At 40.7% G+C, this 287,802-nt stretch overlaps 2 protein-coding genes, 3 long non-coding RNA genes and 1 pseudogene across 8 annotated transcripts in view; 3 read left to right on the top strand and 3 right to left on the bottom strand.

Moving 5' to 3' along the window:
• LOC113633439 (uncharacterized) overlaps positions 1-26,300 on the bottom strand; it is a 142,946-nt gene extending 116,646 nt beyond the window's left edge. The window contains exon 1 of one of the 2 annotated variants that reach the window (XR_003438204.1): positions 26,142-26,300. This is a non-coding gene — a long non-coding RNA (uncharacterized LOC113633439). The remainder of the gene's footprint in view (positions 1-26,141) is intronic. The other variant, XR_003438202.1, reaches the window with a different exon arrangement.
• LOC113633418 (caspase-6 pseudogene) lies at positions 10,069-12,481 on the top strand (annotated as a pseudogene).
• A 25,703-nt stretch (positions 26,301-52,003) lies between the features above and the next one.
• LOC113633405 (uncharacterized) lies at positions 52,004-59,638 on the top strand. The gene is made up of 2 exons (XR_003438183.1): positions 52,004-52,228; positions 59,422-59,638. It is a non-coding gene; the product is annotated as an uncharacterized LOC113633405 (long non-coding RNA).
• Positions 56,519-102,075, bottom strand: LOC113633412 (uncharacterized). The gene is made up of 4 exons (XR_003438185.1): positions 101,867-102,075; positions 84,703-84,842; positions 70,596-70,733; positions 56,519-58,275 (listed from the first exon to the last, which is right to left on the bottom strand). It is a non-coding gene; the product is annotated as an uncharacterized LOC113633412 (long non-coding RNA).
• Positions 102,076-102,264: 189 nt separating this feature from the next.
• On the top strand, positions 102,265-211,659 carry LYPD6 (LY6/PLAUR domain containing 6). 3 transcript variants are annotated; one of them, XM_027131546.1, is made up of 5 exons: positions 102,271-102,387; positions 184,303-184,491; positions 192,026-192,124; positions 206,662-206,792; positions 208,689-211,659. In XM_027131546.1, exons 2-5 carry the CDS (start codon positions 184,374-184,376, stop codon positions 208,854-208,856), a joined length of 516 nt encoding a protein of 171 aa, XP_026987347.1. In that variant the 5' UTR covers positions 102,271-102,387; positions 184,303-184,373; the 3' UTR covers positions 208,857-211,659. The 3 variants fall into 3 exon arrangements, with proteins under 3 accessions (XP_026987366.1, XP_026987347.1, XP_026987358.1); XM_027131557.1 differs by lacking the exon at positions 102,271-102,387 and adding an exon at positions 179,843-180,024; XM_027131565.1 differs by lacking the exon at positions 206,662-206,792 and having other exon boundaries at positions 102,265-102,387; positions 208,689-208,825.
• A 61,358-nt stretch (positions 211,660-273,017) lies between these two features.
• Positions 273,018-287,802, bottom strand: part of MMADHC (metabolism of cobalamin associated D) — a 19,095-nt gene continuing 4,310 nt past the window's right edge. The window contains exons 4-8 of the mRNA XM_027131529.1: positions 282,506-282,723; positions 279,833-279,938; positions 279,099-279,229; positions 274,515-274,601; positions 273,018-273,542 (exon numbers count right to left, since the gene is read on the bottom strand). Coding sequence (XP_026987330.1) covers positions 273,348-273,542; positions 274,515-274,601; positions 279,099-279,229; positions 279,833-279,938; positions 282,506-282,723 — 737 coding nt within the window. The 3' untranslated portion in view covers positions 273,018-273,347. The remainder of the gene's footprint in view (positions 273,543-274,514; positions 274,602-279,098; positions 279,230-279,832; positions 279,939-282,505; positions 282,724-287,802) is intronic.

Raw genomic sequence — 287,802 nt, 5'->3', positions numbered from 1 at the left:
CTCAGATTTGGAGTCAGATAACATCCCTGTCCTTGTCAGCTCCACGTCAGAAGCACCTATCAGAAGGACGATGCTGAGTAGTCTTTGAGGTAAAGCAGGAATCTTAGACAAGTCATACTGAAGATGAACACGGGCGCTGGTGTTATATTACCCCAACCAGACACAACAAATGGAGCCAGGATGTGGACTGAACATGGATTGCCTCTCTATGGAAAATACTGTACATGTGTACGTCCATGTGTGTTGTCTGTGTGTGTATGTGTTTGTGAGGTAAACCATTTCAGAGAAAGAAGAGTTGCTGATGAGAGACAGCAGGAATTACTGAATAAGGTAAGAAGTCCTCCTGCTGAAAAATGTGGGGTTGGATAAAAAGATTTCCAAGCCTCCAATTCTAAAATTCTTTGATTCTGTGGAGTAGAAGTGAATGTTCCATCAGCAAACTGAGATCCCCAAATTCCAAGGGTTTAGCTCACCTCTTCTGACCGGTTACCCTTTGATGGGAACCACTTGCCAGAATATTAAACTTCCTGTTTCCTGTCTCCCCCAAAAGCCTTCTCCACAAGCACCCTGAAGACATGGCCTGTATTTAATTTATCTTTGTGATCCCAGCATAGTACCTGAAGCATGTAGGGGAAAGTCCAATAAATACGTTGAAAGACAGAACGGAAAAATTAGTAGGGACAATTTAAGTTTTATTTTTAAATAATGAACGCTTACATATCAGATGCTAATCAAAATCCTTGGTACCTAGATGTTACATGAATAGATTCCTCAACTAAAATACTTCTTTTCTAGTAACTACTATGCCAAGCTTCCCAATACATAGCACAAAGGGGATTTTTATTGTTTGATTTTATTGTTTGATTGTCTATTATTCCTCCTTCCCTTGGAAGAACCAAGCAGCAACTCCTTCCCTATCTCTCAGATTCTCAGAGTATAAAAACAATCATTGAAAAATAGAATAATCCTGGCCAACTCTTTAATCAGGAACATTAGACAGGAACAAGACAATGATGTCTGCTCTCATCACTTCTATTCAATATTGTACTGTCACTTCTAGCCAAGGCAATTAGGCAAGAAAAAAAAAGTATCATATTGGAAAGAGAGAAGTTAAACTATCTCCATTTTTAGATGATCTTGTATACAGAAAATCCTAATGAATTCAGTAAAAAACTATTAGAATCAATCAATGAGTTCAGCAAGGTTTCAGGATATGCCATCAAAACACAAGAATCAATTGTATTTCTATGTACTACAAACAGACAATCCAAGAATGAAATTGAGACAATTTCATTTACACTGCCTCTGAAATAATAAAATGCTCAGCAATAAATTTAATTAAAAAAGTGCAAGACTTGGACATTGAAAACTATCAAACATCACTGAAAGAAATTAAAGAAGACCTAAATAACTGGAAAAACATCCTGTGTTCATGACTTGAAGACAATATTGTTAAAATGCAATAATCCTCAAATTGATCTCCAGATTCAATGTAATCCTTATCAAAATCCCCGCTGGCTTTTTTTCAAAAATTAACGAACTAGTCCTAAAATCTGCATGGACATATAAGAGACCCAGAATAGCCAAAGCAATCTTGGAAAAAAAAAAAGAACAAAGTTGGAAGACTTACACTCCAGAATTCAAAACTACTACAAAATAAAAACAATGAAGATTGTGTGGTAGTGGCATAAGGACAGATATATAGATCAATGGAATAGAATTCAGAGTACAGAAGTAATTGTATATCTTTTTGGTCAAGTGATTTTTGACAAAGGTGCTATGACAATCAATGGCAGAAAGAATACTCTTTTCAACAAATGGTGCCAGGACAACTGGACAGTTACATGCAAAAGAATAAACTTGGATCCCTAACTCACACCATATACAAAAATTAACTCAAAATAGATCAAATATCTAAATAGAAGAGCTAAACCTATACCCTTAGAAGTAAACCTTTGTGATTTTGGATTAGGCACTAGTTTCTTAGATATGACCCAAAAAGCACAACTTAAAAAAGAAAAAAATTAGATAAACAGGATGTTATCAAAATTAAAACTTTGATGTTTCAAAGGATATTAGCAAGGAAGTTAAAAGACAACCTATAGAATGAGAGAAAATATTTATAAATCATATATTGGATAAGGGTCTAGTACCCAGAACATATAAAGAACTCTTATAAATAAAATAAGACACATAACCCAATTAAAAATTGGCAAGGGATCTAAATAAACGTTTCTCCAAAGAAGATATACAAACGGCCAATAAGCACATGAAAGATAATCAATATCTTTAGTTAGCAGAAAATGTAAATACAAACCACAAAGAGCTACTACTTCATACCCACTAAGATGACTATAAGCAAAAAGATGGACAATAAAAAGTGTCAGTGAGGGGCTTCCCTGGTGGCGCAGTGGTTGAGAGTCCGCCTGCCGATGCAGGGGACGCGGGTTCATGTCCCGGTCCGGGAAGGTCACGCATGTCGCGGAGCGGCTAGGCCCGTGAGCCATGGCTGCTGAGCCTGCGCGTCCGGAGCCTGTGCTCCACAACAGGAGAGGCCACAGCAGTGAGAGGCTCGCGTACCACAAAAAAAAAAAAGTGCCAGTGAGGATGTAGAGAAACTGGAACCCTCACACATTGCTGGTGGGAATGTAAAACTGCACAGCTGCTTTGGATATAGTTTGGAAGTTCCTCAAAAAGTTAAACATAGACTTGCCATATGATCCAGCAATTCCACCCCTAGGTATATACCCCAAAGAAATGAAAACATATGTCCACACAAAAATTTATACATGTATGTTCATAGAAGCATTATTTGTAATAGTCAAAAAGTGCAAATAACCCAAATTTCCATCAAGATGAATAGATATACAGAATATGGTATATCCATATAACAAGGATACTTTTCAGCCATAAAAAGGAATGAAGTACTGGTTTCTGAACCTTAAATCTTGAAAACATTATGCTAAAGAAGCTAGACACAAAAGGCTGCATATTGAATGATTCCATTTATATGAAATGTCCAGAACAGGCAAATCCATACACTAGGGAGCAGATTAGCGATCGTCAGGGGATGAGGGAAGGAGGAAATGGGGAGTGACTGTCAGTGGTATGAAATGTCTTTGTAGAGTCATGAAAACATTCTGGAATTAGTGATGATGGTTGCACAACTTTGTGAACATACTAAGAACCACTGGATTGTACACTTTAAAAGGGTGAATTTTATGGCACGTATTTATCTCAATTAATTAACAGTAATAATGGTGAGATACTTTCATATATTTTCATGCTGGTAAGAATGGTCACTAGCAGAACTTGAAAGAGAGGTCTGGAAAATGGTATCAAATTTTACCTGATGAATCAAATTATAAGAATTTACCCTCTATAAATAATGTCACAACTTTAGCTCTAAAGATTATCTTCAATGTTGTTTATAATAGCAAATTATTGGGAATAGCCTGAAGGCACAACAGAGATTTTGTTAAACCATTTATGGTACATCCATTCAGTTTAATACGTCACCTATTAAAATTATGTTTACGATATACTGTTAACCAGAAAAAGGAGGATACAAAATACAATAGGCAGTATGATCCTATTTTTGTTTTTTTAAACTATATATGTATGTATTCATGTCTCCATGTTACAGAAATAATAGAACCAGGCAGCCCAACACTAGAGCCACTAGCCAAGGAGGATATTTAAATTTAAATTAATAAGAATTAACCAAAATTAAGAATTCCGTTCCTCAGTTACACTAGCCACATCAAGTGCTCAGTAAACACAGGAAGACAGTGGCTACTGTACTGGACAGCACAGAACATTCCCATCATGGTGAAAGTTCTACTGAAATGGGCTGATATAGAAGAACACACACTAAGAGGGCTTATCGGTGTTTTTAATTTTCTTCTCTTTATGTTTATTTTCCACTTTTTCTGTAATAAATATAAAAGAATATTTTTATTTTTTAAAGATTCAAAGTAAACTGAAACAGGGGAGAAGGGATCTGGAAAAACACTCACTGGGTGCAGGTATCGCCCAGCACAAATGCAGGGAGTCCCTCTGATCTGGGCAGCAAAGGGGCTGGTCCTCCCCTGCTGAGACAACACCTCTGCACCCACAGGGCAGGGGCAGCTTCACAGACTGTTGTGTGATGGATAGATTTCCAGAGTGATAGAACACTTATTTCTGCTCATTTTGTCCAGATATAGAGTTGCTTTCTGGGGAAGAGGATGTGCAACCTCCTCACGTGGCCACAGCCTGAAGTCCTTCCTCCTAATAGAGATTCTGAACAATAATCACTTTGGAACTGCAAGAGGCTTGGGGAAAAGGCACTCTCAAACTTTAGGCGATTAGCTCATACTTTCTGGAGGACAACATGGAAATATATATCTAAAGCCTTAAAAATATTACAGCCCTTTAAGCAACTGTGTCACTTCTTGAAACTCTATTCTAAGGAAATAATCGAGGATGTGCTCCGAGATTTAGCTACAAGAATGTACATGACAGAGTTGTTTACAGGGGCAGAAGGCTGAATTCAAGCTAAAAGTACAAGATATGGCCTCATGGTGGAATATTATACTAGCCATTAAAAAATAATGCTGTGCAGGAATATTTAATGACATGGAAAATGTTTATAAAGGTTAAGGGTTTTTTTTTTTTAAGTTTTAATACAGTGTGACAAGTACCAAGAAAAAATATATACACACATATGCTTAGAAGAAGTGAAAATGATTAAAACATAAACAGTGTCACCTACTATGTGGCAGGAAAATATCTGATGCAGGAGGTAATCTATTATTTTCCACCTTTTCTATAATGAACATGTATCACTGTGGTAATAAGAAAAAAATAAAAGTTACTGTTTTTAAAAAAATGAAATCATATTGATTTAAGACAGGAAATCTCTGTCCTTAGAACTAGAAACAAAATTATCATGATAGTTGAGGATTTTTACAGTTGGCTCCAGGCTTCCTGGCTGCAAAGGCAAAAAGAAATATAAAGACTTATACAGGTTTCCACTGTTTGATTTATCAGTTCTTCCCAGAAGATAAACTACCATCCTGGCACTAGATTCTAAGAGAAATGTATGATGTACTTTTCTCAATAACACTAATACCTACCCTGTAGAGCAAGACATCGGGGGAACACTCACAGCCCTTATCTTTGTTCTAACTACTCTTGTAGCTGCTTAAGAGCTGTGGTCCCCATATCTCACTGAGGGACAAATACCACACACACAGTGCCTGGTATTTTTTTCATAATGTACTTCCATCCCTATTTTCCTACCATAGCAAAACAGCCCCCAGATGAATGGGATGGTTTCAGTAAGACACCAATGATACAATATCGGATTTTTATGCAATATTTTGATGGTGTCACTGTTTCACAAGAATACTCAGAAGACTGTCTCACAGATGCAGTGGATCTTGAGGAGTGGTAGATGTGACATACTTTGAGAATGTACGTTTCTTAATAATACATCTTTTAAGAGCCCTCTAAGAAGAGAAAGTAGAAATTCTAAATAATACATCTTTTAAGAGCCCTCTAAGAAAAGAAAGTAGAAAAAATTAAGTCAATGGCTATGAATGGTTCCTCTAAAAGTTGATGGAAGCCACAAAGAGGCAGAGGTAAACTAACAGCCCTGAGGTGGCCCCTGGCAAGCTGAACCCTCACCATGACAAGAAGTCACTTCCAAACTAAATCTGTCAGAGTCAGAGTCCCTGAAGAGTCAGACATTGGGGACGGGGGTGAGGAAAACTGAGCCTATTACCTTCGGTTAATGTCTATCCTTCCTACAGAAACAATTTAAATTACATTTCCCTCTGTATCTTACCTACAGTTTCTCTCAGATCCAAGCCACTCCTAGAGAAAGCAAAGACTTTGTAGAACTTGGGAGACTATTAAAATAGCATTCTTCTCCTTCCAAGTCCTCTCCACCCCTAAATACCTTCCATTCCTTAAGTCTGATGCTTATCTTCAAGGCCGAAATCAAGTCTTTCCTGACAAGCTGTGTGACCTTTGTTTCATCTGTGACCTCTAAGAACACATTCCCACTACACAACTCACTGATGCTCATCTTGCATGCATGTGTCCCCAACCAGGCTGTAGGCTGTGAAATATTGGGCATCTCACCCAGCACCGGCCACAGTGTCTTGTGCATGAGTACCAAAGTGAAAGTTCATCTAAATTCCCAGGTTGTCCACTGCCCCCTTGGTAAGTTATAGGTAAGGTTGGTAGCACAACTGTTAGCAAAGCAACGGTGATAAAAGTCCAAAGTTTCTTGACTGGGAACACATTTTCTAAGGTTAGTTTGACAAATTAAATTTTTTGTGCTGCTCACAATGGAGAAAAAGAAGGAAATATTCTTCTTGACATCTAAGGAGTTCAGTCTCTTGGAAACTGAAGATGCATATGTAGCTAATTAGAATAGCATGTTATTAATATGAAAAATGTGAGAGGACACATAAAAACTGCGAAGAAAAGCCATCAACTATGTTCCTCAGGAGATGGCTTCAGTTTACATCCCACTGACTTTGGGCCACAGGACTAGAAATGATGTCTAGCAAAAGACAAGAGACCTTCCTCTACTCTGAACTGACCTGCCACTTGCAGAGCCCTGGCCTCTGAACTAGGCCGTTCATTTGCTGAAGACTCCACACACTGAAGCCCACCTAGTGCATGACTCTGGCCAGGGCAGTGAGGAAGCTGAACCACAGCCAAAGGAAGCAGCATTACACCAGGCACAAGAAAACTCTGAGGAGCCAGGAGAGCTGTCGTGACAGCTTTGAAAGCTTGTCAAGTGGAAGATGGGCTGGATAAGCATTTTTCATACTGCAAAAAGCCACCCATAGGTGGGTCATGAAACCAATCTAGAGGTAGAAGACTTACAGTAAGTGCTGTTTCATAAAATGCTTGTCATGCAAATGAATGTGTGTGTGTATGTGCACAGGCATGTGCACTGGGGCATGCAAACGGATTTTTTTTCAAAACAGTTTGCAAGGCTGTGAATTAGACAAATTATTTGGTAGCTTATAAAAGGACAAACTTCAATTCAATAGAAGGAAAATACCTCAAACAAATGAAACTGTCTCACAATGGGGTTTATTACTGTGAATGGCAGACAGCTTCCAGCCCCTGAAAGACCCCAAGCAGTATCAAAGCCATAGATTGTCAAGGAGGATATTCATGTTAGTGGAAAGTTAAATAGGAAGAACTCCAAGTTTCCTCCCCATTCTATGAGACATCGGTCTAAATCACAGGCACTTAACTGCCACTGAAAGAATAATTAGGAGGGAAACAACTCCACAAAGTTACAGGGGTGAATGTATACAGCCTGAAATTTCATTTGGTCGTTTATACTGGAACAGCACCTCTGTGAAAGGAAAAGTTATAAGTGATACTTAGACTAAGGGTTCTCAATCTAGGGATACATCAGAATCATCTGGGGAGCTTGTAAAAGATGCCCATGCCTGGATCCCAACATATTATCAATTAAAACACTGGGGCCCAACACTTGTATTTTATTTCTGTTTCCCAGGTAAGAATTGCAAACCCCTGATTTATATGTGTAAAATGTAAAAAATGACATTTTATAAAGCTGAGAGGGAAGGAAAATAGCTCCAGGATTTTACATGAATAAAAAGAAAGAGCTGGAAAACATCAAATCATGGCTTTTGAATTCTGCTCAGGGTGTAGAGAGCTGAAAAGAGCATCACTCCCATGCTTACAAATAAAAAGTCAGATCAACTACAAGTTCATAGCTTTCTTGAATCCATTAGACAGCTGAGGTCTCAGTGGAACAAACTAGCCCAGAATCTGAGGAGAACCAGGAACCTGCAGGAAGAAACAAGACATGAGCACTTGTTTTCCTGAGGTAGATGCACCTGGACACTGGCTAACAAGCATCAAGTAACAAATAACAATGGAACACTGCTGGGAGAGTTGAAAGAGCATGGAGACCGACCACTGTGAGCCACAGCGCAGAAGGAAGACCGAAGGCTGACACTGAAACAATGAGAAAAGCCCTTCAGCAAACCAGTCCCAACTCTAAACTCAAGGTGTCACTAGAGGAATCTGAAGTCTGTGGTGCCCTGAGGATAGGCTCACCAACAACACACCTCAAATCCAGTCAACTCCTGACCAGAATGATCAATTCCCCACACTAAAGGGCTAGCAGAAATAGAAAGGCATTCCATCTCCAGGAATAAAATCGATTTATCTCAGCCTCTAATGGCCTGCACAAGAGGTCCACATCTTGACAAAACATTACAGAGCGTACAAAAAGCAAGAAAAACAACACTGCCAAGAGACACAGCCATTAACAGAACCAGACTCAGATATGACACATATGGGGAAGCTATCAGACACAGAATTTAAAATAACCGTAATGAATGGTAAAAGTCCCTAATAGAAAGGGTGGGCAACATGAAAGATCAAATGCATATTTTTAAACAGATAGAAACTGTAAGAAAGAATCAAATGGAAATGCTGGAAAGGCTAAACACAATAACAGAAATGAAGAATGCTCTCAACAGGCATTCTTCTGTAGATGTGACACATCCAAGGAAAGAATCAGTGAATTGAAAACAGGTCAACAGAAATCCCCAACTAAAATAAGGAGAAACAAAAAGAGGAATGAAGCAAAACCAAAGTGTCCAACAGCCGTGGAATAATACCAAAAGTCCTGACCTAGGTGTAGTTGAAATTTCAGAAGGAGAAAAGAGAATAGGGCAAAAGAAATGTTTGAAGAAATAACTGCTGAGAATTTTCTGAAATTAATGACAGATACCAAACCACAGAACCAAAAACTCACGAATGCTAGAGGATAAAAACTAAGCATGTGCAGGCATGTGCACATGTGAGCGTGTGCGCGCGCACACACACACACACACACTCACACACAGGCATATCAGAGGCTGCAAATCAAAGACAAAAAGAAAATCTTGGGGGGCTGTGGCCTGGCTGCAGGAAGAGGAGGCCGCCTAGGCATCAGTGCTGTGCACTCAGCTGCAATGAGCTCGGCACCAGGGCTCCGTGGGGCTCGCGGTGCAGGTGAGCAAAACATGACAAACAGATGCCTTCCCTATGAGAAGGGTAAAAACGCAACCGAAATGCAAAAAAAGATTTGTGCAGTGTATGGAGAAGGTGCTGTGACTGATCAAACGTGTCAAAAGTGGTTTGCAAAACTTCACGCTGGAGACTGCTCACTGAACGATGCTCCATGGTCTGAAGTTGACCAGCTGAAGTTGAGAGCGATCCAATCAAGACATTAATTGAGGACAATCAACATTATACCACGCAGGAGATAGTTGACATACTCAAAATATCCAAATAAAGTGCTGAATATCATCTACACCAACTTGGTTATGTTAATCACTTTGACGTTTGGGTTCCACATAAGTGAAAAATAAACCTTCTTGACCATATTCCCACATGTGATTCTTTACGTAATGAAAACATTCCATTTTTAAAACAAATTGTGATGGGAGATGAAATGTGGATACTGTACAATAATGTGGAACAGAAGAGATTGTGGGGCAAGCAAAAGGAACCACCACTAACCACACCAAAGGCCGGTCTTCATCCAAAGAAGGTGATGTTGTGTATATGGTGGGATTGGAAGGGAGTCCTCTATTATGAGCTCCTTCTGGAAAATGAAACGATTCATTCCAACAAGTACTGCTCCCAATTAGACCAACTGAAAGCAGCACTCGACGAAAAGTGTCCGGAATTAGTCAACAGAAAACGCATAATCTTGCATCAGGATAATGCAAGACTGCATGTTTCTTTGATGACCAGGCAAAAACTGTTACAGCTTGACTAGGAAGTTCTGATTCGTCCGCCGTATTCACCAGACATTGCACCTTCGGATTTCCATTTATTTCGGTCTTTACAAAATTCTCTTTATGGAAAAAATTTCAATTTCCTGGAAGACTGTAAAAGGCACCTGGAACAGTTCTTTGCGCAAAAAGATAAAAAGTTTTGGGAAGATGGAATTGAAGTAGCCTGAAAAATGGCAGAAGGTAATGGAACAAAATGGTGTATACGTTGTTCAATAAAGTTCTTGGTGAAAATGGAAAATGTGTCTTTTTACTTAAATACCAAGAGAACTTTTTGGCCAACCCAATATTTCAGGACTTTCCTTGCCAGTATGGCTGGGAGGCTTTCCTGGGGCATACCAGCGGTCTGTCTGCCTGGAAGAGGAGGAGGATGCAGCAGACCTCTATCTACTCTGTATGTTGACCTTGGGCTTGGAAGAGCTCATTATTTAATATGGCTTAAGTGATTGTTTTTTAAACTTTTCATAAACAGAGAAGTGTTTGATACGGCAGAAATGTACAAAAGGGACCACAAGAGGAGAGGAATTGCTTTAATCTTCAATCATGAGAGGATCTTCTGGCACTTAACCCTGCCACACAGGCAGGGCACCAGCACCGACAGAGACAATCTTAAGCCCAGGTTTTCAGATCTAGGATTTGAAGTGAAATGCTTTGATGATCTTAAAGCAGAAGAACTACTGCTCAAAATTCATGAGGTATCAACTGCTAGCCACGCAGACGCCAATTACTTTTTGTGTGTTTTCCTGAGTCATGGTGAAGGCAACCACATCTATGCATATGATGCCAAAATTGAAATTCAGACACTGACTGGCTTGTTCAAAGGAGACAAGTGTCAGAACCTGGTTGGAAGACCCAAGATATTTAATATTCAGGCATGTCGGGGAAACCAGCGCGATGTGCCAGTCATCCCTTTGGATGTAGTGGATCATCAGACAGACAAGCTGGACGTCAACCTAACCAGGTGGATTCAGCCTCAGTTTATACACTTCCTGCTGGAGCAGACTTTGTCATGTGTTACTTTGTGGCAGAAGGTTATTATTTTCATCGGGAAACTGTGACTGGCTCATGATACATTCAAGATTTATGCGAGATGCTGGGAAAATTCAACTCCTCCTTAGAATTCACAGAACTCCCCACACTGGTGAACAGGCGAGTTTCTCAGTGCCTAGTGGATAACTGCAGAGACCCAAGTGCAATTGGAAAGAAGCAGGTGCCCTGCTTTGCCTCAATGCTAACTAAAAAGCTGCATTTCTTTCCAAAATCTAAATGATAGGTGCTATTTTGTTTTATGTATCTGTATTTTTATATAAAGAAGTATCACTAAATACTTAAATTGAAGCAATTTAAATGGTACAGCAATTTTAAATGTTTAAATGAGAGAACTTAAAAAAATAGTTCATATTGGACATGGTGAAGGGGTTTTATATAGGTAGAAATGAAATCCTCAGGAAATTCCTATAAGTAAAAATCCACAAGCATTTGTAATACTTGACTTTTGTAGTAAATTGCAAGGTTATTCAAAATATCTGACTGATTTAACTTGTATTTTGTGACATTTTATAAAACTTTATAATGTTTTTAAAAGTTTTTGAAAGCTAAAAAAAAAAAGAAAGAAAGTAAGTCTCAAACCCAGTGGGAAAAAATGAAATATTAAATACAAAGGAACTAAGATAAAAATTTCAGAAGACACCTTCTCAGAAGGCATGCAAGTAAGACAATGAAGCAACATCTTCGAAGTACTGAAAGAAATAAACTGTCAACACAGAATTCTGTACTTAGTGAAAATATCCTTCAGAAATGAAGGAGAAATAACTGCAATAGGCAAACAAAAACTGAAAGAATTCATTACCAAAAGACCTACACTACAAGAAATACTAAATGAGGTTTTATAGTCAGAAGGAATATGATGCCAGACAGAAATCTGGATCTACACAAATGAAAAGTGTTAGAAATGGAACAAATGAATGTCAAATATAATTCTTCTTTTTCTGATATTTAATTGCTATAAAAGGTAACTGAATGTTTAAAGAAAATCAGCAAACTATGGCCTGCAAACCAAATGCAGCCCGCAGTCTGTTTTTGTATGACCTGTGAGCTAAGGATGGTTTTTATATTTTTAAAGTGTTGTTTCAGAAAAAAAAGAATATGCAGCAGAGACCATATGTGGCCTCAGAGCAAACTATTTACTTTCTGGGCCTCTACAAAAAAAACGTTTGCTGACCCTTGGTCTAAAACAAAAACAGTAACAATATTTTGTTTACAGCATATGTAGAAAAAAATAACAATAACACAAAGGATGGAAGAGAAGGGTTGGAAATATACTGCTGAAAGTTCCTTAGACTACACATGAAATGGTGTAATATTACTTGAAAGTAAACTCTGATTAATTAAAGATATATAGATATAAATAAACACTCTAGGGGAATCACTAAAAATGTTAAAGAAGCATAAATAAGAAGTGGAGATAAAAGGGAATCAAGAAATGCTCAGGTAATAGGGAAAAATGGAACAGAGAGAAAACAACTAGCAAGATGGTAGCTTTTAATTAAGCCATATTAACACCACAGTAAATGTGAATTGTCTAATACACCAGTTAAAAGACAGATATTGTTAGATTGATTTAAAAAGTAAGACCCGCACATCCCTCGTGGTGCAGTGGTTGAGAGTCTGCCTGCCGATGCAGGGGACACGGGTTCGTGCCCCGGTCCGGAAAGATCCCACATGCCGCGGAGCGGCTGGGCCCGTGAGCCATGGCCGCTGAGCCTGCGCGTCCGGAGCCTGTGCTCCGCAACGGGAGAGGCCACAACAGTGAGAGGCCCACGTACCGCAAAAAAAAAAAAAAAAAAAAAGTAAGACCCAACTATCTGAGGTTTACAAGGAATGTGCCTTAAATATACAGACACAGACAGGTTAAAATGAAAAGAATAGGAAAAGATATGGCTGCAAACACTAAGCAAAAGAAAGCTGGAGTAGCTATATTATTAACACCCAAAGTAGACCCCAGAGCAAGGAATATTAACCAGGATAAAGAGGAATATTATATAATGAGAACAGGATCAATTTTCCAAGAGGACATAACAATCCTAAATGTGTATGCACTGTGGAATTAAAAACCTCCGCTAAAATTGGAGTTGGGATGGCCTGTAGGGGGAGCTCTCAGGGCCCACCATGCACCATCTATTACTCCAAACAGGAAGGTATTGCTGCTGCTTCTCTCTGCTGGAAGGCAGTCCAGCCAATCAGACACTGTAGCAGCCCAACCAATGAGAAGCCTCCATACACTGGACTCCCAGTTTCCTGCAACAGGTCTCTTTGGTTATTACAGCTCCTTCCAAGTTTCGCTTTTCCCTATAAAAGTAAGTTCCCCTTCCTTGTTTTTGGATTTACCTATGGTATACCATAGTTCACATATCCTGAATTGCAATTCCTTTGGCTATTCCAGAAAAAACTTGCTTTCACTGGTAAAATAACTAGCTATTATACTATTAAAGTTGCACTTCAGAACAAATGGTCAAAATACATGAATCAAAAAGTGACAGAACTGAAACAAGAAATTTTAAAATCGACAATTGTAGTTGGAGATTCTATTCTAACATGCCTCTCTGTTATTGATAAAACAAGTAGATAGATAATGAATAAGGACACAGGAGACCTGAACAAACCTATCAGGCAACTTCACCTAATATTTCCAGAACATTCTACCCAACAATAGCAGAATACACATTCTTTTCAAGTGCACACTGAACATTGACCAAGATATTCTGGGCCATAAAATAAATGTGAACAAATTTAAAAGAATAAAAATCATGCAAATTATATTATGGGATGGCGCTTCCCTTGTGGCAGTGGTTAAGAATCTGCCTGCCAATGCAAGGGACATGGGTTCGAGCCCTGACCTGGGAAGATCCCACATGCCGCGGAGCAACTAAGCCAGTGCACCACAACTACTAAGCCTGACGTCTAGAGCCTGCAAGCCACAACTACTGAGCCCACATGCCACAACTACTGAAGCCTGTGCACCTAGAGCCGGTGCTCTGCAACGAGAAGCCACGACAATGAGAAGCTTGCGCACCACAACGAAGAGTAGCCCCGCTCATCACAACTAGAGAAAGCCCGCATACAGACACGAAGACCCAACACAGCCAAAAATAAATAAATAAATAAATAAAAATTATATTATGGGACAATAAGAGAATTAAACTAGAAACTGGTAACAAGAAAACTTCTGGAAAATTCCCAAGTATTTGAAAAGTAAATGACATATTTTGAAATAACACATGGGTCAAGAGGAAGTCTCAAGGGAAATTTTAAATATTTTAATTTTAAATAAATAAAAATGAATATGCACATATCAAAATTGTTGAATGCAGGCTAAAGCGGTGGTTAAAGGGAAATGTATAGCACTAAATGCTTATATTAAAACAGAAGAAAAATCTCAGATCAGTAATATAAGCTTACCCCTTAAGAAAATAGGAGCATATTAAACCCAAAGCAAGGTGAAGGAAAAAAAAAGGGCATAAATCAATAAAATTGAAAACAGAAAAACAAAAAATTAATGAAATCAAAATCTGGATCTGTGAAAGATTAATAAAGTTGCTGAACTTCTAGACAGACTAAGAAAATGATTGAAGACACAAATTACCAATATCAGGAATGAAAGGGGGAACATCACTACAGACCCCAAAGACATTAAATGAATAATAGAACACCACAAACAATTCTATATCCATAAATTTGACAACTTAGGTGAAGAAGACCCATTCCTTGAAATATATAAACAATTAAAACTTATCAAGAAAAACTGGATAACCTGAATTGTCCTGTATCTATTAAAGAAGTTAAATTTGTAGTTTAAAAACCTTCCATCAGAGAAAACTCTAGGCCTAGATGGTTTCACTAATGAATTCTACCAAATACTGAAGGAGGAAAAAATAGCAATCTTACACAGTCTCTTCCAAAAATACATTACAACCAAGTAGGGTTTATCCCAGGAATACAAAGCTGGTTCAACATCTGAAAATCAATCAATGTCATTCACCATAGTAAATATGAATAAATCACATGACCCTGTCAATAGACAGAGAAAAAGTATACAACAAAATTCAAAATCCATTCATAATAAAAACTCTCAGTAAACTAGGGATACAAGTAAAATTCCTTAACCTCATGGGGCACCTATAAAAATTCTCAGCTAACATACTTCATAGTGAAAGATTACTTCTCCCCTATTATGAGAAACAAGGCAAGGATGTTCTCTCTCACCACTCCTTTTAAACATTGTACTACAAGACTTAGCCAGTAGACTAAGGCAAGTAAAAGAAATAAAAGGCGTCCAGATTAGAAGGGAAAAAATAAAACTGTCATTATTCACAGATAACATGACTGTCTGTGTAGAAAATCCCCAAAAATCTATAAATAAACCTCCTAGAATAAGCGACTTCAGAGAGGTAATAGAATACAATATCAAAATACAAAAATCAATTGTATTTCTTTATATTAGCAACAAGAGGAACCCCCAAATGAAATACTAAAGTATAAATCTAACAAAACATGTGGAAGGTCTATATCCTGAAAAGTACCAAATGCTGATAAAAAAATAAAAACAGAAATAATAAAGTGATAAACAATATTGTGTTAATGGACTGGAATACTCAATATTGTAAAGATATCACTTCTTCCTAAATGAATCTATAGATTCAATGCAAGCCCATTCAAAATCCCAGCAGGACTCTTTGCAGATATTGACAAGCTGACTCTACAACCTATATGAAAAGGCCAAGGAACTAGGAGAGCCTTAACAATTTTGAAAAGAAATAAACTTGGAGGATTTATACTACCTATTTTCAAAATTTATTATAAAGTCACAGCATCAAGCCAGTGTAGTGTTGGCACAAAGTAGGCTTACAGATCAATGGAATAAAATTGAGAATCCAGAAATAAATGCTTACAATTATGGCCAACTGATTATCTACAAAAATGTCCATACAATTCTAGGGAAAGCACAGTCTTTTCAACAAATGGTGCTGGAAAAACTGGAATTCCACATGCAAAAAAAAAAAAAAAATTCTTGACTAATAGTTTACACCTTATATAAAACTTAACCCAAAATGGATCATAAACCTAAGTGTAAAACATAGAACTATGAAACTTCTAGAAGAAAATGTAGAAAAGTTTCAAGATTTGTAGTTTGACAAAGAATCTTAGATACAACAACAAAAGTCTAATCCATAGAAAAATTGATACATTGGTTTACTAAAGCTAAAAAACTTTTGCCCTGAGAAAGACACTGCTATGGGAATAAAAAGATAAGGCACAGACTGAGAGAATTTATTTAAAAATCACATTCTGACACAGGACATATATCCAGATTATGTAAAGAACTCTCAAAACTCAACAATAAGAAAAGAAAACAAGCCAATAAAAACAGGTCATCAAAATTACCTCTGCATAACACTTGTATGCTGTAAATTTTAATTTGAATTTGTATATTTTCCCAGCCAGTTATAAGTCCAAACTTAAATTCTCACCAATTTTTATTTATACCATATTATTTGACCCTGGAATTAGGCTTTCGATCTCTGTTAACATTTAATGCACTTCATACTGACCTTAAAAATACTATTAAATTTCTTTGAACTCAGGAGATAATTTTCATATACATCTTTAGTATAGACACTATTTTTTCCTATCAAATAAAATTGACTCTTTACACCCAGACCCAAAAAAGTGATAACTTTCTGAGGCATCAAAAATTTATTTTGTCACCTTTTTTTTTTTTTTTTTTTTTTTCGGTACATGGGCCTCTCACTGTTGTGGCCTCTCCCGTTGCAGAGCACAGGCTCCAGACGCACAGGCTCAGCGGCCATGGCTCACAGGCCCAGCCGCTCTGCAGCATGTGGGATCTTCCTGGACCAGGCCATGAACCTGTGTCCCCTGCATCGGCAGGCGGACTCTCAACCACTGCGGCACCAGGGAAGCCCTATTTTGTCATCTTTTAAATAATGAAGCCTGAGCATGAATCACCACATTTTTTATCACCATACTTCCTTCTTCCCCTGCTACCAAACCTAAACAATTCTGGAAAACAATGATGAAAGAAATGAACTTTATTTTCCCTTTGCTTGTATTTCTTCATTTATTTCTCATCACTTGGTACTATGTTTTATAACTCATTGTAAATCATGTCTGGGAACTATGCAAAGTATAACAAAGAGATTCTGCATGAAAGAAATCCTTTAAGATCACGTTATTCAATACATAATCCCGTTCCTCCAAATGAACGTCTTTATTTGCCCAATACCATACCAACTCTGGCCATATTTCTCTGCTGGAAAACGGAGAGAGACTAAACTTTGATGATTTGTAGTACTATATCCAGCTTGTTTCAAACTACTGCAGTCTTCACTTAACCTACCTTATTTTTCATTATAGTACTTCTCATCACCTGACACAGGAGACAAAACAAATATGTCTCCTTCCAGGAAAGTGTAAGCTCAGAGAACAGACTTTGTCTTTCTTATATACTCTTTTTATTCCCAGAGCAGTGTCTGCACCCAGTAGGTGTTCAATAAATATTTGTGAATGAATGACTGCCCAATGCATCTCTCTACCTCATTCCCTCACACTCTGCCAGTGATCCTGGGCAGCCCTCGGCAGGACTGCTGATGGAAACAGCAAAATATGCTGCCCTACACTCCCTCCTTTCTTCCAGGATTAGTGACTAGATCTTTCTGCCAATTTCTGTGCTAAGTAGGTACTGAGGACAGTGGATCATAAGAAGTAGCATCCTGCTTGTCAATCTAACTCCAAATGCCCACCAATGTCCACCATGTCAAATGGAAACAAAAAGCAGCTTGCACTTCATACTTCAAATGAAAACAGGCTAAATGCTTTAAAAGCAGCAGACAGTCGAAAACCACATTCACAGAAAGACAGACAAAATGAAAAAGCGAGGAATATGTACCAGATGAAGGAATAAGATAAAACCCCAGAAAAACAACTAAATGAAGTGGAGATAGGCAACCTTCCAGAAAAAGAATTCATGATAATGATAGTGAAGATGATCCAGGACCTTGGAAAAAGAATGGAGGCAAAGAGTGAGAAGATGCAAGAAATGTTTAACAAAACCTAAAAGAATTAAAGAACAAACACCTAGAAGAATTAAAGAACAAACAAACAGAGATGAACAATACAATAACTGAAATGAAAAAACACTAGAAGGAATCAACAGCAGAATAACTGAGGCAGAAGAACAGATAAGTGACCTGGAAGACAGAATGGTGGAATTCACTGCTGCAGAATACAATAAAGAAAAAAAGAATGAAAAGAAATGAAGACGGCCTAAGAGACCTCTGGGACAACATTAAACACAACAACATTTGCATTATAGAGGTCCCATAAGAAGAAAAGAGAGAGAAAGGACCCAAGAAAATATTTAAAGAGATTATAGCCGAAAACTTCCCTAACATTGGAAAGGAAATAGCCACCCAAGTCCAGGAACCACAGAGAGTCCCAGGCAGGATAAATCCAAGGAGAAACATGCAGAGACACATAGTAATCAAATTGACAAAAATCAAAGACAAAAAAAAATATTAAAAGCAACAAGGGATAAACGACAAATAACACACAAGGGAACTCCCATAAGGTTAACAGCTGATTTATTAGCAGAAACGCTACAATCCACAAGGAAGTGGCACGATATATTTAAAGTGATGAAAGGGAAGAACCTACAACCAAGATTACTCTACACGACAAGGATCTCATTCAGATTCAATGGAGAAATCAAAAGCTTTACAGACAAGCAAAAGCTAAGAGAATTCAGCACCACCAAACCAGCTCTACAACAAATGCTAAAGGAACTTCTCTAAGTGGGAAACACAAGAGAAGAAAAGGACCTACAAAAACAAACCCAAAACAATTAAGAAAATGGTAATAGGAACATACATATCGATAACTACCTTAAATGTGAACGGATTAAATGCTCCAACCAAAAGACACAGGCTCGCTGAATGGATAAAAAATAAGACCCATATATATGCTGCCCACAAGAGACCTACTTCAGACCTAGGGACACATACAGACTGAAAGTGAGGGTATGGAAAAAGATATTCCATGCAAATGGAAATCAAAAGAAACCTGGAGTAGCAATACTCATAACAGAAAAATAGACCTTTAAATAAAGAATGTTACAAGGGACAAGGAAGGACACTACATAAAGATAAAGGGATCAATGCAAAAAGAAGATATAAAAATTATAAATATATATGCACCCAACATAGGAGCACCTCAATACATGAGGCAAATGTTAACAGCTCTAAAAGAGGAAGTCGACAGTAACACAATAATAGTGGGGGACTTTAACACCTCACTTACACCAATGGACAAATCATTCAGACAGAAAATTAGTGAGGAAACACAAGCTTTAAATGACACAATGGGCCAGATACATTTAATTGATATTTATAGGACATTCCAACTGAAAACATCAGATTACACTTTCTTCTCAAATGTACACGGAACATCCTGCAGGATAGAACATATCTAGAGTCACAAATCAAGCCTCAGTAAACTTAAGAAAATTGAAATTATATCAAGTATCTTTTCTGACCACAATGCTATGAAATTAGAAATAAACGACAGGGGGAAAAACGTAAAAAACACAAACAAATGGAGGCTAAAAAATACGTTACTAAATAACCAAGAGATCACTGAAGAAATCAGAGAGGAAATAAAAAATTACCTAGAGACAAATGACAACAAAACACAATGATCCAAAACCTATGGGATGCAACAAAAGCAGTTCTAAGAGGGAAGTTTATAGCAATATAATCCTACCTCAAGAAACAAGAAAACTCTCAAATAAACAACCTAACTTTACACCTAAAGGAACTAGAGAAAGAAGAACAAACAAAATCCAAAGTTAGTAGAAGGAAAGAGATCATAAAGATCAGACCAGAAATAAATGAAATAGAAACAAAACTATAGCAAAGATCAATAAAACTAAACAGCTGGTTCTTTGAGAAGATACACAAAACTGATAAACCTTTAGCCAGACTCATCAAGAAAAAGAGGGAGAGGATTCAAATCAATAAAATTAGAAATGAAAAAGGAGAAGTTACAGTAGACACGGCAGAAATACAAAGCATTGTAAGAGACTACTACAAGCAACTCTATGCCAATAAAATGGACAACCTGGAAGAAATGGACAAATTCTTAGAAAAGCACAACCTTCTGAGACTGAACCAGGAAGAAATGGAAAATATGAACAGACTAATCACAAGTAATGAAATTGAAACTGTGATTAAAAATCTTCCAACAAACAAAAGTCCAGGACCAGATGGCTTCACAGGTGAATTCTATGAAACATTTAGGGAAGAGCTAAAACCCATCCTTCTCAAACTCTTGCAAAATTTGCAGAAGAAGGAACATTCCCAAACTCATTCTATGAGGCCACCATCACCCTGATACCAAAACCAGACAAAGATACTACAGAAAAAGAAAATTACAGACCAATATCACTGATGAACATCGATGAAAAAATCCTCAACAAAATACTAGCAAACAGAATCCAACAACACATTAAAAGGATCATACACCATGATCAAGTGGGATTTATCCCAGGGATGCAAGGATTCTTCAATATATGCAAATCAATCAGTGTGATACACCATATTAACAAAGTGAAGAATAAAAACCATAGGATCATCTCAATAGATGCAGAAAAAGCTTTTGACAAAATTCAACACCCATTTACGATAAAAACTCTCCAGAAGGTGGGCATAGAGGGAACCTACCTCAACATAATAAAGGCCATATATGACAAACCCACAGCAAACGTCATTCTCAATAGTGAAAAACTGAAAGCATTTCCTCTAAGATCAGGAACAAGACAAGGATGTCCACTCTCGCCACTATTATTCAATACAGTTTTGGAAGTCCTAGGCATGGCAATCAGAGAAGAAAAAGAAATAAAAGGAATAGAAATTGGAAAAGAAGAAGTAAAACTGTTACTGTTTGCACATGACATGACACTATACATAGCTAATCCTAAAGAAGCCACCAGAAAACTACTAGAGCTAATCAATGAATTTGGTAAAGTTTCAGGATACAAAATTAATGCACAGACATCTCTTACATTCCTATATACTAACAACGAAAGATCAGAAAGAAAAATTAAGGAAGCATTCCCATACAACAGTGCAACAAAAAGAATAAAAAATACCTAGGAATAAACCTACCTAAGGAAGTAAAAGACCTGTACTCAGAAAACTATAAAACACTGATGAAAGACATCAAAGATGACACAAACAGATTAAGAGATATACCACGTTCTTGAATTGGAAGAATCAATATTGTGAAAATGACTATACTACCCAAAGCAATCCACAGATTCAGTGCAATCCCTACCAAATTACCAGTGGCATTTTTTACAGAGCTAGAACAAAAATATCTTAAAATTTGTATGGAGACACAAGACAGTGAATAGCCAAAGCAATCTTGAGGGGAAAATATGGAGCTGGAGGAATCAGATTCCCTGACTTCAGACTATACTACAATCTACAGTAATCAAGAAAATATGGTACTGGCACAAAAACAGAAATATAGATCAATGGAACAGGATAGAAAGCCCAGAGATAAACCCACACATCTATGGTCAACTAATCTATGACAAAGGAGGCAAGGATATACAATGGAGAAAAGACAGTCTCTTCAATAAGTGGTGCTGGGAAAACTGGACAGCTACATGTAAAAGAATGTAATTAGAACACTCCCTAACACCATACACAAAAATAAACTCAAAATGGGTTAAAGACCTAAACGTAAGACTGGATACCATAAAACTCTTAGAGGAAAACATAGGCAGAACACTCTTTGACATAAATCACAGCAAGATCTTTTTTCACCCACCTCCCAGAGTAATGGAAATAAAAACAAAAATAAACAAATGGGACCTAATGAAACTTAAAAGCTTTTGCACAAGGAAGGAAACTATAAAGATGAATCGAAAATCCTCAGAATGGGAGAAAATATTTGCAAACAAATCAACAAAGGATTAATCTCCAAAATACATAAACAGCTCATGCAGCTCAATATTAAACAACCCAATCAAAAAATGGGCAGACCTAACTAGACATTTCTCCAAAGACATACAGATGGCCAAGAAGCACATGAAAAGCTGCTCAACATCACTAATTATTAGAGAAATGCAGATCAAAACTACAATGAGGTATCACCTCACACCAGTTGGAATGGGCATCAACAGAAAATCTACAAACAACAAATGCTGGAGAGGGTGTGGAGAAAAGGGAACCCTCTTGCACTGCTTGTGGGAATGTAAATTGATACAGCCACTATGGAGAACAGTATAGAGGTTCCTTAAAAACTAAAAATAGAATTACCGTATGATCCAGCAATCCCACTACTGCACATATACCCAGAGAAAACCATAATTCAAAAAGACACATGCACCCCAATGTTCATTGCTGCACTATTTACAATAGCCAGGTCATGGGAGCAACCTAAATGCCATTAGCAGACAAATGGTTAAAGAAGATGTGGTACACTGGAATATTACTCAGCCACGAAACGGAATGAAATTGGGTCATTTGTACAGACATGGCTGGACGTAGAGACTGTCATACAGAGTGAAGTAAGTCAGAAAGAGAAAAACAAATATCATATATAATGCATATATGTGGAATCTAGAAAAATGGTACAGATGAACCAGTTTGCAAGGCAGAAATCAAGACACAGATGTAGAGAACAAATGTATGGACACCAAGGGGGGGAAGCGAGGGTGGATGGGTGGGATGAACTGGGAGATTGGGATCGACATATATACACTAATATGTATAAAATATATAGCTAATAAGAACCTGCTGTACAAAAAATAAATAAATAAAAATTTTTTTAAATGCTGTTTATGGGCTTCCCTGGTGGCGCAGTGGTTGAGAGTCTGCCGCCGATGCAGGGGGCGCGGGTTCGTGCCCCGGTCTGGGAGGATCCCACATGCCACGGAGCGGCTGGTCCCGTGAGCCATGGCCGCTGAGCCTGTGCGTCTGGAGCCTGTGCTCCGCAACGGGAGAGGCCACAATAGTGACAGGCCCGCGTACCGCAAATGATAAAAAATTTTAAAAAATGCTGTTTAAAAAAAAGAAAAGCAGTAGACAGTGGAGGCTGGTTCCCTACTGAACACGATTATATAGTATTCACCCGCTAGGCTATCATCAGGAGAACTGTTTTCTAGTCCAGGATCTACCACTAACTGCATCTTCTCCAAGTCCCAGCCTGTTAGCTTGAAGACAGGTAAGGGCGCCGAAACAAAGACATGATTTAGAACAAATGTTCTCAATAAGGGGCAGGGGAGAAGGTGAAGGGGGCACTGGGGAGTGGGAGGCACAGCAGAACCAGCTGTGAGGCTTCTTCAAACTGCACACGGCCCTTCCCTAAACTCCTCCACCCTAATCCCCCGCACAGTTACCCCCATAGAGTGAGCCACTGTTGCTGTTACTATGGGACTGTGACAGACCCAGAAAAACTTTCCCAGGTTTTGAGTGTAGGCTCTTTGAGGAATGGGACCAAGATTTAGGCTTCTTAGTGATATCCAGAGGGCATCTAACACAGGGTTTTCCTGTCTCTACTGTGCCTCCAACCTCAGCTCCTTCCCTCCCCTCAGCCACACCCTACACTTCCCCTACTATCCTGAGCTTCTCAGGCTTCCTGTAAGGCCATGTCTTTCATCATCTGTCACCACCTGCAGGAGACACGGGTGACCGGCTACCTAACCGCCCGACAGGCAAGGCAGTCTCGCTTTCTGCCTTGCTAACAGAATTCCGATTTTCACATAGGGGCACCAATGTGCTCAGGGAAGGTGACCCCTCCCCCAGCTCCAGAACACGGCTGGGCCACGACAATCACAGCCACCCTCTCCTCCTTTGCCAGTGACTGGCTCAGCACGGGCGTATGACCATTCTGGCCAGTGACACAGGGAACCTCTGAGAAATTCTGACCTTTGTTATCTAGAGAATCACTGAGAAGCAAGCCGTCTCCCTCCCTTTTTGCTCTACATGTTATCACGTGAAGGTGTAATAGAGCTCCAGTCACCCTGTGGCAGGGCAGGGAAAACCCAGAGAATCTTCAAGAAGCCAACCCAGAACTGTGGCCACTTTGAACCACCTACCTCTAGACTTCTTAAGCAAGACAGTAAAGTAACCTAACTAGTGTTACTTACAACAGAAAGTACCCTACCACACCACACCGCTTGGCCTGGGAAGTCCCTGCAACTTTTCCTCCTACTATCCCCTACTATCTCCAATTTAGAGCTCAAGTACAGTTTCCTTGGGAAGTCTTTGCTTGTCCCCAGACAGTTACACAGTCCCAGACTCTGTTCTCTGCACATCTGCCTCTCCAACTAGACCGTGAGCTTCTCAAAAGCAAACATGTTCACTCTTGGCAGAGGGCCTGGTGTATGCTGGGCATTTATTAAATGCTGAATGAATGAATCAACCAACAAACAAACAACAAAACAAGGAATCAAAGGAGGAACATGCAGGATGCCTTCCTTGCCTGGGATAAGACTTGACAATTGACAGATGGAACATGGCACCCAGACAGTCTACACTCTACTAAAGACTTCCTTTAGGTGGCGGTGAGCAAAGGCAGAGACAACGCAATGAACAGGTCCTATTTTATCTGCCCAGAAGTCAGACCTCTCATTGGGAACTGTCCCTGCCCAATCCCCGGCACCTGGGGTGGGACTGACTATCACAGTGGCACCTGAGCAAAGTACCCACTGCCATGGTGGAAACCCACTCCCTGTCCACTGAGATGGCTTGGCCCTGCTTTGGTCTAGTGTATCAATAACGTTTGCTATAAGGATAGAGGTGACGGAAGAAGAGAGATCCCTCCTATCCCCCCCCCTCTAAAGGAACAGATAAGCCTGATATGCCAGTGCTTTTTATCACTCCATACTAAGAACAGTCAACACAGAGGGAAAAAGAGAGAAAAAGCCCGGCAACCCTATGTGAGCCCCTGGATCAAGCTATGCCTAAAGCTAAACCCTCAGCCTTTTCATTTACGTGACCCAATCAATTTCTACACTGCATAAAGCAATTTTCAAGTGACCAAACCCAACCCAAAGAAAAGAATTCTGACAAATACAGTCAGTAACGATGAAAGCAAGCCAATAACATCCCTTCTATATTCAGGACCTGTGCACTGTCACCTCTCAAACCGGTCTTCTAGAATGGTGTCAGGAAGTAAAACTGCCTGGAGGAGGCCTAGCCATGAACAACTTAGAATGGACAAAATGCCACCCCCCAAACCACACACCACCACCTTCCCTCCTAAAGGAGGGTACTCTGAGCCTCCTGGATCTCCCTTCTGTTCAGAAAGGAGTGGGGACCTCTGGAAGGCATGAAGTGTTACATTAACACATAGGGAAAAAATGGAGAGAACTTTCATCAAGCAACGTGCTATGGGCTTTATGAACATCGTATAACTTCAGGCCGTTGTAATGATTATAATAACCTTTTTACCTTTGAGCAAACTGAGAATCAGCGAAGTTAAGCAACTTGCTCAAGGTCACACAGCTAGTAACTAGAATTTAAATTCTAGACTTTTTCCACTTTATCACACCGATGGCCAGGGCCTGGGAGATGCAGCGCACCCTCCGCCTCCACCCCAAACCCGACAGCACCCCAGGACACACAGACCTGGATGGAGCCTTACAAGCGCAGGCCCCTGGAGTCAGAGCAGCCCTGCATACCCAGTTTTTTGGAAGCCCCAGGTAACTAACCCAGGTGTATGTCGGACACTCAACACCAGCAACAAAAGTAAAGCGCCGGGCAGAGGGAGCAGCTGAACCTGAGCCGGCCCCTGGGAAGCGCCGCAGAGGGAGAGGCGGGAGCTCGCTCGGGTCCCCCCCGCGGGCCTGAGCCCCCCGCGCTGCTCCGCGCTCTCCGCAGCAGTGGGACCCCCAGCCTCCCCTCTCCCCACCAGCGCCGCGGACAGAGCGCCTCCGCGCCGCCCAGAGACCCACGCAGCCCCGGCCCTGTCCCCGCGCCCGCCCCCGCCCCCAGCTCCAGCCCGGTGCAGAGGGTCGCAGCTGTTCGCCCCCAGGCAGCTACGGGGCCCCGACCCCTCCGCTGTGCCGCGACCCCGGCGCGCTCGCTCCCCCGATGCGCCAGGCAGGCGAGCCCCGCACTGCCCGCCGCAGCCGCTCGGCCCCGCAGGACCCGGGCGCGGAGCCCGCCGTCCCCCGCCGACCGCCGCCCCCCCGCCCGCTGTGCCCGCCCGGCTCACCAGCTCCGCCGCGCTCGCCGGGCCTGTCCGCGCGTCCGGCCGGCTCCCTGCTCCCGGTCCCGGTCCCGGCTAGCAGCTCACTGGCGGCTGGCTGGCGTTGGTGCGGCCCCTCCCCGCCCCGAGCCACCTGGGATGCCCGGGAAGGGGCGTGACAGGGCCAAGTTAGGTGGGCCCCGCCCGCCGCGTGCAGCCCGGGCCTCGGGCTCTTCGGGAATTCTCCGCGGGGTGGAAGGGAGGCTCCGGCGGCCGCTTAACAGGAGACACCTGGGACGGTTAGTCCTTGGCAAGCGGCGGGAAGCCAGGGCCCGGCCTGTTTCCACACAGCCTGGCCCGCTGGGGAAGTGGATAGCAGAGCGTGGGAGTCGAACCCCGCTGAGCAGGAAGAGGGGAGGCCAGCCCCTTTCGTTGTGGGCTGTAGAAACCGAGAACCGAGACCCTCAGGGTGAAAATGATGGGGTCAGGGGCAAGTTAGTTCAGAACTGGAAGAGCTCAGAAAGGCCTTTTCCGACCATTCCACCCTCCCCCATCCCCACTTCACACACCCCTCACATGATTCTCCCCCTTTTTAAAATAATGGCTTTAAACTATAAATAAGGTCATTTCAGATAGTGATGTCCTCCCCACTTCTAGACTGTAAGCCCCAGGCGGGGCAGGAACCTCTCCTGTCCATGTTCAATCACCAGAGGTGAACAGAGCCAGGACAGTTAATACCTGATGAACAAATGAGGTGTGACCTAGTCCTTTGAGTCCAGCCTCCTGCTGGACCCCCCAGGCCAGAGTCTGCTCCAGCAAAACTTTGTCAAAGAGCCTAGAGTCAGGGTGCCTGGCTTCCAGGCCACCCCTCCTCTCTGTACTGCTTACTTCCCCTCCGAATGGCAGGCAAGAAGCTGGCTTGTAGGAGGTCTACTCATCCAGGGCACCTTTGGAAGCTGTGTAGCAAATCTTTAACTTCTTAAGATGTCACAGGCAGAGGAACTCAGATGTATAATGCTGTCCTGCCAGCCTTGCATTGCACAGACAGAGCCCAGACTTTGGGTGACTGACCCAACATCCCACAGCTGATAGCAGAGCCGAGTCTGGGGCCCTGGAGGGCTGCTGGGACCTATGGCTGGGAAGTTTTCAACTTCTGCAGAAATGGGGCTTGGGTTTGGTCTGAGTTCTCTAGTCCATGGCCTTTCCAGGCCTCTCAGAGGTCAGGTGTGACCTGAGCCATTAGCATTTACTGAGGCCCTGACCCTTTCAAAAACAAAGATGTGTCAGAATAGGATAGGAAGAATGTGGTATATTTTTTAAAGTGTTCCATTGAACAAATGAATGGTCTTAACACACACACACACACAGATGATGTGTGATGCTGCTACTCACATGTTAATTTCAAGACTCATTAAAGAAATCCATTCCAAGCCCAGTACAGGAAACACTACAACTTTAAAGTTGCATGGAGACCATTCCTTCCTGGAACTATTTCAGTACACTCCAGTGACTGCACATTGAACCTCAGAAGCCACAACTGGAGGCTCTCTGTTAAGGTGAAGGCACAGCCAAGTGGCCGGCCCACCCCTCCCCCCAACAATAGGCTCAACACTCTCAAGGCCTGGACCCCATTCCCCTTCCTCAGTGAGTCCTGCACAGATGGGTGCTTAAGATGTGGTGTTGCCTGGCTGACCACGTCACACTGGGCAAGGCCAACCTGGAAAAAAATCACAGAGGTTGCCCCACCTAGGTGTGCCCTCCTCCAGCTGCACTCCGTCTATGGTGGTGTGGAGGCTGGTGTCCCGGGGTGGAGCTGTGAAGAAGCCTGCCCTTGGGACAGCTTCTTGCACCAGCAGGTGAGGCTGAGCTCAGGAGCCCCTCTGGGTCTCACCCACGTGGGACCATTGGTTGTTCAACGGTGTTCACTCCCACCCAGCCCTTCTTGTGGGTCAGTTTCAATCTCTCTCTCTCTCTCTCTCTCTCTCTCTCTCTCTCTCTCTCTCCTATAGGGGGAGGAGAGCTTGTCCCAGGAAGCACTTCAGGGAGTGGGGAAGTAGGACAGGGAAGGGAGCAAACCCCTTAGGAGAACACAAATGAGCAGGTTACCTATGGACAACTGAGGCTTAATCCCCCTGGGACCTTGTGAGAAACTGTGTGAGAAACCTCAGCAACATCTCCTTGAGGGGTGAGGAAGCTGAGGCATTTACCCACCGATCCCTGGTACAGACATGCAGCCCCTCTGGGCTGCCCTGTGCATTGACTGAACAACTCGTGCTCCTTCCGGAGAGAGCTGCCTGGTGCTTCGTTGTGCGGGAATTGTCTGCATGTGACCTCTGGGCGTGGAACAGCATTTCATTACTTTTAACATTAAATGTCATGGTTTCTCCCTCCATCTATCACAAATAGTTTTATTCTTCTCTCCCTCCTGCTTCCCCTCCCGGGATTTCTCCAAGAACTTCAACAGTGTTCACTCTGCCCAGGAATCTAGAACGAATTTGATCATCTCCTCTTGACAGAAATCCAGGCAACCTCAGTCCACAAACAGTCCTCTTATTTTGGGAGTAGTTGTCACCGCCTTTATGCTGTTGAATCACTGACGATCAGGCCACCCGGCGCCATGCCAGCCATTGCTGGAAGCTCCACAGTGATGTGTCGATGGGCACGGCACTGAAGTCCCATAACCTGGGCCTGGGGTGATATGTGTCCACTAGAGAAGGGAGTTTTGGTGATCTAGGTCCTGGGTTAGAGACGAGAAGTCTTCAGCTGTTTTGCTCATTTAATGTCATTCTGAGCTTCCCCAGAACTGGGTTCCTAAAGTTACCAGCTCTTCTGGGTTTTAAGTACACACATTCCCCCAGGCATTCCTATGGTGCCACAGCAGGTAGATGGGTCTGAGGAGTTTCCAGTCTTGGCTACACACTACAGCTAGAATGAGTCGTCCTCCCCCCACCTCCATATAACAGCCCTTGAGATCAGACGTGACCCTTTTTTTTTCAGTCCCAAGGCTGGACATTCTTTTCCTGCCCCAGCGTGAATGACATGATTGTAAAGCTAAGCCTCCATCTTCTCACAGGGCTCTACATCTCCAAGAGATGCACCGAAGAAGAGGTAGGACTTAAGTAAACTCCTACCCAAGACTAACTCTTTCTGACCCTTCTGCATGGAACACTTTCCGTTTACTCAGTCAAGTTCCAAGACTATGAGAGAGCCAAGGAGTTAAGGGTGAGGGTGAGGATGTGGTAGTAAATAAGGATAGAGACGTATGAATTGAGATAACCCCTTTGGAGATTAAATAAAGAGAAAGTTGGAAAGAAAGCTGCAAAGACAGAAGAAAAGGCAGAGACACAGAAGAAAAGAACAAAAAGAGGAAGTACATCTCCTTTTGTAAATCTTTACTGTAATGAGAAAAACAGGGCTTATATTCACAAAGGAAATACATGAATCGGTGCAAAGTACTGTGGCTGCAGACAGCCATGCAGGGAAGTGCTCAGTGATCACAGGTACGTGGTGGGCCACAGGAAGTGTATTACATTGCTACTGTTGAGAAATCTAGCTGTATCATTTTTGGAGGCAAAATCTAGATGTTGTCCTTTAAGATTTCTGCTACCGCAATGACTATATATTGAATATACTGTCAATTCACCATATTTTTTTCTTTTTAAAGTGTACGTTTGTATACCAATTTCCTCTTCCTTGAACTGAGATACAATTTATCCATTCCTGTTTTCCATTGAAGTAACTGGAAAAGGTGATAGTACATGCAGCCATACGAAGTAGCAGCCAAGAGAAGAGGATTGAACCAGAAACTTCCAGTGGTGCAGCTAGTGCCAACTGTGATATCCCTGTTTTATTTGTCACCCTAGAGTGAATTGTTACAACATGCCAAGAAATGCTATGCTCAGTTTAGTGTTGGTAGAGGCTGTTATGAACTGAATGTTCCTCTTGGCCCCCCCCTCATTCATATGTTGAAATATCAACCCCTAATGTGATGGTATTAGAAGGTGGGGACTTTGGGAGGTGATTAGATCATGAGGGTGGAGTCCTCATGAAAGGAATTAGTGCCCTTATAAAAGGGACTCCAGAGAACTCTCTTGCTCTTTTTCTGCCATGTAAGGATACAGCGAGAAGTTGGCAGCCTGTAAGCCAGAAGAGGGCCATCACCATACTGGCACCCTGATCTCAGATTTCCAGGCTTCAGAACTGTGAGAAATAAATTTCTGTTGTTCATACACTGCCCAGTCTCTTGCATTTTGTTGTATATAGCAGCCCGAACTAACTCAGACAGAGACCAACTATCAAATGTCTCAATATTTCTATGAATGCTGCAGGAACTTCTACAACCTTTTGGTCTAGTCAACTCCTTGGCACATTATGGCAAGCCAGTAAATTCTCTTCCTTTTCTTTGTCCTAGAAACATTAAGACTCTCTTTTTCAGGGCACTGCTATTCGAAACTTAATTTTAAGAGTGGGTCTGATCATTTTTCTTACTCATGTCATTATGTTAACTCTTACTTTTCATGAGAAACAGATGGAGAAAATAAACTATTATCCTCTCTTAGATTCTGGATTCAAGAGGTTACAGCTTTTATTTCCTTACCAGACTACATTATTTGTCCTCTTTTGACTGTCTACATCCATTCACTCAACAAATCCTTCTTGAGTACCTACTATATGTCAGACACTGAGGGTGTAACAACTCAACCAACACTGAGGGTGTTGGTCTTTGTAACAACAGGTCCCACCCTAAGAGCAGCAGGAAAGACCAAAAAAGAATACAGGTACCAAAATACAAATTTCCAAAAAGTCAGAGTACATGGAAGGGGCACCTATCATATTATAAATGTGACTGGCTTCACCTTTAGAGGGTCCTTTTCAACGAATGTGTAACGAAGATGTTTTAAAATTTGAAGCCATGCTGTAGTTTGCTTGTTTAGCTTGCAAGCATGAAGGAGTCTGGGCTGCTTGCTTAAGGAGCTATGCTGGACCACTTGAGTTCAAGTTCTAACATATACGCTCCTCTTTAATATTACTTCAGCTGGCCCATAACATGAAGAGAACAGAAAGTTTCTTCAGACTACATTTATAAACTACATTTGAGTGTGATAATCTCATTTCAAAAGGGCCTCTGGGTACATGTTGCTGCTTTGTTCCTGAACAAACTCAGATGCATGCCAATTGATTAAAATAGTTCTATGACTAATTTCCCCTTTAAATTGAAAACAAAATCTCCATCTGTACATTTATTAAATTTATTATGTTCACTTGGTTTAGGGATAGTTGAGGAACTTCAAAGCTAGATATATGACATGCATTTAAAAAAAAATCTTTGGGCAGATTTGATATTGCCATTGAGGTAGAGTTCATCATCAGCTTGCCCAAGCCTGTGTCAGAGACCTTCAGAAGAATGGCTCATAGTTTTCGCAAATCATTTTGCTGCCAGAATGCTTTTGAGCTGGAAGGAGCTAAATATTCAGGTCCACAGCTTTAGAAGTAAGTTCTCACCCTCTAAGGGACCTTCAAAACTTGTTCTACCACCCCTCTTTCAACCCTGTTTATTTCTGATCCTTCCAAAAGTCTCACTCTCTTTCCCAAGTATCTGTCATCACCTGGACTCTTTTCTACATACTGCTTGATACATCTCCTAATTTCTCTCTTCTCTCCAAAGTCCTTCCTCTGTACCTAGTTTACCTTTGGGTTTGTAAAATTTCTCACCTTCCCAAGCCCTATTATCAATCGTATACCCTAGCGTCTTAATACCTGAATCTCCTTAACCACAAACTCCTCTCATATTCATATCCTAAATGTTTGCTGTTTTTTTTACTAGAAACTGTACCAAATTAAAATTCTCAGTTTTAAACATCCCATCCTTTGATCACTCCCAACTCTACACAGGCTCACTGATGCTTCTACCCTCACTGCCACAGATCTTCAAACTCATCACGACCTTCACTTAAGTGATCCCAACACTTTCTCACAAGTTCCTTTGTGTCTTTACTTTGCTCTCTATTCATCTTTTCATTCATCATTTGAGTGCATAACAAGTGCACTCAAATCTGTGCCCTCTCTCTACCTCTGTCACACGTGTCTGCAAAACTTCCTATTATCTTCATCCATGTCATCTCATCTTGGGAGAAAATCACAAAAACAGTCTTCATATAACAAACTCTGCTCATTTCCCTAATAAAGAAACTTTCCTACTTTTGAAGATAACAGCTTACTACCATCTTATGTCTCCTTAAGCCTCTCTTACTTTCCAGTTGACAACATGCTTCATATTTCACTGAGAAATCAAAAGTTGTTGAATGGAGTTCTGAAATCTCCTCACGATAGAATCTAAAAGTTGATCTTCATCTGAACCTGTCTTCTTCCTCCCCTTCATTGTGTATTTGTTAACAGTAAATCCCTCATCTTTTTCACTAGATCCCATTTCCCTTCTCTTCTGCACCTTCCATCTCTCTTTCTATACTATAAAATTTTTGAAAAATCTAGAACTGAAAAATACAATAACTGAAATGAAAAATTCACTGGGTGGATTTAATAGCAGATTGAAGATGGTAGAATAGAGAGTCAGTGAACTTGAAGATCAATAAAAAAATATCCAATCTGGAGAACGTAGAGAAAAAAGATTGAGAAGAGGTGAACATAGCCTTGGGGGCCTATCAAATGGTCTTGTATACGTGTAATTGGAGTCTAAGAAAAAGAAGAGTATGTGGCAGACAAATATTTGAAGAAATACTGGCCTAACTTTCCCAAATTGATTTAAAAAAATCAACTTAGATATTCAAGAAACTCAGTGATCCCCAAGCAGTATAAACACAAAAAAACCACACCTAGGCACATCATGGTCAAACTGCTGAAATCCAAAGATAAAGGAATAATCCTGAAAGCAGCCAGAGAAAGATGCCACATTACAGAGGAGAATGATGCTACAAATGATGGCTGGACTTCCTATCAAAAACAATGGAAACCAAAAGACAATGACAAAAAACAAGGCAACGAAGACCAAATGACACCTTGAAAGTGAGAGAAAAAGCAAATGTCTCTGTGCTGTATTTTCTATATACTGAATTTTTTTAAAAAATGAGGGTGCAATGAAGACATTTTCAGATAAATGAAGGGTAACAGAATATTTAGCCAGCAGAATTATATTGTAAGAGAAACTAAACGCTTCAGGTTGGAGAGAAATGAAACCATGAGGAAATTTGGATCTATAGAAAGGGAATGAGAACTACAAAACATGGTAAATGTGTAAATATAAATGAATATCGTTTTTCCCTTCTAAGGACATCTGACTCTTTAAAACAAAAATGATAACATTTTAAGGTGGAGTTTATGATGAATGGAGAAGTAAAAGATGGGACGACAATGGCACAAAAGAATAGGGGACAGGGGCTTCCCTGGTGGCGCAGTGGTTGAGAGTCCGCCTGCCGATGCAGGGGACGCGGGTTCGTGCCCCGGTCTGGGAAGATCCCACGTGCCGCGGAGCGGCTGGGTCCATGAGCCATGTCCACTGGGCCTGCGCGTCTGGAGCCTGTGCTCCGCAGCGGGAGAGGCCACAACAGTGAGAGGCCCACGTACTGCAAAAAAAAAAAAAAAAAAGAATAGGGGGCAGGCAAAACAAAAGTATAGCATTACAAAGTTTTACATTTGTGAGTGGGAAGCAGGAAGTGTGAAGTAGGAAATACAAGGAAAAATTGAAGTTTGAGAGGTGAAATGTGAAATGATACAATACTAATTCTAATGAAAAGTGAAGATTGACAAGCCATGTTGTAAGCTCTCTCCTAGATGGTTGGATCTGTTTCCAAAGCTTTGAAAGTCATCTTTATGTTGGTACATCCCAAATTTCTAACTCTACTTCAGATCTCTCCTGTAGAATCTAAAATCATATTTCCAGTTGTGTATTTGAGCTAGTATATGGCTCAATGGCATTTCAAACATCAACAAACCAAAATAGAATTCTTTTTTTTTTTAATACTTCTTTCTTTCGGCTGCGCCAGGTCTTAGTTATGGCACACGGGATCTCTGTTGTGGCATGCGGGATCTTTTACTTGCAGCATGTGGGCTTCTTAGTTTTGGCATGCATGCGGGATCTAGTTCTCCGACCAGGGATCGAACCCGGGCCCCCTGCATTGGGAGCGTGGAGTCTTACCCACTGGGCCACAAGGGAAGTCCCAGAAATGGAATTCTTGATTTACTCCCTTTCCTCCAATCCACTCCTTCCTTCTTCAGTCTTTTCTATCTCAGTAAATGATACCACCATCCACCCAGCTCAAACCAGGAGGGTGGGGTCATTGTGGTTTCCTCACATCAGTAAGCCTTGTTTCTACTTCTAAAATATATTTCCACCACCACACCAATCTAGGGCAACCCACATCTAAGCTTCTCCCTAGTCACCCCACTTCCGGTCAAGCACTCATAGTGCGAATGATCTTTTAAAAATGTCAACAGAGGCTTAACACACCTTTGCTTAAATCACTTCAGTGACTCCCCGTGACCCCAGGAATAAAATCCATGCTTCTACCACAGCCTGAATGGCCCCCTGCTTCCCTCTCCTCTTACTTACTGCACTCCAGCCACTCTGCCCGGCTTCTGTTTCTCACTCCCAGGGCTGGGGCCAATGTCAGGTGAATAACTCACAAAACATAAAAAATTTAAAGATAGGATCATTACCAGTGTTATGCCCAGCTATACTGGAGCTTGAGGCAAAAAGAAAAGTCAATGATACTGAACATGCCTATATTTAAAAGCCTGGTATTTTGTTCATCACAGATGGGTCTTTGCATTAATTTTGATTTTGAAAATATTGCATTAAAGCATTATTTTTCTGAGTTTTTTGGCACCCCCTTGAACTCTGCAACCTAGATGAATGCCTCCTCCTAATTCCTACCCTGCTCAAACCAGCAGGGTCATTCCTGCTTCATGATCTTTGCTCATTCTTTTCCCTTCGCATGGAATCTACCATCCACCAGATCACTGCACGGATGGTTCCTTCTTTTCCTTATGTCTCAGCCTAAATGACACTTCCTTAGGGAAGGTGATCATCCTATCTTAATCCCACCTGGCGCCTCTTACTCTTTATCATGGATAGCACTCTTTTTTTCTTTTAAGGGGTTTTCACAGCGATAATCATTTGGTTTCCTTATCTGTTCACCTGTCTATTATCTGTCTTTCCTACTTATATACACTCCATATGAGGTAAGGGGTCTAGCATTATGCTCAGATCATAGGAGCCATTCAACACACCCTTTTAAATACACACTTTTAGGGCTTCCCTGGTGGCACAGTGGTTGAGAGTCCACCTGCGAACACGGGTTCGTGCCCCGGTCCGGGAAGATCCCACATGCTGCGGAGGGGCTGGGCCCGTGAGCCATGGCCGCTGAGGCTGCGCGTCTGGAGCCTGTGCTCCGCAACGGGAGAGGCCACAACGTTGAGAGGCCCGCGTACCGCAAAAACAAACAAACAAACAAACAAAAAACACACTTTTAAGGTAAATTAATGAATAGGCTGAACCTGTATTGAATAATGTTCTACCCTTCCCTTCCTGGCCGTTGCTTTTTCCTCTATTGTGATCTCCCTGTGTAGCCTATAAAAGAATGAGATCTTCACGAAACAAATACCCTTGGAGTTTTCTCTAAAAACAAAACAAAACAAAACACAAAAAAGTTACATGGAAACCAAGCCAAAATACAATAGTTGGGGGAAGATGGGTGATGATCCTCTTAGGTCTGCCTCCGATTTTTATTGGTTCAGGATTTATGAATTAGTAATTATATCCATGATTGCGCAAAGGCTTATAGTTAGAACTGCTGAATCCAATTAACTGCTGAGGCTATTCGATATATTCAGTGATTTTTTTTTTTTAAGTTAACCATAGGAAGGAACTCTTATTAAAATTTCAATATATAGAACCTGGCTTCTAGGTTTTCCCTTTATGTTTCTAAGATAATAAATCTACCAGTGGTTCATTCATTCATTCATTATTGAATGCCTACTGTATTGCAGGCAGTGCTCTCAGGGCTGGGCCAACAGCAATGAATAAGTCAAAGTCTTTGCTTTATGGAATTTATCTTCTGGCGCAGGGAGACCCTGAGCAATCCAGGAAGAGATACTGCTAAGAAGGAAACTACAGCAACACAGGGAAATGAAGAGTGGTGGAATGGGCGTGAGTGATCGAGGGGAAGAACTTTAGGGACAGGGGTCAGCAAAGGCCTCTTTGAGGATGTGCCATTTGTGCAGAGGCCATTGAGGTATTTTGCCTTGAAGGCTTTGTCTTATATTTTATTCCAGTTAGTCATGGGTTGGATTCTCTGGCAGAAGACGCTGAAACAGACTTTGGGATGCATGATGTTAATTAGGGATCAACACCCGTGAAAAGAAGGGAGGGAGGAACAGGATTGGACAGAGGAGGCTACTGAAGTGTCATGCCTTGCCTAACCTGTGTCATTGCACAGGCCTTCTTAAAACAGCATTTCCTTCCTATAGCTTTATTCATCTAAAAGTTCAAATAATCAATACACTGTTAAGTGAATCACTGAATAAATATTTAATAAGTGTCAACTAAGTACTCAGCACTCTGGTAGGACTGAAGAGGAAGGAGAAACACATGTTCTGCCCTCCTGTCCGGAGTGACAGACATGCACGTGAATAATTTCAAATTAATGTGGAAATTGTATTTAAAAGGGGCTCTTGCAGTGCACCAGAAGGCACCGTTAAATGATTCACCTGGGAGTACATTTTACAGCTAACCAACCCGGCAGGCTCATTGGTATGCAGGCTTCCTCAAAAATCAAGTATTCTACTGGAACACTATTAAAGTTATATTTTGTAAGAGGCAGAAAGTTGATAAACCCTGCCCTCAGAATCTCCCAGATCTAGAACATCTCTTCCACACTTTATCATTCAGGACTCTGGGGCTTCAGATTAGTTTAGTTTGGGGAACATTTGAACAGATAATGAATAAATAAAACTTTCAGGTTAGAGACTAGGTCCTGTATTATTTTTCCACTTAAGCTCTCATAGTTACAGCTGCACACAATGCATAGATACATAATTTCCCTACCCTAAGACATGTCTCTGGAGCAATTCGCAGATGCTTGGAATGTATTTATATGTTGCAACACAGTATACATAATCTATTCGTATTCAACTAATGTCTAAAAGGTCTGTTAAACAGGACCAGAGGCAGCTCTTTCCAACTTAAAATAAATCTAGAAATTCTAAAGAAATGAAGAAGGTGAAATAAGTTGAGTAAAAATAAACCTACTGAAGGGAACTGCATAAATTTGCATTTAGAAAAATCTAGAAGCTTTATTTTAGAAAGAGAATATATCAGCAATACAATTCAATTATTGTGACTATTAGTTTTCTGTGCATTTATTTTTCTTTATGCAAATAAATACTCATTGAAGAGTTCTAGGAATACTTGAAAAATAAAAAAGTACTACTCCTAACTTACACCCCAGAATAACTACTCCTGTCTTACAATATTATTTCTATGTATATTTTTCCATTTAATTTTTAAAAGTTGAGCATCTTTTTAAGTCAATACATAACGTAGAGGTGAAAAGAGAACTCAAGTTCTAGAACAGAAGTGTCACAAAAAAGCAGAGAAACTATTTCAGCACTGTGAGTTTGAAGGGCGACTTGGCTGCGAAGGTCTTATATTAAATTTTGGTACTGCTGGCTCAAGCCACCCCAGCCTGTTTCAGTCATTAATCCTATAGAGGAGACTTGATTTCCACCCCGGAGAAGACAGTGTGAACTCGTGTACTGAGAACAACTGGACTTATTTAGGGGGTTTTGTTTTCAATACAAGAGTGTGGAGACAGTTCAGGAACAAAAACCTCATTATTGGAGTTGCTTTATTTTCTAATCCCTTCCTCCTCAGGGGCCTTCCTGAGCTAGGCATGCCTTTACTGAGAACCCCGTTGAGCTAACCACTGCCTGGGAAGCTTGAGGCAAATCATCCACAGTTTGATGAAATTCGTCCTCAGCCTAAAATAATACTCCCGTTTGCCAAGCAATACACAATTGTAGGCTAGATAAATGGGGCATGTTTAAAAGCACACATGCAGAACATGTTTCTGTGGCTTTTTGAGACCATTGTTGAAGAAGAAAAATTTTACCTCCAAGTCTGTTTGTCAACCTTCTAATATGCTTGGACAGGATCCGAAGACTGCATTTTACTTCTGCGCCTTTCCTAAGATGACATGTTTTGATATGAGAGCTTTGCACACAGAACTGCAGTGCACAGACGTGGTGACATCAGGGTTCAATCTGAGACTTAGCAGGAGACTGTGACAAGTTCACTTTGCAAGGTGCCGCATGAAGTTCTTTTTGTCAGACAGGTACAAAACTGCTTTGTTTTTCCTCATTGGAAATGATTTAAGTCCAGAAATGACTTTTTCTGGAAAGCACTTTTTTAATATCTTTGCCTATGTCATCATTTCTTTTTTTGTTGAATGAAAAAAGTCTGCCATAGAGGGGAATCACTAAAACGTCAGAATTGCCCTTGTTCATTACATGGGGGAATAGAATGTTTTTTAATGTTTAAGTTGATAGTTTTGAGTTTGTTTTTGAACAATTCAATGTGGACCAAAACAATAATGAAATACTAAAGATCTGGTTAAAAATAGACTAGATTGATTAGACTACATACACTATCATTTGAGAAGAATATTCATAAGAGTACCAATCCTCCTTGATAAACTGTCACAGGAGCCAAAGTCTAAAATATAGTTGGGTCTCTATTTCTTGGGCACATTATACATTCCTGGAAAGGGAGGTGCTTCCCTAACACATTCTAAAAACTGAGTAGAACCTATCACTTTAGAATAATGGGGCTATAATTATGCTAAAACCCAGAACCTTGTCTGATTTCCATTGGTTTCTACTTAATTATGGGTTTTCAATATGGGTTTTCAATATGGGTACCAATCCTCCTTGATAAATTGTCACAGGAGCCAAAGTCTAAAATATAGTTGGGTCTCTATTTCTYGGGCATATTATACATTCATGGAAAGGGAGGTGCTTCCCCAACACATTCTAAAAACTGAGTAGAACCTATCACTTTAGAATAATGGGGTTATAATTATGGTAAAACCCAGAACCTTGTCTGATTTCCATTGGTTTCTACTTAATTATGGGTTTTCAATATTTCACAAGCTGAGAGCATCAGCAGTTGACATGTAGGTTAATTTCCTGTCCCCAGGGATGTTGGAAAGATACTTCTGGAAGAGGGGAGGTTGGGTCTGATTCTCCCTGAGTGACCCGCATGATCCCCTGAAACATGACATACAAGCACATACATCCTACAACCATGTTCATATGCCCATTTGTTGCAGCAGCTTAAGTCAGGCATCAGACTTAGGCAAATGTAAAAAAAATTTTCTTTACCCCACTCTTCACTGTCACTTATTCCAGATAGAAATCAAGATTTAATCATAGAAATATAATAAGGATTTAAAAGTATTTTTTCATGCTGAGTGTCAAAGCCTTGGTTTTTGGACCTTAGCCATCATACTCTATATAAAGTCAAAATCTGACAGGTGAGTATTTACCCTTTGGTTGTGAACATACTGAACTTGAACTAAGTCAGCACCGTCAGCATTTACAGTTTTTGAGGCATGTTACATGTGTGTTCCCACCATAAGAAACAAAGTCTTGGAACAGAATATTAGTTTTGTGTTTTCTGATGATTCAGACACCATCAAAAAAGGATGACAAAGGTTTTGATTGCACATCTGTTTGACTGCTTGCCAACCTTCTGAATAACCTTTCAGGACTTTGAGGCATTTTTGTTTAAAGGTACATCAAATGATTTTTTAAATGGCATGGTTAGAGATTGTATAAGAGGCAATACTTCACTGTTATGACTTGGAGAATGAAGCTAGAATAAAGTCTCAAGGTATTTATTCTAGAATTCTCAAGTTTGAGAACACCATTCAACCCGACACTCAGACTGAAATATATCTCCTGGCATCAGCATCCTTGCCTGCAGGTAGATGTTCCTGCTTTGAGCTGTGGAATGCCCACTCACTGCAAGACCGACTGTGAGCTCATCCCAAGCGTAGGGCACTGCTCTATGCACTTTGAGAATACTAACTCAAATGGGACGATAGAAAGGTTTTTGTCTGATAATGGGGTTTGTGAGGATTTAAGTCCGGAGGAAAGATGGTTACTAGCATGACAGCTCTACCTCCTTCTGCAGCTGTGTTCTCAGAAAAGCAGGTCTCCTTCTCCATTTAGAGGAAATTTAGTTTTATTGTCATGGACCTGGATTGATGGTAGATACAGTTTGTTGCCTACTCAACAGCTAACCCACCTTCTTCCTTATTAACCGAAGCCTGTATGGGCATCAGTGTGCTCAGGGAAGGGGAGCCCCTTCCAAACTCTCTGGGCTTCTGGGAAATGCTTTTGTCTCTAATAAGTAAGGCGAGCACATATCTCACTTTTCTGAGATAGTGCTGGTTTATGTGTATTGTCCTGGTAAAATTACTAATAATACTTTCTTTCACTTGAAAAAAATTCTAATTCAAGTGATAAACTGTATGGTTTTCCTGTGAATATGAGAGAAATCACTGCTCTACCTTCCGTTCTGTCTCTGGCAACGTAAAATGAGAGCATGATGCTTGGGGCTGAGGCAGCCATTTTATGCGTAGGAGGATAAGAGCCAAGAGAGAATCAGAGAATCAGATCCAGAACCAATTGAGTCTGGAACTGTAGTGCCTCTGGATTTGATAGTAAAAGTGAAGGTTTGTTTTTCTTAAGACACATAGGGGAACATTCTGTTACTTGCAAGGAAGGGTATGGAGGAAGGGAGAAACAGGGATGAGGCCTTTCCATGGAAAGGATTTTGAATCGCTCTGGGTGAGATTTCTGAGTTATATTTAGTATTTTTTTCTCCATCCCTCTTTAGAAATTCTGGAAATTACATTTTTAATTTGAGAGGCGATGGTAGAAAATAGAAGAATCACGGTCTCCTGCTCAATGAAGAAGTTTGGAAATTGAAAAGGAGTAACATTTTCTCACCCCCTATGGTGGACCCCTCTTGGGACCAGTGGAAATTGGTGGCAATATGTCTAGGGACAAAGGTTCTCACTTCACACAATTGAACCACCACCACCCCTGCCCCAGTTATCACCCGCTAGCTCTGGGGACTTGACAATTTGACTTTTACATCACCAAATTAGCTATGTTCAGAATTTACATTTTCTTTGTAGGTATTCTTCAGAGGAAGACATTTGGTTGAAAAACTATGAAAACTGCTATTGATTCTTTTAAAAATGTATAGAATAGAGAACATATTTCCATTTACTTATTTAAAATCACTTTAGGAAAATGATGACTGAAACAGAAAAATTCCATATGGCTTTGATTGAAAAATGACTCATTATCTAGCTAACCTATGTTCATGCAAATCAAACTAAAACCCATTTTAAAAGACTGTTCTTGTATTAATACCAAATGCAAAATTGTTCAGGCATCCTCCAGTATATAAATCGATAAATGTCTATTACACCTTAGAAAGCAAAGCTACTGACTCCCAAGGAAGAAGCATATAGGGAGAGGACTAACAGGTATAGAGTCTCTAGCACTATGCCCAGCATGTAGTTCAGTGGGGCATTTCCTTTCTTACTCTCCTCTTCACTGTGTTATTAGATAATGATGTAGTTCTGACAGGTTTCGGCTTAGTGAGAGCTGGATACTTATAGGATAGTTTTCTTTGCTTTAGACAATGCAATCTTCTTAATTTTGACTCTTAAAGAGAACAAGGTTCTTTTAATTTCTGCTTCTCTGGAAGTCCACAGAAGATGCTGCACTTATGGTCAGTTGAAGAGTAGTGGGTCAGTCCTTAAGTATTGATTTGTCTGAATGAGTTCAACATCCTTAAACATCTGTAGTGATCTGCAGGAACTAGAGAATTAGTCTTCCCAGCGCAATTTCCTATCTCCCCTATGTTGGGTCCATCTTGGGCTTACCTCTGTGGCACGACAGACGTTGTAGTTGACAGCCCACTCCATGTAAGACTACATAGAGTGAAGAGACTGTCTAACCCTTGACACTTCACTAACAGTACATAAAAGTGTTCATTTCCCTGTACACTTGTAAAAAAAATGGATATTGCTTTTTTGCATCTAAATGGCAAAGATTCTAAAAAACTAGTCTCTCATCAATGTTTTAGTTACTTCTTCATTTACTGCAGAGGGTGTATTTTTGTATTTCTTTTCATTTTTTTGAATTGCCTGTTCTGTCTTCTCACTTTCTACCAGAGTATATTTTCTTTTTAGTTTGAATTTCTTTGCATAAGCAAAATTTTGTGTGTGTTCATAAGACTGTGGTCCTAAGCTGGGGGAGTAATGTCAGCATCTCCCCATGCCTGGGGAAAGGGGAAAAGGAAGCCCAGATATTAATATTTTGAAAAAGGAAGATATTCTGATACCCCCAGCAAATTAATTAATTAGCTAGTAGTGAATCAATTCACCCATTTGTTATTCCACCAATATGTATTGAGCACCTACCATTCTAGGCACTGTTCTGGGAGCTAGAGGACAGCTGCAGTGAGATGACACATCGCCTGCAGCCTACATTGCAGTGGAGAAAGTACATGCGACCCGCAAATAGCCAAGTGATAGACGCTATGTCCAGTATAGATGAGCACCATGAAGAAAAATACAGCAGAGAAAGAGGATACAGTGGGACAGCGGGGGGGATAGTTTAGAGACTATGCCCTTAGCCTCACCATGAACATTATCTTTGCCTTTTGGACAAAGGATAAAGAATTGTCATTCCCTCCTTCCCTCCACCCTTTGCAACTGCAGTTAGGACAGAAACATCAGACTCAGTGAGGAGAGCTGGGGTTATTTTTTTCTCTTTCTTCATGGAAAAGCTTAAGCCTGATAAGTATTTTATTATCACTTCCAAGGAGATAGTTCAACCCTGTTGAAATTGGCTTATACTTGCATTGAACAAATATCTTTCCGCTGTCATCAGCCTTCTTTCTTTGTTGCTCAGTTCCCAAAGGCGCCTGAGATTTGCACTGAGTAGGATATTATCTCAGAGCTTTTGCATTAACACACTCAGCAAACGAGACTTTTCTTGGCCTGGCTCGTCTCCTTTTTTTTTTTTTTTTTTTGCAGTACGTGGGCCTCTCACTGTTGTGGCCTCTCCCGTTGTGGAGCACAGGCTCCGGACGCTCAGGCTCAGTGGCCATGGCTCACGGGCCCAGCCGCTCCGCGGCATGTGGGATCTTCCCAGACCGGGGCACGAACCCGTGTCCCCTGTATCAGCAGGTGGACTTTCAACCACTGCGCCACCAGGGAAGTCCTTGCAGCTCATCTTAAACTCAGCTTTTTAAAATTTGCTCTTCCTCATTTGAGCCTGTTTTCAAGGAGCAATCTTAGACCGATACTTTCATAGTGACCCTCACTTATCTTACCTGTGAAGTTCAAAGCTGCCAGTGCAGCGGGCTCTGTTCATCTGTATTTATATACATTAGCATAATGTCCTCCTTGACCGTGTGGTTCCTCACTTTTTCTCTGGAAGTTTAAGCACTACTTTCTTGAGATTGCTGGAGAGTGGATCTAGGCATTTGTCATAGTACTTTAATATCAAAGTACAATCCATACTATTAACATTAAAAATGTGGGCTTCCCTGGTGGCGCAATGGTTGAGAGTCTGCCTGCCGATGCAGGGGACGCGGGTTCGTGCCCCGGTCCAGGAGGATCCCACATGCTGCGGAGTGGCTGGGCCCGTGAGCCATGGCCACTGAGCCTGTGCGTCCGGAGTCTGTGCTCCGCGGCGGGAGAGGCCACAACAGTGAGAGGCCTGCGTAATGAAAAAAAAAAATAGTGCCTGGCACACTAATGCCATTGTCTCCTACCTTGAGAATAAAGGATGAGGAAAAAAATAAAGTAAAAAATAAAATTAAAGATACCTAATCCTCCTGCCTACAGATTTGGTTACCAGCAATATCTTCAGAGCAACAGGATCACAGTAACCTGCAGCAATAAAGTCAGATAAGAAGGGAGATTCTTTTCTGTTCCTTTCTTTTCTTTGCACCAAAACTTTGAGCCAAGTATTTTTTTCAACCACTCTTTAAATTGTTACTGTTTGCTTTCAAACCTTGATTACCAATGCTAATGGCGGTGGATAACTTAAGAGCATTCCTAATCCAAAAATAACTTAAATTTCACTTTGAAAGGCATTGTGGTGTTTTCATTTTAATATAGGATAATTAAGATTCATAATATTTCACACAGTGTGGTGTATCTAGTTAGATTATTTAAGGAAGTTACATATGCTGAAGGGGCAGCAGTGATGTGCCAGCAGTGTAGACAGCATCAAGCACACCTGAATTCACAGCTAGGTTCTACCAGTGAGAGACAGGTTATCTCAGCCTGGTTGGTAAACTTGGAATGGTGACAGTACTCACCTCCCGGGATATCTGAAGGGATTAAAAGAGATAAAAGCATGTAATCATTGATCAGGGTCCTCAGTACATGGTAAGATCCCAACGTTAGTTGTTGCTGTTGTCATTATTCAGATAAGTGTCAACTACTGCATATATGACTTTTCAAAAGGTTATAGATTAGACTTCATGTCAAATTCCTTTAAAAAAAACATTATTATAGTCTTTGCGAAATGTGTTATCAAGGATAAGAAAACCAGACTAATGCCAGGAAATGTCAACTAAAAATTACATAAGTACTTCTCCGGATCACCAAGGCTAAATGTGGGGTTATGTAGGAGTTGATGCTGAGCTCATACATTTTTAATTGTTTTATAATTGTGTTGAAGGCAGGAATACACACTGATGTTGTCAACTTTACAAAGAGAATCAAGAAACGCTTGGGATCTCTAGTAGATTTATTTCAGAAAGCGAATGGAAGGCTCTGTGAGTGTTCCAAGAATGAGGTAGACAGATGACCCTCAGTGTGACAAATACAAATAATTCATTTCTCAGTAACATATACAAAAGGTGAGCTAACAGCTTGGGATACAGGGCAGCCAGGCTGGCAATTTTCATCTTCCTGAAAGCTTCCAAAATTGCCCAGGAGGCTGGGCATGCAAGGGAAGGGTGCTCAGGCAATGCAGAGCTAACCCACTTCCTGTAGCATCACTGCAAATTGAAACTTTCAGAAAGACTTAATGAGCAGATCCACCAGAGGGCAGACAGCAGAAGCAAGAAGAACTACAATCCTGCAGGCTGTGGAACAAAAACCACATTCACAGAAACACCGACAAAATGAAAAGGCAGAGGGCTATGTACCAGATGAAGGAACAAGATAAAACTCCAGAAAAACAACTAAATGAAATGGAGATAGGCAATCTTCCAGAAAAATAATTCAGAATAATGATAGTGAAGATGATCCAGGACCTTGGAAAAAGAATGGAGGCAAAGATCAAGCAGATGCAAGAAATGTTTAACAAAGATCTAGAAGAATTAAAGAACAAACAAACAGAGATGAACAATACAATAACTGAAATGAAAAATACACTAGAAGGAATCAATAGCAGAATAACTGAGGCAGAAGAATGGAGAAGTGACCTGGAAGACAGAATGGTGGAATTCACTGCTGCAGAATACAATAAAGAGAAAAGAATGAAAAGAAATGAAGACGGCCTAAGAGACCTCTGGGATGATGTTAAATGCAACAACATTTACATTATAGGGGTCCCAGAAGGAGAAAAGAGAGAAAAAGGACCTGAGAACATATTTGAAGAGATTATAGCCGAAAACTTCCCTAACGTGGGAAAGGAAATAGCCACCCAAGTCCAGGAAGCACAGAGAGTCCCACACAAAATAAACCCAAGGAGAAACACACCAAGACATATAGTAATCAAATTGGCAAAAATTAAAGACAAAGAAAAATTACTGAAAGCAGCAAGGGAAAAACGACAAATAACATACAAGGGAAACTCCCATAAGGTTAACAGCTGATTTCTCAGCAGAAATTCTACAAGCCAGAAGGGAGTGGAATGATATACTTAAAGTGATGAAAGGGAAGAACCTACAACCAAGATTACTCTACCCATCAAGGATCTCATTCACATTTCACGGAGAAATTAAAACCTTTACAGACAAGCAAAAGCTAAGAGAATTCAGCACTACCAAACCAGCTCTACAGCAAATGCTAAAGGAACTTCTCTAAATGGAAAACACAAGAGAAGAAAAGGACCTACAAAAACAAACCCAAAACAATTAAGAAAATGGTAATAGGAACATACAAATCGATAACTACCTTAAATGTGAATGGATTAAATGCTCCAACCAAAAGACACAGGCTTGCTGAATGGATACAAAAACAAGACACATATATATGCTGTCTGCAAGAGACCCACTTCAGAACTACGGACACATACAGACTGAAAGTGAGGGGATGGAAAAAGATATTCCTTGCAAATGGAAATCAAAAGAAAGCTGGAGTAGCAATACTCATATCAGATAAAATAGACTTTAAAATAAAGAATGTTGCAAGAGACAAGGAAGGACACTATATAATGATCAAGGGATCAATCCAAGAAAAAGATATAACAATTATAAATATATATGCACCCAACATAGGAGGAGCACCTCAATACATAAAGCAACTGCTAACAGCTATAAAAGAGGAAATAGACAGTAACACAATAATAGTGGGGCACTTTAATACCTTACTTGCACCAATGGACAGATCATCCAAACAGAAAATTACTAAGGAAACACAAGCTTTAAATGACACAATAGACCAGATAGATTTGATAGATATTTTAAGACATTCCATCCCCAAACAGCAGATTACACTTTCTTCTAAGTGTGCACGGAACATTCTCCAGTATAGATCACATCTTGGGTCATAAATCAAGCCTCAGTACATTTTAGAAAATTGAAATCATATCAAGCATCTTTTCTGACCACAATGCTATGAGATTAGAAATAAATTACAGGGAAAAAACGTAAAAAACACAAACACATGGAGGCTAAACAATACGTTACTAAATAACCAAGAGATCACTGAAGAAATCAAAGAGGAAATCAAAAAATACCTAGAGACAAATGACAATGAAAACACGATGATCCAAAACCTATGGGATGCAGCAAAAGCAGTTCTAAGAGGGAAGTTTATAGCTATACAAGCCTACCTCAAGAAACAAGAAAAATCTCAAATAAACAACCTAACCTTACACCTAAAGGAACTAGAGAAAGAAGAACAAACAAAACCCAAAGTTAATAGAAGGAAAGAAATTATAAAGATCAGAGCAGATATAAATGAAATAGAAACAAAGAAAACAAGAGCAAAGATCAATAAAACTAAAAGCTGGTTCTTTGAGAAGATAAACAAAATTGATAAACCATTAGCCAGACTCATCAAGAAAAAGAGGGAGAGGACTCAGATCAATAAAATTAGAAATGAAAAGGAGAAGTTATAACAGACACCGCAGAAATACAAAGCATCCTAAGAGACTACTACAAACAACTCTATGCCAATAAAATGGACAACCTGGAAGAAATGGACAAATTCTTAGAAAGGTAGAACCTTCCAAGACTGAACCAGGAAGAAATAGGAAATATGAACAGACCAATCACAAGTAAAGAAATTGAAACTGTGATTAAAAATCTTCCAACAAACAGAAGTCCAGTACCAGATGCCTTCACAGGTGAATTCTATCAAACATTTAGAGAAGAGCTAACACCCATCCTTCTCAAACTCTTCCAAAAAATTGCAGAGGAAGGAACACTCCCAAACTCATTCTATGAGGCCACCATCACCCTGATACCAAAACCAGACAAAGATACTACAAAAAAAGAAAATTACAGACCAATATCACTGATGAACATCGATGAAAAAATCCTCAACAAAATACTAGCAAACAGAATCCAACAACACATTAAAAGGATCATAAACCATGATCAAGTGGGATTTATCCCAGGGATGCAAGGATTCTTCAATATATGCAAATCAATCAGTGTGATACACCATATTAACAAAGTGAAGAATAAAAACCATAGGATCATCTCAATAGATGAAGAAAAAGCTTTTGACAAAATTTAACACCCATTTAAGATAAAAACTCTCCAGAAAGTGGGCACGGAGGGAACCTACTTCAACATAATAAAGGCCATATATGACAAACCCACAGCAAACACCATTCTAAATGGTGAAAAACTGAAAGCATTTCCTCCAAGATCAGGAAGAAGACAAGGATGTCCACTCTCACCACTATTATTCAACATAGTTTTGGAAGTCCTAGCCACGGCAATCAGAGAAGAAAAAGAAGTAAAAGGAATACAAATTGGAAAAGAGGAAGTAAAACTTTCACTGTTTGCAGATGACATGATACTATACCTAGAGAATCCTAAAGATGCCACCAGAAAACTACTAGAGCTAATCAATGAATTTGGTAAAGTTGCAGGATACAAAATTAATGCACTGAAATCTCTTGCATTCCTATACACTAATGATGAAAAATCTGAAAGAGAAATTAAGGAAACACTCCCATTTACCACTGCAACAAAAAGAATAAAATACCTAGGAATAAACCTACCTAGGGAGAAAAAAGACCTGTATGCAGAAAACTATAAGACACTGATGAAAGAAATTAAAGATGATACCAACAGATGGAGAGATATACCATGTTCTTGGATTGGAAGAATCAATATTGTGAAAATGAGTACTACCCAAATCAATCTACAGATTCAATGCAATCCTTATCAAATTACCAATGGCATTTTTTACAGAACTAGAACAAAAAAATCTTAAAATTTGTATGGAGACACAAAAGACCCCAAATAGCCAAAGCAGTCTTGAAGGAAAAAAACGGAGCTGGAGGAATCAGACTCCCTGACTTCAGACTATACTACAAAGCTACAGTAATCAAGACATTATGGTACTGGCACAAAAACAGAAATATAGATCAATGGAACAGGACAGAAAGCCCAGAGATAAGCCCACGCACCCATGGTCAACTAATCTCTGACAAAGGAGGCAAGGATATACAATGGAGGAAAGACAGTCTCAAGAAGTGGTGCTGGGAAAACTGGACAGATACATGGAAAAGAATGAAATTAGAACACTCCCTAACACCATACACAAAAATAAACTCAAAATGGATTCGAGACCTAAATGTAAGACCGGACACTATAAAACTCTTAGAGGAGAACATAGGAAGAACACTCTTTGACATAAATCACAGCAAGATATTTTTTGACCCACCTCTTAGAGTACGGAAGTAAAAACAAAAATAAATAAATGCGACCTAATGAAACTTAAAAGCTTTTGCACAGCAAAGGAAACCATAAACGAGATGAAAAGACAACCCTCAGAATGGGAGAAAATATTGCAAATGAAACAATGGAGAAAGGATTAATCTCCAAAATATATAAACAGCTCATGCAGCTCGCTATTAAAAAAACAAACAGCCCAATTCAAAAATGGGCAGAAGACCTAAATAGACATTTCTCCATAGAAGACATACAGATGGCCAAGAAGCACATGAAAAGCTGCTCAACATCACTAATTATTAGAGAAATGCAAATCAAAACTACAATGAGGTATCAGTTCACACCAGTTAGAATGGGCATCATCAGAAAATCTACAAACAACAAATGATGGAGAGGGTGTGGAGTAAGGGGGACCCTCTTGCACTGTTGGTGGGAATGTAAATTGATACAGCCACTATGGAGAACAGTATGGAGGTTCCTTAAGGAACTAAAAATTACCATATGACCCAGCAATCCCACTACTGGGCATATACCCAGAGAAAACCATAATTCAAGAAGACTCATGCACCCCAGTGTTCATTGCAGCACTATTTACAATAGCCAGGACATGGAAGCCACCTAAATGCCCATTGACAGACGAATGGGTAAAGAAGATGTGGTACATATATGCAAAGGAATATTTCTCAGCCATAAAAAGGAATGAAATTGGGTCATTTGTAGTGACTTGGATGCATCCAGAGACTGTCATACAGAGTGAAATAAGTCAGAAAGAGAAAAAAAAAATCGTATATTAAGGCATAGATGTGGAACCTAGAAAATGGTACAGATGAACCGGTTTGCAGGGCAGAAATTGAGACACAGATGTAGAGAACAAACATATGGACACCAAGGGGGGAAAGCGGTGGTGGTGGGGGGTGGTGGTGGTGGGATGAATTGGGAGATTGGGATTGACATGTACACACTGATGTGTATAAAATGGATGACTAATAAGAAAATAAATAAATAAACAGTAAAAAAAAAAAGTCTTAATGAACGCAGACCAGGTTCAAAGAAGGCTGCTAAAATGCTCAGGAAGCCAGAAGGTCATGTATAAAAAAGGAACTCCAAATCTGAGGTTCTACCAACAAAGACTAAACCTTAGAAGTGTTGAATCTGGAAATATGAATATGAAGAAAGTATACCAAACACATTGATAAAATTATAAAATATGAAAGTGGACTTACTGATTAAATTTTGGCATACTAGCATGGGTGGGATACCCCTCGAGGCTTGAAATAGATCATTTAATACATAGAAGGCAATGTTTTTCATAGCAGTAATGAATATATAGAACTTGTTAAATCAAATAAATAAAAATAATCAACTTCAAGAAGGTAATAATGGATTATTAGATTAAAGCATCAGAGCAGGTTATTTGGACAAAAGAAAGAAGTTTAACTTAATGATGACAGTACAGATAACAACTTTAACGCATGTCTCTTGGTTTCATTATAAGGAAGTTAGACTGAATTGTCCATCAGTCTGATCTAGTAAGGCAATTTGTCCATTTTTTGGTATTAGTCAATTTGGTAAAAATCTATTTTAATAAAATTTAAAATTAAAGTACATATGCATATAGAAAAGTGAGCAAATCAAAGTGACAGTTGGATGAATTAGTACAAAGCTAACACACTCACTAACTACCTCCTAAGTCAAGAAATAGAACTTTATGGGACTTACCTCGTGGCACAGTGGTTAAGAATCCACCTGCCAATGCAGGGGACACGGGTTTGATCCCTGGTCTGGGAAGATGCCGCGGAGCAATTAAGTCTGTGCGCCACAACTACTGAGCCTGCTCTCTAGAGCCCGTGAGCCACAACTACTGAGCCCACATGCCACAACTACTGAAGCCCGGGTGCCTAGAGCCCACGCTCTGCAATAAGAGAAGCCACCGCAATGAGAAGCCCGGTGCACCGCAACAAAGAGTAGCCTCCGCTCGCCCGCGCGCAGAAACAAAGACCCAACGCAGCCAAAAATTAATTTAAAAATTAATTAATTAATTTTTAAAACAGAAAGAGAACATTATGAGCATCCCAGAAGCCCCAGTGGACACTTTCCCACTCACTAACCCCTTCCTCCTCCGCAAAGGTGATCACTCTCAAAACCTTCAGCATCATAGATTAGGCCAGCCTGTTTTTGAGCTTTTTAAAACAGCAATCATAAGGCACATATTGTTGTTTTCTATCTGGCTTCTTGACGTTATGCTTGTGAGATTCTTTCATACTGTTGCGTGCAGTGGTAGTGTATTCATTTTCTTTGCTGATTATTATTCATTTATTTGAATATACCACAATTTAATTATCCATTTCAATTATGGACCTTTGGGTTGTTTCTACTTTGGGGCTGTTATGAACGAAGCTGCTATTGCTATTTTGTACGTGCACATATGCATGACTGTCTGTTGAGCATATACCTAGGAATGGAATTGCTGGGGCATGGGTTATGCCTGTAAAAGTCAAATACTGGAAACACAGGAAAATTGCACAAGCCTCCTTCCCCACATCAACTCCTTGTTTTCTACATGTTGGAAAGTGTAGCTTTTCTGCCAAATGAGCCAACTGTTGCTCCCGGGTCAATCCTAAGAAGAAAAACACGTTTTGAAGCTGCTGGGTGTTGTGGCTTGTTGAGCAGTTTCAGACCCTTGGAATTTAGTAACTCCGTGGAGTCCTTGCTGCTTTCATGCCCCTTGCCTTCCTCAGATCACAGGATTTGCTTTCATACTTGGATAAACCTACTTCTCATTAGCGGCTTAAGAAATGTTTTCTATGCATCCAGAATTTGTAATGTCGAGAAGTGGACTTCAATACTTTTTTCTTTGCCAACAGATACTGCTATCTAATGAAGGATGAATTTCAAGTACCCGAGACTTGAGGTGGGGTTGGCTGCCACACTGCTTTATTAAATGCTAGATGATCAGACATCTGTAAATAGTACATACTGTACCCTGCACCCAGTCAAGGGTTTATAGTAGGAGGTATGGGTGCCATCTTGTCACTGACTGAATGTGTCAATAACAGAAGTGCTGCTTTTTAAATTTAACATCCTTAAAAACGGACTGAGTTGGCACCTCCTGTTGGGTATATCTGATTCCTGCAAGGTTGATATGACTTGAGCACTCCACAGAGAGTTCATTTAGCCTTCACATTGTGAGTGTTTAAGATATAGAAATGCATTGCCAAATTTAATCTTACATCTGTGATTTCTGAGCATGTGTGAAGTGCTTTATATGTATTATCTCATTCAATTTTCCAAGCAATCCTATGAGTTAGATACTACTAGTCTCTCTTCTCTTAGATGGGACAATGGAGACTTGTAGAGGTTAGGTATCCTTCCCAATGATAAGTAAGTGGCATCAGTTGGTGGCAGAATCAGAACTCAAACACAGGTTTTACGGACTGCTGCTGAAATTGTGAACCACTTTATGTACCGTCTCCCTGCTCTTGGTTCCCTACTGGACGGTTTTGGTTTTTCACCTGTGATAAATCTCGTCTTGCTTCTTGGTTAAAAACTTGGCAGAATTTAGGTCTCTCTCTCCCAGGACCGTCACTTACCACACTCATCATTTCTGTCTTCCTTAGGGCATTGCCTCAGAACTCTCTCAGCCAAAAAGGTTGACAACACTTCTGTTCCCAATTCCGTCAGATTATAGTTTGGCACTTTTGTGCAAGGGCATATTCTGTTCATCAGTTTGTCTCTAAAGGCTTCTGTTTATTGGCTGATATTTTAAGACTAGGGCCTCTTGAGGAATGATGCCACAAACTATAGCATGTTAATATTTGACGTAACAGAGATATTTTCATAATTCCTCTTAATACCTGAGAATGGGGTATGATGTTAAGTGGAAAAAACAGAACATAAAGTAGCAGACAACAACTAATTCCAATATAGAGTTATATGCCTGCACATTAATAAAGATTAGAAGATAATTTTCACAAGGCTGGTATTAAGTGTTTATTATATTCTTTGTTGTGTGCTGTGTTGCTTAAGTCAATAGAACTAGTAAATAATAGATTGACTTGGAAAAGTGATGTAACAATAATTGAAGGCAAATATAACCAAGGATCATAAGTGAGAATTAGACTAAATACCTTTTTTCTGGATCACACTTTACAGTTTTTAAATGTATTTCCATTTATTTTCCTATTTGAGCCTCATAACACACTAGGAAATAAGAAACAGGGATTATCTGTCTCATTTTACAGACAGAACATCTGAGGCTCAGAGAAGTTGTTTGACTTGCCCTAGGTCATCAGTGATGGGACAAAGATTCATGCCCAGACTTCCTGACTCCAGGTTAAATTTCCTCTCATCATATCACATTGCTTTCTTTCATCAGAGGGCAGAGCTACCAGCATTAGCTACACAGCAGTAAGTCCATTTATCATGTGATGTCCATTAAAATCTAAAATCGACGTTTCTGAACCACATCTTCAAAGTCATCTTCATCTAAGAAATTCTGGTCAGTTTCACACCTCTAAACTAAGTGAACGATATCCCAACTCAATAAATTATATAAGTTGTGGAGATAAAAAGATATAATGTGACCTGAATCCAATCTTCCTTAATCCATCCTTTTGGGCAATAAAAACAGGATCTCAAGTATACGGTAGGTTTCACCTTTATTTAAAAAAAATTGTTTTAAAGTTTTCTAATTGCAGTAAAATACACATAACATTTATCATCTTAATAATTTTTAAGTGTTCAGTTCAGTAGTGTTAAGTACATTTACCTTACTGTGCAATTAATCTCCAGAACTCTTTTCATTTTGCAAAACTGAAAATCTATATCCATTAAACAACAATCTCCAGTCTCCCCTCTCCCAGCCTCTAGCAACCACCATTGTACTTTCTGTCTCTATGAATCTGGCTATTCTAGGTACCTCATATAAGTGGAATCATAGGGTATTTGTCTTTTGGGGACTGGTTATTTCACTTAGCCTAATGTCCTTAAAACTCACACTGTGGGCTTCCCTGGTGGTGCAGTGGTTGAGAGTCCGCCTGCCGATGCAGGGGACACGGGTTCGTGCCCCGGTCCAAGAAGATCCCACATGCCATGGAGCGGCTGGGCCCGCGAGCCATGGCCACTGAGCCTGCGCGTCCGGAGCCTGTGCTTCGCAATGGGAGAGGCCACGACAGTGAGAGGCCCACGTACCAAAAAAAAAAAAAAAAAAAAAAAAAAACTCATCCACTGTAACATGTGTCAGAATTTCCTTCTTTCTTAAGGCTGAGTAGTATTCCATTGTTTGTATGTACCACACTTTGCTTATCCATTTGTCTCCTGATGGACACTTGGGTTGCTTCCACTCTTTTGCTATTGTGAATACTGCTGTTATGAGTATGGGTGTACAAATATCTCTTTGAGACCCTGCTTTCAATTCTTTTGGGTATATACCCAGAAGTGGAATTACTGGATCATACGGTAATTCTATTTTCAAGTTTTTGAGGATCCACCGCACACTTTTTCATAGAGTTTGCACCATTTTACAGTCCTACCAGCAGTGCACAAGGGTTCTAATTTCTCCACATCCTCACCAGTACTTGATATGTTCTGTTTTTTGGCTTTTGTTTGTTTTTTTTCTCTTTACAGTAACCATCCTAACGGGGGTGAAATGGTATCCCATGGTTTTGATTTGCTTTTCCCTGATAATTAGTGAAGTCTTTTCATGTGTTTTTTGGCCTTCGGAGAAGTGTATTACTCAAGTCCTTTGCCCATTTTTAATTGGGTTTTGTTGTTGATGTTGTTGCTGAGTTATAGGAGTTTTTTGTGTCTTTTTTTTGCGGTACACGGGCCTCTCACTGCTGTGGCCTCTCCCACTGCGGAGCACAGGCTCCGGACGCGCAGGCTCAGCGGCCATGGCTCACGGGCCCAGCTGCTCCGCGGCATGTGGGATCCTCCCGGACCGGGGCACGAACCCGTGTCCCCTGCATTGGCAGGCGGACTCCCAACCACTGCGCCACCAGGGAAGCCCCGATATAGGAGTTCTTTATATATTCTGGACATAGCTCCTTATCAAATATATGATTTGGAACTATCTTCTCCCATTGGGTTGGTTGCCTTTTCACTCTGTTGTGTCCTTTGATGTACAAAGTTTTAAATTTTGATGTAGTCACATTCTTCTTAATCAGTTTTAGACTTGTGGGCCCTTTGAGAAATCAACGAAATAAACAGACTGTCTCCCAAGGAAAACAAAACATATGTATGCATTCAAATGAAGTTTCCTGTAGCATCTCATGAGGTTTTCTGATTCCCTGGCATCCATCTGGGAAGCTCCAGGGAAGCTTTTGTCACTTGACTGCTCAGTTTATGATGACTGGGCTGGGATTAGGGACAGGTGCTGGGTGCTGGGGAGACAGCTCCTATTCCGTGATTTGAATCCTGACCTGCTAGTCCCTTGTATTTCCTCTAGTGGAGGAAAATTAGATCTGCAGTTCCTGCAGTGACAGGCATTTAACTAGACTGGCAGAATGGAAGGTGCGCATTTGTGTAGGTGGTGGCTGAAATGCGTGTGCACGTGTGGCGTGGGGATGTTAGGAGCGGGGGTAGACAGGAGTAGTGCTGCCTTTTAGAAAGGTGGTTGCTCCTAAGGAGATGTATCAGTCAAGGTCCATCCAGAAAACTGGAAACTACTGTGAGCATTTAAAACGGAGGGAGTTTTGTTTTGTTTTGTTTTAATTGGGGTATAGCTGTTTTACAATGTTGTGTTAGTTTCTACTGTACAGCAAAGTGGAGTTCCCTGTGCTATACAGCAGGTTCTCATTAGTTATCTATTTCATACATGTTAGTTAGTGTATATATGTCAATCCCAATCTCCCAATTCATCCCACCCGCCCCCATCCCCCCTTGGTGTCCATACATTTATTCTCCACGTCTGTCTCTATTTCTGCCTTGCAAACAGGTTCATCTGTACCATTTTTCTAGATTCCACAAATATGCATTAATACATGATATTTGTTTTTCTCTTTCTGACTTACTTCACTCTGTATGACAGCCTCTAGGTCCATCCACATCTCTACAAATGACCCAATTTTGTTCCTTTTTTATGGCTGAGTAATATTCCATTGTATATGTATGTACCACATCTTCTTTATCCATTAGTCTGTTGATGGGCATTTAGGTTGCTTCCATGTCCTGGCTATTGTAAATAGTGCTGCAATGAACATTGGGGTGTGTCTTTTTGAGTTATGGTTTTCTCTGGGTATATGCCCAGAAAACAGAGGGAGTTCAGGGAACTGGTTTCCCTGGAGATGGAAGAGGCTGAAAAAACAACCGAGGAACAGATTGTCAACTCAGAGTCCTGTCTAAAGCAGAAAAGTAGGGGGAAAATAGTCCAGAGCAGGAAGGAAAGAGGAGAGACACACTGGCTTCGTCCTTCCTCCAGTCAGTGTCTCCCATTGGCTGAACCCAGCCAGAAGCCAACTGATCTGGGAAACAGAGCAGAGTGGGTGGGGGAAGGGCAGGGACTCAATCTAAGACGAACAGGCCCAGGAGGGCAAGGTATACTTGGGACACCTGTGCTGTGGGGCAGTCTAACAATCCTCTTTTGCTTTATTTGGAAAATCTCTGCTGTTTTTGTGCATGTCATCTGCTAGGCTTGGCAGTGCCCCTTGAAATCTGCTGACTCAGCTTCATGAATTAGGCCGCTATTAGTTGGAAGGGATAGGACTGTCCTAAGGTTTGTCCAAGGCTGTGAAAATTTGGGACTGGGGTAGGTAGTGTGGATGGAAGACATAGGAGGAGGGAGCAGCCCCGTGGCCAAACATGGCTTTGGCTGAACAAGCAATCAGGTAATTTACGGAAACAAGCTTGGCTTGTTGGTTAGGGAAGGTCAAGAAGAGGGTGCCTTGTGGCAATATATCCACGAACGGCAGAGTGGGAATTTTAGTATGTCATTTTGAAATGTTTCTTCTTCTGCACACAATGAAGACAAGACTTATTTTTCATTTTACGTCCTTACGTGTACATTTCCTTCCATATATGGCCCTTAAATAGACTGAGCCCCAATGACTTACAGAAAAACACTACAAAAATCATTATACTTCTAGAAGATTACAGAAGTGGGAGTGGACAGAAGTGATACGAAGGGAAACAGAAGAGAAAGAGAAAACAGAAAAAAAAAAAGCTGAGGGAGAGAGCAAAGTATAAGAGAAAGGGGACGAGATAGACAGTGAGAGAGTCGAGGCTTTCCATAGAATAAAAATGAGAGCTAGTTTTCCCTCTGCTGCTAGCCATGTCTTATGAGTAAAAACTTACCGTGATCAGTGTTTCAGTAGAATCAAAACACATCTTTTTGTTGTAGTGACACCTCCCCAGCACAAGGATATTTGGGATCTTGCATTTAGACTTTCAGTCCTTTTTTTTTTCCCACCAGGAAGTTATCATTCTTTTTACATGACTGCCCCAAACTCCCTTTAAGTATAAAATTAAGCACTGCAAAGAAATCTGACATCGGTTACATATTACATGGGAATTTTTATTTATTTACTTCCTTTTTCTTCAATAAAATCTCTTTTCCCTCTAGTTGGGCAGTTCTATTTTCTGTTTGTTCTGTGGTAATAGGAGGGAAACCTTGAACTACGTTCTCTTGAGCAGAAAAAGTGACTTCCATCTTGGGGTGTGAGCTGAAATTGGCCTTTTCACCCCAGCGTAGAAACACAGGCCTTAAGGTTTAACTCTGGGAGTTAAACATCCTTTCTGGGGAATCCTGGTGGGAGTAGCAGTTTAGGGCTATTTCCTACCCACTGCTGTGCGGGTTACATTTGAACCAGTAAAAAAGAAATTCCAAGAGCACAGTTTGACTGCTGTTTCCACACTACTTACTTGAGGGTCTTCTCCTCTCAATCCCATTGGCTAATCTTGGTGAACATTTGCTGAAACTTCCCTTAAAGAATGAGCTGATCGAAGTCTCCTTGGTCTGTTCTCCTGCAAGGAGATTTTTGGAGAGACAAGGTGAGGGACACTGAACCACACATGTAACCTTTGAGCCTGACTCTTACCTCTTGATTTAATCTTTGTGGGAGGAGAGTGGGAGTAGGAAGACTCTGGTGGCCTGAAAATGACAAAGCGCTGAGAGCCACCGGGAGATCGCTACTGTGGCAATGGCTCTGACTGTGTGCTTAGCAGCACATGTCGGATTAGCAGGTTCCAATGGTTTGTATGAGGCCTGGGCTTTCTGCAGAGGAGCCCCTGCTTAGAGAACAGCTGAAGTTCGCCTCCAGGATCCGAGAGCAAGCTTGTTTAGGTTAAGGTTTCAAAGCACTGGCTTTTATTACGTTTTAATGATCAGAGTCATATTTTATTCACGGAGCTCAAGCTGAGCACCCTGCAGTTAGTAAAACACAAGATTTCTAGTTTACATTCAGGCCAGCCTATGGAAAAGTTTGAAATAGAAGGGAAATGTTGGGATGGAGTATCCTTATTAAAAAGAAACATAAAGGATTTGCTGAACACTGATGATAAAATATGTAGGGTAACATACTTATAAAGACTTCAACAGTTTTTGTTGAATATTTCATAAGGTACATCTCATTTGCTAGACACCTAACCTCTCATGAACTTGTAAATATTTTCAGACCTTCACAATATATCAAAACCTCTGGTAGAAACAGAACTCTCCCTGGAATTTCTCTTCAACTGTGAAAGTTTTAGAACAGGCTGTATTTTACCTTTTCCTTTTTGAAAGAGAGAGAGAGAGAGAGAAGCATTTTGTTGTGTTCCATTCCTACATATAATGTGGGGAAGATTGAGGGAGATTCTAGTTCATTTTGTAGGAAAGAATGAAGAAGCATTTAATTTCCTCTTTACTCTGCTGCTAGATGCAAGTAATGATAGAGGGTGATTATCCTTTTAAATCCTGGTAATTTAGAGTATGTTTGAGGCACTTTCAAAGTGACCTCTGTATTTTGGGGGAGATTAGGACAAGATCCACGGAGGGTGAGACTCAGATGTATAATTGGCATCTGGTTGTGAAAGATTTACCTGTAAATCCACCTTGAACTCTCTGCCCAAAAGACAAAGCCCTAAGTGTGGCCAGTGCTCATTGTTTTCTTTCTTTTTTACTTTTTGCAGCTCTTCTTAAGGATCAAAGGACACCTCTGGAAGGAGACCCACAGGTGAATGGTGATAACAGCTGCTCAACATCAATTCAGCAGCATCAATTCAGCACCATGATCTGCCTCAAACAAGGGTCCAAGTCCTGTGTATTTAGCATGTTCCCTATAACTAAAGAGTGAATAAATGAATGAGGAGAGAAGAGCTTATGAATAAAATACTTCCTAATAGCAGATAATCCAAAAGCCATTTTTCTTGGACATTGCAAAGAATTACCGTGTTTTTTTCTGTTATAGATTTACTTCCTTAATTACATTTTGCTTGGGTTAATACTGAAATTCATGTTTTTTAGTGCTTTCACACAAATTATGTGAATTTACAAGCTTAGAGGGAGCTGAATAGCAAGGAGACATCAAGAGTAAACTAAACGGCTTCCCTGGTGGCGCAGTGGTTGAGAGTCCGCCTGCTGATGCAGGGGACACGGGTTCGTGCCCCGGTCCGGGAAGATCCCACATGCCGTGGAGCGGCTGGGCCCGTGAGCCATGGCCGCTGAGCCTGCGCGTCTGGAGCCTGTGCTCCGCAACGGGAGAGGCCACAACAGTGTGAGGCCCGCGTACCGCAAAACAAAACAAAACAAAACAAAACTCCAGAATCTGACCACTTCTGTAGCCACCATCATGACAATACTGAGCTCTGCTCCCACCCTTGCCCCTAGAGCCTACTTCCAAACAGCTGGAGTTTCAAGAACTTTTGAACACTTAAGTCAAATCACTTCTCTGCTCAAAACATTCCAAGGACTTTCCCTTTGCACAGGAGAAAAGCCAAGGACCTGAAAATGGTCTCTCTCATATCCTCCAAACCCTTCCTGGCCTCATCTCCTACCAGTCCCTTCTGCTCTAACTCATCAACAGCCTCCCAGGCCCCAATGCTTGATGGCCCATGGGTCCTACCTCAGGATCTTAACAGCTGCTGTTTCCTTTGCCTGGAATGCTTTTTCCCCATAATTCTTCATGGTTTCCTCCCTCATTTCCTTCATCTCTTTGATCAAATTGCACCTTACCAGTGAGGTTTCACCTGACTATTAATTTAAAATCGTATTCCTCCCCAGCACTTAGCACCTTTTAATATCTTATATAAACTTTATTTTCTTTGTTTATTGCCTGAATATAGCTCCAACTGGAATGTAAACTCTATGAGAGCAGGAATTTTTGTCTGTGTCCTACTGTTTATTCAGCATCCTGGAACACAGTAGACACCCAATGGATATTTGCTAAATGGACAGATTAATTCCTTCCCACCAGGGGTTGCAAGGTGTTTTGGGGTATGGAAATAAAGACCCAGACTAAAACAAATTTTCTATTAATCTTGAGACTCTTAGTCTGTCAGAATCCCTTTTGGGTCTAATTTCTAAAAACTAAAATAGTAACAGAAAATCCAGGGATTAAAGTGAAAGTGCAACATCCTTCCTTCGGAGCCCCCTGTGCTCTTTTCCTAGAACAGAACTTGTCTCCGTTTAAGGAAGTGTAAGACAGAAACGTACTGAACACATTTCAGAAATATTTTCAACTAAAACGATCAAAAATTTAAAGGTTTAATACAGAATTATGCTTTAGTTACTTGCAAAATGCATCACATTTCCAAACAATGCTGCAAAACAAGGAGTTATGATTTGTATTGTCAATATGGTTATATAGCTGCTGGATGCCAGGCCATATGCTTAGGACTTTGCATGTATTATTTAATTCTCACACTAATACTGTAAGACTCTGGTACTAAAAGTACATACAGTTTAGAGTTGAGGAACTTGAAACTTAAAGAGGTTAATATGACTGCTGCCCATATATTTCCTCAGGATCATCACATTGAAAATAAGCTTTTGCTGAATTCTCAGTGCCCATTACACAGTCAAGGGGCTCTTCAAACATCCTGTCCCACTAGAATGTGGCCAAATTCTAAGTCTATTGTTAAGTCTCTTGTTAGGGATTTTGTATTTGCTGCCAAATTTCTGACCCCAACTCCCCTCTACCAGAGAAAATATTGTGTAATAATATGAATAAATGAATATTATGAATAATATGAATATTGTGTAATAATATGAATATAATAATATGAATAGCAACTCCAGTATTACCTTGCTATCGTCCAACTACTCCAAAAGGAAAATCCCCTGGGCACTCTGAAGGCCATAGGAAGATTAATTTTCACCCACAGATCTCCAGACTCGCACACAGTTGGAAAGGATGCATGAGTTTCAAGTAAGAGAGAGAGAGAAAAAAAAAATCCAAAGACATCTTTCTAGTCCAGGTGTGCTATCTTTAGGATATATAATAATGGCTCCTCCCCATACCCTCGACCACAAATGCACGTAAGCAAAGAGATAAGTTGCACTTGACCTTCGAAACAGTTCCAGGAGTTGCAAGAAAGATGCTGGGCATTGTGAGATTAAGCAAATGTGCCCTCTGTGAAAGGAGAAGGGAATCTCAGGTTTGGGTGCTCTTGAAAGCTGCTGAACCACCCCCGGGAGTTTCAATGCCTTGATGCTCTAGTTGGCACCCTGATAATACCTTTTTCTCATGTTTGCAGGTTTTAGTTACTTTGCCCACCACTACAGGTAGGTAGGCCTGTCTTTGGAATCTGTAAATGTGCGTCCACGTGAGGAGAACAGAAACCTATCCATTTGGTTCATGACTTTCAATGATCTCCAGTTTCTTCCCAAAGTTCCAGAAATGGGCTCATGCTCTGCTTTCCCAGACCCAGTTTCTCCCTGACCCTTACGCCAGAAACTGTAACACTGGTTTAACTCTTTCCATCAGTTTCTTCCTTTCTTCCCATTTCTTTCCACTCTTCGTCCCTCCTAGGTTAGTTGCTGAAATTCAGTTCCTGTGGCAGCACAGTTTCCGTGACTTTTCCTGGGTCTTCTTCAGGTTACCTGGTGTCTGCTTGGCCCTTAGTTTCTGGCTGTTCACTGGGAGGTCATTCCATCACACACATTCAGTTATGAAACATGAGTAGGGTGTGGAGAAGGCGCCAGATCAAGGCATCCATGTAATCATGGCACAGAGATGGGACTCAGGCTCTGCAGCACAGGCTGCAGCTCACATGGAGCCCAAAGAAATAACTGTCCTGATGGGAGCAATGGGTTTGTACTGCAGAATAGTGAGAAAGGACTCCAATGGGGACAGGGCTTGATTTTAGAGAGCCTCAGCAGTTAGACCGAGCAATTTTATATTTGACGAAATGGGCGGAACCGTTGGAAATGCTCGTGCACTGGGGTAAAAGGATGAAAGCAAAGCTTTAAGAACATTAGTCTGGCTATTACGGTATGTTGGAGGAATTGGAGGCAGAGAGACTGCATTTAGGAAGGTTTCAGAGCAACAAAAGAATGAAAAGCCACAGACCACGCTTATCAGAATGGACAGTAAGAGGCAAAACCAAGGAATTCTTTGAAGGAAGAACCAACAAGAGATTGGTGACAGACAGCATTTATATTCACAAAGCTAAACAGCTGGGAGAGGAGGGAGACATGTAGTTGAAAACAGATATTCCTGACTACATATTCAGTTCTTGTGTTAGATGAGCCATACACCCACGTTTAAAAATGTCCTTTGTTTTCTGATACTTGATGGCTGTTTTGTAGACTCAAACATGCCATGTACGCTCAGGGTCAATAATACTCAAAAACAAGCTAATAAATTTTGACTAGATTCAAGAGCTGGTTAGTGTGATACTAAATCGTAAGGATAGTTTCGATAGAGCCCTAAATAAACTTTAGGAATTACAGATTAAAAAGGATTTTATAATGTCTTTCTATCATGAGTACTCCTGGAATGACCTGCTTGCCCCCACTCACCTGGGAATAATATACAGGGGACCATTAACAAAAAATGTGAATTTTATATATTTATTCTTCTGGCCAGGAGAGATAGTGGGTTGGTAGGTCCTGTTCTTCTGTTTCTTGGAAGAGTAGAATTTGTCTAGAGACAGAATGATGTACTGTATTGTAGACAAAAGAGCTATTTTGAAGCCAAGCTGACTCGGGCACTAGTTTCATCTCTGCTATTTAGCATCTGTGTAATTTGGGCAAAGAGACTTCACCTGTGAGTTGCTCGATTTCTTATTTGCAAAACAGGGGTAAGAGTACATAACTCATGAGGCTGCTTGCAACACTTCAATGAGGTAACATGGTATTAATGACAGCCGCGTGGAAGGTACTCAGGAAATGCTAGTTCCCTTCCTTAAAAACTTTAAGAAAGGCTCATTTGCTTAGCTAAGCCCTAGACAGGTTATTTTGATGAAACATTAGGGGACTAGTGCAGAATTTATTGGGGGTTGGAAAAAAATGTATGTGTAACCAACACTACCTCTTATCGAATTACTCCAGGGCATTGCCTCTAGTAGACAAGCAAGGCCAGAGACAGAGACGGTGTGCACAGTCATCCTTGACTCCTAAAGAAAAGTGAGAAACTAAGCAAGGAAGTCAATCCAAGCCATCAAGTATAATTCCATCCCAGGTTTGAGCAGATTTATTTCCATTTTTGAAGGAAAGTAATTGTATCAGTGAATAGATAGAAGGGTCAACAACACAAAGATGAAGAAAGGACCAAATCATGGTAATGGGGCAATAAATTCAGTGCTTCTGAGGAAGCCAAAAATGAAAATATAAAAATCAACACAAGTAATATGTCTGACTTTGTTTCTGGAGGCAGATGTTACTGTGGCTTAGATGGCAAATCCTCATTCACAAAGTGAATGATTGTGTCTTAGGCTGCATAGGAAATGCTGATTTAGTATTTGGGAGATTTTTATTAAGAAATTCAATCTAAGTTTGGTGGAAAACAAGGACGAGTGATTAATAATCAAACTGAAGGATGTAAAAGGGACAAAGCAACTTTGAATAAAGGAAGAAAAATGAGGCAGAAACTTACTTAAGGAAGCCAGGCTAAATTATGTCCTTCAAGCCTGCATAAGCAGCTCCAAACAAGAATAGCAATTAGTGAGGTAATAGCCTAGGATTTAGAAAACCAATAACTTTTCTTCTGTGTGTATTCTGGGTGTAGACATACTGACACAATATAAAATTATTAGTTGTTAAAACTGAAGGAGTTTTACCTTAAAACGAGGACAAACGTAAGCCAAATAGCTCATATATATCATTTAATTTGTTCATGAACCCAGCTTAAAAGAAAGGAAAAAATACATAAAAGGAGCAGTGTAAAGGGATTTCAGAGGGAACAATTCTTTGAAGACATTTTAGACTAAGATGAGAATCTCTGACTTCATGCAGACCAAGGGAGGGAGCCAATATCACCGTTTGAGAATGGCACATGAGGGCCAAGGAATGGAACAGAATGATTTTTGAAGACAGTTTTATTGAAAACCGACCAATCATGTGCTCCTTGAGAGCTGCCATCATGCCTCTTTAGTACGCATTAGTAATGTGTTTGGGGTACTCATCTGGTGCTTTTTGAATTATCCTAATTCCAGAAATTGAAACCTGAAAGGAGATGGTATGGATTTAAAGGAATTCCACTTCCCTATTATTTGAATATAATGCTTATTATGATGCCAGCTACAAAATTAAGCCAAGTCTTAGGAACTCAACTCTCTGATATTCTAGAGCCTTGCCCCATGCTACTGGTATATTTTTCTTTCTACTTTTTGTCCACTTGAGATTGAAAATTGATTCAGAGGACCATTACGTAGACAAATACCTATGGATTTGTCCACCAATACAGTGCCCTATCTGTGACAAGTTTTATTATTTAGAATTTAAATGTGCAATCAGTGGGGGAAAAGATCTAGAAAATACTAAGGAGCTAGTCACAAATGGACTTAGTGCATATTGAGTGAATGGCTGTCCATATCTCCCTCAGCAACGCCATGGGAAGGGCACTGAGCCACAGGCACACACACCAACCTCGGGACCTTCACACTCTCCTCTCAACCGCCACTGAGCCTCCTTCTGATGTTGGGTGGGCTGAACCGCAGACAGGAAGTAGTGGGGAGCCAGGGGTAAGCCCCTCTCAGGTAATGGAGAATTGACTGGAGAAATCAGAGGCCATTTCTAGCTCCCAAAGTTTATGGATATTAACCTAGTTTGAGAGCAAACCCTCCAAAGAACTTAGCTGAAATCATCTCATAAATCTTTTCAGATAAGTTAGGAAACCAGGTCTGAAGAGGTTTCACGATGAATGATAAAACACGGGCGGCTGCGTGGCATGCCCCCGAGGAAAGCAATAGAGGGATGTGGAATGAGAGTCAAACTCTGTCTGCACCTAAAGGGCAACATGACAACTCCCCCACAAACTCCTGCAGCTGTTGTTTTAATGGCTTATTTATGGTGTTACAGAGCCAGTCATGTTTACTCTGTCCCACAGTTAGTTATTATACACAGGGACTCAGTGAATGAATTCTTCCCAGTGAAGAACAAACTTCCTTGCTATAATGGGGTAGTAGTTTTGCCTACTACCCCGTTACTGAAACCAATCATTATTTTCTGCGACTGCTGAAATTATTTAGGAATCCCCTGTCCCTGGGCAGATAGACCCGAAGTTTTCAGCTGACCTTCACAGCTTCTGCCATTAGGGCAGTAAATCTCCCTTGAGGGCAGACAGCACTTGGGTAATTTTAGAGAGGGCAAAGGAGCAGAATTATAGGTTGTCTGGGAAGGGTTGAAAGATTAGACCTCTAGAGGGAAAAACTGAAATGAATCATCTCAAAGGGCAACTACTACTTAGGGTCAAAGTTTAAATGTCTGTAACCAGTGTTTTAGTTTGACTTGCTGCTGGGATAATTAATGCTCTCAGTTCTTGGAATAATTGAAAATAAAGCATTACATTTAGAAGAGCTGAATTCATTTCAGAAAACAAAAAGGACGTTCATTAAGAAAAAGAAACCTACAGTCACTGAGCACATGAATACATGAAGACAAATACTAATGACTTACTTTTCTGAAATGAGTAATTTCCTTTATTTTAAACTATAAAAGGATATGATGGATTTCTTTAGAACAAGAATGGTGGAATATTAGGGTAGGTCCTCCACTTCTTTTCTTTAAATGCTTCTCTCTTCATGTAACTTAATTTGTATACATGTTAAAGCTTTGATTTCAAGAGCCACAGAAGATCTTGGAAGGAATCAGAGGCTTCTGATCCTACTATCTAGGGATCGGGTTGCAGACCCTGAGCCTGAGGCAACATATCTCGAATGTTTGTCATGCGCTGTCTACTGCACACATGGCTTAACCAACAAGGTAGTGCCTTTTTTTTTTTTAAATAGTCACTTGCATTCATCAATGCAGTGGGTTTTTTTTTGTTTTTGTTTTTTGGCTGTGCGGCATTCGGGGTCTCAGGGATCTGACCAGGGATCGAACCTGTGCCCCTTGCATTGGAAGTGCAGAGTCTTAACCGCTGGACCACCAGGGACGCCCCAAGGTAGTGCCTTAAAGTCACCTTTGTCCTTAGCAGCAAGTAGCCTAGCACTGCATGTTTAATAATCTAGATAGATTTTAAATATTTCTAGTTTTTATAAAATTAATACAATGCCTGATAATTGGAGAGCAAGAATATAAAATATTTTGCTGTATCAGGAAAAAACCCTTAAATCCTAGTCTTATCTATTATAGTCTGATTGAGTTAATTAGTCCCAACATATACCGGGAAATAGATTTAACATTAATGTTTGGGAATGGGAAACTTTAAAAATTCAAGTTTTCCAGATATTCCTAATTCTCTAAGTATTTGTAGTCAATTTGATAACGTATAAATAAAAAGTGTGAAGTAGAAATCCACGACATAGGAAGGCATTTGTAAGTCACAAAGAGACTTGCAAACATTATTTTCAGATGTTGGCTGAGAATCAGTTTAACTGAACAGTGAGCGTCTTTGTGGGTGACAGACTAACCCCAGACGCCTCCGATGACAAGGATGTGCCACTGCACCTGGGACAGTTGGCTCTCTCCGTTCTCTGATTTGGGGCAAGTAATTCTTCAACTCTGCCTCAGTTTCCGCATTGTCCAACTTCTCAGAATAGTTATGCCTTTCAAATGTCCTACGGGAAAGTGCAGTGAAAATGAAACCTCTCATTTTTATGGCTGCTATTGCTTCTTCTAAACCAGATTAGCAGAGGGAATGAGTGGCTTTGGTCATGGTCAAGCTAGCTGCCTCTGGCTATGTCAACCTTGGCTTCTAATGAGATCCCTCTGGACCCCAAGAAGGAGCCTGGATGTCTGGTCTGTCACTATCAAGACCTGGCAGATGGAATCAGAAGCAATTATGCAGATAAAGCTAAACTCCTCCTCTGCAAAAAAACCCCAACAAACAAAAACACCCTTCATTCCTGGCAGCTAATTTCATCAGATATCTGGAGAGGAAATATTACGAAAAATTTTTTTTCTCTATTATTGCTATGTCACCTCAGTTCTCTGCTTTTCTTATTTTTACACTTTTCATGAAAATAAGCTCTTGCATCTCCATCTTCTAGGGCTAGTAGCCAAAGTAGAGTTTTATGGATGCCACAGAGCAGAGCTGTCTATTTCCTTGTGTGAAGACCCATCTCTGGGGAAAGGCTTGGCCCACACAGTGACCCAAACCAGCTTTAATGAAATAGCCAGACGATGACAATGATCTCAGTCCTTCCACAGGCTTAAATCATTGCTTGATTGTGTCCAGCTGGCAGTAGTAAAATTTTGTTGACTGGGGCTCCACGTGTGTTTCTTTTTTTTCTTCCACGGGTGTTTCTTGATCCATCCTTAACCTTTCTTCATCTTGTTATTTTAATAACCTTCCAAAGAGCGTTGTACCTTCCACGAATCTAACAGATCTCCAGCTCTGAGTGACTTGATCAGCTTGTAGGTTATGTTTGTGTGCAGCTTGCAGAGTTCAGCTCTCTATGCTCATTAGAGCTAACTGTACACAGACACCTTCTGTGTGTGGTGCCTGAAGCCCCACGCCAGGCCTGGCATGGTATTTACATCCTTTGATAACGTGATTATCGAGGATTAAGAAGTATAAGTAAAATGACAGTCCATGACAATCAGTTCATCAACAACACTGAAGGAAGCGTGCTTTCTTAAAGGCATAGAACTGTGTGCCAAGCACCTGATGCTTAGAGATTTGCTGGAATGGATAAACCCCCTCTCTTCCCAGAGCGGCGGGTAATGTCATTTGGCTGAAAGTCGGTCTTTAATTATGGTGAGACTGCTTAGTGCACCCTGATGGTCTTACTGCTTGCTCTTTCCCATTAATTCTGAAGTTGTAACCCAAGTCCAGAGCTGTTTTGGTGTGACCCTGAGGTTACTTGAGTTTCGCATTTGTTTAAGTAAATAATTGTGATCAGTAATTTCCCTCTGGAACCCTTGGAGTATGGCAATTACATGAAATCTGCTTGGCTCAGTCATGCATGCCCAGAGTTAGAAATAAGTGCATAAGGCATTTGGAATGATAATTCCCAAGATATGCCTGAGCCCCTCAATAGCTCTGTGTTCCCTCTCTGGCTCATCAGTATTCCTATTGTCAGTTTTAATTGCACAAGCTCAAGGAGATAAGGAAAATGGAGCGTATATTCTTTTAAGCCACAGAGAAGAGATGGTTTCTATTCTCTACCACTAAACTGAAACCATATATTTGCTCCAAGTATAAAAGCTAACGCTTGGGGCAATATTTTCTTGTTTGACTTCTTTTTTTTTGGCTGAAAAAGTATATTGATATTTCTAAAGTAAACTGTGCTGTAACTAGCGAGGAGACAGGCTGGGTTGGGAAAATGAATTAAATAAAGTGTATGTCTGAGTACTCATTTAGAAGAGTATTCACAGTCTCAACAGCTCTTAAAGGAAGGCAGTACATAATCAATAATGATGTACTGTTTGGTTTTCTAAAAACCAAAACTTCTGGGTAGCAAATGCAGAGTTCTCTGAGAAATCAATGGACGTTAATTTCACAGAACCACAAGTCACATTTATAACAAGTGGAGAGAAATAAAAATCCTGACACATCAACTTCATAAAAATTAGGTAAGTATTTAATTAGGCAGCCTATTTTGCAGCCTTGTAGAAATTCTAGAAGGTCTCGTGTCCTAGAATACAAATAGTACTACAGAGTTTTATGATGACTAAACCACAAACTGATGTTATAACCTCAAATAATTTAAGAAATGACAAAACATGATAAAGTGGATCAAATAGGCAATAAAATAGAAAGGCTCCAAATCTGCTAAAAATAAAACTGTCAAATTTCACCATGCAACTTCATAACTATTAGACACTGAGCAAATCCCTTAATATCCCTGAGCTTCAGTTCCTTCATCTATGAAACAGAGATTCTCATACTTTACTCAGGTCAGAGGGTTACTGTGGAGACAAATGAAATATTTATGACAGTGTATTTAAAAACCATAATGCGCAGTACAAATGGTATTCTAACAATATTTAGCATCACATGGCAAAAGTTCTTTAAGGATTGTAACCTTTGCTATTACTGTAAAGAGCTCACTAGCACGCTGGTCATGGTCACATTTTTAATTTTCTTCATAGATATTTATGCCTATAATTTGGATCAATGGTCTACAGTAGGATATTAGCGACTAAAGATCTAAATAGCCTAGCTTCTCATAAATGTGGATAACAGAAAGAGTTAATTCAATAAGCTGTCCTACACATATATTCTTTCTGAAAATGAATCAAAATGGAAAACTATTAAAATAGCCAATGTGGCTAGAACTCAAAGAGGCACAATAGAAAGATCAGTGCATAGAGAAGGTAGTAAAGAGGATAATGATGCCTTTCTTGCTCTGTCAACTTGCTGTGTGATATCTTCTAAATCCCTTCTGATTCCCAGCTGCCTGTGAAGCTTGATGAAGACAAGGATAACAGCTATGAAGTACTCTTTAGGAAAAATTTATTAGAGAGGGGGCGAAGGGGAAAAAGTCAGCCAGGATGGGTTCCTGTAAAGTTGAGCCTTGGCCTCACGACTACTGCCCTTGGTGGAGGGGTTAGGGAGGCCTGAGAAGGGGCAGCTGTGAGCCCTTAGCGGGTGACATTGCCAGTGGCCTGGGTGACGAGCACTAGCCAGCAAAGGGCTCCTAGGTGACACACCAAACAGCATCTACCACAACTGCCATACACTTTCTTACAAAAAGCTATTCTCTAACAGAAGTCAGGTAAATGTGTATTACAAACAAATTCTCTTGAAAGTTACTTTCTGCTCTTTCCGTCTCATCTTAGTCAAGCCACTTTGGACTTTGCCTTAGAACCTGGTAAGTGGGCTTATCTTCTCACACATATCCAGCCCATGGCCGTTTCAGTAACAATACCATCTTGCCGTACAGGGTCTACCCTGCAAGGAAAATGTGAAGTTGATTAAATGGCTTTGACAACTAAGATATTGCTTCTCCTTTTTCATGTTACCTTCCCACTATCCATTTTCCGTAAGTATCCAATTTACTCTCTGATTGACTGTCTAGGGCCAGCAGGGTGAAAAGCTGTCATCAAAACTAGGTATTAAGGGGGCTTCCCTGGTGGCGCAGTGGTTGAGAGTCCGCCTGCCGATGCATGGGACGCGGGTTCGTGTCCCGGTCTGGGAGGATCCCACATGCCGCAGAGCAGCTGGGCCCGTGAGCCATGGCCGCTGAGCCTGCGTGTCCGGAGCCTGTGCTCTGCAGCGGGAGAGGCCACAGCAGTGAGAGGCCCGCGTACCGCAAAAACAAACAAACAAACCAAAAAAACCTAGGTATTAGGCATTTAATTATGTAAATTTCAGACCAAAAATATGTAACTAATAGTGAAGCAAAACTCAGAGTGCCTTTATCAAAGAGCCCTTCCCTCCCTAAAAAATTTCCAGAAATATATATTTCAGAAGCTAAATAACTTTCGTTTGGGACATGCCACACAGTTTATCTTCATCTGAGAATGTTGTAATAAACATTTTGTAGTTTTCTGATTTCTGTTTATTGCCTGCCCTCCACTTGACTGTAAATACTGCAGGTGTAGCTGTCTTTCCTGTTCACCACCGTATCACCAACACCCAACCCAGTGCCTGGTTCATCACAGCGCTGAACAATTATTTGTTGAAAAAAAATTATGACCCTTAGTCTATTGCAGCTTTAAAAATTCCTGGAGTAGTGAACCCTGTTTAAATGCATTAATTCAGTGTCTCTTAAATGAATTTATGCACAGACCTACTCTTCTCCCCCAACCCCTATCTGGAATATATTTTGAGAAATACTACCTTAAAGCAAGAAAAACAATTCAATAGAGGTTGGGATGTGACCTTGGTCTAGGTGGTGATTGTGCTGGTCATTCACCTTCTGCCCTTCCCCAAATCCGTTCTCCACATTCTTCTACGCTGACCTTACAGGCTCCATCATCTGGGCTTTAACAACCTCTGGTTTCTGGTTGGATTTGGCCAATGTGAGGCAATGCAAGAGATGAAAGGGTAGGAGGAGGGAGGAATTTCTTTCCTTCTCCCCCTGCGCCCACTGCAGTTCTGTCTGTGGCTGCATCCTTCCATGACAATTGCTTCTCCCCAGGAGAACCCCTTCCATTCTCTAAGCTCATCCAGGCTCCGGTAACACGTTCCCTTCCTCCTCCCATCTCAGTTCTCAGGGAGGTAATGACTTCCTCAGGTGCTAGCCTTGGGATCCTCAACTTTGCCTGTAAGTTTCCTTAATTATACCCCAACTTCCCTAAAGAATCCTTCTGTTATAGTCTCTCCAGATGCCACCATGCCTGCCTTCTGTTTCCTGGGGCCCCTGACTATACAGTGATGGCTTCTTCAGTCTGGAATGGACTGCCAAGGGGAAATCGAACACCTTCCTGGCAGAGTTAGAGCTTCACATTGTGGTTTTGTTATTTTGATTGAAGTTTTACGAATTCCCAGAATTTCATCCATATCCGTACAGGTTAGCACAAAAATAAACCCCAGAACCAAAGTAAAGTACTCTTATGAGTTATTCATCTTTCTGGTTCCCAGTTGGGAGGTGAACTATGTATTAGATGGTTTTAATCTATTCCTCACACAGATTCTGAACTTCAAAGAAAATAGGAACTTATTCCTTGGGGCCATCACTCCTCATTTCTAATATAGTTCAGGACACTGTATGCACTCATTGCACATTCATTCAACTCATGTATTCATTTAGATGATGGCCACAGCTGCTGAGAGTAGATGAAGTGGGGGCATTATCCATTAGCTTCAGACTCAAGGGTAACATTTGGCAGCACTGTGGACAAAGGGAAAGAGGGGCACATTTGTGAAAAGAAGGTACCAAATCCCCAGGTGTAATGTTTAGCATCTTTTTATGTGACATAAAGATGGGACTAATATACTCACTTTTTATTATGACAGACGGCAACAATTAGGATCTGTCTAGTGGTGGTAGAATAATGCAAGTGCTCTTTGGGTCTATGAGCATATGCTCTGTAGGTAGGGGTGATGATGTCACTGCACGAACTGTTGCTTTTCAAACTAGCTTTAACAGGTATATTCGCCTTAGAAATCAATGGACTCAGAAAATCAAATAATGTTGCAAAATAAAGTTCCCTAAGATGTGTGGAGAGAAAACTTCCCATTCTGATGAATGGGCTATAGAAACCCATGCCTTGTGGAGGTCCCCACTGGCCGTCACGAGCAGTAGGAGGAGGTTATGATTAGGGGACAACTAGTCACAGATGTGTCCCTTCAAACAAGTCCCTAAGGCTGGTCAGGTAGCAACCTGCTATTTAGCATCTCAGGAAGCCTCCAGCAGCGTTAATACAAGCACAGTCAATTACAGCTGGTCTTTTCCATCAAAGATTTTGTGAGGCGTAAATTCAATATAACCACTGTTTCTGTTTTGATCTCTTTTGCTCCTTAGCCCATTTCTTCTTGGCATAGTTTCCATCACCTTGGAGATTATTTTACAGGATAAAATGGTTGCTTTCTAGTTTTGTGGGTCCTTGATATGAGTTATGTGCTTCCCTTCTGTGGAACTGGTTTGTAGGATTTCAGGCTAAACCTGTTTGGGCAGCTAAACTTGTGATGAAAATAATAATAACCCAGTTCTCCTATTCTTGCTTATAAGTATTTATTTTAATAATCATTTGTTTGTATGCTTATCTCCTTCTCAAAGTATTAGTTCCCTGAGAGCCTGTCTCTTCAGTCTTTATGTTGTCTCAGGAGCTGACTCTTCCCAGGACGACTAAGGGTGGAAACAACCCATCCCCCCAGGGAAAGACCAACCCTGGCTTTTTATCTCCACCAGAAAAATGATATCAGAATCTACAGGTATATTCCCCAAAGTCTGAGTTACTCAGTCTTAACACCATGTGTAGGACATCAACAGTTTAGTATAATAGCTATAATAGCTTTATTTTATTCCAAGTAGGTTACCTAATATTTCTTATCCTCCCTTACATATACCAAGCACTGTGCTAGGTTAATTACCTACTCTATTAAGGAAGAAGAAGTAGATTGATGTGGCTGAGAGTATTTAAGTAGAGAAACTTCAAAATATATTAAAAACCGCCAGGGAAGGTCGAATTTCAGCAACAAGCATTTGGGGTGTATAGGTGGGATTTGACTAGTTGGGAGTGAGATACACATTTTAGGAGCTAATTCAATAGCATGAATAGCAAAGCCTGGAGTAAAGTGATATTGGAAGGTAGGAGACCAGTTGAGAGACCCTTGCAATAGGCCAGAGAAGGTATGACATCACATAACATGGGCCTCACTAGGATGAGGCCATGTGGACTGGAGAAGAATGTTCAGATATGAGCCTGTCAAAGATACGCATTAGGGAAGAGGGAGAAATCAAGGAAGACCCCAAGGTTTCCTAGCTGATGGTGGACGGGGTGGGGAGATAACAGATGACAGAGAAGGAACGGACAGTCTGGAAAGTGGAAGAAATGACCAGCTTGCTCTACCACATCCCTCTTCCTCTTCCTGAAAACCCTCATAGCTAGGAGCTTCTGAAACCTAATACCAAATTCAGTTTTTGAGGATTCAATTCACTAAGGGAGGAAGTGTTGAACCAGATTCTAAGCCTCCCTGAGCTCCTGCTTCTTGTATTCTTCATGAATCATAATATTTACTAGAAGGGGAACTGTACTTTCTAATTCCCATTCCAATTTGCTGTCCTCATGGAGAATCTTATTTTTGCAACACCATTAGACATTCTAAATTTGAAATTTCCCAACTCCCATCAGCATAAGTGATAGTTTTAATGTTTCTTAAATACAGTGTTTGGGCATTTAATTATATTATGCAAAATTAGTAAACAGCTATTTCAAGACAGGGCTGATTAAACTGAATCTGCAAGGTATGGTATTTATTAGTATTGTACTTTCAGAACCAAGTGATATAGTGTCCTAGCTCTTGAAGTTGAAAGATGAGTGGTACCTAGAAAATGATTTAACAGTGATGATGGCTGGTGTTTAATGAAATAGTTGTTGTGATGACTTCTTGTAGAACTGATTAGACCCCCGAGGGGCTGGCTGAGAGAGAGAGACACGTGTACTCTCCTTTTTTCCTTTCCATCACTCACATAGCCCCATGGATGCTCCTCACGCATTCTAGAATTTTTGCTCTTTTTCACATTGCTAGATGTCCTGTCAGCTAAAAGAGTTGCTGACCAGGGAGAATCCCAGCACTGCAGATGCTGTAGATGAAGATGGCTGTAGAAAAGGGACCGAGGGATTGTGGAGGGAAGATGATGGATGGAAATGTTGAAAATAAAATACATCTTTATGCTGGTACTTCAGCTAAAGCCGTGGTGTCTTTTTAGCGTTCACCCTTCTGTCATGTGATAGGGTGCCTACAGAGTCCCCTGCCTACCGTGCTGCTGTTAATTTCTTCAGGTTTCTTTGTAAAAATAAGGTGTCCGTGGCAATATATTCTAAAATCTTCCTCATCCTCTGCATCCCTCTCCCTATTTGTATGCCTTTTCTTATTTTTAAGGAATTCAGAGTGAAAATATATTCGTTACTGGATGGTTTCTGGTCTATGAAATCTACCTTCATTCCAGATATTTATCTGTAACAGGATTCCACAGCCAGGCTGTTGTTTCAGAGACTGACTGGTGAGGTAGCAGTTTGAGGCCTGATTTAAGACTTTTGGTAAGATTTCACCAGACCATGTCTCAAGATCATCACCAGAGACTTTCTTTCTGTCTGTGGCCACCTGGATGTTACGTGCAAAACACTATACTAGTTTGATCATATATAAATCCCACTGGTAGCCTGCTTCAGGGAAAGTGGCTGCTCTTGGCCTATCTGCCTTTTCAGAACTCCTATGAATATCTTAAAATATGGATATCCTGCATAGAAATGTACTTTTTAGGATGTAATAGAGGATAAATTAAAAACCTGTGAGTTTCATATGCATGACTTTTCTACTGGTATCTCAAATTCCAGTCTGTGAATAGCCTCCCTTCCTCCCTTGGGCCTGAAGCGGGTGATGCTGTCTTGGGCTGAATATCCCAGGGCTTCAGCTCTGGGAATCATTTCTATAACCTCCCGGAAACCACGGGGATCGACCTAGTCTATGGTATATTTTCAACTGTGTGGTTGGGTCTTTGGTTATTTTGGAATCAATACATTTTTTCCTTTTTCTGCTCTTTGTCATCCCTTTTCTTTTTTGCCCCTAGGATTTTTCCTTCTCTCTAGTTGTTCCTCGTACCATGTGTGTCTGCACATCTGTGTATCATCTCCATTTCCTACTGGTAAAGGCTTTTGGTTAAATTCTCAGCTATTTATATGCTCTTCGCTGAAAAAGACGTTACTTTTTGTCATTTCTGCATCTTTTCCTTTCAGGAGCTAGCTGCCCTTCCCCTATTTGGTGGCGCTGTCTGACCACCTGGTCTCACCTCCTCTGGTACCCAGCTCTGGTTGGTCCAGCCCTTTAGTCTGCACCTGATTCGCTCAGGTATGGGCATGTAACCTAAGTCAAGCCAGTCATAGTTCTTCCCAGGATTTTTGTGAGATCTTGCAGGGAAGTGGCCCATTTTCATGCTTTCTTTGGGATAGTTAACTGTAGGGAGAGTAAAGCTTAGGACTGGCAAGTATTACCTTTGTTACATCAGGGGGGAGTCTCCCTCAGAATGAAGCCAACACAGAGAAAAGCAAAGCCAAGAGAGAGAGGGCTGCATTGAGTCCTTGACATGGTTGAGCCCCAGGCTTCCAGCCACTCCTTCTCAGGTACATGGGCCAATAAGTTCCCTTTTCTGCGTAAGCTACTTTGAGTTTCTGTCCCAGCACCTAAAAGATTTCTGACTAAACCACAAACACGAAATGCCAGTTATAAGTCAAGAAATGTCACCTTAAACAAGAGAAGGTCTCACTAGCCTACGACTAGAAATATAATTTCACATATATTTAGTACCGAATTGTGAATGAGAGGGACTAAATTCTTTCTCACCCTCCAGAAGGTGGGGACAACAAGCCCAGGTGTCCCTAGTTATACCCGGTCCTGCTGAGCACTTTTCACCTGTGCTCAGAAACAGGTCGCTCAAAGGGGTCCCTAGCATTTTTGTTCATCATCATGCTGCCACATCACTTTTTTTTAAAGCCCCAAGGTTCTGTCCCCCTCAGGTCACTGCATCAAACACCAGTCTGGCCCTTGTGAGGCAGAATGGAGGCTGCTCTTCCCTTTACCATTCCTTTTCAAGACTGAGAGAAGGTCCTTCTCTTGATCTGGACACCACAACCGTGAGCAGAGCCTACCTTACCCGTGTGTGGGTTGGCTGTCCTCATAGCCCACAGGCCCAGCGTGGAGAGGCCAGGCCACTCCGAGTTCTCTAGGTGTGTCCAGCCCTCAGAGCCAAGACCCAGGGAAAGCATGCAATTTCTAGTTCCTCCAGTCTAAGGCCTGCCTCTCCAAGCCTTATTTCCTGTTCCAGAAGCAACTTAGATCGTTGACAGAGGCAATGCCTTCTCCATGTGGGGAAAGCCTACGCCATGCACAAGAGCATGGTGTTGCTCACTGGCCCTGGTGGGCTAATGACTCAGAACGTACCGACCAACACCAGCGCCTGCAGCCTTCAGTGACACCTTGTGTGGGACAGCGCCAGTCCAGTCCAGTCCTGTTGAATTGCTCCCTTCAGTGCCTTTCTCCTAGTAAGAGGTGGAGATCACCCCTTAACATATACTATAGTCTTCATGCTGCCAACTTAAGACACACTCCTGAACACTGCCTAGAATTGAGTTCGAAGAAGAAGAAAGAGGGTGTAGTGTAGAGAGTAAAGGGAATGTGTGTCGGGATGTAAGTATGGTCGTCAAAGAAGGGGTATCTAAACAGGAGACGTCAGATCTGGTTCCTGAGGGAGTAGAAGGAGCCAGGAAGAGAAAACACTATGTTCCCAGAAGTGCAAGAGACTCAAGATTTTCAAAAAGGTGAAGGGAAGCCATGTACAGTGGGAGAGAGAGAGAATGGTAGGGAGGTAGGCAGGAGTCACACCATGCAAACAGTTTACAGATGTTTGAATTTTATTCTAAATGCAATGAGAAGCCACTGAAGAGTTCTACATGGGTCAGATACTTAATCAGATTCATGCATTTAAAAGACTAGTTTGGTTTCTGTAGGGAGAATGGATAAGAGGAGGCAACATGGTAAAGAAGGGAACCCAGTGAAAAGGCTTTTGCAGTGGTTCAAGTCAAAGATGATGGTGGCTTGGCCAGGGTGGTGAAATAGAGATGGAGAGATGGAGACCGATTTGAGATATTTTGCAGGCAAAAGAGACATTTTATTGATTATTTGTTGTAGGGGGTATGGGAAAGTGGCATCAAGAATGATTCCTAAGTCTCCGGATTACACCATTGGATGAATGGTGGTACCATTTACTAAGAGGGAGAAGACCAGGGGAGGAAAAGTGTTTGAAAAGAGGGGGTAGGAATCAAAAGTTCAGTTTTAAGGACAATTTTGAGATACAAGAGATTCACATGGAGACATCATATAGGTTGGTGAACAGACCAGAGCGCATTTCAGAGCCTGGAGATTATTTGGGAAACCTCAGCATGTTGGTGATAGTTAAGCGATGCAATGGGATGAGATCACCTGAGGACAAGGCCCTGGATTAAGCCTTAGGAACTCCAATAATTGATGGTGAGGTAAAGGAAGAGAAGTTGGCAAAACAGACTATGGAGAAGCTGCTAAGGAGGAAAACCTGGAGAACGCAGGATCCGAAAGGCCAGCAAAAGAATACCTTCAGATGAAGGACAGCTTAGCTGTGAGAGCTAGAAGAAGAGCTCAGAGAAGTGAGCACTGGGTTTTGCCCCACGCAGGTGATGGGTGGCCTTGCCAAGGGTTCTTTTTGGTGGAATAGAAGAGACAGAAGTCAGATTGGGTTGAGGAGTGAATGGGAGAGGAGGAAGTCGAGACAGCAAAGGTGGAGAATTAATTCAGGGACTTTGTAAAGGGAAGTAGGGAAAAGGGAATAGTCACTGGAAAAAAAAGTGGGGCCTGAAGTGTTTTTATTTTCTTAGATAGGAAGTACTAGACAGTATTTACTGATAGGAATTAAGGAATTAGGGGAAAAGTAAATAAGGACTCAGGAGATTGAGAACGACAAAGAGAATGAAGTTCTAAGAAGGGATAAAGTCAATAGTAGTGCTTTTCAAATGTTGGTGTACGTGGGCCTGTAAATCCCCCCAGGAAGCTTGTGAAATGGCAGATCCTGATTCAGCGGGTCTGGCAGGGTGGGGGGAGGTGAGGGTGGAGGGATGAGATTTGGCATTTCTAACAGTTTCCCAGGTGATACTGATGATGCTGGTCCAAAGACCACTTTGAGTAGCAAGGGTGGAGCAAAAAGGGATATGCTTTTAAATGAAAAAATGGAGAAGAGAAAACAGGGCATACAAGCCATCTCTGAGAGGGGAAAAGTAAGCCCTAAAGAAATGTAGTTAAATTTCTGGGCAGAGTTGAGGGCCCATTTAAGGTTTGCAAGTATGAACCTGATGTGAAACCAGTCTACAACATGTCGTAGCTTGGCTGCCCACAAGGAGAGGGAGATGGTTGCATTTCTCTATTGTTGGGGTTTTGCCAATTGAGTATGAGAGTGGGAGTAGGGGTTAGAGAGGAAGGTCTTTTCCAAACTGATTGTTAGGATGATCATGGAATCTAAGCTGGACAAGAATGGAAGGGGACTTACTGTTCCTGCCAAATGTATGTCAGTTGTGATGGCAACATTAATTTCTGTGAAGAGACATGTCAAGGTCATTCTGGAAAACAAAATACTGGCTCATTATACAAGCACATGCTATTGTCTTAAAAAACACTGATTCTAATTGAGAAATGAGAGGTATCAAATAGCTATGGATTTTCTGTGATTCCTGTGTATTAGCTAAGAATGTGTTTGGCTGTAAGAAGAGATGACTCAACGAGTAGTAGCCTAAATAGCATCTAACATAACAAGAAAGGTAGAGGTAGAACCATTGCTCTTTTTAACGCTCAGCAATGCCATTTTGGATCCAATTTCTTTGTATCCTTTTTGTTCTCATAGTTATTTCCACCTACTTGCAAGATGGCTGCTGCTGCTCTAGACAGCCCTTCCACATTCATATCAGGAAGAAAGGAGGAGACGATGATGCCAACTGCAATTGTCCCTTTTAATCAGAAATGCAAAATCTTTCCCAGAAACCCCTTAGCAGACTTCCACTTACATTGTATTGGCCAGAGTCTCATCACATGTCCATTATGCAAGGGAAGTGGGTAAAATGAGTATTTAGCTTTCCTACTTTCCATGATAGAGGTTGACAAGGGATAAAGGTGTTGGGAATGGGTGTTGGTTCAGCCCACCTATAATATCTGTCTCATTGAGAGCTGGCTGGAGACCTTATCTAAGTACCTCTGCTTTAGAGCAGTCAGTCCACCAGTAATATCCTATTATGTTAAATGTACTGTGCTCAGTAATAAAGAACTGTCTTCTCTTGCACTTGGTTCTCCTTCTAGTCTTAGATGGCATGAAGGTCTGTGTTTGAGCAGGAATATGGAATATACTGCTCCAATAACAGAGACCTGTTATTCTCTGGGCCTGCAATAACTCTTAACTGGCTCATATTCCCAAGATAATTCAGTGGTTGTTTAGGGGAAAGAAAATAAAGAATGACAATGTTCAATAAATGTTTGCCAAATTAAGAAAGATGGAAGAGTATGAATTACAGAGGCCCCAAAGATCTATCTACTGAAATATAACTCTGTCATCATTCCTTTCCAGATAACAGACTGTATATTTATTTGGACTAAAATTCAAATGTTATATATGTTAATTTGTAAGTCCCAGGCTTCACACAGTGATGGTTGTACATGTGTCACATCTGTAGTAATAGCTTGATTCTCGATGCTCCAAAGCCCCTGCCTGCCTAATCAGCAAGATATCTGATCTCGTCCCACAACCCTCTCTCCCCTCATGTCCCCAGATGTCATTAGCCTTTCCCATGTATACATTGTCCACAGTCCTTTACTGAGTTCCAAAAAGGAGACAGATAGACTTTGAAAGCTCTAGGAGCAGAAACTTCTCTGTTGCAGCATAGATAATAAACCCCAAGGACAGTGCACATAAAGCAAATATGCCTAAAGCACAGATTCAGGAGCCAGAATGCCTGGGTTCTAATCTCAGCTCTGCCACTTGTTAGATATGGGACCTCGGCCAATTACTTAATCTCTATGTGCCTCAGTTTCCCCATCTGTAAATTGTAAATAATGATCATATCTTTCCTAGAGTGTTGTTTCGATGACTGAATGACTAAATACATATAAAGAGCTTAGAGCCGTGCCTGGCACTAAATAAATACTATAGAAGTGTTTGCTATTATTATTATTACCACTACTACTACTGCTACTAATACTACTGTCCTTATTTATATTTTTAATAACCAGCTAGTGCCTTGCACCTTGCACACTAGAGACATTCAATAAATATCTGTTGAGATGTGTTTTGAAGGAAGGAAGATGAGGGCAGTTAGATGGTGGGTGATAAGACTTGTGGTATCTATTAAAAGTGATGCTAATTTTTAGCTCAAGAAATCAGAAAGAATAAGAAACTGTACATGACTGCCTTAGAGAGAATATCTTCTTGCCCTCTAACTTAGATGTCAGCCCTCTGTATTCAAAAAAATGAAATCCTGTGTTGCCACTTCCTGGATTATTAAAACCCCCTAGAACGGTGACTTTCACGCCTCCAACCCCACACCTGTTTGGAAGCTCGTATATGCTGCTCCCGAGGAGAGAGACCCACTGTCAGCTGTTTTATATACTGTGGTTTCATTGCTTTAAAAGGTTTTTTTTTTAAAAAGTCACTGCACTAGATGAATCAAGAAAAGAGCATATACAGCTGCTTTCCAGGGTTTCTTGTTTGGCTGACCCAGACCCAGCACCTCATGCATTTCCTGGTGGGTCTGAGTAGAGCTCTGTGTGAATTGCCCTCTGAATCAAAAACCAAGCAAATAACATGCTTGTCTAAAGACCTTTCTTCCTGCCCTCTCCTCGCTTTTTATTCCTTACTGTCCTTTTGTGCACCAGTTATGCTATACATTTTCTTTTTATGTTTTTATGGCTGCTGGGGTTGCTTTCAGAAGGATATCCTAAGATGGCAGAGAAATTAATGCATCAAGGGATTTCAAGCAGAAAAATCCATCTGACCTGGTGACAGTTGGTAAGCATTAGAGGAAATCTCACTTACTGGAGAACCATAAGTTCTGCAATTCCATTTCGGCTTACTTTGCTGCCCTTCCCAAAGCTCCGGGTTCAAAGAGAAGAGGAGAAAGCAACTTCACTGAATTTGGTCAGAGAGAGAACTTTGAAGCCCACAGCAAAGCTGTCCAGAGCAAAGGAACTGTAAGAAAAATATCTCGTTGTTGGTCCAAATCCAACTTCCTGATGCCCTGTTGCATTTTAATGAAAACTTGAAGCCATGTCCCCGACTTTCTTTCCAGCTGATGGATGGGGACTATTGCTTCTGAAGAAGGCACACATTCTTTCTGCCTTTTTCTCCTTCTAGCTGCTTTATTGGATGCTTTAGGTCAACCACTTATTGTTTTGTGATGAAGGCTGCACACCAGCTCATCTCGGAGTGGTTTGTGTTCTTCCACAGGGGCAGGGCCGAGGAAGAATGTCTTTTTCAAGAGAGGAAAAGTGGAATTTGTCAGTGATGCACACCAGATAGGAAGGAAAGGAAGGAGACTCTGGTTATTCACAAAAGGATTCTAAGACGCTGAAAAGTGAGCCCGACAGATTCAGTCAGCAGCTGAGGTCATCTGCCTGCAATTCAGTGATCTGGACTCTAATCACAGAGCTGATAGGACCAGGGGCCTGTGTGGGGCTGTGCACTTTTCTGTGCTTTGAAGGTCATGACAGACACTAAGGGTTTCATCAGGCAGAGTGAGGAAGACTCTCTCAGGAAGACCTTTGACCTGAGTCTTGTTCTTTTTTTTGCGGTACGAGGTCCTCTCACTGTTGTGGCTTCTCCCGTTGTGGAGCACAGGCTCCGGACGCGCAGGCTCAGCGGCCATGGCTCACGGGCCCAGCCGCTCCATGGCATGTGGGATCTTCCCGGACCGGGGCACGAACCCGTGTCCCCTGCATCAGCAGGCGAGCTCTCAACCGCTGTGCCACCAGGGAAGCCCCTTAGTCTTGTTCTTTGTGTGGTTAGTCTTCCACCTGCCCCAAATTTAACTCTTCCATACAGACCTGTGAAATGGTTCTATCCTTCTTAAGCGAATCAATCCAATTTAAGAACTCAAATTAGAACTAAAGCAATTCCATTTCTATGCCAAAGTCCATTTTAGCGTTGCTGTCCTGTGATGTCACCATCTCTCTGGGGGTATTGCACTTTCCTGACCAGTGTTTTCTAAAAGAGACTTTTTTTTTTAACATCTTTACTGAAGTATAATTGACTTACAATGTTGTGCTAGTTTCTACCGTGCAACAAAGTGAATCAGCTATACATATACATATATCCCCATATCTCCTCCCTCTTGCGCCTCCCTCCCACCCTCCCTATCCCACCCCTCTAGGTGGTCACAAAGCACTGAGCTAATCTCCCTGTGCTATGCTGCTGCTTCCCACTAGCTATCTGTTTTACATTTGGTAGTGTATATATATCAATACTACTTTCTCACTTCGTCTAAAAGGGACTTTTAAAAGAAAAAAAAAAGATTTCACAACAAATAATCTAATATTTTGCAGTACCTCTAAGGCTATATCTAATTTTGAGGGGAAAAACCCTAAGAAGTAATGCAATTTTGTTTATTTTTGATGTGTGGTTTAAACCTAAGAGTCAAGTAATTATTGATTGTATAACTGTGTAGCTATTAGGTACATATGCCTACTTTAGTTATTATGGTATGCCAAAGAGTTTCAATACTTTTTGTTCTTAAGACGTTTAAAATTTAGGTAGGGAAACAAAATAATCTCAAATAGCAATTAGTGAGAAGACAATGTGATAATTAATTGTATTTTAAACTGACAAAGTAAAGTGCTAAAGAATCAAGTATAGAGAACAGAGTTGGGTAGGATGAGATGTTAATTGCATAGGATGGATTAAAAAGGCAAAAGCAGTTACAGAGGGACGACTATGGTGCCGCTTGCTAGGGAACTGAGGAGAAAGCAGCTTTTAAAAAATCTCGTTCTTCGAAATAGGGTCATTTTTAGAGATGTGGTGGGACCTAGAGGCTGTCATACAGAGTGAAGTAAGCCAGAAAAAGAGAAACAAATACCGTATATTAATGCATATATGTGGAATCTAGAAAAATGGTACAGATGAACCTGTTTGCAAGACAGAAATGAGACACAGATGTAGAGAACAAATGTATGGAACCAAGCTTGGAAAGGGAGGTGGGGTGGGATGAACTGGGAGATTGGGATTGACATATATATACTAATGTGCATAAAACAGATATCTAATGAGTTCCCTGCTGCTGTACAACACAGGGAACTCCACTTCACTGTACAGTAGAAACTAACACAACATTGTAAAACAACTATACCCCAATTAAAAACAAAATCTTGTTCTTGGTTGTATTGCATTGCTCTGCAGGTAGTTTATTATTCTTGACGTCAGATCTACTAGTTACCTTAATGTCTGGAAGAAAAGGAATATACCAATACTTCTGTAATATGTTAGGTGGAATCTGAATGTTCCTGGGAAGGTTTACCATGGGAAAAGAGGTGCAAATTTAAGCTTTTACAAGATTGCTTTTATCCCACTGACTAAACTCCTTCTCCTCTCTTACAAATATTTCCTAGCTTTTCCTAAAATGTCTCACAATGTTCATGAGGACTAGTGTCAGGGGGCTTTAAAAAAAAAGGTAGATTTCTGTTACATGATTTCACTTACCATCAACCATGTTACCACTTTAAGTGGCATAAAGCTGGGCCCGTCATCTCCCACGCTCAAAGCTCCAAGATGTATCAACACTTCCTTTTGAGCAATAAGGCTGCTTCTCCAGCTGTTTTGCCCTCTATTCATTAGGGAAACTGAAAAAACAAAGAGCAATATGAGTAACACGGTTAAAGGAGGATGGGGCAGCCCGCTGGAAGAGTTCTCATTAGTTAATGCTATCAACAAGACGCCCAAAGTCTTAGCTCTTACACTAGTCTTTTCTTAGACTCTGTCTCGTCTCATTCCCTTTGGCACCTATTCCATCAGGGGCTTCATGGTAAGCTTGGGCTTATTGTTAAGGACCTGATAAAGGGATTTCTGTAAAATTCATACTTGATCTTACATTTCCAATTTGTGAAGTGGATGGGAACAAAATTGCTTAGATGCTGTTTTTCATCTGAAACTGGTAAAGCACAAGCAGATTATCTGATGGGGTACCAGGGATCACCAGCTTTCTTTGGACCACACTATGAGAAGCACTGTGCTAGGTCCATCAAGGGCATGGGCTACGTTGCCTGAAAAAGAATCAGATGGGGACTCGACGCTCTGTATGAGTGGAAGAAGGAAGAAGCCTGAACCTGGAGTGTGGCTGTTTTTTCCTGAAGCTGGGCAGAGGCAGGAGGTGGCTGCCATGGAGTATTCTAGAGGTGGCAGAACCTCAGATGGGAGTGACTCTGTGCCTGTGGAACTAGAAACCAAGCGGCTTAAACATGGGGGTCCCAGAAAAGGTTTCCTTGGCTGTGTTTGGTGAGAGTGTGAAGGATCGTTTGAGGGACTGTCAGCAGTACTAGTTGTTTTTTATGTCCTTAAAGGTTTGTGAAATAAGGAAAAACTCCATCCCAATTGGGTAATCCTCCATTTTCCTGGATGACACACGCCTGGGGTTCTTGTAAGATCCAAGAGTGGTGATGAAGCCCTGCTAAACAAACTTCTCATTAACCATGGTGAAGGAGTGTTGGAAGCAGCTTTAATTTTATTTAGAAAAATTAAGAAATATAAATGCTATTGCATTCCAGATGCCATGGGGTAATTAAGATTGGTTACAAGTCTTCAACAGAAGATCACTGAAAAAAAGACCTGTTTCTGTTGGGATATAGATTTCTCTGATCTTGTTTGAGAACTGGCCTCACAGGCAAAGCAAATTTAACAAGCAAAAATGCAAACCAATTAGGAAATACTAAAGCCACACTCCCATTTGGTAAAATGAAAAAAGAAAAACCTTAACTAAACTTGGATATAGTGGAATTCATCACTATTTCCAAGCAAAGGTGACAAGCAATACTGAATGCTTCTCTGGAATTTCAGTCACTAAATATGGGGTATTTTAAAGACCTTCAGTGGCCGTGAGCACTCTTGTGAATTTCTCACTCACATCATATCAAGTATATTAAAATGAACTGATAACCACATTTAATGAAATGCATATAGAAATGTAAGAGTTGACTTGCAGTCACAGGTTCCCATGTTGCATTTTTAAAGATAAAAACATTAGTTTTAACTTGGTGATTTTCTTTTTAATATTTGGAACCAATCAATTTTCCCCCATACCTCTAATATTTCTACAGATCCTTGGAAATTTTGAAGGCCCCACAAGATCAAACCTATGGTGCCTAATAGATTAAAGCACCTGTACAGATGGAGAGCTAGTGGTCAGATGTATGCTTTCTGTGGTAATTGACCTGTCGTGCTCCTCATAAAAACAGCAGTTTACAAGGGGCAATGGCCTTAAGCCAGTGTCAGATTCTATCACTTAACATGGCACAGCAATCCTTTCCTTTCCAGGTGAACTGCAAACGTATTTCACTTCAGTGGAAGGAATGTGTCTATAAGGAGGTTGAAAAAAAGTTTTTCTAATGATACAAATAAATTGAACCAGTGGCTGTTTTTCATGGCTTCCAAACACAAAGGCATTATGATTTGATCAGGTATTTTTTATAAGAATATGAAATTTCTCCTTTTTAATGAGCAGGTTTGGGGTAGCTTGAAACAGTGGAATATTGGCAAGAATACTGGACACAGGGAGAGAAAGATGAACTTGGTTTTACTTCTCGCACTAAGGAATTGTGTGAGCTTCACTGCATCTCTTGGCCCGTGCAGGCCTCAGTTACTTCCCTCGTGTAGTGAATGATTTGGAGTGAACAGGTACTGTGTTTTCTAGACTTCGGTTATTTACAAAGCACTTTCATGATTTTTGCCATATTCATGTGATATTGGGCCAATAATTTTACAATACTTTCATCTGTATAAACTCCACTCTTTAACAAGTATTTGAGGAGACGTCTGCTTTTGGTCAAGATGAAATAACAGGGAGCAGATTTACCCTCCCACCTGAAACAGCTAAATACACGAACACAATATACAAAGCAAGAATTTTCAAGACGTTAGGCATCAGGCAATGAAGGCAGTGTTACCCCAGAGAGAGGAAACAAATGTGGTAAACTCTACAATTGCCCTAGCTTATTGCCTAGAGTTTCCAGATCTTTCTAAACGATTACCCGGGGCAATTGTAGGGTTCACTTCCTTTGTTTCCAGTTGTGGTACAGGGAAGGGGAATCCCGGCAGAGCCTCGCAGTTTCCCTGGGTTGAGGAAATGGAACTGGGAGTCAGCGGAAGCCAGGGTGCTGGAGAGTGAACAGCTGTACAGAGAGAAAACTCTAGATCTGAAGAAGGTTTCTCTCCAGTATTCAGCTGAGTATTGATCATGCATGCAGGTGAGGAAACTATCAAGTCTGGGGAGAGAACCATCTGAAAGTATTAGAGGGAACAATCAGCAGGGATCATAAAGGGCAGGAAATAGTGCCTATTCTCACCATGTAGATCTCGTAATTCACAGGGCATCAGGTATACAGAAGGGTATTGCCTCAACAGTGGGGAAAGTTAGTCCTAGACTAAACTCTACTCTGGTCTCATCTAACAAAGCTTAAAAGGAAGACCTGAGAGGATCATTCTGTTTCCAGGTAACCCAACTGCATCCCAGAACAAAGTTCAAGAATATTTATTTAAAAAGAAATTATGGCCAGAACCAAAAACAGTAAAATTGCAATTTATGGTACCCAGTCAAAAATTACCAGGAATGCAAAGAAGCATAATGAAGAGAAAAAAATCGATCAATCAAAACCAATCCAGAACTGACACAATTATAGAATTTGTTCACAAGGATATTAAATCAGTTATTATAACCATATTTCATATGTTCAAACTGCTTGAGGAAAAACTAAAGATTGTAAGTAGAGAAGTGAAACATGAAAAAGATGCAAATTGAACTCCTAGAGATGAAAACTACAGTGGCTGAGGTGAGAAATGTACTGGGAAGGATTAATGTCATATTGGACATTATAGAAGAAAAGACTAATGAACCTGAAGACAAAGCCACTCTGAATGAAACATAGAGGGGGAAAAAAGGATTAAAGTAGTGAACGGAGCTTCAGGGGGCTGTGGGAACACTTTAAGCTGTCTAGCAATTATAGTCCCTAAAGGGCAGGGGAGGAGACAAAAAAATATTTGAAGGGATAATGGATGAGAATTTTCCAAATTTTGTGAAAACTATAAAGCCACAAATGCAAGGAGCTCAAAGAATCAGAAGCACAAGAAACAGAAATAGAACTACTCTAAGGCACATAATAATCAAAATGGTCAAAACCAGTGATAAAGATAAAATCTTAGAAACAGCCAGGGAATAAAGACACTTTACATACAGAGGATCAAGGATAAGATGACAATGAATTTCTCATGGGAAAAATTCAAGTGAGGAGACAGAGGAGAAATATACTTAAAGTGCTAAAAGAAAAACCGTCTACTTAGAATTCTGTATATGACAAAAATATCTTTCAAAAAATAGTTTTCTTTCAGACATACAAAGATGGGAAAGAATTCATCACCAGTAGAACCACAGTACAAAAAATATTATGGGAAGTCTTTTAGACAGAAGGAAAATGATATTAGGTAGAACTATGGATCCACACAAAGGAAGGAAGAGCACCGAAAATGGTAGCTACATGGGTTAAGTATATAATGTTTTTTCTTATTATTTATATATTTTTAATGAATAATTGATGCAACAAAAATAGCATAATGTGGGGTTTTTAATACAGGTAAAAGTACAATATATAACAACAATAGTCCAAAGCCTGGGAGGGGAAAAAAATAAAACTGCTTTTGTTAAGGTTCTTATACGTAAAATAGTACTATATCGATTCAAGGTGGACTTTGATAGTGAAAGATGGACGCTATGACCCCTAAAGAAACCTTCAAAAAATGAAACAAGGGACTATATCTAAATAAGTGAAGAGGGAAGATAAAATGGGATCATAACCAATAATCTGAGAGAAGGCAGAAAAGAAGAAAAAGAGGAAAAAGGGACAAATAGAAAGCAAACAGTGAGTTTATAGATTTTAAACCTAACCATATCAATAATCAACTTAAATAAAAATAAACATCCCAATTAAAAGGTAGAGATGATCAGACTGGATAAAACAAACAAGACCCAAATATATGCTGTCTGTAAGAAAACCACTTTAAAGATAAAGACACTAATGGGTTAGAAGTAAAAGGGTGAACAAAGATATGCCATATTAATTATAAGAAATCTGGACGGGCTGTATTAATATTAGACAAAGTAGGTATCACAACAGAGAATATTATCAGGGATTTTTTAGAAGTCCATTTCATACTGATAAAAGGGTCAATTCAACAAGAGGCTATATCCACTCTAAACATTTATATACCTAATAACAAAGCTTCAGAACACATGAAGCCAAAACTGATAGAACCACAAGGAGAAATAGAAAAACCCACAATTGTGGTTGCAGATTTCACCATCCTTCTCTCAATAATTGATAGATCAAGCGGGTAGAAAATCAGTCAGAAAACTTGAACACCAGTCCCAGACCTGACTGACGTTTACAGAACATTCCACCCATCTACAGCCAAATACACATTCTTCTCAAGGGCACACAGAACATTTGCCAACAGAGATTGTATTCTGGGTATAATGCAAACCTCAATAAATTAAAAAGGATTCAAGGCACACACTGTATTCTCTGACCGCAAAGGAATTAAAATAGAAATCAAAACCAGGTATCGATAACCCTGGTATTGTCTGGATAGCCAGACAATCTCCAAATATTTGGAAACTAAGTAACATGCTTCTTTGTTATCCATGGATCAAAGAAGAAGTCAAAACGGAAATTACAAAGTATTTTGAACTGAATGAGAATGAACACAACATATCAGAATTTGTACAATTCCACTAAGGCAGGACTTAAGAGGAACTTTATAGCACTAAACCCCTATATGAGAATAGAAGAAAGATCTCAAATCAACAACTTCAGCTTCTACCTAAGAAACTAGAAAAGGAAGATGGAATTAAACCCAAACTAAGCAGAAGGAAGGATTGGGCTTTTTTCTGGCTACGGTTAGCTGTGTGACCTGGGCCAGCATTGTTCTTTCTGGTCCTGCCTGGTTTCATCACTTGACAAATAAGGACTGTAAACAACATCAGTGTTCAACAAATGCTGGGTCCGCTGCATAGGAATCATAAGGGACCCTGTTATAAACACTAATTTCTAAGCCCTGACCCAGATCTAGGGAATCAAAATTTCTGGGTAGGGCCTGAGAACCTGTGCGTTTTAAACACAGAAGTGATAGGAATGTCTGGAGTGGTAGGACCAGCGTCCTTCTCCTTGGTGGCATTCAGTTCAGTGACATGACTTCTGAGGGGATGCCAGCCAGGAAGGCTCAGCCCTAGACAGGAGGCTCTCAGCTTCAGCGTGATCCCTGCCCCGTAACTCAAGTAGCCAAGTCATCATGGGGAACATAAGGGCCTGGACAATGAGAATATTAGCAATGACCGGGATGGACTAACGGTAGAGCGCTTCCATTCATCTTATAACGTTACAGAAGCCTCAGCTTCCGTGGTATTCAGTAGGTGAAGGAGTCTGATTATGATCAAGGTCGGATTCCCAGTCCTTCTAGCTTAGGGTATGATTTAATGTTTCATTTTCATTTTATTTGTGCCTATTTCTGTTCCATAATTTATTTCTTTAAGCATCAGTGCCTTTATCTCTTTGAACAACCTCAACAAATTTATGCTGACATCTTTTCAGACGATTCTCTAAGATGCTTTTCATTTGGAGTGAACTATTCTTCCAAGTCTCTTGTTTCTTGGCTGTCCTGCGAGAAGTTAGCCTTTCTTCCTGTGTTTTGGAATTTTGGTTTGCAGGCTAATTTTGAGTATTCCCTCGAAACTTTTCCCTTCCTGACAGGTTGACTGCCTAGCCCAGTCCTCCTATTCCTAAACCAGAACCAGGTTTTACAGTTGAGCGTAGGATGTACTGCCCCTAGGGGCCATCGAGGGGTATGGCCGATCCATTTACAGAGTGGGTAGTTGGCTCAGTTCCTGAGAGTAACACATTGCCTTTGCGCCTTGTCTCCCCAGGCTTACAGTTCTTCATCTGAAGCCATAGTCCCAGTAGAGTGAAAACACTGTCTACCTCTGGCATCGAACAGGAAGCCTGGCTCTGCTCCAACTCTCATTCACATTTAGAACTCCTTGTCCCACAGGGATCAAGCTCCCAGTCACTGGTGCCTACTTCCAGAGCCCAGACAACCCACAGTTTGTGTTTTCCCTTTGTGTCTGGTCCATGAGATCTTATCTTATACCAGAGCCTGGTTGGGTCTTCCTGGTTTCTTCCCTGCCTCCCTCCTTTCCTTCTTCTTTCTTTCTCTCTCTTTCTCTGTCTCTTTCTTCCTGCCTTTTAAATATTTCATCTGTCATTGCTATGCGTTCAGAGTAGGAAGGTGAACTCACTGCCTCTTGATCATTATAAAAATCTGAATTAATTCATTTGAAAATGGTAAAGAAATGATATTTTTTCCAACCCCAAGTCTCTGGGGTAAGATCCACACCCCCTATCGTGATTGACTCCTGTTTGCTCTTCCACTTGACACAACCTGAGCATTTAAATCTTCTGTTAATGCTTGTGGTATGTTATACAAGTTGGTACTTATTGATTTGTTAGAAATGGTATGTGTGTGCATGTCCTGTTCTCCAACATAATCTGCTAACCGCCTAACAGCAGAGACCATGATTTATCATTAAAGTATTAACCAAATGACACATTTTCTGATAGCCACACACAGAAAACCTCAATAAATACCAATTACCAGACTGATTTACCCCACCCATCTCAAATTTCCTTAATTCCTCCATCGACTGCATCATGACACAACAAAAATACTTATATATCCCCAAATAATGTTGAAATACAAAAATAGACAGCTATATTCAATATATCAATACAAATATGTACACATTTGATATTTTCAGTTTTTTCTTTTCTTGCTATGTGCTTTGAGAGTTAGTGTCCCCTGATCTCTCAACCTGGAAACCTTGCATAGTTGTCTACTATCCATTTTCCAATGAGACGGAGACAGAAAAATTACCAGTGAGATGGAGAGAGAAAAGGGCCTCCAGCCCTGCCCATCAGGAAATCAGCTACCTGTGACCAGAGAGTGAGTACATTCTTTCTCCAGGCAGGTGTTAACCCACCCCAGCTAGTTAAGAGCCTGCAGGGCTTCTACTTTGGGGAGATAAAGAGGCAGACTGTGTGGGGTCCCTTCTCCTCCCCCATAGAGCCATTTGTTCCTGGGGATACACCCCCTCCAGGAATCCTTCAATGCTCTTCAAACCATGGGCATGCACAATGTACCTGACCTTGTTCAAAGGCAGGGGCTGCACTGCCCCAGGCAAAGAGTAAAGAAATACAGAAAATTACATCTTTCCTTGTCTCTTTCACTCTGTTGTAAAAGGAAAGACTCTTGTGTCTGTTGACCAAAACACTTATTAGTTCTCCCTTTTTTTCTATCCACCCTGTAATGCACACCATCAGCTGTTAATGATTCAGCAATAGGAATCTTCACTTTGATAAGATGCAGCCAGTGGGAAAAAAACCGCAAAACTTTGTATCCTCTACACTTAGATCATTCATTTACCTCTGGGAAGAATGCTCTTTATGCCCCTTCATTGAATCAGGCATGGACTTTGTGTGAAACATGTTTTATCCTGTAGAAAGGCTCTTTGGAGAGTGGCATTTACTCAAAGGGAACAAATGCCTGCAGGGTGTTCTTACCGAGGCGGGGGGTGGCTGGTGACAAGGTGTGACATCTGCAGAAGAAATATAGTCAAGCACTTGAGCCACCCCGTAGTTCCCAGTAGACAGAGGGCTCACTCACAAAACAACAGTAGAAATTTGGCTTATGTTCGAAAGGCTATTTACTCAGAACTCTACCCATCTGATGGTACTGGCATTTTAACTATAAAATAGGGAAAGGGACGTGAAATCTGTGTGAGGCCACGGCTGCCAACACACACTCCTGCACACATGGGCGATCCCTGGCTTAGAGCAGCAAAGACTATAAATCCATGATAAGACGTGTGTTCATGTATCTGCATGAGAAAATGAGGGATACTTAACAAAAATGTAATTTGCTAAGTACGTGGAAGGTTATCCTTATATCTAGGTTTCCTTTCAAGTTTTAGTTTGGGCTTTTAAAGACAAACTAGAAAGTTACTACATTCCTAAATCCCTGTAAGACAGACTTAAAACTGAGTGGCAGATTTTAAAGACACTTGTGGGTTAAGGGTGGAACACTGGGAGATGTTTTAATGTTTTTTTTCAAGGGAGTACTCAAAGGTGAAATATATTAACGCGTGTGAGAGTAGTCATAGAAAAGCGTACTTACTGTTGAATATGTTTGCCAGAAGATTTAGATTCTAAAAAGAGAAGACCTGAAAGGCAGGGTGCCAGTGCTCCTTGACTTGGGAAAAACCACGGACTTGGAAGAGTTCAGTGGAGCCCACCACCTGACCTCCTACAATGGGGAGTGTTATGGGTTGAATAGTGCCCCCCAAAAGATACGTTGAAGTCTTGACCCCCAAAGTCCCAGAATGTGACTTTATTTGGAATAGAGTCTTTGTAGTTAGTTACAATGAGGTCATACTGAGCTAGGGTGGACCTTAATCCAGTGACTGGTGTCTCGTCCTCTAAGAAAGAAAACGGAGGATTTAGAAGACGCACAGGGAGAACGCTTTGTAATGATGGAGGCAGAGGTCAGAGTGACACAACTACAAGCCAAGGACTGGCAAGGATTGCTGGAGGTACCAGAAGCTACGAGAGAGGCATGGGACACACTCTCTTTCAGGGTCTCCAGAAGGATGCCCTTGATCTTGGACTGCTACCCTCCAGGACTGTGAGAGACTACATTTCTGTTATTTTAAGCCACTCAATTTGTGATACTTTGTTATGGAAACCCTGGGAAACCTACACAGGGTTAACCTGTGTAGATACCGTCCATTTTTGGATTGTTTCCACTGGGAGAGTAAATTCAGTCCCTGCTATTCCATCTTAGCTGGAAGCAGAGATCTACTAATGATTTTTTGATGAGTTTTTTAATGTCTTGTTATGGATACCTTCTGAATGGGCACATTATGTGAAGAAGTAAGTTTGGTGTTTAATCCCTCAAGCATACCTTCTGAGACTTCCCAGTTTCCTCTGTTAACACTTTCATATTTCACATTTATATGTTAGATTATTTGATCAATGACTTTGTCCCTCACTAGACTGAAAGCTCAATGAGACATGGCACCAATGTTTTTGTTTTGCTCATCACTGTCTTTTCAGCTTCTAGTATGTACCTTTTGTTGAATAAATGTTTGGTAAAAGAATGAATTTTCTGTCTGCAAAATGCATTGCTATTCTTTTAACACAGCATTCCAGGGAACTTCAACACTTCCTGATTTGATTATTCTATGTACTTTCACACTGTCTGTCCTAGGACACCCCTACATTTGCCCAATCTACCCGTCATGGAGAATGTTGGCAAAGGGGCACTTCTGTGTTAGACTTGCAAGATTGTGCCCTATGCCTTCCCCCAAAGAGGAAGGACTGGCTGCTGGCATCCCAGGAGCCTTTAAAATTCAAGAGTCTCCCAAGGCTGGACAGCCAGACCCTGCACAGAGGGCACTGGGCAGAGATGTGGTCCTAGAGAACTACATGATCTTATTGGAGAATCCTGTTTTCTTTTGGAAGTAAACTCGTTGGGAGAGAGAGGAAGAAGATAGCTACATAACATGCACCGTGTAGTTAGTACTAGATATGGACTATTCACTGGTGACTCTTCAAAAGACCACCAGAAACACTTATAAATCAAGCAAAGCTAAATTTATTAGCTCTACTGCAATATGGACAACATCTCCTGGACCGTCTCAGTAGAGACTCTGAATCAGAAAATTAGGGAAGGATATGAGAGACTGAATGTACAAATGCACAAATGGCCGGACCACATATAGCAATAGAGCTCTGACCCACAGCCTCGGTGATAGCCAGCCCAGGAAGCCAAACCACAACCTCTGCAGCAATTGGCCTAAAATGGTCAAGACTGGTCAATGACTGACAGTTCCCCTAATTTTGCTCCCTCCCCCCTCAACTCAGGACTAAGCAGAGAAAGTCAAATATGCCTTCTAATTACCCTACCTCCAGCCTCTCCATGACAACAATTTCCAATTAGAGCATACCAGAAGTTGTCCTTTTTGTTTTTTTAATTATAAAGCTTTACCACTCTTCTGCTTGGGTTTAGTCTCTACCAAATGCAAGTGAGGGTGGCTTAAATCTCTTGACATAATAAACGCTGAATAAATAGCCCCTGTTCTCACCTTGATTCCCTTCATTCATTCCCATAGGTATTTATGAAGTTTTTAGAGCCTGAGCTGGGATTTTTAGGCAAGTCTTGAAAAGTAGGGACTAGTTGGAATGGGCAGAGTCTATGACATAACACTTTGGAAGGCACAGCTAGGAGAGAGTCTGGAAGTACTCACTTGAGAAGTTAGCCTTATGTGAGCAGTTTAATAGGCTCACAGTTTTTTTTCCCAGAAGCAGGTATTCCCTGGAGCAAAGAGCTAGGATATTTTTGTTTGGTCCCAGGAATATTTAACATAGGGAGAACAAAGTATGCCTGGTTCAAGAATTGGTTAATACAAGGACAGGGAATTATGTTGGTTCCAGTTCTTGGGGTTGATGAGGAAAAAGAATTCATTTTTAAGTCCATCCTTGATTTTTTTCTTTTCTTACTCAACCTAGACAACAAGGTCAGTCACTTGAATAATGCCCTCACTAGCATAAACAGCTTCCTTAGCTACTGTCCTATTGTACTAACCCACAAGGTGCTAAACGTGAATTAATCCTACACTGTGTGATGAAATTGTTTTTCATCTCTTGTTCCAACAGCAATCTGTTGGTGGTGGCTAGGAGGAACAGTGAACTCAGAAGGGTGCTGAGGCCATGTGAGGTCTCAGAAGGAACAAGCACGTGTCTGCTATGTGCACAAGTGGAGAGTGGAGAGAGTTTAAACTTGTATGTCTCAAAAATGTATACCTCTACTGAGCTTTGGGCCCACATATCCAACTACCCCCTGGGGAACCTTATCTGGATATTCTACAACCGTGCCAATCTGCACAAATTATAATTGCTCTCCTTCACCAAAGGTTTGCTAATCGATCCATCAGATTGGCCCTATGATCCTTGTTGGCACAGTGTTCCAGGCAGCCGTTACCACCACTCAGGTTAACACGCAATTCAAGATAAACCCTCTGTGATCTGGCTAAGGAAATTTGCTCTGATTGTGGAGTTATAGGCAGCAACAATGGGGATGAGAGAAGAAGTTGATGAAATGATGGAAACCCAACCTCTTGAAATTTTATCTCATTTTTTCTTGCCCCTGAGTGCAGAAGATCAGAAGCAAAAATTCAACCAGTACTAGATTATCTCAGGTACAGTGATAGACACTGGGGAAAAGAAAGGTAATGAAACTTTAGACCTTTTTGGATTCATTCTTTACAATATCCTATTTAGCTTACATATACCTGCCCATCTCTCACAACTTCCTCTCAACCTCCAATATTTTAATGGTCAGATGGTAATTAGGAGACAACCTTATTTATGGGAAGAATTACAATGTCAATTCTATGTAAGGTGGTATCTGTGTTTATGCAAAAAGTGCTCCCTGATAGAAACAGATATAAAACTGATTGATGTCTTAAAGCAACTGAGGGGTCTTTGCTGGCAGCTAAAATTACTGTTTCCTAGTAGAAAAACTGGTGGAGAAAATTGAGTTCTTATAATAAATTCCATAACTGCTTAGCTGTAAATGATTTTTAAAAGTCACTTGACTGTGCAAACTGGTTAGAAGTATTTAAATGATATTTCAAAAGCTTAATGTCAACCATCAGTGTCCAATAAATGAAAATTACTTTTAGTGATACATCTGGAAATATGATGGTTTTTTGAGCTAAAATCTCTCAAGCTTTGCATAAAATCTGTATTTTAATTTCCACTGTGTGCCTGTTATATAAACTTCTGATATTTGTTATAGAGAAAAAGAAGATAAACTAGATACCACTTGGAATATTGAAAAATGAGTAGAATGTTAAGATATGCTAAATTTATTGTTTGCTCATCAAGAGAAAGAAAGTGAATTTATTTAGGGAAACAATTTTACTTAAAGAAAGGGCAATATTTTAATAAGTAGAAAGGGGAAGGGAACATATTTTGAAATAGGAGCAGCATCACTGGAATGAAAAATGTAATGTGACAAAGTAGCTGCCTTGAAGGAGAAAACACTCTTTTTTTTTTTTTTTTTTTTTCGGTAGGCGGGCCTCTCATTTCTGCTGCCTGTCCCGTTGCGGCTCAGCGGCCATGGCTCACGGGCCCAGCCGCTCCGCGGCATGTGGGATCCTCCCAGACCGGGTCACGAACCCACGTCCCCTGCATCGGCAGGCGGACTCTCAACCACTGCGCCACCAGGGAAGCCCGAAAACACTCATTTTTGTTACAGTCCTGTAAAATCCCAACTTTATCTTCATTCTTATCTGTTCATTCATTTAACTATTATTTATTGAGTACCCACTCTGTACTGGCATTGTGTAAGCCATTGGTGACATTTCAGTCAATAAGATAGTCATAGTTTCTTCTTTCACAGAGAGTGTTTAGTGGAATTTTCATTAATGATTAATTCATACACTCATTATATTAGGTAAAATGAGGTTTAGCTCTGTGTGACAGGAAACTTGAATTAACAGTGGTTTAAACAATTGCCTCATCTAAATATAGATCATCCAGGGACTTCCCTGGTGGCACAGTGGTTAAGAATCCGCCTGCCAATGCAGGGGACACGGGTTCGAGCCCTGGTCCGGGAAGATCCCACATGCCGTGGAGCAACAAAACCTGTGCGTCACAACTACTGAGCCCGCGCACCTAGAGCCTGTGCTCCACAACAAGAGAAGCCACCATAATGAGAAGCCTGTGCACCGCAATGAAGACCTAATGCAGCCAAAAATAAATAAATTAAATAAATTAATTAAAAAAATAAATATAGATCATCCAGACCTCAAATTGCGGGTCCATCATCATAATAAACCTCAAGCCTTTTTATCTTGCTGCTCTGCCATTCCTAACCAGCATAGGTATTTAGATTTTGAGTCTGTTTTCTTTCATTTAGCATAGTGCATTGGGATATAGAACGTTGTTCGTATCAACAGCCCATTCCTTTTCATTATTGAGCAGTATTCCATTCTATGGAAATACTACATTTTGTTTATCTATTTCCCAGTTGAGGGACTTTGGAGTTGTTTCAAGATTTTAGTGACTAAATTGCTATAAATATTTGTTTAGAGGTTTTTGTGTGAATATAGGCCTATCATTTCACTTTGGTAAATATCTAGGAGTGGAAAATTGGGCCATATGGATAAGTGTATACTGAACTTTGTAATAGCTGTGAAACTATTTTTAGAGTGGCAGTACATTGTGCATTCCCAACAGCAATATACAAGAGTTCCAGTTGCTCTGCATCCTCATCAGAATTTGGTATCATCAGGGTTTTTTTTAACCATTATATTAAGTGTATAGCAGTATCTCATTGTGGTTTTAATTAGCATTTCATTAATGACTAGTGATACCGAGCATCTTCTCCTGTGCTGCTGTCATCTGTATATCTTTTTTGGTAAAATGTATGTTCAAATCTTTTGTCCGTTAAAGAAATTTGATTGGTTGTTTTCTTCTTGTTGAGTTTTGAGAGTTCTTTATATATATTGGCTACAAGTCCTGTGTCAGATATATGATTTGCAAATATTTTCTCTATGTCTTTTCATTCTGCCAACAGTTTTGTTTGCAGAGCCAATGTTTTTAATTTTGATAAAGTCTAATTTATTTATTCTTTTATGGATTGTGCTTTGTATCTTAAAATTGTATATTTATATGTTAAAAGCCAAATTTATAAAAAAACCAAAAGAATAAATTCCTCCTGGCACCAACAGATTATCTACAAATAGTACATTAGCTATGTCTCCTAAATGTGACATCAAACAAGAAGAAATTAGATAATTTATGCTGGAAGAACTAGATTACAGTTATGAAAGATGACATAAGGATCTAACAATATCAATTTTTAAAACACAGAACTAAAGACTTTTAGATTCTGTACCTTTGTAGTATGTAAATACATGAAATAAAATGTTTCATGGGGGCTTCAAACACCCATTCATTTATTAATCCATCTATTTCTTTAAAAATTTTTACTGAGCACCTACAATGAGCCAGACACTGTGTTCTGGATGATGGTACACATATGAATATGAACGGAGATAGAACTTTGGACAAATAAATAAACAGGTTATAACACAATGTGGTAAGAACTATAGTTGGCATTTGTTCAAAGTAAACCATGCTTCTTTTTGCACAGGTGGTGGTTTCATCACACACATCTCAGTTTACAATTATTTTTCCGTGTGACGGGCCTTAATGTTTGTCTCTCTCATGGTCTATTCCAGGAGTATAAATACAATTTATGTTTTCTTCATAGTGGCTGGCACATAATACGAGCTGGATAAACAATTGTTGAATAAATAAAGTGCTTGCTATTGAAGTATAGAGGGGAAGAGTTGCTAACTCTGCTCCTGGGATCGCATTAAAAAAGGTGACTTTTGAAGTGAGTCTTGAAGCAGAGGTAGGAACTTGCTGGTGGGGGTGGGGTGAGGCTGGGGAGGAAGAGAAGGGCAGCAGGGCAGCACTGTACAGTCCTAGCCATGGGCATGTGAAGTCACACAACCCCTGTGGGAAGGACAAAAGGTCCCAGGAGGGTAGAATCATCCTATGTAGGGAAGTGTGGGGAGCAGCAGATGAAGCCGAAATGGAAGGCAGGGGTCAGGATGGGAAGGAAAGGCCTTGTCAACCAGGATAGGTTTGAACTTCATAGCGATGGAGTTGGGGAGACTGAAGGATTTTAAGCTTTTAAGTGACATGAGCAGTAGAGCAGTAAAGACTATGGCTGAAGCCTGGATAAGAGATGATAAGGGTGTGGCAGTGGCAGCAGAGATGTTGAGGAGAGACAGACCTGAAAGCTATTCCAGGAGACCAAATTTATGGTACTTGGTGATTGATAAGATATGAAGGGTAAAGTAGGAGGAGAATTTAAAGTTTTAGCTCTTCTGATGCCTGGAGAGTATCATATGTAGGGAGTTAACATATTATTTTTTTCCTGATTAATAAGTATTACATGTTCTTTAGAAAATATAGGAAAGCATAAAGAAGAAAAAAAAATCAGCTCTTATCTCAGCGCACAGAAATAACCACTGCTGATATTCTGAGTGCCTATCCTATCATTCTTCTAAAATAGATCCTAAGGATTCTATCTCCACAAGAAATCCACGGTCTCGTGAACAACATTAATATATTGAATTTAATTTTGAACCCAAATGTTAAGTTTTGACTATACTGTGAGCTGAGTCAATTTTTTAAAAAAATCAAGTGAATTAGGTACATGGGTGGGAACTTCCAAAGAAAGAATTTCTTCCCTGGAAACTAAATAAGGGGCAGTGATGACACCCAGGACATGCCCTCATTCATACCAGATTCTCAGAGGTGACCTGCCCAGTCACTGAGGGACATTTCCAGGTTCCGTTTCATTAATTCATGTTCAATTCATTCAATGTGCTGATCCCTGCAGGAAGGCAGCTCTGCAGTGATCACCTCCCGTGTCCAAATGTTTGGAGTGCTAATTATTTTTGCCCACTTGAACCTAGAGCTTGTGTGAACCTGTGCACATAAACTAAGTAAGAGAAAAACTTTCTGAGGTCCAGGAGCTGTGAATCAAAAACGCATTATTTGAGGCCCTTCCAGATAGAGGAAATGGGAGGGAAGTTAAAAAAAAAAAAAAAAGAAAAGGATATTTTTATGTTGAGAGGAGCGGGGAGGAGCAGAGTCAGGAAGATTCAGAGGATGTCTGCCTGAAAAGAAGCTCGAACAATAGAAAAGCTAAGGAGGAGAGAAAGGGGGCTCAACGATGGACAAATGTATCCACTGGGGCGGGCCGTCCTAGCGAAGGTAGCCTGCAGGCCAGGTACCAGGCGGAGGTGCTGCAGCTGGGGGCGAGCTCCCGGCTCCCGGACGGAACCCTTCCTCCCGACCTTCCCGGGGACCTTCCCTCGTCACGCCCGCCCCCGCCCCGGTCCTCGCCTGTCCTCAGCGGTGCTCAGAGGGTAGGCGGGTCCGCTTCCACTCTGAGGCTCTGGATTGAAAAGTCCCCGAGAGTCAAGTATGATTTACAACAGGGAAGAGAAAAATCAATACCTGCAGAGAGGTTTGGGGATGGGGGGTGGCGGTTACTTGAGGCAAACGTTTGGCAGAGGGTGGGAGAATTCTGCCTTGGGCTTTTCCCACCAAACCTACAACCCGACTCCCACTTCTTCACGAGGATCTGCCATCACCAACCCCGGCTCTCTCCCCAGCTCCGTCGCCCGCCCCGCGGTGTGCGTCTTCTATTGCAAACGTCAGGTGGTCTAGGTTTGCCCTGGGTAAGGAGCTCGACGTGCTTTTCAGCTGTGGTTCTTAGGTGCCGGGGGTTTCGCACGGCCCTGGGGGTGGCGGGGAGCAGGCTTTGGCTGGGGCCATTTCACACGGCCAGGCTTTCCCTCACTCAGCTACTGGCCAGGGTGAAGCGAGCGGCGCAGGGCGTCTCTCACAGGAATGGGGCAGTGCAACCTGAGCAAACATTGCTAGTTTTGAACGCTCACCGCGAACGGGCTTCAAGGGCAGGTCTCATATCCTCCCGGTTCCGTCCGCGGAACTCGGCAGACTCACTCTGCCGGCCGAAGCGCGGAGCCGGGAACCCCAGCTGCGCCGGCCCAGCAGCTCCGGCCCGCCGGAGTTTGGACACTGGGTGCTCGGGCAGACTCTCCCGGAGTTGGGTCGCGCGCTCCGTACCAATGAGCGTGCCCCGCGGAGGGCTCGGCTCCCCCCCGCGCGCGCTGATTGGTCCCGCGGCCGGCTAGGCCGGGCAGGCCAGTAGCGGCTGCGGGAGGCGGCGAGGGCCCGGCGCGAGTGGGAGTGGCGCGCGCCCCCCGCCGCCCTGTCCCTCCCCGCCGCGTTCCCTCCTTCTTTTCCTCCCTCGCTCGCTCGCTCGCTCCCTCCTCGCACTCCCCGGCTCCGGCCGCGCGCTGGCGGGGCTCCGCATTGCACACTCCGGGGGCGCCGCAGTGTTCGTGGGATGGAGCAGCGGGCTGCCGCTGGCGGCCGGAATCCGCGTGCAGCCCGGGTGAGTAGAGGCGGGCTTCCCGGGAGAGCACAAAAGGAAACGGGGCTCCTGCCAGCGGCCCGAGCTTATGCGGGGCCTGGGCCAACCACGGAGTGGGCTGAGTCCCTGGAACTACCGAGTGCTAGGACAGTCTTTCCCCCCCACAGCCCCTGGCCAGCAGAGCTGGTGTCTTCGCTTCTGCATCCCTCTCCGGTGTTTTGCCCCCGAGTGGGCAGTCCGCACTGCGCGCAGCCTGGGCATGTCCGGAGGGGCGTGTGTGCGTGTGTGTAGTGCTGGTGCTCTGGGGGTGGGATGGAAATGTCAGGAGCTGCCAAGTTCACCGCTGGAGGAATCTTTCCCAAGAGTAATTCACCACCTTCCCAGGGCCAGGCATGCGTCCACCAGGAACTCCAGCCGGAGGGAGAACCGGGGAGGCGGAGTGGCAGCGCCCCACATGTTGCTGCGGGGCGGGCGGGGGGTGGCGGTGGGCGGCGGCCATGGCCCGGCTGCGCCCACCCAGAACCAATGCGGTGGGGCGGTGAGCTGGGGGTCTTCCAGCCGTCGCGCTAACGGGCAAGGCCCTCCGACTGCCCACTATGGGGGTTCGGCGAGGTGGCGTCCACCCACTGAGCCAGAGCTTCGCCTGGGCTTGACTTGGCGACCCGCTTTTCTCTCCATTAAAAGCAGTTCCATTGATTACATTTGGCTAAACATTCTATTTTAGCCTAAAGCTCTCTATCGGTCGGTCTATCTGACTCGCTCTGACCTCCGCCGCGATCTCACCAGCTCCACTCCCCCAACCCCTGCCTCGACCCTATTCCTCACAGTGAGGTTCAAAACTTGATGTTTGAGCATGATTGTATCCGGCGTGGTCCCTGGCATCTCAGATGTCACAATCATTTGCCGTTTCCTAGGGGAGTCCAAGGACTTGTTGTTATTTGGGGGGTGGGGGTGGGGCGGGACATTGAGGAGGGAGAAACTCTTTGGTAGGGAGCTAGTTGGTAGAATAGCGTTGACCTCCCAGAGCCATATGACAAAAAAGAATGTTAAGCTTCTCCCTCTGGTAACTCACCCAAGGTGTGACCTCCAAAATTCAGTTTTCTTTGTGGGAGGCTAGGGAGTTTAGATTCTCCAGGGGAAAGGTTATTTCTTGTTAAATTGACTTACAGTGACATATGCTCTGTTCTGCTCTTCACTGGCCAGCCATTGCAGATGCCTTGATATTATTAGGGCAATTCCCTTAAAGCCATTACGTTTTCTTACTCGAAGTAGCTCTTTGAAATTTTAGATCTGCACCCTATTTCTCTAGAAGACGTTAATGGTTACTGTATATGTGCTCATGTGTACCAAGTTTGCAAAAGATATTTGTGCAATCGTCCATGAAATGGCTTAATACACATTTATGGTAAACCCATTTAAATGTAAAACATCTATCTGCTTTCAATTTTACTTTCCTCCTTGACCAAAGGCACCAGACTGAAACAGGACTTAAAAGAGGCTTCCTTGTTTAAAAAGAGGTTTTACAGAACTCTAGTCCTGAGAGCAAACAGTACGCTTTTGAGCTTGTAGGCACACAAAGGCTGTTAAAAACTGTGAATTAGTTTTTTGGGGTTAAAAATATCAGAAATGCTTCCAGACCAAAAAGGGTAGCTACAATGCATAGGTCTACATTTTGAAGCTGTTGACAGTCTTTATAAGATGAATGTTTATAGCACAGAATGCATAAACGGGACTGATTATAGCAAATAATGCCAAGTAAAAAACCATACTTTGCATCATATGTACAGTTTACATGGCACACTGGAATCTACTATTAAGGTATCTGTGAGGAAGTCACCCTGATTTTACAGGTGGAACAGCTGAGGCTCTCAGAAGTTGAGTGACTTTTCCAAGGTGAATAGCAGAGTTCAAGTCAAGTTTTTTTCCCAAGTTCTTCCCTCCCTTGCTCCCTCCCTCCCTTTCTTCATGCTGGGCTTCCTTCTTTCCTAGTTCTAATTTCTGTACCTCTTTTTACTATTCAGCGCATAGCTTCCGGACCATTTTGTACCATTCCCAAAAGGCTTTGCTCTCTGCAAAGTACCACATAGCTCCCTGTAAGGTGAGGGCTGATGAACATTTAAGGAGAAAGCTAATAATGGATTTTAAGGAACTATCCTTTTCCAAGGGGCATATTATTTTTATTAATGGGTTGTTAAATATACAAGTAATCAAAACCCTAAAGAATGATGGCCTTATGGTAGTGCTTCAGAAAAATCAAGTGACTAATAGTGGCATAGATGTTTGAGAAATACGTAAGTCTCCCACTCTATCAGCAGAAACTCCTCATAAGTTCAATAGACAATTACAGTGAAGCCCTAATAAATGATTATTTCATTAGTGTCATTTTAATTTTAAAAAGAGTTGACAAAACAGATTACTTAAATAAACCCAGAGCCACTCTGGAAAAAAAAAAAAAACCCTCACTCATCAAAAGTCCTGAAATCCTCGCTAACTAGTTTACAAATGCAACAGAAAACATTGATTAAAGAGAAATCATGTTTTCACTTGCATAGCTAGCAATAAGGGGCTTACAGCTATCTGCCTATCTGATTATTTATTAAAAACCCATCACTTACACATCTTTTCTTGGAAAACTATTGCTCATGATCTTTATTTATGACACATTGCATAATATTTTTTAAGATGAGTAGAATTAATTTTGTTTGGATTAATGTAGGTAGAAATATTTGAAGGGTCAGTTTATTAAATTAAGCCCCTGAAGAGTGACAGATCCCAAGCACACTGAAAATGAGATGGTCAAAAATGAATGTGGAAAAATTCTTGCAGTGGAGTCCCAAAATAATAATGAAAGACTCTTACATACTGTGAAAGGAGAATTGTGGAAATACTTGGCTTACATTGTACCAAACAGATACTCAGAGATAAAAAGAGAACACAGTATAAATGAATTCTTTGCTTCTGCTTTTGCTGAGTAACATTCTTATACCCAGGCTTTCTCAGGCAATAAACACACTGGAGGTAATAGATCAAGAGATGGCAAGTGCTCAGGATATTCCAGACCCAATCAACAGACTAGGTACTAAATCACCAAGATGGCCATCACTCAAGTGTGTTGAACCTTAGTGTGTAAATGACAGCTCTCTGGGGCATTGGCTGGCGGCCTCGCGGGGCTTTTGTCAGGGGAGGAGTTTCAGGGGGGACCCTGCAGCCATCAGGCCAGATCCATGTCCCTATAGATCAGTATTCAAAGTGAACACAGATTACAGTTAGTACAACTTATTTTGGAGAAAGGGGGAATAATGTATTAGAGTTTAAGGAGGAAATATATTTGTGGCTAAAGTGTTGCCCAAAATATGATATTTTTAAACTTTCAGAAAGCCTGACTGGATTTCAAATCCTGGTTCCTCCCTATTCATGAATTTTTTTTTTGGCCAAGAAACAAGAAACAGAGAGTGGAGATAGACACTTCTCTGAGTGGACAAATAAGCTCTTCCAGGAACTAGTTTGGGGATGGTTTTATTTAAACTTTTATAAATGTCTGTAGATGGTATGTAGTTCTTATGGGTAAGTGAAAACTACACTGATAAAGTTGAATCATAGGAATAACTAAAAAGACAGCCTAAATAGGAAGAAAAATAATAGAAGATTAAAGTCAAAATGGAGAATTGAAGATAAGTGTATTTGGGAAAAGCAATTTGGGAAATGCAAAAGTGTATTTGGGAAAAAAGTGTAATTGGGAAAAGTGTATTTGGGAAAAGCACATTTATAGGAGATGGTTTTGGATTCCATTCCCATCAGAGGTCAGTATAGCTGGATAATATTCTCTCAGCTTTCTTAAAAAAAAAAAGTGTGTCCACCAAGTTAAAGTTAATGTTAAGAAAAGGATATAAAATTCTATATTAGTGTGATACCATTAAAAGTGTGTAGTTGAGTTAGTTTGTATAAATCTTTCCATATCTGTTTATCTATCTATTATAGAAGGAAATGCATCAATACATTAATAGTGACTATCTCTGGGTATTATGGGATTGCAAATGTTTTTATTATCTTCCTTTACTTCAGTATTTTCCAAATTTTCTTCAATGAACATGTATTGCTCTTAGAAGAAAAAGTATTATGGAAATAATGTATAGTGTTGTAACCTCAGATTTCAAATAGTCTTACTATAACAAAGGCTCATTTGATTATCATTTCTATGTCTTCTGTAAATCTGCATTTGAAAAATTTGCCTGTTTTTTCCCCCTGAATTCCCTATATATGAAAGGCAGCATGTTTAAATAATTTTTTTTTTGTATTTGATACTAAGGAAAAGTGTGGCTGAATATGAGCACTGTGCTTTCCTTAGACAGTGAGAACTGGGAAATCAAAAGTCGTTCTGTTTTTGCTATAACTATCAGGATATGAAGAACCAAGTTAATGGAAGCTGGTATGTCTTGTAACAACTCCATAGACAAAGGATCCCATAAGGGATGTGCCCAGTTTCCAGAGCCATGGCCCTCAGAGAAGCCCCAAGTATGATGTCCCCATCAGATAATTTTAGTTTTCTCTCAGTCTACCAATTAGGGGTAGGGGTCATAGTTATAACTAGTGGCTAGCTACCATAACTAGTAGCCTAATTGACATTTTTACCCTTATGAGGTTGCTGCAAAGGAAGAGCTATACAGATACTGGAAGTCAAATTCTCATGCACACAGTTACAAATACAGTGAACTTGGATTATTTTTCCTGAAAATATAGAACTAGAACACATCTGTTGATATTTGAAAGCAAGGGGGTTCAGACAGGAAGTAATAAGCTCAAAGACTGTAATACCCTTATCTCCTGTCATGCATCCCACTTGCCCATCCTTACTCTCTCTTTTGCCAAGAGGAGCTGCAGGCTAAAATTAAAAATAGATTCCAAAAAACATTCAGGTGTATGCATGAATGATTACCACATCATGGATTGTTAGGCAAAACAGAAGTACTGGGCGTGAAATCTTCATCTTTTTGTAGAAGCCATAGGTATAAGAATTCTTAAAGCCAAGATTGTCCTACCTCTGACATTTTTTAAAAAAAATCATGATTGTTACTTGAGTTATCAAAACAAGTATCTCTAAGCATTCTAAATGATTACATAACAATACAGTTAATGTGTTTGGGTGGTAGGATTTTGGATAAACATTTTCAAAAATATATTTCTTAATATTTTATGCCCTAAAACGCAGGATAAGTAAAGATTGCATTATTCTCATCCCATTTTCCCCCCTTTTCAAGAAGTACCCCCTTCCTTCAAATCAAGAAGTATCAGATTTGCAGTATATAAACTAGCAAATGTACACATTATTTGTTTCCATCAAGACATCTAGAAATACTAGTTTCTTTATACCATTAAAGCAATTTAGATAATATATACACTTACTTGCACTTATAGTAATAGCATTTATTACTCTGCTTTTTATATGTATGGCTTTTCATCTGCAGGACTCTACCTGCTTATGAGGGATTCTGCGAATCTTCCATTGGCAGAGAGGGCAGTGTAGAGCAATGTTAGAGGCCTGGAATTTCCCATGTTGTAATTCTGGCCCTGCCAGTTGCCAACGCTGTGACCTTAGGCAAGTTATTTAGTTTCCTCCAGTTTAACTGGTGACCATTAACTAGCTGACTGACCTTTAGCAAGTTAGGCACCCAGTGTCTGGGCTTCATCTGCTTCAACTATAAAATCAAGGGGTTGCACTAATTAAACTTTAAATTCCTAGGTGAGGAGGAACCAACCTATATTTTTTGACATTTAAAACTACCCAGTAATGCTGATCTAATAAAATGGTTTTGAGCAACTAGAAGTGTGGCGTAATGTTGGTATTTAGAACAAACTAAGTTAAGAAGACAGAGTTCTTGGAGATCTATGATAAAAAATTTAAAGTATCTAGCATATCTCCCTGGAATTTGTTCTTTTCTTGCTATGTAGATCTTGCCTGTTCTTTCGACTTGATTATCCATGCGGAATACATTTAATTTCTTAGAACTTTTTATCTTAAAGATAAAAAAGTTGACTTTCAAGTGTTCTAAAAATGTTAACTCTTAAAAATACTGACTTTAATAGAAGTAATATTCTGAATTTATGTAAGATCTTTCTGTACAAGATCAAAGGAATGGTATTAAGAAGTACATGGTTTTTCTTTTATGTATAACTTCATAGAAGGATTTCCCTTTATGGAATTTTTAAAATTCATATTCCCAGTCACCCAACCGAATGAATGCACAGAAACTTTTGTAGCAATTCTGACTTGTTCTTGGTCAGTGTGTCCTTAGTCAGGAGTGTCCTTTTATCCAGTATTTCCCAACTGACAATTCTTTTTAAACCTTCAAGGCCTAGTTCAAATGCAGTCTCCCCAAAGAAGCGTTTTCTCCTCATTTACATCAGTGTACATTTTCCTCTTTTACGTATACCTGTATTTTGTACTAACTTACTGTTTTTTACATTCTAGCTTATTTACATCATGTCTTATTTCTCTTGAATGCTGGCATGAGTATATTGTCTTGCACAGAGTAAGCCTTCAAAGAATATGTTGAATAGACTTACTACTTTCATAGAGAAAAAGCTGTAAGGGTTGGGGGTGGGCTGGGGGGTAGGGGAGGGGAGGGGGATCTCAGAAGATTGATTTAGATGGAAGGGATAGGTTTGGGTTTTGTAGTTTATGACAATTGCCACCTAAGTTTAGTCTCTGGATGTCCACCAGGAACAAATAAATATCACAAGCTGTGACTGTTCTCCTCAGAGACACTTCGCTGCTTTTGTTTCCTAGTAGTACCCTCTAGGTATTGAGGGTCTTTACTGAATAGACTCTAAGCCATCAATCACCATGACCTAGGACTTGGGCAAGTTAGATGTGCCGTCTTCCCACCTGGAAATGAAAAGCTGGCTGTTGCACACTTTCATACTAAGCTGTACTGTGCTTTTTAGAAGTATATAGATAATTTCTGCTAAACCAAAAACAACAGAAAGGTTCAAGGAAGAAAATAATCATTTCTCTTCCCATCACCCAGATTTAATTATTCGTATGTAATTTCTTACTACCTTAGTTGCATTCTTTTTCTCTAGGTTACATGGTGGCTACCTAGCTATATGTATATAGCATATGTTCAATGTGTTTGATCTTTATCCTTAATAGCATAAAATAGAAGACAATATATCAAACTTGCCGTGTATAGGTAAAGATATACAAAGTCCTTCTTGGCTGTGGAAAACTCTTTGCATGAGTTTTCAATACACAGTTCGGGCTGATGCTTTTTAAACAGAGAGCTAGACAAGGCTAGATCTGTTTAGTCTCTAATAGCCAGGATTCTTCTTCCTGTTCCATTGTCATAGGTTGGAATCACAGCCAGCTGACTTAAAATGTTGTTTTGGGGGCGCAAGGTGAGATGTGGCTGGATCAGCATCAACTCCACCCAGTTCTGAGAAATAACTCAGAGTTCATTTTCTGCTGTTACCCATAGTGTTATTCTTTGGGAGAGCCAAACCAGGCAAGTAAAAATCAACAGGATGCAAGAGATATTTTTCCCATCAAAGCTATTTGGAGGCTCAACTTTCTCAATGAAAGGCAATACATATCATATAATGGAATAGCAATTTAAAGAGAGGTACTGTTTGTAATGGTACTTTCTTCTCAGCTTGGGAACTATGTCAGAGAGACCTTTGCTAGAAGGGGTAATTTTCAGCTAGGCCAAGCAAATTCAAGAAATGTTGAATGCTGTAGCACCTCGAAGACATTTCAGGCAAGTGGGTAAACTCATTTCCTACAGTTTCTGGGAGGTTTTGACCTTGCAGGAGGGTTTCAGATCTCTCCTGGAACAGTGTCCTGAATAAGGTTGAACATGGGAAATGGAAAGAAGAAAAAGAGTACAGAAAAGAAGGATCTGGAGGACTTACAATAAGGAAAGGATCACCTGCTTTATAACTGATTGAAGAAAACTTTCCAGTCCTATCTGATTCCGCTCTTAATCTGGGGAAGCCCTAAAATATACAGAAATAAATTTGAGGAGAGCCACAAAGCTCTATCTGCCTTAAGTTATCAGCTGTGTTCCTGCTGCAGCCTCCATTAGGGCCACTCGGGTGCTGAGTCATAGTCTCAACTGTAGAGTCTAAAAGATTACTGTTAAAAGGCTTTCCTCAGGGGAAGCACGTGCTGGCTGATGAATGGATCCAAGCTGGTTAACAACTGCGTATTGGTCACGTAGGCAAGTAAAAGTTGAGGGAATCTAAGTCTCCAAGGGGACCGAGACAGAGACACAGAAGAGGCAACGATTTTGTGGTGAGGTATGGGTAGAAACGAAAGATGTTGGGATCTTTGCTTATTTCCCACTTTTAATCTAAACTCTCATCAGGCTATTTGCTGAATTATCAACCACCAATTCCTTACCGGATTTTGGCCAAGCCAGTTAACTTCTTTGAACGTCTGTTTCCTCATTTGTAAAATGACTGTACACGATCAGCACTTCTAGAGCAGGATCTGCAGGAAGTGACACTGGTTCCTTGGGATGCTGAGGGAAATAAAAGTACAATGGTGGAAAGTGTTTGGGAAACAATGGGTTAAATGCTTTTCAATCGCAAGACTTTTCAGAACTTTTAGGAAGTGAATGATCATTCTAAATACCTGAAAGGTGGTATTCGCTTTGGTGAAAACCAAACCTGTTTGACCATGGAACCCATTTTGAAGGTGCATCTTTTGGGTCAGTGTTCTGTGCAACACCAAATATTGGACTAGCTTTGTCTGAGGTCCTTCTGGGTTTTAAATTCTGTGAATCTACAGTTACATAGTATGTCTCTCTTCCTGTTTCTTTTCTAGCCAGCCCCTTGCCTCTTATCTTGAAGAGTTTTTATGTTGTATAAACCTTGTGATCAAAAATGTACTCTGGGGCTTCCCTGGTGGAGCAGTGGTTGAGAATCTGCCTGCCAATGCAGGGGACACGGGTTTGAGCCCTGGTCTGGGAAGATCCCACATGCCGTGGAGCAACTAGGCCCGTGAGCCACAACTACTGAGCCTGCGCGTCTGGAGCCTGTGCTCCGCAACAAGAGAGGCCTCGACAGTGAGAGGCCCGCGCACTGCGATGCAGAGTGGCCCCCGCTCACGCAACTAGAGAAAGCCCTCGCAGAGAAACGAAGACCCAACCCAGCCAAAAATAAATAAATAAATAAATAAATTTAAAAAAAGAATGTACTCTGTTAGAAAATCCCTGCGTCTACTTTAAGAAGACACTGGGAGAGTGCAAACTTGCAAGCTATGCACTTTCCCTTAACCTTTGTATTTTAGACTACATAAAGTCGCAGAGAGTCAAAACACAAATAATGAATTCCCCAAATACACACGCACACCCCCTAACAAAAATATTGAAACGTTTATTAATAGACAGGGGATAATATTTCATAAAGGAACAATTTATAAAAGACTGTTCATTCTGACAGAGGCATTTCTGAGCAAAGCAGTGCAATTAACCACAGAGCTGGCGCATAAATATGAAAAGATGAATACTGAACGTATACAAAATGTGCACTGTTCTTCCCTTCATCTTCAGGATTACAGAAGACGTTTATCACACATCGCCTCACCGACACCAATCTAGTTGGCTCCTGCCAGATTCACCCTTTGCGGGATGAGGAGCTCGTAAAAGTGGGAGTGTTTTGTGGAGGGAGTGGCAGCAGAAGTTCAGGGCACAGCGTGGCTGGGTCTGGATTCTGCCGCCTCTTGCTGAAATAGCTCCCCTTTCAGAGGTGGTTGGGGATTGGCGGGGAACAGGGCGTAACTCTGGGTTAGAAAGAGAGAATAAGTATTCACGATGCCTATTTTTCATATTGTCATCATTGTACTTTGTGACTTCTCTGCAGTTAGAATAATCTAAATCTCTCCAGGTAACCTATAGCAGACAACTTTCAGTGGGCTATGAGTTCAGTTTTCCTGATATGTTTTTAAAGAGATAATTTTTTAGATAATGTTAGGATACAAAAGCCAAAATATGATAATAATTTCCCTTTTACAATTAAATTAAATTTACATGTTACACTATTTCTAAAGTTTGGTTGTCTGTCCTCCACCCTTACTTAAAATTTTTAAGAATCTTTGTCAAATGTTCTGTTATTTGAATTCAGGCTTATCTCTCATGAAACATCAATATTCCTATTTAGTTTTTCTTGTCTTGTTAAAATAGTTGGAATTAGTTGCACGCATTTAATTATATTTTTATACTCTAAATTGAGTTTTGAAATTTGGTGAACAATTTGTAACTATTTTTTCCCCAAGTGATAATATACATATTATCATATTGGCTTGATTCATAAGACTTTCCTCACCTCCTTGCACTGTCTCCACAAGGATTCCAAGCTGCGCTGTGCCTAGATTTTTGAATTCAGCTTTCTTATTTTTAGAGGCTGCCTTTTCTCTTCCCTTAAACATACGAACAGAGCTTTTAGTTCATTGCGCGTTGCAAGCCCTGGCACAGACTAGATGCTCAGCAGATATCTGATGAGCAGACATTCTCCCTAGTCCATCAGTGTTTGCTGAATAAATTAACAGATTAGTTAACGAGCAGTGCTTCCTGTTAATTGTCACCACTGTCATTCCAGTAACGTAACCATTACCTACCATACAAGGCTGTTTTCTTAACAATTAAAAGTAAATTTTTTATAACCCACCAACATGATGCTAATTAATGTTTAATGTTCATTTTCCTGCTTCGAAAGGTACTCAGATAAAAGAATTCTACTCAGAAAGTTTTGCACAGATTTCACAAAACCGAACAGATGTAGTTGGTTCTGTACCACAGAAGCTCAATGAACTTTGGAGGAGACCCGAGTCTTCTCACATAGGAATGAGATGCTCTCTGTGGGACTGAACCCAAGTGCCTTAAAAGCCCTAAGTAGGCTTTGTTTTGGCGTGTTACAGCATTCCCCCTTTGGAATGTTCAGTCAGTTTAGGGATGCTGATTTCCGTAAAGCTTTCAGCATAAACTTCATCTTATGTGAAAAAGAATTTGGTTTGCATTTGGTCTGTACTTGACTGTTGATGCTTTATAGGCTGTACTCTGGATGTGTAGAAAGATTGTCTTCCCAGCCATTTTTTAGACTTCTTGACTAGTAAGTCTCCTTTGTTAAAGATTAGTTGTTTGAAAAAGGAAACAGACTCCCAGATATAGAGAACAAACAAATAGTGGTTATCAGTGGGGAGAGGGAGTGGGGGAGGGGAAAGACAGGGGTAGGGGACTGAGGTACAAACTATTATGTATAAAATAAGTTAGCTACAAGGTTATATTGCTCAACACAGGGACTATAGCTAGTATTTTATAATAACTATAAATGCAGTATAACCTTTAAAAATTGTGAATCACCATGTTGTACACCTGTACCATATAATATTGTACATCAGCTATAGCTCAATAAAGAAAAGAGATGATAGGGTATATCCTCTTTTGAAACAGGAGGGGGGAAGTCTCCTCCTTTCTCTGTTGCTTTCCTCCAATATCCGTAATTTCCTACCAATTTGTCTAGGGCTTTACCAGCATCACCACTTGGCAAAGTGAAGTTGATTTATGAAAAGCACTTGCTTATTTTATTTTATTATTATTTTAAAATTTGTATTATTATTTTTTTTGCGGTACGCGGGCCGCTCACTGCCGCGGCCTCTCCCGTTGCGGAGCACAGGCTCCGGACGTGCAGGCTCAGCGGCCATAGCTCACGGGCCCAGCCACTCCGCGGCATGTGGGATCCTCCCGGACCAGGGCACGAACCCGTGTCCCCTGCATCGGCAGGCGGACTCTCAACCACTGCGCCTCCAGGGAAGCCCAGGCACTTGCTTATTTTAATAATCAAGCTAATGACAAAAGAACTCAAATGACTTGTTTGGGGGCTTGGCATTGAAGTTGATTTTATTTGCTGTAATCTACCCAACAAATGACAGTACTAAGGTTTCCTTTCCCATCTTTTTTGGGCAGGTGTTTGTGTCATTTTTTTGGCAGCACTGAAGAAACTGTCTCTTACTGAGCTTTAAGTTTGAATAGCTTTGAAATCTTGAAAAAATAGTTATATCTTTTAATACTGCATCAACACTGTCTACATTTAACGTGTCCCAAAATTTGAATGACTGAATATTTTATACTTGCCAGTGCAAACACAGCAATAATTAAGCAACAAGTTCTTCTTTTCTGGGCCCTACCCAAAGATATAAAAAGAAAGGGTAAGGCATGGGAACTGTCCTCATAGAACTTGGAATGGCTTCTCTCTGTGTCTGTCTTGAAATATTTGAGAACGAACTCATGCCAATCACAGTTCAAGGTGGAAACACAATAGTGAATGAAATAATAAGCAAAAGTCTTTGGGGCTAAAGCAGTAAATAAGACTTACAAAAATCCCTGTCCTCATAGAGCTTACATTCTAGAGGGGTAGGGGCAGAAGATAAGGACATAAATAAGAAAATATGTGGTATGCCAGGTGGTGATAAGTGCTATGGAGAAACTAAAGTGGGGAAGAGGGAGAGGGAATGTCAGAGGTGAGGGAGAGGGAATGTCAGAGGTGAGGGAGAGGGAATGTCAGAGGTGAGTGGGAGGCAGTTGGCAACTTTAAATATAGTGGTCATGGAGACCCCGCTGTGAAGGTGTCACGTGAGCACCTAGACCAGGTAAGAGAGAGAGCCTTGGGGACCTCTGCAGGAAGAGCCTTCCAGGCAGAAATGCAAAGGTGCTACAGTGGCATCATGAAGTCACTGGCTCTCAAAACAGCAAGGAGACCAGTGATGGGAGTGGAATAAGCTGGGGGGAGAGTAGTAAAAGGTCAGAGACATAAGGCGGCAGCCCTTCCATCCTGCAGAGCCTTTAGAAGTTATCTGGGAGATGTTTCCTCCTTCCCTCCCTCTTCCTTCCCCCCTTCCTTTCCCTCTTCCTTCCTTCCTCCCTCCCTCTCTTTCTCTCTCTCTTTCTCTCCTTTCTTCCTTCCTTCCTTCCTTCCTTTCTTGGGACTGAGTGTTTTGGGGAGCCATTGGCAGAATTTGCACCAAGGAATTGACCTGATTAAATGTATGATTTAAAAGATTTTATAAAGGAAAAAAAAAGCCTCTGCCTTCTTTTTTGATGCAAAATGATTAATTAAAACGAACTTCATAAAACAATACAAAGGATGCCAACTTCAGAACAAATGATTAGAAAAATTTTGCCTCTTGTTCCCTCTCCCTCTACTTTTTACTAGAATCTAGATGAGGTTCAAGTCTCATTTTTATTCTGGGTAAAAGTTTCTCATGGAGTTGGGAAAGCTGAGGACTTCAACAGAACTCCCTGAAGTAAGAGCAAGTTGTGTATTTCTTTGTTCATTTTAGTTAAAGAATGCCTTTAAAACAATGTCTTGTTAGTGGTTTGGCATAACCTTGTGTGACATTTCTGTATCCCCACTTGTTCTTTGGGTTTCAGGGAGGTACAGTGCACAGCTCCAGCAGGCTGTGACAGTTTATGAGGCCCCCTAGGTGCTGGCTGGAGAGCAGCATCAGTGAGCAGCCCAGTGGACCCTCAAGCACTGTCCAGTAGAATGTTCTAGTCTCCCTCATGGTGACAGAAATAGTCTGTGTCTGCACTGGCCAATATGGAAGCATTAGCCACATGTGGCTACTGAGTTACTGAAATGTGGCTGGTGCAGCTGAGAAACTGAATTTTAAATTTTATTTAATTTTAATTTACTTAAATTTAAGTGGCCACATGTGGCTAGTGTCTGCTGACTTGGACAGCACAGCCAAGCTGACGGCTGGTCTGGGGCTTGCTGGAGCATGGAGTGGGCAGATGCTCACGCTGTCCTTGCTGGGTCCTCTCCACCACCCTGGTGAGTGTCCACAAGCATATCTTTCTCATCTATACACAGCCCCCAGAGTTGCTTCTAGTGACTGGAGACAGGACAGGACTTTGTGAAATACCTCCTCCCTGTCTTTCATGGGAGTGGGGAGAAGGAATATAGAAAGGCAGAGTGATGTTGGAAGAGATGAGGTCACTGTTATGATCATAAAGACCTTTGATATTAAAAAGTATATTAAGAATAGTCTATTAAAATCATTGAATATTTTATAACTGATTATGAAAGAGAATTATCCTGGGGAGTAGATTTTAAAGGTAACACTGTGAGATAATCTCACTAGTGTTTTGAAAGTAGGGATTCTGTGAGTGACCCACTTTCTTTCCTTGAGGAGGGTTGCTCATTTATGAGTACTCTTAAGGTTTTTTTTCATTTTTTATTAAATATTTTTTTTCAGTTTAGGAAATCATTTTAATAATTCTTCTTTTATCAATATTATACCTTTGTGAATAAGACTTACAGAATATATGTATATTTTTTAACTTATTTCTTTAAAAAAATTTTTTATTGGAATATTGCTTTTTTTCTTTTTTTTTCTTGCGGTACGCGGGCCTCTCACTGTTGTGGCCTCTTCCGTTGCGGAGCACAGGCTCCAGACGCGCAGGCTCAGCGGCCATGGTTCACGGGCCCAGACGCTCCGCGGCATGTGGGATCTTCCCGGACCGGGGCACGAACCCACGTCCCCTGCATTGGCAGGCGGACTCTCAACCACTGCGCCACCAGGAAAGCCCCTATTGGAATATTGTTGATTTAAAATGTTGTGTTAGTTTCTCCTGTACAGCAAAGTCAATCAGTTATACATATATCCACTCTTTTTAAGATTCTATTCGCATACAGATCATTACAGAGTATTGAGTAGCATTCCCTGTGCTATACAGTAGGTCCTTATTAATTATCTATTTTATATACAGTAGTGTGTATATGTCAATCCCAATCTCCCAATTTATCCCTCCCCCCACTTCCCCTCTGGTAACCATAAGTTTGTTTTCTATATCTGTAACTCTATTTCTGTTTTGTAAATAAGTTCATTTGTACCATTATTTTTAGATTCCACATAGAGCAATATATACACCATTGGTATTTATGCGAAAACACATAGCAGGCCTTCAATAATCTGCTCTTGAATAACACCATTGGTATCAATACCGTTGATAAATACCAACGGTGTGTGTATTGCTCTGGGTGGGGATTATTAAGGAGAGGGATACAGAGCACAGGATGTTAAAATGACTAAGGTAGGGCCACTGTAGGGCAAGAAGAAGGGTCAAGTATGTGACCAGGACCCCAGTGGGCCTAGCCTCAGAACTCTCAGTTGGGATGTTGGTGTTATGAAGTGTAGTGCATTAAAATTATACTCCTGGGTCCCGATGGGCGGTAGATGGGAGAGAGGAAGGAAGGCTTTTGCCTCTCAACGATCAGTTTTCACCTCGGAAGAATTCCACATACTAGCAATTTACCGCTGCAGTGAGGAGCTGTCCCCGCTGAATTTGTGGAGAAAGGTTTTTAAAAAGATTTGTTGATGGGTATTTCTGTGGTTATTCTGTTACTCTCACTCTTAAAACCACATGGAGCCTATGTGCCAGGGGCTATGCTTCACTTGCCATCTAAATGATGAGGAAAAAAATGTGTACACAGGGACTTCCCTGGTGGCGCAGTGGTTAAGAATCCGCCTGCCAACGCAAGGGACACGGGTTCGAGCCCTGGTCCGGGAAGATCCCACATGCCGCAGAGCAACTAAGCCCGTGCGCCACAACTACTGAGCCTGTACTCTAGAGCCCGTGAGCCACAACTACTGAAGCCCGTGAGCCTAGAGCCCGTGCTCCACAACAAGAGAAGCCACCGCAATGAGAAGCCCGTGCACCACAACTAAAGCTTGCATGCAGCAACAGACCCAGTGCAGCCAAAAATAAATAAATAAATAAATGTGTACACGGATGAAGAAAACTAACAATGAAACACGCTGTGAGATAGATCCCCAATGCCTGGTCAGACAGTGAATGCGTATCCCCCCATACTTGTCCTCAAAGACATAAAGGGCCGTCGGGTGGAAGAGGTGCTACACGTCCCCTCCAGGGCTCCAGAAGACAAAACGGGTGGTTATTTTCTAATTAAATAAATGGTTTTTGAAGGCCTGTTTGTGCAGAGCTCTCTGGTGAGGGAGAATGATTTAGGACAGGAAGGCTTAGCAGAAGATGAAGATGTGACAGTGGCTGCCAGTTGTGGGGAGATTCATTTCAATCGAGAGAAGAGAAAGCTTCAGGAAATAGAAGAGACAGCTATGAGGGGATTAGCCCCCTTTGCTGCAGGTGTCCCCAGAGAGACTTCCTGGACTCGTGGGGACTCGTGCTTGTGGAGCAGGGGTCAACAAACTACTGACCTTGGGCCAAATCCTCTCCCTGCCTCTTTTTATACATAGAGTTTTATCAGAATCCAGCCATGCTGGTTTAAGCGTGCAAGGCTGCTTTCACACTGCAACGGTAGAGGTGAGTAGTGACAAGACCACACGACCTACAAAGCCTAAATTATTTCCTATCTGCCCCTATATAGAAAAAGGTTGAGGGCCCCAAAGAGGATCAGATGCAGTGATATGTAAAATCCTTCCTAATTTTCCGAATGTAAGGGATTCAGACAAGAAACAAGCCTGTGGGAAGTGTGGAGAAGGGTTCCTGTGAGAGACGGACCTTGAAGGAAATTCTTTCTGGTCCTGGCAGAGAAGGCCATTCCATATGACCACTTGGGCAGATCTCCAGGGGAGTAAGTCAGTGTACCTGGGATGCTTCCAACAGTCTCATTCCAACATCCACCCATTCATTTGTTCGTTCATTCATTTTGCCTCTAGCACGTTGTTGGCTGGCGTAGACAGTAATCTAAACCATTTCTCTGCTTGCTCTTGGTAAAGTAAGCACAAACTCTGGCATGAGCTGTTGGCATTTCGATAAGAACTTTGCCAGTATGGAAATGCTCATTAAGTTCAATGTTTATAATCGAGTTTTATGGAGTTATTTTATTTTAAGTATAATAGTCTCACCTAGACATAACTTAGAATTTATTCACCTGTTTGGCCTAATCGTAAGATGTAAGAAATGGTTGTTCCAAAATGAAAACCTCACTGTATTGGCAGGAGATGCAGCTCGTGGTGTTAAGGATAGGATGCACATTACTATTCATGCCTTTTTAATTGATAAGCCTTTAAGGCTTCTGGAAGCCTTTAAAAGTTGTTTTGTCAACATTAGACCAGCTGCTGTGTAATTATGGTAGCTCTTCTTGCAGTTAAATTCTTTTAGTAAAGTGTTCAATCTGCTGATGCCAAAGTGCTTTGAACCTGTGATATATACTATAGAGAGCTTTTGTTTTTACTTACAGATGGTTGTGCCGTTTTCTGGGCAACTCTGTAGCATTTTCACAGAAATTTTAAAGATGAATTACTTCAAATGGGAGGCAAATGAATTTGAGCATCAGGTTACTCCTCCTCCTATAAAAATTGTTCATGTGACTTGAGTTTTGAACTTGACTCATAACAACCTAAATATGCTCATTAAAAAAAAAAAATCTGCTCCTTGAAACGTTTTAAGGGCTCTTTTCACTGACTCTCCAGCTTGTAAATCAAAACTTTCTGGCACCAGTCAGATGATGGTAAAAGCAGGGGAGCCTGTGACAAAGATCGTTGCTTAAGGAGGAACCCGGCGCGGTGGTTCTGCCCTCTGTGCAGGGGACTGAAGCTTCATTCAGAAAACCTTTAGCAGTGTGTTTTGCTATTTTTAAAAGGAGTTCTATCCTGAAGTCTGGCACAAGAAGGTATAACTAGGTAGGGACTGGTGTCAGAAAGATGCAAACAGAAGATCCTGTGCTTCTTTCCTCCTGGTCCCCTGTCCTCCCCACATGCTTTGTGCACCATATCTATGGACAGATCACACTGGTGCTTAAGGCAGGTAAGAGGTGGGGTGGTGATGCTGGTGGCCATGGAGGTTGCTCCTGTTAGCTCAGGCCACTTAGGTCACTTCCTCCCTATGGCATTTTAAGAGAATAAGGCAAAGCCTTTTAAAATAGAGGTGCAGAGCCTCAGCACCTGGAGGAACAAGAGACTTAGATGGAGCCACAGCTGGCTCTCTCTGGCCCCTTGGTCCCCTCTGTGTTAAGGAATGCATCTATGTTGGTGGGAAGTTGTGAAGTGAGTCCCTCAACCACCTGTGCTCACCCTTCCTCTCCACTTTGTGGTATAAGGGATCTGGGAGAGAAATTGACCCTTTACTGTATGAAAAAGCCAGTCTGTTTCAAGTTTAAATAGATGTTCAGGAGTGTTAATAATTTGCAAAATCTGGAGAAGAAGCTCTCCTGGACAGTATTGCCTTTTATAATGGTAGAGTCTGCTAAAAACTGTCTCTTCCGCTTACTCACTCAGGAAGTGAAGATTTGTTTGCCTTGGGAGCTCTTGAGCCCTGAGAACTGACAGATTTGGGAGGTTTGAGGACCCATGGACAGTTAGCTGTCAGGTATTTGTGTGTTTTGAAGTAGCTGTTGAGACACTGTTCTAAAGAGAACTAGAATTTGTTTAATTAAAAGTTGCCTAAATTAATTATATTTTTCCTGTGGGACAAAACTCATTCCTGGTAAATGGCTTCCTCTTTTCAAAGTAAGACTGAATGTTAGTTCAGAGTGTTTTTAATTTTTCAGGCTGGTAGAATAGGCTGCCCAGATGTGACCAAGAAAACTAGCATGAGTCTCAGTGTTCTGTATCTAAATATCAAGACTTGTTAATATCATTATGCATTTTTTGTGACATTACTTTTTGCTAAGGTACATAGTTTTCATTGATATGATAGGAATTAAATCTGCCTTCAAGTGTCTATTCTAATTGCTTGCATGAGACCTGGTCTAATCAATCTTATCACATCAACATGTTCTATGCTTTCACCTATAATGCTTATCCCATTAGCATTTTAAATGCTTTCTCAAAGTCTTGCATATAGTTTTAGAAAATTATAAACTTTTTTTTTTTTTTTTTGCGGTAGGCGGGCCTCTCACTGTTGTGGCCTCTCCTGCTGCGGAGCACAGGCTCCGGACACGCAGGCCCAGCGGCCATGGCTCACGGGCCTAGCCACTCCGCGGCATGTGGGATCTTCCCGGACCGGGGCACGAACCCGTGTCCCCTGCATCGGCAGGCGGACCCTCAACCACTGCGCCACCAGGGAAGCCCGAAAATTATAAACTTTTGAAATTGCTCTGAGGGCTGCAAAATTGTTCTTGTTACTCCTCCACAGTAATCTCACATTATCTCTCGATTGCACTGAATCAGGGAGAGCAGATGTTGGCTTTAACTTCTGGTGCTAAGACATAATAGGCATAAACCTACATGCATATATATATGTACATAATATACATACACATGAGTAATCAGTTCCTAAAGAACCCCACAATCAACAAGACAAAGGACTTGTGCACGCTCAGATGGCTGTAGGGTCGTGGAGATCTTTCCTTCTCAAGCTACTCATCCCTCTGAGTCTCCTATTATAGTCAAAGGTACTCAGGCATAAAATCTTTTTATTATTTTTATCAAGTATTTAGATTCTTGTTTACAAGCAGCAAAAACCAATTCAAATTAATTTAGGAAAATTTATTTTTCAAGGATTATCTCGTATGTGGAGGAGAATGGATCTTTTTCTTACTCCTAACTTACTCTTCTTGGACTCTGTAATGATTCACCTCTGCACTCTGGGTCTGTGTGCTTGAGTAAGAGTACATTTTTATGTTGTTGGACTCTGCCACCCCTCCCTTACATGAATAAATGGAGAATAATTGAAGGAAGAGTCAGACAGTGAAACTGCTGGTAGACCAAGGCTATAGCTGGGTCTCACCAGCAGGAACTTGAATGTATCCAATACTCTCTCCCCATCTCTTGATTTCTCTCACCTCCTTGGTTTCATTCTTTCTTACTGCAGCCCAGGTGTAGAGAAGGTGACTGCAAATGCTCCTGAGATACACACATCCCATATTTTATGCCACTATGTGGGACTGACTCATGCTCTTCTGTTCCCAGAATCAATAATCCTGAAGAATAGAGCTGATTGGCCCAGCCTGAGACAGATGTCAACTTAGACCAATCAGCTGTGGCTGCGGGTAGGACCACACTGTACAATACTTGTCATTGGGCTCCTTTCCTATGTATTGGTAAAAGGAGAATCAATGAAGCTTGAAACATATGAGATGTTTTCCTTGCCCACATGTGGGCACATCACCTTTTTCTTACCAACCATGACTACTGGCCTCTTCCAGATGCCTACTTTTTCCTGTCACTTCTACTTTGCCTGCCATTGCTTTTCATGGTTGGTGAAGAACCTGGGACAAGACATAGTGTGGACAGAAGGAGAGTTCCTGGGTTAGTGATTGAGAGCAGGTCTCTTCTGGTCTTTTCCCTTGAGCCCCAGTGATGCTCCTCGTCCTTTTCAGAATGCAGAGAGAAGTGACAGCTTGGGAGAAGGCAGATGAAAAGGTCAAATGATGAAGCTCACAGTCTGCTTTTGGCCCAGGAGATAATACCCTTTTCTAAAGGCTAAATGTTTTCTCAGGATGAATAGATCAGTCATGAGTCCAAAATTTCATGACTACCTTAGATTTTTTTTTTTTTTTTTTTCCGGTACGCGGGCCTCTCACTGTTGTGGCCTCTGCAGTTGGGGAGCATAGGCTCCGGATGCGCAGGCTCAGCGGCCACGGCTCACGGGCCCAGCCGCTCCGCGGCATGTGGGATCTTCCCGGACCGGCGCACGAACCCGTGTCCCCTGCATCAGCAGGTGGACTCTCAACCATTGCGCCACCAGGGAAGCCCCTTAGGAGATATTTGATTCTTTATGTATGTATGACATATGTATAATAGTTGGAGAAAATGTACTTTGGGTTTTGACTTATTTCCTAATTTGTTTTCATAACCCAAATTCATTTGCACATATTTTTTAGGCTAAGAAAGTTTTCCAAACCCATTTAACGTGTAACTTTTCAAAAATTTACTGGGATCCTCTGTGTGTTCACTGAAATAGAAGTCATTCTTTTGTTTCCCCCAAGATAATGGTGCTAACTCACTTACGTTCTGCTTCTGACAGCCATTTGGCAGTAATGCGTCCCCAAAGGAATTGCAGTGGATTTCTAAATCTTGTGTTTTCAGTTGCTGCCTAGTTATCCCACCCTGATTGGCATTTAACCATTGAATTGGATTTTTCTCCTACTGAAGAGAGCTTTATGAGCTTTAACTTCAAGTGCCTAGATCACAGTCTGATGTTTGCATTATAATTGACACTGAGTAAGCAATTTTTGCTGGAAAAGGCCTTATCTCCTAAGATTGAGGGAGGATTTAGACACATTTCCCTGACACTCTTTTTCAGGGTTCATTTGAGTGTGCTTCGGGGTGGCTCTGTAGGGGAACACATTAATAACAATCTCACCCAGCACACGTTAGCATGCTTATTAATTTATTTCTGCCATCAGCGGTGATCATATTCCCTGAGAGCTGTTTCTCAGGGCTTATTGACTGATATGGCCATAAATATATCCCTGAAGAGTAAAGCTGTAGCTGTTTCAGCACACATGGAACAAAAATAAATGTCCCGGGCTTCCCTGGTGGCGCAGTGGTTGAGAGTCCGCCTGCCGATGCAGAGGACACGGGTTCGTGTCAGGGTCTGGGAGGATCCCACATGCCGCGGAGCGGCTGGGCACGTGAGCCATGGCCGCTGAGCCTGTGCGTCCGGAGCCTGTGCTCCGCAATGGGAGAGGCCACAGCGGTGAGAGGCCCGTGTACCGCAAAAAAAAAAAAAAAAATGTCCCACTGTTTTAGTATTACAAATTATAATCCTATTGCGGCATGAAATTTAAGATGGTGATAGTTTAATTTCTACTCTTTTTTTTTAACATAATGGCAGAATAAATAGAATTTAAAAATTTTAATCAAATAAGTTTTGCCGCCCATATTGTGTACGTGGTTCATTCTTTGCCCCTTAAGTCATGGAATATTTTATATTTCAAAAACAGCACTACCTTTGGACATTCTTACCTTTAATTATTGATAGTCAATAAACAAAAATTGTTCTCTGGGCCTATAAATGGATTTTGAGGGAAAGAATATACCTTTGCCTTAGAGAGACTGAATAATGAACTTGATGTTTCTTCTATCACCATGTTCATTCATTCAGTCAACAAATATCAATTGGGTACCTGCCTGTTCTACCTCTGGAAACTTAAAACTAGGGAGATATGGATCTATAAGAAACTTCCAATAAAGAGTTATAGACATCATGATAGAAGGTGCCATGGGACACAAAGGAGGGAGCAGTCAGTTGAGATCAGGGAAGGCTTAACTAGAAGATGACAGCTGAAGGGGGCCATCTGCCCTGGGGAGGACAAGAAGGAAGAAGGAAGACTGTGAACTAAAACACAGGCATAAAGCAGAAGGCAGCATGGTCAACTGGAGGAGGTCATGTGTGTTTGAATATGATTAGGATGAAGAGCATGTGTAGCTAGATGTGGGACACAAAAAAGGTAGGATAGAGGCCTAACCAGATATAACCGGGATATATATTTTTTTAATATATTTTATATATATATAAAATATATGTATCTTAGTTGGACACACACGTGTATACATATATACACATATACGCATGTACGTGCATACATGCATATACATGTATACACATATGTAGGAACATACGTGTGTGTATCCAGTTATGGAATATTGATTTTATTTTAGGTATTAGTATTTTTCAGTCTTTTGTTATCTGTTCATAAACTTAAGAGGAGAATAAATATTCCTGTCATTCTACCTGGGGAAGTGTAAGAATCTTGGGAGGTAGAGGAAAAGGGTTATCTTCTGTCGTTTTCCTCCTCCTTTTGTCTCCCAGGCTTTAATCACACCAGCCTGTTCAATATTCCCAGCTTTTTAATGCACTTTCCCGGGATGCCCTTGACCGCAAGTTTAAGCAGGTATCAGTGCCCAGTTCTGTGCCTGCATCACTCTCGTCATGAGGCCCTCTCTTCCTTTCTTGGTTGAGATACGTGGATCCATCTTCTGTTACCCCAGAGCACTTTGTTTATACTTTTCCAATAGCCCTGAGTGGTGTCTGATGTGCACTAGAATTTATTTTTTTTTAAAAAATATGTCTGTTTTATTCAGTAGTCTGTGGACTCCTTGAGCTCAGCAGTTGTATCAGATTCATTCTTGTATCCCTGACATCTGTGGTAGACTAAATAGTGGTCCCTCCAAAATGTCCACGCCCTAATCCCTGGAACCTGTGAGTGTTACCTTACATGGCAAAAGGGATTTTGTAAATGTGATTAAGCTAAGGATCCTGAGATGAGGTGATTATCCTGCTGGGCCCACTGTAATCATGGGTCCTTATTAGAAGGAAGCAGACGGCTCGGGGCAGAGAACGTCATGTGATGAGGGAAGGGGGGGAGAGAGGAGATAATCAGTAGAAGCCGAAGTTGGAATGATGTGCTTTGAAGACGGAAGGAGCCACCAGCCAAGGAATGCAGGTGGCCCCTAGAAGCTAGAAAAAGCAAGGAAATAGAATCTCCCTTAGAGCCTCCAGAAAGAATGCAGCTCTGCTGACACTTGATTTTAGCCCAGTAAGACCTATTTCAGACTTTGGACCTCCAGAACGAAGAGATAATAAACTTGTGTCATTTTTAAGCAGCTAAGCATGTGGTAATTTGTTACAGCAGCAATAGGAAACTAATACAGCACGTAACACACACCTAATATGCAGAAGGACTCAGTATATTTGCATCTTTTTTTTTAAAGATTTTTTTTTTTGATGTGGACCATTTTTAAAGTCTTTATTGAATTTGTTACAATATTGCTTGTTTTATGTCTTGGTTTTTTGGCCGCGAGGCATTTGGGATCTTAGCTCCCCAACCAGTGATGGAACCTGCACCCCCTGCATTGGAAGGTGACGTCTTAACCACTGGACCACCAGAGAAGTCCCAGTATATTTGCATCTTATGTTGATTAAGCAGAGAATCTGATCCGCATAATTATGGTAGCTAATGTTTACTGAACCTTTTGCTATGTGACAGTCACTGTGCTCAGCCCTTTATACGTGACCCTCATAATTACTCTGAGGCCGCATGCGCTTATTATCCCCACTTGGCAGGTGAGGAGACTAATGCACAGCATGTTTTAATAGTTTGTCCCAAATCACACTGCCCACAGGTGATGGCACTGGGACCCGAAGCAAGCAGTCTTGCTTCTTGGTCTCGGTCCCACACCTCGCTATCCCACACCTCGCTTACTCATAGCACCAGATTTACATGTGCTCCCCTAGTGTGATGGGGCATGGCAAGAGGAAAGCTGCAGGAGCTCCATTTGAGTATTGATGCCTTCCCTCATCAATTGCCTCTGGAAACTGGGCAAGTCAGCTAACCTAGATCTCTGTGCCTGTCTTTGCCAAATCTTTCTGCTTGCCTTATGGGGTTAATGTGAGGACTGAACGATAAGTTACGTGTGAAAGTGCTTTGAGACGTATCAAGCACTACACGTATGCTGTTTATCATTATATATTTGGTTGCTTGTATGTCGTCCACATTACTGTGGACCAGAGCTACGTGGCTCATGAGCTATGATGTCTGACTCATTTGGTAAGCAGGTGCTTAATCTACTCGATAAACGCATTTGATAAAAGTGCCCTTTTGCCCTCTAGGTTATCATTCTTATATTTTGGATCATTGGCACTAAAAACCAGAGAGCTCACAATTTAGTCTCCGGCATAGAACTTCATTTCTTTTTCTTTTTAAAATGAATCCTTCTTATTGCTCTGAGGGAATATTTGTAACGTGTAGCCGGCAGGAAGGTAGGGCTGATGGAAGGCTTGCAGTGATTTCAGCAGCTTTTCAGTGGGGTTCTTCGGGATAAGGGAACAATGACTCCCTTGAGGATGCTTGTCATTTGTGGTGGAGAGTCCTAGGCTGGGAATGAGCTGCAAATCCTGGGGAGTCCTGACTCGAGAAGATTGGAAGTTTAAAAAGAAAGCCAGTGAGGTGGAGGTGATTCTCTTTCTCCCTGTCCTGCCTTCACCTGCAAGGTTACGTTTCTTTACGATGCTTTAATTGCTCATTGTCTGCCATTTGATTTTTTTTTTTTTGCCATTTGATCTTGAGATTAGTTGAGATCACCAGGATAATGGAAGGCTAAGATATGACCTGACCAGACCTGAACTGACTGTCAGGTTCTCAACTTTTTGAAATATTGATGAGCTGCAGGGTGGCTGATTTGTGTTGAGATGACACCTGGCCAAAATATAGCACCTTGTTATGGTTTATTGCTTCTTTTGTTTACCCACCCATAACATAGGGTCTGCAGAGCACAAGTGTTTAATGCATGTTCAAGGCAAGTCCAGTTATCCTGAATGGGGTAATATCCCCACATAAAATGGTACTGTGACAGGCATCCTTATGTGTACATTTTTGTTCCTCTATTTGATTATTTCCTTGGTGTGGGTTCTTAGACATAGAATTAGTCAACCAAGGGGATGAACTTTAAAACAAAAGCAGGGGCTTCCCTGGTGGCGCAGTGGTTGAGAATCTGCCTGCTAATGCATGGGACACGGGTTCAAGCCCTGGTCTGGGAGGATCCCACATGCCGCGGAGCAACTAGACCCATGAGCCACAACTACTGAGCCTGTGCGTCTGGAGCCTGTGCTCCGCAACAAGAGAGACCGCAATAGTGAGAGGCCCGCGCACGGCGATGAAGAGTGGCCCCCGCTTGCCACAACTAGAGAAAGCCCTCGCACAGAAACGAAGACCCAACACAGCAAAAATAAATAAATTAATTAATAAACTCCTACCCCAACATCTTAAAAACAAAACAAAACAAAACAAAAAACAAAATTAAAACCAAACAAAATGAAAAAAAATTGGTACATATCAACAGATTGCTTTCTTTAAAGATTGTATTAATTTACATTCCCACTAGTAGTGTATGAGAATGCTTATCTCACTGCAAGCTTGCCAGCGCTCACTTATTCAATAAATATTTATAGAGTTCTCACAGTCTTCAGGTTCAGACATTTTTGAAAAGTTTTCAAAAGTGCCCCAGGTGATTCAAAGTGTAGCTAGCTGAGAACCGCTGGTTTGGTTGATGGAAGAAAAATAAGAAAGGAGATTTTCTCTCATCACTTCTCTGTGGTCTGAATGTCTCTCCCTATCCCCTTAAAATAGAATAGATCAGTTTTGTTAGGTCATTCCTGTTTTGTTTTGTTTTATTTACATAGGACACCCTATCCCTACGAGCAGCCGTTTCACACTCAGCCTAACATCATCTTGAAGCAATAATCCATAGCAGTGTCAACTATGGGCTTAGTAATGTAATCCTCTGCTCACACGGCGCTTTCCAATGTTCAAATAGTTCTGTCGAGTGGTGTTACCTTTCAACTGAATAGGATCTTCTTGTTTGTAAAGTGCGTCACTAATATGATCTCATTTAATCGTTGCAATTACCTTGTGAATCTGGCGTTTTCATTCTTTTTACAGAAAAGAGGAAAGACCACAATTAATAATTAACTTTTCTCTAAGGTCACACAGTACTAATCATGCGTTAGGAGCTGACTCAATGCAGATCTTCTGACTTCAAGCTCAGAGTTTCTCATGCTGTGTCATAACCTGCCGTTGGGATTTCTCTAGTTCTGCTCTGTTTTATTACAGGATCCGGTTATTAGATTGTGTTAGGTTACTTTATTTAGTGTCTGCAGGTTTTACTGAGCTTTCCTTTGCTCATTTTCTTCCCTATATGCTCATCTACAATTCTAAGTATCCAGAGTAGTTTCTCAACTTCTTTTTTCATTATTTCTCCCTCCCCCAGGGGAGAAAATTAATTTAAATTCTTTCTAATGAGAGAAATTAAATACTAAGGAATAAGATCTCGTCAAGCAGGATTGAGCTTTGGAGGGCCACCACCTATTGTTATATGTAAGATGTTTTTTTGCCTCCCAACGACCAATTTTCATCTTCTTGGGGGCTCAAAAATGGACAAAATTTTCATCTTCTTGGGGGCTCAAAAATGGACAAACTAATTTAGATGACTACAGGTGGGCTGTAGGACTTACAGATGGAATTGGCATATGTGTGTAGTTAGTGGGGCTCATATGAAACTGACATTACTCTTTACCAAAGCCTGTTTAGAAAGCTACAAACCAACTAATCACTTAAAAGGCAGCAGTGCTTTAATGTGAATTGCTAATTATTTAAATATGCATTCCACGTGATCAAATCACCTAGCGTATCAAACTTGTCTTGGTTTTCCAGATGCTGTGTAGGTCATATAGATTATGTCTTCCTTTTCCACCCACTGCCTACTTTTTTTTTGAAATCTCACATACTTTTATTCATATTGGTTAAAACTTGGCAACAGCCAACATGTTCATCAAAAGATGAAATGGTAAGCAAATATGGCATATCCACTCAATGGAATACTACTCAGCAATAAAAATGAATACACTAGTGATACAAGCAACATAATGGATTAATGTCAAAATCATTGTGTTAAGGAAAAGAAGCCAGACACAAAAGAGGAAACAATGGAATGATTGAGAAAGGAGAAATTAGGAAATGAGGCCATGAATGAGGAAACATAGAAACGATTGAAATGTTTTACATCTTAAATGTGATTGAGATTGTACAGATGTGTACATGGTTTAGAATTCCTTTACTTGTACATTTTAAATGGATGCAGTTCACTATAGGTAGATTATATTGCAGAAAGTTATTTAAAGTGATATATCAAATTTAATATTGCTGATTTGAGGCTCCTACATAGCTGTTCAATAATCTGAGTGCTGGGGCTTCCCTGGTGGCGCAGTGGTTGAGAGTCCGCCTGCCGATGCAGGGGACACGGGTTCGTGCCCCGGTCTGAGAAGATCCCACATGCCGCGGAGCGGCTTGGGCCCGTGAGCCATGGCCGCTGAGCCTGCGCGTCCGGAGCCTGTGCTCCGCAATGGGAGAGGCCACAGCGGTGAGAGGCCCGCGTGCCACAGAAAAAAAAAAATAATAATAATCTGAGTGTTGACTTTAGATGCAAATAATTTGTTATCTCTTAGTTTTTAAAAAATATTTAATAAACTGGAAAGCCATGTCTTCAGTATTTTATTCTAAGTCCACACTTCTCAAATGTGAATACAGTCATGTTCTAGAATATCAGTGGTACGGCACCCACTGCCTACTTTTTTATGAGCTTCGTATGAGCTCTTGTATACCTGTTGCCACAGCTCTGGCTCAGCTTTTAGATTTATTAGTTTCTGATTTGAGGCAGTTACATATGTTTCCATTTATAATTTTCAGAAATAAATACTGGCGTGTTCTGAGACAGGAAAACACTGCATTGGTAGATAAGGGCCCTCTCTTGCTGGGCTTGACTGTCTGCCACCAGCTCTGACATCCTCTGACCCTTGGCATGGAAAGAATGTAAGGGGGAATCAAGGGCCCCAGGTAGCTTCTGTTTGTTTTTGTAAGAGATCCAGATCTAAGTGGTTTGAGAAGATGCCAGATTTTATAAACACAGAGCCAAAGAAAAGAACAAGGATGGCAGGGAGGGGCCAGGCATTGGGGAGGTGTACTTGCAGGGAGTAGAGCTTGGCGGAAAATGAGCTTTCATTCATTTCTATGGGTAGAATTTTTAAGATTAACATGCTAGTTTCTTTATTGAAGTCAAACAAGATTTTAAGTCATTTATCAGGGTTCATAGAGTGCTTATATATAGAAGTCAGAATAAAAGTAAATGAACCATGAATGCTAACATGCATCTAACAAATTTAATAAGATTTAAAAGTTAAATAAACCAATGGAGGTTGCAGTTTCCTCCAAAGTCCCATTACAAGTTTTAACCTGGGTTACCTTTTTTTTTTTTTTCCCTTTTCTTTCCCCTCTCTTCATTTTACACAATGTCTTGTGTGGCTTCTTTAGCCTCAAGTTTTAGAACACGAAAGCTTGTTTTTAGAGGGAATTTCGTTTTTAGTCATGATGCTGAACAACGGGCTCGTGTGCCCACGGGGTGTAACCAAACTCTGATAGTGGATGTCTGTGGCAAAGTAAGGGTTTATTTGTAGGGTGCCAAGCAAGGGAGTGGTAGACAAGCCTCAGATCCACTCCGTCTTGGTGTCTGAGTTAGGAATATTTTAAAAGGGAAGAACAAAGAAACTGGGATTAGTTACATCTTGTGACATTTCTGTGACAATTCTTTATTGCGGCTTCGAGAGTCAGGATGTCTCCGGTTTACGAATCTCTGGCCAGGTGGTCCATGGCTCAGGGGTCTGTGAGCTCATCTTGCCCCGGAGAAACAACCTGTGTTTGTACATTGAGGGTGATAGCAACAACAGCAATTTTAGTACGTTAACGATGTTATCGGTAACAGCAATCTTAGTCATCTGACTCTGGTTGATTAGCGTTCAGTTAACACAGGATTGAGGTAACAGGGGACAAGAAAGTGGTTGAGATCCTAGCTTAGGTGGGCTTACTGTCAATTTCCACAGCAGTCACTGCTCAAGAACATAGCCGAGGGTGTCTGGCCCTGCCTGGGACTTTCCCTCCCACCCATGGCTTCATTTACCAGAGGATCTGGAAGGTTTTTCCATGCATCTTAAGCCAGGCTATTTGAAATTTACTAGCACAGTGGTTCAAGGGAGATTTATGTAGAGAAAGGAAGAGAAAGTAGACTTATATTATTACAAATTCTAAAGGAATAGATTTTTTTTTTTCCTATAAGAAGCACTCTGGTTTAATTCATTGACAGGAGGATGGGATGATGGAGATTTCATCCACATGACTTTCTTATCCTTTGCTTCCCCCACCCTCGCAACACTTCAGACTGAAGAGTGAGCCATTCTTTTTCTCTTTCATGCTTAGGAAACAAAACTGTGGTTGGTGGTAATTCCTTCAGGGTATCAGTCACCAACATTTTTTGTATGCCTTGCATACGTCAGGAATCATGCCATCGAAACACATACCTGCCACTTAGCCAGCATCAGCAGGCCTCACCAGCTGATACACTTAGCACATGTTTAACTGAGGTACCAAAGGGTGCAGAGGTACGAGACTCTAGTAGCGGAGATGCTTGGTAAGACTTGTTTTGTCAATTCTTCCAGACTTTGGTAAGTCTTCAAAATACTCCCAGTCAATCCTAATTTAGGTTTAGGATTTCTCTTCTTGATCCTGGGGAGGGGTATTTGATCGTCAGCAAAAACAAGTCCCTGGGACTCTGCTTCCCTCTCAAAGGCTTCAGAAATTCCCAACCCTGGGGAGGTGTCTCTTTGGATTTCAGGTCTCAGGAGAGGTTGATACATTCCAGGAGCTTGACTTCCTTGGGCTTTTTATTGGAATTGACCCTTATTCTGGACAGAGGACAAATCAGGGACTGTGCCTTGAAAATAGAGATTTAATAGCCTTGCTCCAGGGTAAAGTTATAATGGGGAATGGGTGCTGGTGAGGCTTTATCTAGCTTTAAGCTGCCCCACCCCAGTTCATCCTCGTTAATTCCTAATACTTGTAACACAGCTCTCCTGGTAAGACCTTAAGCCTGATAAAGTCTCACTCCACTATTAAGATTGTAACTGTACACTTTGCTCATGCTGTCATATTTCTGTCAGTTTGAAGTCTCTGTTTAAATCAAAAGAGTACTCTGACTGCATTTGCCTAGAAGATTAGTTATCCAGATTGGCTCAAAGCCCATGAGTAGAAATATTAATCCCTGTGTTGTCTTAAATACCTAGGGACAATTCACGGGGACAGCTCAACCTGGAGTGCTGTGTGGATTTCATTCTCACTTGTTAATTAACAAGCTCTTTTGGGGACTTGAGGCGCTGGAGCTGAACACCTGACTTTAGGTGACTCTGGGATGTTATCGTCTTAAAGCTGGTCTCATAGTTAACATGCAGGAGCATTTGAGGAGTTTGATATAGTTTAGAAAAAATTCATCTCTGTAAGCCAATTTATATGATGTTCAAGGACAAGCAAAACGAATCCATTGTAATAAAGGCCAGAATAGTGGTTACCTCTGGAAAGAGTGGGGACAGGGCAGAGGATGAGCTATCTGGAGTATAGGACATGTTCTGTATCTTGCTGTGTGTGGGAGTTACATGGGGACATACATATATACAAATTCATAGAGCTATACATCAGTGAAAAAGAAAAAGTATTCTCATCTGAGAGTTTATGCCATCAATCTCCAAGCTCATAGACTTTGTTAAAGATTCTCAGTGTATGGGACTTCCCTGGTGGCTAGTGGTTAAGACTCCATTCTCCCAATGCAGGGGGCCTGGGTTCGATTTCTCAATGAACTAGATCCCACATGCATGCTGCAACTAAGAGTTTGCATGCCACAACTAAGGAGCCAGTCAGCCACAACTAAGTAGCCTGCCTGCTGCAACCAAGACCTGGCACAACCAAATAAATAAATAAAATAAATATTAAAAAAAATTCTCAATGTAAGCCTTTGGAAGGTTTTAAGATTGTGTTGGGAGTAATGTGATGAGAATTGTACTTTGAAGAGCTCTCTCCGGTTGTTGCTGGAGAAAGGATGGGGTGAAAGAGTGAAAGCAGTGACAGTGGCTTGGGAGACTGGTGCGATGAGCCAGCAAGAGACAGTGGACACTTGGATTAGACGGTGGTGGGGAGAGAAGGGGATGGAGAGACAGGTGGGGTGCGGGAGCGTTGAGGATGACTCCCAAGACCCCAGAATGTGAGTATGGATGGAGAGGCCGTTGCCTAGAGATCAAGAATTCAGCTGGAGACAGGTTAAGTTTCAGATGCCCGTGAGCCAGCCTTAGAGATGACAAGTAGGTAATTAAGTAAATGAGTCTGGAGCCAGTAAATAGGTCTGGGCTGAAGTTATAAATTCATGAGTGGCTGGTGGGGTATTTAAAGCAATGGGAATGCCTGAGATCACTTTGGGCAAACGCATAGAGTTGGAAGAAAAGAGATTCCAAGACTCTGCCCTGGCAAATTGCCGCATGTAGAGGTCAGGTAGGGGAGGAGTCGGAAACCAAGGCTAAAACGGCGTGCAAGAGAGGTAGAAGGACAGCAAGGAGACTGCGCGATGCCCTAGGAGGGAAGAGTGCCGCTGGAAGCAGGGAGTGGTCAACTGTGGTGGACGCTGTTGAAAGTCAGGTAAGTGGAGGATTGAAATCCTCAGTTGGATTTGGCAGCATTGAGGCCATGGTCGTATCAGCAAGAATGGCTTACGTGGAGGGGTGGTGGTAGAAGCCACCACAAAGGCAGATTTGTTTCTTCCCTGAAGGACATTTATCGCATTAGCTGTGTATTCAAAATATCCATACTTTATGTAACATTTAATTGCGTAACAACATTTAAATTACAAGTTTAATTCTAGAGCACAATGTAAAAGGGATTAATTGGGGTCCCAGTTTCTTAGTTGTTTTAGTCAAAGAAATTGAATTCAGAAAATGCTGTGGGAAATTATTTGGGAGTCCATATATTTACTCGGTAGAATTTTTGAAGAGATTATTTTCACGGTCTATTCCTGGCCTCCACATAGAAAGGAACTGCATGATACTCGAGTCATGCTGCCTTAGAGGACAGTCTTGAGTGAGGTTTCTTGGGACATTTAGAGTTTCTCCAGCTGATATTCAGGCTAAGTATCCCTCTAGGCTAAAATGACCAGCATTTTTCTTAAACTTATTACAGAAATCCTGATCAAGAAAAGAAACCAGGACAGTCGGTACTCATGCCACATTATTTCAAAAGTCAAAATATACTGTTCTGTTGACTTAAATACATAAGCTTAGCAAAAAGAAAAAAAAAAATGGAAAAAATGTCTCAAAATTGTGCCCAGGTCTTCAGTATAGGAAGTATTTTGTGAATATGATGCATCGTATTGCTTTGGTCAATAACTTTGAAAAGTACAGAGGTGAAGTGTGACTCTTACATCCTGGAGGGTTGTGGTGACACAGGCCTTGAACTTGAGTGTTCCCCAATTCTGGGAATGAAGGCAACAATTTGAGTATTACCTAGAGCCCGGAAAGTTGTGGCTGCCCAAGGGATATTAAATGTTGAATAATATTACATTGAATAGAAAACCTGCCCCTGACAATCTCCTTTGTCTTGCTTCCTTTCTGAGTCTCAGGCTCTTAAGAGAAATGATCTGTAATAAATTTCATATTCTTATTCCACTTAGGAGGTTCTGCTGAGAATTGCAAGGTCAAAACTATAGTGAGGTTCTTTATACACATATCAATGGGGAGAGCCTTGATGTCCTGTTTAATGGGACAGTGGCACATATTAGGCTTTTACTATAGGTGGTTCATATTTTTAGGATGAAATTTGATTTTACAGCATAGTCATATTTATAAAATATTATATATATATAATTTTTTTTTTTGTCTGTCTCCCTCCTCTCCACTCCCCACTGTTTTTGCACCCATCTCCTTTCCATATACACACGTACACCATTTTTATTTTGGGATCCACTACTCCTTCCACATCCCTTATTGCTGCCAAAACCACGTGGGCTGAAGGCTGGGCTGGATGGACAGACACCTCCCCCTACCCTTCTTTGTGTGGTTGGAAAACTTTTCTGTTTTTTTGGTGTTTTTTTTTTTCTGAATAAAACAGATTCTACTAACTAAAAGAAGAAAAATTGTACCTATATATAAAATTATATGTTATATAATTATAGTATATAAAAATTAGATATATATGTTTTTTCTTTTTCACATGTGCTGGGATGACCAAGGTGAGAAAGTAGTGAGGAGATTCATTGATTCTGGAACTTCGCCAGGGTTTCAGGGGAGGTTGGATGTCCAGCTTGGTCCAGGTGAACTTGAGTCTTCAAGAATCTAGAGAGACTTGGGGGAGTATCTATAACCCATTGGAAGAGCGGGTTCACAGATCTCAGGGTTTACTTTAGATTAGAAGGCACATCTTTCTTCGATGGAGGTGGGGTATGTGTGGATTTATTTTGGAGGTGGCCAAAACAGGATTTGCCTTGATTGTTTGAGGATTTTTCATTAGCGTGAAAGAACCTTGTAAGTAAGTACTCATGTGTGTGGTGCTGTGATTTTTGACGTACAGGTGGTATCAGACGAAATTGTTCCGAGACTTGGTGAGGCTGAGTCCCGGAGCTCTTGGAGGTAGCTGTGGGTGTGATTGGGGAGAAACCTGAGTGAGAGGTTTCTTCTCTGAAGGCTAGTTGATAATGAGGATGATGCCTGCTGGTTTGGATCACGTGCTAAAGATGTGATCCTGCTCTCCGTCTTGGCATGATCAAAGTAAAGCCCAGAAAATTTATGTGTGCTCTATGACCCTGGGGTCCCAACGGTCTCAAACGAGATTTAGAATGTACCTTTTCTACATAGAGTCAGGAAAACGGAGGTCTCCTGCTGTTTGCTCTTGGTATACTCTTATTTTCCTCCTTTTTCACCATGCTTTTTTGCTGACCCTCTGCTACAGTTGATACCAAGACATTTGAAAGTCCTTCCCAAGAGCCAGGAAGGGATCATTTTGTTATTATTATTGCTGTTGTTATTATTACTATTACTATTATTGCAGAGAGGAGAGGAATTGGATTTGACAGGTAGAGGGGGGACCCCAACAAGAGAATGTGGCTGGATGCAGGGAAGCCCTAGGGCTGAGATGTGAGAGAGTTATACAGGATATTACTAATGAGGACAATGCCATAAATATGCAAAGCATAGAGAATTGGACATCTGGTTCCAAAAACGCTACCACTGCAAAATTACAATTGCAACATTTTCTTAGTACATAAGCCAAGAGTTATTGTAGCCAGAGAGGAGGCAGCTGAACTGGAGATAGTGAACATACCTAAAGGAACGTGGCCCAGGATGGAGCTGCACAAACACAAAAGGGCCGCCTGCTGGCATGGAAAGCGCCTCGGGGCTGAAACAACAGAAGCTGACGTTGAAGTGTCTGCCTGGGATGTGTGGTTTGCACTGGCTCTGTTTTGAAGGCCTTGGGAAAACAGCCCTACAGATAAACTCTCCAGGTTTGCCCTCCAAAACCGACACAAAAGAAACAGCTCTCTCTAACTTGGCAATATTGAAGAGCTTCCTGGCTGCTAACTCACAGTTTGCAATCTCTTTGTATGCTCTGAATTTCATCTGAATACTATTAATATAAATAGAGATAGTGGGGGTTCACTGCCCTCCCCAACACACAGACCCTGGTACTTTTTTCTTCATTGCCTCTGGACTCTTCTGCTTAGCAGGTCGGGCCCTTCTAATCTGGAAAACCCATGGAGGAATGTTTAAAGGACCAAGACTTGAGTCAGGGGAACCTGAACCCTCATCTGTAAAAAGCTACTGTAATAACTCCTTGGCAGGGATGTTATGAAAATTAATTTAATTTACTAATTAAGTTAATTGCATGTAATTGTATTATTTAAACGTAATGTAAAAATGTACTATCATTAGATGCCTGCGTATGTAAAAGGTTTAATCATAGTATGTTACTAGGTGCTCACCGTGTCCTACCCACGGTCCTACCGGCTTTGTACACAGTATCTCATTTGGGATAGGCAACTTCATCCAAAATCACAGAGCTCATAAGGAGCAGAACTGAGATTTGAAATCCTTAGAACTGACAGCAGAGCCGCTGTATAACCACTGCTACTCTCCCCTCATTTGGAATCTGATTTGATAGACGTAGTACTGACTAAATTCATCTAGTTAAATATAGAGCAGTCCAAAGCTTATGTGTTCTTCTCTCTTGGTTTTATTTAAGCTGTCCATGGTGCAGTATCCAGACACTGTGCCTTCCCATCTCCTTTGTCACATGGTGTCAGGAGATGGCATTAAATCAGATTTCTACTGTACATGGTTATGCATATAATGAGCCAGCCACTTCGGGATTCCACTGTTCTTAACTGGGTTTCAGACCACTGCTGCTGAGAAACTTGATGGCCCCTGGTTCAGAACTTTGTCTAACAAGAAAGCTGAAGAGTCTATTCTACGTTGAATCAGGCAAGTGGTTTTTCTGTAGCAAAGTAGATGACTTACTTACTTTCTTCTCTCTCTTCCTTTTTTGGAAAATATGCTGAATCATGTGATCCCTTGGGTCTGGGTGCAAGGAGACTACGCAGGAATCTGCCTGCTTTGCTTAATGACCTGAGAAAACCACAATTGCTGAACAAATCCCCTGTGTGCACTGTGGCACTGTGTACAGGAGCTGCTTTATCAGACTTTAAGGGATGCTGCACGAGTCAAGGGCACTTCTCCCAGACGTGGGCTCTAACCTTTTGAAGGCACAGTGGCTCTCACAGGCCCAGCAATATGAGTGTAGAAAAGCAAAGAAAAGGAAACTATGTTAGGGCCCCTCTGGTCCTTTCAGTCTTCACATCATCATCTTTGTTTGCTGGCTTTGTCCTTATTTTTGCCCTGGAACCTCCCTTGGCCTCTGTATTCACTCATCATACACACACTAAGTGTCCCCATGGGCCAGGCCCTGGGGATCCAGTAAGACACAGTTCATATCTACATTTTGTCCCTTCTCTTTTCTAGGCACTTTCTAAAGCTGGTGATGCCTCGTTGTACCCATTCTTGGGAATGACTCTCCTAGCTATGTCTAATTCATAGTAAGAATCAAGGGAGCTTATTTGAGCAAACTTTTAATAATAGTACTCGTCCTGTCATTTCATAAATTGTTTTTAAGTGGTCACTTGAGCAGCAAGTGCAAATACCCTGGGGCAGGAGCTTGTTGGCAAGTTTGAGAAATAGCAAGTGGCGGAGCCATCAGGTGAGAGTGGTAGGAAGTGAGATCAGAAAGGTAACGGGGGCTGGATTACATTGTGTCTCAAAGGCCTTTCTAATATCTCTGAATGAGAGTCACAGGATGGAAGACATTAACTGATGTGTCTTTTAAAAGAATCACTGCCTGCTGTGCTGGGAAGAGACTGTGGAGGGGCCAATGGTGGAAGCAGGGAGACCAGGTGGGAGGCTATTGCTGCATGCCAGATAAGAGGTGATGAAGTCAGGGGAGGGGTGAGAAGAGGTCAGAATCTGGATATATTTTGAGGATTAGCAGATGGATAAGGTGTGAGGGTGGGACCAAGAGTGGAGTGAAGGATTTTGCATGCATTTTGGCCTGAATGACTGGATGGATGGAGTTGTCATTAACAGGTGTTGGGCGCCCTGAGAGTGTAGCAAATGCCTGGAGACAGATCAGTGGTTCTGTGTTAGACATTTTAAGTTTTCTATGTACATTAGACCTCCAGGAGGAAATGTTGAGTAGACAGCTGGATACAGAAGTATGCAGCTCAGTGGAGAGATCTGGGCTGAAAATATTTAGTTTTAAGTCATGAGCCTATAGATGGTGTCTGGAAGAGATCACCAAGGGACAAGAGAGTATTAGAAAAGAAGAGAAGAGGTTTAATGGCTGACCTTTGGGACACTCAGTATCCTGAGTCTGGGACATGAGGAGGAAACAACAAAGGAAAGTGAGCAACCGTTGAAAAAGAAAGAAAGAACACCAGGACAAAGAGGTGTCCCAGCAGCCCAGTGAAGATGGGTTATGAGGAGGATGTGATAAGTTGTGTCAGATGCTGAGAACTGGTCAAGTAAGATGACAACTGAAAATTGACTGTTGGACACAGCACCCTGGAGGTCACTGGTGGCCTTGATGGGACCTGTGTTGGTGGAACGATGGGGCAAATGCTTCTCTGGAGGGAGCTGAAAACAGAATGGAAGGAAAGGAGCTAGAGACAAGGATAAATGAGGACGCTTGAAGAGTTTTGCTGCAAAAGAAAGAAAATAATATGTTGGTAGTTCACAGGGGAACTGGAGTCGAGAGGGCTCTGTTTTGTTGTTTTTTGTTTGTGGTTTTACCTTTTTTTATCATGTTAACCATTTTTGTGTGTGTAGTCCAGTGGCATTACATTCACAATGTGTAAGCATCACCACCATCCTTCTTCTCCATAGCTCTTTTTATCTTGTAAAACTGAAACTCTATACTCATTAAACTATCACTCCCCATTGCCCTCTCCTCACAGCCCCTGGCAAAAACTTCTGCTTGCTGCCTCTATGATTTAGACTACTGTAAGTATCTCACATATGTGGAATCACACAATATATGTCTTTTTGTGACGGGCTTATTTCACTTAGCAGAATGTCCTCAGAGTTCACCCATGTTATGAATCAATGTATATAGGCTAAATAATATCCCATTCTATGTATATACCACATTTTGCTTATCCATTCATCTGTTGACAGACACTTGGGTTACTTCCACGTTTTAGCTAATGTGAGTAATGCTGCTGTGAGCATGGGTGTACAAATATCTCTTCAAGACCCAGCTTTCAATTCTTTTGAGTGTATATATTCAGAAGTGAAATTGCTGAATCATACGGTGATTCTATTTTTAATTTTTCAAAGAACCGCCCTACTGTTCTCCATAGCAGTTGTACCACTTTACCTTTCTACCAACAGTGCACAAGAGTTCCAATTTTACCTTTTTGTTTTATTGAAGTATAGTTGATTTCCAGTATAGTGCCAATCTCTGCTGTACAGCAAAGTGACTCAGTAATACACATATATACATTCTTTTTTTATATTCTTTTCCATTATGGTTTATCACAGGATACTGAATATAGTTCCCTGTGCTATACATTAGGACCTTGTTGTTTATCCATTCTAAATGTAATAGTTTGCATCTACCAACCCCAAACTCCCAGTCCATCCCTCTCCCTCCCCCCTGTTTTTGGTTTTAGATGCATAAAACAGCAGAAGGTTAGTTTGCTGCTAGTACTGATCTGGTGGAGAGCAAACAATTAATGATATAGAGGGGAGAATTGCTCAAATGTCGATGCTGGGTAGATGGGAAGAGATAAGATCTACTGGAGAGGGTGGCCTGTTTTAGGAACAGGGATATTTCGTCCCTGTAGCAGCAGGGAGGCTAACTGTTGGGTCATAGATCCTGGTGGTGGGTAGAGGTGGTGGCAAGAGCGTGGGGAAGCTCTTTACTGATTTCTTCAGATTTCTCGGTGAAGTGAGAAACCAGGTCACCAGCAGAGAGTGGCGCCAGGATAGAGAATGGTAGATGTTTGAAGAGAAAGAGAAGGAAGGTGTAACGTTGTCATCCAGGAGAATAAGAGCAGGAATCGACTAAGGTCTAATACTGCGGACTAATCTCTAATGCTGGTGGTGGTTTTTGTCAGTGTTAATGCACATTTGACGGTGCTGTTCCTTTATTTTTTTATTTTTTATTTTTTTTGCGGTACATGGGCCTCTCACCGCTGTGGCCTCTCCCGCCGCGGAGCGCAGGCTCAGCGGCCATAGCTCACGGGCCCAGCCGCACCGCGGCATGTGGGATCCTCCCGGACCGGGGCACGAACCTGCGTCCCCTGCATCGGCAGGCGGACTCTCAACCACTGCGCCACCAGGGAAGCCCGGTGCTGTTCCTTTTACCAAGTGCTTTCTCATATGCTGATCGTCCCACAACCCTGTGGATGGCAGAGAGAGTTGGGTGTGCTAAAATCAGATGCTTAAAGTCAAAGTGTGGGACTCAATCCACATCTCCTGAATGCAGTCTGGAATTCTTTTCCTCTATTAAGCTTCTCTTTTTTAACGTGTTAATTAGTGATGATTTCCAGGCATGCAAGTACTTTACAGGATCTGGGTTTATCCTTCTGTGTTGTATTGCTCTGAATAGTCCTAGAGAGAAAAGATTAAAGAGCCTTTGTCCATTACTATTAAGGGTTGAGTTTCATTATCTTCAGCCATAGTCCAACATGTAGCAAGTTTCATGGTGAGAAAATCCTTGCAGAACTTAAAAGTGAAATCTACTAAACTTAATAGGAAAAACATAACCTTGTTAATGGAAATGCTGGTTGCTTTCCAGATCATAAACACGTTTTTAGAAATACTTTCGTTAACATGGGAAGTTATAATTTCCTTATGTGCAAGGTATTGTTGTAAATAGGAATGAAGTATGAAATGATTCTTCTTACTCTGCAGTCATATCTCAATACGACGCTAATTGTGCCATATGCCTAAGTAATCCTAGGGTAGAATAGCTCTCATTTTCCCTTAGGTCTGGTTAGAATTTCTAAGGTAGAATCTATTATTTTCCTGTTGTATTAGAAGTGGTTTAATCGATTTCGACATCTATCATACACTCCTCAAAATGCCGACTCTTTTTTTTTTTTTTTTTTGCGGTACGCGGGCCCCTCACTGTTGCGGCCTCTCCCATTGCGGAGCACAGGCCCCGGACGCGCAGGCTCAGCGGCCATGGCTCACGGGCCCAGCCGCTCCGCGGCATGTGGAATCTTCCCGGACCGGGGCACGAACCCGTGTCCCTTGCATCGGCAGGCGGACTCTCAACCACTGCGCCACCAGGGAAGACCAAAATGCCGACTCTTTAAACATACGCTGCCTTCTGAATATTTGCTCCACCTTTTTTTCACCCTCTTTTAGACCTGGGTCTGCGGCACCAAATCATATTTGTGAAACTCACAATGACATCAGTCAGCATCTCAGTTCGGTATTACTATGCCGTAAATTACTGGAGTTTCTAAATCTGTCAACGGCTTGATTCAAATGTTGTGTAAGATTTAGTTAGTGGCAGAACAAGTTAACTATGAACAAATATTAGTCACACATAAAAACTGTGTATTGAGTTGAAATCATTTCAGATGTCTACAGAAGAGTAGCAAATGCTCAAATTGATAGCCTGATATAATGGGAATGTTACTTCGTTACTTCGTTAATTTAAGAGAAAGTTATGAGAATATTGTGGACTGACTTCCTCCGGAATTCTTTCAGAGAGACTAGGTTTTTAAATTTTGTTAGTGCTTTACATATTGATTTTGCCTGGATAACAAGGCAGTAATAGGCTTTTAGTTAAAGAGAGTCTGTTAGCAAGAGAGTCTTCGATGATCTTTTAAACTATTCTCCAAGGAAAATGATAAGAATAAAAACTTTGAATGTTAATATCTGGTTTATAAATGAGTGCCTTTTGGGATATTTTTTATTGTGGTAAAAATACGTAACACCAAGCATTTTCAGGTGTACAATGCAGCGGCATTAACTATATCCACAGCATTGTGCAACCATTACTACTATTCTACTACCAAAACTTTTTCGTTATCCCAAGCCCAGTTAGTGTTTTTTAAATTACATGAAAATATTAAATGTTTTCTGTACCAGCTGACTCACCTTGAATAATGCCTCAAGTTTTAATAGGTCAGTCAATGTGTTTCGGGTCAAAAACTATCCAGTATGAGTGCTCATTTGTAGTAAGCTCATTTCTTACTAGGCTGGGCTTAACCACATCTTTGGCCTCGTTGATTATTGTTAAAATTCAGGTAATGTGATTGCTTTCATGAGCCTCCCCTTAATCCTTTTATCAAAGTACCACAAAATTAAACAAGACATCTGTTAGTTTAACATCAAAGAGATTTGACAGTCATGTGTGTTGCCACATGTACAGTCCAAAGATTAAACTCAGTTCAGTTTAAAGAGACCCCAAATAACAGATGACCAAAGGAAGCAGTACATGGAAACTCAAATGAGAGAAACATTTATCTTACTCGGTCATTATGAGTCAAATCCTTCCATGAACTGTGTAAATACCATGGAAAGGAATCAGTCTGGTAAATTATAATGAACTCAGTCTACTTGGAGCAAATGTGTAACTTCTCAGTTTAAACCACTGATGCATTTGCTTTTAGGTAACAGGGGTGATGATTTTCTAGAAACTGATGACATAGATCAGTAGATAATAAAACTGAGTTGTGCTTACTATGACCCCACTTCTTTCTCCCCTTTTGAAACAGGTATTCATCCTTAAAGCATCCAAATTAGATGCTATTCCTTTTGTGAATCCTTCCCCAACTCCCATAGACAGTCATCGAATATTCTTTTTTTTTTTTTTTGGTATGCGGGCTTCTCACTGTTGTGGCCTCTCCCATTGCGGAGCACAGGCTCCGGACGCGCAGGCTCAGGGGCCATGGCTCACGGGCCCAGCCGCTCTGCAGCATGTGAGATCTTCCCGGACCGGGACACGAACCCGTGTCCCCTGCATCGGCAGGTGGACTCTCAACCACTGCGCCACCAGGGAAGCCCCATCGAATATTCTTTATGGTCTAATAGTACTCTGCAAAAAAATCCATGTTGGAGCAAACATCCCATTAAATTCTCATTTCCTCTATACTATGAGCTTCTCAGGGTTAGGGACTATATGTTATTCCTACTTGTATTCCCTCCACAGTTCCTAGCACACAGTGAAGCCCGTTAAATATTTGTTGACTCAATGTGTGAACTAATCAATCTAAGCTTCCATGCTGGAGTTTTCATTTTTGACATTGCCTCAATTATAAGATGTTTATATTTTATTTACCAAGGCAATTGGCAAAATATGTATAGGATTCCATTTTGTGTGTTGACGTAGAATTGTGACATAAACGGAAGACAAAATATTCCGATCACAAACTCCTGGACATTTGCCCATGACCATAGAAGATTCAAAATGGCATCCTCTATAGAAATTTTGAGATGACTGTGTTTGTTTGTCATGAGACTTGAGAAGGCACTAGCCAGGGACGTATCTCCTTCAGGTCCTCTCTGGCAGAGTACGAAATCTCCACCATTTGCTTTGTTCCTGTGTAAAGGCCCAGCACTGGTCCCAGTCACGGGCACTGTCAGGGAAACATTCCACATGACATGGTTCTTGCCATAGTTGGGTGTCAATGTGAGCCTTGCAACTGGCATCGCAGAGGAAATTGTAGCACAAAGGGAACAGCCTGTCTTGAGGTGTCACCGTGGCTCTCTGTGACTAGGCAGTGGGGCTTCCCTCACTCCTGGCGAGGCTCTGTCCAGGTGCAAGTACAGCATCCCTCTACCTTCCTGTGGCTTCATGGGACCCATCCTCTCATTTTCTCTCTCTGTCCTTTGCTTCTCTCTTGATCCCTCTTTTGCCTGAAGGTGAGCTCCTGAAGTTCTAGGTGGGAGAGTGGGAATAAGTGAGGATGAATATTCATAAGTGCCTTGTTTCAGTCACTGTGCACAAACTCAGCCCACCAATCTCACAGGCCCTCTCTGTGGGCAGCGTTCAGAGCAGAAGCATCTGAAAGGCATGTTGCTTTTACTAAGCCCCCAAGAGGACAAACCCAGCAAGGACATATTGGATTTATCTGAGTTTAACAGTATTAGTCAGAGATAAGCCCTGTTGTGCAGAAGAAATGGGCCATTTGGATAACTAGCAACAGAGTCCTAATATCTGTCATGTCTGCATAGGGCTACCTTGGTGAGCCTTTTGTTAAGAATTCAGGGATATAACTGGTCTTCTCAACCAGGCAATTGGGGAAATTTATTTTCTTGGACTGAAATGACCAGAGAATTCAGTGAAAGCAATTAGACTGGTTCTTTACATATACTAAAATTTTTCTTTTCCCATGATTATCAACCAGAGAAATCAAGCCTTGTTTGTTTGTGCTCTTTCCAGAACAGAAGAGCTATGGGAAAGGAGAGGGAGAAAGGGTTGATTTTTCTCTGGCGCTTGAAAAAAATACAGATATATACAGAGGGGGTGAGGGGAGAGGGAGAGAAGGAACAGGAGAACCACCTGCTTTGGAGAGTGGCATGGGGTTGGGCTCCCTTTCCAGGTGTTGGACAGTTAAGGCAGCACATGGATCTAGAACGTCACCCCTGTTCCCCAAACCGCTGTTCCCCCAGTGTGGCTCAATGAATACATCTTGGCAAAAAATCAAGAATTTTCCCCCAAACCTGTAATTAACCATTATAATCGCCTATATTTTCCAAAATGAAAATGTCCTTAAAACCTAAGCCATCTATTTTAACCTTCTGAATCTTCTGTAAAAAGATAAATAGCATGTGGGGGAAGTTACCCCTTCTGGAAGAATGAAGACAAACCTGAACTGAGTTATAATTACAAGGGAAGGCGAGTCTTCAGAACAGTAATGGCAGGGTAGGAGGTTTTGCTTCCTGTTGCACTTAGATTTAGAGTGTCTTTGTTTCCATTACAGCTGCTTAGGAATTACCCCCTCTTTGTAAGATGATTTTCAGATTTCTCATCTACCCTGTGTTTTAAGTTTTAAGAATGCTTATTGACATGGAGGGTCCAGATTTCCTGCTTCTCACTGATCTCATCCTCTTGCTTTCAGCTGCTAGAAACTCTTCTCCAAAACAAGCCCGATTGCAACACGTAGGCTTCGGCAGTGAGTGTGGAAATGGGTCCTTTATTATCAGACTCAGAGGTGGGACCCAGATGCCTGCTTCCCAGGTGGAAACTGCGGACTTTGCTTACAGACACATTCCAACCTGAAGATAGGAAGGAGGTGGTTAGTGCGGGAGGGTACTGGCATCGAAGAACCAATCCTTCTTTTTTAGCAAAGAGCTATGACTCAGAAAGTAGACATTTTAGAACAAATCTGAAGACTCATGGAATTTCTTTCTTTTTTTTCTTTTTTTTTTTTTTTTGCGGTACGCGGGCGTCTCACCGCTGTGGCCTCTCCCGCCGCGGAGCACAGGCTCCGGACGCGCAGGCCCAGCGGCCATGGCCCACGGGGCCCAGCCGCTCCGCGGCACGCGGGATCCTCCCGGAACGCGGCACGAACCCACGTCCCCTGCATCGGCAGGCGGACCCCCAACCGCTGCGCCACCAGGGAAGCCCTCATGGAATTTCTGAAAAGGGAGGGGAGGGATGTAAGTGGCACTGTGGTCAGCACCGAGAGGGGGGTTCTGCTAGACCCAAACTAACGTCCCCTCCCTGTATGGCCACTTGCCGCCAAGCTGCAGATGGCTGTGTGCAGTCCTCATGACATTAGCTACCTATTGCATATAAACAATGAAATAAATTGAGAACATAGGAAGATGTGTTTTATCAAGATTCCGAGTGTCTCCCAGTCACCTTTGTATGAAGTGCACAAAATCAGGGCTTATCCACCAGCCGTCCTGCTTCCCAGTTCTGAAGACATAGCGCTCTGCCTGCAGCCCCTCATAACCGCAGGACCCTGTGTTTCTGGAAAGGCTAAGGACTGTGTGGTAATGGGTGAGAACAAATGAAAAAGTTTCAGTGCCCCCAGCATGACAGTGACAGTCCCTCCAGCCACGTTGAGGTGCTCTTCCAGAAAGCCAACTACTTCTTTAGTTTGAGACTCTCTATTTTTGTATTAACTCTCAGTTCCTATATGAACATTTGAACAAAATGTTTCTTCGAAATGAGTAGAATCAAGGGCAGATACTGGGATTGAGTGTGGATAGTAGGAGAGGGTAGAAAATGTTTTCATACTTCTAATTCTGTGAATTTACTCCTCCTCAGGCTTCTCTCTCAGGCCAAATCATTTTGAGTAATCGAGGTCCTTGGTTGGGTTGCAGCTGGAAGGAAGGAAACTAGCATCTGATTCCATTCCCTTTTGCACCTTTGCCCTTTATTCAAATATTACTAACCATTGTTAAGTTTATTTCATTGATTCATTCTTTCATGTATTTAATAAATGTTCACATAAGATTTATTACATGGGAGGCACTGTGTCAGATTTTGGTGATGCAAAGGTAGATAAGAGAGGTCGCAGGCGGAGGAACTCCTGGTGGGTGTGGAGGTGGCCTGCTGACTGGCTACAGCACTGCTCACTCTGAGAGTGGCGTTAAGGAAGCTGGGATGAAGTGAGCAACTCAACAGGAAAAGATGGGAAGAGTTCTCAAGGGGGAACCTGCTTGGGCTGAGATGGAAGGATGAACATCCATTGGGCAGTTAATGAGGATGAGACACTCCCAGCAAGGAGAACAAGACAGACAATGGTAGGTAGATGAGAGGATGTAGAGGGAGCCATGAGTGTAAATAAAGGAATAAATTGAGAAAATGGGAAGACATCTTTCATCAAGACTGGGAGCATCTTCCGGGTCATCTCTGCATGTAGTGCACAAAACCAAGGCTCATCCATCAATCACCCTTGACCTATGGAAGGTGGGGTCCAGATTGCAGACGGCCCTGGTGCTACACTAAGGAGTTTGGATTCCTTCTAGGTATTTGATAGGGAGCATTGAAGGATTTGGAGTGGGAAATCACACATCCATATTTTCATCTTGGAAATTGTTCAGTTATAGATGACTGAACCTAACTTAAATTACCTATGCCAAAATAGGATTTTTTTTTTTCTCATCTAAGTAGGTCTGAGGTACCTGGCTTCAGGTACAGTGGAATCTAGGGGTTAAAGTGGTATCCTCAGGACACGCTCTGTCTCTCTGTACTTCCCACAAATCTCTGTGTCATTCTTCCTCTTGAGTCTCTTTCACCTCCTGTATATGAATTGGCTTGGTTCTTGGGAGACCTTCTTCACATGTTAACAAAGGTGGCCACTGACTTCTTCAGATATGTATATTAGCAGTATAGGAGAAAGAGCTTTGGGGCAGGAGTGCTGGTTGGCTGGGAGTTTCTGGTTTGCTTTGGTTGATCACATGCCCATTCCTGAACCAATCTTTGTGGCTAAGGGGATAGGTATTTTATCTAGGTCTGGGTCCGATGCCACCCTTCTACAGGTGTTGGGAGGATTAAACCTGTAAATCCCTAAACTACTTGGGATGGGCTTTCTACCTGCCATAGGGTCCTGTTAGTTACAAAAAAGGCAATGGGTTGGTGGCGGGGAGGAGTAGAAAAAATTCTACCTACCACATTCCACTATAGTATAGAGGAAGGATGGAGGGAAAACAGGGAAAAGAATAAAATTGAAATGCTCTCTTTCTTCTAAATGTTCCTAAGGAACAACTTCAATTTTATTTAAGTAGTTAAATGTGTTGAACTACCTTTATTTTTTTCTAAAGCTGATATGCAAAGACAAAGGGATTAAAAGTTTGAGTGAATTTCTATGAAATAGAGGATAGGGTGAATTGATACTTGTAGTGAACCAGATACACAAAGCTATAGGATTAACCTGGTGCAGCTTCCTGAAGTGTTCATTTCACATGAATTCAGAAAACAGATGCATATATTATGGAGTAGAATGTAATTGACACTTAAAAAAATAAAACGTGACGCATCAAGTAGATTTCTACTTGCTACCTTGAGCTGGATCTCAAACCCTCTAGGGAAGGCATTTGCTCTCCTCTACAGTTGGGGGTAGTTAAGAGGAGAAGGTTGAGAAGTACTGGGCTCCATCTTCCTGAATCAAGGAAATTCACACGCAGTAAAGTCCTCATGCAAAAGTGATGTGTCAAAAGAACCTATCTGGGAATTGGTTGGGAACTGGTTAATGCCCATGGAATATTCACAGCTCAACAGCAGGGGTGAGGGGGTCAGGAGGTGGGGTAGTCAAGGGTATGATGGGAGGTGGAAGAGAGGGAAAGTCAAGTGATTCTTGCCCGAATGCTTGTGTTTCTTTTTATAAGATGATTAGCTACGTTTGAAATCTGTTCTTCACATACAGTCGTCCCTTGGTATCCACAGGAGTATTGGTTCCAGGACGCCCACAGATACCGAAATCTGCGGATTCTCAAGTCCCTTTAACGAAGTACCGAAGTGTGGTCAGCGCTCTGTATCTGTAGAGGTAGAACCTGGGGATGCAGAATGCTGACTGTAGTTTTAGCTTCACAGAAGTCAAATACTTTTCTTCTGCTCTGTGTTTTTACTTTATGAGACGCTCAGCTAAACCTGTTTTCAATAACATTCAAGTTAATGGTACTATGACTTACATTACAAGGAAGATTAAAAATTCTCAACAGCTTGGTGAATTTAACCCTTCCTAATGGTAGGCACATGATCTTTCTTCTTTCCTGGAAGGACTGGGAAAGTGCCAGAAGGTTCCTTGCCCAACAGAATGGGTTAGTACTGTTCTGCACCCTTTGTTACCCTTTACAGTAACAGTGTAGGACTTAAATGTCAATTATACCATGACTTTAGCGGGAGGGGAGAGTGGCTGGGAGGTAAAACATACCCTAAGCCTTGGCTTTTAAAGACTTATGAAATTGTAGTTGCTTTGTGACATTTGATTGATCATTTGTCTTCATTTCCATTCTGATAACAGTCTCCCTAACCTTTTCCTGGGAAGCTCTTTCATGGCAGAAACACTGTCCTGCATATGCCTGAGAGAGATGGGGCCACTTATATGCGGTGGGGGACAAAGGGGGTACCCCTGTCTCTTTGAATTGATTCGCTAATGTTTTCCTGGGTTTATGGAAACAACACCTGAAGAAGTTAACATTTTAAGACATAAAAACGTTACAGCCACAGCTAGGCATAATCCTGGCTTCAGGGAGAATGCCCAAGTAAGAGGATGAGAACCAAATTAAAGAAATATGAAAATTAGAAACAGAGAAGCCAGAATGACCCTGTGCATTAATGAATGGCCTGAGGGAACATCATCTGTGCCTGTCTGCTTCTTGGCTTACATACTGAATCCAGGCACATTTTCATCACAATGGCTGCATTTGAATAGCAGCGAAGGTCACCCAGATTAAGGGTTTTGACCTGTCGTTGCAATGGGACTTCAGCCTGGTGTCTTTATTTTTGGTCTATAAAGTCTTTTTTTTTAAATTAATTTATTTATTTTTGGCTGTGTTGGGTCTTCGTTTCCGTGCGAGGGCTTTCTCTAGTTGCGGTGAGCGGGGGCCACTCTTCATCGCCCTGCACGGGCCTCTCACTATCGCAGCCTCTCGTTGCGGGGCACAGGCTCCAGGCGCGCAGGTTCAGTAGCTGTGGCTCACGGGCCCAGTTGCTCCGCGGCATGTGGGATCTTCCCAGACCAGGGCTGGAACCCATGTCCCCTGCATTGGCAGGCAGATTCTCAACCACTGCGCCACCAGGGAAACCCTATAAAGTCTTTTGTTCAATGCAAAGTTGATCTCTCCTTGCGCCAGGCCTAGAGTGGAGGTGGACCAACTTCATGTTTCCAGTTAGTCCCTCTGTCTGCTCCCAGCTGCCTCTGTCCTGTTAGCACAGGAACCCCGGGCTCTCCCTTTGAGGCTACAGTGCAGGGGGTACACCCCACTGCTGAACTGGGGCATCTGTGTGGCTAGCTCGGTTGTTGCTCCGTCGCTCTCTTGGGATCACGCTGGCAGACCCCCTTGCCCATCCCTGGCTCTTGACCAGTTAGCATTTTACCTCCTAGGGTTATTCCTGAATGGAATAACATATGTGTAAACACTCTGAAAAGCATTATAAGCTTCTTATTAATTAAATGCAATTGATTATAATTATTATTTTGCTTTGAGTTCCTTGTCAGAAGATATGCCATTCGGGTAGTTCACTCATATTTTGGACCTTGAATAATTTTTAAAATGCTCTATGCTGAAAATCTGAAAGACGCTGTGGCCAGTTTTGAAAATCTCTAGTCTTACAGCTCTACTGTTAAGTCTGCTTTCTGGCTTCTTCCTCTCCGCACCCTCTTACTTCATCTCTACTTTGAATAATCTCTTGTCTGTTCTCTGGGGAAGTGGAGGATACCCTCGTCCTCAGGGGAGACCTGCACACATGTGGTAGCTATGAAGCTACGTGCTGGCTGCTTCTGACTGGTTTAGGAAATCTAGGGAGGCCTCGCTTGTCCTCTGTTCCTGTCCTCTTCTCATCCAGCTCTTCTGGTGGTTCCATTTCATTGGAGATTTTCATGTTGGCTCATTCCTACATTGCTTTAGTGGCACTCTGCCCTACTTAGAGACAGCCTGCTTTTTTGACTGTCTGGAAAATTCCTTGGGACATTGCTACTTGGAATTGTTGCAGCCATGCCCCCCCCCCCCCCCCCCCCCCCCCACCCAGCTACGTAGACCCTGTCCCTACTGCTTGACCCCAGACCTCAGGGTACACATCCTAGTTTATGCTTTAAATCTCAGTATGTGAGGTCTTATGATAGCCGATGCTGTGTTCTAAGAACTGTGCATCGTTCATGTCCAGCATGAAGTATCACAGTCCATTAAGTCAGTAGACAGTAATTGAATGGAAATATTGCTAGATGTAGTTTATAGATGATGCATAGGTTGTGATGTGATGTAGTGAGTATAATTGGATTTAAACGTGAACTCTTGTTTGGAGATACTCATCGATAATATAACCTTTCTTTGTTGAGCACATACACTGTGTTGGACAATGCTCAAGCTGCTTTATGTGTATTTCCTCTAATATTCACAACAAGCCTTTATGGTGAGCATCAGTATCCCCATTTTACAGATGAAATATTTGAGGCCCTTGCCCAAGGTGAGTGGCAGAATCAGTGTCACTGTGCAGGTGTGTCTGACTTCAGAGTCGAAGCTTTTCATTACGCTAGGCTGCTATGTATTTACAAAGAAGAATCCTGGAGTGATCATTAGTAACCCACTCTCAGCAGGAGAAAACACTTTCGAGCATTCTCTTGAACGTGGCACAGTATCTGTTCATTCAGTGAATGCTTGGTTGATTCTTTCTTGCTATGTGCCAGGCACTGAAATGGACTTTGGAGTTTTAAAGGTGAATAAAACTCAGGCCTTGCCCCTGAGAATCTCACAGTCTAGTGGGGGAACCTCTTGTTCAGTGTCACTGAATTAGTGTCTGGTGTCTGGTATAGAAAGTTCTTAAAATCATCTTTGAGCTTTCTCTTATTTCAAACCTTTGGTTTTTTTTTAATGATTATGGAGAGAAGCGCTTGCCCTAAGGTTACTTGACTTACAGGCTGGCATAGACTATTATAAATCTTGGTATGTTTGTGTGGGGCTTTTTTTAAAAAAAAATAATTTTTCTACTGGAGTTGTTACTGGCTTTTTGCATTGAAGTCAGATTCCACAAAAGAAGCTAAGATCCAGGTACATTATTTTATTTGATCCTTATAAGGGCAGGTATTTGATTCCTGTTTCACAGACGTGACTCTCAGAGGCTGCTCAAGTGTGTATGATGGGCTGGATGTGACCCTATGTTTTCTGCCCATGACACACCACCTTTTCAGTGGGAGGAAGAGGTGTTGCTGGTAAAGGAAGCTTTCTGAATGAAGAGAAGGTAGATCAAATAGAAGGAAATGTTATAAATATCCTGACTTGTTTGTGGGGAAGTTGAGAATTAGGGATATGCCTTTACCAGTATACCTGGAATCACAGAACTGAGTAGAGGGAAACCGTAGAGGGAGGGTGTCAGCTCTGGCCACCATAACACACTGGTGGCTAAAGCAACAGATGTTTATTTCTCAAAGTTGTTGAGGCTGGGAAGTCCACGATCAAGATGCCAGCTGATATGGTACCTGGTGAGGGCCCTTTTCCTAGCTTGTAGGTGGCCACCTTCTTTCTGTGTCCTCACATGGGAGGGAGAGGATGGCAAGCTCTGTGGTGTCCCTTGCAAGGACACTAATCCCATCAGAGGGCTCCACCCTCATGACTTCATCTAAACCTAATCTCCTCCCAAAGGCCCCATCTCTACACACTCTCACATGACGGGTGAGGGCTTCAACACCTGAATTTGGGGAATGCTGTTCAGTCCATAGCAGTGTGTGTGATGGCGGAGACATAGAACTTACAGAGGAAGAGCTCACTGTAGGCCAGTCAGGGCGTGGTGTATGCATGTGTAAGTGTGGGCATAAGAGGCACGGTCACCGTGGTTGTAGAAAACAATTTCTCCGAGGTCGTTTGGACTGAAAGTAAGAGGAGGGTGAAATTTGTGACCCCTAGGCATATTCCAGCCTTTCAACATCTCTCAGATGCACGTAGTGATTATCAATCCCTCCCCCGCCGACCCCGAGGAAAAGGGAAGCTGTGATTGCATAGTAGTGAGTGTTATTCCCATTTATATAAGCAGGACACTGCCATAAAGAGGCATTATGTCATTTTTTTGACACGACACAAAGGTCTTAAATATGTATCCTTTCGAAATCCTTTAGGTCTGGATCTCACCCCCCCGGGAAAGTTTCCTGGCAATTGGAAGGATATTGCTTTATGTGGGACCCCACTAGAAAAATAGTCCTTGCACATCGGCTCAGGGTATGTGATGAAAAGTGTGTGGTTTCTTTTGATATACCCACCTGATTCAGGTAGAGCCTCACATAGGTCTTTTCTTACTTCCAAAGTTAGGATGATTCAGCGGTAACTATAAAAGCCTCTTTTTATGGTAATTATAATCAGAATTCTGAATACATTTATGCATCTATAGCTTTTCAGTTTTACACTTAAATAGTTGCCATCAGAAGTATTTTGAGGGCCAATTTATCTTGGAGAGTTTCCATTTAAAACCCATTCTTGCGTTTCTAGCGTTTTCAGCAGCAAAACAAGTCAGTCTGGTCATAAATGCTTATGGCAAGTGGATGAATTCAAAGGTCTTCACTGTGAAGATAGTGTTATTTCGTCTTCACAACTACAGAAGCATACATTTTCAAAATAAATAACCTCAGACTTGCTCTTTCAGGATATTAGAAGGTGCTAATGTCCAGTTTATGAAGAATTAAGGCTCATGAAGTTAACGGGCATGGGCGATAGAGGGTGGGCAGGGCAGCCTTATCAGGAAGGGGTTGAGACAAGTGTCTGGCTCCCACTGTGTGGGCAGCTGGCAGGCTGCAGACCCAGGACTGTGTTAGGGAGCTGCCTTTTTGGACACGGCATTACTTGAACATCAGAAGGTATTATGCACGCATCTGAGGAAGATGAAGGGATCTGGGTTGCAGTGTACCGTGAGAGAAGATGAGATTAGCTTTCCCCAGCTAGAAAGACTGGTTACATTTTAAAAAGTATTTTAACCACAGGGATTTCTAAGTTCTCCTGGAATCTATTACCATCTATTAGCTCCTGGAGCTTTGAAGCAGGACTGCTAGAGACATGGCAGTAGCAGGGTGATTTGCTTTCCCTTGTGGTGGGGTTTGAATACCAGGGTGCCAAATGAGACTGGAAAGTCTTCTCCAGACCTGATGATGGAGGTAGGGAGTTATTACACAAAGCCTGCTTACAAATCAGGTCGCTTGACGGTCTCGAATAAAAAGTGCAGTACTCAGCTTACACTGTCACGTTTCCATCAGGATGACAAGAGTACTTAAGACCTTCTGTTTGGAAAGTCAGAACCAATGTTTTTCTTCAGCTCTTAAATCACAGTGATGTCATCTCTTCTCAGTGTACAGTTGTGTTGAGGAGATGAGCCCATACTTCTTTTCCTCTTCGTGAAGGTGGTTTTAGAGCCGTTAGTGATTCTATGAGCTTCCCTTCACTCTGGGTCCCTGAGTTTATACTTTTGCCACAACTAGACCTCTAAACTCCCGGAAATAGTGGTAATAGGAGCGATCATTATTCCAGGTGTCAGTCCTGTGCTATGGGCATTCACTCTCCACCTTGTTAAACTTCACAAAAAAGAATATGAAGACCCTCTGACCTGGCATCCATTTAAAATATAGTATTTTAAAACTAAATTTATATCCATACATTTGTATTTTATAATTTTGAACCCTCTTTTTGATCATGAAATTTATTTTTTTCCTGACTATATAAAGTAAAAAAATCATCTGAAATTCATGCCTCTGTGATAAACACAGATAACATTTTAGGTCCCATCCTTTCATCTCTCTCTCTCTCTCTCTCTCTCTCTCTCTCTCTCTCTCCCCAAACACACTGGTGTGGGTGTGTGAGTGTGCATGTGCGTGCACACTAATAATTCTTCACAAATTAGATCACATAACAGTCGTATTCATTGTGGAAACCTTTTCAAAATTCCCTTGTTTGTTCCTTCCCTCCCTTCGTATCCAGAGCTCCCCGACTCCTCCACCGTCAAGCAGTGTTTATGTATCTCTACATTTCTCTGTGAATGTTTATATATTTATGTTTTGTCTGTTCCAAGAGGCATCCTCCAAAGCAGTGTTGTTCCTGTGCTCAGGATGCATGATCCACAATTCTAAATGGTGGACAAGACGTTCCAAAAACAGGGGGATTATTGTAACATATATTCTCTGAATCTTCCTTTTCTTGCTGAGCGGTACATCAAGGACTTCCCTTCTTGAGAATGCACACAGCTAACTCACTCTTCAGTGTCTTCATAATGAAATGTGGGCTGCACCACTTATTCCTTTCTTCTATATGCATAGTCAGCTGTGTATGTGCCAGTTTTATCAATGAGCTGTTCTCTCCACAGTAGATCACGATATTCACTTTGTCATGTAGAAGCTTCTGTTCTATGAATACTGCCATTGACCAAGTGGGGTTTCCTCTAGAAATGATACTGGGATTCATTTCTGGGCTCTTCAGTCTGTCCTGTTGTTTATTCCCCTGCCATGTTTTGATTCTAATGGATTTAAGTCTGGTATGGCCCTCCCCTCACTATTCTTTTTCACAGATTTTTTGCAAAGTTTTGGATATTTAATCTTGCCAGAACATTTATTATATCCACTTTAAAAATGGGGGATTCTAATTGGCATTGTGTTAAATGTATGTATGAACTTTGAATTTATATGCTTATTTCTAAATTTTCTTTTCATTTTAATGCTATTATGTTTAAAATTTTTTCCATTGCAAATATGGAGAAAAGCTCTGAACTTTTCCAGGCACCAGAACAAACTTCTTCGTTGATTCCAGTAGTTTTCATTTTAAAACTGGGGTTGGAATTTCTAGGTATATCATTAGCAAAAAGAGAGAATTTTATCTCCCCATATACCCTATTTATATTCACTATTTTCTTCTCCTCAGCTCACTGTTGAATTGCAATAATAGCAGGTATCCTATCTTATTCCTGGCGTTTGATTGTTTGGAATGATGTTTGTAACTGATTTTCGATAAACAGGTATTTTCACATTCAAGAGGTTTCTCTCGATTTATATTTACTTGAAGATTTATTAAAAATGGCCATTGAATTTTACTGAATGTTTTTTAGAACCTATTGATGTAACCCATTCACTTTTCCTCCATGCATTTGTTGTTATCGTGAATGATGTCAGTGGATTTGCTGGTGTGGAAACTTGATCATTGGCAATATTCACTTCATCTACTTTTGCATTTACTTGCTAATATTTTATTTAGAATTTTTGCAAATATTTATAGGTGGAATTGCTCTGTAGTTTTATTGTACTACTTTGATCAGTTTTGGTTTTAAGGCTAAACCAGTTTTATAAAATGGATTTAGGAACTTTATGTTTCTATAGCCATGAATAATTTAAATAATATTTCTATTCTTTGTGAGTTATATGGAACTCACTCTAAAATTATCTGTTTCTGCTCTCTTTTTTAATGGTAGGAATTTAACCACTTTCCCAATCTCTCCAATGGTAATTGGTCTATTTGATTTTGTACGTGCGTCAGTTTTGTTCATTTATATCTTGTAGAAATTCATACCAAGAACTTTAGAATGCATTGACTTCTCTCTCTTCCTCCTGCCTCCAGTCTGCTCCTTCCCAATTCCTACACTTTCTTTCACTCTTGACAATTACTATACCCTTGTAGTTTGTCTCTTGTTTTGGAAATCTTCAACATTTAATCTACATGCTCTCAGTCTTGGTACCCATAGTATCTTAGATTTCACAAGGTATTCGCAGGATGCACTTTTCACCACTGTTTTTTCTCCTTTCCCATTTCCTCTATCTTGAGGTCTCTTCTTTGATGCATTCGTTGTTGCATTAGAGTCTTTCTCAATATTTTTTGCATATGAAGAACGTGGTTTATATTTGTTGGAGTAGAGTTGATTTACAGTGTTGCGTTAGTTTCTGGTGTAGAGCAAAGTGATTCAGTTATATATATACATATACTTTTTCATATTCTTTTCCATGATGGTTTATTACGGGATATTGAATATAGTTCCCTGAGGTTTATTTATTTTGAATTGTTGCATTTCTTCAAGGATTTCCGTGCTTGCTGGATAACCTTGAGAAAGTTATTTAATTTCTCTGGTCCTCCTCTCCTTATCTGTGAGATGGGGATACTAATAACAGTTACCGCATATGAATATTGTGAGATGAAATGAGTTGGTATAAGCATTCTGATTATCTGTTGCTGTATAATGAACTACCCCAAAACAACAATGTAAACAACAGTTTGTTATTATCTTTCATGTTTCTCTGGGTTGGTTGGGCTTAGCTGGGCAGCTCTTATTTGGGGGCTTTCATGTAGTTGGACTCAAGATACCGGCAGGGGCTGGAATGGTCTGAAGGTTCAGCCAGGCTGGATGTCCCAGATGGCTTTTTCACTCATGTCTCAGTTTCCATCCTATAACCTCTGTCTCTATCAGAGGAGCCTGGGTTCCTTACATGGGAACTTAGGGCTCCAGAAGGCAGAAAACTGACAGTCTTCATAATATCTTGCCTTAGAATTGGTACAATGACACTTCTACCAGATTCTATGAGATGGAAGACTAGACTCCACGTTGAGTTGGAGGAGTATCTTGAACGGAGGGGGAGGGAAGGAATTAATGGCAGCCACCTATGCAAACAAACTATGACAATAAGTGACATGCTTACAACTGTACAAGTGCTGTATAAGTATTAACAATGATACTATTATTGTTGTTATTAAATTACCTTCAATATTTCCTTTTACTATTAGAGTTGCGTATCTTCTGTGGGTACAAAATTCTGGGAATGTGATTCTTTTTTTCTCAACAGTGTGCAGATGAAGTCTGATGCCAGTATAATTCTTTTCTTTTATAGGTAACTTGTTTTTGTCTAGACGATTTTTCATCTTGAAATCAGAAATAAGAAAGCTGTTACTAGTTTTTAAGAGACTTTTGGGGGTTCTAGAAAATACAAGACAAGAAAAGAAAGGAGTAAATATTGAAGAAGAAAAGATAAAATTTCCTCTTTGAGCTGATAGTTATTTTTAGAAAACCCAGGAGACTGTATTAAGAAAAAAACTAACTAGAATTAAGAAGGGAATATGAAGAATTATTATAAAATAAAGAAAAGCAATAGCTTTTCTGTGTTCTAGGAAGTACCAGAGTTTGCATTGTTATGTCTTTTATAATTATTCCTAACTTGGAGCTGGACAGGCTCTTTCAACCTGCCAGCTGAAGTCTATTTGTAAAGTAAGGAAAATTTCCTCTATTACTTCTTCAGTTTTTGCCTCTCCCCCATCTGCTCCTTTATCTCTGAATATTCTTGTTATTAGTATGACTATGCTATGCCAACTGCCTTTTCTTGGGAAGATTTGCCATTTTATTATTAGGCTCTAATTTTCCTATTTTGGAAGATTGTCCTTTATTTTGTGATACAATGGGGATGGCAGAAGGTGGCTGTGTGTGTGTGTGTGTGTGTGTGTGTGTGAGAGAGAGAGAGAGAGAGAGAGACTTCATAGTTCTCCTTCTGGAGGATGAGAGGAACAAATCTTGTTTAAACCCTGGGATTATGTATTCATGTGAACTTTTTTAGAGGAAACTGCAAATGTTACTGGCCATTGTAATCTTGTTATTTTATTAGCTCTTGATTAAACATCACATTTAAACTTTCTGGTAACACAGTTGTTAATCGTGTTTGCCACTTAATTGTAACAGAATTTTTAAAAAGTGTCAGGGCAGCCTTCATTTCATGTTTTGAAAAAACTGAAGGATTCAGAGTTTGCTTTTGGATGTTAGCGTTTGCTCTAAGATTTGGAGTTTTTCCCAGAATATAAATAAGTAAATAGTAAAATAAGTAGATAGTAATGCATAGTAGCACTGTCTACGTGTATGAGATGAGTTTCTGTTTCCATACACCTGGATGCATTTTCACTCCAGGACCTTAACTCAACTGGGATTTACTTTTCTCAATACCAAGGAGACTGGAAGTAGGTAGTCCAGGGCCGAGGTGACAGCTCCGAGCAACCAGACTTGTTCTATTTTTCTACTCCTCATGCCCCCTAGAATGACGGCCCCACCTCTGGGCTTCTTGTCTGTATTTTAGGCAGCAAGAAGAGTGATGGGCAAAGAAGGAAAAGCAAAAGCCAATTGTGAGCCAATGGCTTTCCTAGAAGCCCTACTGTGACTTCCACTCATATCTCATTAGGCAGGAATGTGTCACATGGTCACCCTAGCTGTAAGGAATTCTAGGAAGTGTATTTTGAATCAGGCTGGACGCCACCCTGAACAAAATTGAATTTCTATTCGTAACACAGAAGGAGTGATTGGATTTTGGATATGCACCCAGCAGCCTAGCCAGGATCCTTCACCATCCCCTCTGTCTTTATTCCAGCTGTTTCCCGTTCATCCATGGGGTTTTGTCTGTGCTTTCTTCTCCAGGCAGCCCCCTGGGAGCCCCAGGAGGGGTGAGGTGACCATTCTTTGAGTGTTGACGTTGCCCTTTAGCTATTCAGTTAAGATAACACCTAACTTACCCAATATCATCTGGAACTACTTTTCTATGAGTGCCTCTTCATTATACATCAGAGTAGGTTTTGTGTCCAACTTTTACTCCCAGCTCCTAAAACAGGGCTTGGCATACAGTAGGTGCTTAAAGTTTCTTGAACAGAACTTATGACAAGAAGTTAAACTTACTGAAATTCATGGATCTCAGAGTCCTCTTAGCTTTTTAAAAATTCTTTTTTTTCCTCTTTTTGAAGTACAACATGTACATTTATAAATGCGTCTGTTGAGTATGTTTGTATATGTTTTTGTTTGTTTGTTTGTTTGTTTTTTTGTATATGTTTTTAATCTTGGTAAACACACTGGTTGTTGGTGCCAGCGTGTGTGGGTATTTGTGTGTTTGTGTATGTGTGATCTGTATCTGGGTGCAGTTATTAAAGACACCAGTTATTTCCTGTGGCACCAAATGCTGTGACAACCAGGATCGAAGTAGGGGTCTGAGACGGCGGTGGTCTCAGACGGGATTCCAGTGCCGTGAGGAAGGTGCAGCTCACCCCCCAGGGAGGTTGGAAGACAAATGAGGTTGTTTATCTGAAAAGTATTTTGAACTCTTACCTCTCCAGGAGAAAGGTCCTATGTTAATTCCTAGTACAGTTAAGCCTCCATTCTCCATGTCAATGAGAAAACAAAAAAAGAGCACAGATTGTCTAAAGGTCATTGATTCTTGATTTTGGAATTGAATTATAATATACTTTTGGATGTTGGCAGGAGACCAGGCTTCTGCATGGGCAAAATGAAGCTTTTGTTAATGTGAGTCAGTATTTCGTGAATTTGCATTATCAGCCCCTGTCTGATCAGCCGTATCAGAGTCAGGTGATGTGGAATACATTTGTATTAAGAAGGGCCAAGGCATGTGTAATACATTTATATCTATGGCTATTCTCAAGTTCATCTTTGTTTTCTGATTAGGTCATAAGAAACCATATATTTGGGCCTCGGTAGCTTTTTTTTTAATAAATGTCTCTCTCTGGTGCTTTTTTTTTTAAAATTTATTTTATGTATTTATTTATTTTTGGCTGTGTTGGGCCTTCGTTTCTGTGCGAGGTCTTTCTCTAGTTGCGGCAAGTGGGGGCCACTCTTCATCGCCATGCGCGGACCCCTCACTATCGCGGCCTCTCTTGTTGCGGGGCACAGGCTCCAGACGCGCAGGCTCAGTAACTGTGGCTCACGGGCCCAGTTGCTCCGCGGCATGTGGGATCCTCCCAGACCAGGGCTCGAACCTGTGTCCCCTGCATTGGCAGGCAGATTCTCAACCACTGCGCCACCAGGGAAGCCCCTCAGTAACTTTAAAAATACTTTCACTGGGTTACATTTCAAAGTTTTCCTGAAATACTTACGTAAAGAGTATCTCCAGGTCGTCCGTAGAACTACCGATGAAGTCATTGACCATTAAAGATTAATGAATGAATGGCTGGCCTAAAACCCCAGTGTTACAAATTGTGGTCCCCAAACAGCAGCATCAGCATCACCTAGAACCAGTTAAAAATGTGGAGTCTCTAGGGCTTCCCTGGTGGTGCAGTGGTTGAGAGTCCGCCTGCCGATGCAGGGGACATGGGTTCGTGCCCCGGTCCGGGAGGATCCCACATGCCGTGGAGCAGCTGGGCCCGTGAGCCATGGCCACTGAGCCTGTGCGTCCGGAGCCTGTGCTCCGCAACGGGAGAGACCACAACAGTGAGAGGCCTGCGTACCGCAAAAAAAAAAAATAAATGTGGAGTCTCAGGCCCCACCCCAGACCTACTCAATCATAAACTCTGAGGCTGGGGCCCAACAATCTGTGCTTGAAAAGCCGTCTGGGTGATTCTGATGCAGGGTCAAATTTGAGAGCTGAAGGCCATAAAATCAAGATGTTGTCAAAGTGTCTTGCATCATGTCTCTTAGAATTCACCACCAGGTGAAAAAGTCACCTTCCATATATAGGCAGGAAATCTTTTCCCAGACGAGGAGAATAATATCACCCACTCTGTTTCCATTTTTACCTTTTACTTTGAGAAACTTGGAGCTGTGCTAGTTGCTCAATCATAGTCAATACATTTGTCTGGGCTTTTTATTTCCCTTTCCGTTCCATGAATTTTACTTGCTTCTTTTATTTAAGTATCTTACTATGAGTCTGTTATGATAGGCCTTCCCAAATCCATTTTGCTAGTAAGTAGGTTGGCAGTGTGGGGAGGATATAATTTGAAATAAATTGACTCACTCAGTGATTGACAGTAGAGGTATTTGACTAAGAAATGTACTAGATAGTAAGGGAAGCTAACATGGAATTAAACATATCTTGCAGAAAGCACCGTGCATGCGCGTGAATACTTACTTATACATGGTAAGAAAATGTAAACAGTATAGAAAGATATAAAATGAAATTGGCTGAAAACAATGCACAACGTGAGAGTTGTGAGTTAAGTTTTATTTGTGGCCAAATCAGGACTACAGCCTGGGAGACAGCCTCTCAGACAGCTCTGAGGAGCAGCTTTGAAGAGGTAGAGGGGGAGGTCAGTATATGTATGACTTCAGTGAAGAGGGTACATGTGAAATCAAGCACATATTTTGGCAGAAAGTTGCTGCTAGTCATGACGAGCAGATGTCTCAGTTAATGATTTTCGTGCTTTTTTAGATATGAGAAGATGCAAGAAATTGGGCTCATAAAATCTTCTTCTGAAAATATCTCACTTATTGAAGTCCTGTTCTGCCAGTTTTTCCCAGAGCACAGAGCGCCTCATTCCTGATCTCCACCCTGAACTCCTTTCAGGGTGTGTTGAAAGTCAGTGACTGCAGTGGTTAGTGATTTCATTCTTGTAGAACCAGACGACGAGAGAATTTTTAGTTGGCAACAGTGAAAACTTCCCTCACTCCTCCAGTGAAGGCTGTCTCCTCAAAGATAATCATTAACAATCTCTTGGGTATCTTTTTAGAAAATGAAGTTTATCTTTTTTAGAAAATAAAGTTTATAGGGCCCACATGTATATGTATTTATGCACTTTCCTTTTAAGAAAGACAAAAAGCACTAAAAGTTCTGGTCACCAGTTATAATGTGTGTGCGGAGGGTGGGTGTTTCCCCACACCAGCAAGCAGTGCTCTGACACCAGCAGGGTGTCCTATGATTTAACTCAATTCTGACACTGTGTCCCTGGAGATAGCGTCAGATCCCACACATTAAGGGCTCAGCCCTACAGGACTGTCCCCCCTCCAACAAGCACCTTAGACGCCAATCTCAAGTCAAGGTTGTTACCTGTGCTTCTGACTGGCTATAGATTGGAGACTCCAACCACTTCCTCTTTGGGTTTGATTAATTTGCTTGAGTGGCTCACAGAATTCAAAGAAACATCTTACTTACCAGAATACCGGTTTATTATATAAGTTTATAACTCAGGAACAGCAAGATGGAAGATATGCTTAGGGCAGGGAATGGGGAAAGGGCACGGAGCTTCCATGCCACCTCCAGGCCCACCACTCTCCCAGCACCAAACCTGAAGCTCTGTGAACTCACCCTTTTAATTTTTTCCAGAAACTACTTGCTTAAACATGATTTACTGATCCATTGGCCATTGCAAGTGATTCAACCTTCAGCCCTTTTACCTTCCCCAGAAGTTGAGGGAGTCCCAACCCTCCAATCACATGGTTAGCTCTCTTGGCAACCAGCCCCCATCCCTAGATGTGACAGCCTACCTCATTACCGTAACAAAAGGCACTTTTTATCACTGCTTCACTTAGGAAATTCCAAGGGTTTAAGGAGCTTTGTGTGGAAATGGGGGATGAAGACCAAATATATATTTCTTACTATAAATCACAATATCACAAGGACCTTAGTGTACATTCTCATCTGCATCTTGCTTTTTTTTTCTTCATAATATATCATATGGATCCTCTCTCTTTTTAAAAGCTACACAATATTCCTTTGTAAGGTTGCACTTTAATTTATAAACCTACCTCCTATTACTAGATATTTAGGGTATCGTGAACATCCTCACCTGTAATATCTTGGCACACTTTTGACATATATCTGCTAGGTGGATTGTTGGAAATGGGATTTTGGGGTTGAAGAGTATGCACGTTTAAAAAATTGATAGATACTGCTTAATTACCTTCCAAAAAAGAGTAACTAATTTACTTCTCAAATGAGATTGTCTCTTTGCCCACATACTCACTAACATAGGGTATTATCAAACAGATGTTTTTGCCAGTTTTATAGTGACCAATTTATATTTCTTTGAATCACTGTTTTGATTCACCTTTGTTAACTCTGATAAGATTAGTCATTCTAAAAAAGATATATTCACTAATTTTCTTTTTTGTGGACTGCTGTTTGGGATGATGTTTATACATGTTTTTCATGACTTAATCCTAAAGTTTCCATACCTGGATTTCTTTGGTTTTTTAAATACAGCTTTTCTAGTTCTACCTTAGACTCCCCGAGTCTGTTTCTCTAACAGTATACTTTTTTCTAATAGTATACTGTGTGAATACAGTGTCCAAGAGAGGTCTGGCACACAGGCAGTGTCTCTGCTCTCTTTCCCAGTTAACAGGAAATAAGTATTCCATATTTCGTTGTGGGCACCATTATACTTGGGAGCCAAAATACTTTGTCAACTTTCTCCTTTTTTTAAGCTAAAAACTTATATGTAAAATGTCATCTCATACTGCTTAGCTGGGTCCTCCAGATATCCCTCAGCACTCAGTAATCCTGAACCTAACATCCTTGTCACACAGCCTTTTCTTGCCCCTGCGGGACTGGGGTAGGGGAAGGAGGAGGTCAAGTGTGTGAGTTTCTGGATACATTTTCTACCTTCTTACTTATCACAACATTATGCAAGAAAACAGATGAAGAGCAAAACCAGCTCCAATTTTATCATGTGTAAAGGAAAATGAAACTTGGTTAGCAAAAAAAAAAAAAAAAAGGAGTTAGAAAAAAGAATATCATCTTTCTGCGTTGTTACAGACTTACCAAATCAGTTTCTATGGCTCAGATTCTTCTAGTCCTGCTTATTTTATTCTCCTTTCCCACCTCATCTCTTTGAGATTTGTACTTTCCATGTGTTCTTGAAATCAGTTACCAGTTAATCTATTCCCTGGCATTAGGGCTTCCTCTGGGAGTTTACCAATTGATTGGCCTTTTAATCCGGTTGTTAAAATTCTCCCAATACTCACTGGCATGGAGCAGTTTCAATTTGTGTGTGTTAAAGCATTGGCCAGGGTCATTAGGAAAGTGAAGTTCATACAGCTGCTTTGTGTGACTGGAATGGTACCAGGAAACTGATTTGCAGTGTGATCGTGGGCTTGTGGGAGAAGAAGGGAAGAGGTGTTTGGAACAACTGCCAAGTCCACTATAATTCTGGGCCCCGTCGTGCGCCACACCTTACAGCATAGTGAGAACACACTTCACACCAGGTTAGTGCAGATGTGCATGAGTTAGGGACAGGGCCAAGCAAGGGCCAGTTGTTTATATTATATAGATGGGCCTTCAGCAACCAGAGACTATGGCCAAATTTTCCTAGAAAGAGCTGGTGTTGTATTTGTGTATCTTTACAAATTTACATCGCTAGCATTAGGACTTCATAAGCAATGGAACTTTGATACAGTAGATGTTCAGTTAAGAAAATTGTATTATATTTTCTGTTTTCTTCTCCCAAATTGATTTGTGTTTTTGGCCACTGTTCCAAAAAAGAAATCTGAGAGTGTGGGAATGAGGTACAATTTTGATGTGATTTTTATTTAAAAACTTACTAAATATGTATTAATATTTTTAAAATGCTCACTATCCGTATTTCCTAAATCCACATTTACTTTCTACAATTTTATAATGAAAAGATTTCTCATTCATTAAAATCTTTCAAATAGCCAGGTAATGGTTTAACGTATTTTTTGAAATTTTTTTGTTTTATTTTTGTTTAAAATATGCCAGTTTTCTTTGAGAAATCGAGATGTTCACCTTAAAATAAAGATACACAACTGAAAAAGAAAGATGTTTGCCTTTATTAGGGAATAAATGTGTTAATGAAATCTACTTATCCTCAAATAATATACCATTGTATTTTTACATTTCTGTCTTTCCTACTTAATTATGATTTTCTTGAAGATAAGGGCTGACTCTCCTTCGAATCTGAACCTCTATGCTTAGCACAGGGTTTGGCCCATGCTTGGCCACAGCTGAAATGACCTCAGTAAATATTTTTTGAACAAAACAATGAATTAGTTGCCTCTTTGGTGAGGTTAATACAGTCTGCAGTAGCGTGGGGTTATGAAACACCCCATGCGGGCAGAGGAAAACAAAGGTTCCTGGGAAGTGCTTAACTCATCACTTTGTGACATAATTCCAGGGAAGGGAAACCCTCAGCATTCTTCCTGGCCCACCCAGTGCAAGCCAGGGTCCTTTCATTTCCTTTATTCCCTATGTCTAAGAGTTTATTCTAAGAAAATAATGGGGAATAGACCATGTGATGTAGTGGCAAGGATGCTGCTCACAACATTAATTAGAAAACAAAAATTTGGAAGCCTCTAAAATGGGTAATAATGGAGGATTGAAAGAGGGGACGTAGCCTCTTAAAATTACCTACATTTTGATCCATAAGAATAAGATTTTGCACATGAAGCAAACTGAGTTAGAGACCAAATGTCAACGTATAATAGAAACATTTCCTTTCTCTAATTCTCTCAGGACTTGTGCCGTGTTTCACATCTCCATCCACACTCTTGCCATTGATGTTAGTAACTTAGAAAGAAACCAGTGGATTCAGAGAAGGCTTGGCGAAAATGGCAAAGTGAGTCTCCTGAAGCCCCTGGTTTCCACATTTACTTCTGTCTCTTCACCCTCCTCATTCTGTGCCCAGCGTTCCCAGGTTTCCTTTATCCTTCTTAAAGCTGAAATGACCAGTTTCTTCTAAAATGACACAGTCTTAGTACGTCCAGGATACATGCAGCAAGCCAGCCTCCTCTCAAAGGCAATTCTTCTGTTCGCTCTAACTTCTAAATGACTGATGGGTCCTTGAAGCATGGCATATGAAGCCAGACTGCATGCATTCCAATGTCCACTCCCATACTTTCTACCCAGGTGACTATGGAGCTATTGACTTATCTTCCTAAGTTTCCTCATCTGTAAAAATTGGGATTAAAAAAATACCCCATAAAGTAATTGACATCTTGTCACATAATAAGCTAACATTTTCAGCCAGCATCTAAAAAATGAAATTCAGGAGGAGGTAGAGTGGTTTCTTGTGGCACTCCTGAAAATATGACCCTTAGGTCTGTGTCATTTCCTTTTCATCCCCTTTGACCCCTGTACCAATGATAAGGCCAAGAGTGCCTCCGTAGAAGCACCTGTGCCATATTTTCTGATTTGATGTAATTAACACTGTTGTGTTGGTACTTAGCTGGGTAATCATTGTTCTACTTCACCCTAGCCCTAATTGGTTCAGAGATCACAACTTCAGTGACTGGTTTTCATTTATTTATCACTAATTTAGAACTCCACTTTCCAATAGTGTAGCCACGGTCCACATGTCGCTATTTAGTTTAAATAACAATTAAATACAATGAAATTCACTTCCTCAGTCACACATTTCAGTTGCTCCATAGGCACATGTGGCTAGTGGCTCCCGAACTGGGCAACCCCAATGTAGAACATTTCCAGCATTGCAGGAAGTCGTATTGGACAGTGTGACTTAGACCCTCGATTTTGCTTGTGCACATAGAATCGTTGTAGCATTTAGCATCACTACTTATTAGACTCCTTTGCACAAACAGCCTGGCTAGAAACTTCAGATCCGTATAATCATGAAAACAGGAATTGGAGCAACCTGTCATCTCATATCAAATCCCAAGCCTTTTAAGATCTTTGATCGAGTTCCTTTGCTTCTTGTAGGATAAGAAGCAAGGATTCTTATATAGGATAAGAATCATATCCTATATCCTATATATGATATCATATATCAATATATGCTTGGTTTTGTTTCTCCACCCATATGAAAGACCTGGCAGGGTACAATGCAACTGCATAGATGGTATGGTTTTGATATTGGAAGCATGTTATCCTCACTTTACAGAGTGAAATCAGGATGAATGTATTACTACCCCTCCTCTTTATTCTCAGCTGTGTTACTTTTTGCCTTATTCTCAGCCCTGCTTTCTTTCTGTGAATCACATCAGAACGAGTGACTAGAAAATCAGAGAAGATGGAAAACTTGCCACCTCCAAAGTCAAGTCATGTCTTTGCCTCACAAGCATAGTCACTCACAGTGGAAATGTCAGGGTGCGGGTCCCGACGAGTTGAAGGCGGGTGTGTCAATGCAGACGAGAGACTGAACCGCAGGGCAGTTTTCTTGCTCAAGTTCCCATGGTTCTTTGCGGCAGAGCCAGGGTTTGAGCTCAAGTCTGCAGTGTGCAAAAGCCATTCTCTTTCCATCACTCCATGCCACCTCTGAAAATGTTGGCATATTTGTTTCCTTTCTCAAACACTCACCCATCTTTCTGGCTCCCTTTAGAGGAATGGTTGTGAGAGTACGTTTGTCTCAGGAGAGGCCTCGAGGCATTTTCTGTTTTGTTGTCGTAAAAACGAAGTGTCCTAAGTCCGAAAGGTGGCGTGCACTTCACCCTGGAACGTTTCAAGGGCAACGTGGGACAATCACTTCATGAAGAGGATGAAAACCACTTTCAGGAAGTGATTACCAGAGAACCCAAGAGAAGCCTGCCATGTTTGGAGTCAGAGCAGTGAAGAAACCAGGTGGGAAGCTGTGGTCATTTTACAAGTCACAGCCTGCCCACTTCTCTGATCCTGAGTACTCTGAACAGCCAGGAAGGAACGACAGAGGGGACCTAGCGGAATAAATTACACTGGTTACGTTGGACTGCTTCATAGATCCGTAATTGAGTGCTGCGGGGAACTTTGCAGCATGCTTTGCGGGTGCCCATGGATGAAGGGAACATATTTGGAGGCTGTTTCCTTCTACCAGCAACTTGCAGAAGCATGATAAAGTTTCCCAAACGTTGCTGCAAATTAGAATCACCTGGAGGGTTTTTAAAATCTCGATACCAAAGTCACACCCCATAAGTGACATCCTAGTGGGTGGGAGCCAGCATCAGTAGTTTGTAAGGATCCCGGGTGATTCTAAAATGCAGCGAATTTGGAAACTTTTTTGACCACCCCTTTCTCTCTCTTTTACCCTCTCTCCTTTTATCTCCTTTTATCCTTTTATCCTTTCTCCTGCTCTTCCTGTCTCCATGTATTCACCTTAACTGTTGATCCCTGAGGAGGGCCAGCGCCTGTCTTCCGGGGAGGACCAGTCAAGCCCTTTGCCCCACCCAGAACAAAGCCCAGAGGACACCAAGTCAAGATGGTCTTTGGTGGCCCCTTCCTTCCAGCAGGAGATGCTGTCCCCGACTTGGTGTCCTTCTAGCTCTCACTGAAGTTTGCCCGAACACACCCTTTTCTGGGCCTGGCTCTGCCTCCATCACCCCACCCCTGGTGTGTAAGTGCCTCCTAGGTCAAGGCTTCCCAAAGAGGTGTCTGCTTGTCTCTAGGCATCTGCAGCTGAGTCCTCGGGCACCTGCCAGTTCTGAAGAAGATTTTAAAATGTGTGTCCTTATTTCTTGGTGCTCCAGTTTTCTCATCTGGAAAATGGGGCAGTAGTAATGCCTAGTTCATAGTGTTGTGGGGAATACAGACAGCACTTAGTGCCTCACACGTGTTGGGTGGAACTATGTGAAATTGCCACCTTCGTAGGGCAGAATGATCAAATAGTGGCAATTCCATAATGTGCAACCCTGTGGTAAATGTTCAATAAATGTTGTTATGTCATTCTCCCTTTTATTTAATTATTGTATTTAATTTGAATGTGATTTTATTTATATTTGGCAATTTTTGTTTAGCTTTAAAGCTATGACATGGGCTTTAAAGGAACTTAACCCTAGTTTTCTATCTGTGTATATCTGAGTAGCAGTATAATTATTATAATAAGGGTTAATTAGTTGACAGTGGGGGTAGGAAAGGTTCTGTCTGTGAGCCTGTTTTCTCTTTAAAGGAGAAAGCAGTTTTCAAATTTGAGAAATCCTGCCCTAGACCTTCCCCTGCCTGCCTCATGTAATTCCCCTGCCCTCTGTTTTTATTGTCATGGCAGGATGCTGACCTTAGTCTGGGATCAGCTAGAAAATCTGACAAGCAACTTGGGCTTTCGATTTCTCCTGATAGAACACGACATTGCATAGGCTCCTTTTTGAAGACCTTTCACATCTCCTTTCTAGACTGGAGAGAAGACAGTTCCGAACCAGCGTCTAGACCCAAATGAGTAACCGGATGCTTCGCTAGGCCACTAGACACTGATTTTGAGAATTATATTAGCCGGCAGGCATGCGCTAGGTATGATTCAAAGTGCTTTATGTGTATTATCTCCTTTAGTCCTCCTAAGAGCCCTATGACATAGGCAGTATGATTTCCCCCATTTTGCAGATGAGGAAACTGAGGTACAGAGAGGAGTTTAAGAAACCTGCCTGCAGTCAGTCAGCTATCAGGAGCAGAGTCAAAATTCTAACCTGGGCTGGCTCCAGAACCTGTGCCCCTAGGAACTGCTCCACAGTCATCCAGGCATTATCTGTTTGTCCTCAAAACAATCCTAGGTGGGAGGTAGAGGGGTCTGGGGTCTTCCTGGCTCTGGAGCTGGCACTAACACCCTCTCTGTTCTATTGCCCAGTGCCCGGTCAGCCCTGCGTGCCACTGCTGGCTGTGGCCGTGTGGCTCCCCTTAGAGTGGCCTCCTTTCCAGTCCCAGTGCCTCTGCCCCTGCTTTTGGGTGATAAGATGTTGTTTCTCTGACCCTTCTTAAAGTAGTTAAAAAGCACGTGTTAATTCTCTTGACTTTAATTGCCCCATCGCCTTAGAGGCGCCCTGGCATTCTTTTTCCCATGGAGTGGTTCTAGGAGGTTTGCCCACACGCAGTGCTGCAGGACCGGCCAAGACGGACGGAGTTACTTGGTTGGTCGCTTTCTCCAGCTCTAATACCACTTCCCCAATTTTGAGAAGGCCTGCCTTTGTGAATGTGCTGGATTTACCTCTTTTTCTTTTTGTCCTTTCCCTGAGAGTAGAATGACAGACAGCACGTATTTTTATTTATTAACCTGACTCTCCGCAGGAAAAAAAGCAAGAATATTAGGAGTGGTAAAAGTTGTTTTTTTGTATTACTCTGGCCAGCGGTGGCTGATCCAGAGTTTTTAGGGGGGACCTCTCCTTAAGAAAAAGAGTATATGAATTAGAATCCTGACATTAGGAAAGGGTCTTGGCAGAGGCCCACGCAATCAGGGACCCCTGAGGCTTACCCTTCACTACATGATAAATTCACCTCTGGCTAAGACACTTGGGAATTTTAACATCTTTTATTTTCTCCAATCCCTCTTATTTCCTGTGTCCTATTACTAGTATACTTGAATGATTGTTCGTATGAACCTAGAGGTTAAGTGTATCTTTATAAAATGAAATGGGTCATCCCTATGTCCATTTCTTCCTTTTTCCAGTTAAGCTGCTTTGTTGGTAGGAAGGAATATGGACCTCTGATTGGGTTTCACTGATAATGTCTTGTGACGCCCTCCCCAAAGGGCCTGTGTAGGGTTGGTGCAGTCATTGTGTTAGCTGGCTCCTCTACTTGGCATCTTACAGACAAGTGGCCTGGTTGTAAGGACAGAAGGTCAACATTATACCATGATCATGCTTGACTAAATGACTCAAAGATGCATCATCTCTCTTTTTAAAGAGATTTTTAAGAATTTGCAGTAATGATTTTACTAATAGAGTTGAAGAATTTGTGTGTTAAGCTGGAGCTATTAACAAGTATTGGGTTGGCCAAAAAGTTCATTTGGGTTTTTCCGTAACGTCTTATAGAAAAATCCAAACGAACTTTCTGGCCAACCCAATCTAACAGAAAATGTTATCTATACCCACCTAGATGGAGGATAATGAATGAATGAATGAGTTAACAAGTGAAATAGAAAACAAGGGGGACAATTGAGGAACAGAAATAGGAAGACATTAAAAAGGAATAGGGGAGAGGAATCTTACTCTCACATGGCTGAATTCAGTGTCAGCAGTCAGGGAGCAGGGTCTGTCTAGATACCTCCATTTCCTTATCCAAAAGAAGCTACTCAGTAAGAAGGGAATTCATTTAGATACAAAAACAAAAAAAGTTTCTATTATCAAGGACAATTTTATTTTATTAATAACTCCTACATCTTTTTCTGCCTGAATGAATACTACATAAAATCTTATTAGAGTCTGTTTTGCTACAATAGTAGACTACTTTAGTAGCTATTATTTATGGAGACTTATAAATGAAGACGGTGTGTGACAAAGGAAGAATGCCTACCTCAATGACATAGAGTTAGGGGGTCATTTGATACATTCCTGTGCCTTTAAACCCAGGTTGAGGAAATCCTTCCTTCCTCAAAATGACTGTGCTAATTTGTTGTGTTCTTGAAAAGTCAAGTTATAGTTTACACTGTGAGTTTTAGCAGACCCCAATACCCTTTCACAAAAATGAAATTGATGGTCTTTGAGCAATCTGGAGAGAGACATACTGTGTGTAGCTCAAGGTACTGGTTGATCAGAAACTTGGAGGATGAATGCATGGATAGATTTGCTTTCAAAAAACATATTATTTATTAAATGAGAAACATTGGTTATGATTTAGTACATGTCTTCCTCGACTTACTATGGGGTTAGGTCCTGAAAAACCTATAATAAGTTGAAATATCCTAAGTCACAAATGCATTTAATACACCTAACCTACGGAACATAATAGCCGAGCCCAGCCTACCTTAAACAGAACACTTGCATTAGCCTACAGTTGGGCAAAATCATCTAACACAAAGCTTATTTTATAATAAAGTGTTGAATATTTCATGCAGTTTTTTGGAATACTGTACTTAAAGTGGAAAACAGTATGGTTGTTTGGATACAGAATGGCTGTAAGTGTATCGGTTGTTTGACGGCATGGCTGATGGGAGCTACGGCTGCTGCCTAGAATCAGGAGGGAGGATGGTACCGCGTATCACCAGCCCTGTCAATCAGAAGCCTGGGAGAAGATCAAAATTCAAAATTGAAATACAGTTTCTACTGAATGCTTACCACTTTTGCACCATTGTAAAGTGGAAAAATCGTTAAGTTGAACCATTGTAAACTGGGGACCGTCTATAGTTAGCTACAAAGAACCCAGTGATTTGAAAAAAATATAGTCATAGGGTTTTTACTTAAGCCATTGTTTCAATGTTGGCTGTTTGATTTTTGTTTTTCCTTTTTTCATTTTTCCCACAAGAAGAGAGAGCACAGGCTGGCTTTCCTACACTGTAAGAAATCCTGAAGGGGCTCACCACACCTATCAAACTAGCAGTTACACAGTCTTCTTAAACTTGAGTTATTCATGGCTAAATGGAAACAATCTTCAAGGCCATTTTGACAAAAACTTGATTAGGATTCTTGGAATCCTGGGAAAAACCCTATTCCATGCAAGACAGTAAATAAGATTTAAGATGGGTTGGTTCTTCTGAATCTTGGGTAAGAATCAAGATAAGTCTGAGTCATTGTTAATGGTTGATGGTGGGCCGTATTAATATTCTCCAACCGCTTCACAACAGCCACAAGGGCAGTTGGTTTAGCCTTTGAGAGGAGGAGGAAAATCGTTTGAAGAGAAAGAGCAATGTTTTGTAGGCTGCAGTGGGAGGGAGAGGCATTTTGGTGACCTCCTGTCCCCAGGATCCATGGGGCTTGGAAGGATGAGCACCCTCCACCACAGAAGTCCAAGAGGAAGTGGTATTTTCTCTGTGAGCCAGGTTTTAGTCCATGCATAAAGCAATGGAAGGAATAGTTCATGAAGAGGTTAGAGATGTGGGGTCATTTGCTTACATCTGGCTTTCAGAGAACATGAAAAGAGGAGGCAGGAGAGGCAGACATCACTTAATGTGGGTGAGCGTGGCAGTGGCCAAAGGTAACTGGGAGGAGTGATATAAAGAATAGGCCTCAAGGTCTCAAAAAGAATCTTCACACCAGGTCTCTAAAACCGAAACAAAGTGACCCCAAACACCATGCAATGGTCCCTGCCAGTAAAACTTGGTTCAAACACTGCAGAACTTCCCCATGGATTCACAGCAGGCAGTGTCAGCTTTATAACCGATTATTACTGAAGTTTTGGAAACACTCTAAATTAGCAGGGGAAACATGAACGCACCACTGCAAATACGGAGAAGACTGCCTCTGTACAGTACCAAGATAACTCTTTTTTGGTCAAGAGGTGGAAGGCATATGCCCAGGAATCCTAATGTTGGATTTGGAACTGGGTTATTTTGAACCCAAGAGCAAATGTGTTTGCAATTTAATCCACTTATAACTATCATATTGTTTCTGAGTACATTTTGAACTTTCACATTTTTGGAAGGTTTCTAAGATGAATTTCCTAGAAAACAATAAATTGAAAACACGACGTTTTTAAACATAGAGAAACATTTAATAAAAGACACAAAAGCAAAAATTTCTCCAAACCACTACTCCCAAGTAAAAAAAAAATGGCAGGCTGTAGCTGAAATGTACCGGTGTCCCATTCCTGCCTGGAGAGTTCTTTGACTTTATCCCCTTATGGCTGTTTGCACTTCAAAATGCCTTCTCGTCAGTTCTCTAGAACCTTCAAATTGATAGAGGAAGCAAACAAGCATACAGTCAACGAGCAGAAGAGAGTTAATGCAACATCTTTTAGAAATGTGAACATACTGCTAGGCATACTCAACCAGCATCATTTATCCTTCAGGAATTGAAGCATTTTTGATGCATTTGACCTTTAAATCACATTGGGGCAAAATAGAAAGGTAGCTTTCCCCTATAACTCAAGCCCTTGCCAAGAGGTTCCTGAAAAAGAAATACACACTTTTTTACAGCACTGATTTTTATGCAAATAGATCCTCAATTTAAATTGGGAATATGTAAAAATCTATCACCCTGTAGGTTATGGAAATGAAACATCAGTGTCTATGAAGTCTAAAAGAGATAATCTCTGCTTGGTTTTCTATTATTGACATTTTTAAAAACCAACTCTAACCTTTTAGTTGATAGGCCTTAAAGATATATTATTGTAAAGTACATAATTGTTACAAAGGAAAATATAACCTGGTGTCTGGACCCTTTTGGAAGACTCTTGAATTGGTCAGGGCTCCTGATTTCAAGGGACAGAAAGCCACTTCAAACTAGTTTGGACAAAAGGGGTATTTATTGGATGGAGACTGAAGCTTCTAAGGGAAGAGTTAAAAATTGGCTAAAAAGGCAAGGGTTGCATGTAGCTTGGGCTCTTCTCTGCATCTCTCCTCTCTGTCTCTGTTGGCCTGCAAGCTTCATTTTCATCTTCTCCTTCCACATGGGGAGGAACAGGACATACACATGTTTCTGAGTTTTACTTCTTGGGGGCTTCTGTTTCAGAGAGGGCTGATTGTCTTTTCCCAATTCGGGCTTGAAAAATACCAGGAAGAACTCTGATGGGCTTGGCCTGGATCAGATGTCCAACCCTGGCCCAAATGACAGTGGCCTGTAGGATGGACCATGTGAGAACAAGGTGCTTCCCAATAGCAACACGTGACGTATGTCAATAGAAGAACCATTCCCATACGAAGGGGAAAGTATAGGCCAAAACTGATTCCATATGCCCACTTGACCTGTATTTTCATTGTTTAAACCTTATATTTTGATTTGAACATTGTAATGGAATGATATTCCACTTCTACAGAAGCAAATCACGTCAATAGGTAACCTCCCCACCTTCTGGCATTTGCAGAAATGTCCACGTGAACTACTGTTAGCTTTATTTTTCACTTCCAGGCTAATGAGGTTACTTAGAAGTCTGTGTTGTTTGTTGTAGTGGACATCTGTGTGATTCTGCTAGCCCATCATCCAGTTTTTCTTCTTCAGCTGATAACACCTAGATTTTCCTTTGGGAAACCAATGTCTCCTATATTCTCAAACCATGCGATTTCCATGAAGTTGACACTGTGTGCTTGTCTCAATGACGTGCTAGTGGCCCAGCCCTGGCCAATTGGAATGCCACACTCCCCTGGCCAGTTATGGTCCAAGGATGGACCTCCTTCCTTTTTAAGGCTTTCCCTGGAACAGTTTGGAAAGGGCCTCGCTGGGAATGCTTCTGAAGCTACTGTTGGCCACAGTTTGAGAAGACCTGAATGAGAACAAAGGCAAGAGATGGGATAAAGCAGAGTTGAGGGATGGAAATGCCTGATAACAGGGTTGAAGTCCAGCTGTCTAAGCTGGACAGTCAAGTGAAACAGTAAAATTCTTCCCCCTACCCCCTTCCCCTCAGTTTTGGTTATAGCTTGTTTGATTTGGATTTTTGTACCTTGCAACCAATGTGAAAAGTGAATTATCTTCATGAGCAGAACTGTGTAGTTCCTAATTAAATCTCCTGCTCCAGATCCTTATGTTCCAGATAAGGCAAACCACAAAACCTAGTGGCATAAAGCAGTAACCGTTATTTCATTTATCTCATGGTTTCTGTGGGTCAGGAATATGGGAAGGGCTTGACTAGGGAGTTCTTACTTGGAGTCTCCATGCAGTGGCAACCAGACAGTGGCTGGAGCTGGGATAGAGGGGAGGGCAGGGGGCTGGAGCAACTGGCAGCCAGCAGGGCAGCTGTCTCTCCTCCTGAACTCTCAATAGCTCTGTTGGACTACTTGAGCTTCCTCACAGCATGGCATTCAGAGCACTCAGACTGCTAACCTGTCTTCCGCATGAGTGTTCCAGAGCTCTGGGTGTAAATTGAATCACTTTCTATGACCCAGCTTTGAAAGTCACACAGTGTCATTTTTACCACAAGCTGGTCAACTGAATCAAGGGAAGAAGATGTAGACCCCACCTCTTAATGGTGACACGTCAATGAATTTGCAGACATGTCTTAAAACCACCACATGTTATGAGCAATCCCCAAACTGTGAGAAGGGTAGGGTACTGCGGTCAAAATGATATATTTCAGTAGACTTAGTTTTGTGACATCATGCTTTTAGTTTATACTTTGGGGAGCTGGATTAACTTTTTCAAGTCATTAAGGCACAAAGTGTAGTCTATATATATTGAAAATTAAATAAGATTTGTCATGATCTTTCAGACTTTAGGATTCCATTTTGTTCTTGTATTAAGGCATTTCCAATTTTAATGTGAGTAGCACTGAAAGGCATTTAGATTGGGATTAGTTCTCTACTTCACAATTGCTTATATATTGACTTACTATCGAGGCATTGTCATTTAGTACTGGGTACCGTAGTCAATGTAACTTCCAGAAGCGCTTCACTGCCTTCCAGTGACCAGTTTAAGGAGTTGGGAGTAATCTCTTTTTTATGGATTCTATATGAAATAGCCATTACAATGTAGATTTGTAAAACTTGACCTGTGTTATGGTTCTATCACTTTGCCTCTCTGACTAGAGTTAGAAATCCTCCTTTATACTATCTAGTATAGAGTTAGAAATCTGACTAGAGTTAGAAATCCTCCTTTATACTATGTAGTACCATGGAGTAAAAATCAGAATGCAACTCTTTTCAACTTTCTCCCAAGTGGAGGAAGTCTAATAGATCTTGAACTATTTTTTTTTCTTTCTGTTTCAGAGTGTAGCAAGTAATCTATTGGAATAAAACCAGCAGTTGAGTTAACTCATGCAAAGGTAATTTAGAGCACAAATTAAATCTGTCAGAGTGGTATTAGATTTGCAAAAGCTCATAAATAACAAATGAAAGGTCACAAAGCTGTGAAAATGAGAGTGTACTTCATAAGAGAGCTGTAGTCAGGGACGAGTCCTCAGCGCATATTCAAATAGCAGTGCACAAGATGGAAGCACAACATCTTTTCTAAATGTCTAGAACATTCCAAAGACACAGTGGACTCCAGGGAAAAACATCAAAGTCCTAGAAAAGACCCTTCAAATCACTGAGCATGTCCAACATGGTATTTGTGGGGTTTAGGGATTAAAGTTCCATCAACTACTGAGAATCTGTGTAGAAAAAACACATCCCCATCAGCAGAGCCCATATTTCAGTAGCAGTTAGACTAATTGTGAATGCATGTCACTCATCTTTCACTTTTCAGTTCCTAGAAAATACTAATATAGTGAGTGGTGCTTCATGATTTACTGCAGGAATGTAAGCAGTTGGGTGATATTAATAAATAGTCCGGCCCATCCTGTTTTCTCATGGAAAAGAGCAGTGGGAAAATAGCTCTGGCTACTATAAAGTAGACAAGTTCTTTTACTGTGCATTTTATGCAGATCTTTTTTTGTGTGTTGTGTTGTGTTGGGCTTGACTTGTATAAGGGAATTATTTATACAAGCAATGTGTGGGCTTCATCAAAATTAAAAACTTTTGTGTATCAAAATACATCATCAAGAAAGTGAAAAGTCAACACAGGGAAAGGGAGAAAACGGTTGCAAATCATACATCTGAAAGGAGTCCAGAGTCCAGCATATAGAAAGAACTCTTACAACTCAACAATAAAAATATAATAATTCAATTTAAGAAATGAACAGGGGCTTCCCTGGTGGCGCAGTGGTTGAGAGTCTGCCTGCCGATGCAGGGGACACAGGTTCGTGTCCCGGTCCGGGAAGATCCCACGTGCCGTGGAGCGGCTGGGCCCGTGAGCCATGGCCGCTGAGCCTGTGCGTCCGGAGCCTGTGCTCCGCAACGGGAGAGGCCACAACAGTGAGAGGCCCACACACTGCAAAAAAAAATAAACAAAAAAAAATACACAGTGCACTTCACATTCACTAGGATGGTGCTATAATAAAAATTGTTTTTTAATGAAAGTAAGTGTTGATAAGGATGTGGAGAAATTTTGCTGATGGGAATGTAAAATGGTACAGTGGAAAATCGTTTGGCAGTTCTGCAAAAAGTTAAATATAGTTACCATAAGACCCAGCAATTCCACTGTTAGGTATATACCCAAGAAAAATGAAAACATATGTCCACACAAAAAATGTACATGAATGTTAAAAGCAGCATTATTCACAATAGCCAAGAAGTGGAAACCACCCAGATGTCTATCAGCTGATGAGTGGTATATCCATACAGTGAAACATTATTCAGCCATGAAGAAGAATGATGTACGAATTCACATTACAGCATGGATGAACCTTGAAAACATTATACTAAGTGAAAGAAGCCAGACATGAAAGACTATATGTTGTATGATTCCTTTTACACAAAATGTTCCCAATAGGCAAATCCATAGCAACAGAAAGTAGCTTCGTGGCTGCCAGGAGTGGGGAGAGGAGGGAATTGGGGCTGACTGCTAATGGGTGCAAAATTTCTTTTTGGGGTGATGGAAATGTTCTAGACTAGGTGATGGTTGCACAATATTATGGACATACAATAAGTCCTCACTGAATTGTATTATTTTTAAATGATGAATGTTATGTTGTGTGAATTTTATCTCAATAAAAAATTTTAAAATAAATATAACAGATCCTTAAAAAAAAAAGTGTGTTTACTAGGATTAATAGCACATGCACTAGAGATAAACCTCGAGTGTTATCTCAGATTCCTGTGACTGGTACCTTCTTTCTCTTTCTTGGTCAGCGGTCCATCCACACGGGGTTGACCTTCCACTCTGGCTGCTGAAATACAGGTGAGTGGGTTCTTCGTGGAGTGGACCTTGATCAATGGGAGACAAGAGACAGGAAGACATAAATTCTCCCTCCCTTCTCGCTCCGTGGGCCGCACTGAGTGCAGCTGTTCCTTGGAATCCTCTATCTCTCTGTGGCTTGATGTGAAGTGGTGAGCTGCATAGTAACCTAGGATCACATTGCTTTATATTTCCTAGCTTCATTTTACCTCTGTCTGTCTGTCTGTCTTCCCCTCCTTCTCTCTCTCCCTCTCCCTTTCCTTCTTTCTCTTTTTCCTTTACCCTCGTTGTCCTGGGCTTGCTCTTCCCGTATAAAGTCTTAGCACCTTTAGTCCTTGCACAGATTCTGCTGTAAGAGCACCTGGCCTATGGCACTTGGTGAAGGGTGTGGCAAAAGAGGGAAGGGGGGAACATTCTATCAAATATGGACTCTGTTATTTTAGAAGAGACATGGGCATTTTTAAGGCTATATTCATTGGCTTTGGGTGAAAAGCTGACTTCTGTTTGTGCATAAAAAGTGAAATTACTCTGTCAAATCACTTTGTGAAAAGAACGATTTTTTCCAAAAACTGTTTTCCTCTTTATAAAAGTAATACATGCTCATCAAAAATTTTTGAGCATGCAAATTGAGCAAAAAGAAAAACATCAAAATTACCTGAAATCCCACATCATTTTGGTCTTTGTCCTTTCAGTCCTTTTTCTAATCATAAACAAGCCTAGAAATACATAAATTTTTTTGCTAAAGAAGGAACAATTTCATGAGTAAAATGTGTTGGTATGACAAAGTGTCAACTACTTTAAGAATTTGAAAACTCTGCATTAAACACATAAAATTCATGGTTAAAAAGTAGTTGAACCCTCCAAGTTTGAAAACTTTCTCTAAACGAATCCGGCCTAAAGAATCAAGCTTGCCAGGTAGAGGTGAATCTCTTTTAATGAATGAAATGGTTGTTTTAACTTCATCCATGATACTTCACTGTGTGTAGGACCTGTGAGCACGCTTGGAGATGTGGGCCTTGGCAGGGGTACAAGGTGTGCTCATGACCTGTGCTCCTTCCACATCTTTTACACAAGTAAAATCTAACTAAGGCAGCTATGGTAGAGATCATGGGGGTGGAACATAGGCCTTGTAAATACAGGGAGGGTGTAGAAGACCAGCACCCACGTGTTTGCTTCCTTGACAGGGATGGCAAGAAATCCCTGGGTCTGTGTGAGCCTCAGCATATTAAAATGCTGGTGGCATTTAGGCCTCTCCCCACTGGCTTTGTCCCTGCCTGGCTGGCCATGGGACCAAAGGTGGGGTAGAGGAGACATATGGATTGTGATTTGTCATACTTAGTAGTTCTGGGCATTGTCATATTTTTCTGATTTAAGGAAAGTGTGCTTGTGTTGAACCAAAGTTAATTGTACCATGTTTACTTTCACTTAGAAAACTATACTGACTGATTTTGAACAAAACAATAGTAGTAGAAATATTGGGAAATACTGTTAATATGTGGCATTTACTGTGTGACAGACACTGTTCTTAGTGTTTTACATGTTAATTTATTTAATTCTCATAGCACATTTTTTAAAGCTGTATTTTTTTCATTGAAGTATAGTTGATATACAATGTTGTCTTAATTTCTGCTATACAACAAAGTGATTCATATATATATATATATATATATATATAAAATATTCATTTTTAAAAGATTCTTTTCCATTATGGTTTATCATAGGCTATTGAATATAGTTCTCTGTGCTATACAGTAGGACCTTGTTGTTTATCCATTCTATATATAATAGCTTACATGTGCTAACCTCAACTTCCCACTCCATCCCTCCCCCAACCCCCTGTCCTTTGGCAAACAAGTCTGTTCTCTGTGTCCAACTCATAGTACATTTTAAGGTAGGTAGTATTATCCTCATTTCGCAGATGAGGAAACTGGGGAACAGAATGATTAAGTAACTGGCTTAAGGTTGCACAGCAAGAAAGTATTGGAGTAAGGTTTCAAATCCAGGCATCTAGCTCCTCCCCTCTGTATGTCACTCACACATAGTCAACACAAGCTGTAAAATGAAGGCTCTTGGATGGGTAGCCATGCCACAGAGGTTGCAGTAAGGTTCATTTCAGATGACACTAAGTAATACATAATGCTTATGCAAAGACTGTGCAGAGGGAGACTTTTAAATTAATAACTGGAAGGAATACTGTGGTTGAGAAATGCTTTAATGGAAACGAGACACTTGCAATGTTTGGTATGTGTTGACATTAAGTTTCACATTAAAAAGAACTTAGGTTGGCAACTAGTTGATATTTAATGTTAAATTATTCAAAATAAAACCAGAAACCTTTCCTCACCATTCCTCTCGAACTGAGCCCAGATTGTGAGGACACAGGTGTTGGTGCAATTCATTCAGGGGTCCAGGGGCCTCTGTGCAAATCTGTCCCTCAGGTACAGCTTCACCCGACCTGATGGAGGTACACAGAAGAACTATTGCGTTCGCTTAAGATTAGATAATGTTTGTGCCTGTCACTCATAGAGGGAAAGAGATCCTTGATATTTGTTTTCTCATCACATTATTTAACCAAGTGCCTAGCACAGTGCCTGGCAGTCACATTTATGAAGTGAACGAGCAGCTCCTTCCCTTTCTGATTGCAAACCTGCTTGGGGGAACCAAATTGCAAACAGAAGAGGGCGTAGTGAGCATGAAATTGGCAAGCTGGCATCATCAAGCTGTTACAGGGTGATAAGAGTTCTCTATTTTCTAACAATTTGTCTAGTTGAAAAAAGTAAAGAACACACCAATCCATCTGGAGTTAATTTGAGTGTATCATGCATTGTTTGGTGTCAGTTAATCTTTTCACAATTTTTAATAAAGTTATCTTACTATTATTTAATATTTTCCTGTTCTGTAATTTAAAAAAAATAGCTTTTATCATGAAATAGCTCTATGTCTGAGCTCCTTGGAGTGTTTCATTTTCTGAATTCATTTTTATACTTTCTATCATCCTGTTTTGAATAATATTACTCTGTACTGTGCTCTGATATCTGATTAGTCTGATATTGATTTTCTCTATTGATTTTGATTTCTAATATATTTACTCTTGGTCTGTTTGTTTTGACAGCAAAATTTTAGGATTATCTTATGCTGTTTTTAAAATGTCATTGAATATTTGTATTAAAATTTTGTAAACAAAATGTCCAAATTATGTTTTTTTAACCAGTTTAAAATAAAGTGAATATCTAACTTGATCCCTTGCATGGGTGCTAGAATGATGGTATTCGGAAAATAGAACATGAGGAACAGACTCTATAGAAAAGCAATAAAATGGCAAGCGAACAACGCATATAAATTAAGATATATATCTACATTCTAAGTAAGCTGGATAATTCAACCCTAGTAAAATTTTATTGCTCTCAGTTTTAATTGAAAAGGGAAGAGTCCAAATAAAGGATAGAATGATGATTGCTTAGTGTTACAGTGACACCTTGATCTCATTTCTTCAGGTTTTGTTCATATACCTTGACTCAGTCTTTGGAAGAACATAGTATCACCATTAAATGTGGCCTCAGTGGCCAGACTGCCTGGGTTAAAATCAACTCCTCTATGTATTTGCTGGACTTCAGTTTACTCACAATGGGATGATAACAGTGCCTACCTCATAGGGTTATGAGGAGAATTACCTGATATATATATATATATATATATATATATATATATATATATATATAAAGAACTTCAACAGTACACAGCCAATAATGTTAGTTATGTTGAGGAGATTTTGAGCTATAAAGACACATCTTGGTTCACGAGAGGCCAATTTACCTACATATCCTTTTTTCTTTTTTTTTCCAAATCGGAAAGTCTAGCCTGTACAGCATCACCCAGTAAGGCTGCACTCTCACACCTGGCGTTTGCTGGTATCAAGGAAATGCTTCTGAGCTTCTGCACCTGACTTATTTATTGTTGCATTCTGGCAGCCAACCCCTTTCCTCCTGGCAAAAATAGCTGGGTTTCATTAAAATTCAATCTTTCCTGATACCATCTCTGCTGGATGTTAGAGGGGACTGCTAGCAGTGGGGCTTTAGCAACCTAATTAAGAATGGATTTGGGGTGAAATTTTCTAAGTACTCTAAAATTACAGTCTGTAAAGTTTCTCTCCATGTCTACCCACTTCCTTGTGCCCTGGGCTCCCTGTTTCTCCCCAGCTCATCCCGCCATCACAGGAGCTGGGCCGAGTCTCCGTGGCTTTCCCGAGTTGGACACTGACATGACTCTGGCTTCGTATTTCAGGTGCAAGTCCTCTTCCGCCGTCCCGAGTCCCCGCTCCCGGGCCCCCTGGATGAGTGACGCCTTGGTCTGCCATGGAAGCTGGCCCTGCCCTGGCCTGGCTCCTGCTTCTGAGTCTGCTGGCTGATTGTCTGAAAGCTGCTCAGTCCCGAGACTTCACCGTCAAAGACATAATCTACCTCCACCCTTCAAGTAAGACTCCGTTCTCTTCACTGCAGAAATGTCACTTGACTCCCAATAAGATTTGAAAGTTGAAAAATGGCCGGCAGGAGGCAGCCTTCCGCTCAGGCGAAACCTGGTGATTTAATTGCGGGGTGGGGGGGGGCGCGCATGCGACAGAAACATCGTTGTGTTTTACCCTCCCCTTTTTACAGGGTGTTTGTATTTGAAGGTAAATTATTAGGCTTGTTTTCTCTGTTCCCTGTACCCTCGGTCCCTCTGATTCTGAACACCCTTTCCTCTGACTCTGCCAGCCCTCGGTCAGTTATCAAAGTCAACCGCCAAGTCCCGGGAGGAAGGTGTTTGTAAAAGATCAGGCCTTTATAAGCAAGATAATAGCTGGCCTTCCTGTCTGTGCATCTAATTCTCAGTTTCAGCATAATTGCCTCCCGCCACTTCCTGTTCCCTATCCCTTTCAGTTTCCTGTGTTTAAGAATTATCTTGGGAGTGTATAATGATGTGTGTCCCAGGTTCCTTCTCTGGAGTGTCTGACTGCATCTATCTGGGTGGTCCCCATGGATTTTTGCTTTCAGCAAGAAATTCAGGTGCTTCCGCTGTTGCCGATATTCTAAGGATCACGCTTCGGGAAACACAGCAGCTTTCCTTCTCTACTGGTCACCATCTCTGTATTTATCTCATCTCTTTTACTTTTGCTTGACTCTCTGCTGGAATGCCCCTGAGCTGGGTATGTAGTGTGAGGGCTGACCTTTAGCATTCGCCCCGAGGTGCATTACTCTTTTGAAATGTTCTGTTCGCCAAACATTTTTGAGCCTCTACTGTGTGTCAAGCATTGTGATCGGCGTGAAAAATGTAAAGGCAAATCAACCATAGTCCTTGCTTTTGAGGATCTTGCAATCTACAAGGTGGAGGCAGTCACCTGGACTCCTTCAATGCCACATGGTTAGAATATGTAACGTCTCCGTGTTCTGGTTGAATGAGAGGTGGTCCAAGGAGTGCACAGGGGCTTGGAGTCCACCTGACCTCGGGTTAGGACCTCCCTCAGCTGCTTCATAGCCTTCTGACTTGAAATAAGTTCCCTAACTTTGTGAAGATGAAATACAAGAACGCATACAAAGCACTTAGCACTGTGAGCCATAGGAAATGCTCAATAAATGTTAGGGGAATCTTTAAAGTGTTGATTTCCACATTTCTAACTTGGTTAAAATGATACATACCCTATAGCATTGTTTTGTGGACTAGAAATAATATCTGTAAAATGCTAGCACATACATAACAGGCAATCAGATGCCTGTTACTTATGATGTTGTGCTAATTGGCTCAGACAGTAAACTGAGGATGCTGAAGGTACATCACTAATTTTTTAAATCCAGATACACTTTTTTTTTTAACATCTTTATTGGGGTATAATTGCTTTACAATGGTGTGTTAGTTTCTGCTTTATAACAAAGTGAATCAGTTATACATATACATATGTTCCCATATCTCTTCCCTCTTGTGTCTCCCTCCCCCCCACCCTCCCAGATATACTTTTAACCGGCATCCAATAGTTTCTTTAGACTTATTGCCGTTGTACGCTCTCACCAGTACAGGCTGGTGCCTACTGGTTAGTTGTATGGAAAGCTTATCTAGCTGCTTGTTTTTGCAGGGCAGTTTATTTTAGTAACATTCATGAAAAGAAGGTGCTTTGATAGTTTCTCTGTTTTCTAAGATTGCATTTTGTTCTTTTCTCCAAACAACCATGCTTTTTTATTACAGTTGGTGAACAAAAACCTAGGTTTCAGTCTCTCGGGTTTGATTGCCAGGACTTTCAGCTTCTGCGGAATTCTTTGTCCGCTTCAGTGACAAACTCAGAAGTCACTGGGCCTCAAAACAGACCCACGCCTGGCCTTCTCTGAGGCTGTGATTGTACACGCAGGGTGGAAAGGAAAATTAAGGGGGGTGGATTTAAGTGACCAAGAACAAAACAAACACACTCTGCTTGTGCCTCAGGGGTATGGTGGGTCAGTGCTGGCGGGCGTTGAGTGGACCTCTATTTGGAAAGTCCATTTCAGAATGGGATCTTTGAAGGATGAGCTCTGCCAGGCTGGAGGGGCAATCACCTGTGCTCTTTAGAAATTGATGGAAAAGTTCCATTCATGTGACCTATGTTGATTAAATAGAGCCATGGCCTGGTTAAAGAGAGCTCACTGTAAACAAAGAATTGATGGAGTATTCTGATGTGATTTTGGAATATAGAGAAGGGTAGAAGCAGCTGTTCCTAAACTATGTTGTATGTAGATGGTTCACCAGCAAGTCTGGGCTGAGTTCTCTTTCAGAGTCTCCATAACTGGTCACAAGGAATATAAGTTCTTGCAGGATTCAAGTTCCTGTCCATGGTTCCTCCTTGGCCATAACTTTGTTTATTCTGACCGCTTTAAAGCAGAGCTAACGTCACATTTCTCTGCACTATTTCAGAAGTTTTTGGTGCTGTTTGCTTGTTTTTACACTTTGATTTTTTAAACGGTCATGGTTGTCTGCCCTTAAGCAGCACCCAGTAGACTATGTTTAGATGAAGCGATCTCTCCACAAATAAGCAGGTTTCTGTAGAACATAGACCACAAAAAACATATGAAGGAAGCATGGGATTATTTTGATTTTGAATTATTAATATAATTGCCTCACTTTGTAGATGGAGACACAAACAGCTTTCCTGGGGTCGGCGAGTGAGCCAGATTCCATTAATATTAGATACTGCTCAGAACCTGCCCAAGGAGAGACGCGGTGATGCTGGAGATGTGAGAAGATACAGAAGTTTTCCACACCAGACAAACATAAACTCATTTCTCCTGGGCCCCGAACGGCCCTCAGAGATAGCAAGTGGGATGAGATTGGAACCCGGGTTGGGAAAGTTCAGCCTCCCATGACTAATCTCCTTTGCTCTCTGGTTCCCTAACCTTCGAAGTTTCTAAGCCTTTAAAAGAAATAAACTTTATGGCTTTCAAACTTGAGGCACTGTCCTCAGTAACATTCTTTTCTATCATGGGTATGGGTTTTTTTTCTTTTTCATGTGAAAAATGATGAATTTCTTCCTAGCCCATGATTAAAATACCAAAGCCTAATAAAAACCTTTGAAGCAGGAGTTTGTATTAAGAGACGTGAAGCTACTTATTTGGCTGTTAGACCTCGTACAAGATAGCAGAATTTAACATCCTAAGTGACTTCAACATGTTCTTGGCCTCCTTTTCATTCCTTGTAATAGAAATCTTTCCTGGGAAGTTGAGTTTTCCTCTGGTTGCATATTCTGAGTCTTTCCTTAATTATGTGGACCAAAGAGCCTATCTCTCTACAGGGGGCTTGTTTAAGCCAGCGAAGTTTTCCCATAATTCTACACTACGTTAAGTCTTAGGGAGTGAGGGGACTTTCTAGAAAGGTACCAGGAAATGCACTTCTATCAGAAATATGTTCATGGTATTAAAATTATACTGACAATATGTTGTTGCCTAGTGGACTGAGAAGATCAATTTATTAGATTTCTAGAAATTTTGTATTTGCATCCAGTTTCCAAAAACAGTGGAAATTAATTTGGTAAGAATGAAAAAGAAGAAAGTTTGGATGCATTACACATCAGCATACAGTTCAAAACAAGATTCTCTTCTCACCACGGTTTTGGTAACTGAAGGCCTTTGTCCTGGCAAAAGTTCCAAGGGATGGAAACAAAGACGAAATCTTTTCTGATGCCTTACAAATGAATTATGGTCGGTTGAACCATGGCTGACCAGGGGAGTTAATGGACAGATTATATTACAGGAAGTAACTGGGCACTTTGGCTTTTCTTTTTTTCTTTACAATAACCTTCTCTTGAGGGACCAAGGACTTATGCCCTGAAATACTTATGCCCTGAAATACTAAGCTTATTAACTCTGTGATCAGGAGCCAAATTAGATTCATTCGCAGCTGGGGCCACAACGATTTGAAACCCTACTTGCTCTGTAATGCTTTGAAGTAACAGAGAAGAAAACTGCACATCTCTTAGAAACCTCTTTCCGTTCTTTTGAAAAAAACGTTCTTTATCAGATTCAGTATCAGTTAGCAAGTTACTGGAGATAGTTGTTCATCTGAAGACCTTGTTTATTAGCTAAATATTTCCAGAGGGGGGAATTGGACCATTTCTTGGTACTGTGCTGTAATTATCGACTGAAAGCTGAGTCTGTTTTCAGAGATTTGTCACTGAAAAGGGTTTGATTATTCACTGATCAGTACTACCTGCCAAGGTGTAAATACAAGTTCCTATGAGCAAATATTAGACTGTCATTGTTGAGAATGCAACAGATATGAAGTTGTGGACTTAAAAATAAAACTCACTGGAAAGGAGATCGTTTGGTTAATTGGCAATGATACATGCTGATAAACACATTCAGAGATAAATGATTTTTAACAGAGCTTCATTTTGCTACCATAGTGTTTTAGCTCATATTCCTGTTTTAATTTTGACACACTTTGAGTTAATTTCAGAGTCCAGGCCTACTTGTATAAGAAATGGCAGTATTTAATTTAATATGTCACTAGTCTTGCAAAAGATAATTTTGAAGAGTCTATTAATCCAAATTTGGGAACACTACAACTTATTAGTGCTAGGCTTTCAATACGTTTATTCTTGGAACAGCTGGGTCGTCAGTCTTCATTCAAAGTTCTTAATTTATCTCTTTGATGGGAAAGTTTCCAGGAATAGCTAATCCAACATTCCAGCTAAAAGTTTTACTGGCTGCAGTGACAGACAGATAAAATTGGATACTCTAGTGAATTAATCACACAAGCTGAAGTATTATGGTTGGCTTGCCGTCATAAACCTTAGTGAATATGATCGTTTTTTGAGAAATGCTGTTCTTTGACAAATTATATACATCTTTTCTTCAAAATTCCTGCTTTAATAATTCTACTTCAAATCTTACAAACTATTTTAAAGTTCTGTCTTTTACACTTATTTATATATTAAATAATTTAAAGTGGATAGTGAAACTATTTTTAATGTATCCAATCAGGATAATTTCCTAAAATATTTTGTATGGTTTTTAATAATGGTATTTATAAAAATAATCTAATTAAAATGTCCATAAGAGTATTGAATGCCTTTGGAACATGAGGACCTATTTATTTATTTATTTATTTATTTATTTTGGTTGGGTGCAGCATACGGGATCTTAGTTCCCCAACCAGGGATCATACCTGTGCCCCCTGCATTGGAAGCGTGGCATCTTAACCACTGAACCACCAGAGAAGTCCGAGAACCTATTTATTTTAAATTCTTCAGGCATGTACTTACCTAAACTAGAATCTTTATCTCGAGTATAACCCACCTATCTAGGCAGTGAAGACATAAAAATTTTCTATGTGTAGTTTTACAAAATAGTTGATTTCTGTTTATTATAATTACATGATAGAGCATGTTTAACCAGAGCAAGTTTTCCTCATTGGGAATGCAGTCGTTGGATGGCTATGCCTAGGCTGCTTTCCATCCCTCATTTTTAAGAGGATCCTTGCTCTCAGCATCATTCTGTTTATGAACTTGAGTAACCAGCCACTTGGAGGAACATAGAACTCTCAAATGGGCCCATTAAAAGTTTCAGTTACCTGTCTTTTTTAGACAGTTTATGACTTTTGATCATGTTAGGTTATTGGGTCTTGTCAGAGTCAGCTCTGTGAAATATTACAAGCAAATGCGAGGATGGGCAGTTATTCTAAGCAAGGTGAAAATCAAAGTTATATCTGGCCCATAATTCTGGCCTTAAGCTGCTGCCGCCTCCTTCATTTATTTTTGATAACATACTTCATTGGTTCCATGTGGGCAAAGTAATTTACCCTGAGATGATTATTTCCGCCAGTGGGACATGCAGGCTCAGCCATCTGTGAGGGAGAACAGTTGGCTCCTGCAGATGAAGTGTTTGCATGTTTGCAGCTTTCAAAGAGGCCAGGTAGTTTTACAGATTAACACACACACAAACACACACATACACACACACACAAGTTCTGTCTGTGAAAGGCGAAACTCTAAGCAACAAAGTAAGCAAATGATTAAAACTAAGCACCAAGTGAAAGTACATCAGGGAAAAGGACAGAGATGGCCTGGCCAGACGTTCCTTTTGGATGCTGGTCCTTAATTACCAAGGAGACCCTGGTATGCTGGGCACTCTCCAGAACCTGACTCCCATGGATGCATCCCGCCTGAACACAAATGCAAGGCAAAGAATACCAGTACCTGGAGGACAATCCCTTCAGAAGGCAGGAAGAGGCAGCTCAAGAGTGGGGAATGGAGGGGAAAGATAGGAGCAGCTTCCTGGAACATCCCCATGTGCCCTCAGCACTCTGCCCCGAGACATTGGCCGTGGGCCCCCAGGGCCCCTTAGGAGGTTCACCTCTGCACAGGCAGCATGTATCTTAGCAATGAAGACTCTTAGCTGGTATTTGCTATCCCCTGAGACTCTTAACCATAGCAGGTCCAACCAGATAAAATTATACGATTGAACCAAAGAAATTTTATAGGTAAGAAATGATCAAGCATCAAGAAATTTTTAATGATTGAACCTAATATTTATATTTATTTACACGATGATATGTCTACAGAAGTTGACACATAAAAGTAAATCATAGGAAATCCAGAGTGCCTTTTTTTAATTGACATTTTTATTGAGATTATTGTAGATTCATCCGCAGTTGTAAGAAGTAATATACAGAGATTCCATATGTACTTTACCCAGTTTTCCCCAATGGTAACATTTTTTAAAACTGTGGAATAATATCACAACCAGGTTATTGACGCTGATACATTAGTCTACCGGTCTTATTCAGACTTCCCCCGTTTTACTTGTGTTCATTTGTGTGTGATTCTGTGTGTGTGTGTGTGTGTGTGTGTGTGTATTTAGTTCTACATAATTTTATCACATGTAGGTTTGTGTATCCATCACCAAATCTAGACACTAAACGGTTTCAATAGCACAAGGATTCCTCCTGTTGGCCTCACACCCATGTCCCTCTGACTCTCCCCCCACTACCTGGCAACTGCAACCCCTGGCAACCCCTAATACTTCCTCCATTTAAAAAATTTTCTCATTTAAAAAATGTCACACAAATGGAATCATACAGTATATAACCTTTTGGGATTGACTTCTTTCACTCAGGACAACTTCCTGGAAATTCATCCAGGTTGTTACATGTATTAATAATTCATTTTTATTGCTGACTAGTGTTCCATGGTATGGATGTACCATGGTTTGTTTAACCTTCACCCATTGAAGGACATCTGGGTTGTTTCCAGTTTGGGGATGTTACAGATACAGTTGCTATACACATTTGTGTACAGATTTTTGTGTGAATGTAGGTTTTCATTTCTCAGGGATAAATGCTCAAGAGTGCAGCTGCAGAGTCATATGACAGTTGCATGTTTAGTTTTTTAAGAAATTGCCAGGCTATTTTGAGAATCCTTTTTAAAAAATAAAAGCGTCTCACTTCACCATGCAGGATTCTGTGCTCAGTCTAAAAACTTAATCTTCTCTCTTGATTTTTTTTTTTGTAGCCACACCATATCCTGGTGGATTTAAGTGTTTCACCTGTGAAAAGGCAGCGGACAATTATGAGTGCAACCGATGGGCTCCAGACATCTACTGCCCTCGAGGTAAACTCTCAGTAGACACACTGGGCTGCCCAGAGCTGTCCACGAGTGAATGGCCTGTTGACTATGATGCATGTATAGAGAGAGGCATGCTTGCAATCTCAACCACTTCTCTTGTCTAAGGCTATTAGTAGATCTTTTATGCCACATCAGTACCTTATCATCAGACATTGTCAGAGACATAAACTGGTCCATAGACTTGTCCCCTTTCTCATGAAGCATCGTTGGAGCTCCAAAAGAGGTGAGTGAGACTTCTCACCCCCAGGCCCGACAAATGGCACATAAGAAGAGAACAGCCAGCCTGTAATCCACTCTTCGAAGCATTAGTCATTGCCTAGTAACTTCCTTTAAGTAAAAATATGAGTTGCTGTTCATATAAAGATCCCATTTATTACATATCTTGCCAGAGGCTTCTATCCCGAGACTGCATGAAAGCTAGAATTCTCAATGTCATCATCGCACAAATAAAAACCCTGAGCTTTTTAAACTATTAAGTTCTCTTTGAGGGATGCGATGAATGCCCGATCAAAGCATGAAATTTTGACCCAAAGGCCCATTTCAAAATGAAGTAGATGCTTCGTATTCATGTTCAGATCTCTTTTATCCTATTGAGTAAAAAAGATGGTTATATTTGGATATGGAGTCACTGTTAATTGGCTGTTTTGTGTTTGAAGGAAAGTCGATTCATCTGATGGGGAGGTGATAGGATGGGATATTTTATTGACAAATGTTTGAGCATGTAGTTAGATGGGCTTCGCTGCTGATCTAATTCAGTTGTTAAAATGACTGAACACAGCAACACCAATCTGTTATTTTTCAATGTAACACAAGAGCTCTTCTACTCACCCCAGCAGAAGGCACTCTGTTTCCCCTGGAGGACTGAACATCAGGAGAGCATGAAAACCTCAATGAAGGACAGGTGTCAGCTACCTAATCCGGTGCTATTTATTTAACCCATGAGTCTCCACCCAGACTGCCCAGGAGAAATACCTGTGGGTCTTTTCAAAACCACCTGGACCTGCGTCCTGCCTAGACCAGTGGTTCTCAAACTTCGGCATGACCGTCATTCCCTGGAGGGCTTATTTAAATACAGATCTCTGCCCCTAGTTCTGCCTTCCCCCTCCTTCCTATAGGTCTGAGATGGGGCCTGAGAACTTGCATTTCTAAAGCATTCCACAGTGATGCAGATACTGCTGGTCCGGAGACCAGGCATTAAGAACCACAGCTCTAGACCAACTGAGCCTACGTCTCTGAGGTTAGGGCCCTGCACCAGTGTGTTTAAACAGCCCAGGTGATTCTAGTGAACAGTCAGGGACAGAAACCACTGGGAGCTCCTCTCCCCACTCATAGAAAGCAAAATGCACTGTTGTCATTTCTGGGTTTTTCTTATTTACTTTGAGGAGTAGAGAATGTTGGTAGGGTCCCAAAAGACCACAGGGAAGAGAAGAATGTGGAGACACTGAAGATCGGCTGATTCACAAGCTAGGTGTCCAGCCATCCAGGTAATCAAAGAGAAGTTCCGGGCTTCCCTGGTGGCGCAGTGGTTGGGAGTCCGCCCGCCGATGCAGGGGACACGGGTTTGTGCCCCGGTCCGGGAAGATCCCACATGCCGTGGAGCGGCTGGGCCCGTGAGCCATGGCTGCTGAGCCTGCGCGTCCGGAGCCTGTGCTCCGCAACGGGAAAGGCCACAACAGTGAGAGGTCCGCGTACCGCAAAAAAAAAAAAAAGAGAGAAGTTCCATCCGCGTTGCTTTCTGCAATCACGCACTCACTCCGGACCAGCGGTGTTTGCTAACATTACCACTACAGGGTGAACGTTTGGACCTGATTAAACCACTGCTTCTCAAACTTGGCGGCACGTAGAAATCACAGGTGAAAACACCGACGCCTGGACTCATTCCCAGAGATTCATGTTTAAATGGTATGGGTGCAGCCGGGCATTTGAATTTTTGAAAGCTCCCCCCGGGTGGTTCGAATATGCAGCAAAATTTGAGAACCACTGTAAACAGTGACTCTGGACAAAAACAGGATAATCTGCTTGTGTAGCCAATAACCTTTGGGCTGGTTCCTGGTAGGACAAAGCTGCCAGATGAGCTTTTGAAGCTGTTGCCACTGGTTAGAGCTACTGTACAGGAAACGTGACAGCGCTTCTCTCCGTATTGCCCTGGCAGAGATGATACAAAGGAAAAGGAGGTTTTGTGAACTGGTGCTCTCTTGGGCCTTGGGCTGTATTTCACAGAGGCCCAGTTTCAAGTCTGAAGGTGTACAAGTCTACCTCTGTCACAAGGGGAAAACAGAGACCGTGACACTCTGCTTGAATTCTTCTCTGGAAATGAGGAAGTTCCACCTTGATGTGTTCTTTCGAGGTCAAAATCTATCCTTCTGAAGTACAGACACCTGGAAGTATCTCAGGTCTTTACACAATTTCTCCTTCTCCCCTTTTTTATCTTTTTGTCCTGACATTTGTAGGAATAAATGGAAAGTGATGCCTTGAGATTCTTGCCATAGAACCACCGTGCCAAACTCTTTGGGGGATTATGCGGTGAAAGATAGGAATCAAGTTTCTTCTTTCAAGGACCTGGCAGTTTAGCTGGGAGATAAGATCTGAACATATCAAATGTCAAAAATAGCAGGACAAAGGCATGTGCTAGAGGAAACATGGTATTAAATGCTTGGGAGTTTAAGGGAAGAATTGCAGTTTTGGGGGGTGAGGCGGCCAGTGACAGCATCCTGGGCTGGGGAGATGGCAGCAGCCCGACAGGTGGGCAAGGCAGGTGGCAGAGTGAAGGCAGCATATCTTCCAGGAAGTCACTCAGAGCAGAGGCATGGAGTATACCCATGTGGGCTCAGTGGACAGGGGGAGACCTGAACTGGGTGTAGCAGAATATGCTGGGGAATAATAGGAGCAGGACAGGGGATCCAGGCTATTTTTGTGGGGCCTTGAACGTCAGGTAAGGAGCAAGGACTAGCGCTGTAGACTGAGAAGACATAATTCCTTCTTGTCCAGCCACGTTTGCCACGAACCATCAACATTTCCTCTGGGTTCTCTCCAGATTTTTTTTAGCAATGAAAATAATGCTATTATTATTAGATTAAACTATAAAATGTGTCTACTGAAAACTACTGAGTAAGCCTACATTTTTTTTTTTCTGTTTATTATTAGTTTGTTTGAAGCAGCCGTAGGACTACCAACAGGCTTGGTAAGGGCAGCTCAGTAACTGCTGTGGAAAGATGTCCTGACTTTCTGGGATGTTCCTCGTTTTCTGTTGGTTTATTTTGTGATCTATTTAACAAGGTTTTAGTTATCACACGATGTGAAAACAACTGGTTGAGAGTGAAAAAAACCATTTCGTGTAAATATTGAATTTTATCTCTGTGGAATAAGCTTGCATCCCAAATTGCTCAGGAGATTGATTGAATTTCAAGTTCCCTGTCACTCTGACTTTTGAAATGTGTGTTATGTAAGTACTTCCTCCTCCATCACATTGTTATTGACTTTGGCGCCTACAGATTCACGGGACCGTACTCCCTCCTGGAAGTGAGAATTTAAGATGCCCCCCCAATAATGGACTGCCGTTGTTCACCTCCTCAACTTCCATTTAGTCTTCGGCCCCTTTATCCTTTGCGATAAACTTAATTTCATCAACTGCTCATTATAAATCAATGCAATTTTCTTGCCGCTGTGAACCAGAATGGTAAAGGATCTTGAAATCATATTCTGTGAGGGACCAGTTGAAGGAATTGGTGAAGGCAAATGAGAGTTGAATGTCCCGTGTTCAGGTCCACATGGTTTTTGCCTGTGACTTTTCTCTGTGCTGAGTGATTAAAAGCTCCTTGAGACAGGGACTGTCTAAGTGTTTATTAAGAGTCCGTAGAATTAAATGTCAAGTCAAAAACGTGCAGTTTTTTAAAAGGCTTGTTCTGTGGAGGATACCTAAGCCGCTAAGGATTTTATGTTCCTGCTTAATTATGAAGTGCAGATGCCTCCCTCAAAGGCAGAATCTTCACTGGAAATTATTGCTGGTATAAAGTCAGACCAAGAGAAATCTTGAGATAGAGGGACGCGTATCCTTTTAATTCCAGCTTCTATGCTGTTCACTGTTTTTCTGCGAAAGTAAAGAAAAATCTGACCATGTCCCTTGGTGGCTCTTTCTATATTTGTCATGTGGTATAAGCAGGGAATATACATGTAGTCCCCAGTTCAACTGAAGACAAGCCCCGCGGTTACAGGCTTTCAGGAAAGACTTCTTTATGTCGACTATTTTCAGCCCAAGCCCAGGCTGAGACAGACAGCGTTTTCATTGACTTTACTTAAGGGTGGATTTTTTTCTCTTTTAGGCAGTGTTACACATAGGATATAGCCCTTCAGGGTTTCTGCCGTTATACAGGGGTCTCTACACTACCTCTACACCCCATGAGGACCCAAGGCCTTGCATCTTCTTATCGTTTATCTATTAACCTTCCCCTCTCCCACCAGGGTAAAGAATTCAGTACCTTCCTCAGTGTTGGCCCCTGGGATTTCCCTTACTTTCTGGAGAGTTCATTTGTACGTTTACAAAAGGTATTGGTTATACGTTATCCAACACTTCTGCCTGCTGTGTAATGAGGTAGTGTTCAAGCGACCTATCCTGTCATATTGCTAAATGGAAATCTTAGACTTCCTCCTTTTTTATAAAGCAAAAATTTTTAAATTAAAGTTTAACATGCATTCTGGAAAGTCCACAGATCATAAGTGCACAGCTTGTTGAATTTCCCAGCCGGAACATGCAGTGTATCTGCCACTCATGTTAAGTCGTAGAACCCCAGAAGGCCACCGGGGTCCACCAGGCTTTACACCCCACCTCCCAAAGGTAATGCAACTGTGACTGCCATGCAGATTTCTAGAAATGGAACCACACAGAATGTCCTCCTTTCTTTCCCACATTCTATATGTCAAATTCATCAGTGTTTTTTTGAGTCGCAAAGTCATTCTTTCTCCCAGAAGTACAGCAGATCATTTTATGAATATACCAAAATCCATCCATTCTGTTGATAGGCATTTGGATTGCTTCCATGCACAGCAGTCTTGTACATGTCTTTTGGTGTGGGGATATATGCATTTCTGCCAGGTCTATCCCAGGTCCCACACCCCGGATAGGCGGTACTCATGCTTTGCCTTTACTGGATTTTGTGTGTGTGTGTGTGATACGCGGGCCTCTCACTGTTGTGGCCCCTCCCGTTGTGGAGCACAGGCTCTGGACGCGCAGGCTCAGCGGCCATGGCTCACGGGCCCAGCCGCTCCACGACATGTGGGATCTTCCCAGACCGGGGCACGAACCCGTGTCCCCTGCATCGGCAGGTGTACTCTCAACCACTGCGCCACCAGGGAAGCCCTCTTTACTGGATTTTGCCTAACAGTTTCCAGAGTTGCTCTACCAACTTGCAGTCTCCCCAGCAGTGCCTGAGAGTGCTGGTTGCTGCACAAGCTTGCCAACACGTAGTATGGACAGAAGCAATAAAAGCTAGAAGTAGGTGGAACAACGCTTTTAAAGCACTGAACGCATATAACTGCCAACGTAGAATTCTATACCTAGCCGGTCAGCTCCCCTCCTCTTCCACACTTCCCTTGTCTCCTGGCTTCCCTGCTCACTCTGCCTTCCTGTTTGCGACTCCCAATTCCCGCTAGACCGACAAAGGTTCTGCTTAGCTTCTCGGCCCCTCAGCAGGGCTTTCTGCCTGTCTTCTCAGCCTCTTCATGTGTGCAACTTCTGATCAGCAAGTGCCTCGAGGGCAGAACAGGTACAGGGTGTTGGGCTCAGCTTACCGTGTTGCTGGTTTTGCTGGTATCTTGTTCTTCAAATCCTGTCTGCCTTGGTAGCTCACCTATGCTTTCATAAGATTTTTGTTGCTATTTTCATTTTATCCTACCATTTCTTGGTTCTTCTCAAGTGGCATTGGAATTCTCAGAATCACTCTTCAGTTAGAATTTTTCCAGCAACTTTTTAAACAAAAGTTCTTCTGTCAGCCTAAGCAAGATTTTGTTTGTACCTTGAGAGCATCTGACCTACTCTAATTCAGTGTTTTTTGTTTTGTTTTTTTGTGGTACGCGGGCCTCTCACTGTTGTGGCCTCTCCCGTTGTGGAGCAACAGGCTCCGGACGCGCAGGCTCAGCAGCCATGGCTCACGGGCCCAGCCACTCTGCAGCATGTGGGATCCTCCCGGACTGGGGTACGAACCCGTGTCCCCTGCATCAGCAGGCGGACCCTCAACCACTGCGCCACCAGGGAAGCCCGAATTCAGTGTTTTTGACTAAGTATTTTCTGTTCACACAGTTGCCTCAGATAGGAAGCATCCATTTGATGCTTTTGCCTGTTGCTTTGATTTTAACTACTGTCCACCATAAAGTCCCGTCTATCCTCACTAGCTTTGCATCCTTTTCCAGCCACCTCCTTGGCCTTTGTCTGGAAATAAAAACATTGCTTTCTGAGTTTCAGTGATATGCTTTAAAAGAGAGATTCCTCAAGTGAGCCTGTCACCTGTCCTTAAGAGCTGTGGATGGTGTTTTTAAAAAAGAGAGAAGTATCTGTTTGGTGGTTTCTTCAAGAGATGCTGACTGCAGGGTAAAGGGGAGCAGTTATGAATCAATCTGGTTGATAAGTATTTATTTTTAATTTCTGCCTTGAGAAATTTCTTACTTGGGAAAGAAAAGAAAAAGCTAGGAACTACTAGTCACTCAGTATTATGGGAGATTTGTCCATTTTGTTAAATCTACTTCTAGGCCATTCATTCTCATTGCTGTGTGAGTATATGCCATAACTTATTTATTTATTCTACCATTGGGCATTTTTATAGTTTCCAAGGGTTTTTTTTTTTTGTATAGAGAATTATTCTATGAACATTCTAGTACTTATCACTTTTGTTGGCTATATATGTAAGGGTGGAATTGCTGATTCCTAGAATATGCACAGGTTTAGATTTAGTAGATCCTGGCAAATAATTTTCCAAAGCAGTTATACTGTGTGAAAGTTGCACAACTGATTGAAATATAATATTATTTCACTTTCAAATTTGAAGAGATCACTCAAACTACAGAAATGGAAGAGGTGTTATAGATATCATAGAACTAAGTTAAAATGTTTTGATTTGGTTCAATCTTGAGTTGTAGAAGTCAGGTACATGTATTCTTCCCACCCATCCATCTCTATTCTTAATACATTAAGCACCTGCTATATTGTGCAAGGTCCTGTGCTGTATTTGGGGAGGAGGTTTGGTAGGGAAATGCAGACATGAACAAGACTGGACTTTATTCTCAAGAAGATTATAATCTTGAACAGTACATCTTAACTGGGAGTGATTTTGCCCCTCAGGGGACACTTACTAATATATGGAGACATTTTTGGTTGCCACAGTTGGGGCTGCTACTGGCATCTAGTGAGAAGAGGCCGTAGATCCTGCTAAATATCCTACATTGTACAGGTCAGTCCCCCAAAACAGAACTAGCTAGCTCAAAGTGTCAGAAGTGCTGAGGATTTTTGGAAAGACAGAGCAGATGGATTTTTCTATTCTTCCTTCTAAGTACAACTAAATTCCTAAATATTATATATATGGAAAAAAAAAAAGACTCTGAAAGATGGAGAGAAAAAAGCAGACTAGCAAAGGACCTCAAGACCCAAGGAGGTGAGTTCTCTGGGTTTTCTTTTTGTCCCATATTTTCCAGACTTGGAGATGAAGAAGCTGGCAACCTGGAAATGCCACAAGTACCAAAAAAATAAATTCCAACGAAAGTTAGTCCTCCGTAGCCGAAGGACCAAGAAGTGGGTAGCCCAGAAAGACAGAAATCTTCTAGACAATAATCACTCTACTCCAGCCAAATACCACAGAAAAAAAAATTATAGGTCCCTCCCCGCATGCTAACAAAGTCTTACACTTCCACACTCAACAGGCTGTGATGAGACACACCATCCTCTTCTGAGATGCTGTCAGAAAAAAGTGAATAGGAGAGACTTTTATCCCCCCTAGGTGGTAATGAGGCCTCCCCCATAGTGTCAGTAGAGACCAGGTCTGGGGCCTGGACTTCTGTCCTCATCCAGCAATAATGACATTGTTATCCCCCTCCCTGTTGGGGTTGTGTCAGAGGAGGCCTAGTGAAGAGTCAGGACTCCACTAGTGCCCAGTGGTAATGAGGCCACACACACACATCAGTAGAGTGGCATCAGTTGAGGCCATGTGGGGATCATTAACAAGGCACTCCTACCACTCTCAGCCAGCAAGGTATCATAGGAGGCCTAGTGAGGAGCTGGAAATCCCACTTCCATCGAGAAATAATTAGGAGAGCCCTCTCAGCTGTGAAAGGAGACAGAGTAGGGAACCTGGACTTGACTGCTACCTAGCAGTAATGAGGCAGCAGCCCCCCTTCCCCTACTGGGACTGTTTCAGAGGACGTTAGCTAAAACAGAAGGTTTAAATAAGATCCAGATGACTATACTACCCAAAGCAATCTACAGATTCAGTGCAATCCCTATCAAACTACCAATGGCATTTTTCACAGAACTAGAACAAAAAATTTCACAATTTGTATGGAAACACAAAAGACCCCGAATAGCCAAAGCAATCTTGAAAAAGAAAAACAAAGCTGGAGGAATCAGACTCCCTGACTTCAGACTATATGACAAAGCTACATTAATCAAGACAGTATGGTACTGGCACAAAAATAGATATATAGGTAAATGGAATAGGATAGAAAGCCCAGAGATAAACCCATGCAAATATGGTCCCCTATCTTTGACAAAAGGAGGCAAGAATATACAATGGAGAAAAGACAGCCTCTTCAATAAGTGGTGCTGGGAAAACTGGACAGCTACATATAAAAAAATGAAATTAGAACACTCCCTAACACCGTACACAAAAGTAAACTTAATATGGATTAAAGACCTAAATGTAAGCTCAGACACTATAAAACTCTTAGAGGAAAACATAGGCAGAATACTCTATGACATAAATCACAGCAAGATCCTTTTTGACCCACCTCCTAGAGAAATGGAAATAAAAACAAAAATAAACAAATGGGACCTAATGAAACTTAACAGCTTTTGCACAGCAAAGGAAACCTAAACAAGACGAAAAGACAACCCTCAGAATGGGAGAAAATATTTGCAAACGAAGCAACTGACAAAGGATTAATCTCCAAATAATACAAGCAGCTCATGCAGCTCAATATCAAAAAAAACACAACCCAATCCAAAAATGGGCAGAAGACCTAAATAGACATTTCTCCAAAGAAGATATACAGATTGCCAACAAACACATGAAAGGATGCTCAACATCACTAATCATTAGAGAAATGCAAATCAAAACTACAATGAGGTATCACCCCACAAGGGTCAAAATGACCATCATCAAAAGGTCTACAAATGATAAATGCTATAGAGGGTGTGGAGAAAAGGGAGCCCTCTTGCACTGTTGGTGGGAATGTAAATTGATACAGCCACTATGGAGAACAGTTTGGAGGTTCCTTAAAATACTAAAAATAGAGCTACCATATGACCCAGCAATCCCACTACTGGGCATATACCCTGAGAAAAACATAATTCAAAATGAGTCATGTACCACAATGTTCATTGCAGCTCTGTTTACAATAGCCAGGACATGGAAGCAACCTAAGTGTCCATCGACAGATGAATGGATGAAGAAGATGTGGCACATATATACAATGGAATATTCCTCAGCCATAAAAAGGAATGAAATTGAGTTATTTGTAGTGAGGTGGATGGACCTAGAGACTGTTATACAAAGTGAAGTAAGTCAGAAATAGAAAAACAAATACCGTATGCTAACACATATACATGGAATCTAAAAAAAAAAAAAAAAATGGTTCTGAAGAACCTAGAGGCAGGACAGGAATGAAAACACAGACATAGAGAGTGGACTTGAGGACATGGGGAAGGGGAAGGGTAAGCTGGGATGAAGTGAGAGAGTGGCATGGACGTATATACACTACCAAATGTAAAATAGGTAGCTAGTGGGAAGCAGCCTCATAGCACAAGGAGATCAGCTTGGTGCTCTGTGACCAACGAGAGGGGTGGGATAGGGAGGGTAGGAGGGAGTCACAAGAGGGAGGGGATATGGGGATATAAGTATATATATAGCTGATTCACTTTGTTATACAGCAGAAACTAACACAACAATGTAAAGCAATTATACTCCAATAAAGGTGTTAAAAAAAAAAAAAGATCCAGAATGTCATAACATAATACCAAAATGTCCAGGTTTCAATAAAAAAATCACTTGTTGTACCAGGAAGATCTCAAACAGAATGAAAAATTACAATTAATAGATACCAACAATGAGATAACTACAAAGATGTTAGAATTACCTAACAAATTTTTAAAACAACCATAATAAAAATGTTTCAATGAATAATTATAAACAAACTTGAAACAAATGAGAAATAAAGTCTAAGCAAGGAAATAGAAAATATAAAGAAGAACCAGATGGAAAGTTCAGAACTGTAAATACTGTAACTGAAGTTAACACTGAGTGGATGGGTTCAACAGTAGAGTGGAAGAGAGAGGAAAGAATCAGTGAACTGGAAGGTAGAACAATAGAAATTACCACTTCTGAACACCAGAGAGAAAATAGATTAAAAAATTTAAACAAAAACAAAAACAGAGCCTCAGCGATCTGTGGGAGTATAACAAAAGATTTAACACTGTGTCACTGGAGTCCCAGAAGAACAGAAAAAGTGCAGAGCTGAAAAAAGTACTCAAAGAACTTATGGATGAAACCTTCTAAATTTGGTAAAAGATGAAATCCTGCAGATTCAAGAAGGTGGGTGAACCCCAAAGAGGATAAAACTAAAGAAATCTACACAAAGACAGACACAGAAAGGAAATGATGAAAGAAGGAAACTTGGAGCAGCAGAAAGGAAGAAAAAACATGGTAAGCAAAAATATGTCTTTGACAATACGATTGTCTGTTTTCTCTTGAGTTTTCTAAATTATGTTTGATGGTTGAAGCAAAAATTGTAATGCTAATGTGGTTCTAAATGTATGTAGGGGATTGCTGAAGACAATTATATTACAAACAAGAGAGGGTAATAAGACGTGAACAGAGGTGAGATTGCTATACTTCACTCGAACTGATAAAATGATGTCAGCAGACTATGATAAGTTATGCATATAATTTAATACCTGAGCAACCATGAAAAAACACACACAAAAGAAAAACTATACAAAGAGATACACCCCAAAACCCTATAGATAACTCAAAATGGAATTCTAGAAAATGTTCAAGTAGCCCACAGGAATGCCGGAAAAAGAAAATAGACAAAAAACAAACAACCCAAAATAGAACAAACAGAAAATTAAAATTAAAATGGCAGAATTAAGTGCTACATGTAAATAATTACATTAAATGTAAAAGTAAAAGGAATGGATTGGCAGAATACTAAAACACATGACCCAACTATATGCTATCTGCAAGAAACTCTGTGTGTGTGTATGTGTGTGAATTTCATAAAAATTGTATTCTCCGATACTTGATTAAGCTTTCTTACCCAGTTCTGATTTTAGTTGAATGCCAGTGAGTCTCACAGTAAAAGACTTTTGTTTCACAGCCTCTGGGAATTCCATGCAGTTGTGGAATATGAGATATAGAGGCTGAAAGTAAACTGGTAGAAATTCAAATCCATCTTTTATCTTTTAGATAAAAGTCTTTGAAATCCTTTTAGTGTGAAGTGATCAGCAGGCTTGATTCTCATATAACCTCATTACTAACTCAAGGATTATTCAAAATGCATGGCAAGCAGGGCTCTGGGGCTGAAACTCAGTTTTTATCAATCCTACCACCAGTGATAAGCCACATGTGGTCCACCTAGTTCTGCTTGGGAAATTCTGCCTGCTTGCCCCGTCCTCTCACCCCGCCTTGGAGATCACAATACAAATTCAAGGCTTTCGTAAGTTATCCACTAAAGAAAGCTGCTCAACCTTGAGCATTTCCAAAACTTATTGAACCACAGAACCCTTTTCCACGTTAACATTTCACAACTCACCTCGGGGTTTTGCGAGGTAAGAATGGATATTTTCAAGTGATTGCTGCTTCAGATCTGAGGTCTTTACTGCTGCAAGTAATGGGGTACTCTCAATATATCTTTGCTCTATGGATTGGACTTGGTGAAGTGTAAGAAAAAATTCTTATCCAGTCTCATCACTGATCACCATTTTTTTCCCGGAATGGCAAGAATTGGCTTACTAGGTATTGGGCTTTTGCATATCATCTTGAAAAAAACAAAAACAGGTTCATCAATTGTTTCTACTTTCACATAATGGAATAAGCTTCCAGTTCGTAAATTAAAAGAGAGTTTGTTATGGACATAAAAGTATGAACAAAAAGTGGTTCTATCATGTTCACCAATTGTTATTTTAAGGCTTATCCTTAAAACAAGATAATTCAATACTTGAGGGACAAACCTAATTTCCAAAACTGAAACCATGGAATGATTTACTTATTCCATAAATGTATGATCTTATCTGCTCAGATTTACACTCGGAGCAATAAAACCTCTGGCACCTGCTCCAGCTGCGGGAAGAGGAGACAGGAGATAAGAACGTGGCTTTCTTGAATGTCTGAAGTGGGAGTGGGGCTAAGAAAGGCGTCCCTAGCATGGCCGTTAACATCCAAGTCTGATACTAAAGAAGTAAACCAGTCCTCTCTGAAAGATGTGGTAAAGCTCTCAGGGCACTGGCCTCCAGTTGTTAAACCCCGCTAAAGTCTTAAAAAATAAATAAATAAATCATGCCATCTCCTCTTCATCAGAAAAACAACCACTCCAATTTTGAAATATTTTCGAGCCTTGGGAGAATCATTGCCAGGTGCAAAACTTTCAGGTTTTCTTGTGAGCTCATAGGGTGACCTTACTTTTACCCCACTCCAAAGAGCCCCCAGGATCTTAAGCAAGCTAGGAATTGCCCTCACCTGATCCCAAGTGATGAAATTCTGGTCGGGGGGCAGTGTGGAGACAGCGTTTAGGGGAGGGCATTGACACAGACTCAGTTCAGGTACACATACCAATGTTGGGCAAGTCTTCGCCCTTAGCGAGACTCAGGCCACTCAGGTTCTGTCAGGTGGGGATGTCTAGGAAGAATATTAAAACCCCTGATTTTCATGACTCCCAAGATGTGTCTGTGTGGTCTGTATTAGCTCATTCTCAGGGCCGAAAATCCCTGAGCTTTCTTCTCTTGATGTTAGTACTTTGGTGAGGGGAATTTTTATTGCCTAATAAATAATATCATAGAAGGTCATAATTCCATATTAGCCACGAAATATCCAAAATGTATAAAGCATGAAAAGTTCAGCCCAAGATATGGATGAAAAACACCTCAATGACATTTCTTAAGAATTATTCTTTTTGGGCTTCCCTGGTGGCACAGTGGTTGAGAGTCCGCCTGCTGATGCAGGGGACACGGGTTCGTGCCCCGGTCCAGGAAGATCCCACATGCCATGGAGCGGCTGGGCCTGTGAGCCATGGCTGCTGGGCCTGCGTGTCCAGAGCCTGTGCTCCGCAACGGGAGAGGCCACAACAGTGAGAGGCCCGCGTACCGCAAAAAAAAAAAAGAATTATTCTTTTTTTTGTTTTCAATCTAAAAGTGGAGCAGGAACTTTCTCCTAAATCCCAGACTTAGAAAGCTGATACCACCTGGAGGCCTTAAAGAATTACACTGACAAAACCATTTTTCTTTAAATTGCAAGTTAAGAAATTCTCCATAGAATCTTGGAAGAAATCTCAAGTTTTCAGACTCCTAAGCTTAGAGGGACTCTAGAAACTCACTTCATGGTCTTCGTCTGCCTTTTTGGAAAGATACTGAAATCACGCTGGGGAGAGATGGTGAGACTCCTCAATCGGGAATACCTTTCTTGTTGGGTTAGTTTTCTCCTGTCATGAATTGTAGGATCCAGCTATGCTCATAGGCAAGAAGTTCTCTTTTGGATAAAGTCATTTTCTCCAGATACAATGAATCTATTTTTAATCATTCTGTCTTACTTGGAAATAGCTGTTTCCCAGTCGTGTGTGTGAGCACACACACACACTTGGACACACACACACACACACACACCAGTATCCCCTATAGTCTTTTCTCAATTTGAAGATCTTTGTTACCTGCCTTACTTTTTTTCTTTTAACCTTGTGTTCTTTGAATGTTTTCACCCCTTCGTCTTCCTGAAAATTACTATGACTCTTACATCTTCAATCATCGCTCCAAACCTCTCCTCCCCTAAAAATAAAAATCAACACAGTGGCAAAATTTGTTGGAAGGCAAAGACTAATACCACTGGGTCTTGGTTTATGGAGATTTATGGGCAGAGAGACTAGTATTCTTCAGAAGGCCTCCTTTCTACCACGGTGAAGTGGATCTCTCCAAGGAGATCTTTGGGACCAGATATCAACTTGACACAGTATATGTTCCAGATGCTGTTAGATCCTAGTGTCGACACACCTGTTTCCCTTTCAAGCAGGTTGGGCTAATATTTCTCGTCTCAATTAAAACAAATTTTCTCTGTTGACAGAGACTAGATACTGCTACACTCAGCACACCATGGAAGTCACAGGAAACAGCATCTCTGTCACCAAGCGCTGCGTTCCGCTGGAAGACTGCTTGTCCACTGGCTGCAGAGACTCCGAGCATGAAGGCCACAAGGTCTGGCAACAAAGCAAGTGACAGGACAGCATAGTCAGGCTTCCTCCTCTCCAGACGCCCACCAGGGTTCACGAGCCAATCCTTACTCCCTGACGTAGGCTGGCTTTTGACTGTCTTTATACCGTTATGACAAGATGCTCCCTTTCCTGTTGGCGCTAAAGGAATAAAAATTTATACTAGGGCACAGGATAACTGGTATAAATTATGTAAACACAAGACCAAGAGGGTATTGGAATTACTGTAAGCCCTTTCTTCACTCAGAAGAAAGTAATAAAGTTACCAAAAGGGACAGGAGCAAGGGGCCGGTTATGCCCTCATGGTAGAGCATTGCAGATGTACTAACAGTTCAGTCAGCTGAAGATGGCCAAGGCAATTTAGCTTTGATAACTTTCTGTAAAGCGGGGTTCATATCTCTATTGGGATGCTGATTTGGGGAGGGTATCCATTGGCTCCTGAGTCATTTGAGCAGGTGACAAGAGGACCATCTCCTTGTGGGATGCCTCCCTCTGGTGCCTGGTCAGAAGCACTCAGTGTAAAACAAACTCAGAAGGCAGCCTTGCCTTCTATGGAGAAGGAGAATATAGAGACTCAGAGGAAGGCAGCCTGACTCATGGTTGGAGTGGGGGATGCTCCTGCCTCTCTCGCCCGTCGTTCCGAGCTGGCTGCACCTGTGATCTTGTATATCAGCCCTTGACCTTTTTTTGGAGGCTGCCCACTTCTCCCCATCAGGCTGCCTTCCTGGTGGTTGGGGGCAACTCCCACTCTTACTGTTAGTAGGGGCTTCTTTCTCTTAAGAAGACACCCAATTTTCAAGTAACTTGTCGAAAACACAAAGAATTAATTTTTTTCAGTTTTACTGAGAAATAATTGTCATACAGAATAAGTGAAATATGAAAGGTAATCCCAAGGGTTTTACTTGACCTCCCCCCTCCCCCAGCTAAGCTTGGCTCTCAGGTTATAGTGGCTACTTTAGCCAAGTGGAAGCTATAGATCAGAGAAGTGATGTCATGGGCTCAGGCGACACAGCTAGTAACAGAGACAGAATCCAGAGTCACTTCTGACCTCTAGTTTCTCTCCTCAACATTATAATGTCGTCTTAGCCCATGTCAACTGTGACCAAACTCAGACCTCTGCAGGATAATGACTGTACAGGATATTAAGCATCATAGAGTTTTTAGAACATTACTGTGCCTATGAATCACTTGGGGATCTTGTTCAAATGCACCTTCTAAATTCCTCAACTGGGTGCAAGTTTTGAGATTCTGCATTTCTAATAAATTCCCAGTTGAAGCTGAAGCTACTGTACTTTGTGTAGCCAAGGCCTAAAATAATTTCTGTCTATAACCCTTTGGGGTTTATTTTTTCTTATGATGCGTGAGGAAAGCAGTATAAAGCAGGAGTAATTGCGTAAATGAAAACCCTTCAAACTTTAACTCACCCACTGGAATGGAGCTAATTATGCAGACAATTCTAATGAAAGTAAATACTTAAGTTTAAATTCACTGCGTTGTAGCCACTTCACTTTCACTGTGAAAACTTGGCAAATGAACGTTTACCATGAGAGTGTCTCTGAGAAAGGTAAGTATTACAATTCCCATTTCCTAGATGGAAGAGCTGAGACCTAGGAAGACTGTAAAACTGTGTAATAACCACATGGTAGGATGTCAAAAACAATGCACATTCCTAGAATTTAGTCTGGGGGACAGGGGTTTATTGTGATAAACCAGGTGAAATTTCATCCCACCCCCTTAAATGTAGGGTTGGTGTCTCCTTTGTAAAACAGGTAACTCTCATTTGAGTTTTGCTGTGAGGGAGACAATTCCTTCAAAAATCTCTGGCCCCCTCCCAGACCTGCCGGCTTCTCATCACCCTTCTTTTTCTCTTCCTTTCTTTCAGGTCTGCACTTCCTGTTGTGAAGGAAATATCTGTAACTTGCCGCTCCCCCGAAATGAAAGTGATGCCACATTTACCACGACGTCACCCATAAATCAGACATATGGGCACCGAGGCTGCATGTCAGTGATAGTGTCCTGCTTGTGGGTGTGGTTGGGACTCACGTTATAGCAGCTCAAAGGCACCATGTGTCGTAACGATCCATGGGGATGTGGAGGGTCCATAGTCATGCATGAGGCATTGGCCTGACAGTAGCCACACATGTGAAACCATAACACTCACGGATGTCTTCACGGCCAAGCACTTCCACTTACCACGGGGAACAAGCATTGCTCCAATGTAGTCATTTCAAGTCCAAGACCTCATCAAAGCAGCCTGCCCCCAAAACAGTCCCTGGGTTCTATACCATAAACCTTTGTTTCCCCTCCAAAAAATAGCTCTGCATTTACTGAGATTTGGGGCTTTTAGTTTGGAATGCATGCACGAGCCACAGGAGGTCCTGCAGCCCTCTGAGATGTTAGGCATATGTTATATGGACACGTGTAGATCTGTGTTCTTCAGCAGAAAGGTCAATGACCCCTGGTTTGAGTGCTCCAGTCATGAATTCATTTATAGCTTTAGAGTTTTAAAACTTTGATTCCCAAATGAATGGACTATTTCCTTGGAGAGTCTGACCAAGTCCCTAGAAAACTAGTAAGCAGTTTGTCCAATTTAATTGTCCCAATACTCTTCTCCCAATGGCGGGACTCATGGGACATAAAAAAAAAAAGGCAATCATAAAAGTTTTTTTGTATGGGAGGAGAGGTGGCTGGAGAAGGATTTTTCCCAACTTAATGGAACTGGCACCCTTAAGGTGACTGTCTATCCCTTCATATAATTGGTGAGATTGGCCTTCATCTGGCACCTAACTGTGCTCCATGAAATCCTGGATGCTACCTGGACCCATAGGTATCCAAAGAGGCTGACAGCAGTATGGGGCTATTTCCTCCAGCCATGAGGTTCCATTCAGGCATAGCTAATTGAGACAGAGAGAGGATTTCAAAACGAAAGGCAGATGTGCGGGGTTGATCCGAGTTCGTTGTGAGGGTGCAGTGAGTGTCTCTGCCAAACCTTTCATCTGCAGTTTACACTGCCCCAGAGCCTTCTTTGTTCTCCCTCTTCCAGATCCCCAGTGACTTCAGGGAGAAGGCTCTGCATTAAGTTGTCTCAAGATTGATAGGAAAAGAAGATGTAATATCCTAGGATGAGAAGTAGGTGGACCACTGGAGTGATGGTGAGACTAGTAAAGAGACCCAGTAAGATGTTTTTATTTTTTTCAGATGATTGCTTTTGAAGTAAATGGTAAAACTTTCACCATCCTTCCTATATTTTTGGCACCTCCAATTTTTTCTTCTTCCTTATAAATCATTTATACAATATTTATTTTTGTATGGCATAACTAGAGACTAAAATATATTGTAAAAGATTCTTTATTCTGAACAAAACGATCGAATTAGAATACATATTTTTCAACAGTGGTAGAGCTTGTAATATATGTTTGTTGAAAGTTATCTATAATACTTGCACCAGTGTTGAAAAAACTTAATTTATGTTGTGAGTAAGAGTAACGTGTTGGCCTCAAGGTTTTTGCTCGTGGTTTTCTCAGTGGTATTGTCCCAGAAGTATTCGGGTGGTGACCATCACTGGTATGAGTTTCTCTGCAGGGTTAGGGGGTGTATTTCCATGAACTTCGGTGGAGTCGTTGCTGATCAGGAGGCCAGTGTTGTCAGGGTCCATTTGCCCTGCAGAGGAAAATGTCTCAGGCTCATAAAATGAGCCCCCCTCAGGGACCCAATGTGAACTGACGGCAGAAACTCTGAAACAAAATCATCTAAATTGCATCAAAAAACCTTAATTCAGAGTTTGGTAGGTTTATCAATATGTTGCTTACAACTGGGGCAGGGGACGTAGAGGGAGAGAGAAAGCAAGACATTTACTAAGCACCTCTTATGTGCCAGACGCCACAGTAAGCACTTTACATGAGTCGGGTCGTGTAATCCCTGCAAGAACCCTGTAAGGAACGTTACTAGTATTTACACGTTACAGATGAAGGTACTGAGGCTCTAAGAAGTAACATGAAGCCTTTCCTTCCAGTTTAGGTTATATGGGATGAGGTGGGATGGAAGAAGAAGGGAAGGTGGAATTGCCACCCCCTAGGAAGACTTCCAGGCCTGACATCATGGGAATTTGTCCATTTTATCATGTGGAGTTTGTCTAGTCCTGCTTCTATAGGATGCCATTTGTGTGTGTCCCCAGACAATGTTTTCTCTTTAGGGGGGGGTGTGGGTATGGCTTCCTCATTCATTCCTTTTGCTGTCAAAGAGGAGGCAGGTTGATCTTCCATCTGAAGATGCCATAAGACAATGACAATTTGATGTATATACCTACAAATACATTTTTGTGCATGGGTCACTCTCCATTGACACCTTCCAAGTACTGCATGTGATTAAAATAAGAGATGAAGTCCAAATCTTGGTTCTTAATGAGAAGGCACCACTCCAAAGCCTCCCTGGTGGTGTGTAGGGACCAGATCCACAATGGTGCAGACTCATCTGCCACCCAGGGGGGTCACTGCAAATTCCACACAGATGTGGCTGCATGCACCCCATGTACCTGTCAGAATGGCTGGTGTTTCATTCTCTTCAAAGAAAGTGGTTTGCTCACCATTCCCAGCCTCAAGGAGCCAAGGAAGGGCCATTCATGTGGAAGGCCCAGGACTAGTCATCCATCTGACTTTTCTACCGCATTAAGCCTTCCATTAAATCCCACGGTTGGTGACAGCTTGAAGTGCAAAGAGCCGCGATGTGTATATCAACCTGTGTGCCATTTATTTATTTTTAGACTCCCCACAGCGTTCATGTCAATATGGGATTAATGCCTAAATTTTGTAAATATTGTACATTTTGTAAATCAATGAATAAAGGTTTTAAGTGTATCTCACGGGGCTCCTCCCTGCAAATGCACATGCTAGTCAGTGATTAAGGCATCCCCGTTATGTACAAGGCATTGATTGGGTTTAGTGTCAAAGGGAACTTCCTTCCAGGAGCTCACCTTTTCATTGTATAGACAAGAAATACATGCATGAAAAGACACAAGACAATTCGCCCATGCCAAATGATTCATGCAGACAGTAAGTGCTGCAGAAAATCAAAGAAGGAAAGATTACCAGACCTTTTGATCAGATCTGCACTTTCCCTAGAACATTTTCTTTGTTAAATCAGGAAATATAAAAAGGGGTGTGTGTGTGTATCTATATATTTAAGTACTATCCCATTAGCAATTTATTTTCAAATTTTATTCTATTCTTGGGATCAATTATGTTAGTGCTGATACAATAGAAAACACTTTCCCTTGATGGTTTCTTCTGCCACAGGAAACAAATATTTGACAAGCATAAATGTTATTTTCATCTATGCAGCAAATTTATTGCATTTTTCTTAGTAAAACGATAGACATTGAAAATGACCTTGAAAAACTCCAGCTCATTTATGATTCCTGGTTATTCTTCAACACTTTTTATGTTGACATTTCCAGGGAAATGCATGTTTTCCCCACAGTTAGAGGTTTTCTATTAGGCTATGGATGGGTGCTGTGGCTGCTGCTTGTTAAAATGTCCTGCCCACATGAACATAGCTCTTATTACTAGCCTCTGTGAATAGCTCTGTGTGTTTACCTGCAGTAAACAGCACTGCAGGTCTACTGTGCTTTTATAGAAATCTGACTTTTGAAAACATAGATTTACATGGTAACCCAATTTGGGGGTTCAAAAAGGATCCTTTGCATTACAAAGGTATTTAATATTCCTTTCCTAACACATTTGTAAGGTTTTATTTGCAAACAACATTTAGGGCATTTCAGGTATGTAAAGCCAGATGTGGTACCTTGGCTGCATTATTGTAACTTTTATCTGAAATACCAAAAGCGCTTTCCAAATAATTTTTTTAATAGATCTTTATTGGAGTATAGTTGCTTCACAATACTGTGGTAGTTCCTGTTGCACAACAAAGCGAATCAGCTATATGCATACACATGTCCTCATACCCACTACCTTTTGAGCCTCCCTCCCACCCTCCCTATCCCACCCCTCTAGTTCATCGCAAAGCACCGAGCTGATCTCCCTGTGCTATGCTGCTGCTTCCCACTAGCTGACTATTTTACACTCGGTAGTGTATATGTGTCCGTGCTACTCTCACTTTGCCCCAGCTTTCTCCTCCCACCCCGTGTCCTCCAGAGCATTCTCTATGTCTTCCTCTTTATTCCTGCCCTGCAACTAGGTTCATCAGTACCATTTTTTTTTCTTTTTCATTTTAGATTCCATATATATGCGTTAGTATATGGCATTTGTTTTTCTTTCTGACTTACTTCACTCTGTATGACAGACTCTAGGTCCATCCACCTCACTACAAATAACTCAATTTCGTTTCTTTTTATGGCTGAGTAATATTCCATTGTATATATGTGCCACATCTTCTTTATCCATTCATCTGTCGATGGACATTTAGGTTGGTTCTATGTCCTGGCTATTGTAAATAGTGCTGGAATGAACATTGTAGTACATGTCTCTTTTTGAATTACGTTTTTTTCAGGGTGAATGCCCAGTAGTGGGATTGCTGGGTTATATGGTAGTTCTATTTTTAGTATTTTAAGTAACCTCCATACTGTTTTCTATAGTGGTTGTATCAATTTACTTTCCCACCAACAGTGCAGGAGGGTTCCCTTTTCACCACACCCTTTGTAGCACTTATTGTTTGTAAATGTTTTGATGATGGCCGTTCTGACTGGCATGAGGTGATACCTCATTGTCATTTTGATTTGCATTTCTCTAATAATTAGTGACGTTGAGCATCTTTTCATGTGCCTCTTGGCCATCTGTATGTATTTCTTGGTGAAATGTCTATTTAGGGCTTCTGCCCATTTTTTAACTGGATTGTTTGTTTTTTGATATTGAGCTCCATGAGCTGTTTGTGTATTTTGGAGATTAATCCTTTGTTTGTTGTTTCATTTGCAAATATTTTCTCCCATTTTGAGGGTTATCTTTTTGTCTTGTTTATGGTTTCCTTTGCTGTGCAAAAGCTTTTAAGTTTAATTAAGTCCCATTAGTTTATTTTTGTTTTGGTTTCTGTTACTCTAGGAGGTGGGTCAAAAAAGATCTTGCTGTGGTTTATGTCAAAGAGTGTTTTTCCTGTGTTTTCCTCTAAGAGTTTTATAGTGTCTGGTCTTATATGTAAGTCTTAATCCATTTGGAGTTTCTTTCTGTATGGTGTTAGGTAGTGTTGTAATTTCATTCTTTTACACGTAGCTGTCCAGTTTTCCCAGCACCATTTATTGAAGAGGCTGTCTTTTCTCCATTGTATGTTCTTGACTCCTTTGACGTAAATTAGGTTTCCACACGTGCCTGGGTTTATCTCTGGGCATTCTGTCCTGTACCATTGATCTATATTTCTGTTTTTGTGCCAGTATCATACTGTCTTGATTACTGTAGCTTTGTGGTATAGTTTGAAGTCAGGGAGGCTGATTCCTCCAACTCCGTTTTTCTTTCTCAAGATTGCTTTGGCTACTCAGGGTCTTTTGAGTCTCCATACGAATTGTAAAATTTTTTGTGCTAATTCTGTGAAGAATGCATTGATAGTTTGATAGGGATTGCATTGAATCTGTAGATTGCTTTGGGTGGTATAGTTATTTTCACAGTATTGATTCTTCCAATCCAAGAACATGGTCTATCTCTCCATCTGTTTATGTCATCTTTGATTTCTTTTATCAGTGTTTTATAGTTTTCTGAGTACAAGACTTCCACCTCCTTAGGCAGGTTTATTCCTACATATTTTATTCTTTTTGTTGTGATGGTAAATGGGAGTGTTTCCTTAATTTGTCTTTCTGATTTTTCGTTATTGGTGCATAGGAATGCCAGAGATTTCTGTGCATTAATTTTGTATCCTGAAACCTTACCAAATTCATTGATTAGTTCTAGTAGTTTTCTGGTGGCAACTTTAGGATTTTCTATGTATAGTATCATGTTGTCGGCAAACAGTGACAGTTTTACTTCTTCTTTTCCAATTTGTATTTCCTTTATTTCTTTTTATTCTCTGATTGCTGTGGGTAGGACTTCCAAAATGGTGCTGAATAAGAGTGGCAAGACTGGACATCCTTGTCTTGTTCCTGATCTTTGTGGAAATACTTTCAGTTTTTCACCATTGAGTATGGTGCTTACTGTGGGTTTCTGATATATGGCCTTTATTATGTTGAGGTCGGTTCCCTCTATGTCCATTTTCTGGAGAGTTTTTATCATAAACGAGTGTTGAATTTTGTCAAAAGCTTTTTCTGCATCTATTCAGATGATCATATGGTTTTTATTCCTTAATTTGTTGATGTGGCATATCACATTGATTGATTTGCATACACTGAAGAATGCTTGCATCCCTGGGATAAATCCCACTTGATCATGGTGTATGATCCTTTTAATGTGCTGTTGGATTCTGTTTGCTAGTATTTTGTTCAGGATTTTTGCATGATTGTTCATCAGTGATATTGGTCTATAATTTTCTTCTTTTGTGATATCTTTTTCTGGTTTTGATATCAGGGTGATGGTGGCTTCGTAGAATGAATTTGGGAGTGTTTCTCCCTCTGCAATATTTTGGAAGAGTTTGAGAAGGATTGGTGTTAGCTCTTCTTTAAATGTTTGATAGAATTCACCTGTGAAGCCATCTGGTCCTGGACTTTTGTTTGTTGGAAGATTTTAAATTACAGTTTCAATTTAATTACTTGTGATAGGTCTGTTTGTATTTTCTAATTCTTCCTGGTTCAGTCTTGGAAAATTGCACCTTTCCAAGAATTTGTCCATTTTCGTGGTTGTCCATTTTATTGGCATATAGTTGTTTGTAGTAGTCTCTTATAATCCTTTGTATTTCTGCAGTGTCAGTTGTGATTTCTCCTTTTTCATTGCTAGTTCTATTAATTTGCATCCTCTCCCTTTTTTTCTTGGTGAGTCTGGCTAAGGGTTTATCAATTTTGTTTACCTTCTCGAAGAACCAGGTTTTAGTTTTATTGATCTTTGCTATTGTTTTCTCCATTTCTATTTCATTTATTTCTGCTCCGATCTTTATGATTTCTTTCCTTCTACTGACTTTGGGTTTTCTTTGTTCTTCTTTCTCTAGTTGTTTTAAGTGTAGGGTTAGATTGTTTATTTGAGATTTTTTTTGTTTCTTGAGGTGAGATTGAATTGCTATAATCTTCCCTCTTAGAACTGCTTTTGCTGCATCCCATAGGTTTGGGGTCGTTGTGTTTTCATTGTCATTTGTTTCTATGTATTTTTTATTTCTCCTTTGATTTCTTCAGTGATCTCTTGGTTATTTAGTAGCCCAGTGTTTAGCCTCCATATATTTGTGTTTTTTACAGTTTTTCTTCCTTTAATTGATTTCCAGTCTCATAGCATTGTGGTCAGAAAAGATGCTTGATATGATTTCAATTTTCTTAAGTTTTCTGAGGCTTGATTTGTGACCCAAGATGTGATCTATCCTGGAGAATGTGCTGTGTGCACTTGAGGAGAAATTGTATTCTGCCATTTTTGGGTGGAATATTCTATAAATATCAATTACATCTATCTGGTCTATTGTGTCATTTAAAGTTTGTGTTTCCTTATTTATTTTCTGTTTGGATGATCTGTCCGTTGGTGTAAGTAGGGTGGTAAAGTCCCCTACTATTATTGTGTTACTGTCGATTTCTCCTTTCATGGTCATTGGCATTTGCCTTATGTATTGAGGTGCTCCAATGTTGGGTGCATAAACATTTATAATTGTTTTATCTTCCTCTTGGATTGATCCTTTGATCATTATGTAGTGTCCCTCCTTATCTCTTGTACCCGTCTTTAATTTAAAGTCGATTTTATCTGATACGAGCATTGCTACTCCAGCTTTCTTTTGATTTCCGTTTGCCTGGAATATCTTTTTCCATCGCTTCACTTTCAGTCTGTATGTGTCCCTAGGTCTGAAGTGGGTCTCTTGTAGACAGCATATATATGGGTCTTGTTTTTGTATCCATTCAACCAGTCTGTGTCTTTTGGTTGGGGCATTTAATCCATTTACATTCAAGGTTATTATCGATATGTACGTTCCTATTACCATTTTCTTAATTGTTTTGGGTTTGTTTTTGTGTGTCTTTTTCTTCTCTTGTGTTTCCTGCCTGGAGAAGTTTCTTTAGCATTTGTTGTAAAGCTAGTTTGGTGGTGCTGAATTCTCTTAGGTTTTGCTTGTGTGAAAAGCTTTTGACTTCTCCATCAAATCTGAATGAGATCCTTTCTGGGTAGAGTAATCTTGGTTGTACGTTTTTCTCTTTCATCACTTTAAGTATATCCTGCCACTCCTTTCTGGCCTGCAGAGTTTCTGCTGAAAAATCAGCTGGATTCCTTTGTATGTTATTTTTTGTTTTTCCCTTGCTGCTTTTAATATTTTTTCTTTGAATTTAATTTTTGTTAGTTTGATTAATAAGTGTCTTGGTGTGTTTTTCCTAGGGTTTATCCGGTATTGGACTTTCTGTGCTTCCTGGACTTGGGTGACTCTTTCCTTTCCCATGTTAGGGAAGTTTTCAACTATAATGGCTTCAAATATTTTTTCAGACCCTTTCTTTTTCTTTTCTTCTTCTGGGACCCCTATAATTTGAATGTTGGTGCATTTAGTGTTGTCCCAGAGGTCTCTGTGCTTATCTTCAATTCTTTTCATTCTTTTTCCTTTCTTATGCTCCTTGGCAGTTATTTCCACCATTTTGTCTTCCAGTTTACTTATTTATTCTTCTGCCTCATTTATTCTGTTGTTGATTCCATCTAGTGTATTTTTCATTTCAGTTATTGTGTTGTTCATCTCTGTGTATTTGTTCTTTAGTTCTTCTAGATCTTTGTTAAACGTTTCTTGTATTTTCTCAGTCCGTGCCTCCATTCTATTTCTGAGATTCTGGATCATCTTTACTATCATTACTCTGAATTCTTTTTCAGGTGGATTGCCTATTTCCTCTTCATTTATTTGGTCTTGTAAGTTTTTACATTGCTCCTTCAACTCTGACATTTTTTTTTTGCTGTCTCTTTTTTATTTTATTTTATTATTTTATGAGTGAGGTTTTGTTTCTGTCTTACTGGTTGTTTGGCTTGAGGCTTCCAACACTGGAGTTTGTAAGCTATTGGGTAGAGTTGGGTCTTGGTGCTGAGATGAGGGACTCCATGAGACCTCACTCCGATGAATATTCCCTGGGGTCTGAGGTTCTCTGTTAGTCCAGTGGTTTGGACTCGGAGCTCCCACCGCAGGAGTTTCAGCCCAACCCCCAGCTCATGAACCAAGATCCCGCAAGCTGCGTGGGGCAGCAAAAAAAAAAAAAAAAAGAGAGAACAATAACAAAGTAAAAACATTAGACTAGGAAAGTAACAGATATGTTAGAAATAATATAAAAATTAAAATGTAGATGAATCAACAACCAGAAGGTACCTCAGTGTCACAACAGTAATAAAAGGAGGGAAAAGAAAAAGAAAAAAAGGAAAAAAAAAGGGGGGGAAAGGCCTTGTCTGTGGAGCGGGACCTAAGCAAGGGTGAGGTTTGGGCAGTTGGTGGGGCCTATATTTAGGGCCCAAAGGGCTGGAAAAGGCCCTGGAGCTGTGGGGGGTGGGGCTTAGGCTCAAGGAACAGAAGGGGCCCAGGCGTGCCCCCTACCCCTGGTCTCAGAGGGCAGGGGACCTCCCGTGGGAGACCAGCAGGCTCCCCAGGACTGAGTGGGTGGGGCAAATGCCCTCCGCTCCTCTCTTGCTCCTCCAGATGGCTCCTCCCACCTGCCTCTCCTCATCTCCGTGGTCTCCCTCCTATGCCCCCAGGACCCACACAGCCTGGATGGGGCTTTGGAGGGAGGGTACTGGCATGGGAGCTCAGCAGGCTCCCTGGCCCTAGTGGGCCAGGCGATCGCCCTCTGCTCCTCTACCACTCCTCCTGGAGGGCCCCTCCCGCCTGTCTCTCCTGTTCTCCCCGACCTCAGGGACACCAATCCTGGCTGGCCTCCACTTCTCCTCCCTCCTCAGTCCCTCTGCATCCTACCGGTTCACTTTTGGTTTCCTCCCGTCTCCTTGGGTGTCAGAGACTGCCATCAGTGGCCAGCAGGCGCCCTAGTTTTGGGGAGACGCTAAGTCCACGGCTTCCCACACCACCATCTTGACTCCCCACAAATGTTTTTAATTAAATTACCTTTAACTTACATACTAGGAATGAAATATGTGAAAACTCTGAGCCTCTGTTATCAATCCACATTGTAACTGGGAGAACTTGACCTTAAAAGATTCAGCCAATTTTCTAAGCTTGAATAGCAGCTTGGGAGCAGGGCTAAAGCATGAATATTAGGCAGCATGACTTTGGCCTGGCATGTGCTCCACTGGAATCTGCTGGAAAACAGGTCTCTGAATTTTTTGAACATATACATTTCTAACCTATAGTTTGGCGTTACAAAACCAGCGTGGATTTCCAAAGTGTCTTTCAAATTAAGCCTTCATTTTCAGCAGTTACTCTCTGTAGCTGGCGTTAGAATCATGGCTTTTCCCATTAGCAAATTACTATTGTCTTGCTCTTTCCTTTGGCAAATTTTAATCCACTGCAGTTGTTTAAATTGGGTGGGGCATGTTGGGTGGGGTTGGCAGAATCTCTATGTAGCTGTATTATAAGCTGACTAGAGACCTAAAATCCAGAAGCTGAGAAATGATTTCTGAGGGAGCCTCTTCGCTATTCTCTTAATAGCAACCCTTGATTCTTATACATTAGTTTATTGTCAAAGCACTTTCAACATATAGTTGCTTCAGTTGGTCAACATGACCCCACTTACAACTTTCACAGCTAAAGCTTTGGAGTGCTTAAGGGAGATCCCACTGGTAGTTTATACCACAAGGACTTTGATTCCTGATCCAGGACTCTTTGTTCCACACACACTTGTCACCAGGATGACGTGCGTGATAGCCCTACCCTTCTCTGGCACTTTTACTGAAAAGCCATTTCTCAGGTCACAAAGTTAGAGGAGACTAGGAACTTAGAAAACATCTAGTCCACACCCTTTATTTTATACAGAAGGGAAAAAGAACCCAAGCTATTTGTCTCTGAGAAAGCCACATTGCTTGCATTAAAGAAAAGATAAAACTCACGAAATGTCCCTTCTTTGATGTTCAAAGTAATTAAGACATGGGTAATGGAAAACAGTTTTTAGGGGTCTCCTCTTCCTTCACTCAACTGTGGGATGGGCAGTACCACAAGAATCACCAGCCTAGGCAAGGGCAGAGCGTAAACTTGGAGAGGGCAAACTTTAGCCGAAAAAAGCAAGCTAGCCTGATGGAGACGTAGATTGTTCATTCTAACTAGAGAAGAAAAATATTCAGTGGAAATAATCATTTTCAGAATCATGGCCTTAAAAAGCAGGATTATTTGCCTAAATTAGAGAAAAATCAGTTATTCAGAAATGGTTTTCTCAGGGTTTACGGCACATCCAGTGTCAAAACTCGGCCTCAAAAGCCACATTCAGACCTGGAATTCAGGCCTCCACTGAAGTCCTCCTGTGGAGGTGACAGGATCATTTTGTCAAAGTGGGGAAGTGTGTGTGAAAAGCAGCTCTGTTGAGGATAGGCAAAACAAAAAAATATCATCAGAAATAGCCATGATGCAAAAGGAAGGGCTAAAAATAAGTCATACTCTCAACACATCCATTCATCTTTGAGAAGAATTCAAAATCGACTTACTGTCTGACCCCTATTTTCTCTACAGAGGAGCATGACTGTTGGGGGCACAGGGAGTCTGCACCCAGAGCCTCAGCCTTTCCCACATCCCGTCTGCCTTGTCCCTGGTGTTCATGGGGCCATGGCTACTGGGCCAGCTTCCTGGCTGTCCACAGGCTTGGCTTTGCCTCAACCCCAGCCTCTCCCAGCAATACCACAGGACTGGGTGAACAATAAGGGGCCACATCACACGGTGGCATGTGAAGACGAGTTGTTTGAAGACAGGGGTCACGCTTGAGGTGCTTGGCATTGAGGTGTCTGGGTGAAAAGGTGCAGAGAGAACACATTTGGGCTCACTCATGACTCATGCAGCCTGGCTTGGCCCGGGCACAGGTCAGAAGTGGGCATATCTCTACTTCTAAAGTCTTTCTAAAAGCTCAAAGGATTGGGCCCATCCCTGACTTTAATATCGTATTTAATTAACTAATGACCCTGTGTGTGCTTTGCCAGTGACCTAAATACCAAGTGTACTGTGTAGAGACACACCCTCCTCCATGCAAGACAGCCAAGATCAACATGAAATGTGCAATCAGACCTCCCAAGAACTGTCTGTCAAAGTTGGGTAATCTAAAGAACTGAAAGGTCTATTTGGAGTATTAAAAGTCTGGGAGAAAAGCATAGCTGGTGTGTTTAGGCCAGGCTAGAGTTGAACATATTGAGATCAGCCAACATGAGCATCTAGTCCAACTACTCGCCCACCACTACCTTCATTTTCTAGGAAGGGGACAGTGAGGTCCTCTCTGTGCACCCACCTCAGGAGCTCCAAACCATCCTGGAGGACTCCTAGGAATCTGATTTGCGCTAGGGTCCCTAGGTCCCCTGTTCAGAGGTCCTAGCCACTGAACAAATAGGGTAGACAAATATTGCCTCAAATTCTCAGAAGATGGACTCACCCTTTGGTACACAGAGGTGAACATTTGACTTAGCTGGGAAATGCTTCTTTAGAGCATGAGCGTGGACACTTCCGCTTTCATATTTTCAGCCTGGTACTTGGGGCACTTTATTCTTGGTACTAACCCAAAGGGAATGATAAAGTGGAAAGAACAGAGCAAAGTCTGGAAGGCTCAAGAGAGCAGGTTGCATGAAAGATTGCAGATCGCTGCAGATGACAAAACTTTTCCAATGTTGTGAGTGGTGGGGAGGCATCAGTGAGAGAGCAGCTGAGGACACACTGCCCACCTCCCCACCAACCAGAACAGCCACAGAGACCTCGGCAGGGCAGGTAAGGGTAGATGGGCAGTTGGAGTTCCTGTAAACGAGCTAGGCAAGGACGTAAGGCCCAAATTACTGAGATTCATGCACATTTCACGAAAGGAAAAGAGCAAGAGCCTGTTCAAATGTACGCAAGAATTAAATCTCTCAGACCTGGTGGAAGCAGGAATCCCTGGTAGTACTTGAAGGAAGAGAGTGGAGTTGAGGGAAGCAAATGCTCCTGCCCTAATTCTGAGACTTGAGGCTTGATATTCTGAAGCCAAATCCCAGTGCACCCACATCTCCCAGAGCCCCAGAGCGGTGGGTCTCAATGCCAACTACACGTTAGAATCAGCCGGAAGCTTTCTGAAAATAATAATGACCAGGCTCCATGTGGAGCGATTCTAATGTTTAATAGTTGGGCTGGGGTCCTTCTGCTCCAGATGACTCTAATGGGCCGGCCATTAGCTAACAGACATGAATGGCTAAACATCCATCAGGGATGACCAATAATAATGACAGAAGCAGTGTTAGTGAAGACCAGTCCAGAAAAAGAAGTCGTGACTGGTCCATTTCAGGTTATAGTCATTTACAGCTAATTACCAACTTCTCCCAAGATGGACCTCATATGTTTCTTAAAATTCAATGTCATTTGATGTTCACCCCTCCCTACCAGTTAACTCTTTTCACTCACCAAACACCTGCTCATGTTTCATGTTTTAGATTAAATGCATCCCTGGGGAGTCTCCTCTCACCTCTAATGTAAAGTGGAGCCCTCTTTCTACTGACTGCTAGAGAACTAAACTTCTCCCTTATGACACTTTACTCACTTATAATTATTTAATTAGCTATTATTATGATTCTGCACTATACTGTAAACTCCATGAAAATGGGTAATATCTCCTTTTTATTCTCAGCTCCTTTCCAAGTATCTGGTACACAGGACACAGAAGAGACAGATATTAATTTACCAGATCAAACTGATACACCAGGACCTTGCCTATATAGTATTCCCTGTGGATGTTATGCCTCCAAAAAAGCCTGATCTTGGCCAAGTTCATGCATAAAAGTTGGAGGGTTATCTTCCACTAGCTGATCCTGTCCAGTGACGCCAACCTAGCTCAGAAGGAAGAAGTAATTCATTTAAACTGAGTTATTGAGCCACAGATCTAAGAAGTAGGGCAGGAGGTCTAGAGATGTTTATTTCCATCTAGGGCGAAGATCTTGACTAGAAGTCCTTGCCTTACCTGGACCAGCCTGTAGAGCCGCCCTCAGCCCTCAGCTTCCTCCAACACTGTGCTTTATCTGTGTCTTGGAACTTGGAACTTGCAGGCACTCTGGGTTGGAGAACTTTACAAAGTATTTATGCTCCTCAAACCTCCAACTTTCTGCTCATCCTCCATGGGTGGCGCTCCTCCTCCTTTACAAGGAAAAGAAAAATAAGCAATAGAGAACACCTCAACTTACTGCCACCAAACCATGCACCTCATTCCATCCACATTGATGCTCTCTGTCCCTCCCATGTGACGTGGACAGGGTTAATCCTGCCTTCTGTGCACAGGATCCTCAAGGACCTCACTGTATAGACCATTCCCCAGCCCCCATCTTCTGCTTCTTCCACTGTCCTGTATCTCTCCCATTCCCATTCAATATCATAAAAGCAAAACAAAGCAGAATCGATTTGAACCCTACTTCTACCCCCAGCTACCCCCGTTCTTTTTACTATGCCCCACAAGCCAAACATCTTGAAAGATGGCGATGTTCGTTGCCCTCATTTCCTCACCACCCACTCACTCCTCACTGCACCCCCATATGTCTTCTGAGCCCACAGTGAATCCACTGAGTCCACTAATGAAGGACAAGCCATTCAGCCCAGTGTCACGTCTCAGTCCTCTCATCCCTTAACTTCTCAGCATCGTTTCAGCACTTCGACTGCTCCCTCCATGTTGAATCACTTCCTCAGTTCATTTTATGGATGAGGTCATGGATACACAGAGAAGTTATGTGACTTACCCCAAGTCACACAGCATGTTGGTGGCAGCACTAGGACTCACCCCTCACCCCCTTGCCTCTAAGCTCAGTGCCCCTTCCTGCTGCAACCCAGCCCCTTTCAGGGTTAAGGTGATCAGGTGGATGGTGGAGGTGGGAAATGGACACCAGGCAAAAAAGAGTGCAGCTGTTAGAGCAAAGGGTGGGGGACAGGAGAGAAGGAAAGAAGAAAGGAGGCCAAGGACTCAGGCGGCGGAAACCAAAAAGAGTTTATACCAAAGGCATATGATTTACTGCAAAAGAGCACATCCTACCTTAATTTCTAAGATACTGCTTGTTACTAGTATTCCAATAATATTAACTAATGTTCTAAAAATGAAAAGCAACCACTGAAGTCATGTATTTCTGTTTTTTGTTTAAGATGTGCACCTATGATAATAGGAAGTAAGGATGGCGTGTTGAATTCTCAGCAGCATATACATGTTTGGTATTGAGAAGGTTATTTTGATACACAGAATGTTCCTATGTGTGCTGAATAAAACGATGTACTGATTCTACTAAGATTAAATGGATACTGCTCATTTCACGTTTCCAATGTTTATAGAGCACTTGTATTATCATTCCTAGTCAGTTTCTGTTTCCTTCAGAAAAATCACCCCTGCCAAGCACCATGTTTCCGTGAAGTTCGGCTTGTTTCCTCTCTCTCTGTGTAACTATGAAACTCTTGTCTTGCTCCTATACAATAAGATGGCCACAGGCAGGCTCTAGGCTATACCCACATTCAAGGAATATTTAATGAAAGGCTTTCTATTTTCCTGGAGAGACCATTGCAGGTCCCTAACGGCAAAATCAATAGGAAAAAATATTACTCTAATTTGGGAAATTCTAGTTTCTCCAGCCACTGATAAGACAGAAATAATCTGCTCAGTTCAAACAGTGGTTCAAGCAGTGGTGATTTGCAACCAGGCTAGAAATGTGTTAAAGATCTGCCTAGGAAATTAGGGGGGACACCGGAGCTGGTTCTGGACTCAGAAAATTCTGAATCTTTGAGATGAATTAAAAAAAAAAAAACCCAAACCAAGAGGCTTCTTGTCAACTTGTGTACCAGAAAGAGAATATTTGCTACAACTAGCGTTGCAGAAGAAAAGAGGCCAACCTATAGCGAAGTTCCCTCTCACCTTCTACAGCGCACTTGCTGTGGGTAGCAGAGAGGAGTCTGAATGGTGCCTGCTGTTGCGTAGGGACATAACTTTAATTTATTCTAATTTTTAAATTCACCATTGGTCATCTTTTAGTAGGTTATGACATGGTAACAAACAACCCTAAAATCTTAGTGGCTTCAAAAACATAGGGGTTTTGTTTCTCTCCTTGCTCACATTATACATCAGCTGCAAGTGGGCTCCATGGATCTTCTTTATTCTGGAATTCAGGCTAAAAGGTCAGCCTGTTTCTGCAACATGCTGTTCCCTTGGTAGCAGGAAAGGTGAGCGAGCCGGCTGGAGGAAAGACCAGTGCCTCTTAGACCTTTCTTCTGGGACTGGCACCTTTTTACCTCCACTCACATTTCATTGGCCAAAGCACGTCTCCTGGCCAAACTGCTGCCCACAGGGGAGGCAGTGCACGCCCCACCGGGGCTCTGAGCCACGGGACGGGGGCCGACCGAGTGTGGGCAGGGACGGTAAGCACTCAGGAAGGACTGCAAAACCCACTACACGGTCTCAGACTCAGCTGTTTGTCTGGGTCCCGGAAACACTGTGTTCCTCAAAAATCAGACTGGAGTTCATGCCTTTTGACATGTTCTGACCAGTAGCTCTCAAGCCAAGGGCATCAATATTAAGTTGCAATTTTAAAACTAGAAATGGGTTAAGGTCAGTCTTGCCAGGAGTGTGGGCGTGTGGTTTTCCTCAGCCATATTTTCCCCATTACTTATAGTGAATGGGTCTGATGTGGTTCCTACGTTTTCCAAATTTGGACAAGATGGCAAAAATAGGAAAATGTCTATAGGATGTTTTCTGTAGTACTGAGGCTTGGCTTTTTTATGTGGGAAAATGTTACATGGGGGATTCCGAGTGGAAACTATAAAAGAAAAATCCAATTTTGAATGATTTCTGAGCCAACTTTCCCTACTTGTGTGTTTAGATAAAACAAAGAGGAAAGGCAAGCCTGACAATCAGCTGCTTTTTAAAAATTGAGTCTACTTTTTCTTTTCCATGAAGATCAGCTTCAGACATTAATGATTCTGAAATGCAAATCCAGCTCCAGGCAAAAGATGTTCAGTAGATGGTTTGCCTTGAATATTTCCTGCTGGCATCTTCAGGCGTCAGTACCCTCGTCCTGCCCTCTGCCAGCAGAGAGCCCACTACAGTACCCTGTCTGGACCCAGAATCTACAAAATTCAGCAAAAATGTAGGAAGTATGTACTCAGGGCTGGGAACCGTGCCAGCCACAGCTTTCCACACAGCCCCTCCCTAAAGAGCCAGCGATGTCAGAGGGGAGACAAACAAGTAAATGGGAAGTTATCCTAGAGTGCTAACCACGGCAAGGTGGGAACACACAGACAGCTTGTCAAGTGCAAAGGAGGGGAGTATAACTCACTTGTGCAAGATAGGAAAAGCGTTCTTGAGAGCAGGATCTGTAAACTGAGAAATGAGGGATGAGGTGGAGACAGCCAGGTAATGGGCGGGGGAGGGGGAAGCGGAAATTCGTTCTGGGGCTCCGGCAGCAGGCGGAGTGAAATGGTGAAGCATTCCTCCCTCTGCTAGAACACTCCCTAACACCATACACAAAAATAAACTCAAAATGGCTTAAAGACCTAAATGTAAGGCCAGACACTATAAAACTCTTAGAGGAAAATATAGGCAGAACACTCTATGACATAAATCACAGCAAGATCCTTTTTGATCCACCTCCTAGAGAAATGGAAATAAAAACAAAAATAAACAAATGGGACCTAATGAAACTTGAAAGCTTTTGCACAGCAAAGGAAATCATAAACAAGACGAAAAGACAACCCTCAGAATGGGAGAAAATATTTGCAAACGAAGCAACTGACAAAGGATTAATCTCCAAAATATACAAGCAGCTCATGCAGCTCAATATCAAAAAAACAAACAACCCAATCCAAAAATGGGAAGACCTAAATAGACATTTCTCCAAAGGAGACATACAGATGGCCAACAAACACATGAAAGGATGCTCAACATCACTAATCATTAGAGAAATGCAAATCAAAACTACAATGAAGTATCACCTCACACCAGTCAGAATGGCCATCATCAAAAAATCTACAAACAATAAATGCTGGAGAGGGTCTGGAGAAAAGGGAACCCTCTTGCACTGTTAGGAATGTAAATTGATACAGCCACTATGGAGAACAGTATGGAGGGTCCTTAAAAAACTAAAAATAGAACTACCATACGACCCAGCAATCCCACTCCTGGGCATATACCCTGAGAAAACCGTAATTCAAAAAGAGTCATGTACCAAAATGTTCATTGCAGCTCTATTTACAATAGCCAGGACATGGAAACGACCTAAGTGTCCATCGACAGATGAAATGGATAAAGAAGATATGGCACATATATACAATGGAATACTACCCAGCCATAAAAAGAAACGAAATTGAGTTATTTGTAGTGAGGTGGATGGACCTAGAGACTGTCATGCAGAGTGAAGTAAGTCAGAAAGGGAAAAACAAATACCGTATGCTAACACATATATTTGGAAAATAAAAAAAAAAAAAAAAAAAAAATAAGGTTCTGAAGAACCTAGAGGCAGGACAGGAATAAAGACGCAAACATACAGAATGGACTTGAGGACACGGGGAGGGGGAAGGGTAAGCTGGGACAAAGTGAGAGAGTGGCATGGACATATATACACTACCAAACGTAAAATAGCTAGCTAGTGGGAAGCAGCCGCATAGCACAGGGAGGTCAGCTCGGTGCTTTGTGACCACCTAGAGGGGTGGGATAGGGAGGGTGGGAGGGAGACTCAAGAGGGAGGGGATATGGGGATATATGTATATGTATAACTGATTCACTTTGTTATAAAGCAGAAACTAACACACCATTGGAAAGCAATTATACTCCAATAAAGATGTTAAAAAAATAAAAAATAAAAGAAAGAAATAAAAGTTTTTAAAAAATGGTGAAGCGCCTTTAGTTCGCTCGCCGCAGCATGGTCTCCGCCCACCACAGGTCTGTGCTGAGCTTTTGCGCTGCTTGAGGGATCTTAGTTCCCTGACCAGGGATGAACCCCGGCCCCCAGCAGCGGAAGCGCAAAGTCCTAACCACTGGACCGCCAGGGAAGTCCCTGTGCTTAACTTTTTATATTGGTGAATGACTCCCTGTCATAGTCTCTAAAAAACCCATCTCAGCTCCAGTTTTAGTGTTTTGTAAAAAACATTTGTAAACTTTCATAATTTATTTTTATTTTGAAAAAATAATTTAACCAAAAAGTTCTTTTGGAAAAGATAAGAAGATACCCATTTAGCTACCACCCAGAATTAACAAATATTATGTCACATTTTATCTGATCTTTTAAGAAATAAACTATTATCAATAAAGTTGAAGTCTCCTATAAACCTTTCCCTGGTCACATTTCTCTTTATTTCTCTCTTCAGAGTTAACTGCTATCATGAATTTTGTGATCCTACTCCTTGTTTTTATATGTTTTCTAAATATAGATTAATAAACGACATACATAGATTGTTTTATGTGTATGTAAGTTTTATGTAAATGATTTACTGGACTATAAATAATCTTCTGCAACTTGAATGTTTCTCAACATTATGTTTTCAAGATTACTTCTATACAAATGAAGTCCATCATGTAAATATACCAAAATTAATTTGGTCATAACACTGCTACAAGCATATAGGTTGGCTTTGATTTTTTGCTCTTACTAGGAGGACCGCAGTAAAAGCCTTTATATGAGGTTTATTTATCTATTTATTCATGTTTACACATTTCACTAAGGTATTGCCTGGAAATGCAGATGCCGGGTCATTGAAAACATATGTTTTAAATTTTGCTAGACATTAATATCTCTTACAATAAATTATCAGTCTCTAGTTATTTTCTTCTTAAAGTCTTGGTGAGGATACTTTCTCTTGATACTCAGTGATTGTTTAAAGTCCCATGTTAATTTAATTTAACTTGCAAATTCTGTTTAATTTGCAGATTCTCAAGTGAGGGAAGATCTTTGCAGATATACTCTGTTAAATGATTGGATACGTTCCTCCTCACCCCCCTTCCCTCTGCTTTTCTCGAATTCATTTCTCATATCTGCAGATCCAACACTCTCTCCTCTTCACACTCAATCTGGATGACTTCACTTGTTTTTTCACGGAAAAAAATAGAAATAATTAGAAGAGGACAACTTGGTAAACCATCTCCAGTTTTACTAACGTCCCACTGTTTGTATATTCTACCTGCCTTTACTCTAGTCACACAGGGAAGATACCCCTGCTGGTGCCTCCACTTGGAACCAAGATTCCAGCCCTTGTCATGTCTTCCGGTCCATTTTTCCTCCAGTTTTCTCCTTATCTGTTATAGCAAGGGTCAGCACACTTTTCCTGCAAAGGGCCAAATAGTAGGTATTTTAGGCTTTATGTGTCTAATGATATTTGTCACTGTGTTCCAACTGAAACTTTATAAAGGTGGGCAGAAGTCCAATCAGGCTGGCCACAACAGCTTATCCATTCCTGTCTTATATCATCAATACATTCCCCAGCTCGACTGAAGTTTATCCCCCCAGCATTCAGTGGTGGTGCTGTAATGCCACCCATCTTAACAAATGCTCTTCCTACTATGAAACTTGTCCTCATTTCTCCTCTGACTTAAAATGCAATGAGAATCTGCATAGTAAAAAGGAAAGTGCATTTTTAATTTTGTTCATCTCACTAAAGCTTTCCCCTAACCTTCACATTGGCTTCCTACCTCATTTTCAACTCTTTCCTCAGGAGGATGTCACCTCCTCAGGCCTTTTTAGACCCCACCTCCACTTTCTAATTCAGATTTAATTTTCTTCATAGCACTTGATGTCGAGGAGCAACATTTGTTTATTATTTTTTATTTCCCACTTTGCAGGTAAGCTCCTTGAGGGCCAGTTGTTTACCCAGTGCTGAGAATAGTCTGGCATCTAGTATCTACTCAGTAAACGTTGGCTGAGTGAATGAATGATTTTGCCCTTGAAGGATGGAAGGATTCTATGCATAGCTCCAAGACCAGTTCCTCATACCCCACACATTTCCATCCAGTGTGGCTCAGCTGGACTGTGGCAAGGTGTTCTGTCACCCTGAACATCCGGAATACATGAAACCCTACCACTCCCAGCAGGCAATGCTCTTATTGCCCTTATCCATTCATACCCTGCCATCATCACCGTCATTCAATACGAGCCCTTTCTCCCTCCCACCACCTTTGTGGTATGGAGACAGTTCCCCGTATCTCTGGCTGACTCAGCTTTTACCTACTGGGCCAGGGACAACAGGGAGGGCGGTAGAAGGGTTGCCAGATTTGCTCTTTTTCTAGAGGTGAAGAATTAGAAGACCACAAAACGTGTTTCTCAATCCAATTCCACCATCCTCGTAGTTCATGGAAATTCCTCCTAGATTTTGGCAATAGCTTGACTATCAGTACTAGCTCTGGCCAGTGTAAAAAATTTACATCTATTTCTGGGTTTTCTGAGATTTTACTGGAAAGTTGGGAGAGAATTGCATTGGAAGGGTCTTCAGACCACATTCTGTTGTCAAATGGAACTTCCTCTCTCCCTTTATTTTAAAACGTGTCGCCCCAGCCAATGAATATATTTTTGCCTTCCTCCCCAGCCCTCTCATATCTGGAAACTAGAATGCAAAGGTAATGATTCATTAGGCAGAGTTTGTAATTTTCATTAAAGTGTGTGTTTACTCATTTCTTGAAAGCTACTTTCAGAAGTTTGAGGTTTACACTAAAAGGAAGTTAGTTCTGAAGCTCTTTTTTTATGCTTCTAGATTTGAACTGAACACACATGGTGAGAATGTGAAGTGACAGGCAGCCCCTTCTGGGGAGACAGGCTGTGTTTCTGCCTGTTTGTCCTTCCTCACCCCTACCCCCAGCTATGAATATAGCAGCTCTGTCCTATAAATATATATGACGAGCAGAGACGCGGCTGTTCCAGGGCTCAAGACTGAGGGTTTCTCCAGCCACGGATGCATTTCTGCAGCAGGGGGACCCAGCTGAGGGCGGGGGCAGCTCATTCGAGGGGAACAAGTTCTCCAGCTGTAATGGGTTTGGAATGTAGACGTGGGATCTGTCAAAGGAGCTTCTCTGTTCTCCATGCTGACAGCTTGTGCTCGCTCCATGACACATGCGCTGCAGAAACATGACCTGGAACTGATGTGTCCTGGCAGAAACAAGCTGGGAGCTTTCAGCCTCTTTCTGTCTGCCTTTCTCTCTCCTCCTGGATGGCACTGAACTGTTGAAGGGGTGGAGGGGGCATGTAACTGTCAGAAGAGGGTTCCCAGCCCCACCATCAAAGCCCGCTCCATAGCCCACTAAACCCACGTGGAGGCCGTTCCCCGATTCTTCGAAGACGATGCTGTCATCTGCATGTGGGAATTTACTAAACATCCTAAAAACTCTGGGATAGGATACCTGCAAAATAGCGACTGAAAGAATGGAAAAAACAAAACCAACTTTGTAGACACAAGCAAATGTGACCACTAAGTTAACAAGAAAGTAATACAGATATATCCAATTAATCTTGATGTTGGAAGATTGAGTCTATTATCATCAGGCTCGATTGCCTATCTAATGAAATCCAACTCTTTCTGTACAGCTTTAAATCTTCTTTCGGGGAGTGAGGAGGAATGTAATTTAGCTTTTGAAAATCCTACCCAGGTCATCAAGCATTATAGTCATCAATTCACTCAGCAAATATTTAAAGAGTATTTACTCTGGGGATGCAATGGTGTAGAGGAAAAGATGATTCCCAAGGGGGCTTGTCTTTATCAGAGGCAGAGACTGATAAAAACAGATACAGAAATAAAGTATCTGATAGGTATATGAAGTATAAGTATATAAGTATATGAAGGAATCCAGTGAGGGGCTGAGAAAGAGAATATGAATGAGGGGAAAGAACGTCTTAAGTGGACGTGGACATTTAAGGTGAAATTCAAAGGATGCAAATGAGATAGTCCTTTGAGGATAGTCAGGTGAGGAATGGGGAAGAGCATCCAGGTAAAAGGAAGAGTATATTCAAAGGTCCTGCCATAGGAAAGAGCATGATTTATTTCAAGGAACTGACAGAAAACCAGTGTGGCAGAAGTTTGGAAGGGTGAGAGGGGTTAAGGGGGCTGGAAAGACAACCAAGGGCAGAATCCCTTTTACATAAAGTTAGCTATTAAACCCTCTGTGTTCTCATGCATTTTTGCATTCATGTTGCTATGGCAAATATTTGATTCTGCTTTTTGATTATAGTTAATTATTTAAAATTCAGTTCTCTTTACTTGATTGTGAAGTCCTTGGGGGCAAAACCATGTCCGATTCTGACATGGCCATTTCTATGAATCCTACAGCATCCAATACCTAGTACCTTGCAAATTTGTAAAGCAGGAGAAAATAATAGTGGCTCACAGGGTTGTTGTGAGGATTAAATGAGATAATACATTGAAATAACGATGGTATAACTAACATTTATTTTACCTTGTTTTACCATTGAAGTAACTGGCTTAAGGTCACACAAATAGTAACTGGTATAGCCAGGACACAAGCCAAGCCCCACGTGCTTAGCCACCATGTTATTCTGTCTTAGTTAACTGCTCTACCCATAGGAAGCGCTCAGTAATTTGTGACTATTATTATCACTTAACAAAAGGGTGTTGGATCAAAACCGAACGAATGATTTGGCAGAAACTGTAGATTATCTGTAAAAGCCTTTGTATCTAGGGATAATTCTATTCATCATTCTGCTATTAGTTTGCTATTTAATCTGCTGTTTTCTTTTTCTGTATGAGTGGCTGTGACTATATGATTAAAAATCACCAGATCAGGAAAATGAATTTACTGTCTTCGGTAGACGTAAAACCACATCAGATTAACTGCAAGACTAATTCAACTACGTACAAGTTAGATATTAAGATAGATGAAAAGAATCCAATTTGACCAAAAAATGATCTTGAGACTGCATAGATCAAACTAATTTTCTTCCTTTGTGCAATTCAGTTCAATTCAAACCTTCAAATATACAGTGCAAGGCACTGCAGAGGACAACAAGAAAAATAAGCACCCTCCCTTGTTGCCAAGGAGTTTGTAATCAAGTGTGAGTATCTTGGGGTTGGGGGTGGAGGGAATAAGGTGTCTATACAAATAGCCCTAACGTAAGATTTGTTTCATGAGGTTTCAATGAATCCTGAGATTCCCAGGAGGAATGGATTGTTTCTCCAATGAGGAAATTATGGAGAGGAGGAAAGTTGTTGAAAGACTGGAGATGGGCAAGTGTGATTCTGGTTCTCAAAATGAAGAAGATGAGGCATTTTCCTCACTACAGTTTCATGGAAATTTTATGATTCTAAGTAAAATTCTAGGATTACTTATTAATAGGATGGTAGGGAGAGCTTATACACAGGAGGAATCTGGTGATTACTAAATATCATTGAAGAGGTCATGTCAAATGAATCTTTTCTTTTTTCCCCCAGGGTGTCGTGGTTATTAAATTGGTACAAGTGAGAAATGTGATACATATAGAGCAGCTGAATTTCAGGATAGCCCTGGAGACAAAACAGAAGAGAAATGAGGTACATTTAAATTGATGAATTGAACAATTGTATTCAAAGGATGCTGATTCATAGATAGATGTTACCCTGAAGGACACTCTTTAGTGTCTTTTCATAAGTCTCTAACTTTTTGATTCATATTTAACCAGAAACTTGGATAAAGATATAGAAGACACATGCATTAATCTGCAGATGAACTGGAGCTGGGAAGGATGGCAAACAAACATTGAAATCAAGATCTAGAAAGATCTTCATTAGGTTGAAATGATAGCTCAGATATACTAAGATAAAGCTCAGTAGTTTTGATCTTGATCCGAAAAGTCAACAGCACATGAAAAAGATTGTAGAGATGTGACTTAGCAGCAGTAAAACAAGCTTCTAGTTTTAATTAGTTGACTGTGATGGGTCAACGGTGTTACATGATCCCTGAAACCATCACTACCATCTCCACCACCACCACTGCTGCCTCAACCACTGCCACCACCATCATCACCACCACTGTCTCAACCACTGTCACCACTGTCAGCATCACCATCATTACAACAACAGCTTAATGAGGTCTTAGGCTGCATTCACGGAAAGACTGTGTCTTGGAGGTGGGGGGAGGGTAGTTCCTCCAATCACATCACACCTAGATCAATGTGTACAGTGTGGTGTGCCACATGCACAGCCTGAAGAATGTTCAGGGGAGGGCAATGAAATGGGAGATGAAACCCCAAAATGTGTTATGTTCAGAAGATGTAAAGGCCCTGGACTGGTTAGCCTGGAGTAGAGATGACAGAGCAAGAAGGTGATAAAAGTTTCTAAATGGTCCAAGAACTGTCATATGGAAAAACAATTTAACTTCTTTTGTAGAACTTCAAAAGCCAAAACGAGAACCAGTAACATCAATTATAGGAATACGGACTTCCGTTTATTAAAAAATGGTCCCATAGCTGAAGTTGTTTAAAAATGGAAAGCATGGCTCCTGCTACAGTGTTTCCTAATGCCAGGTGCTCAAGTACAGGCTGATCACTCTTTGGGGGCTTGGGCTAGGGTTCAAGCAGCTGACAGGTAGTTTGAGTTTGGCAATTTTAATTCCTAACCTAACCTCACTGAGCATGGTGGGAATCTAGGGGCTCGGAGGGGAGACTGCTGAGGGAATCTCCTAATTGGATGGTGGGGCCATCAGATGAGGCAGCTGAAGAAAAGCAGTGGGATGATAATCTGGAGGTGGGTGTAAGGAATCTGCTGAGCCCGGCTGCGGGCCTGGAGGTGGGAGGAATGGAGAAGTAGAGACATCCCCACAGTTTATGGGGGATAAAGAAAAAGGCATGTTTTAGTAGAAGATATATATGGACAAAAGTTTGATCACACAGGAGACTGTTGACAATAGAATGGAGGTTCAGGAAGTAGCGGAGGGAGGGTGGAGGGATCTGCAGTGTGGGTGTTGTGGACCGTTTGAGGGTCCTGGAGCAGGTGGAGCGCCTGAGACAGTAATCAGACAGAATGAGAATTAAGAAAGCAGGGGTTGACCAAAGACATAAAAAACAAACTATGGTTACCAAAGGGGAAAGGGGTGAGGGGAGGGATAAATTAGAAGTTTGGGATTAACCTATACACACTACTATATATAAAATAGACAACCAACAAGGACCTACTATATATAAAATAGAAAACCAACAAGGTTCCCTGGGTGTAGCACAGGGAACTCTACTCAATATTCTCTATAAGGGAATAGAATGTGAAAAAGAATATATATGTATAAACTGAATCACTTTGCTGTACACCTGAAGCTAACACAACATTGTAAATCAACTATACTTCAATTTTAAAAAGTTATAATTCTGAAGGAGGAATGGGGAGCTATTGTTTAATGGGTACAAATTTTCAGTTTTGCAAGATGGAAAGAGTTCTAGCAGTGAATAGTAGTGATGGTTGCATAACAATATAAATGTACTCAACGCCACTGAACTGGACACTTAAAATGATTACGATGCTAAATTTGATGTTACGTATATTTCACCACAATTTTAAAAATAAAAAATATAAAATAATTCCTAAAACAACAAAAAAGGAAAGAAAGGAGGGGTTGGGAGTCCAGTTTGAGTACCATGTAGGCGAGAAGAGGAGAGAAGGACTCAATTAACAGGGATGTTTCTAGGACCCGGTCCTCCTTGCTCCCTGACTCTCACCCCTTCCCCTCCCCATCCCCTATCCCGCCACCTCCTCCTCTCTGTTTCTGTGTACCAGGACGGTGGGGCTCACTTTGCATCAGTTTGCACAGCGCTCTGAACTCTTGTGCTGTGTAAATCCTGGAACAGAAAGCTGGCTTCAGAGGCCTCCCTTCCCTCTCTTACAGCAGCGGTCCCCAACCTTTTCTGGCACCAGGGACTGGTTTCATGGAAGACAATTTTTCCACGGACGGGGGCGGGGGATGGTTTTGGGATGATTCAAGCGCATTATATTTACTGTGCACTTTATTTCTATTACTATTACATTGTAATATATAATGAAAGAATTATAGAACTCACCATAATGCTGACAAGAGGCGGAGCTCGGGCAGTAATGCGAGCGATGGGGGGCGGCTGTAAACACAGATGAAGCTTTGCTCGCTCACCTGCCGCTCACCTCCTGCTGTTCAGCCCGGTTCCTAACGGGCCACGGACGGGTACCGGTCTGTGGCCCGGGGGTTGGGGACCCCTGTCTTGCAGGATTCACATGTGCTCTTCGGTGGTAACTTGCCATTCCCAGAAGGTTGATTCCCATTTGGCCATCTCCACCTGACCCCTTCCCATTCGACTTCAAACATACATGGTCTCCACCATTGTAAATGCTGGACTTAAGGAAAATTTCTGTGCCTGAAGCATAGGTTCTGAAACAAAAACTCACAAGTAAACAGGAATATATATTTTTTCAAATCATGAGAAATTCTATCTTAGTAATAGCTGGCTTTAGTAGCAAGTAGGAGATATTTTTATACCATCTGTCTCAGAAGGGTCTCTAAACATTTTAACATACATGTGATCTTCAAAATTCCTTGTGCAGTGTGTGACTGCGAAATAGCTGAAGGCATGCTAGAAGCCATCAGAAGATGGCATTTAAAGAGAAGTTGAATTTTCTTCTCACATTTGATGGGGGAGTTCAGTTCTTCTTAGCCACAGGGCAGCATTTGCCTTCTCTGCTAAATAGCCATCTTTGCTCGTCATAGAATCTGAAATAAGACTACTTCGTGTACAACCCGTAATGTAGTTATCTGAGGCTTTCATACATTTTCTTTAAAATACTATTTTTACAGATTGTCCCCAGCATTCTTACGGCTTCAAACTGTCTAATTTAAAAGTACAGAAAGATTGTAGGAAGACCTTTTGTCATTTTAATTTTCTTCAGAGGCTGTTTACATGCATACTTCACAAGGGTATTCTGTTGTATGTGCTGGGCAGGCAGGGATTACTATAACTGCTTGGCTGTTAGGAAAAAAACATTTTTCCTAATGTCACTTTGCCTCAGGCAGAGCAGGGACAGTACAAAAAATTACCCTGTCTCTCTTCCATCCATGCTCTTTTCACTGAAAGAAAATCATTTTCTCCTCTGTGTCCCAGACTATGGAACACTAATAGTTGCAGACTGTATGTAGTCTGCCCATCACTATAGCCACTGCCTGACCTGGTGCTTGGCACTTAGTAGGCCTTGAGAAATCTTGATTTATGTTGAGGGAATCCTAATAGATCAGGTTCTACAGAGGAGCTTTTCTGATTAATCAAGAAACTGTTTTCATTATTAGATTTGTATGAAAACTAGAGTCCTCATGAGACTTAAATGTGAGAGAGAGAAAATTGATCCTCTTACTTATGTGGTCAGAGAGGCCTGACTTGGAGCAAACCTAATAAATACCATCCCACCGGAAAGTGGCTTTGTTGGCCGTTACTTTGAATCATCTTGTGACTGCTAGGGAACCCGAAGCTGCACATGTAGAAAGAGCCTAATAAGATGGATAACAGGGAAGGAGAAAATCTGATTAGACAGACAACCCTGCCTAATCAGAAAATAACCACATAGGCTGAACACAAACGTGCTGTTCTCAGCTGATTGCTGGTGGAAGCTGCTTCCCCGGGAGCTTTTTTTTTTTTTTTTTTTAACTTACTCTCCATCCATTTTCTTTCTCTCCCATTTTCTCTCTCCCTCAATATCCTGGTCTTAGGTTTCTAACAAAGTTGGCCTGTGATAACTGTGATTTTGTTACAAGATGCAAAGGCATTCCTGGCTGTGTGCAGGGCTAAACAAGACATCTGTGTAAATATGTTTGGATTTGTAATCTCATCTCACTCCCCAGCCTACAGCCTTTGATAGGATTAGCTGTAAGACTAGTGCCCAGGTAAATTTGCACTGACTAAAGCCCATGTGAGCCCCCGATGGGTTAATCAGACCATTATAATCAGGTCTGCAAGCCTTAGAGCTGTGCTCTTTGGAGAGCACGGTGGGAGAACGTTCTCTTTGTGCAGAAGCCGTAGAATAACCTGAGGTGAACTCCATGTCTTTCATCACTGCGTCATTTTCTGAAATAAACTATGTGCAAAGTGACCCAGAAAAGCTGGGAAAAAAGCTGAGCCATGGGTTAGACCATGGCCAGGGATGGGGAAGTGTTGTGTCTGGTAGTGATAATGACCAGGGTTCTTGGCCTTCCCCAATCAATAGAAATTGATCAGAGGCCAGACAAGAAATTCAGGCAAGATTTTATTGGGACCCCTGCTGCAGCAGTGGGGAGCGAGAACAAACACCATGTTCCCCTGCTTGCTCGCTCCGTGAGGGTGGCATGAGCTTGTTCCTTATATGGGGTGAGGGCAGGGGTTTGTCCAGGGGTTGCGCCAGAGGGGTGTCTTAGGTGTTTTGCCCACCCCTTAGGTGATCCAAACTGGAAGCAACCGAAGTGCCCCGTAACAGGTGAATGCATAAACAAAAGAGATCTAGCCATATAATGGAATACTACTCAGCACTAAAAAAAGAATTAACTACTGGTACATATAATAACGTGGATGAATTTGCATATACCCTGCTACGCAAAAGAAACCAGACAAATGATTCCATTTGCAAGCATACCTCGTTTTATTCACTTTGCTTTGTTGTGCTTTGCAGATATCGCATATTTTACCAATTGAAGATCTGTGGCAACCCTGTGCCAAGCAAGTCTATTGGCACCATTTTTCTAACAGCATTTGCTCACTTCGTGTCTTTGTGACATTTTGGTAATTCTTGCAATATTTCAAACTTTTTTATTATTGTTATATTTATTGTGGTGACAGTGATCTTTGATGTTACTACTGCCACTTGCTGAAGGCTCAGATGATGATTAACATTTTTTAGCAATAAAGTCTTTTTTAACTAAGGAATGTACATTTCATTTTAGACATAATGCTGTTGCACACTTAAAAGACTATAGTATAAATTAAATGCCACTTTTGTAAGTAGTGGGAAACCAAAAAATTCGTGAGGCGTTTTATTGCAATGTTTGCTTTATTGAGGTGGTCTGGAGCAAAACCCGCATTATCTTCAAAGTCTGCCTGTATACAATGTTCTAGAACCGGTAAAAATAATTTATGGCACTATCTATCAGAATGGATAAATTATTTAAAAAGCTAGAACTCTGATGGGAGTGCAAAATGGAACAGTTACTTTGTAAAATATTTTGACAGTTTCTTATAAAGTTAAATACTTCCCACACAACCCGGCAATCCCACTCCTTTTTACCCAAGGGCAATGAAACCTCTGCTCACACAAAATTCTGCACATGAATGTTTAGAGTGGCTTTTTTCATAGTAGCCCAAAGCTGAAAACAACCCAAACATCCCTTACTGGGGAATAAATAAGCAAACTGTGATATACCAACATAACGGGATATGATTCAGCAATAAAAAAGGTATAGATTGCTGATACATGCAACAGAGTGAGTGAGGTTTACATGCTTTATCTTAATGAAAGAAACCACACCCAAAAGGTTACGTATGTGCCCTAGGTTCCCATTTATATGGTATTCTAGAGAAAACAGATGAATGGCTGCAAGAGGCTGAGGGTTTGGGGGTCGGGGGGCTGGTTACAAAGACTACGGGGGAAATTTTTAGAGAGACGAAAATGCTCTGTATCTTGAACGTTGTGATGGTGGTTCCATGACTCTGTTTATCAAAACTCACAGAATTGTGGACTTGACTTTCTGGGTGTGTCTCCTTCAGCAGAAGCTGTATACATCGTAGAAGCCATGAGAGAAACAGCCTGGTGGGGAGAAGATCGATGAATTAGAATCAGGGAAATATCCACCAAGAGAATTAGCCAGCAGCCGCCATATCAAACGCCTTCCCATCTCTTAAATCTCTGACTCTGAGGACTGGCAGTGTTAAGAAGCAGTGTCCTTTTCTCTCCAAGAATTCTACTGCACGACTTGGCAGCCTGGGCATCTGCTTATTAGATTAGGGAAATCATCCCTCTTTGCTGAGAGAGACCTGACTCTAAGGGAGATAATTCCTTTTACACATCAGGTTAGACTAAGTTGAGGGAAGAAATAGAAATTCAATGAAATTCAGTGGCTCACTACAATAGAAGTTAGCTAGAGCTCATCCGGGTGGCCCCTCTGAACCAGAAGGGAGGCCGTAAAATGAAGTTGAGGTGTGTTCTCCCCAGTAAAAGGGGGGAGATGCATTTTGGTGGCCAGCTAGCAGTCTTCTTCACACTCTGAAACCATCCAAAATAAAAAAAATGACTCCTTTAGCTGCTTTGCTTATCAAGGATTTGACTTAAATCTGGCTAGCTATTCACAACCCTACTATTTTTATCAGTGCTTTTTTTTTTTTTTTTTTTTTTCAGTATGCGGGTCTCTCACTGTTGTGGCCTCTCCCGTTGCGGAGCACAGGCTCCGGACACGCAGGCTCAGCGGCCATGGCTCACGGGCCCAGTCGCTCCTCGGCATGTGGGATCTTCCCGGACCGGGGCACGAACCCGTGTCCCCTGCATCGGCAGGCGGACTCTCAACCACTGCGCCACCAGGGAAGCCCTATCAGTGCTTTTGATAGAAGGATAAAGGATGGGGGCTAAGAAGGTGAAAAACTGTAAGAGCAGGTTCAATAGCGAAGGATCTTATACTTACGGCCTTCAGTGAGGCTGATGAATTATTTGTGGGCTTAATGATGACGTAGCTCTCTTTCTTCTCTATGATCATAGATCATTGATAGGGGTTGAAAAATTATTGGTAAGGCAAAATTTTTATTTGATGCAACACTAAATAGGCAAATAAGGAACTGTTAGGTTTAGCTGCCTTTGAGTTGATTTGAACTTAGATGGCAGAATAGGATGAAATCTTCCAGACAGTAAGATGCTAATTGGTGAGATCTTTTTAGGCTTTGCACAAGGTTTTTTAAAATATCAAATGCATTTCAGTTTGATCGAGGGGAAGGGAGTGGCACTGGGGAAAATTATCCAAAGGAGTGATACTGACAGACCTAAACACACAGGCATTAATTTGGAGTAATTCTAATAAGTGTAGTGACAATATAAAGTAAACAGGTACAGTTGCAACAAAAGACCAACAAAATGTAGGCCGTCATTAGCATGAGCAGTGGAAACAAAACATAGAGTATTACCTTATCTTTGCATCAAAATACAGAAGTCTACACCAGTGGAAGGTGCTGGCTGCCAACAATCATTGAGAAAAATGATGCTACTTGGGACGCATAGCTAAGGACCAGTAGGTAAGCAAGGAGAGAAAGCATCTAGGATATACATGTGAAGGTAAACTACAACAAAAGAAAATACAACTTTTTAGTCATTATGAGAAAGCGCTCAATAAATATTTATTATATAAATGCATACATGAATCAAGCCCTATAGGGCACAGAACACAGATTTATTAACCAAATACTGGAAGTAAGGATCAAAGAGATAAATTTAGCACACTCACAAAAAAGGAAGAAGTACTTTACACAATAGTAAATCTCTTTCCTTAAGGAGCAGATCATGAAAAACTTAGTGGGACTGGGTATAAATAAACCCATGTATAATATAGCACTAATGGTTATTAAGGGAAGCAAGGGGTGTTGGAGACTTTTGAGACTGCTGCTAAAATGTAATTAAGCAGGGGAAAATTCTCCAAACCATGCCTTTCTACAAATTGTCCCTCGAGGTCACCATCAGAAAGAGGATGATGGGATGAGTGGCCCATGTGTCCACTATGCTTGTTCCTTTATAAAAACAAGCATTTAAAGTAAAACCGGACTCAAAGACAAGCAATTGCTTCTCTCAGCATTCCTGGGTTGGGCGGCCTGCTCTGAGATGCCGAGGAGGGTCCTGTGATTGATGACCTCCGAGCTAAAAAGACATCTATGATAATGGAGGGGTGGGGCCAGTCAGGAATTGTCTGTGTGCCCATTTGTGTCACAAGACAGTCCCAGGAATAATCGTGATGGAACTTCTCCAGCCTGGGGGCTGGGGGTAGGGTGGTGATTAATGCTCAGAAGATTGAGAGTAAGTGCACTGGCTATTTTTGGTTGCTATGTCTCTCTGGAGGAGAGGGCTGAGCGGGGAAGGAAGCAGAAGGTGGAGAAAAGGGGAGCAGAAGGCAGCAGGAACCCCCCAATGACACTGAGATTTTGTGCCAGAGAGCAGGTCCCTTGGGACAAAGTGTGGCAGTTTCCTACAAGCAGAAAAATGCACATGAGTCCCCCAGAGCCCACGTACCCGATGCCAGAGGATCACAGACAGAGGAGGTCTGCATGGCATCCTGGAAGGGCCGGGGTGGGACTGTGAGGATAAAAGAGTCAACCTGCCTATCTGCACAGCTCTGGCGACATCCTTGCAAATCTGGTCTCCTTTCTGAGATTTCCTCTTTGATCTCTCAGTTGAAAAGTCTGGTCGCCACAATGCACAAATCCCCAGTGCTGGGATATTGTGTGATGCATCCAAGTTCCTCTTTAGGGCACCTTGTCTCAGGACAAAGGTGTCAGCAGTGACCACCAGCAGGCTGACCCCTGGGTCTTCCTGACGTGAGTGAAGCTGTATCGCTTGGACATAAGTATCAGCTGGATGCTATATCGTGTGGACAAATGTACTTTTCCTCTCCCTGTTCTGGGACTTATTTCTGTTTGTTCTCTGCCTTTGTCTTCGTGCACCTGTGTCTCTTTTTCCCTCCCTCCCCTCTGCCTGCCCTCCCTCGATTGCTCGTTCACGCAGGACATTTTTCAGTCTACAAAATGTAGCAACACATTTATTACCCCTGGGTGACTCTGCAGACAATCAAGAAAATGCATTTCAGCATGATGAAGTGTCATGAACAATGAATGTATAGCAAAATAAATTACTCTATAAATGAAGAGAAACATCTCACTAATGCAGTGTGCAGGAATATCTGAAGGTAACAATTTACTTCAATTAGCAGTGACTTAAAAAAAAAAACCCATGCATCAAAACCAGATATTTATAAAGGGTTTCAGACTTGTAGAGGGCAATTATTTAGCCAGTGGGTTTGTTGAGAGGGAGGTGGGCTGCCATCACTGAAGTTCTGCTTCATCCTTTGTGTCAGGTAGCCTTCTGTGACCCCAGGCCTCGGTTGATGCCCTCGAGTTCTCATTACCCAGGTGCATAACTTTATCTTGCACTTGGCACATTGTCTGGGGATTGCTGTCTCATGCACGTGCCCCTCTGGCTAGATTGCAGGCATCTGTATCCTGGGCACCTAGTACAGGGCCCCTAACATGGTGGATGGTTAATACATGTTTGAGAAATGAATAAATGAATAATTGATACTGACTCCAAAGTCAGTTTTACACCCCACAGGATAGCAGGGTGTGAAACCCTGTGTGTGGCTTCATGCCTCCTTGTGACCTGAGCCATGCAGGCTGGACCAAGTGACCTGCAGGATCAACTACCCATTATGGATTGCCTTTAGATAGACTCTAGGTCAACCTCGCATAGGGTGGGTCTCAGCAGCAAACTTTACCATGAATTCATGCACCGTCATTGTTGCCCTGGGTCACCTTCAAGCCTTTGCTTAAATATCATTCTCTCCTTGAGGCTCCCTCTGATGACTTTATTTACAGCTGCACATACCCCAGCCCACACCAGGATCCTGATTCCTCTTACCCTGTTCTCCACTTTCTTCTATAGCTCTTATCTCCTTCTAATGTATTATGTAATTTATTTATTCATTTTGTTTACTATTTATTGTTAGTCTTTCCCATTAGAATGTGCCCCACATGTGCCTGGCACACAGTAGGTATTCAATAAATATGTGCTGAATGAATACTACCATGTGACACTGGCCAGGAGACATAAACTACAGCCTAAAGCAATGGTTTTTTGTGTGTGTCCTTTGGAAACTAGAGTTCCCACTGAGATGTTTCTGGCTGAGGGAAGCTGAAAGGGAGGCTAAGTGTGTAGGGTTTAGGGGATCTGCCCTTTGTGCAACCACTTATCTGTTTTATATAGTGAAGTTTTATAAAATATTTCTTTTGAGAAAGGAGTTCTACTGCTTTTAAGAAAACATGTTTGATTCCACTCTTTACCTCCCAGGAAAAAGCTGAGATCTGAGATTTTTCATCTGCTTGCTCTGGGCCGAGCCGGGGGGATATATGTCACCTACTAGCTCAGGCTGCCATCTCTATTTTCCCCAGGCAGCTAGACTGTGCTGTACCCATCAGAGCTGTAGTACTGGCAAGACAGAAGCCAGTCCTCGGGGGAGCCCTCTTGGAAAAGCTGGGGTGCTAGGTGCGTGTACCAACACCTTCCTTTCCCTAGGTGAAGGTGTAATATAAACACACAATGGAATACTATTCAGCCTTTAAAGAAAAAACATGGAAATTCTGCAATATGTGACAATATGGATGAACCTTGCGGACCTTATGCTAAATGAAATAAGGCAGTCACAAAAGACAAACACTGCATGATTCCACTTATATGAGGCAGCAAAAAATAGTCAAACTCAGAATCAAAGAGTGGAATGGTGGTTGCCAGGGGCCAGGGGAGGGAGAAGTAGGGAGATACTAATCAATGGGTGTACAGTTTTAGTTAAGCAAGATGAAAAATTTCTGGAGGTTAGCTATACAACATCATACGTAGTTAGCAATGCTGGATTATACACTTAAACATTTCTTAAGAGGGTAGATCTCATGTTAAGTGTTCCTATCACAATAAAATGTTTTTTAAAAAGGAACCATGTTTGAAACCCACTGATTTGTAGCAAAACATACCTCTTTCTGTGTTTAAACAAAAATACACCCTGGAGGATCTTTATTACCTCTACCCTGAACTCTATGTAAAGTAGAATGAGTTCTTATTTATTGTTTATCAAGGTCTACCGTAGGTTTTCTAAGCTTTTTCTACTCAAAACGTGTGGGTCCCTAGGCCAGCAGCAACAGTGTTGCACGGGAGCTTGTTAGAAATTCAGAACCTCAGGCTTCACCTCAGACCTACTGAGTCAGTATCTGCATTTTTTTTTTTTTTCTTTTTTTGCGGTACATGGGCCTCTCACTGTTGTGGCCTCTCCCGTTGCGGAGCACAGGCTCCGGATGCGCAGGCTCAGCGGCCATGGCTCACGGGCCCAGCCGCTCCGTGGCATGTGGGATCTTCCCGGACCGGGGCACGAACCCGTGTCCCCTGCATCGGCAGGCGGACTCTCAACCACTGCGCCACCAGGGAAGCCCCAATATCTGCATTTTAACTAGATCCCCAGGAGATTCTAAGCCATCTCTAAGGGCTGTGTTTCCAATGCTGCAATTTCTTACACTTCTTAGAGTGATGTGAGTGCAGTGGGCAGCTAGGTTTTCCTTGTGCTGACTGCTGACAACGTTGGGTAGATAGAGCAGGTGAAGAGGTGGGAAGCACGGTATGTGGACACCCTGCAGTTGAGATAATTAGACTTGAGCAGTTGACTGCATGCCCAGGACTGGCTTGTTTGTCTAGAGAATAGAGTGAGAGCACAAGTAATTGAAATATACCATATTCCCTGAACTTCATTTCAGCTAGTACTTTCAGCCTCTTCCTGTAATACATCTTCTGCCATTGCTGCTAGCAAAGAGGTAAAGTGAATGGAATTACGTTTCAGCTCCTTTCTCTGCTCCTTTGCCAAGTGCAATTACTAACAAGGGATGACATAGCTTGAAAATGGGCAAAACAACAACAAAAGGCGGAGGGAGGAGTAAAAGAGGAAGAGAAGCAGAGGGCCTATACAATCCACAAACATGATAACCAAGCTATAACCTCTGAAAAAGTAAGGTCTGACTGCAATTAATTTGAAAAGCACACACAACCTAAAAGTCAAACTTTGTTAATTATGCTTGGAAATAGGAGTTTAGTGAGGCAGCTTAGATGTGACCCACAGTATATTTTTAAGCTGTATGCAGTCAAGCAGAAATATACTATTTCTTGAGCAATTGCAAGAGATCCTATAAACAGCTTTCAGTTCTATTTTATCTTCTATGTAACTTAGGGTTGTGGTTCCTGATGAATGATTTGTGTCATCTTCCTATACGGTTTTGATCATATCATTCAGCAGCACTGTAGGAGGGCACTTATGTGGTTTAGCTCTGAAACCACCCATTAAGAGATGAATAAAAAGTCAACAACATTATCCACATCATTAGCTTATGTAATAAAAAGTGATTAAATACAGCTAGCTTTCAAACGCGTGTAAAATAGATCTCGTTGAAAGTATAAATTTTTATAATGTTTATGTTCTGCTTGGATTGAATTACCTTAAATAACAGAAAATAGCCATCCTACCTCACTGATAACCATCAACACTGAAGTCATTATTAGATTATGAAAATTTTACCAAAACTGTTGGACAATGCTGTAATTTACATTGCCAGTGTTGTTGCACAGCTCATTGGATAACCACTCACCCGGCCCCGCCCCGAAACTGACCAGTTACATCTTCAGCCAACAGGAGTTAGAGCATGAGCTTTTAGGCTGCTGGAGATGGGAGTGGGATGTATGAAAGAGGGAAAGATACACTTATTATTTAAGAAATACATATGTTTTTGTGTTACTGAAAGATTTGGTGAGTCAGATGTGGATGTTTTCCCTCTGATTTCAGGCACTACCAGAAATGATGGGGAATTCCCCCACTTGTTTCCACATTCCTGGCCTTCTTTGGATGGAGGTTCTGGTGAGGGAGGACCCAGGGGACTATGGGTTTGAAACTACACCTCTCAAATACTCTCCAGGTGGTTGAGTCATGTCTTGTTACTGAAGCTACTTAGAAGGTCACCAAGTCTCAGTTCCCTAATCAGCATCAGGAACTCCTCTGAACATTCACAAGCCACGTTCAACAATAGTCAGCATTGGTCACACCTCCTCCCTCAAAGGTTGTGTCCAGATTTGGGTTTTGTAATGTCATCTATTTATGGTACATTGTCATGTGGAATTATATCAAATTTTTACAACCGACATTTTTCAGTCTTTATCCTTACTGATCTCTTAGCAGCATCTACACCATCCATCCTTGCTGATTACCCTCTTTCTCTTTGAAACATTCTGCTTCCTTGGTTTTCATGATAGAGGATTATCCTGGTGTTCCTTCTGTTTTTCTCACCAGACCTTCTCTCCTTCTCTTACAGGGGCTCAGTCTGCTCAATCTGAGCATGAAACGTTGATGTTCTTCAAGTTCATCGTGGTCTTCGGTCTGTAGTCTCAGACTGGTTCTGTTAGCTTCTTACTCTATTCTCTCTCCCTTATCAACCTCATTCACTCCCTGCGTTCAATGACCGTCTACATGATAACGACTCCAAGGTTATCATCTTCAGCTCAGAGCTATCTATTGGGCAGCAGTCTTATGCATACAACTTTCTTCTCAATAGCTCTGCTTGGATTTTGATGAACACCACTTCTCCCCTCACAGTGGATTTCTCTTCTATCCCATTCAAAGGCACCACCATCTAACGAAAGTAAGCCAGAAAATAAGTCATATTCCTGGACACCTGTCTCTCCCTCACCAGAGACATTCAATCATCACCCACTTGTCATTTCATCTCTGAAACCTCTCTCAAGTCTCTCCACCTACACAATCACCATTGTAGTCCAAGTTTTCATCTCCCACCAGGATTATTTTGATTGAACCCTCTCCAAACCATTCCTCACACTACAGCTGGAGTGATCTTTTAAAAATGCAAATCTAGTCATGACTTTTCCTGTTTAAGACCTTCATTTTGTTCTTTAGCTTAAGGGTCAAGCATCCTCAACCCCGCCTATGAGATTTATACAAACTCACCTCTGATGACACCCCCAGTCTCGTCTTTCCTGTCGTTTACCTCTGGGCTGTGCCACACTGGCCTTCTATTTCAGCTCTTCACATTGTTTCAGGCTCCTTCTTTCTTCAGGCCTTTTTCCAAATAGTTTTTCTCTCTGGAATTCTGTTCTCTCCCTTGCTGCTTTCCCATAGCATTTATCAAGATTTTATCTTGGACGTGATCACTTTTCTTCACTTTTTCACTCAGAGCATTCAACCACTCCCAGGGTTTTAGTAGTCATTTCTGTGTAGAGAATACCCAAATACACCTCTTTTAAAGCTGTGAATGAGCATTTACAATAATGGATATTCATACCTAAATGTTTTAACTTCACTATGTCCCAAACTCGTCTTCTCCCCAGAGCTGCTCCCTTTCATGTCCTCTATATCCTGGTAATGGTATTACCTGTCTTAAAGTCACTCAATTTTTAAAATAACATCTTTAGCGAGATATAATTCATATACCATAAAAGCTACCCTTTTAAAGCATGTAATTAAGTGGTTTTTAGTATATTCACAGAGTTGTGCAATCTTCACTTCTATCTAATTTTGCAACAATTTCATCACCCCCAAAAGAAACTCTAAACCAATTAATAGACTCTCCTCACCCTTCCCTCCTCCAGGCCCTGGAAACCATTAACTGACTTTCTGTCTCTATGGAATTATCTATTCTAGACACTTCAAATGAATAGAATCATACAATATGTAGCTTTTTGGCCTGGCTTCTTTCATTTAGCATATGTTTTCAAGGTTCATTCATGTCGTAGCATGAATTAATGCTTCATTCTTTTTTTACAGCTGATTAATATTCCATTATATAGATATAACATATTTCTTTATCCATTCATCAGGTGATGGATATTTGAATTGTTTCCACTTTAGGCTGTAATGAATGAAGCTGCTGTAAACACTCCTGTACAGATTTTTGTGTGGACATGCTTTTCCAATTCTTTTGATTATTTTCCTAAGAGTGGAATCGCTGGGTCTTTCAAAACTTCTCCTTTCCCCGTTGCTCCTTATTATAGTTCTTCCTGCATCAAATTAATAAGATTAATAGCCAAAATAAAGTCCAATTCTGTCACTTCAGTGGTCAAAAATCCCTCAGCGACTTCCTAATGCCCTCCATAGTGTGGTCCTTGCCTAATATTTTGGTCTGAATTCCAACTACTCTACTGTAAAGTTGACTTATTTGTAAAGTCTTTCCTGAACAATCCCGACCCCCCCACCCCAATTAAAACCATATGGACTCTACAAATCCTTTCCTACGACTTCTATAAGCACATCCATTTGTACTTGGATATAAGTCCCAGAACAGCCAAGGGGAGAAGAAGGGGTGGGATGAACTGGGAGATTGGGACTGACGTAGATACACTACTGTGTATAAAATAGATAACTAATGAGAACTTACTGTCTAGCACAGGGAACACTACTCAGTGCTCTGTGGTGACCTAAATGGGAAGGAAATCTAAAAAAGAGTGGATATACGTATATGTATGACTGATTCACTTTGCTGTATGGCAAGAAACTAACACAACATTGTAAAGCAACTATACTCTTCTAAAAATTAATTTTTAAAAAGTCCCAGAACACTGTGCAAGTGCTAGAACAATGCACATAGTAGATACTCAAGAAATGTGTATTGAATGAATAAAAAAAGTATTATGTATAAATATTTGTTTTCATATCTCTTCCCCATGTGTTCGTTGAATTTATTCAACACCACCTATCAGGCAGTAAACCTCATGAGGGAAAAGGACTATATTTCAAACATCCTTGAATCTTCAGCTGGTAACATGAGACTTGGCCTATACTGTTTTCAATAAATAATTGTTGAATGGCTGAATCAATCACTCAGTCAAAACCAAATTACTATTCTCCAGTCTGTGGACATGCTTTGAATTTCCCCACTGCTTTGTCTTGGAGGGCATAGTTTCTTCTGTCTGGAGCATCCTCTCTCTCTTCTAAAAGACTCATGTCAAATAATACTTCATCTGTTATACCTCTTTCATCTCTTAGTCCAGTAAGAAATAATCTCACTACACCCTTATAGCACTTTATTTGTAACCATCTCATGGAAAATCCTATCCTGCCTTCCTCCCATTTCAGCTCATGGTACCATTAAACCAAAATCTGGAATAGCCTTTGATTCCTCTCCTTTCTTTAGCCACACATCAACCTATCAGCAAGTTCTACTGATTATGACTCCAAAGAAGAGCCTGAATTCCTCCATCTTTCTTTAGCACCTTGGCTATCACCCTTGTCCAAGTTGCCGTAATCTCTTCCCTCAATTCCTGCAACGACCTTGCAACTGGTCTCTTTACTTTCACTCTTGTGTCTCTACAAGACTGAATTTATATATTCATATTATTACATTTATGTTAAATTTAAGCATTTAAGAATATACATTGGCTTCCTCTTGAACTTAGATTAAATCCATAGTCCTATGCTTGGGTAGGATCCCTAGGCTGGACCCGATCCTCTCCAGGGTCCCGTGTCCTCCCTGTCTCTCCCTGGCTCCATCTGCTAGTGCCATCAGCCTGGAATACTGGGTGGGAGTTGTATTTTACTTCCCATTTTGCTAAAAACTGTGTAACTTGGGACGTGTCACTTGACTTCTGGGACTCAGTGAACTATCTCTAAAATGAAGGGAGTGGACTAGATGCTTGTAAATGGTCCCTTTAATTTCATTATCTTCAGAGTTCCTGAAGTCACTTGTCTCTACAGCCAGGATGGGTTATTAGTAGGAATCATTTTTAATACTGCTAGACAACAAAAAATACATGTTTGTAATGCTCTAATACAGTTGTATGCTGTAACAATTTATTATGCTCAAACAAATATATCTTCTGAGACCTGAAAGATGAAAGTGAGTGCTTCATAAAGTATACAAGTGTCTGAATTATTTTTCTTTCTTTTTAATAAATGGGGATTTCAGACAGTCCCTTAACTGACTGCTGCTGGTTCATACATGCCGTGTTGATTTATTTTGTTGACATATTTCTTTACCAGAAAAAGTTTAAAGTTTTTTCTTTTATTAAACATTTTTTTTGTTGTTGGGAGGGAGGTGTGCTGTTTCCCTATTGTTGTTGTAACAAAGTACCACAAACCTGGTGGCTTAAAACAATACAAGTTTATTATATTTCTGGAGGATGGAATGGATGTCACCATTTAGGGTGGTGGTTTCTACACGGGGCCTATGAAACTCTGGAGTTCCTCTGCTAAGGAGGCTCTGTGCAGGATTATGAGGGGATAGAAGAAGCTTCAACACTCTCCCACTGCTCAACCAAGGCTTAATAGAAGAATTATATTTTATCTGTTTATGCTCCTATGTAAGTATGCAAATAAAAGTTTTCAAGGCTAAACTGATTACAAGCTGGAGGCAAAAGGAAGCTATAGGAGGATTTTGAGTAAGACAAAATCAGGTGCATTTTAGAAAAATCATTCTGAATCCAGGCTAGAGTATTAGTCTCCAAGTTGGCTTGGTTGTTGCCAACTGGCACCAAACGCCTAGTCTCTTTGAAGGCTGTGAAATGGATTTCCCTTTAACTGCCTTCTCAGTAGTTATGCATTAGTTTCTGATGAGGGAAACTTGTGGAGATTTAACGGGCAAAGGTGAAGCACAAGCCATTATACTCCGCAGCTGCAGCGGTCATGGGGGTGGTCCCACAGAGTTTCCTGGGACCTTTGCAGGAGCTCCCATTTCCCAGTCCACTTTTGTTGGACTGTTGCTTCTCAGACTTCTGCAAACTCCAGCTTTTCTGCTTCAAGTTGAAGCGGTGACTTTCTCTAATCCCCGGACTACCCACCCTTGCAGGCCGACCTTCACTTCCTAGCTTCTCCCTCCTTCAGGTAAGTCGAAATTCTCATGTTAAACCCCTAGTCCTGTAATTGTTGTAGCGTCTCTTATCCTGACAGACCCAGACTGATACGTGATTATTCCTGTGTACCAAATAATCCATTGCATGGGGAAGATCATTTTAGAACTTCTATTTATATTTGTTGTAATCTTTCCTCATCATGCCATTTTATGACATCCATAAAGGGGGAAGAATAAGTAGACACCTTATAAATAAATCAATGTACGTGTATTGAGGTGTGTGCTCAATTTTTTCACTCATAGTGGTGTGAAGTCTTAAAAGTTTGAGAATATTGGGAAAGAAAATGGTCTTGGGAGAGAATGTTCAGTCAGGAGGCTATTTCAGTAGTCCAGAGGAGAATTGATAAGGATCTGAAGTGAGGCAGTGGCAGGGGCAGTCGTGATTTAAGTGGTATTTAGGATGTAAAATAAATAGGAAGCACTAACTAGTAGATCCCTAGTTACTAGTGAAAGAGGAAAAGAGAAGGACGCTTCAAAGATGACTTCTAGGTTTGCAGCTTAGGTCCTTCCTTTCACAAAGCAAGAGCTATTGGTTGGTTGGTTGGTTGGTTTGCTTTTCCTCTCACCCTGCTCAACAATTTAGAAACACATCCACCTACCAAAACCAAGTAGGATTCACCTCAGGAATGTGAAGAATGATGTACTAATAAGAAAACTGTCCCCAAAACATATCGCATAAAAGCTCTAAGAAAAAGCATGATTGTGGTAGATTCAGCTAGCCATCCACCCAATTTTGTGTTTTCTATTCCACTGTATAGTGCTGTTACTAGGAAATGGTGCCCAGATGGGACTATGTGACTAGTTCTTGCCAAAGGAATGTGGGTGGTGGCAATGTGTGCCACCTCTGGGCCAAAGCTGTTTAAGAAGCTGGCAGGCATCCTTCACAATTTCTTCCCCTTCCATCAGCATGATTTAGGCAATGGCAAGGCCCTAGGAGCTAACGCAGCCACAGATGGAAGGAATCTGTGTCCCTGAATTACCTTATGGAGGAGAGCCACCTGCCTTAGTGTTATATGACTGAGAAATAAGACTTCCTTTGTGTTATGCCCCAAAATGTGTATTAACTCCATTTATTATAGCAGCTTAGTCTACTTTAAATACTACAAGGATTATTAATAGAAGCCCCAAAGCATGAAATAAGAATAAATAATAATTGCTGATACAAACCTTTAGAAACCAGATTAGTTACAAGCTTTCTTAATGTGGGGTGCATGTGTAGAATAAATTTGGTTGGAAAAAAATATATTTTTATTTTCACTAACATTCAACTGAAATTTAGCATTTCTTTTCATTATGAATATAGGCAAGAAATTGTTATCCGCAGCTCCCTTGACTTGGCACCAATAGAAAACACAGATCTTTTCCTATCACATTATAGTTGTTGCAGATATCTCATAAAACTATTTATAGTTATCACTCATTCAAAATTACAGTATCTATTAGACCTGCTGCTAGATCTTATAATTTAAAGCATTAATAAAAAGCACATGTACTCTATCACAAGTTAAAAAGTATTTTGATAAATGTATTTCAAAATAATTGATTTTAATTTTTTGGCTGCTCTGTGTAGCGTGTGGGATCTTAGCTCCCTGACCGAGGATTGAACCCGGGTCCATGGCAGTAGAAGCGTCGAGTCCTAACCACTGGACTGCCAGGGAACTCCCAATCGATTTTTAACAATATATGTATTTTATGTATTTAAAAACATTATCCTGGAGAGGAACCCACGGCATGAAAAAAGGGTAAGAGTCCCTGAAATATATATCCTCAATGTAGCAATGAATATCTAATTTAAAACAACAGGGCTGCTGCTTCCAAGTGTTATATTTCTAGTTTGAATACTACCTAAGATATGATAAAAAATATAGACAGAATTATAACATGTTAAGAAAAAAATCTCATAGTAATCTTAAGCATCAGAATATTATATAATGTAATAATATAAGGAATAAAACAAAGCTGTGCACGTTTGCATATGTGTGGACATACACATGTAAAGGTCTGTAATCTTTTTATTGAGGGCAACCAGAGCCATGTAGACCAGTTAGATTACTTTTAGGATGTTTCTTTCTGATTCATTCCTATGATCATTTTATAAATAGCAAAATTCTTGTTAAGGTATTTACAAAATTTTTAATCTTCATTAAACCGTATAAGCAGATGCTTATATTGAATAATACATGACATATATGAGTAAAGATATTTCACTTTATTCATGAGTCATGCTGGGGATTGCAATATTGAGAATTTTAATTTCAGCTAAATTTTATTAGTCAGCATAAAAATAGTGCTCTTTTTCTAAAACCAAAGCCTTCTTGAACTTTAAGTTTCCAAAGGCAGTAGAACATACTCTGAACCTCCTGCCATATAATCTTGTACCATCAAGTCTTCCCATTTATGACTTCTAAGTACCTAAAAATAATCACTTTTAAAAATCACTTTAAATCATATTTAAATCACTTCCTCATAATCAAGAGTGCTTGCTTTCAGTAAACTATTCAATAGCTATTTCCAAAAGTGAGAAGCTTGACCAATGATTTTCACAAGATAATGCAGTGTAAAAAATTGGGACTTTCACATGAAAAAGACTTGAGTTTGGGTTCCTAGTCCATTACTTAAAAACTTTGTGACCTTAAATATTTATTTTTTTCTGAGTTTCAATTTCCTCCTTGTGAATAGAAGATACCATCACTTACCCCATACTGTTTTTGTGCATATTAAATACGATACTTATGTAAATTTCAACAGATTAATATCTGTGCAAAAAAAAATTGTTAATTCTAATCCCTTACCGATTTGTGAATAGAATGATCACAATAGATGTGACCAAACAGTTTGACCTTTACAGTGACTTAACAAAATCTCTGCATAGGAAACTTTTTGCGCCAGGGTAGAACTTTTTAAAACTTGGCTCTGCAAAAACGCAGCATCTGTTACTATAAATATTGATACCTTAAACATCTCTATTTTTTTTCTCACAATGTGTGTATGTATGCATGTATCTTTCTAAATTTTGAGATGGAATTCTGTTGGATCCAGTTTGTGTGTTGGGTTTTGAGGTACTGCCCACCCAACTAAAGGAAAACCATTTAAAATGCCAGTAAAAAGTTTCTGGCAGATGTCTCTGGGCATGCAACAACAGATTAAATCTAAAGCAGTGGATTCCATGATTACCTAAGTTAACACACTATCTATGTATTAACAGCTAGTGGGAGTATTCCTTTTATTTGCTTTGGATGTTATGAATTGTTTGTGATGGTTTTATTTTTCCTTCTCCAGTTGTGGTTAGATTAAGTACTAGAGTGTTAAGCACACCTCCTTTTGAAGTGGTTTTATACTTTTAGGGAAATTCATTTTTGGGGTAATTTTTATTGTTTAGATGTTTACAAAATTTGTACACAGAGATCAGATAATAATAGCAGCTAAAAGTTACTGACCTCTTCCATAGGAACTGTTAACAAACGACTTGCATATGTCATTTCCCCTAAACCAGGCAATCTTCCCATTGGATGGGTGTTATCAGAGACAGAAAGTAACTTGTCCAAGGTTGGAAAACTTGTAAGTGGCAGAACTAAGATCCAAACTCAGGTGTCTTCCAAAGCCTGTCATTTAATAGCCACAATGCTATAAAGCTCTTTGATTTTCTAATGAGTGTCTAGATATCTGAACTCAATGATATTTCATGGCATGTTGTAACGCTGAGAATTTCAGAAGCCCAAAACAGGTTGGAACTTTTAAAATGAGCATGAAAATATTATAAGCCACTTGATTTCCTAGAAACAAATAGAAATGAATGTAATACATGATCAAATATCAAATTGTTAGAAAACATGAGAGAATAAAAGATAAGCAGAACATCACTCCTTAGAGCTCTGGTGAGGAAGTCTGTCAGCATTATTTCCAATGAGACTGAAAATCTTTGTCTTGATGCCACTTCCAGCTGCATCCCCTCCCCTGGAAAGTCAGCAGGTTAAATTCTAATCTCAAATTCAGTAATGGAATGTTTTGAATATTCAAGTTAGTTGAGTAAAGTACACATAGCATTCAATACTATTCTCTGAATTCTAGATTCCCACCTCCAAGCACCTGCTAGGTATTCCCATTTGGATATTCACCATTATTTCACCTTCAATGTGTCTAGATTTAACACGGCCAGCTATAACCCACAAACTAGTACTTATGAATGAAATCATCAGGACAGGTATTAGACTCTGGGGCCCAGTTGCTTGTGTTCCTGTCCTGGCTGTCACTCATTATTTGTGTGACTGAATACATCATCCAAGCTCTCTTTGCTTCAAGCTTCCCATCTGTGCAGTGAAAATAATAATATTTATTTCATGGGGTTGTTATGAAGATTAAATGAATTGTTACATGAGAAGCACTTAGACAAGTTCTGGGCACATAGTAAGCACCATGGAAAAGTTGGTGGTTACTACTATTCTTATTCTTCATCATACTGGTTGAAAACTAGTCTTTTGTTTGGATCGCTAGATGTGGGAAGGATGTGGAAGCAAGGCCAAGGGAGCAGTTAGCCACCAACTCCTTTTGGTTCTTCTTTTGGAATATTTATCCCATTTCAACAGCCACCATCTTAATTTAGGTCTTCTCCATCACAGTAGTAGTCTTCTTGCTGCCAGTTACTTCTCTCCTACAATTTATGCCCTATACTACCAGAAGATCTATCTTTTTATACATTGATTTAACAGAATTATTCTCTTACTTAAAAACTTTCAATGTTTAATGCTATAGCATATAGTGCAAATTCCTCATTCTGGGGCAGAAAATCCCTTCAATCCAGTTCCAACCTATTTTTCTAGCCTCATCTCTCTCCCTTGCATGTCAAGAAAGCTCTAGGCAAACCAGTCCAATCAGTGATACGTGCTCTTCTTCACGCAACATTCCTAGGGCCTGAATATCCTCTTCTCACTCTTCAAATCCTATCTGCACTCTTGGGTCAGCTCAAATTTTGTCTTCTCCAAAGACTCTAGACATGCCATAAGCTCTATGACTTGGAGCAGGCATAAAGGGCATCAGAATAAAAAGTCAAATTTTACTAATTCAGAGTGTACATATATGGGGGATGATGCAGTAAAAAGCAAAGAGAAGTTTGGGGTTTGAGAAATATTCAATGGACTATAAAATTTTAAAACTATTCAGTTATTTTCATATTTATATAATGATACAAGCAATGACTGAAATGACTAGCAAAGGGCTTGCTGTAACCTATTTTAATAAATGGATCTTGTGCATAATTGAATGCTTGAAATCACTGTTCAAGATCAAATTAACAGCCCTCACCCCCTCCCTTGTCCATTCTGCTATAATGGGAGTTACACTCCTAAGAAATCTTGCATACTCAAAAAGAAAGAAAGAAAGAAAAAGTCAATGGAAAAAACAGGAGTTTCAGATTCATAACATTGTTGAGCAAGGAATTTCAACAATGAAAGTGCTTTCTTATAGCCATAGATGTATGTTTATAAAACATAAACACTACTGAGAAAATTCAGTATTTTATTATATTAAAGGTATTGGACTTTCTCAACTAATTCTAGCACCATCGATAGTCAAAACTTTTTACCATGCCTAGCATCTCTGACATGACAAATGAAGCAGAACTGTTCAAATAAAACAGGAGTACCTTAACAGTTTCCTCTTTGAGAATGGGGCAGGTTCCTAATTAAGACTGCATTACAAATAGATGATCATGTAATGCAAATTGATATTATAAAAGCCCATACTGTACTTGAATATTTTTTTCATAGAAAAGAAAATATTAATTTGAGAACTACCTGGCCGAATTATCAGAAATTGCCAATTAGAGAAGTAGTTCCAAAGACTAAAGACCCAGGAAATCTGGATTCTAAGGTGACCTTGGTCAAATCACTTAAGATTCTAAAGACTTGAGTTTTCTCGTCTAAAAATCAAAGGCAGGAGAGATGGTTTCAAACACCCCAAACACACCAATATTTCTATGCCTTTTTCTTTTCTTACCTATACGGCTATAAATTATTTATGTAAGCTTCTATTACTCACTTACCATGACCTTAAAGTTCAGTGAATGTGTCTATTCCCACATACCTTACCTTTCAAAGAACTACAATATAAATTCTTAATATTAAAATAATTATAAATTTTGCATTTTCTTTTATGATTCAAAAGACATTTTAGACTTTGAATGCCCTGTTCCAAAGACTGCATAGTAACATAAAAAAAACTCAATAGGTTCATTTTCTTACACTTATTTTTCACAGTATTTTATATTTTTAATGACTCTAAAATCATAGCACATTACTATACTTCCCAAACCTAATAGTTTACCCTTGTTAACTCTTTGCTTTCCTAATATTTCAGACACGGTCCCTATTACTGGAGACAGGAGGCATCAAATAATTGCTTACCAAATGGAAATTAATTTGAAATCCGAGCCCCTATCAGATCTTTTGGCTAAACCCAGAATCCCCTGACTACTGCAGGATTTCTTGGTTGCCTTGATGGTAAGGATAAATTGACCACCTCCCACTAAGTCTCATGCTGCACCTTTCTTTTCCTATTAGTAGCTAGGAGTCCTTCTCCCCATCTTTTTTTTCTGATTCAAGCCACTAGATTGCACTGTGACAAACTTGATACTTCTATAAGAACTCACAATTTAAAAAATGAAAAAAAATCATGTTTATAACAATCAAACAATTTGACTTACTGCACTGGAGATTCTGTTTCTATTTTAAAGATAATCCATTATTTGGTTAGTTTCACAGACCAAATAATGGCATCTGGGTAATAGCATTAGGAAAAAAAAAACAAACCAAGGCCAACAGATGAAGTGATTAGCAATGTACAGGAACCTCTCTTTCTAAACAGAATAGTTTAAATTTCAAACTGGCAGAAATGATAAGGTAGAATATTCTTCTTTACAATATCAGCAGCCCCAAATTCTACAAAACTAGAAATCCCAAATTTGAGGAATTCTAGGTAATTAGATGGTGACACCTATTGGCCAAATGTATCACTGCAAACCTATCATTTTAAACATCTATCAGCAGAGAGTTGAATAAATTTGGTGAAGTCCCAGGGATAAAATTAGGGGTTACTATCCATTTGAGATATTCACATTGTGGACACATTTTAACATAATATTTTCAATTAGATAAATGTACCTCACATATATTTTGCTCTTAGAAGTTGTTTTGTTCACAGGGTATGTGTGTGTGTGTATGTATGTATATAAAAGGACACTTATTATAACATTAGCTTACTCTGCACTATGAAATGGAGAGGCACAGTGGAAAGGCCAACAGCTAAAGGCAATCCTGGACATCCAACCGCTCCTTCTGCTGGCTGGAACCAAACCATCCAGTACCAACAATAGAGATCTACCATCAGAAATGACTGTAAAGTAATGAGATTGATTTTTACATATAACTTGTGAAATTTATTGATCTCAGTGCTTTTCAGTTATCCTTAATATTAATGATAATGTCAGAAAAGTGGCTATATTAAGCTTCTACGGAGTCTTTAACTTGCCACTGAAAATAAATCTAATTTTAAACTGAAAAATAGGAGTAATCACACAACTAGGGCACCTGCCGGCCACTGGTGGGGGACTCTGACACCCAAGGAGATGGGAGGAACCCCAAAGTGAACCGGTAGGATACAGGGGGACTGAGGAGGGAGGAGAAGTGGAGGCCAGCCAGTATTGGCGCCCCTGAGGCTGGGGAGATCAGGAGAGGCAGGTGGGAGGGACTCTCTGGGAAGAGCGGGAGAGGAGCAGAGGGCGATCGCCTGGCCCACTAGGGCCGGGGAGCCTGCTGAGCTCCCAAGCCAGTACCACCCCCCGCAAAGCCCCCTCCAGGTCACGTGGGTCCTTGGGGGCATAGGAAGGAGGCCGAGGCAAGAACAGGAGAGGCAGGTGGGAGGGCCCTCCAGGAGGAGCAGGAGAGGAGCAGAGGGCATTTGCTCCTCCCACTCAGGCCCCGGAGAGACTGCTGAGCTCCCAGGCGGATCCCCTGCTCCAAAGCCCCCTCCGGACCGTGTGGGTCCCTGGGGGCGTAGGAGGGAGGCTGGGGAGATCAGGAGAGACAGGTGACAGGGGCCCTCCCAGACTGGAGGAGTAGGAGAGGAGAGGAGGGCACTTGCCCCATGCACTCAAGCCCAGGAAGCCTGCTGGGCTCCCAGGTGAGGTCCTCTGCCCTCTGAGACCAGGGGTGGGGGCACGCCTGGGCCCCTCTGTTCCTTGAACCTAAGCCCCATCCCTCCAAAGCGCCCAGGGCCTTTTCCAGCCTTGTGGGTCCTGAGCATAGGTCCCGGCCACCACCCAAACCTCACCCTTGCTTAGGCCCCCCTCTCCACAGCCAAGGCCTTTTACCCCCCCGCCCCCCCTTTTTTTTTTCTTTTTCCTCATCCTCTTTTTTACTATTGTGTTACTGATGTACATTCTGGTGGTTGATTCATCTATAGTTTTATTTTTATATTCTTTTTAACATATCTGTTAGTTTCCTAGTCTAATTTTATTTTTCACATTGTTATTGTTCACTCTTTTTTTTTTTTTTTTTTGCCACCCCACAAGGCTTGCAGGATCTCGGTTCATGAGCTGGGGGTAGGGCTGAAGCTCCTGTGGTGGGAGCTCTGAGTCCAAACTGGACTAACAGAGAACCTCAGACTCCAAGGAATATTCATCAGAGTGAGGTCTCACAGAGGTCCTTATCTCAGCACCAAGTCCCAGCTCTACACAATAGCCTACAAACTCCAGTGTTAGAAGGCTCAGGCCAAACAACTAGTAAGACAGGAACACAATCCCACTCATAAAAAAAAAAAAAAAAAAGAAGAAAGAGATGGCAAAAAAAATATTTCACTGGGACCTCCCTGGTAGCGCAGTGCTTAAGAATCAGCCTGCCAGTGAAGGGGACACGGGTTCGATCTCTGGTCTGGGATGATGCCGCGGAGCAACTAAGCCCATGTGCCACAACTACTTAGCCTGTGCTCTAGAGCCCATGAGCCACAACTAATGAGCCCACGTGCCTAGAGCCCGTGCTCTAACAAGAGAAGCCACTGCAATGGGAAGCCTGCGCACCGCAGTGAAGAGCAGCCCCCGCTCACCGCAACTAGAGGAAGCCACGCGCAGCAACAAAGACCCAACGCAGCCAAAAATAAATAAATAAATAAACTAAAAAAAAATTTAAAAAATTAAAAAAAAAATTTCACAGATGAAGAGGCAAGGTAAAAACCTACAACACCAAATAAATGAAGAGGAAATAGGCAACCTACCTGAAAAAGAATTCAGTGTAATGATAGTAAAGATGATTGAGACTCTCGGAAACAGAATGGAGGCACAGATTGAGAAAATATAAGAAATGTTTAACAAAGATCTAGAAGAACTAAAGAACAAACAAACAGAGATGAACAACACAATAACTGAAATGAAAAATACACTAGATGGAATCAATAACAGAATAACTGAAGCAGAAGAACGAAAAAGCGAACTGGAAGACAGAATGGTGCAAATACTGCCAAGAGGCAGAATAAAGAGAAAAGAATAAAAATAATTGAAGACAATCTCAGAGACCTCTGGGACAACACTAAATGCACCAACATTCAAATTATAGGAGTCCCAGAAGAAGAGAAAAAGAAAGGGTCTGAGAAAATATTTGAAGAGATTATAGTCAAAAACTTCCCTAACATGGGAAAGGAAATAGTCACCCAAGTCCAGGAAGTACAGAGAGTCCCATACAGGATAAAACCTAAGAAAAACACACCAAGACACATATTAATCAAACTAACAAAAATTAAATTCAGGGGGCTACCCTGGTGGTGCAGTGGTTGAGAGTCCACCTGCCAATGCAGGGGACACGGGTTTGTGCCCCGGTCCGGGAAGATCCCACATGCCGCAGAGCGGCTGGGCCCGTAAGCCATGGCCGCTGAGCCTGCGTGTCCGGAGCCTGTGCTCCGCAACGGAAGAGGCCACAACAGTGACAGGCCCGCGTACCACAAAAAAAAAAAAAAAAAAAAATGCAAAGAAAAAATACTAAAAGCAGCAAGGGAAAAACAAAAGTAACATACAAAGGAATAAGGAATAAGGTTATCAGCTGATTTTTCAGCAGAAACTCTGCAGGCCAGAAGGGAGTGCAGGATATACTTAAAGTGATGAAAGAGAAAAACCTATAACTAAGATTACTCTACCCAGCAAGGATCTCATTCAGATCTGAGGGAGAAATTAAAACCTTTACAGACAATCAAAAGCTAAAAGAATTCAGCACCACCAAACTAGCTTTACAACAAATGCTAAGGAAACTTCTCTAGGCAGGAAACACTAGAGAAGGAAAAGACACACAAAAACAAACCCAAAACAATTAAGAAAATGGTAATAGGAACATACAAATCGATAATTACCTTAAATGTGAATGGATTAAATGCTCCAACCAAAAGACACAGACTAGTTGAATGGATACAAAAACAAGACCCATATATATGCTGTCTACAAGAGACCCACTTCAGACCTAGGGACACATACAGACTGAGAGTGAAGCGATGGAAAAAGATATTCCAGGCAAATGGAAATCAAAAGAAAGCTGGAGTAGCAATACTCGTATCAGATAAAATTGACTTTAAATTAAAGACGGGTACAAGAGATAAGGAGGGACACTACATAATGATCAAAGGATCAATCCAAGAGGAAGACATAACAATTATAAATGTTTATGCACCCAACATTGGAGCACCTCAATACATAAGGCAAATGCTAATGACCATGAAAGGAGAAATCGACAGTAACACAATAATAGTAGGGGACTTTATAACCCCACTTACACCAATCGACAGATCATCCAAACAGAAAATAAATAAGGAAACACAAGCTTTAAATGACACAAAAGACCAGATAGATTTAATTGATATTTATAGAACATTCCACCCAAAAGAGGCAGAATGCAATTTCTCCTCAAGTGCACACGGAACATTCTCCAGTATAGATCACACCTTGGGTCACAAATTAAGCCTCAGAAAATTTAAGAAGATTGAAATCCTATGAAGCTTCTTTTCTGACCACACGCTATGAAATTGAAAATCAATTACAGGAAAAAAACTGTAAAAAACACAAACACTTGGAGGCTGAACAGTGCGCTAATAAATAACCAAGAGATCACTGAAGAAATCAAAGAAGAAACATAAAATATATAGAAACAAATGACAACGAAAACACGACGACCCAAAACCTACGGGATGTAGCCAAAGCAGTTCTAAGAGGGAAGTTTAAGCAATTCAGTCTCATCTCAAGAAACAAGAAAAATCTCAAATAAATAATCTAACCCTATACTTAAAACAATAAGAGAAAGAAGAATAAAGAAAACCCAAAGTCAGTAGAAGGAAAGAAATCATAAAGATCAGAGCAGAAATAAATGAAATAGAAGTGATAAAAACAATAGCAAAGATCAATAAAACTAAAATCTGGTTCTTTGAGAAGATAAACAAAATTGATAAACCCTTAGCCAGACTCATCAAGAAAAAAAGGGAGAAGACTCAAATCAATAAAATTAGAAATGAAAAAGGAGAAATCACAACTGACACTGCAGAAATACAAAGGATTATAAGCGACTACTACAAACAACTATATGCCAATAAAATGGACAACCATGAAGAAATGGACAAATTCTTAGAAAGGTACAATTTTCCAGGACTGAACCAGGAAGAATTAGAAAATATAAACAGATCAATCACAAGCACTGAAAATGAAACTGTGATTAAAAATCTTCTAACAAACAAAAGTCCAGGACCAGATGGCTTCACAGGCGAATTCTATCAAACATTTAGAGAAGAGCTAACACTGATTCTTCTCAAACTCTTCCAAAAAATTGCAGAGGGAGAAACACTACAAAATTCATTCTATGAAGCCACTGTTACCCTGATACCAAAACCAGAAAAAGATATCACAAAAAAAGAAAATTATAAACCAATATCACTGATGAACATAGATGCAAAAATCCTGAACAAAATACTAGCAAACAGAATCCAACAGCACATTAAAAGGATCATGCACCATGATCAAGTGGGATTTATCCCAGGAATGCAAGGATTCTTCAATATACGCAAATCAATCAATGTGATACACCACATCAACAAATTAAGGAATAAAATTTATGATAAAAACTCTCCAGAAAATGGGCATAGAGGGAATCTACCAATGGCATTCTTCACAGAATTAGAACAAAAAATTTTACAATTCATATGGAAACATAAAAGGCCCTGAATAGCCAAAGCCATCTTGAGAAAGAAAAACGGAGTTAGAGGAAACAGGCTCCTTGACTTCAAACTATACCACAAAGATACAGTAATCAAGACAGTATTGTACTGGCACAAAAACAGGAATACAGATCAATGGTACAGAATAGAATGCCCAGAGATAAACCTCCACACACATGGGCACCTAATTTATGACAAAGGAGGCAAGAAAATACAATGGAGAAAAGACAGCCTCTTCAATAAGTGGTGCTGGGAAAACTGGACAGCTACGTGTAAAAGAATGAAATTACAACACTACCTAACACCATACACAAAAGTAAACTCCAGATGGATTAAAGACTTAAATGTAAGACCAGACACTATAAAACCCTTAGAGGGAAACATAGGAAAAACACTCTTTGACATAAACCACAGCAAGATCTTTTTTGACCCACCTCCTAGAGTAACGGAAACCAAAACAAAAATAAACTAATGGGACTTAATTAAACTTAAAAGCTTTTGCACAGCAAAGGAAACCATAAACGAGACAAAAAGATACCAAGACAAAAAGATAACCCTCAGAATGGGAGAAAATATTTGCAAATGAAACAACAAAGAATTAATCTCCAAAATACACAAACAGCTCATGGAGCTCAGTACCAAAAAAACAATCAAGTTAAAAAATGGGTGGAAGACCTAAATAGATATTTCACCAACGAAGACATACAGATGTCCAAGAGGCACATGAAAAGATGCTCAACATCACTAATCATTAGAGAAATGCAAATCAAAACTACAATGAGGTATCGCCTCACGACGGTCAGAATGGTGATTATCAAAAAATCTAGAAACAGTAAATGCTGGAAAAGGTGTGGTGAAAAGGGAACCCTCCTGCATTGTTGGTAGGAATGTTAAGTTGATACAACCAGCATGGAAAACAGTATGGAGGTTCCTTAAAATACTAAAAATAGAACTACCATATGACTCAGCAATCCCACTACTGAGCATATATCCTGAGAAAACCATAACTCAAAGAGAGACATGTACCACAATGTTCACTGCAGCATTATTTACAATAGCCAGGACATGGAACCAACCTAAACGTCCATTGACAGATGAATAGATAAAGAAGGTGTGGCACATATATACAATGGAATATTACTCAGCCATAAAAAGAAATGAAATTGAGTTATTTGTAGTGAGGAGGATGGACCTAGAGTCTGTCATATAAAGTGAAGTAAGTCAGAAAGAGAAAAACAAACACCATATGCTAACATATATATATGAAATCTAAAATAATAATTAAAAAAGGTTCTGATGAACCTAGTTGCCGGGCAGGAATAAAGAAGTAGACATAGAGAATGGACTTGAGGACATGGGGTGGGAGGGGGAAGCTGGGGTGAAGTGAGAATATCATTGACATATATATATATACTATAGAATGTAAAATAGTTGGCTGATTGGAAGCAGCAGCATAGCACAGGGAGATCGGCTTGGTGGTTTGCGATGACCTAGAGGGGTGGGATAGGGAGGATGGGAGGGAGGCTCAAGAAGGAGGGGATATGCGGACATGTGTATGCATATGGCTGATTCACTTTGTTGTGCAACAGAAACTAACACAGTATTGTGAGGCAATTATACTCCAATAAATATCTATTTAAAAAAACCAAAAAAACCCAAAAAACAGAAAAACAAAACAAATAAAAATAGGAGTAATTTGAGAAGCAGGCCAGGAGTTCTAATAGTATATTGCATCTTTTTTACTTTATTGCCAGTCTAATTTGCTTGGAGGAACTTGTATTAACTGTTATAAACAAAACTTCCAAAACAAAATCCATAAAGCTTTCCATAGTATCAATTATAATATTAGTTCTATCTCCATAGTAGATTCCTTGACCAACTCTTAGGTTTTTCCCAGTATGCTAAAATGATTTTTGCCACCTGGAGACATAATTGTCTTGAATCAATGTAGAGCTTTGGGCTTATCTGCATAAAAGTACACTGTGTGTTGATCTACATTTGATTCTAAGGGAACTATAAATAGCAATCTAAAAGCCAAGCGCTCATCCATTTGAGATTAACTGCCTCTTCCAGGTCACTAATTCATACCCCAGTGTCCCAGGAAAGTTAATTTATTTCCCATGAGTGACCGCTTGACTCTGCAAAGGTATTTTAATGCACACAGCTTAATACAAGACAAATCTTATTACTATAACTTATTTACACTGCAATAAACATAGTTTCCCCTTCTCTTTCCCAGCTTGTTTACTCAGTGTCAGAACTAAGTCTTCCTTTTGACCCTACTGGTGATTTAACTCAGTTTGAAGTTTTCCAAATCCAGTAATTTACAGTTAAGATTGTGCGACATTAGAGATGGAATTCATATTATTTAAAATACCTTTAAATGTAAATGAAGTCTCATGCTCTGTAAGCAAATTACAAATGGATCTCAATCCTTCTGTTACCCAACAGGACTGTGGAGAATAAAATTCTTCCAGAAAATATTGTTGATTTGAATGTTAAGGATCTATTTTAGTCACAGTTTTAAAATGAATAAGAGAAATAAGTAGCAATCAATGAAGAGTACTGTTAACGTTCTAAGGTAAAAAACTGAAATTAAAAAATGATGACCAGTCATGGAGGTTTAACCCTGAAAGTGCTAATTTTTCAGGGTGCTCAAAGCTTGTACCCTTTTCAACTTTAGTAGGTATTTGTATGTTTAAAAAATTTAGTTTGTAATTCTATTAAAGTCCCTCTACTATCTCACCATTAAAAGTAACTATTGTTTGACAGCAATGTTGTCATTCACATAGAGTAAAACTAGAGGATACTCAGATAAATGTGAATTTCAGAAAAAAAGCAAGTAACTTTTTAGTATAAATATGTACCATGCAATATTGGGGAGGCGGGCAGTATATTCATTAAATACACTTCCAATTGCATGGAAATTGTAAAACAGATTGAGTTAATCTGAAACTAATTGGAGGATCTCTCGATACAAGGTTTTTCAATGAAAATGGACACAAAGTTCCAGTTTGACCCCATCAAATCTGCATTACTGTTCTGACCCTTCATTAAATTAGTCAGCATCTATTTTACAACATCTATTACAGAACATCTGTGTGCAACGCACTGTGCGGAAGCATTCTTCCAGTAACAAAACTGGACCTTTGGCGGGCACTTTTTCATGAAGTTTGTGACAAGGATGGCATTTTACTATTCAGAAACTATTGAAAATTCAATTTACAGCAGAATGGCCTAGACTATGAGTACAAAACAGTGTTTAAAAAGCTTAATACCTATTTTTGTAACATTAAATTGCTATTCATTTTAAATATAGGAATATTGCTCCTTTAGACTAGAATGCGTTAGAAGTTGTAACTTAAATATAATCTTACACAAAACAGAATTAGCGATTAGAGCCTCTATTTTTACATAGGACAATAAAATCAAAGCAGAATATAGCATTGCAACTTTATCTGTTTAGTCTGTTTTACTTTTAAGGAAGCAAATTTAATGACTATGGCATTTCATGTAAATATACTATAGTAAAATTGTAAATATGACAGAAATTAAACATTTCATGAAATAATCAAATATGATGAAACAACTGTTAGATCAATTAATAATTAGAGAAAATCTACAAGGATGACTCAGTGTTAGGAACTCCTAAAAGAGAATGATTAACTATCCAAGGATTAAGATGTTCTTGGAAAACTCTCTAAGCTCTTTGCAAAATTGATCATGTTATAAAAAATATAAAGTGTCTAATACAATAGTATAAGAAAGGTTAAATGGTTGAAAATGTGATTCTTTGTTTAATCTAGAAATTAATGTACAGTTGAAATTATACCTAAATATTTAAAAAGAAACCCCATAATTTTGTTTCAACATTTCTCAGGGTTAACTATAAATTTTAATTCCTTTCTTTAAAAGTGGATTCAATTTTCAGGGTCTTTTTATGGTACCACTTTGAATAGGTTTTACCAGTACTTTATGAGTGGATTTGGTTGTATTTTTAAAAACTTTTTATTTAAGTATAATACGCATACAAAAAAGTGCACGTAACTGTACAACTCAAGTTTGTACAATTAAATTACCCATGCAGTCAGCACCCAAATTAAAAACACAAAGAATATTACCAACCCCCACAACAGAAGTCCCCTGTTTCTTCCTTCCTGTCACTACCCTTCCCCTCACCCTGACTTCTAGCAGCAGTTTTGCTTTTGTACTTCATATTACTGGGATTATACAGTATATACTCTTTGGCGTCTGGCTTCTTTCACACATTGTTAGTGTCATCACTTTGTTGCAAGTAGTCATAAAACATTCATTTTCATTATTGTATAGCATTTCACTATGTGAATATGCCACAATTAATATATCCATTCCAGTGCTGTTGGGCATTTGAGCAGTATCCTATGTATAGTGCTGGTATAGACTTTAGTGAGTGCATGACTTTGGGGGAACAGACGTGTGCATTTCTGTTGGATCTATATCTCAGAGTGGAATTGCTAGGTCCTAGGTGTAGGGTATGTTAAGCTTTAGAACTACCAAACAGTTTTTTCAAGTGTTCATACTATTACATTTTCCATCAATAATAGTTGTAGTTGCTCTACATCTCTACCACTTGGTATCTTCCTTTTCATTTTAGCCATTCTGGGGACATGTAGTGGTGTGGTATTGTGGGTTTAATTTGCATTTCTGATGATTAATGAAGCAGAGCACCTTTTCATGTTTATTCATCATTCGGATAGCTTTTTTTGTGAACATTTAAGTCTTTTATTTTTCTGTTGGTTTATTGCTGACTGATTTCAGGAGTTCTTTATATATATTTTGGAAACAAGTCCTTTGTTTGATATAAATCTGGATTGTTGGATATATATATATCTTCAATTCTATTGGTTGCCTTCTCCTTCATAATGTCTTTTGATGAATTAAAAAGTTCTTAATTCTAATATTCTATAATCAATTTTCTCCCCTTGTATGGTTAGTGTTGTGTCCTGTTTTAAAAAAAATCCTTGCCTACTCCAAGGTGACATATTTTTTCCCCCTAAAAGTTTCATTTAATCTTGCAGATTTGCAACACATTTGGAAGTAATTTTTGTGTATGGTGTAACATAAAAGCAAAAATACATTCTTTTCCTATGTGGCTATCCAATTGACCCAGCAATATTAATTGAAAAGATCACTTTTCTTACTGCACTGCAGTGTTACCTTTGTCATAAATCAAGTGACCACTCGTGCAGGTCTGTTTCTTGGACTTCTTTTTCTCTTCATTGGTCAGTTTGTCTATCCTTGTGTCAATATCGCTTTGTCTTAATGACGATAGCTTTATAGTAGCAAGATGGTTTTAAGTGATTATAACTTCCAATAATATGACGGGGAGGCAAATGCTCAAAGCCTGAATTTGAATCTTCTGGATAATGAAGTTATAGCTTACATATATCCTGTTGACACAAAGAAGGGAGGGCAAAGAAAACTTATGAAACAGTTGAAAACATCCTGGGTAGTAAAGAGATGAGAATAAAGATTACTACTGGGTGTACTGCAATGCTTATTAGGGAACTGGATGCCTACTTTCCAGGTACAGGAGGAAAAGACAATAAAAAATACAAAAGAATTATGTACAAGTAGTAAGTGCAAAATGGTGTGGTGTAAACCAAGTGCTATACAAATGAAAGGAAAAGAAAGATCAGTGAGGGATGGAGTAGTTAGGAAAGGCTTCATAGAGAAAGAACCCTTGAATTTATTTGGGCCTGATTAGGTCACTCTTAATGCAGAACATTAGAGATTTCATTTTTGTTTCCTGTATCTCCTTAGTGCATTAAATCAGTTATCATATCCTGCCCTTATTTCTTTAGATGCCTCTTTAACCTCTGAATTTCAAAACCAACTAATGGTTTTAATCCTGACTGTACATCTGAATCATCTGGGAAACTTTTAAAAAATAATGATGCCCAAGGCTCTTCACACTAATAAAACAATCTGTGAGAGTGGAGGCCAAATTATCAATGTGTTTCAATGCACTCCCACTTGATTCAAATGTACAGCTGAAGTTGAGGACTGCTGAGTTAGAAGGTATATTCAATCAGTGGTTTTCAATTGGTGATATGATACTGTCAGATAACATACAGGACACTTGGTTAAACATTTGGCTTCCCAGGGGAAATTTGGCAATTTTTGGAGATATTTTTTTGTCATGACCAGGGGTTGCTGCATCTGGAGGATGGAGGCCAAGGATGCTGCTCAACATCCTATAATGTACATGACATCCTCGAGAAAAAAGAATTATCTAGTTCAAAATGTCAACAGCACTGAGGTAGATAAATTCTGCTTTGGAGCAACAAGAGAACCAATCATAAGAAGAAATAGAGTTGGAACTAAAAGCAGAATTTTGTTCAAATGTAAGGATTATACTGATGTTACAAGTGACAGAAGCCCAAGAAAGAAATGAGTTTTATTTACTTATTTATAATGAGGGCAATTTCTTCCTTTCTTCCCTCTTTTCTTTCCTTCTTTATGGCTGTGTTGGGTCTTTGTTGCTGTGCATGGGCTTTCTCTAGTTTCAGTGAGCGGGGGCTACTCTTCATCATGGTGCGCAGGTTTCTCACTGCGGTGGCTTCTTGTTGTGCAGCAGGGGCTCTAGGCGCGCGGCTTTAGTAGTTGCGGTGCATGGGCTCAGCAGTTGGCGGTGCATGGGCTCAGTAGCTGTGGCTCACAGGCTTAGTTGATCCGCGGCACGTGGGACCTTCCTGGACCAGGGATTGAACCCGTGTCCCCTGCGTTGGCAGGCAAATTCTTAACCACTGCGCCACCAGGGAAGTCGAAGAAATTAGTTTTAATCTTGAAGTCAGAGAATTACTGTGTGAAGTGTAGGATCTATAACTGAATTTTTAGATACGTTTCAGTAAAATTTCAAAGAAATTCAGAGCATGTAGAGTTCAATGGAATGAACTCAGAAGTTTATTTATGAAATGTGGCAGCACTATTAATCTGAAACTTAAATTCTGCAACTCTGATATTTTTAAGCACTTTATAAACTTGTTGATAATGACTATGCACTGGGTCTTAATACTAGCTGTGTGACCTGATGTTCTTGTTTCCCATTTTGTCTATTGTAAAAAGAGGGAGGTGGGTCAGATGATCTGAAAGACCCCTTCTAGCATTTATCTTCTATACAATAATTCCTAAGTTCTTGTCAAAATACAAATTTTACAACAAAAAGGTGTTTTTCAATGATAGGTCTAAAATTAATTTCAATGGCTCAGGCTTACTTTAAAAGGTAGCAAATTTATGTTTAAGATAATTTTACCAATTCTTTCTTAATGGGGTCCTAATCAAATGAATATGATGAAACTGATAACTGCAATGTTTTCTTACTGCAGTACATAATAGTTAACTATTTTCTACTACTATTAGTAAGCATCCCTTGGATTATATATCCCAAACCTAAATCTGGCCATTCCTACTTTTCAAGGAAAAAAAAATTTAACTGGCACTTACTGCTTCTCATACTTTTTGTTTCTGCAAATCCTGTTAGAAAGCGAGATGATAAAAGGAGTCCCAACATTGTGTAGCCTACCCCTCACATAATATAGTATGTAACCATAGCCACCTATAAGGAGGAAGTATCCTTTTCAACCAGTAGATGGCACTTCAGAATTGTTAAAGCAAATGGTGAAATTTCAAGGAACATGGCTCAAAGAATGGTGCAAAGTAGGAAAGGCCTGAATAAGCAATATGCATACAAGAAACGAGTGGACCACATAATTCTTTTTTTGTGGGAACTGTCCTTTGCATTGTAGGATGTTTAGTAGCATCTCTGGCCTGTAACTACTAGATGCCTATAGCACTCTCCCACCCCAAGTTGTAACAATCAAAAAATATCTCCACATTGCTACATTTCCTCTGAGGGGCAAAACTGTCCCAATTCACTGAGAAGGCAAATGCTATGCAAACAGGTGATCTATAATTATGCACAGTAAGGGTGAATCTCACATTGCTGAGTGAAAGAAGCCAGAGTGAACCTAGTATATATGATTTCATATATGTAAAGCATCAAAACACACAAAACCAACTTATACTGTAGGAATTCAGGATAGTGGTTGTTTGTGGGAGGGGCAAGTAAGGGGAGGAAGTGCCTGAAAGGGAGTCGGATGAGCCTCTGAGGTACCAGTAATGTTCTGTCTTGATCTGGGTGCTCCTTACATAGATGAAAATTTATCGAGCATATATACTCCAAAACAATTTTTTTCAAAATGTTTTGGGGGCTTCCCTGGTGGCACAGTGGTTGAGAGTCCGCCTGCCGATGCAGGGGACACGGGTTCGTGCCCCGGTCCGGAAAGATCCCACATGCCGTGGAGCGGCTGGGCCCGTGAGCCATGGCCGCTGAGCCTGCGCGTCCGGAGCCTGTGCTCCGCAACGGGAGAGGCCACAACAGTGAGAGCCCCGCGTACCACCAAAAAAAAAAAAAAATGTTTTGGAAGTCAAGACTTCATCTTTTTCATAATGAATGAAAACACTGTAGCTCTTATTCTTTGAATCATAAGCAACACTCATTATCAAACTATCGATACATGTTAAACAAACAGTATTAAATGAAGTTGTAAACTAAATTAAAAAGCTGGTCATCTCCATGTGATCATTTGAAAAACAGGCAGTTAATTTTAAAAATACAGAAAAATCCATTTCAATTAATTCATTTGGTAGAAGTTACTTGTTCTCCTGAGATTTATCTATATTCCTAATGACAAAAGACAAATCAAAGATGAGTCTAAGTTTAAAATGCTGTAAAAACAACTCTGTCCCACATGAGACATTTCTGTAAACTACTGCAGTTTCCATCTATTGCTAAATTTGGAGAAATATGACTTAGCAGCTGAAGCATAGTTTTGTCTGAGAATAAACTACATTTATCTGTCTCAACCCAGGAGTTAAGAATTATTTTTCACTATGTATAAAGTTGAGATTCATATTCTTTTATATGTAAAGTTTTAGTATTATCCTTATTCTTCTTTTCCTGTACATACATTATTTCAAAGTAATACTCAGATGGCACCAGGACATCTAACAAGTAATATAGTAAAAAGAAAATTAAAAAAAAGTTAAATCTACACTGAATCCAGATTTCTCAACTGCATTTATTAAAAAAAAAACCAAAAACGAAAAAACAAACTTTAAGAAGATTAATATTGTAGTTTCTTAGGAATCTTTAAGAATTATATTTTAAAAATACTGCAATGAAAAAACACATGTCATAACCAAATGTATGATTTATTTTTGGAGAAAAATAATTAAAACTGAGGTTTTTCCAATTAAGGGGAGAAATAACAATATGAGATCATACCCTGGTTACATGTTAGTTATCACATTCTATACAATGTGGATGTGCTCAAGATGTATTTCATGATATTATGAATGAACATTTGAAATTTAAAAATCACAAACCGCTTGCCAATATTGTAAATTCATAAATGTTGAAATAAATACCTACAAGGAATTAAATTTTGAAAACTGAAGCCTTTGACAGTGTATAGATCATCCCAAATGTTACAAATAGCAGAGCAAATAAGTTGACATTACTGCTAGTTTCCACTTAATTTCTTCATAATATGGCTCTCTGGTGTTGCATTAGTGAAGATACTTCCTACAACCACATGGGTACCCCAGAGACTGTGACGAATCACTTTACAGCAACCAAGATCATCAACAGAGAATCCTAAATGTCGATAGCGTTCATCTGTCTCAAAAAGAGTGTTGTTTGTATATGGTCCAAAAAACTGGAGGAAATAAAACAAGTCATATTTTCATTAGCTAGAAAGATAATGAAGTAATAATTTTTATGCAAATACGAACACATATCTATATAAATACTCTGAATATTTAAAAAATCAAATAAGAAATTAAAAAGGTCACATGGAACACCTAACTGTCCTAATACCTCCTCTCCCCTCAATACCTGTGCATTCTGGAAATGAGAAATGAATGATCTAGCAGACTGCATATTACCTAGAACCAAATGCATAATATTATATGACCTTTAGAGATGAAATAAGAATTAGGCAATCATCTATGGTTCACTTTTGTAATTTTTAAGATAAGAAAACTATCAGAGTAAGTTTTTCATTTCTAGTACTCACTAAATCTTGACTTTGAAAAGAAACAGTATATATTCCTATTTTAAGATTGAAAAAATTACTATTTGTAGTTAAAAGATATACACAGAATTTAAAATATGACCACAATAGTGGTTCAGTTATTTTCTTTAAAGTATAGCTTTACAAATGTTAATTTCCAAAAAGTTACTTTTCTAAATATTTCTTTACCATCCATATTCTTAATTCTAAAAATAAGTGTGTGTTTCTTCCTTAATGAAACTATTGGATACTAAGTTTTAACTAATGAACAGTAAACACACTAATTCAATGTAATTCAAACAATATCTATTAATGAGGATGGAAAATAAATTTTAAAATTATTTTTAATGAAAAAAATTTAAAGTGATGGAGAAGCTTAACTATGAGTGCCAGAGGTCCCTCAAAGTTGTGAATTCAACAGACTCTTGGTACCTATTGTGAATTCAACAGACTCTTGGTACCTATTTTTATACCTCTTTGCATAAAATTGTGAGGTTTTCAAAGTCTTAAATGGTCTACTTTTACCAAGGTTATAATTATAAACAATTTTATAATAAAAATAATTCCTACTTCAAATTATATAATGTGGCTTTCAAAATGTATTTAATTACTCACTGCCAAACCAGATGATGGGTCAATAAAGTCAGCCCAATAGCCTTCAGCTCGAAGGGCGTAGCAAATTTCTTTAGCACCGCTGATGAACTGCATAGAAAAAGGCACAAATAATATGCTCAAAGCAGCAGCACAGAGTGTTTTATTTCTCAATAAATTTTTAAGATAAATATTTTTTGCTTCAGATAGAGAATACAATAAGATTAATAAACAATTAAAACTAATGATAAATTAAGACTGTAAAGTCCTAAGATTTTCACCAGTCCAAAAGATTAATGGTTCATATAATATTTTCATTTCTTTTAAAAAGTCTAAATTGTATATTTTTTTCTTCTAAATTATTTCCTATTTTAGGAACTATTTCTAATCACTTCTGTGCTATTAACTCCCAAATTTGTCATGGATTATAACCTACAGTTGCTATTTTGTATCATTACAGAGGTATTAGAAATAAGGTAAGAAAGGGAAAACAAAATATTCATAATGAAAAGATATGGACCATTCATTAATTTGAATGAAAGTTGGTTAAAAACATGTATTTGTTTGTGTGTCCTTCAAAAACACATCTACCCACTCACATAGTCATGAAATATTTCTGAAAAGGCACATAAAAATAATAAGATAAATGGATAGATTGGGTACAGGGCTGGACCACATACTTCCTTTTCACTATACACCTCTCTATCTTTTGTATTATGTATAAACATTACAGACCACGTGCATGTATTAAAATCTTGGTCTTACCATCCTAATTCCTACAATGTCTTTATTAGCTTTATCAGAAGTCTAAGCAGTGAAAAAGACTAGAAGCAAATATTAGAATCAGATTAGAATGTTAAAAAAAAAAAAAAAGACAGACCATAAGTGTTTAAAGACAAGGGCACAGTTTCACTCACAGCTATAACAAAGTTAACAGTTATCAAACTTGCCACTTGCTGAAAAATATAAAACTGACCAAAATATATGAGGCAACTGTTTTTAGACACTGAACAATAGGCAGACAAAACAGCAGCGGAGAAGGGAAACAAATAAGGTGATCCCCATATATGCTCTAGGCTTCTGTCTGGGGACACTCTCTTGTTGCAGGGCAAAGAAGTGGAGCCCAAGCAAAGTGATAGTGTCACTGAGCTGAGGGGGTAGAAAGCAAGAGTTCTGAACTGTTGAAGCATCTGGAATTTCTGGTGTAGGGTAATGGAGCAGAGGGAGATGCACAAATGGGCTTCCCATGTGGTCTGCGGAGCAATTTACCCTGGTTCAGTAGCCAAGGGTTGAGCTGCGCAGATACAAGGCGAGATTCCTCAAGGTCCAGCAGAGAGTGCCAGCTGCGGGGCTGAGAGCTGAATGGTGATATCAGGGGTCACGCACTACAGGGTAACGTGAATTTCTGGTCCACCTAGAGTGATGAGACCTCACTGAGCATCTCTGGCACTAACCTGAGATGCTCAGAAGTCCAAGCCTTGATAGCCCGAGGGCCAAACCTGGCTGGCTGCCTGCCTGTTTGTGTAAATACAGTTTTGCCGGAACGTAGCCATGCCTGTTCATTTATATATGGTCTGTGGTTGCTTTAACAATACATGGTAGAATTGAGTAGTTGAGAACCTATCACCTACAAAACCTAAAAATTTACCATCTGGCTCTTTACAGAAAAAGTTTGCTGATCCCTGCTATAGAGATATACAACTTTAACCTATTTTCTCCAAATACAGGCATATCTCATTTTTTGGGGCTTCACTTTATTGCACTTCGCAGGTAAGTTTTTTACAAATTGAAGGTTTGTGGCAACCCTGTGTCCAGAAAGCCTATTGGCAACATTTTTCTAATAGCATTTGCTCACGTCACGTGTCTGTTTGGCATTTCGGTAATTCTCTCAATATTTCAAACTTTTTCATCTATTATTATATTTGTTATGATGATCTGTAGTCTGTGATCTTTATTGGTGTTTTACTACTATGACTCACTGAAGGTTCAGATGATGGTTAGCATTTTTTAGCAATAAAGTATTTTTAAATTACGGTATGTACTTTTTTTTAGACATAATGCTTTTGCACACTTAGACTACAGTACAGTATAAACATAACTTTTATATGCACTGGGAAACCAAAAAATCTGTGTGACTCACTTTATTGCGATATTTGCTTTATTATGGTGGCCTGGAACCTAACCTGCAATACTTCCAAGGCATGCCTGTACTTTCTTGTAAACTAATGAAAAACATTTAGATAATACTGTACTCTATAGGTTATTTTCATACTTAATATTTACACTTACTGCTGTATTTCATTAATTCTCATAATTCTTAAAAATAGGAAAACTGAGTATGGTTTAGGAAAGTCATTAGAATTATGTATCAATTTAATAAAAGATGTACCATACACAAAAACTACAAGGTGAACAAAACGATGCATTTCAATGTTTGCAAAGGTTAACTAAAAGAATCCCAAATGATCACAAAAAGAACCAGTTTAAGTATTTTTCTTAAAGATTTCTGCTTGGGACTTGCCTGGCGGCGCAGTGGTTAAGAATCTGTCTGCTAGTACAGGGAACATGGGTTCGATCCCTGGTCTGGGAAGATCCCACATGTGGACCAACTAAGCCTGTGTGTCACAACTACTGAGCCTGCACTGGGAGCCCGCGAGCTACAACTACTGAAGCCAGCACACCTAGAGCCCATGCTCTGCAACAAGAGAAGCCACCGCAATGAGAAGCCTGCGCACCGCAACAAAGAGTAGCCCCCGCTCGCCACAACTAGGGAAAGCCCGTGTGCAGCAACGGGGACCCAACGTAGCCAAAAATAAATTAATTAATTAAAAAAAAAAAAGATTTCTGCTCATCAATAGCAAACACTGACATCTGCTGGTAAAAAACTGAAATAAAGTAAACCACAACATATAATATCTACTTGGACAGTAAGCTATGTGTGGTTCTAAAATAACCACTAACATGTCTAAAATAAAAAATGTTTTTTCATAAAAAAATAAAATAGCTTTAGTCATTATAAAGTTTAAAATGCACATGATAAAGCGTGTTGCCATTTCAAAGGCTGGAAATTTTTTTTTTTAATTTATTTTATTTTTTGGCTGCATTGGGTCTTTGTTGCTGACTTACATCTATACGGGAGTCAGTATCAAATGAGGCTCAGAATCTTGAATGGTTCAAAAAGTAGGACTTACTAATACAATGCACATATCAGAGCAAACTCTCTAGTGTCTAAATGGTAGTATACATTTACTAATTATTGTCAATATATAAATAGAAAATGTTTATTGAGTTATTATGTATTAAAATTTCACTTCTCCAAATTCAGATCTTTTAAAGATCAGAGAGAATGCCTTATGCCTCTCTGTAATTTCTTTGTTAGCTGGCATATATAACTTGCTCATGATTATTAATTACTACATGGAATTTATTAGTAAAGTTATATGTGGGACATTTAAGTATGAAGTCATTACCATAAAATACTCTATTGAGTATGTAAATAATATTTTTATAAATGAAGAGAACCATACATCCAACCCTAAAGAAAATATAATTCCAAATATTATCCTGTATGTAAATTAATAAAGAGAATTTTTTCAACTATAGTTAGCTAAGGTGTCCAAGTGAGCTAATCCCAACATGTCATACAGGCAAAGGAATATTCCTTTCTATCTTGTAGAGAAAGAAATTGATATAACTGAACATCAAGCTCTTAGATAAATAATTATATAATTTTTAAATATAAGACTTTAAGTTACTACTTCTCATTTCTCAGGTTGGTAAAAATGAAAAGTAATGCTAATATCCAGGGTAAAGGTGAGAGCATATATACTAGGACAGTCTTTTTGGCGGGCAAATTGGCAGTATCTTTCAAAACTTAAAATGAATATACCCTCCGATTTCCCTATTTAGGAATATGTAAGTATGTACAAAAAATATATGTACAAATATATTCACTGCCTGTAATAGCCTAAGTTTGATTTTCAACTTATAAATGACTAAAAATTTTTTTAAATAATTTAAAAAATTTACGGTTTGCCCATGCAATGTAATATTACACAGATTTTTACAAAGAATGAAATAAAATCTATGCGTAATGTTATGGAAAGGTGTCAAAACATATCTTCTAAGTTAAAAGCAAAGGATGGGAAAAAAATGTGGGTATATACATTATATTATTATTGTACTGTACACTGTTATTGTTTACCCCTTTAAGAAGGCTGAGGTATTTTCACTTTTTACTTGACATGCTTGAGAGAGAGAGAGAGAGAAAGAGACATGGAGGGGGAGAGAGGATCAGAGAGAAGGAGAGAGAGATGGGTATGAAGAGTTAATTTTACATTTTTGTTGTTTACTATATTCCCAAATTTCCTAAAACATAAATTTAAAAAAAACTGAGGAAGTACTGGACAGAATCTAAGTTTTTCAAAGACACTAAAAAAAAAAATTGTGGTATTTTTATTCTCAGAAAACATGTAAGTTTTTTAGTACTGGAATACATTAGCAGAGAATTAGTAAAGGCTAGAAAAAATAGCCATCATTTTAAAACACTGGTTCATTGGTATTTAAATAAGATCATAAGATTGAATTGTCAGCAGCTGAAAGAATTACCTTTTCTAAGAGCATTTCTCTTTCAGTTTCTACCTCCTCACTCCAAACAGTCATATCATTCTTAGTTTTCTGTGTTACAGTCAGAATCATTAGTTTGTTGGTGGCTACTTCTGGAAACAGTGATTCAAAATCTGTAAGTGAAATAAGAATAAAACTCCAGAAAAAAATAAATTTTTTAAAAAAAGAAACAGTTCATAAAATACTTTAGAAAAATGATGATTAAGTTAAATTATTATCGTACCAAGTTAGGTTTATAAATGCATATTAGTTTTGAAAAGGATGAAATGAATTTAGTTTTGGTTTACTTCTGCTCTTTTTGGATGAACGAAAATATATTGCCAACAATTCTGAAGAGTAAGTTGGGTTACATGTTCTTGGTCTTGTAATTTAAAAAAAAGTTTATTATTAAGATTTTTCTCAGTAGTACTAATGTATTAGCTCATGGAAATTATGGCTGTAATAATCACCCAGGAGTGGGATGACTTTAGGAAAAGATTTAGGAAAAAAGTTATTAAAAATTCTACTATTCCTATCTAATGGCAGCATGAGGTCAGATGTCAGGGGACACTTGAAAGCCTTATCTTGGCCAGGCAATCATCATTTCCAGCTAGACATATTAAAATACTAAGTTATAAAGCATTACGATTCCTATGCAGTACATTATTCAACACATTAAAAAATTAGTGACATTATCTAACACACACTAGTGTAAATATGAATAAAGCACAACATACCTCTTCGCAGCAATTCCGGACATGTTTGGATTGCACACTCTACTTTGGCACTTTCAAAGTAAGTTTCCGCACTGTTAATTTCTTGCTCAACAGGTACATCATTACCCTAAGGCGGAATAAGAAATGTAAGTAAACAAAATCTGGAGTTCAAATAAAATATCTTGCCTGTTATAAACCTGTTTTCCCTAGAAAGTTTTTTCAGTAATCCTAACCTAGCTGGTGATGGGGTAATAGGCAGTGTTTTCTTACATACTCAAACTTTTCTCTATGATGAATGTAATATTTGAAAATTTTAAAAAAATGTTGAATTAAAAAAAGGAACATATAAATACCCTGATATTCTAAGACTTAATATGAATAGAAGTTGGCTAAAAAACTAACTAAAATGCGCCATGATTGTGTCTTACAATGTTACCTCTTCTGATATTCTGTTATATCTAATTATCCTTCCTTTTGTTGTATAATCTGTAAAATGAGGATAAGAACACTAACTTACAAAGCAACATGATTAAACATATAGCTTCTCCAACAGGAAGTGCTTAGAGGCTTTTATTCAACAGAAATTTACAGGGTGCCTATTATACACTAGACATTATAAACAGGAACAGGCACTACAATGGTAAAAAATCCAGTCTTCACTCTTAGGTATATAAGAGTTAGTAGAAGAAAAATGCATGAACAAATAAATGCAATCCATATCAGAAATGCTATATAGTTATAACGGAAGTCTTCTGGAGGTATAGATGGGGAAGAAACTTGCTTTGCTGGCAGAAATCAGGAAAAGGTTGAAATCACGTTTGAGTTACATATTAATTAACATGTGTGTCTGACAGATAAAGAAGAGACAGACTATAGGTTAAGAATTCAGGAGGAAAAAAACAGTCCAGCAAGAGATAATAACGTGCAAAGGCATACAATGGTCAAAGGGAATGGTGTAATTTTAAAAAAATGAAAATATGCTGTGATTGGAGAACAGAAGGAGTAGGAAGTAGTGGGAAGTAAGGTGAGAAAGATAAAGGATCAAAATTGTGGAAAGCCATTTATGCCACATTATGAAATTTTGAAAAAGCAATGAGGAATATCAACAGGCGATATAAAAAGCTAATGACAGTATTACTGTAGAGGATGTATGGCAACGAGGAAGAGCAGGTGACAGACCAGTAACAGCCAACAATTACTGATCACTTAGTGTAATAAATATTTTACATACATTTTCACATTTAATCCTCATAGCAACTTTGTAGGCCAGGGATTATTATTATCCTCATTTTACATATAAAGAAACAGAGGCTCAGAAAGGTGAAGTAACTTTCTCAAGGTCACAAAATTAAGTAAATGGCTGAGTTAATCTCTGAATACAGATTTATCCTATCTCCACAGTCCATCATACTATAATGCCTATAAAAATTGAGGTAAGATAAGGAGGCGCTGAACTTTGGCAGTATTAGTGAGAATTGAAGGTACACAAATTATTTAAGAGCTACTTTCAGAGATAGAAGCAATGTAATTCTGTCACTATTTACAGGGGTATGATGAAAAGAGGAGTCAAGGTTGGCACTATAATTTTTATTTTTGGGACAGTGGGAGGATGACTAAGTCACTTATACTACTGACAACATGGGAATAAGGACAAGTTTTGAGAGAAAAAGGACTAATTCAGTACTAGACGTGTAAAATCTTGGGACTTCTGAGACATCCAGATAAAGATGTTTGGCAGGCAGATAGTAATATAGAACCAGAAATGTCAGAAACAGAAATAAGAAGCTAGGAAATATGAATACACAGCCTGTGGAGAAAGCCAAGGACTTAAGTGACCGGGGAGCAAGTCAAATGAGAAAATGAAGATCAGAGACATTTGGGAAATATCATGTAACTGGTAGACAGAGGAGGAGTCAAAAAGACTGAGAAGGAATATCTGAGATAAAACGTCAGGGGAGGTCAACTGTGTCCCAGTGTTAGGTTATCTGATATCACCCATAATTTGAGGGGTTGCTGCTTTTAATAATATGGCTTTGATCAAAATCTCAACCTGAAGCTATATAGAAATATGAAAAATGATAAGGATCGGGGTTTGAAAGAAACTCTGAAATGCATGTAACTTTCCATTTGAGTGAGCAATGAGCAATACTAGTTTTAAAATGCATTTAAAAATTCATATGCGATACCAGTTTAAAAAACTCATTAAAAAAAACCCTCAGGAATTGTTTTTACAAAAGCTATTTAAAAATCCTCCTCTTCAGTCTACTGTATCCAGAGTTTCAGAGATCTCAAAATTTTCTTTTTAAATGGCTAGAGGAATATAAAACTAGTCGGAATTTGGTCCATATATAAATTACAATTACCATTAATAAAAGTGAAAAACAGGGAATATAAATTTCCAGTTATAGAATTAAGTTATTTATATTTGAAATAAACATTTAGTAAAAAAATATATTTTTGAAGAATTATTTAATTACCTAAAAGAGACTGCAATGTAGTTAGGTGAAAAAAATTATATAGCAAACGCTATGTACAGGACAATGCCAAGCTTTTAAAAGCTATATATGTTGTTTCTGTTTATACTGGACTTAAATAGATTTTTTTTTTACTTTTTCAATGAAAGTAATATGTTCAGTTATCAGAAATTAATATAGCATTAATAATTAGAAAAACAGAATGACCTTAACAACTTACCTGAAATTCATTCACATATTGTGCCATAACAAACTCATGTCTTTCGCTCGATAAAGGTTCTGCTAGAACATCAGGTAAAGTTTTATGAACCTGGCTTTTCTTCTGTGATGTGGTCCCATTGAGGTGACAATCAAAACCTATGTTCCCAGGAAGCTGGAATCTCTGATCCTGAGGTCCAAATGGTCCCATAGTTTCATCAGGCCAAACTGTTCGAGAACCTAAAGAGGAACGACAAAATGAATCATTTTCTCCTTACTAGTTAAGTACATTGGTAGACTGAAAGAATGTTCTTCTTCCAATTAGGTATTTTTTTTTAGCTAACCAATAGTTGTTTGAAGTTTGCTTTCCTGTGTAAATATAAATTAGTTTGTTTCATGTTATTCCAAAAGACTAATCAAAGCAACCAGCTGTCAGCTCATAGGTAATTCCATTACTAGGGAAAGAATTCAATAAAGTACTGTAAATGTAATTCTTTTTTTTTTTTTGGCCATGCTGTGCGGCTTGTGGGATCTCAGTTCTCTGACAAGGGACTGAACCTGGGCCATGGCAGTGAAAGCCCGGAATCCTAACCACTAGGATTACCAGGGAACTCCCACACTATGTAATTCTTGACAGTCATTAAAAAGAATATGGTAAATCTTTACTGATAGTGAACGAAGTCCAGTACATATTACATTAAAAGAAAAAGCTAAGTCAAAGAACAACATATATGACATTTATTTTTCATCCTTATATTTGTGTTTTTAAATACAGTAAAAAAAACATCTGTAAGGAAAGACATCAGACTTAAAGGTGGCTACCCTTGGGGAGGGGCATTCAACTGCTGTTACCTGGTGGCACAAAACATTAATGGACTGGAAAAAAATCTTGTACGAACCAATGTGACATAATGCCCTGTTTACCAGCTACATGAGTTAATATGGATTTAATACTTACAGAAGAATAGACCACATTTTTATTCCTGTAAAACTTAAAAAAATCCTGACATGTGAAAAATTCAAAAAGATCCAGAAAAGAATAAATTAGAAAATCAAATGAAGAAATACTCAGAGTAGGAATTTTGTTTAGAGAAAGGAAGGGACAACTGCTGCAGACTTTAGCTGGCAATAAAAATATTTATAAATTTATAAAACTTATTAAAAATTTATAAAAAAAATTTATAAAAAAAAATTTATAAACTCTGCCAGAACTGAGTGACTAAAAACGACCATGTCAATATGGCTGCCCCCATATCGCTCTTCCATACCTATGACAGACATCACCCATCAACTGCAGAACATTTCCCTGCTGAACACAGACACTGTCACATGATTCTCAACCTAAACACTCTAGCCCAGTATGTCTCAAACTTTTAATTATTTAAGAATCATCTAAGATCTTCTCAAAATGCAGATTCTGATTTACTAGGTCTGCAGTGGGGCTAAAAATTCTTCGTTTCTAAACAGTCCCAGATGATGCTGATGCTATGCCATGCTATGCTATGCTGGTCTGCAGATCACACTGAGTAACAAGGCTCTCGACAGCCACTAATGATTGACTGGAGTCAGTTCACAAACTTAAACTTACCAGCTATTTTGAAGAACATGGGTTCTACAGATTATTCAGATCTGTTTCTTTAAATAAATATCCCATATTAACAGTGAATTTGAGCATATTTTCAAATGTTTACCAGTCATTTAGGTTTTCTCCTACAGAAATAGCCTGTTCAAATCCATTTTTGAAATTTTTTGTTTGGTTTTCTACTGGGTTTTCTTTCTCCTATTGATCTACAAAAATTCTTTATATAGTTGTCCCTAGTTATTCACAGGGGACTGCTCCCTGGACCCCCCCAGATACCAAAATCTGCATATGCTCAAGTCCCTTATATAAAAGGGCATATCTCTACTGACCTTTGAACAACTGAGGGGTTAGCTGTTCAAACCCTGCATGCAGTCAAAAATCTGAGTATAATTTATAGGCAGTTCTCTGTATAGTCGGTTCCACATCCTCAGATTCAATGAACTGAGAATTGTACCGTACTTATTTAGTTTTGAAAAAAATCTGCATATAAAGTGGACCCGAGCAGCTCAAAACCATGTTGTCCAAGAGTCAACTGCACGCACATATACTGTAACCTTCGTACATCACATCCTCCTGTATACTTTAAATCATCTCTAGATTACCTATAATATCAAAAACAATGTAAATGATATGGTGTGTGGCAAATTAAAGTTTTGCTTTTTGGAACTTTCTGGAATTTTTTTCCTCAAATATTTTTAATCCTTGGTTGGTTGAATGTGAGGATGAAGAACCCATGGATAGGGAGGGTTGGCTGTATATTCACAATGCAAACCCTTTACATATTCTGAGTGACAAATCTTTCATTTATGATAGATGTATATTTAGCCTTCAGATTATGAAAATTGAGGAGTAATCAGAGATGGAGTTAGAAAACTGGACCAAGAAAACCAGGGGAGGCTTTGCATGCCCAAGTGAACTTATATTACACTGTAAGTAATGTGTTGCATGAAAAAGGATTCCATGGGCAATTCCTTTAGAATACATTAGGTAAAGTTTCTAAGAGCGCTCCCTGAATATTTTAGTGTGTATTAGAAACCTCTACGATAGGACTATGGTATAAAGCATTTCTCCAAGTTAACTAATCACAGAGCTTAAAAAAATTTTTTTTTCATCCTTGAACAATGATTCATAGCTTGGGAATAGTTTAGGAACTGCTACTGAAAGCAGTGGGAGATAATCGAGGCTTATGAAGGAAGTGACATGATTTAAAGTATTTTAGAATGATTGATAGTGGTGCACAAGATGGATAAGAAAAAGCAGACTTTGATTTAATAAACACTCAAAGTGACAGCTACATTTAAGAAATTCAGCAAAGAATCAAGAAGTAGTAACATAGTTTAATAGGATCAAAAGAAGATTTGTTTCAGGGAGGACTGTGTGCTCAAAGATCACTAGAAAAACACTAAAGTTCAAGAAAATAAGTTTTAGAAACCAATATTCAATCTTCTTTTAAAAAATATTGTAACTTTCTGGTATAAATATTTAGGCAAGAGCTCTGATTTTATTTTCAATGGGATAAACTCAACTTTAGAAAATCAGTAAAACCTCAAGAAGAAATACAGTAAGTCCCCTACACAAGCATGAGTTCCATTCCGAGAGTGTGTTCATAAGTCCAATAAAGTTAGCCTAGGTACTCAACTAACATAATCGGCTAGCATATAGTACTGTACTGTAATAGGTTTATAATACTTTTCACACAAGTGATACATAGAAAACAAACACAAAAAATAAAGACCTTTAAATCTTACAGTAGAGTACCTTGAAAAGTACAGTAGTCCAGTACAACAGCTGGTGTACAGGGCTGGCATTGGGTGAACAGGCAAGAAGAGTTACTGACTGGAGGAGGGAGAGGAGGTGGGAGATGACAGAGCAGAAGGATCATCAGCAAGGAGATGGAGGGCAAACTGCAATTTCACTGATGCCTGACGTGGATGGCACAGGCTCTGCTTCCTTGCTGGACTCAATTCTATCTACCCTCTTGAAAAAACAATCCAGCGATGTCTGGGTAGGTCTTTTTTTCTCATCATAGATGACATGGTAGCAGTGGATTGCATTCTGAATGGCTGCTGCAACCTCTGTGTACTGTTCTACATTTTGGTCCTGTGCCTCAAAAACTAACAGTGCCTCCTCAAATAAAGAAAAACCCCTTGCATCATGAATCTCTTCGGTTCTTCAGTTACTTCTTCTTCCTCTTGTCTCTTTTCGTCCTCTCTTGCCCTCCAACTCCATCAGGTCTTCATTAGTAAGCTCCTCATGGTGCACAGCAAGGATTTCAATGAAGTTGTCCTCTTGCAGATCTAGCTCCAGCTTCTCGCTGAGGGTCACTAAGTTGCTGAAGACCTCTTTGGACTCCTCATCCACCTTTCAAATCCACGAAAATTGTGAACAAACTGCAGGCAAAGGTTCTTCCAAACCCCATTCATGGGGACGGCCGTAACCTCATGCCAAGCAAAGTCAATGTTTTTTATGGCCTCGTGGATGTTATAGTCCTTCCAAATTGTCACAAGGTTGTTCCTGACTCGTCACTTGCCTCTACTGCCTGATGAAAACTGTGACGTAAATAATATTTCTTGAAAGTTGCTATAACTCCCTGGTTCATAGGTTGAATGAGAGATGTAGTATTCGGTGGCAGATGCACTACTTTGATGTTGGGATGAAAGTCGTCCATGAATGGGGGGTGGCCCAGAGCACTGCTGAGCAGCAAAAGAATGTAGAATGGGATGTCCTTCTCCAAGCAATACTTCTCTACCTCTGGGATAAAGTGGTGGAAAAACCAGTCCTGGAAAATGGCCTGTGTGACCCAGGTTTTGGGGTTACTCTCCCACACAACAGGAAGAGAGCCCTTGGCTATGTTTTTAAGGGCTCCTGGGTTCCCTGAGTGATAAAGTAAGAGAGCCTTCAGCTTCATATTGCTGGAAAGAAGCATTGCCACCAAACAACAGAGGTAGCCTATCCTTTGCTGCTTTACAGCCTGGCGTCAACTTTTCCCCCTTACTGATGTAACTTTTCCTCTGGCATCCTCTTCCAGTACAGTCCTGTCTCATCCACATCAAAAACCTGCTCAGGTGAATACGTACCTTCATCAATAATTTCTCGAAGCATTTCAGGAAATTCCCGGTCAGCTACTATATCTGCACTTGCTGCCTTGACACTTACTTTTACATTGTGAAGGTTGGCTCTAGCCTTGAACCGATGAAACCAGCCATGGTCGGCATTAAAAGATGTGCCCTCTGATTCTTTGCCGTGTTTCAAGTCTTCATAAAGGCTTTTAGCTTTCTCTTGAATCAGCATTAAGCTGAGTGGGACTTGACGCTGATGCTGACCCTGCACCCACATACTGAGAAGTTTCTCCAACTCCTTCATCACTTTTCCACGCTTCTTCGATATTATTGTCAACATCATCGGCACAGCAGACTTCACGTGTTCCATGACCTTGTCCTTGTTCTTTAGAATCATGCTGATGGTTGAACGATTCACGTTATAAGAATGAGCAATGTCTACCTTCTTTTCGCCTCATTCCACTCTCTCAATTATTTTCACTTTTGTTTCCATTGTTATTGCTTGGCGCTTCTTAGCAATACCAGCTATACGCTGCTTTTACGCTTGCTTCCGGACATCCTGGGCTTGAAATAAAGATACTGTACTACTGTACTCTATACAGTACCATAAAGTACACAAAAGCACAACCACTTGCAGAGGATGCACACACGTGACAATGTACACCAGACACGTGAACT

Source organism: Aethalodelphis obliquidens, unplaced genomic scaffold (assembly GCF_003676395.1).
Source record: "Aethalodelphis obliquidens isolate GAN/ISIS:26980383/991018 unplaced genomic scaffold, ASM367639v1 scaffold2, whole genome shotgun sequence".
Classification (NCBI taxonomy): domain Eukaryota; kingdom Metazoa; phylum Chordata; class Mammalia; order Artiodactyla; family Delphinidae; genus Aethalodelphis; species Aethalodelphis obliquidens.
This window is presented reverse-complemented; position numbering and strand designations above follow the sequence as displayed.

Excerpts from the sequence above, each read along its gene's own strand:
- LYPD6 (XM_027131546.1), top strand. The coding sequence starts at position 184,374 with ATGGAAGCTGGCCCTGCCCTGGCCTGGCTCCTGCTTCTGAGTCTGCTG. Across the intron at positions 184,492-192,025 it reads AATCTACCTCCACCCTTCAA|CCACACCATATCCTGGTGGA; the intron begins GTAAGACTCCGT and ends TTTTTTTTGTAG. Across the intron at positions 206,793-208,688 it reads CCGAGCATGAAGGCCACAAG|GTCTGCACTTCCTGTTGTGA; the intron begins GTCTGGCAACAA and ends CCTTTCTTTCAG.